The sequence below is a fragment of the Neolamprologus brichardi genome, chromosome 5, assembly GCF_056152115.1.
Source record: "Neolamprologus brichardi isolate AB-2024 chromosome 5, ASM5615211v1, whole genome shotgun sequence".
NCBI lineage: Eukaryota > Metazoa > Chordata > Actinopteri > Cichliformes > Cichlidae > Neolamprologus > Neolamprologus brichardi.
Window position 1 is genome coordinate 24,005,070 of NC_142108.1, and position 288,358 is coordinate 24,293,427.

The 288,358-nt window shown below is 40.6% G+C and overlaps 9 protein-coding genes and 1 long non-coding RNA gene across 15 annotated transcripts in view; 5 read left to right on the forward strand and 5 right to left on the reverse strand.

Annotated features, from left to right (window-relative positions):
• Nucleotides 1-4,917: 4,917 nt before the first annotated feature.
• On the reverse strand, nt 4,918-175,675 carry stab1 (stabilin 1). The gene is made up of 70 exons (XM_087840890.1): nt 175,085-175,675; nt 171,192-171,319; nt 170,676-170,791; nt 167,060-167,145; nt 165,506-165,575; nt 163,889-163,984; nt 162,912-163,025; nt 161,585-161,772; nt 161,356-161,492; nt 159,637-159,764; nt 159,254-159,330; nt 158,653-158,775; nt 151,993-152,124; nt 151,754-151,825; nt 148,063-148,176; nt 147,755-147,808; nt 145,764-145,844; nt 145,487-145,645; nt 144,341-144,403; nt 139,197-139,289; nt 138,756-138,842; nt 138,565-138,676; nt 136,941-137,127; nt 135,621-135,714; nt 134,675-134,833; nt 134,313-134,408; nt 131,253-131,348; nt 130,087-130,134; nt 129,318-129,451; nt 126,821-126,932; nt 126,306-126,383; nt 126,045-126,146; nt 125,818-125,919; nt 124,586-124,720; nt 123,303-123,431; nt 123,164-123,217; nt 122,782-122,895; nt 122,373-122,568; nt 119,212-119,307; nt 119,067-119,112; nt 114,578-114,657; nt 114,349-114,474; nt 111,478-111,551; nt 106,246-106,317; nt 103,593-103,712; nt 103,450-103,497; nt 102,525-102,605; nt 102,223-102,369; nt 99,602-99,736; nt 99,457-99,516; nt 92,047-92,223; nt 91,072-91,161; nt 87,271-87,417; nt 85,352-85,408; nt 85,110-85,269; nt 83,174-83,323; nt 79,533-79,637; nt 63,676-63,792; nt 61,700-61,832; nt 61,508-61,568; nt 44,892-45,036; nt 43,444-43,577; nt 41,753-41,918; nt 41,326-41,432; nt 35,728-35,847; nt 35,001-35,135; nt 33,478-33,582; nt 18,378-18,527; nt 17,878-17,982; nt 4,918-5,109 (listed from the first exon to the last, which is right to left on the reverse strand). The coding sequence occupies exons 1-70, from the start codon at nt 175,133-175,135 to the stop codon at nt 5,050-5,052; spliced, it is 7,626 nt and encodes a 2,541-aa protein (XP_087697016.1). The 5' UTR covers nt 175,136-175,675; the 3' UTR covers nt 4,918-5,049.
• LOC102798877 (E3 ubiquitin-protein ligase TRIM35-like) lies at nt 153,379-157,884 on the forward strand. Its single transcript, XM_006782974.3, has 2 exons — nt 153,379-153,488; nt 153,642-157,884. Exon 2 carries the CDS (start codon nt 153,647-153,649, stop codon nt 155,075-155,077), a length of 1,431 nt encoding a protein of 476 aa, XP_006783037.2. The 5' UTR covers nt 153,379-153,488; nt 153,642-153,646; the 3' UTR covers nt 155,078-157,884.
• Nucleotides 168,933-172,251, forward strand: LOC148102790 (uncharacterized). Its single transcript, XR_015719043.1, has 5 exons — nt 168,933-169,041; nt 169,515-169,603; nt 169,787-169,886; nt 170,670-170,813; nt 172,003-172,251. It is a non-coding gene; the product is annotated as an uncharacterized LOC148102790 (long non-coding RNA).
• Nucleotides 175,676-184,673: 8,998 nt separating the features above from the next.
• On the reverse strand, nt 184,674-210,896 carry nisch (nischarin). Of its 3 annotated transcripts, none has more exons than XM_006782972.3 (28): nt 210,720-210,896; nt 209,613-209,696; nt 208,932-209,114; nt 205,629-205,677; nt 204,868-205,031; nt 204,672-204,767; nt 203,416-203,511; nt 203,166-203,318; nt 202,183-202,251; nt 201,774-201,959; nt 200,896-201,024; nt 200,582-200,695; nt 198,176-198,377; nt 195,089-195,207; nt 194,637-194,731; nt 193,466-193,741; nt 192,867-193,162; nt 192,263-192,462; nt 191,664-192,076; nt 191,191-191,360; nt 191,025-191,088; nt 190,706-190,844; nt 190,330-190,480; nt 190,011-190,130; nt 188,996-189,157; nt 188,447-188,619; nt 187,819-188,009; nt 184,674-187,065 (listed from the first exon to the last, which is right to left on the reverse strand). In XM_006782972.3, exons 1-28 carry the CDS (start codon nt 210,798-210,800, stop codon nt 186,738-186,740), a joined length of 4,503 nt encoding a protein of 1,500 aa, XP_006783035.1. In that variant the 5' UTR covers nt 210,801-210,896; the 3' UTR covers nt 184,674-186,737. The 3 variants fall into 3 exon arrangements, with proteins under 3 accessions (XP_006783035.1, XP_006783033.1, XP_006783036.1); XM_006782970.3 differs by having other exon boundaries at nt 191,176-191,360; XM_006782973.3 differs by lacking the exon at nt 184,674-187,065 and adding an exon at nt 187,506-187,599 and having other exon boundaries at nt 191,176-191,360.
• A 2,794-nt stretch (nt 210,897-213,690) lies between these two features.
• Nucleotides 213,691-215,470, forward strand: wu:fb55g09 (uncharacterized). Its single transcript, XM_006782969.3, has one exon. The coding sequence runs from the start codon at nt 214,146-214,148 to the stop codon at nt 214,821-214,823; it is 678 nt and encodes a 225-aa protein (XP_006783032.1). The 5' UTR covers nt 213,691-214,145; the 3' UTR covers nt 214,824-215,470.
• A 19,197-nt stretch (nt 215,471-234,667) lies between these two features.
• On the reverse strand, nt 234,668-241,644 carry hgh1 (HGH1 cochaperone). Its single transcript, XM_006782968.3, has 10 exons — nt 241,494-241,644; nt 240,161-240,283; nt 239,924-240,062; nt 239,681-239,818; nt 239,422-239,573; nt 238,411-238,511; nt 238,128-238,226; nt 236,784-236,875; nt 236,565-236,687; nt 234,668-235,620 (listed from the first exon to the last, which is right to left on the reverse strand). Exons 2-10 carry the CDS (start codon nt 240,268-240,270, stop codon nt 235,399-235,401), a joined length of 1,176 nt encoding a protein of 391 aa, XP_006783031.1. The 5' UTR covers nt 240,271-240,283; nt 241,494-241,644; the 3' UTR covers nt 234,668-235,398.
• A 2,389-nt stretch (nt 241,645-244,033) lies between these two features.
• Nucleotides 244,034-249,252, reverse strand: zgc:153675 (transmembrane protein 263). Its single transcript, XM_006782967.3, has 3 exons — nt 248,955-249,252; nt 246,186-246,276; nt 244,034-245,337 (listed from the first exon to the last, which is right to left on the reverse strand). Exons 1-3 carry the CDS (start codon nt 248,961-248,963, stop codon nt 245,051-245,053), a joined length of 387 nt encoding a protein of 128 aa, XP_006783030.2. The 5' UTR covers nt 248,964-249,252; the 3' UTR covers nt 244,034-245,050.
• A 2,602-nt stretch (nt 249,253-251,854) lies between these two features.
• On the forward strand, nt 251,855-263,294 carry rbbp5 (retinoblastoma binding protein 5). 2 transcript variants are annotated; one of them, XM_006782965.3, is made up of 14 exons: nt 251,855-252,007; nt 254,453-254,478; nt 254,658-254,830; nt 255,093-255,233; nt 255,402-255,564; nt 256,024-256,133; nt 256,329-256,448; nt 256,719-256,872; nt 257,003-257,074; nt 257,267-257,384; nt 258,982-259,051; nt 259,578-259,813; nt 259,906-260,160; nt 262,924-263,294. In XM_006782965.3, the coding sequence occupies exons 1-14, from the start codon at nt 251,989-251,991 to the stop codon at nt 262,974-262,976; spliced, it is 1,710 nt and encodes a 569-aa protein (XP_006783028.1). In that variant the 5' UTR covers nt 251,855-251,988; the 3' UTR covers nt 262,977-263,294. The 2 variants fall into 2 exon arrangements, with proteins under 2 accessions (XP_006783028.1, XP_006783029.1); XM_006782966.3 differs by having other exon boundaries at nt 259,906-259,983.
• A 3,476-nt stretch (nt 263,295-266,770) lies between these two features.
• Nucleotides 266,771-288,233, forward strand: ippk (inositol 1,3,4,5,6-pentakisphosphate 2-kinase). The gene is made up of 14 exons (XM_006782962.2): nt 266,771-267,025; nt 271,659-271,718; nt 273,848-273,943; nt 275,165-275,231; nt 275,338-275,456; nt 275,933-276,022; nt 278,804-278,862; nt 280,624-280,696; nt 281,324-281,476; nt 281,798-281,918; nt 282,893-283,028; nt 283,116-283,218; nt 283,743-283,834; nt 284,364-288,233. The coding sequence occupies exons 1-14, from the start codon at nt 266,945-266,947 to the stop codon at nt 284,578-284,580; spliced, it is 1,467 nt and encodes a 488-aa protein (XP_006783025.1). The 5' UTR covers nt 266,771-266,944; the 3' UTR covers nt 284,581-288,233.
• cenpp (centromere protein P) overlaps nt 288,134-288,358 on the reverse strand; it is a 100,198-nt gene continuing 99,973 nt past the window's right edge. For all 3 annotated transcript variants that reach the window (XM_035904616.2, XM_035904619.2, XM_035904617.2), the window contains exon 9: nt 288,134-288,358. This exon is cut by the window's right edge and continues 82 nt beyond it. In XM_035904616.2, the coding sequence (XP_035760509.2) occupies nt 288,310-288,358 (49 nt within the window). In that variant the 3' untranslated portion in view covers nt 288,134-288,309.

The following is a 288,358-nucleotide window of genomic DNA, read 5'->3' on the forward strand; positions in this document are numbered from 1 at the left end:
AGGTTTCCCCAACCTTCTAAACAGTACATTTGCATTGTGAAGTTCGTTTCTTGATCATTAATATGCAAATTGCCATGACGATTGATCAGCAACCACTGATCAACAACTACTGATCAAAGACCATTGATCAATGGTCATGAGTACCATTCACAGAGAGTTGGAGAATGGCTGCAGAATGGCAGCATTGTAAGATAGTGAAAGATGTACCCTTAGGCCCCCTATTCGATTCAGGGATTGTTGTTCCCTTTTCACGTAAATGGCCTCCTTGACTCCCCACTCAAACCAGCGTTCCTCCCTGTCCAAGATGTGTACATCCTCATCATTGAAAGAGTGCCCACTGGCCTGTAGGTGTAAATTGACTGTGGAGTCCTGGCTGGACGAATTAACTCTTCTGTGTTGTGCCAACCGCTTAGCCAGAGGTTGTTTGGTTTCCTAACGTATAAATCACGGCAATCCTCCTGGCACTCAACAGCATACATTATATTACTATTTTTATTTATATTGCCTGGAGACTGGATCCTTGGGGTGGACCACTTTATTATCTATTATTTATAAATTGGTCCACCGTAACAGAGTAATATACCATACGCTGTTAAGTGCCAGGAGAATTGCTGTGATTTTTACATTGGGGGAAACTGAACAACCTCTGGATAAACAGATAAAACTGTACAATGAAAATATAGGGCTGTTCTATTCTACTCTAAATCGAGGACGGGACCTAAGGGTATATCTTTCACCATCTTACAATGCTGTGATTGCAGCCAATCCTCTCCGTGAATGGTACTCATGGCCATTGATACATGGTTTTTGATCAATGGCTACTGACAAATGGTTGATCAATAGTCATGACAATTAGAATATTAATGATCAAAAAACTGACCCCCTCAGCCCATTGTTCATCAGTGGTGCTAGTATCAGTCATTGTGCAAAGATACTGTTTATAAGGTTGGGGAGCTCAGACTGAAGAAGTCACTTGGATGATAACGAAATATTTCTCCCACTGAAACGCTACGTTCAAATGAACAGAATCAACTTTTCGTGATATCCTTACCTGGATGGTTGAGCATGCGCCAAGACAAACAAAAATATAAAAGTTGTCTTTAGATCTAAAAAACACCTACCTCCCTTTAGTCTTCATGACCACTATTAGCTGTTTTCTAACTATCAGAGATGTATATGATCTGTTTTATAATGTCTAACATTAAGTTCATTAAGTTGAGCACCAATCGTCACTACATGACTGAAACATAAACTATCTTTGAATAAAACACATATACATGTGCACACAGCTCATGCTGCGTATTAAACAAAACAAAACAAAAAACAGGTCACATGTCAGAATTACTTTATTTTTATTCTGTAGATTCCCAAAACTTGCTGGTGTTTATAATAGAATTGAATAAATATTAAAAACATATTTTGATAATTTCTGGAGGATCTCCATGTATAGCATCAACATGTTGGTCCAGGTATCTCTGCTCCTAGTGATAAAGCTTGCAATTTCCACCTGAACTAAAACACTTTAATTATAATTTTAAAACAAGTATAGCGCATTTCTACATCAGGGAACAAAGATGAGTGAAATATTAATTTCCAAATATACAGAAAGCTATTCTATGAGAGCTAAATAAAACTGTCCATATATTGAGCTTAACTTAGTTAAACTTAGTTGCTCATGAAAAAATAAAACACTGAAATAAATTTATCCTTAACCATTGGAAATCACTAAAGTGAAATATATCTCGTGGTTAACTTCCACTGAGCTGCAAAAGCCAGCAGTGTTTTGTAAATTATGTTGTTCTCGTCAGGTATCATGAGTTTCGACTACCTGGTCAGCTAAGAGCTGGAGAGGTGAGTTGTAAGACCAGCAGGAACATGGATCTCTGAAAATTAGGCACCTAGAAACATTTTACAAATGAAGATAGGGTATTATGCTAAAGGATAGCAGTTTCATTTCTCCTTCTAGTCTTCTGTGCTAAAGGCTAGCTGTTTCCATTTCCCTAATTTTATGCTTTGGCTAGCAGTTTACATCTATTTCCAGTCTTTATGCAAAAGGCTAACAGTTTCTGTTTTTAGTTTTCACTGCTAAAGGATAATAATTTGAGTATCCCAGTCAATATGCTAAAGATTAGCAGTTTTCCCCATGTTTTGAAACCCTTGGTGACGCTGTATTGTGAGGTTCATGCAGTCGGTGTCATTGCTGCTGTCAGATGAGCATGTGGTTATTTCCTCCATTCTGTGTGTGACATCACTGCAGCTGTTTTATTGCAGATTCAGCACTAGTGCCTCACTGCAGACATGCACCACCATCAATGATTCATGACCAAAACGGCAGCAGATGGGAAGATTGATGAACTTTAATGTCCTCTTTCAGGTTGTTATTTTAAATGATGGTGGACATTTTGGGTGTTTGTGGAAATGCAGCTGCTCCCTGAGTGAGTACAGTATGTTTGACACTAAAGGATGATGTCCTTATTTTTGAGGTAAATCTAAATTGGCACCGTGGACTTTATCGAACTGAAAGAGGACAGCATTGTTTTTGGCAATTTTGAGCAGCAGATTAAACTAAATTTTACAGTTTACCTTTAGGCAAAATTAAACTGCTGTCTGTGTGTTTTCATGGTGATGAAGGAGCAGGTCAAACAGTGCAAAAGTGTGGCTCACTGTAGAAGTGAGCAGTAGAAGATGAGACTTCAGGCTTTGAATCAACCACTTTGTACAGCCGGCTCTCTGCACTGACAGAAACCATTTTGAATAAAATCTTTCTGGTAACGAATTTTTCCACTTTCTTCTCATTATTAGAGCCTAGGAATACACAGGAGGAGCCAACTACATATTTTTTTGTCATTATTAAAAGGGAAATGGACCCAAAATGCAGACTTAAAGCAAACTTGATGAAAAGAAAACTGACCTTTATTTAAACAGCAGCAAACCCACATGTAGATGAAAACTGAGGTTCAAAACTCCAACCTATGGCAGAGAGCCACAAGACAACCAGTACCCAACAGGAAAACCAGGCAAAGAACTAAGAAACTCCAAGAACTTAAAGACACACATGAGGTAATCAGGGAGGGAGAGACTGAGTCACAAAACGTAGGCCACATCCTTCGAAGGACCCGGCCCACGTAAACCGTGAAGGCCGGGTCCTCCGAAGACCGAGAAGGCCGGAAGTGCGAGGCTGTGAAATGGGACAGTCTAGCCATCAGATTTGCGTCACCGCTGTCTCGGTGGAGTTTAACAAACTCAGCCATCTGCTCCTTGCTATCTAAAATATAACAGGACACTGGCATAAATTCTCACATTTCTGTTTAATCAGTTTTCTGTTTGATGTTTATTCAGCTGTGTGAAAATCCCGGAGGAACCCACCCGATGGATTAATAAAGTTTTATTTAATCTAATCTAATCTAATAACTTTGATCTCAGCCAAATCGATTTACTCCGGAACAAATAAAACACTAAAAAAAGCCAAACAATAAAATTTTTAAGTTATCCGAGTGACTTATATATCGTGTTTAACCTGAAAACGATCAAGCCGGGAGTCCGCTGCTCTCGCCGGCTCAAGTGACCATTGAACCCCCGGCTAGATATCGAGCGGGTGGGTAACAGAGGTCTCCGAAAACGTTGGAGCGCTTTTGAAAATATGTGGTGTTTTGATTAACCAAGCAGATATTTGAAGTTTACACAGCTACTTTCTCACCTGAAAATATGTTAAAAGTTTATTTTGTGACCCAGAAAGATTAATAAGGGTAATATTAAAACTTAGTAGCGGGCACCATTGTTGGAAATTGGAATTGGCTGGGCCGCGCTATTAATTCTGGGATATGGTGGGCCACGAAGGACACACCAGAGAGAACAGCTGAGGAAAATAAGACACAAGTGAACAGAATCAAACTAACAAGACAGAGGGGAAGAAAAACTAAACACAAGGCACAAGAGACACAGGCTATCAAATTATGGTATTATTGTTTTTTTTCTTATCTCAATAATGCATAATGTTAGCAATTAGCAACAGTGAAATCACTCAGTCTAAGACTTCATAATGGGACTTCACTAATCATTCGACAATGCCACATTGGCTATATCTGTATTTTATGCCCTTTGTGGTCTGGGTAGGGTTGTGTGCTTTTCCGACAATATATTTAACTGACTAGTGTTTCTGATGTGCAGAGGTAAAAGAACCAAAGTTGGTCTGGCACATTCCTGATGAGATTGACTGCCTGTTCACAGGAAATATTATTTGTAAGAATTCAGTTCCTTTACAGCGCGAGGGACTCCACAATTTGAAGAGTTATTTTTGGTATTTTGAGCCAGAAGTGACCGTATTTAGACAAGAAGGTAGAGTATTAAGCTAGCTAACACTCGCCAGCCATATTCATAAACTGTGTGGGTTAGGTTCAGTTAGATGTAAGGAATAGACTAATGCAATATCAGAAATTGACTCACGGAATCTCAAACTTTGATCAACTGTATCACACAGAAGGCCACAATATTCATCAGATTATCTATTTAAAATGCTTCTTAAGGCACCAGCAGCACAAACACAATGATAGGTCATATCTACCAACCTCTGGAAATCTCCTGGCTGTCACTATCCAAATGCAGCCAAACGCAGCATCCTGAATTAATGGCTATCCTACAAAAATATTAACTGTTCTTCATAGTTTCACCACCTGTTAGCCAGAACAGTCATGCCCCTTACATTAAGCCTTACCAAATGAAAATGGATAAGATTCACCTGAGATTTTTTACTAAGTGAGAAACTATCCAAAACCAGGTGTAACTGTGTTGAACATGGGACTCTGTAGGGACTGACTCACCTTTGGAGCCAGCCTTTAGTGGCTGTTAGAGGAACGACACTTTTTTGAACAATTATTTAACACAATAAAAACACGGACTGAGGTTTTTACCCAGAGAAGATTTGGGTTTAGTAAACTTTTATTCCATAATTGATTACAGTTAAACTGTGTGGAAATTTCTAAAGCAAGATGAAGTCACTGAGTTATTGTGGTTTGTTAACAGCCAGCTCCAGTTATACTGGGTCAGCTGGTTTTAATGGCCCAGGTCGAGAATATTTGGCGGTTCTTCTGGCTCCACCTCCTGATTGGTGTCCTGCAGGAAGGAGAGAAGATGTTTAGAACAGGTAAACCACAAAGTGTAGAAAGCTGTGGTGAACAGGACAGATTTTTTTTAATTGTAATCTGCTGGAGGGTCATGGAAGAGCAGATGCTCTGGCTGTGGTTACTGCAGCTGCACAGATGTGCAAATATATCTGCTAGAAGGTTGTATGGCTGGTGGTTGCACACATTGCAAGATTAGCAGCAAGGAGACCCTGGTTCAAATCCTGCTGATTCCTTTCAATTTCATTTTTTTTCTGAATGTTTTAAGACTATATTATAAATTCTGGCTCCACCAAAGATGTGCCACTTATTAAGCCGCACCTTACTAAAACCACTAAATGAAACGCTACATTATCATGGATCTGTAATTTCATGTATTAATTTGGTGATGCAAAAACTTTGCGGTGAAATTGAAGCAGTTTCCATGTCTCCTTTATAACTTTAATGTTTAAATGTATCCAGTTTAAACTTATAGAACTCTAATGTGCAGCTGTCACCTTAGAAACAAACAACAGCTTTACAGTGAACAAAATAAAATAATTAACTTAAATTGAAATGTTTGTTATATGTGCTAAATCCAAAGATTAACATTTTTCTGCAGCATTAATCTCTTGCAATCTATTAGCAACAGTGTTGTACTTTACTGTTATATTTTTATATTCTTTCCAGATTTTTCATTGCCATTATATTGTCATCATTGATATAATCTAGCATCTCTGACTAGAGTAGGTGGATCAGGATCAATTCATGTGTCACATGATCCACAAAATACCCATTTTTATATGCGCACACATGGAGCCTGACAGTGAAAGATGATAACCACTGTCATGATAACTGGAATGTTAGGTTTTGATGAACCAGCTAGTAGAGAGAAAAATCTGGCTGTGTGGAACCTTTATCATACCAAACCCCTCTAGTCGCACATAAAGCACCAACTACAGCTTGGTTGGATTTAGGCGCCACACCAGGTTTATGGTGAAATCGTTGAGTGCACAGTGAAAATTGTCAGAACAAGACTGCTACATATAACCACCATGCTGGAAGCTGTCTGGACATGCTGTGGAAGATGATGTCAAAGGGGATACTGGGCAAATTATATTTATTTATTTATTTATTTTGCCAACTTGTGAATTTGAATTTGATAAAATAATACCGTGTATGGTTTCAGATGAGGTTTGAGAAGAAATGTTTTTGTTTCAAGTCAGGACTGAAAACTCAGAACAATCAATAACTTCACATGGTTGCATATTTACACTGAGGTGTTTCTTCATTTCCCATAAAAGACCCTTTTACTATTGAGCTTTTTAATAATTAACACATTTCACCTACAGCAATAAATCTGACAGCTGACTGCAGCAAACCACATATTTACATTAAAAGTAATATTCTAAAATTATCTTTGTTCATTTATGTTTTTTTAAGCCTGTCTTGTGTGGCAGCTTTTACAGTTATAATCAGGATGTGACTGTTGTGCCAAAAATATTTGCTTTTCCAAGATGAGCTCTATAGACTCTCTATAGGATCCTCTTGTTTGTGGCTTTCTTTTTCTACTTTTTACTTATTTACTTATTTCTATTATTATTCACGAGTGCATGTGTAATATGGGAATGCCAGAGGTGACAGGGAGGAAGAAAAGGAGTAACGAAGGGGGGAGAACACAGGGGAAAACATAAGAATAAGAGGACAGAGCACACGTGGAAACCACACAACACATACAAAAAAACTCCAAATCACACCTGAAGAAAAAAAACCAAAACCAAAAACATGGATACACAAACCAGCGATCTATATGTGTGTGTGTGTGTGCATTGACAATGACGGTGAGAAATTACAATAATGTCCCCAGGAGCCAGAAGCAGACAGAGAAACACCCAGGAGACCCCTAGAGTACTGAAGACCCCAGGTCACACGTCTCGATGACAACTGTGTGCCCCTCCCAGCAGAAGGAGGAAGGAGGCCAGAGATGGAGCCCTCAAGGCCAAAGAACTGCCATGAACTGAGAACAGGGCTCCAGATGCAAGAAACTGCCCAACAACCACCAGAACCACCACCGCCACCATGAACCAACAGTCGACCCCCACCCTGGGTAGGGTGCAGGAAATGGGTGTAGGAAGACCTGCCCCGACTTGCCCACGTTGGGAGTGATATGCTGGGCGTGTCAGACTCTACATGTGTGAGTGATTTGTTGTTTGAGGGGTGTGTGTGTGTGTGTGTGCGCGCGCTGTCATGATACTTAAGACCGGATTGAGAAAGCCAGTTAAGCATCTGGCTCGGTAAGCCCACACCCATCGCAGGGCGGGGGAAGTAGATCTGGGGCCGTAAGCACAGCACCCCAGAGCACCACGGCAACCAAGGTCTACATCCACCGCAAAGGTCTCCCTCACCTGAACACCCCACCCCTTCCACTCCTTTACCTTTTCTAGAACTTGCCTGATTTTGGTGGATGCGAGAAAGCTAATGCCCAGAACAGTGGGATCAGACTGTGTGTCCCACACCCCTTAAGCCCCACACACTATTTACAGCAACGAGAGTGAGGCTGATGTGAATTATCTCCTGCTGTGTGCAACGTGTGAGAGAACGAGAAAATGCTGCCCAGAAGCCTCTGCCCAATTTCACCCTGCCACTCAGGAAATTATGAATCTACATGGAGTCACTTGGGACACTCTTTTCCTTTTTTTTTTTATTTTATTAACCTTTACAACAAAAATGTGAAAGAAATCTCAAACATGTCCAAGCTGTTTCATTTCATTAAACCCAAACTCCTGAAATAATCACACAAGGTCTGGAAGTGTAATGACACAAATGGGTGCCACACCTTGATTGAGTGTGTAGTTTAGTCTGTTGGAGGGCTTCATAATATAATGGCAGTTGCTATGGAAAGGCACTCAATGTGGCAGAACTTCCACATGAATGCACAAATGGAGTGAAAGTGTGTATGGAGAGGGTGTAGAGCACAGACAGGAATTGTGTAAAAACATTTAATTAACAAGTATTTTTAATTACAGCACTGTGCAAGAGTCTGGACCGACCCCCATGTTTTAAAACTTTGCTGGGAAAATAGGAAATGAGTGAAACGCTTCAAACATGTACAAACATGAATGTAAATATGGTACAAAAGGCACAAACAGATTCTGTACAACTATAACGAGTTTGAAGTCAATATTTGCTATGACCACCTTTATTATTTAACATCTTATGCAAGCTTTCTTGTAATTTGTTTAGTTAGTCTTCAGGACTAGTTCTCCAGGCTTCTTGAAGGATATTCAGAGATGTTCTTGGCTGCCTTTTCTTTCTTTCTCTGTCAAGATGATCCCACACTGCTTCAATAACATTGAGGTCTGGACTCTGGGGAGGCCAACCAATTAAGTGCTAATTTAAAATTTAAAATTGGTTCTTTGCTAAGTTGTCTGTTACGTATAGACACAATACTGATTCATCCCTTCAGTTAGGCGCTTTTGCACTGCTTGAATGATTCATAGGTCAGTGTAAATTGGTTCAAAACACAAAAAAACAAGTGGTCAAGTACAAGGACTGGACTGAAAATGAGTAAAAAAAGCAGCCAATGTCCAAAGAAGAACTCTGAAAGGCCTCTAGAAAACCTGGAGAACTATTGCTCAGCTCATATTACAATAAAGGTCTGGCTCATTTAAATCAAAATATAAAGAAATGAGAGGTGCCTAAAAAACAAAGTGGAGTCTAACATAACATTTCTTCCCCATTGGGTCCCTGGGATTGCAGATCAGACTCACTGGGCAACTAAAACAGCTCATTTATATTTCTATTTAGATTCTATTTAGAATTTAGATATTTCATATGCTCCTTGCTTCACGCATAATAATACGGTAGATTCATATTTTAACTTAATAATTTAAATTTGCAGAATAAAGAGTAGATAAAGCTTTAATATATCAAGACTCCTGCTGTGTAAAACAAGCCAGTGGTGGATGGTAGCAGGTGCTTTCTTTCACAATGAAACTATCCAGAGCCAGCGGCTGGTCAGTGAGCTTTTTTAAACTTCTCCTCGTACCCCTGTTTATTTCAAACAATTATTTAAAAGAAAAGAAAATGTTATATATTCTAACTGGATGCCCAAATGATGATGACACCAAATGTGATCCTGTTAATTAACTGACATGAGATTTCTTTCTTTAGTTGGAGATTATCTGTGGCTATGACCAATGCTAAGCTAATCTGTTGCTGTCTATATAGCCTTACACCATAACATTTAACTGAGACATGACACTGTTTCTAATCTTCTGATCTAACCCTCTGCAAACTTTTTTTTAAAATGTCAGTGTGACCTTGAAGGCTGATTGTGGTCTCAGGCATTAATGTTCTGGAGGTCACACAGCTGAAAACAAGCTGAAGCTCCTCTGATAGAGAAGGAATGTGTAAGCTGCAAAGTGAAGAGCGCTAAGTGCCCTTCACAAGAACTCCGAAAGCATAAACACGTTTAGATAGTGAACACATGGACATTCTAATAATGATGAATTGCATTTATATAGTGCTTTTCGAGACTTTTTGAGACCCTCAAAGTGCCTTACAATTCCACTATTCATTCACTCTCACACTCACACAGTGGGGGAGGCAAGCTACAGTTGTAGCCACAGCTGCCCTGGGGCAGACTGACAGAATCTCACTAAGGAACTCCGAGAAACACCATCTCATGTTACCTGCAGGCGGTGATGATGGCCATCACCAGCAGGCGGTAGGAGGTGAAGTGTCTTGCCCAAGGACACAACAACCAAGACTGTCCAAGCCGGGGCTCAAACCGGCAACCTTCTGATTATAAGACGAACGGCCAACTCTTGAGCCACGATCGCCCATTCTCTGAGTTATTGCTCAAGCAGCAAGAAATAATGTGTGCTGTTGGATTGTTATGCAGTGTTTCAGTATTTTATGAAATCATGCAGGAAGAATCTGAAGAAAAAGGAGAAAGCTACATCAGGCTCCAATTACATCGTTTAGTTCTTAAATTTTAAAGAAGGAGCCAAATTGTGTGCTGACAAATACTGTGTTTCTCAGTTCTTTATCAGGATTTTTATTAGGATGAACACACGCTTGCTTTTATCCTGAACAATTAAACAAGCATCAGTAACTATACTGATATTGTCCAGGGATATTGTCCACATGTTCTGTGTGGCATTTAATTTAATTTGTGAGCTGCCATTTAAACACAAGCTTCCCCCCCCCCCCCCCCTTTTATTTAAAATTGACATGCCTTCCAAATACAGAGAAGTGGCAAACAGTCGTCTGACCTTTTTCCTTTTCTCCTGAAAGTTCTGATATTATGAATAAAAATATTAAAGTATCAATAAATATATACTCTCTCTATATTTTTATCTTATGTATATTTACATAATGATAAATATTATATAGAAATACACACTCAAAAATATTAAGGGAACAATCCTTTATCACAGTATAACACAAACTCAGTTAAACCTGAGGGATATCGATCAGGCCAGTTAGAAACATAAACCATTATGAATCTATTTTAGGTGCTTTGGTGCAAATGAAAGTGACAGCAGGTGCACCGGAGAGGCAACAACAAGCCAAATCCCACAAAGGGAACGGTTTAGCAGGTGGTGGTCACAGACCATTGTTCTCTCCTTATCTCTCCTGACTGATTTTTCTCTCGTTTTGCCTTTTAGTGTCCTTAGCACTGCGCGTAACATGACATGATACCTGCATCCCATTCGGGTTTCACAGCTATTCCAGCTCCTGTAGGATAAAACATCCATATGCGCTATTGCAAAATGGTTGCTGTGCCATTTGCTGTGTTTTCCAGTAAAGCCTCAAAAGTGTGAAGATACCAGGAGAGAGCCTGTTACATGATGAGAGCTTGAAAGGGCCATAGAAGGGTCTCAAACCTGCAATATGACCAGTATCTGCTCCTTTGTGTTTTGTTGAGCCCTGGCAGAGCCCTACAGCCCTACTCGTGTGCATGTTTTTGACCAACACCTCCGAAACAGACTCCATGAGCATGGCATTAGGGCCTGACTTCCTTAGTGAGATCTGTGCTCACAGACTAGCATCCTGCTGCACCATTTGCATTCACCTGAGTACACCAGAACTGGCAGGTCCGCCACTGGCACCCTGTTCTCTTCACAGATGAGAGCAGCTTCACACTGAGCATGTGTGACAGGTGTGAAATAGTCTGGAGACGCCATGGCATCTGTTACAGAGTTTTATGGATCATATGAGACTCAAAAAAATCTTAGCACTGTACAAACATAACAAAACGCAATTGAATCAGTCTTGTAAACATCCCAGTGGTCCATGTCTACTGTGGAGAAGAGAGGACATACTGATTATAAATATACTGTGGGAATAAACAAGAGGGCTCATCTCGCGCAACACCATCTTAAAATAATGTACATTAAATCAGCTGAACCGACTAAAAACTTCAAGTGTTGGACACACTCAGCTTGACAAAGCTTCCTTCTAATTCAGAGCAAGCTAATGCCTCAGTCATGAGTAAAAATAGGACCTCAACCTGCTTGCATCCACAAATAAACAATGAATAAATACATTGGTAGTGCCTAATGATTGTATTGAATTTTTTTTCCCATTCTGTGACTGACTACAACTTGCGGTGACTACATGGTTGCCCAGAGCTTGAGGGTGTTGCACAGTCACGCCCACGATTGCACAGGTCGCCTGATAGGAGGCAACCTTTCTGAAACAATTGCAGTCTGACTTGGACAGACTGCAAACACCCTCAGAGAGAGATCATCAGCAGTTTGCAAATACTGACATACTGACAAGCAGCCTACAGGAACAAAGCAAGGACTCAGAACATGGAATTAATTGAATTCTATTATGCCAGCCAACCCACTAAGAGAGGTTATATTAATGAGCAGCAGACCAACATCGGCAATGATCAACAAGCACTTGGTAGCTCTGAGCTACGATATCAATAAAGGAAAGCTACTACTGAAGCTGAAGATCAGTATAGACACAATGAGTATGGATATAATGAGGTGACCCTGGTACAAGATGTCAGTGTAACTGAATTATATGATGCCCAACCACCTGCAATCACTGCAGCCACTGAGCCGAGGAAGAAGATTGTGGCTAGACTCGGTGTTGCAAGATATAAAGATAAAATTACTCTCCATCAACACTATTATTATCACTGAGACAAGCAAGTCCACACTGCTCTTCTTAGGCCTCAACCCCCTAAGCTAGCTCATCACAAAGACTGGATGCAGATTAAATTACTGGATGGACAGCAGCCTCCTAACCTCAAGCTGACAGCCACCTCGTCCCTCTCCTCGCCTCCTCTGCATCCAACTAAGCATCGAGTGTGTTCAGCCAGTAACTGAATCTGGAGAGCTGATTTTTATTTTTCACATCAACATTTTGGTTGTTAGCTGAGAGGAAATTGTAAATATTTATCCATACGAATTGAGCACCTGGCAGTAGTTAAATAGGAGTGAGAAGACTCTTTTTGGTAATAACCTTTTCTCTTGTTTATTATTTAAGAACACAGTTTAGATATTTGCCATTTGTTTACTTTCTGTTAGGGAACAACAGGGATCATTAGAGATTTTTGTTCTGCTGCTCTATCCAGCTGCGAGAAGAATAACACAAATCCTTGCTTCCAATCGTCTTCCTCACCAATGCCAGATCCCTCACAAATAAAATGGAGGGGCTATAATTAGAGATTTATTTAACCGCTTTGTCTGGGAGTGTTGTCTACTGATTGTAACTGAATCCTGGCTCCATCCAGATTTCCCCGATGTCTTGGTAGAGTTACTGGGCCAGACATTACACCGCCAGGACCGCAACAAAGATCTGGTTAGGGAAGGGCCGGCAAGCTCTGTGCTTATCTGCTTCAGGATTGGTGCCATAACAGTAGAATTACAGATGGTCACTGCTTAGAGGCCATGTCTATTCAGGGCAGGCACTTTGATCTACCTCGCAAGCTAACGGTAGCCATAGTACATTTACATTCCCCCAATGCTAATGTTAGCTCAGCACTCAACCACCTTCAACGTATCATCAGTAAACAGCAGACAGAGCCTCGGAGGGCGTCCATATTGTTGCTGGGACTTTAACAAGGTATCTCTGAAGTCTGTATTCCCTAAATTCTTCCAACATGTTAACTGTAACTGTACCAGGGGGATCAGGACACTGGACCATGTGTACAGCAACATCAAACAGGCCTACAGGGTAACACCCCTCCCCCACCTAGGACAATCTGACCATCTTTTCTCTGCTCCTAATTCCTGCCCACACCCACCTCAGGAAACAGCTCACTCCAAACACCCGGGTCATTAAAAACTGGCCAGATGATGAGCTTCTCCGAATACAGGGCTGTTTTGATCTGACAGAGTTGTAAAACATCAAACACCAGGATCTGGAGACCACTCAGTCAGTCCTTTTCTACATTAAGTGCTGTGTAGAGAATGTGACAGTAACCAAAACCATCCGTGGTTTTCCAAACCAAAAACTTTGGACGATAAGTGAAGTACAGGCTCTGATCAGAACTCATAACTCTGCCTTCAGGCTGAGGGACTGTTCTCTGTACAACACTGCCAGAGCCAACCTGAGGAGGGGCATCAAACAGGCAAATGAGGCATACAGGATGGGGAGGCTTCCTCACTGATAACATCCCCCGCCAGATGTGGAGAACTCTCACCAACTACAAAGGCCAGAACCCTCCAACCCCCGACGGCAGGTTCAAACTTTCTGTCAGGGGCTAACCTCAAAGCCCTCTTTGTTCGGTTTCAGACCACCCCTCCCCCACACACCCCAGTTTGCCTATAGAGCAAATTGGTCCACAGAGGATGCCATCACCCTTCACAGAGCGCTGAGCCATCTGGAGAACAGGAAGAACTACATCAGTATGCTCTTTGTGGACTACAGCTCAGCAATCAACACCATAATCTCAGACATCCTCACCACCAAACTGGACCACCTTCAGAACTCCCCGTCACTTGCTCCTGGATCAAAGACTTCCTACCTCCCCCCTGACTGTCACTCAGCACCGGATCCCCACAGGGCTTTGTTCTCAGCACCACCGTGGTTAGGCTCATTTTTGATGGAGATAAGACAGCAGGGCGGAAGTAGAGAACTTGTCCCACTGTTGCTCAGAAAACAACCTGAAGCTGAATGTCCTTAAAACAGAAGAACTCATAATAGACTTCAGGAGGCACAGACAGGTCCATTCCCTTCTCATTAAAAATGGACAATGGGTGGAATCTGTCTCTAACTTCAGGTTTCTGGGCACCCACACCTCTGCCAATTTCACCTGGACCCACAACACCAATGTCCTGGTAAAAAAGGATCAACGGCAGCTGCACTTCCTCCTTTTCCTAAAGAATAACTTTGACCAGAAGCTGCTGGTGGCCTTCTACAGCTCCTCAGTGGAGAGCATACTTTCCTACTGCCTTGGTGTTGAGTATGCAGGAGCCACGACTGAGAAGAGGACAGCTGTGAAGTGGGTAACTAACACCACCAAAAAAAATCATTGGCTGCCCTCTGCCACCCATGTAGGCCATCCTCCTGTCTCAGGAAAACCAGAGCCATCAAAGGTGACCCCTTGCACCCCGCTCACCACCTGTTTGATCTGCTGCCCTCTGGTTGGCACCTCTGGTCAATCCTAGGGATGGGTACCGGTATCCAGTGCCATTATGTCACCGGTTCTGACATAAACAGTAGTAACCAGACCGAAAAGCAGCGCACATTTCGGTGCTTTATTTCGGTGCTTTATTTCGGTGCTTTTTTTTCCCTGAGATGTCATGCACTTTGGATTCCAGCCAATCATTTTACCATTGCCAGCGTAGTAGGCGGGCCCAGGTACGTACGTTATTTAAGAGCAGAGCTACAGATTAAAAATGCCCAAGGCATAGCGGTCAAAGTCTGGCTGTACTTCACAGCAAAAGATGCAAACTCAGCAGTCTGAAACAAGTGCTTTAAGGTGATACTGTGCAAAGGAGGTAACTCCTTGAATCTGATGAAACACCTGGAGACGTATAGCGTTTTGTTAAAAGCCCAGAAATGCGCCGTATTTGATAGCTTGCTGCGAGACCTCACACCGTGCACATCTATTGCAGGTGGGTTGACTGTTATCTGACCCAGAGTTAGCAACATCCCCCAAAAACCCGAAGAGGAGAGTCGTGGCCCCTAGCTCTGCCAGTGTAGCAGAAATGATGACGGATGATGATGGCAGCAGCAGCCGTTTTTCACTGGGTCAGTAGCTTAATGTTGTTCGTGTGTAATTTATGTTGAGTAGGCTAACCACGTTATTACATTAATGGATGTAAGGTGAACTAGCAAACACTGTCGTAGTTACATGCGGCTGTCTTCTTGTTTGATGGCAGATACTCCCTTCACCCTGGCCAAAAAGGCTAAAATGACCAAAGAAAAAGTGAAAAACAGCTAAACATGAGAGGTTTTTGGACAAAGTTTGTGTTTTTTCCCCATTGTTTAAGCACTGCTTCCAGCCAAGAGTGATACCATATTTGCCCCATAGCTGCAGAAAAGGCTAACATTGTTATCTTTTTACAAAAAAACAGCTGAACATGAGAGGTTTTTGGACCAATTTTGTGTTCTCCATTCTTTAAGCACCGGTTCGAGCACCGTTTAAACACCGGCACAGTTTCAAAAGTATGAGTTTGGTACTGGTATCGGATAAAACCTAAACGATACCCATCCCTAGTCAATCCCACACCTCCAGACTCACAAACAGCTCCATCCCCTGGGCCATTCGGACTGTCAATAAACACTTTCCCTTCCCATGACACCATGGAGAGTTTCTACCGTGAACAGGTAGCAGTGCTTCTTTTTTCTTTGGGCGTAATGGCATAATGAAGGGTGTGCCTTCAGTGCTTCCTTAAGGAGTGCACATCATAATCTAGATATTAAAATCTTTCTTTTCACCCTTACTGTCAGTTTTAATAACTCAGAGAGGACATGAAGATTGAGATCAGAACAGTCTTGGATTGCTATGAAGTAACACACAGACTAATCATTAATTAGTAACAGCGGATGAGCAGCTGATGTTTATTTTACCCAGTGGTGCTAGAAATTAGAAGCTGTGCAGCAGTGAGGTTGAGAGATGTGGAGTAGCCCTGCAGCAGAATGCTGAGGTACAGCAGTGTGTCTGCACTGATGTTCTTCTGTGGATGCTGGCTGCCTTTTGTTCTTTTGTTGTGTCAAGATGATCCCATTATGCTTTAATAGTGTTAAGCTCTGAGCTCTGGAGAGTCCAATCCATGACTGATAGTACTCCATTGTGTGTTTTTTCAATCCAGGTATGCTTTTACTGCATTTTAAGTGTGTTTGGGATCATTGTTGTGCTTAAAAAATAAAGTTGCTGCCAGTCAGATTATTTCTAGATGGTATTGCATGTTGGATTAAAATCTGACTTCTTTGAGCGTTTGGTTTCCGGGGTGTATGTGAGCAGGTTGTTGAATTTACGTGTGAGGAATTTAATTGAGTGAGAGGCCATGAATACCTGCACCTATGAAATAATTTAATTTCATGTGAAATCATTTTCTCTCGTGCGCCACTTTTGACACAAATATAATTCCATGATGCTCCTCTTTTGTTCAGCTGGCACTGTATATTTATGTGTTACTACAGGCTACAGTAATAGAGTGCAACATTAAATCTCCCATCACCCTCCTCTTCCTCTGCCAGCTGCAGCTGTAGGGCCTAAAACTTATTTTGGTTAAAAGCTCCCACCTTCCCCTCAAGTGCACACAGACACATGGAGTCAGGCCTCTTATCTCTGAGAAGAGGCAGGCAAGAGGCTGCACATCCCAGGAAACAGGGGAGATGTCGAAGAAGACTGTCTAATATGAGGATTTGTGAGTCTGCTTAGGATGTCAGTTGTACCCGTATGTGTGGCATGATGGATGGTGGATGGGGGGGGGGGAGTAACACAAAATTTGTATCTTGGTGCCAAATAGTGAGGGCAGCATTGTTTAAATATGTCGTCCAGCCATTTGCAAACGTATGGCAGCCGCAGTCCACCACAACACAGTGCTCAGAAAAACTAAAGGAACACTTTGAAAACACATCAGATCCCAATGAAAAGAATAAAATCATGTATCTTTATCTATGGTTACCTACATATATGGACTGGGTAATGTGATAGGAACAAAAAGATGCTACACTGTTTGATGGAAATGAAAATGATCAACCTACAGAGGGCTAAATGTAAAGCCACCCCAAAATTCAGAGTGAAAAAATGATACAGCGGGCTAGTCCTGTCATGGTTCCGAGTCTGTTGCTTAGAGTTCTGCGGTGTCCGAGTTTTGAAGTTCTGTTTAAATATCTTTAGGTTGTTACGTTCACATTTCATGTATTATTCCGGAACTCCTGTTGTAACTTTCTTGTCTCAGTTACTCTCCTCTTATGTCCTGTTAATTTTAGTCTTATCTCTGTATCTGTCAGTGGTTTCTGATGTCATATTGAAAAAAAGGGGGGAAGAGCTAAAACAATCAAACTGAGGATGACCTGAGGGGCTGCACCAAGAACCAGTGTAAGACAGATATAAATTATTTTGACCTCCAAGTCATGCAGGGTCACTCTAGATTCTTTTGGTGCTTTTTTGTAGCCTTTATTTTCATAGGACAGCAGAGAACAGACAAGAAAGCTGGAAAAAAGGCCAAGAGAAAGACCTGCAGGAAATGGACCGAATGCAGATTGGAACTTGGGCCTCTTGGCATATGGGTCGCCTGCTCTAAGAAGAAAACCTGTGCACAGAATCTATGTTTAAGATAAAGTACCTAAGACTTACCTCAAATGGCTCAGCTAAGGCTCTAGAGCTGACATAGAGAGGGTTGGGGATGGAGACCAGTGTGGGTTTGGGCCTACCTCCTGTTGCACCATCCTCATCCTCATTCTGTGACAGAGAAAAGATGACTCAGTATTAATCCACGATAAAACTATTAATAATTCACTGCTTAAGTATGTCTTGAAGGGAAAAAATAACTTTATTAGCTCATCAAAACCTTGTAAGTGCTGTTTAGCATATTTAACTTAAGTTTCCATTCATGCATTGTTTTTATGACCCAGTTAAATTTATTTTGACTCCCCATTCATTTAAACTGGAGCTTCAAAATAACTGCCCAGAGGTGTTACCAAATCAAGTGGGACAACATAGCTCTAGAGGGACTTAGTTATAAGTAATTCTGGTGGGGAAATAATCTATGAATCACATGCAGCTAATGAGGCAAAAATGTAAAAAATAAAAATACTGTAACCAGGACAACAAGGAGCAGTGTGTGTGTGTCTCACTCTGAAGTAGTGGAAGCGGAAGGCATCAGTCTTGTGTTTGAAGACATAGCAGCCGAGTGCAGCCAGTGCACACACCAACATCAACGTCACCAAGATGGCCGTCACTGTTGTGCTTGAGTGGGTGTGGCCTCGGGAAGTGTCATGGTAGCTCTGCAGAGGATGTGAGGAAAAGACAAGAATCAGTAAAATAAACCATCTAATCCTCACCACACACACACTTCTGTTTAGCTCTAATCACTATGACAACACTTTGCTCCACTGTTGCCATGGTGACGTGATTCTGCTGGGTCATCACGACCAGCTTCATTTTCCCAGAGGATGATAAAAAATTTAATTGATGGATTAAAGCACAAGGATTTCAGTTATTGTGAAGGTCGCACATTGACTCATTACACAAACACTATGTTGGTTCACACTGAAGTTGTTGAATAGGTCCCCATACATTAGAGCTTTTCAGTGTTTGTGTATTGCTGGTTTCAACATAAATTAGTTATCTGAAAATATCTGTGTAGTCATTTCTGGTGTTCTCCAGTAGAGCAACACCTGTTAGCAAAGTGACATCATATTAAAACCCAAGTTTTTAGGACCATCCATCGAGCCATCGATCTATCCAACCATCTGTCTCTTCCACTTATTCTCATTGGCAATTCCACATTAGTAACCTTTTCTCCTGAGCAACTCATGCTGGAGATAAGAGATGAGCAAACACTAAAACATAACCCACTGAGAAGTTAATTATCTGAAAATTGGCAACAACATTTTCAGTAACTTGTTAACAAACCGCCTAAACTCTTGTGGCCCATTTTGCTAGCTTTCTCACCTTAGCAAATGGCAATGTACAACAAAGGAGATGTCACATCCACTGGCACAAGCATCGTTTTGGTGTTGTTTCAGCCGGCTGTGCACCTCTTTGTTTTTGTAACCTTGTTTGTTGCGAGTATATAATAATGATTTATTTGAATCCCTGCTTGAAATTCTTTGATTAAATTCTGTTTTATTTATGTAGTGTCAAATCATGACAGCAGTTAACTCAATGTGCATTATGTTGTAAGGTAATAACCCCACAATAATACAGAGAAAACCTCAACATTCAGACAACCCCCGATGAGCAAGCACTTGGCAATAATAAAAAGGAAAAAACATCCTTTTTAACCAAAGAAACCTCCAGCAGAACCAGGCTTACGGAGGGGGCGACGAGAGGAAGGAGGAAGACACAATAAAAGGCATACTGCAAAAGAGAGCCAGACATTAATAACAACTAATAATCAAATGGAGAGTGGTGTATAAACACACAAAGAGTAAATAGTGAAGAAGAAACACTGGGAAGCCAATCTAGATCTATTGCAACATAACCCGGGAGGATCACCTGATTCACTCAGTATCTGGTTAGATACTATATTTCTAAGATTTTTAGGGCTGACTAAATTAACCTCAGTTTTATCTGAATTTAGAAGCAGGAAATTAGAGGCTATCCAGGTCTTTATGTCTTGAAGACATTCCTGTGTGTCATCTGGCAGATAAAAGAAGGTATCATCTGCATACCAATGAAGTCTGTTGGACTGTATAATTAACCTTAGTGTGTGAAGAAGATTCCCAATGTACTTAAATAAACTGGAGTCTATTAAATAGAAGTAACCACTGCTGCAAAGTACATTTAATACCTGAGGTAGGTTCAAATCTTTTTAGTAAAATGCAGAACAAGAACAGACATGAGTCCACTGTCAGAGGCCATAAGAAGATCATTTGTAACCTTCAGTAAAGCTGTTTCTGTGCTGTGATGAGCTCTGAAGCCTGACTGAAACTCTTCAAATAAGCCATTCCTCTGCAGATAATCTGTTAGCTGTTTTGCAACTACTTTTTAAAGAATTTTTGAGATATAGGAAGGTTTCAGATTGTCTTGTAACTAGACAACACTGTTGGGCCAAGTAATGGCTCTTTAAGTAATGATTTAATTACTGCCACCTTAAAGGCCTGTGGTATCTAACATTTTAATAGAAATAGATTGATCATATTTAAGATCGAAGAATTACTTAATGGTAGGACTTCTTTGAGGAGTCTTCTAAGAATGAGGTCTAATAGACAGATTGATGATTTGAAAGAAGTAATTATTTGAACTTAACTCAGAAAGATCAATTGAAGAGAGAGTCTAAATAAATATCAGAAACACTGAAAATAATAATGTGTTACATCTAAGTAACACAGAAGTAATAATAGAAGATGGCTAAGCATTTGTTGCCTGTTTTCTCTGAGCTACTTGAAGAGATAATGGTGATAAGAAAAGTCAAACCATACAGCAAGAAGCATCCCATTATGGGAAACGTCCTGTCAAACAGTGGGGATATCTCTTAGCTTCCTCTGAATGCCACAAATGGAGCTGTTGGCAGAGAGGCACCTTTATCCAAAACCCCCTCTATCTTTGTTGACCCGACCCTCCGCTCCAATGCAGACCTAGTATCTCTGATAAATGTTCCAAGGCAGTGGTTTTTCTCATTGAGGTTCCTCAACACATCTTCTATACTAAAGGATTACTAACTTGAGCTAGAACATGATGTGACAGCTAAAACAGATACCATATTGTGGGAAGTAATCTGTATTATAACTGACTACATCCTCCATCACCGCAAAGTGGTGATACAGGCTACTGGGACAGCCTCATGTTCTGGTTGGGTCCCATGGTTCTCCTGGAGGAGGGACTAATTTTGGTCACCTATCTGAAGACTAAGGAAAAAGTGGCACCCAAAGTCTGAACACTGGAGGCATGGTTACAGAAAGAAAAAGGGTTTTAATATGTAATTTCAACAAAATTAAGAAAGCACAGATGGAAGAACAAAAACAGATATTGAGAGACAGGACTATAAATACACATTTATAAACAGTGCAGAAAAATCAGGGAAGCAGTGAGGTAAGAAGACAAAGACAGGAAGTAAAACAAAAGATATACAATATGAAGCGTATACTAAAACAAGGAAGGAAGGAAGGAAAAACATAGCTAAATAAAGACAAGAAAACTTTTGGGATGGGGAAAAGATGAATAGGGGCGAAGAGGGAAAGAGAGTAAATAAATGAAGAGGAACAAACAAACAAGCAAAAAAACAACAACACACAGTCCAGCTGTTCATCCTTTATTAAGGACGGATTAAGATGACTCAGCAGGTATTAAAATAACTGTAGAGAGAGTAGCAAATCTGTCCCGATCTAACCATCATGTTGTGGTATCTGTTTGATGTATTTCCACTAAATGCCAGAGAGTGTATTAAGACTGTGAGCATGTGAAGATTTATCAGAGTTCACGCTGTTACTCTGGACAGCCCATCGTTCACCATGCACTGATTTCTGCTATGGCAGCATTGCACATCACAACAAACATCAGAAACTGCTACAGGTCAAACTGGGATAACCAAACACTTTGATTCTAATAGACTTACCATATAAAGACTTAAACACCTATTAGTCAAACAACATTAAGGATTCACGCAACCCCTAATTTATCTCTCTGTAGAGGACAGTGAGGGCTCTGCTTTAAAAATACCTTATGCTGTTAGCACATAATAGTCTGAAAGAACCCTATTATTTAAAATATCATCAGATCTAGTCCCTTTTTCTTCAATCAATTTTTGCATAATCTGCAGCATTAAAGAAATATTATGTCATGCAGAGGCTGAACTGGGAGAAAATAACCCAGCTCAACTGGGTTACACAACATTAAGCCTTGTTTATGGCTACAGCATTGGTTGCCACACATAACAAGTGTGCCATAATCATTTATACTGATAATTTAAGCACACTGGACTCATTGCAGCCTTCTAATGCAGGATAAGTGTCCAAAAGTAAAAACAAAACAGCGTCAATACTGTTGCAGCATCTCCATCACTGTCATCTAATAATCTCTAAGCTTCCGGAGCGATAGATCATTGAAGTGATGGTAAAGAACACCTGCAAACTGGCCGTGCTTTGTGCGCCAAGTTACAAAAACCAGCTTGGCAGGTGTCAGCAGTTGTAAAGTATTTTTGGGCGCACCCCAAAGGGAGAAGCTGATAAAAGAACAGTAGGATCCTGTGTTCAGAGTTTGATTCCAAACTTCATAAAACATTAGCTTCTGCTGCACTGATCTCAACCTGGTGTTAGCAAAACTGGGTTTTATTTCATTTCATTTATTCTTGAGGGGTGGGAGTGTTTTTTAGGGTGAAAACTAACGTTCATAGTATAATTAACAGGAAACCAGTGATGTGTCAAGGGATTTAGGTAACTAAACTACACCAGGGAAATGTAGAATTGAAGAATCTTCATTTTTTGAATTTTGCACTTTTTAGATGGCCCCTGCACACTGTTTGTCCACCCCAGAAAACAGCTTGTTTTAATAAAAAATGTGGCTGGAGCTTCATTTTGACATTTCATTTTACCTGCTTAAAGCTTGAATCTGTGATTATTCTTCCAACTTTACAAAGTCTGTTACCAGTAAAAATAAAAGACTGCCAGATGAGTTAATCCTAGCCCGCTTCACTTCTTGCTTGCAAACGTTATTGCTAGTTGCACTACTTTATAATCTGCTTCAGCAGCTAAAGATACCAGCTCATTCATAATGTACAAAGTAGAGTTCTATCTTAATTAATGCTTTCCACCGGGTCGTTCCATCTCAAATAATTTAATTTTCAGAACATTTTCTACTTGTCCAACTCCAGTTTAAAAATTTTATGGTCCAAAATTTTAACAATTCTGTGATATTTCAGCTTCATATATTAAATACTTTTCAAGACATATTTTTTTTTAAAAATATATTGACTAACTTGCAGATTGTTTTTTCTGAGTTTTTTCACAATTTTAAAGTGTCTTTGAGTATTGGATACATAAATTATGAAAAAAAAAACCCAATTCAAGCAGTTCTGCAAAGACCCACATTTGAGAACAAACTAATATAGAACTTCACATTGGAAAAGGAAACTAGTGACAATTTCAAGTTATATAGTTGAATTTCACAATAATGCAAAATGAAACCTGTAGTATACTTTTTAACATGAAGTTCTCAGTTACAAAAATGTCATATTCATTTAACTTTAGCATGGATTGAGGAAATATGAAGTACCAGAAAAGACATCAGCAGATTGTCCAATCTGAACAGAACAAATTCTGGAGTCTCCAAATGGCACTGGAAGTAAATAATTTTGTTTAATACGTGCATATTTGTAAGTTTTGAGCGCTCACTATTCTTGCATTTGTGAATAGTGCTGAATAGCAGAAGTGATACCATATCCACTGACACAGCCTGTGCATTGATGTTGTTTTGGCATGACCAGCCATGTTAAAGTGTATATAACAAAAAAGTTGAGATGCAATTTTTGTGACTTTGTGCTGGTGGTGCTGCCACTGCAGCCGGAGTGAAAACAAGCTTTTACGAGTGCGTTGGATTTTTACCACCGTTTTAATAATATATCAATACAGAAGCTTAAAGGCTAGCAGCTTATACATGAGGAGATGTTGCAACAGTCTGAAAAGAGGAAAGTTTCTGGAAAAAAAGAAAAACATTGATTTTTGTGCCCCTGGTTTTTACTTCTCCTCCAGTGCTGACCAGAAGGCTTCGTCTAAGGCTAACACCTGCATGAATACTGCAGTAAGTAGTCCCATCCTCACTGCTGGTATTAATGGTATGAAGCTGTGGGGACGTCACTGTCTGCACATGAAACGAACACTGAAGCACTCAAAAACACCCCACAGACTGGCTAACTAACTCTTGATCATTTTCCTCTCATTTTTCATCTATTTGTTCTGTTAACAGTTCAGCTTCATTTAATGTCACTATTTACATTTATTTTTAAGTAGTATAAAGCTTATTTACTTAATACTGGTATTGGACTGATACTCATTATTGGCAGATATCTTATCCCAGTGTTTCTGTATCTTATTTTTTATGTGTATGGGGTGGGAGTGGTATTCATTATTCAAAGGCTAGAATATAAACCTTCTGAATGGAGAATCTATCATCTACACAATGTTGTGCAGTAGGTTGTTTGCAGCTTGCAGGCACTTTCAAGCCCATTTTCAGCAGGTTTATTTACAGAGTTAAGCACCTCTTAGAGTCCATCCCTTACTCAGTTTGCAGGTGAATTTTCACTGGTTCAAACAAAAACAGCAGGTTTTGTGTATAATGTGAATCTCCTTGTGATCAGGATTTGTAGCTCTGGCAGAAAAAAGTCTCTAGAATAAAAGCCATTTTATGATATTTGACACTGATCTGCTGCACTTGAGTGTGGTTAGTTGTTTTTGCCTGACTCAAAGCTGTGATTCAGACTTCAGTATATGCCTGATGGTTTCTAGTGTTTCTGAGAATTCAGCGACCTTCTGTAGATGTACGATAACCTGACCATGCTCAGAGGAGGATACCATAAAAAAAACAGCCTGTTTTCGGTTAATCCCTGAGGCTCCACAGTGTCTCTACTCTTACACTTGGGAATATGCTTAAAATAAAAAAGTGTTCTATTCAGCAGATATTTAGGAATCTGCAGCTGCAGCCGTGTTTATGCCAGCAGGCAGTGATGGTTTTAAACCTTTAAAAACACATTTGAATAATTTACTGCCTCAAATTAATTAAATTGTGCCTTTTTTTAATTTTCTTTTTTTATTATTATTATTATTTAATAAGGAACATAAGATAAAACAACCTATGAGAACACAAAAAAACCGAAATAAACAAGTAATCGAAAATAAACAAACGGGTGTACCATCTAGTCATATATATGTCAGTGTCATTCTGTCAGGGGTTGCTGAATGGATGAGAAGGAGGACCCAAACGCTGGACTCACAGGTAGGTAGGTGAAGGTTGGTGTTTATTGCGATGGAGTGAACAAACAGAACAGAGGTAGGAAATGGCTGGCTGGACGACTGACTGACTGAATGGCTGGCTGACTGAACGCAGGCGGAAACGACAACATAACATCAATGACATGACAAGGGCTGAAGGGAAGAGAGGGCTTAAATACATGACTAGTAATGACAACTGTTCTGTCCCAAGTAAAAGATTAAAAAATGGTTCATAATAATTTAGTGATAAAATGTCATATTTCATCTGTGGTAATTTATGTTAAAAAAGAGAGTCATTTAGTTAAAAAATATGTTCTATACAGTCAGCATTAGTTTTTCTGTATCTTATTGTGAAGGAGTAATCTGTGTTCGCAATGCATTGTGAGAAGCAGACGCTGCAGTCAGTTGGGAAAAAGCATTGTACAGAAAACCTGGCTACCTGTGTTTAAACTTCTTCTTCTGTGACCTGAATCTTTATATACACCATCGAAAGCAATGGCTGTAAGTTTATTACATGTTCTGGTTTGTTTTATATGTTTATAACAGCTGATTTAGAGATCGTTTTTGTGAATGTGTTTGTGCCAGGAATTAGCCTTATCCCAGAAGCGGATTTTGCTTAGAGCATGGTCTATTAACATAGCAATGATGCTAGCGATCTAATTTGCATATCAGAGGATTGTTAAAACTACTGTTTATCATTACTTAGCAGCTAAGACTAACTTTGATACATGTTTTCTGTCACTAACTATTTCTTTTGTGCATTTATTTCAAAATGTCAAAGAGCTAAAGGATATTTTATTTTCTGGTTTATTTTTTAGTTTCACTCAACACTTTCATTGAGCTATTCAAGCCACAGTTGTAAAAGATTGTAAGCTGTCGAGAAGACTGTAATAAAGGAGCAAGACGCTCAGTTTCCTGGCTCATGAAAATTGAGTTTGGCTTGCTGTTGACCTGCGTTAACATACACAGTGTATCCAACACGTAGCGATAACAGTACAACAACGATTGGAGACAGGTGGGTGAACAGCTGAACATAATGAACTAATGATAAATGGGAAGAGGACTGAACATAATGCACACAGACTAAGGCTAACACAATAAAACAGGAAGTGGAACAGGCAGTAGATAAACTGTGAACGTGAACTGAAAATACTGGGTCAACGACCCAGAAACCCTGACAATATACATACATACACACATATATACACATATATATACATGCATATACATATACATATACATACACACAAATTGTGCCTTTTTTAAAAAAAATTGTTTTAAAATGTATGACTTGACTCAGCCCTTCTTTTGCACAGCTAGCTCTCATCATGTAGAATTAAAAAAATAGAACCTTTCTCTACCTGAATTCCCGAAAATAGCAGGCATAAAACGGAAGCTCACCTGTATTTCTTAGTGTGGAATATCTGAATCACATTTAAAATTTGTGCATAATCCCAGATAATGAGTTGACAAAAGGTGCAGCTGCTCATTAGTTGGGCGAAACAGGTTGGACCACCCTATAAAACAACTTGTTAGCTAAGTGATGACGTACTGAACCTGCTTCTTGTTACTTAAGACGGTATCTTTTTTCAGCTGCCATTCTTAGGCTGTACAGGTTTATATTAGCACTATTCACAGGTACTATGTCTTCTATTTTACCCTTGGAGATAATAATAATAATAATAATAATGGATTGGATTTATATAGCGCTTTTCAAGGCACCCAAAGTGCTTTACAATGCCACTATTCATTCACTCTCGCATTCACACACTGGTGGAGGCAAGCTACAGTTGTAGCCACAGCTGCCCTGGGGCAGACTGACAGAAGCAAGGCTGCCATATCGCGCCATCGGCCCCTCTGGCCAACACCAGTAGGCGGTAGGGTAACGTGTCTTGCCCAAGGACAGATCATCACTGAAAAAAGGTGGTAGCCTATGACACCAGCAATCAGTCACCTACACTGCACCTAAATTCAAAATACATTTTTTTCTTTTTGTGCACTCATGTTACAATCAGCTGATTTGATTGCATGCAGGACAAAAATGGTAGAGTGTCTTTTCGGGAGTGAAGATATGGACAGTACTTGTATTCATTTTTTCCACAAAAAGACATGGCGTGATGGTGAAATGCAAACTGCGTCCAGGACAAAAATAAGACAGCTTTGCCTTTTTGCAAACATCTGCACAGACAGCATGCTAATGCAAAATTAACCGAAAGCAGAGTGATATTAAAGCCGAGAGTATGTGGATCCGAGCACAGCACCCAGAGCCTTCAACAGATAGCAAACTGATGAACAGTCAGGTTGCAGTCTCTGCTTTCTAACTGTTCATGTTTCTACAGTAGAATCACTGTGGTGATCGCTTTGAAGTCTCTTTGGGCTCATTTTCAACTTTGCTTTGTGTTGTTGATTTTGTGTTAATTATGAGAGAATACATTTCAGATCATTTTATGGAGTAAGGAGAATTTAGACAAAGAAATAATGTAACAAATTACTCTCTCCAGGGAGTAATTAACAAACTGTATTATTTTAAGAAAAGTAATGAGTAATGTGTAATACATTACTTTTTGTTGAGTAATGATAATGACCCTAACACTGGATGTTCACAACTCACATGAGTCGATGTCTCCTAACAGATTCACACAGTGACTCATGTCACCATTAACAGTTCACATAATTATAGTGAGGCAAAACAACTAAGGGCTTAAAACTTGAGACATCTGAAGAAACATCTCATATGAGAGGTTAACCAAAAAGAAGTCCAGCTGCCTTCATTTCAAGTGTTTAAGGTGGCAAAAGTTTCAAATAATGAGATCTGTGTGAACCAAAAGCTCAGGCTTCAATGGATCTATACTGATCTTTTGTTTACTCTGGGATATGCATTATGTCAAAGGAAGGGGATAACAGAACCCCCACCCACCTGCTGTCCAAACCAGCCATTCAGAAGAAAGTTGACTTAAAGTAAAAACAGGTCCTTTCACCAGCACTAGGGCGCCATATCAACACCCAGAATATGATACATGAGGACTAAGACAATAATCGCAATATTTAAAAAAAAAAAAAAGAAGAAGAAATATCCATATTGTGGTTTTAATACACATTATAATAATACCATAAAATAAGGGGAGATGTTGCAGAGAGCTGGTATGACAGAGGAGCATGTTAGGGATAAGGTCAAAGGAAGGCATGTGATCTGCTGTGTTGACCCTTAAAGGGAGCAGAGAGGAAGAAGAGAAGAGACAAGCTGAAACACCTTGTTTTAGACAGACGGTTAACTGAAGGGCTCCACTAAGACTCACCATAAGATGAAATTTTTTTTTAACTCTAAATCATCCCAAGATAATCTATTAAAGCCCAAGAGCAGAAATATGGATTTTTGAAAAGAACATATTCACTCCCCTTTCTCAGCTGTGTGTCTTGTTTTTCCTGTAGTTCCTTCCTTGTATTTCTACGTTCTTGCTTTCTGCTATATTTCCTGTGTCTGCCTTTGTTTTCGTGTGCATTCTGTCTCCCTATTGTCTCCTTGTTTTGCCTCCAGCAATTCAGAACAATGTTACCGTAAAGGGAGAAGAGCTAAACCAACTTGCTTCAGACAGAGGACAAACTGATTGGCTGCACCAAGGCTCAGTGTAAGATAAACGACTATTATTTTGAACTGAAATCACAGTTACTCTTGTAAAGCCCAAGAATCAAACTATGGAACTGGAAATTTGCCTAATAGGTTGACTTTAACCTGTTCCATTTTTTTCACTGTCAAAGTTGAGCACATGCGAAAGATCTGAGATGAGAGAGTGTGAAACCACCTCGGCCCACAGTCAGTATGTGGAGAAGTGGATTTAAACTGTGGATTTTGGGTGATTAAATAGCTGTTATTTTGCCAGAGGTTCCATCAAATGATTCTATTGTGACCTAGTCGTCATAATTTGAGTCCCACATCATGAATATTGATCAGAGCTCTGATGTTATCTGACAGAAAATGCAGCAGATTGAATCTTCATTTCCTGGAACCTGTTCCAAGAAACTAAACACAGCCATCTGCTCTCTGCGACTACCCCCCCAGAAACAACACATGGCAGCCTATCAGGAGGCGCTGCACAACAGAGGGGGAGGTTGTGGTGGTGCCTCCTGGTGGCTATGGTTAGAACTGCAGCTCTTCCCGATACAGCAAGCGCCTCATCGCACTTTTAACAAGCAATAGAGTGAAAAACTGTTTCTTCTGTGCAGCAAAATGTTTCTTTACACTCTGAGAGCAGGAGGATTTAGCACTTCTGCTGTTAAACTGGGCCTATTGAGCTTCCTTGTCATATATATATACTGTTATCATGACCAATGCTCACATTAAACAGTAGGATATCCTTGATTCAATTCAATTCAGTTTTATTTATATAGCGCCAAATCACAACAAACGTCGCCTCAAGGCGCTTTATATTGTACAGTAGATTAATAGATACAGAGAAAAACCCAACAATCATATGATCCCCTATGAGCAAGCACTTTGGCGACAGTGGGAAGGAAAAACTCCCTTTTAACAGGAAGAAACCTCCAGCAGAACCAGGCTCAGGGAGGGGTGGGGCCATCTGCTGCGACTGAGAGGTCTATTAACACATAGTGAGTGAGAAAGGTGACTGGAAAAGAAAAACTCAATGCATCATGGGAATCCCCGGCAGCCTACGTCTATTGCAGCATAACTAAGGGAGGATTCATGGTCACCTGGTCCAGCCCTAACTATATGCTTTAGCAAAGGAAAGTTTTAAGCCTAATCTTAAAAGTAGAGATAGTGTCTGTCTCCCGAATCCAAACTGGAAGCTGGTTCCACAGAAGAGGGGCCTGAAAACTGAAGGCTGCCTCCCATTCTACTTTTAAATACTCTAGGAACAACAAGTAGGCCTGCAGAGCGAGAGCGAAGTGCTCTAATAGGGTGATATGGGGCCTGATTATTTAAGACCTTGTATGTGAGAAGCAGGATTTTGAATTCAATTCTGGATTTAACAGGAAGCCAATGAAGGGAAGCCAAAACAGGAGAAATCTGCTCTCTCTTTCTAGTCCCTGTCAGTACTCTTGCTGCAGCATTTTGGATTAGCTGAAGGCTTTTCTGTGAGTTTTTAGGACATCCTGATAATAATGAATTGCAGTAGTCCAGCCTGGAAGTAATAAATGCATGAACTAGTTTTTCAGCGTCACTCTGAGACAGGATATTTCTAATTTTAGAGATGTTGCGCAAATGGAAGAAAGCGGTCTTACATATTTGTTTAATATGTGCGTTGAAGGACATATCCTGGTCAAAAATCACACCAAGGTTCCTCACAGCGTTACTGGAGGCCAAGGTAATGCCATCCAGAGTAAGAATCTGGTTAGATACCATATTTCTAAGATTTTCAGGGCCGAGTACAATAACCTCAGTTTTATCTGAATTAAGAAGCAGAAAGTTAGCGGCCATCCAGGTCTTTATGTCTTTAAGACATTCCTGCAGTTTAACTAACTAGTGTGTGTTATCTGGCTTCATGGACAGATAGAGCTGGGTGTCATCTGCATAGCAGTGAAAATGTATGCTATGTCTTCTAATGATACTGCCTAAGGGAAGCATGTATAATGTAAATAGAATTGGTCCTAGCACTGAACCCTTAATATGGCCACCTCAGGCTGTAAGAGTAAAAGAGAAGGTTTACAACATGGTAGAGAAAAAGACAGGAGGCCGAGCTGGAGGTGGAGGAGCTGAAGATGGTAAGATTTTCATTGCGAGGACTAGGATGAATAAGATTAGATATGAGTGTCGAGACAATTTTGACATGTGCAGGACAGTGACAGTGGATAAACTAAATAAAGGATGTTGAAGATGGAGGAAGATGAAGACCTTAGACGAGGTTCATGAATGTATTGAAGCTGGACATGCAGAGAGTTGGTTTCAAGGATGTCCTCATGTCGAACACAAGGCCATAATAGTGGTGTTGTTAGAGTTAAGTGACAGTGTTGTAGAGTAGTATATTAGTATAGTACTAAATACTATAGTATAGTACAGTAGTCTTGTTTACCTTTCATAAAAACACACCATTTATTATAACTTCTTAAAAAAAATGAAAAAAAGGCAACAATAAAACAGTTTGATGAAAATGAGATTTTTTTGCATCAACAAGGTGATTCCCAAAGAGCTCAAAAGTGAAAACTTATCTCAGCGGTGTGCACTGGTGTGCACTACTGGTAACAGTCTCTGTGTATCTGAAAGTCATGCCCTTAAAAAACATTCAGACGTGACACAGGATCTGAGAGATGCATCTGCCCCTTCATTTGACCCATTACTGTTCGGTGAAGCGTCATCAGAAATGGTTTCAGTGGCAAGAAGAAACAGGGAAGAAAGTCTGAGATATGCAAAATTACACAAGAACTAAACTGGGCGACAGCCAGTAGAACTCATGTTGCAAGTTATGCAAAGGTGTCCTGGAGACAGTCAAGCACTGAGTCCATGTACACTGACAGGCACAATGATTTGGCTGGTAGAGTGTACAGAAACATCTGTACCACACAAGTCCTCAACTTCCGCACCACCACTAAATATGGTTGACAATAACAGGGATAAGGTCCTGTAGGAATTCAAGTTCCAGGCAGACAAGCAGCTGACCAGACATAGTGATGGTTAATGAGCTTAAGGGAAGGAGCCCCATTTTGGGGGCTGTAATCCCCAAAATGGAAGAGTGACTCCAGCCCAGCATCAGAGGTCTCTTTCCATGAAGAGCGCAGTCCCAGGAAAAGCCAAGATACCTGAACCCTCAAACTCTCAGACCTCTGGGAAAAGACCCGAACTTCATTCCACACATACCACACACACACGAGAGGGACGAAGTGTAATTTAACCTCGTCCAAAATCTTTCACACTCAAATGATATTTTCAGTTCTAAGACCTAAACAATCTTAGCATGTTTAAGTTAAGATTTTAACGATGCTACCACCAACTCACACTTATTCCATCAACTGCACAGCACCCCAACTTAAAACAGTCGTGCTTAATTTTCTGAAAGGAAAACTGTCTCAGGTATTTAACGCCTAGCACAGAGGACAGCAACCCTTGGCATGCTGCTCATGGTGATCTAGAAAGTCACTGAGGCTACGTCTACACCAGCCCCGATAAATTTGAAATAGGTGTATATGTCTGAAAACACTCTGCGTCCACACTATCGTTTTCACATTGTTGTTCATCCACATTGAAAAAGCCGCAAACGCTTATGTTCCAGTACTACACATGCATGAAAAGCAAGACGATTCAACCTGCCTCATTTCTGTCTGCCGTTCATTTACTTTCCAGCTCTTTGAAACGTTGCGGCAAAATGTCGAGGAAACCACCGAGTTTTTTAAATGGACTAACAATGAGGTGGAGTTATTGCTGCGAGTAACACAAAAGTACAAGGTTGCAAAAGCGAGTGAGAATTAAAGAATTTGAAGAAAAGCTATGTGGAGCATGTACAGACTGATATTAATCTTTAATAGGGCTGTCAAAATTCAGAGCAAACAAAACAACTGCTGTATAATGCCCTCCGCTATCTTAGTTTAATTGGTCACTTGACTGCATCACATGACTAAAATGTGTCATTGTTTTCAAAAGGTCTCAGTTTTTGCTGTCCACACTGAGACCATCTCAGTGTGGACGGAAGGCCAAAATGGAGAGAAAAAGATGCATTTTCAAACGAAAACATATTAGTGTGGACATGGCCTAACTTGAAAGTCATTCACACACTCTGTAATTAAGTCATAAAAGATCCCATCAGCCAACGTGTGAATCCTTTCAAGTCTTTTCAAAAGCCGAAGGAAAAATCCAAAGTGGCATAGACTTTTGTCCTGACAACCAGAGGAATTTTTTAATTGCCTCTTTAAAAAAGCTTTGTGATTAAAGTTTTTAATTTGGCACCTGATTTTCATCTAGTAGTTAATTCAGTTTTAAAAGGAAATATGTTTATATGTATATTTTTGTTTAGTTTAATTAAACAAAAGCTGATGACTTATTAATCCTCGTTTACTCCTTACTTTCCATCATACACAGTTCTCGCTGTATACAGTTCCCTGTGTGGGTTTAGTTTGAGAAGACAAGTTAAATCAACTAGCAACCTTAAATATGACAAACTGAGCAACGTTAGCTTTCCATTTTCACCATACAAAGTTAACGAAGCAAATTTTTTGGCATTGTGTGAAAAGCTGAAGTCATGCTGATTCATGACGTTGTAAACCACGTGAACATGTGACACATGCCCGTTCACAAGTGTGCAGGCGTGCTGAGCAGCTGATGCTGCAGGCGTCAGCTGTTCTGCATTAAATCATCTTTACTCACCGGTGGGGGAGGTGCTGTCAGCGGGGCCTCGATGATGTGGATGATCCCATTTATGGCAGGAATGTCCCACTCCAGCAGCAACCTCTCATTCACTAGTTTAGAGCTCTGAGGGATCGAAAATCAACCACAATAAACATGGCAGTACATTTTAAGTTCATTTGCTTAGCTATAAGAATGTCAATGCTTTTGAGATGATGCATACAAAAAAAACTTCCATCTGTGGTGGTGGAGGTGGTGTGTATGTGTGTGTGTGCGTGTGTCTCACATGAAGACCTTGTTGTAGCATGTGGCATGGTGGAATAATTGAGACAGTGTGTGTGTGTGTGTGTGTGTGGGGGGGGGGGGGGGTATTTATATATCATATGGAATACTTTATTAATCCCTGAGGAAATTATGTAAAGCAAACTGCTTAAGCAAACTAACACACCATCTACAAGGCCTGCATTGTAGAATGTCTCCAGTCTTCAATGAGCAGGGCAGTGACAGCTAAAGTGATGGTGGAGAAGACAGCCTTTATATAAGTGTCTGATATGCTAATAATCTCTACTCCAGACTGTGATGAACCACCAGTATACTAGCAGGCTACCTTCTAGTTAAGCTTCCACCGAGAGGGAAATTAACAAGCTGGTTAGGTACTGGACGAGATGAACTCACTATGCAATGAGTTCAAGTAATTCACCACATTTTGCAATTAAGAAGTAATTTGTAATGTTAGTTTGTGAAAAAGGTAAGTTGTTTAAGTACCTTTGTGTCACCAAAAATAAAACACACCATGTTCCCTCAGTGTGTTGACTTTATCTCATTGCATAGTGAACTTTGTAGCATCTCCTCCATCACATAAGCAGCAGCAGCAAGCTTGTTCATTCCAGTGAGAGTAAGAATGAACAAGCACAGTGAGAGGTTTAGCCAAAAGCAGCTGTGGTTACGGAGCTATAAAATCAGCATTATTCTCTACCACAGCACGTCTGGCACACCACCAGAGTTTGTGGAGCTGTGCTTACTTGGCCGCACTTCAAAATGCAAAGCAAAGCTTTGAAAGACATTTATTATCACTCCCAACACAAAATAACACGAACACTTCCGCTTCCACAGCCAGCCTCCATCTCGCTGGCTGACCTGAGTGAACATGAACCTCTGGATACGATCCACAAGTGCAGTTTGGTTTTTAGCTGTCAGAAGGAGACAAAAACACTCCAACTGTGTTTGTGACTTTCTTGTTTGTGATTTTTTTTCTTGTGCCAAAACAAAAGGAACAGGGATATGTACAATATAGCAAATGTGCAAAATAAATACAAAGGTGTTTCATTTTTGTAACTTACAGGTACTCTCATCAGCTCTTTCTCTCAGTAACTGTATCTGATTACTTTTCAACAATAGTGATGCTATTTTTTCATATTTTGTATTGGATTTTCACCATGTTGATATTAAACCAGTGTTAATTTAGTTTATCAATCATTTTTGTCAGCAAAATTATATTTTGTCAACTAAAACTGGAGGAACTCTGTGTGTGTGTGTCCTCTGACCTCATTGTTGCCCTGAGTAACAGTCAGGTTGAACCCGAGCCTCGATGTGATGACCGTCTGATGATTCAGCTCCTTAAATGGCCATCTGCTCTGATTGGCTGAGATGTGATACTCCAGGTCTCTTCCAGACAAAGACTATACACAAACAAAACAGAAACTGAGTTCACTGACAGCTGTGTCACAACCAGAGATGGGCAGTAACGCGTTACTTGTAACGCGTTACTGTAATCCGATTACTTTTTTCAAGTAACGAGTAAAGTAAGGGATTACTATTGCAAAAACGGTAATTAGATTACCGTTACTTTCCCGTAGGAACGCTGCGTTACTGCGTTACTAAAACCGTGATTTTCTTGCGAGAATGTCTCATGACAGTGACGTAAGCGAGTGTGATGTTCGTGACAACAGCTGTGTGCAGATCAGAGATGGGCAGTAACGCGTTACTTGTAACTTTTTTCAAGTAACTTGACCAACACTGGTCACAACTCACTGCCATTTAATACATTTAATAAGAAACAATTAAAAGTTGATTCTCTCAACCATTTGTACTAATATGAATATGGCAACAAATGCTTTTAATTTCCTTATGGTTTTAACTTTAAACATGGTGAATAAAACAAATGCTTTCAAATACTACTCTCAAAGTTTCACAAAGTTGCTTATATTTGACAGCCCTAATTAATCTAAGAAATGATAAGCATTTACTGAAGCGTTATGTTATTTATTTCACCTGATTTGGAGCAAAGCCGGTGTTATGAGGGACAAACAGCGTGACTTCAGCCTTCCTGTGAGAAAGAAACTTGACAAGTTGACTGCCCTCCGAGGACGTGCCACTGTACTCCAACAACATCTGCAAAGAGAAAGGACAGTGACTTTTTTCAATTTATAATGGATAATAATAATAATGGATTGCATTTATATAGTGCTTTTCAAGGCACCCAAAGCGTTTTACAATGCCACTATTCATTCACTCTCACATTCACACACTGGTGAAGGCAAGGTACAGTTGTAGCCACAGCTGCCCTGGGGCAGACTGACAGAAGCGAGGCTGCCATATCACACCATCAGCCCCTCTGGCCATCACCAGTAGGCGGTAGGGTAAAGTGTCTTGCCCAAGGACACAACGACCAGGACAGAGAGAGCTGTCCTGGTTGTTGTCCTTCTTTTGGCGGATCATCTGCCTCCATCTCACCCTATCTCTAGCATCCTCACCACCAACCACATCCTCCTCCACATCTTGTCCACGAGAATGGACAAGACTGTTTCTAATCTTGTCCATTCTCGTCACTCTGAATGAAAATCTTAGCACCTTAGCATCTTCAGCTCTGCCTCCAGACAGGGGGTCCTGGACCTCTTGTCGTTTTTGTCAGTGCTGTGATGTATGTTTGTCTCCAGACCATACATCACAGCAGATCTCACTACCATCTTGCAGGCCTTCCCATTCTGTCACAAGTCACTCCTGACACTCGTCTCCACAATGCCTCTTATACACTGTTTTAGATGGTCAACCTTGTGTTTAAACTGATCTACCTTCAACTCCTTGCAGCTTCACTGCTACCCCTGTCTCCCACTAATTCACACACATGTATTCTGTCTTCCTTCTACTGACTGATTCATCTCCCTCCACCTCTCCAGGGTCTCTACCTGCTCCCTACTCTGACTACAGATCACAGTGTCGTCTGCAAACATTATAGTCCCAGGAGACTCCTGCCTGACTTCATCTGTCATATTGTCCATTACGGCTCTCAGAGCTGATCCCCCATGTAATCCCACCACCACCTTGACCCCATTTCACCCTACTGCTCACCTCACCACCGTCTCTCTTTCCTCATATATATTTGTTTTTAAACATATAAAACAAAAAATTGGTAAAATGTAACCAGTCATATTCTATGAACTCTTAAAAAGTATAACTGCATAAATTATACGTCATAAAAGTGACATGCTCAGAGTTAACTAGTTTACAAATAGTGTAGTGAACTCTGAGTAATAGTAGGTTTTCCTGGGGTGAATCATTCAGAAATCTCTGGTGCTAACTCCATTTACCTAATGTTTTATAGTTTCAACTGAAAAGTTTTTTTTTTTTAAAAATGAATCAAAAGGCTTAGCTGTGGTTCTGTACAGCAGAATAGGAGGCAGAGTTTTCAGCTATTAGGCTCGCCTGCTTTAAGATTAGGTTTAAAACGTTCCTTTCTGATGAAGCTTATAGTTAGGACTGGATCACGTGACCCTTAATTGGCTGCTCCCTCCTGAACTTGGTTCTGCTGGAGGCCTCTTCCTGTTAAACGTTCGTTCCCACTATTGCCAAGCACTGCTTTCAAAGGGTTTGTGTGATTATTGTATTTTTTCTTTATCCTCCTAAGACCCGAACTCTTTGACGGCATGCATTTTTAATTTCTCTTTGATATTTGGGCTGATTGGGACCCGATGAATGTAAAAACAAAGAATTACCAGATTTTTTTTTAACCTAATTTTGTTTCTAAGAAAAATGAGAGCCACATATAAGGAAATTTGTTTAAAAGTTTGATAGAACAGTAGCAGTATAATGTCCTTGTAAGTGGATATCAGGTGCTTGTAGAGTAAAATTGAGTATTTTGGTCTGAATAACCCAAAATGTGATGTCCACATATGACATATGTGGACGCCAGGTCCTATGACTGGATCTTTACCTTACAGTATAAAGCTGTTGTTGGGAACTGCTGCTATATAAATAAAGTTGAATTGAACTGAATCTTGGTATTATTGAGACCTGAAAACTAATCTAATACAACATTGCTATGGAAATGGGCATGAAAGTTACATTCATTAGCCCCTGGAGGCTCTTGATCCTTTGTGTTATAAATGTTCTGCCAGAAGACGCCAAATTCCCACTTGTGTTTTAAACAGAAAAAGACGAATTCCTTGTTGATGAAAAGGTTAAAGGGCGCATGGGGCGGAAGAGATGACAAGACTTGAAACTGACAGGAAGCCAGAAGAGTAGAAAAGGCCGTGGTCAGGTTTTGTGTTGTGAGCAGAAAACAGCTTTAAGCAAAATAGAATAAATATATATATAAAAAACTTTATAAATATGTCCTAAGCTTTAACTTTTGACAGTTTCTCTGTAATTACAAGACCGGAGGAGATCTGTAGCTTTGTGGAGCGCCACATTCCTGAACTGAATCCTCCTACATCTTTTTTTGAGGTGGATCAGTTGACACTGAGCCTCTGTGTTGATCAGCTGGAAGCAGCTGCCTTCTCTTCTCATTAACTGGACTTCTTCCAGAGCTCATTATCTTCAGCAGGTGACACATCTGTTTTCTTAAAATCTCACAGTCCTTTAGAAAACTACTAAATGTTTTTTATTTCACTCGTTAGGAAAATATTCACAACGGTAGGTGTAAGTGAAAGAATTTATGATGAACAATGAACAAGAGTTTAATGTCTGTTTATTTTTATTTTGAAAGGTAGCCTGGAGCTTATCCAGGTGAGTTTCAGCATGAAGTAATTTCCTCTCTGTCCATAGACAAAGAGACATCTCAGAACATTAAAATGATACAGATTTCCTTAAATTATGATCACAAATAGTTAAATGAGAATATAATCATTAGAATTAAATGCTTCTAATACCTGAGTCCTAACCTCTTACTGTGATGTGTGTGTGTGCACTTCTGTGCTGTGATTTTTTTGTGCCAATGAAGAGTGTAAACATTGCAAAGCCCAGATCTTGTCTGAAGGAGAAACAGCCTTTAGTCAGAATAACTAAGCAAATATTCAGAGAATGTCTGACTTTAACATGTATGATTTAATAAAAGAAGTAATGAAATGATGAAATGGATAGTCGTGACATTGAGCTGATGATAAATCCTGTTGAAGTAAAATAGCATAATCTGAATGAGACATAAAGGAAAATATATTCATGTTTTATGGAGTTCATGATAGATCATGTTAAAGTACAACATAGAAAATAAGAAAATGTGGTTTTAGTGTTGCTTTGAATCATGTATGCGCAAGGTCAGAGAGAGAGAGAGAGAGAAAGAGAGAAAAGCAAAATGGGGTGAGTTAAATAATATAAATGTCATAGTTGTATGATACGGTCATCAAAGTGAGGGAGGAGAGAGAGGAGTTGTTCTTCTCTTTGTCTCCTGTGAGATTAGCAGAACAGAAGATCAGATCTAAGATTTCACAGTTGGGAATTTCGGCAGAGACAGCAGAGGGATCAACTGTGGACTCACAAATTGGGTTTATATTTTTAGGCTTTTCCTCTGCTCATTTTTGATGTTTCAGATTATACATTCAAGATGATTTGATGAATATCAGATGAATATCCTGCATTAAAAATGTTTACCTTGTGGAGATTAACTTTTTAACATTTGGTGAAACAGTAAAGGTGAAAACCTGTGTTTTATTACACATTATTAACATCCCTCAAAGGGTCTTACAAGTGACTCTAGCCTAAAAAAATAACAGATCCCTTGGGACCAAGTTTAGTTACCAAGTACACAGATTTAGGGAAGAGCTGCTGATAACGGGTTTGACTGGCAAGCATGCCTTCAGAGGCAGCAGGATCGACATCCAGAAGGTTGAGGAGCAGTTAGAGCTGGGAGAGACTTCTCCCTTTTTCCATCTAAGCTCTTGCATATATTGTATAAACTGTACTGGGGGTAGCTGGTTGAAATTCAAAAGACGGGAAAGCAAAAACGAAAGATTAAAAAATAAATAAATAAGGACCAAATGTTATCTGACAATTAAATGTATTTCATTTAATCCTGTAAAACCTAAAACACAAAAAAAATGGCCAGAATTTTTTTTCTTTTAACTGGAGTGTTTATTGAACCTTCTGACAATTGAAACAATTTATCAATTTTAAAGTTCATCTTAAACAAAAACATATAGTAACGTTACTGTTAAAGCAATAACACTTCTGAGGTGCCAAAAACACTTAGTGTTACAGGGTTAAAGTTAGAGTTTCTAAACTTAGTGTTTAAAAGATGAAAATGTTCAAGTTGGGTACCTCTCCCTCATCAGAGAAACACAGCTGAAGTTTTTTCCTTCTGTGACACAAAACACACAATTTTCAACCAACTTTAATTTTTCATAACTGAGCTGAACATATTTCCTCTCACATGACTTTTTTTAATGTGTTTAAACTGAGCCTTGACTTATTAGATGTTCCCTTGGATGTCTATAGATCTATTAAAGCTCTATAGAAATCATTAAATGATGAATTCAGATTAGTTTTTATTGACCCTGAAATCCTTTAAAAATAGAAATGAAAAAGATTTAATCATGCCGGCAACGCAGCTTGAGACAGTTGACTGGTGACTCACTTTGGTCTCTTTGAAATGTGCTGAAAGTTTTTTTCTGTCTTCATTACTGAATGACAGTGGGCACTGAGTTGTCACAGAAACTCTGCTTTCCAGCGATAGCTGCCAGGTCTGAAGCAGCAGCCCGTGTGTTTTTCAGAGCTGCAGACTGATCGAGTAGCATGCTGTTAGTGGAGTCATTTTAGCAGGGCCACTCCTGGGGCTCTGATTAGAGGCACTTTGGCTCGTTCTGTACCTCCTGATTACTCCTGCTGCCGTGCCTCCACTGATTTTAGTTTAGGCACCATCTTCCTGTATCGTTTTCCATCTTTGTGAAGACTCACAATCAATGTTTGCAGTTACTTTGGCTGCTCTTTTCCACGTGGAGCCCCAATACAGACAGCAGCAGCTTACAACTACAAAACTGAGCCAGTTTCAATGATAGATTTTGAGACCCTGATTGTTAAAAAGGTGCTAACGCACAATTAACAGTGGCTACATTAACATTTTAGGTGCTTATATTTGTCATAAAGACGATCTATGGAGCTCCTTTTTGGGCGATAAACATCAGCTAAGGTGACATTAGTCAACAGAAAATAGTGTTTTTATTCATGATTCTGGTTTGTGAGTCTAGCTAGCTGGTTAATAGTTTACTAGAAACTTTTAACAGACGCTATGAGCTGGGCATCATAGTTAAGTACTGAATAAATACTTTCAATATTACTTCAATAATGCAGTATTACTCTCAGTATGAATTTTTGTTAGCAAATTATAACCCATGTCTTTCCTTCATTTTTCTTTAACATGTAGAGACCTCCATAAGAAGCAGGCTCGGGGAGGGACAGACATCTAATGGGTAGCAGCTGTGGGATGGATGGAGCAAAGAGGAGACAAGAGGAATAGAGAGAGACTCCAACAGCCTGAACCGACAGCTAAAGCTATAACTAAGAGAAGCATCTGGGTCAGTGATCCAACTTTATCAGACGTTTTGAAGCCTAATCTTCAAACCAGAGAGAGCGTTCGTCTCCTCAACCCAAAACACTCACCTTGTAAAAGATGGAGATGTTGCTGTACGTTGCGAGGACGCTGGTCAGGACGCCATTACAGAAATCTCCATTTCCAACGTAATCAGGAGGGCACGCACATGAGACATCTGCACACACAAAAATATTTTTTTATAAACTGTGAGCTGAACGTTCAATCAGCTCAGTATGTTCACCTTGAGTTAAGCATGTACATGAGCCAATGCTGTGACTCAAGGTTAACACACTCCAGCCCAGGACTCAGAATGACTGTTTTACGCGGCTGTGCTTTATGCTTTTTACCTCATTATCCGCTGTTTTATGAATCATTGAAGATAGCATGGCTCACAGAGCCACAGCATTAAAGTCCAATGCAAAGTAAACAACACATTAAAGTGGGAGTACAGATCAGGGAGGACCTGCTTCTGTCCACACACACACACAGATTCACCTCTGAGCCTGTAGCAGTAGGCGTCATACTTGCTGCTCTGGTCCATGGGTTCTTTGTACAATACGAGACCCACGTGGTTGTCTCCACACGCGACCGAGGGGTAGCGGGTCGGGTATCCCGCCTTCCCCCCGTCCAGCCAGCCAGCCACACACAGATGCATCCCGAGCTGTCAGGGCCAGGGAAAAAAGTCTTGAGATAAAGCTTGATTTACATTTCTGCCTTGAACTAAAACTAAACTAAAATCTCCTGAAGTGACTGGTAATATCTTAAATATCACAAGAAAACTGAAAACTCACATCCTGCTTGTGATTAATCTAACGTTCTTCCTGCTGTCTGTGAATCAGTTAAAGGGCACCTTGGCTTGTGGGGTAAAAATCCAGAAAGTTCCCTCCTCTTTTCCTAAGCACTTTACCTTGATGGAAACTGTCATGAGGTCGAGTGAAAGTGTGAAGGAGGACTTGGACTTGTTGCTGGCATGAGTGTGCTGCGTTAAAACTACAACATCCTGAAGATGAACTACAAAAGGCACATCTTAACACCCCATGTGTCCATACCATGTTATTTCACACAAATGGTAAACAAAGAATGTATCTTTTCAAAGCTGAAATTAGAAAGAAAAAGGCAAAGGCAGCTTATAAAATGAAATGATACGATGTCACTGTCAGGAAATGTGGGAGTAAAGATCCAAATGCAGAAGTCCAAGACTCCAGCTTAGCAATATTCAGAACAGCAGTTAATAATACCACAAAACCCACAGACAGTCACTCTGGCTTTAGCTGACATGTCAAATTGTCAGCTTGTATTTTCTCTTCCTGCTAGAGAGATGGTCAATGTAACTCCAGCGTTTGTTAATGTTTTCTGTGACTGATGCCAAGTTATTAATAATCCTAAAGGCTGGAAACACAGCAATGCTTACAATCAACACACAACTAATGCAAGGTTGAAGTATACTGAACCTTTAATTCAGTTTTATCTTTATTTATTCTTAACATTTAAATAAATCACACAACGCAGCAACTTCATAAGTTGCATAAGGTCCCACAAAGGTACAAAGTTTCTTTTTCCTAGTGTGTCACTTTGAACTGTGCAGCATCATTATCTTCTTCCCATTTGAACCATCTTTCCTCAATATCTGAAGAATTCAACAACTACCATTATGGCAGATACTTCCTGGTCACTTCACTCAGTTAGGGGCCTTTTAAAATAAAACAGATTATCTGACCACAGCCATGGACAACATCTGCCATCTGATAACGTCTCACAGTTACCATGCACTGCTCACAGTTCAGGTTCTAATACAGCTGAAGTGAAGAAGCTTTTCTATTGGCCGTGCAGGTGATTTTTAGTGTGTCATTCAGTGTTAAAAAACTGTAGTACCTGCAGAGCTCCTGAAAAATGTGGCATGCTACTCAATGAGTTTGAGAGCGCCGTGACATTTTTGTTTTCAAGTACTCTTTCACTAACAAAGGTTTGAGTTGGCTGCTTTGCTGCTTTTCTTGAAAACTGCTGAATGCTTCCCCGTCAGCCTAACTGACCGTGAAGTGGGTGTGTCTTTATAATGAAGACAGAATCTGTAGAAAAACCCTGCTGCATTTCATTTTCCTTTTTTCTCATAGGTATACCACATATTTGACTCTGGTGTATCGACCTGTTGATATCTCTATGTAAACCCTTTCAGTAGGTAGGTTTACCTGCTGTGCGTCTCCCATCTGTTTAACGGTAGCCAACGTGGCGCCCTCAGCCTTGCACTCGGCGTCGGCCTGACTGAAGTTCATCTGGTACCTCCCCTTTGGAGAGCGCAGGTGGAAGACTCCGGCTCGGTTTTCTGAAGCATGACAATCACGTTAACTTCCCTCAGATTTCTGCACCATTCTGTACAACAAATATCAACTCTACGAGTGAAAAACACGATTTGATCCGATGCTGAACAAATCCAAGAGACATTCACCCTCAGATTCAGTAGAAACATCTGCTTTTCTTTTAATATGATGTAATTACTTGGTGTTTAAGTTCTGATGAGTAAAGCACGAATCAATTAAATGTTACATAACCTCGGGAACTTTTTTTTTTTTTTTGTTCCTGTGACAAGAAGTTCAAATGACAGAAATGGCTCATCAACACCTTTGCTGCCACTGTGCAAACAGAGTAAAGTCTCACCTCACAACCTTAAACAAATGGTGTCCAGTGTGTGTATTATCTTTTTGGACTGCTTAGTCTTTTTCACAAAGTGAACGATACAACAGCTCTAACAACTTCAGCTCCTTGTACCAACAATGATTTCTGCTGTTTCATGACCTGCAGTGCTTTTTTGCTGGCTTTCGTGCAGTTACAGGTGCTTGTGATTGATTTTTTTTTGTTCGTGGGAACTGTGACATGAACATAGCTTTGTAACAACTTACAGAGAATGACTACAATGCCGCCATGTTCTGAGTGTCTGATTAGGAGCTGTGTGACGAGCCGAACCAACATTAAAATGTATCGCACTCCAGCAGGTCAGCAAGTCAGCAACATCCCCCTCATCTCCCCCTCATTTTGTTTTTTAAATTTGCAATCTATGGATGTGGACAGTGGAAAAAAAAATAGATTTTTCAAGGTTTGAGGATTTTTGTTTAGAAAATAGGTCATGATTTCTGGAAAGAGACATGAGGGCAGATTTCTCTACAGCTGATTTCACTACAATCCTTTTCTCTGGTTGGGTGCCAGGTGCTTATATCCCACAAACTTAATTAAAAGGGTAACTCTGAACGGATCATTTATGGTGAATTCTCAATTATCTGTAACCCTGATTAATGAAGGTCAGGTTAGAAGTAATAACAGCCTTTGAGCCTTTAATGAGCTCCATGTTTAACAAGCCTTAACGAGCTCCAGATCCTAATGAGCTCAACTCAGAGCTGACATTTGTTTACCAGCCCCAGAAAAACAAATAAATAAACAAATGGAAGTCCTCTATAATAAACAATGCTAGCCATAATGTCACCATGGAAACATAGATGCTACAAAGGTCATCTGCTTTAGAATCAGTCTGATTACCATGGAAACTGCAATAGAGTAGGACTGGGAGCCAACATGGCTCCCACTCAGCAGATGTGACACGTGGCTACACTGCAGTTCATGGCTTCACTGCATTCACATGTCTTACCGTGGTAATGCAGGTCCTTGCAGATCGCCACAGGGTCACAGCCTCCATTGTCTTCCAAGCAGCGGTCAACAGGGGGCACCATCTTCTCCAAACACTGGACTCCATTACCTACATACCCCGGCAAGCACTCGCACTCCCGTTCATTCTAGAAGAACCAGATTAGAGTGATCAGCTCACAGGAGGATGTCATGTTATGTTCATATTCAGGGATATTTTTAGAGGGAGACACGTCACTCGAAAAACCATTAATAACAGTAACGGCAAAGATGCTGCTTTTCCCGCCCCAGCTCCAAAAAGCCAGTCAGCAGCTTGGGAACAACTGGGAAACCAAACATGATTTTGTGCAACAGTTTCGAACTATGTGTTGGTGAGCTTATAGTTCTACTCATGATTGCAATAAAGATGAACACTGTGTATTATTGGCACAAGTGTGTTTCAGCTGGGTAGCTGTGCTGCCCTTCCAGCGAAGCACTCGTTTGTTGTTTTGCTTTGTTGTTTTAATTTGTTGTGTTTGGTGGCTATCCTGGGTGGGGGTACGCTTCAGAGTTTGGTAGGAGACTATATCTCTGGTCTGCTGCCTGCTCTCGAGTTCGCGTTTAAAGTTGCCTTGAGCCTGGTACACCACTGAAGACTAGGATAGGTAAAGTTAGGGTTTTGTTGTTTTTAGTGTTTTAGGCTGGGAGTTGCACATAGTAAATCAGTGGCACCAAACTTGGTAGGAGGTTTGAGACCATTCATGATTATGGTCTGTAGCTGAGGCAGGTAGGCTGTTTTTAAGTTGGCATTGTGTGTACGCCATGTGTGTGTGCATATGTCAGTGTTGATGGATGCAAATGAGATCCTCATGAGGTGAGTGTTTTGTGCTGTGACCTTTAGTGTTGTGGGGAATATGGTATTTTGTTGGATCACTTGTGAGTGTTGTTGGCCAGGTGATGGCAATAACACTGTGGGGTGCTGAACCACCCTTGATGTGATCATTTGTGTGGCCATAGCTCTCCATTTTGTGGTTGGTCACTAGCATGCTGCTTTACTGAACTTTGTGGATTAAGTAACTTGTTGTGGTATAGGGCCACTCATATGTGACCGTTTGTGTGGTGGAGACCACAGATCACGTGTGTGTGATTATTTGTGGCTGGTTTCATTTTGTGTTGTAACAGGCTGAATAATCATTTTGGGTTTGTGACTGTTGTACTCCTTTGTGTTGGTCACATGTTACTTTTTTTGTGTGTGTTCAGTGTGGCAACTTCAGATCCTCATGTAGGGGCATCCATGCTTAAAGATGCCAACTTATTTTTGAGGGATCAAGGCTTCAGAGGGACTTTTAATTTGTTTAGGGGTCCTAGAGGAACCCTTTTAAGGGAGGAGGTGTTACGTCCCTCTGCAGCCTCTAATCTGCTCAGTGTGTTCAGCTGGTGCTAATTGGCCACACCTAGTCAGGTGTGGATAAAAGCATACCTGAGGCAAGCTTCCCAGGGAGCTCACTTGTCTTTGCCTTGGTGGCACCAGCCATTTTAGCCGACCTGATATTCCATTTTAAGACAAAACCTCTGTTCACCTACACTCTGGTATTCGTCTCCTTTTTTATGTTGCGCCTTTGAGCCGGGTCGTAACAATCCATAATGTGAAATAGCATGGGATTGGATTGTGCAGTTACTTTGGATTTAACCTTGAGCAAAGATATAAAGTTGTGTAATTTTGTGTCTGTGCAGTAAAATAATAACATTTGAGGCTTTGAGGTGAGATGCACTTCTGTAACTGCTTTTGGGGAAATTTATTTAAATCATATTTGTACTTTATTCAGAGACACATAATCAAACACTTATCAAATCCATAACCATTAATTTTTATAACACTTTTATCTGACAGAGTCCCAGGTACCACCCAGAAGCAGCTGAATATGCACTTAAAATAACTTTGATTTCAGTGTTCCATGTTTGAAAATCCGATAGCATCTCTTGACTGAAAAATGAATTCATGCATCCATGTTTTTATGCAAGCTGGACAACATTGGGGCATGCTCCTAATGAGACAATGGATGGTGTGCTGGGGTATCTCCTCCTCTGGACCAGGGCATCACTGAGCTCCTGAAGAGTGTGAGGTGTGGGATGGATTTAACAAATTTGCCCAGGTGTTGTACTGGATTAGTTGTGCTATTTAGGTTAGGTGAGCTTGGGGGGCAATTAATGGTATCAATTTCTTCATCCTTCATGAACTGCCTGTATACTCCTGCCACATGAGGCCAGGCATTGTTGTGTACCTAAGGAGCCCAGGAACCACTCCACCATTGTAGGGTCTGACAATGAGTCCAAGGATTGCATCTCAATATCTAATGGCAGTCAGGGTGCTGTTGCCTGGCTTGCATAGGTCTATGCCTCTCTATTACTGACCCACCACCAAACCAGTCATGGTAGCAAACAAGATGGACGAGCTATCAGTGATAGCTTGGAGTCAAAGGGAACCTCAGGTGTTAAACTTAATTGAATCATGGATGCACCAGAATATTCCCGATGAGAACACATCTGTGGAAGGGTTCAGGCCGACAGACAGAGGTAAGCAGAAAGGAGGGGGGTTGCCATTTTTTTAACAACCGGTGGTGTACTTGCTTACCTACAATCAAAGAGTGGATTTATTGCCCAGACACTGAACTTTATGCTGTTGGACTCAGGTCATATTATTTGCCCAGGGAATCTACCCATGTGAGCTTGTTGGGAGTCCATGTTCCTCCCTCTGCTAACCCCACAGCTCCATGTGACATTCTCCACTCTGCCATAGTCCAGTTACTGACTCAGCACCTGAGTGCCTTCATTGCTATCTCGGGTGACTTCAACATGTCACCTTAGACGCTACATTGTCAACTTTCACACAGTATGTGGTCTGTTCCACCTGAGGGGAGAGAATTTTAGACCTACTGTTTATAATCAAGCACACATAAGCCCGTTTCATTAGTAGCTTCTCAGATCGACTCTGTATGGTTGACCACGGTTTTCATGATTTTCCATTAGGTCATAGTACCTGGTAAATGTTGGAATTGATATTTTTTATATTGTCATTTGTGCTTAGGAACATATAATCATTTGTATGCTGATAAAAAGCACATCCTTATTAGGTCTGATAAGATTCTGTGGGCACTTGTGTACCATGAGATGAGAGGAAGCAGCCTCGGCGTTATAATTTCCATTATAGCTTTAGGAACTAGATTGTTGTGTTTCTTAAAAGTGCAAAACTTCACACCTTTAAATGTTCGTCTGAGACAGGACCTATTGCAAGTTTCTATTCTTATCATTTAGCGAGACACTTACTTCTGCTTTTCTGCATGCCTCATACACACAGTTTTAGTTCATTGAAAGGTCATATTTCTATGTATAGTATAGCTGTAAACACACACACACACACACACACATGCACCTAAACACACCCACAGAATACAGACACTGATGTTGTTCAGATATGCCTGCTTAAGAATGTCACATGTATTTGTAATTGCATATTCATGAATGATTGCTTGCTGACAATAAAAATGGTAAATGGTAAAATGGTAAATGGCCTGTATTTGTATAGCGCTTTTACTAGTCCCCCCTAGGGACCCCAAAGCGCTTTACACACCCAGTCATCCACCCATTCACACACACACTGGTGAAGGCAAGCTACAGTTGTAGCTAAAGCTGCCCTGGGGCGCACTGACAGAAGCGAGGCTGCCATATCGCACCATCGGCCCTTCTGGCCAACACCAGTAGGCGGTAGGTGAAGTGTCTTGCCCAAGGACACAACGACCGAGACTGTCCGAGCCGGGGCTCGAAGCGGCAACCTTCCGATTACAAGGCGAACTCCCAACTCTTGAGCCATGATCACCACGAAAAGGGCTGTTGCGAAGGAATCAGTTGAAGTTGGCTAAAGGACAGGTGAAGGGAGCATTACTTGGCCTTGACTGACTTCCCTTGCAAGCCAAAAAGGCAAAAGAGCTCTGTCTTGACTTGATTTGTTGTGCAGTTTGGGCTTGTGTTCCAGTGAGGTTTGTGCCTAGATAAACCCAACAGTAAGATGTACTTTTTTAGTACCCACTTTCTTGAGGTTCCAAGCAATCCGATGTGGCATACGTCAGACTGCATATCACCAATTGGCTGGTCAGTAGTGTCATGCGATGAGCCATGAGAGCGTCTTGTTCACAAAAATTAAAACCGCCATTTTTTAAACATGTCAATGACGGAAATGGCTACAAAAATAATGCCATGGTGCTCAAGTCTGATGAAAAGCCAGAGTCCGCGCAGCAGGTATATTCTTGTCTAGACACCCACCTTTTTTGTAACGTTCATGTTAATTACTTCACGGGACAATTGGACACATTGCTATGACAGCAACCATGCAGGCTAGGTAGTACTGGATTTGAATGGAAAACCAGTTGATCCGAGTTGAGTTGTAGCGAGTTGATCCGAGTAGGTATTCATGGGAAATGGGCTATACAGTTCCTCCTCCCTCCCCGGATTGGGTAGGTCAGATCATAACCTGATTCATGTTTTGAGATTCACAGACTGGGAGACACTCTGTGAGCCTCATGGTCAGGACATCAATGGGCTTACTGAGTGTATCACTGACTACATAACCTTCTGCACCGACTCCATTGTCCCAGCTTAGACTGTCCATTGTAAAACTGAACATTCCATCCATTCTCATGGGTAACGTAAGATCTTTACCCAACAAGATGGAAGCGCTAATGGCACTAACCAGGCTGCAGTGGGAGTACCAGGAGAGCAGCCTCCTGCTGTTCACTGAGACATGGCTCACAGACCACACACTGGACCCCGTCGTAACTCTGGATGGCTTTCAACTGGTTAGAGTTAGGTTAGAGGAGAGGAGCGCAGTGGAGAATGGTAAGAGGGGAGGTGGGGGATTAGCAATGAAGATCAATGAGAGATGATGTAACCCGGGACACATCACTGTGAAGGAACAGCGCTGTACCAAAGAATCAGAATCAGAATCAGAATACTTTATTGATCTCTCGGGGAAATTATTTCCTGTTAGCGGTTAGCGTTCGGCCATATCACCTGGCCTGGGATTTTTCACATGCTATTGTGCTGACTTTTTACATTCTGCACTCGGCCAATGCTATGGCAACCTGTGAGTACATTCACTCCAAGGTCTCTCAGCTACAGATGGCAATCTGCAATCCCTCATTATTATCTCTGTGGACTTCAATCATGCCTCACTATCTGCCACTCTCCCTAACTTCTTGCAGTATGTTGCTTGCCATAGAAGGGACAGAAAAACCCTTAAACCTGTTTGCCAACACAAAGCAGGCTTACAGCACATCACCCTTCCCCCCGCTTAGCCACACACACCACAACCTGGTCATTCTTCAACCCACTTACACTCCCATGGTGTTTTTCAACAGATTTGGTTCTTGACCTTATCACCTCTCCCACCCCCCAGGTTCCATCAACCCCCCTCCAAATGCTGTCCTGCCCCTCTCCTGGTGGAATGTCATTGTTACCTGAGCTCTCCTCACACCACCACCCTGCTTCACCCCCATCCGCACATCTACCCACAACAGAGCCAGCCTGGACCCCCTGCAGTTTGCTTACTGGTCTGGAATCGGGTTGGATAATGCTGTCAGTAGCAGTGATTCCTCTCTCAGCTAGAGCAGGCAGGGAGCATCGTGAGGATGATGTTTTTTTACTTCTCCAGTGCTTTCAACACCATCCAGCCTGCACTACTGAGAGGGAAGCTGGAGGAAGCTGGAGTGGGCAAACAGCTGACTGCATGGACCATCGACTACCTAACCAACAGACCACAGCCATCATTGGATGCGTATCAGATGAAAACAATCAGGAATATAGAGGGGTCATCAGTGACTTTGTCAGCTGGTGAGACCAACGCTCTCCAAATCAACGCTATCAAGACGCATCAGATGGTCATAGACTTCAGGAGGAAGTCACCTCCTACAACACTGGTGAACATCTAGGAAGAAGACATTGAGACAGTGAACTCATACAAGTACTTGGGTGTTCACCTCAACAATAAACTGGACTGGACTACAAATACAGACATCCTGTATAAGAAGAGCCAGTGTTGACTTCACCTGCTGAGGAGACTGAGGTCCTTCGGAGTCTGCAGGACTCCGACACTCAGTGACATTCTATGACACTGGGGTAGCGTCCACATTTTTCTATGCAATGGCCGACTGGCGGAGCGGATGCACAGACAGGGACAGGAGCAGGATTGACAAACTGGTGTGGAGGTCTGGGTCTTTGCTGGGATGTCCTTTGGAGTTTATGGAGGTGGTGGGTGGGAGGAGGATGCTAGCAAAGCTTACATTCATCATGAACAATGCATACCACCCTCTGCACGAGTCTGTGAGTATGCTGAGCAGCTCCTTTAGACAGAGACTGAAATACCCTCGCTGCAGGAAGGAGCGCTTTCACAGATCATTCATCCTCACAGCAGTTAATAATAATAATAATAATGGATTGCATTTATATAGCGCTTTTCGGGGCCCTCAAAGCCTGACAGAAGCGAGGCTGCCATATCGCGCCACCGGCCCCTCTGGCCATCACCAGTAGGCGGTAGGTGAAGTGTCTTGCCCAAGGACACAACGACCGAGACTGTCCAAGCCGGGGCTCGAACCGGCAACCTTCCGGTTACAAGATGAACTGCCAACTCTTTGAGCCATGATCGCCCATAGCCACTCTATAACTCCTCAATCAAGATGTCATGAGTCACTTGGACATTGTGGTCATCCATTGGTCATCCACAGTTACCTCCTCATGCACAGTGCATCTTATATATGTACGGACATGTGCATGTATATGTATATCTCTCTATATGTATATTTCCTGTGGATGGATGTATGTGTATTTGTACGTGTGTGTGCATGTACATGTCTATACTTATAGATAAATAATAGATATCTGTTACTTACATAGTAATAGTAGTAGTAGAATAGTAGTAGTATTATAGAATAGTATAGAATTTATTATTTGCATATTTCCACAACCCTATATCCATAACGCGTACCGTGTATGCATGTACATAGAACCTCAGCTACTGTTGTATATATTGTATTGTATTTTTTTTTTAAATTATTATTAATATTATTTATTTATTATTCATTTATTTTGTATTTCTTGACTTTATATTTTTGGTATACTCTTTGTTTTCTACTGTCTACTATCTGTACCTGAGCTGTGGTAAAGCACAAATTTCCTCGCCGTGGGATCAGTAGTCTTATCTTATCTCTTATCTTATCTAACGCAAATAACAAGCCATGGGTGACTAAGGACATCAAAGCCCTCCTCAATGACAAAAAGAGGGCCTTCAGGGCAATAGAGAGTAGGTGAGAATAGTTCAGGCATTATTGAAGGGGAGAGGCTAAGGACAATTATAGGAGAAAGCTAGAGTGGAAACTCCAATAGGATAGCATGAGGAGATATGTAGAGTGGCATAAAGACTCCGGCACTCAGGCAAGTCTGCATGACCAGGTGGGGTCCAGTCTCTGTGTCCTTAAGACCTGTACCCCCCAGTTTTGTGGAGTCTTTCATAAACTGTTTATGATGAGTCTGAGTCTGCAGAGGATCCCAGTGCTATGGAAGACGTCATTCCTCGTTCCTGTACCAAAGATGCCATGTCCCGGTGGCCCCCAGGATTATAGACCTGTAGTGCTGACTTCCCACATCATAAAGACACTGGAAAGACTCATTCTTCACCACCATCCTCCTTCAACTTATAGTCAGGCCACACCAGGATCCCCTTCAGTTCGGTTACAAGCGTCTCCTCTGAGTTGAGGACTGTTGAGGATTGTTAGTTACGTGATAGGAAGACCACAATATGTGCATTTTCAAAATTGTGTGTCTGATAAGGTGATCAGCAACACAGTGGGAACATGAGGGGCTGTCATTTCCTCTTCACCCTCTACACCACAGACTTCAGCCATTTCACAGAGACCTTCCATTTTCAGAAGTTTTCTGATGACTCTGCAGTGGTTGGATGCATCAGTGAGGGTGATGAGACAGAGTACTGCGCTGTGGTGGACTCCTTTGTCACATGGTGTGAGCAGAATCCTCTGCAGTTCAGTGTGATAAAGACCAAAGTATTGATTGTTGACTTTAGGGGGACCAGAAAACCTTTGACCCCTGTTTCAAGCTAGGGGATCAATGTGGACATTGGGGAGCACTATAAATACTTTGGAGAACACATTGACAATAAACTGGACTGAATTAAAAATACCACTGCACTTTACAGGAAGGGCCAGAGTCATCTCTATTTTCAGAGGCCTTTTAACATCTGGCGGTGAGAGAGCAAAAGAGAGAGAGAGAGAGTTTTGAGATATGAGAGATTTGTGATGTTTAGCGTGTTTGGAGTGTGTAGTTAGTGTGTTGTTTTGTTTAGTTAGTGTGTAGTGTAGTCAATAGTTTTGTTGTTGAACTATAACTAATTACTTTTTCAAAGCAACTTGCTTTGAACTGAACTGATGTTCAGTGAGAGACCGAGATTACCCAAATGCACCACTGCACAATGCAGGAAATCATTCCTGTGCCTGTGGTGGTACAACTCCTCTATCTAATGCACAGTACACACATCCTTAATATCTGCACATCCTCTACAGAGAAATAACAAAATTACAAAGTTCAACAGTTTACAGTACAATTGTCATGGCCAGGCGGATCAGCTGCACGCTGATCAGCACGCTCTGTTTCTCTCTCTCTTCCTCTCTCTCTCCTCTTCTCTCTCGCCGGGGCGGAACTCACTGTGGGTTCACGCACTCGGGAGATGAGACACCTGGGTCTCATTAGGACGATCAGCATTTAAGCCAGGAGGTGACTGCTGTTTGTCGCTGGATCGTTGTCTATCACGCGTTAGTGAAGCCAAGCTACTGCAAGTCGAGTTAAGTGTGTTTCCTTTGTGCGTTGTATTTAACCCCGTCTCCCTGTCTACAGAGCTCCCTGGATTTCCCCCCCGTGTGATTCCCGAGTGGCAAGTGTTGGAGTGAGAGCCAGTGATCGTGTGTGTGGATGATCTGAAGAATGCGATCTTCAGCCATCATGGACTCAGCGGACTCAACCCCCACCCAGCAACCCGTCCTCACTCCGGAGGCAATTCTGGAATGCCACAAACACATGCTGCAGCACATTAACCAATAGCTGGCTTCACTCACCCAAGCCCTCGCTCAACGCATACCGTTGGTGAGCCCACCCTCACCACCTCCGTCTGTTTCTCCTCAGTTACCGGCTCCTGACCCTTCAGCGGCCGCTCCATCTGCTTCCTCTGCGCCGGCTCCCGCTGAGCCTCCGGAGCGATCGTTACCAGCGCCAGAGCCTTTCTCAGGTGAGTTCCATAAATGTGCTGGATTTTTGACCCAGATCACGTTACAATTACGACAGTTACGAAGAACGTATGAGACTGACGGGGCCAAAATTGCCTTTATTGTTCAACTGTTACGTGGGCAGGCATTGAACTGGGCGCAAGCCGTTTTAAGAACAGCCCCTGAGATTTCTTACGAGGATTTCCTCACCGAGTTTAAAAGTGTTTTTGAAAAAGGCACCGGAGCGGAGGCAGAGGCCCACAGATTGTTGAATTTGAAGCAGGGGAGGCGGAGTTTTCGGTCGAGTTCTGGACCTTGGCTGAAGAAACGGGGTGGGGGCAGTTGGCATTGATAAGTACCCTTTTGAATAATATTTGTGATGAATTAAAAAAAGAACTGGTGATGAGGGATGTTCCTAAAACCCTTTCTGATGTGATTACACTAATCAGAAAGGGTGAAGATAGATGAGCACATACGGGTGCGTCGGGGAACCGGAAACTACATTTCCCAGAAGCCTCCGGGTTGCATGGAGATGACGTCAGGAGGAGGCGCGATCAGCGGCAATCAAGTATTGGACAGCATGGAGGAGAGTGAACAGCCCATGCAACTGGGCCACTCCAGACTGTCGCCCGAGGAGTGGCACCGTCGGTGGAGGGCCGGTGAGTGGTTTTATTGTGGCCGCAAGGGCCATATTGCCACGGATTGCCCGGCGCGGCCAAAAGACAGCGCCCGCCAGTAGTGAGGAGTGTACGGGTGGGCGAGGTCTCCTGTCCTCAGTCTCCTCCTCGTCTCATGGTTGCAGCCAAGTTAACGATTCGGCTTGAGACTCATTCTCTTGACGCTCTGATTGATTCTGGGGCAGAACAGAATTTTATTGATGCCTCGCTGGTGCTTAAATTAGGTTTTAGCCCGGAGCCTCTGTCACATTCACTCCAAGTCACAGCCCTTAGTGGTCAGCGTCTCCCGGACATTACTCTTGTCACTGAACCTGCTTCCCTGCCTCTTTCCGGCAATCATTCTGAAGTCATACAGTTTTATGTCTTTAAAGCCCCACTCACACCGCTAGTCTTAGGCTACCCCTGGCTACGTCAACATAACCCTATGATCGATTGGAGGAAAGAAAGTATTTCGGGGTGGGGGGAAAAGTGTCACATGTCCTGTTTAAAAGCCGCCACCCCCGCCATGAACCCACCAACCAATTCAGCAATCTCCGAACCGCCAGATCTGTCCTCTGTGCCGTCTGTTTATCACGACCTGGCACAGGTGTTTTGTAAGGATAAGGCACGCTCCCTTCCCCCTCACCAGCCGTACGACTGTGGGATTGACCTCCTCCCAAGCGCACCACTCCCCGCGTTCGAGCTTCTCCAGGGGGCCACTATCTTCTCAAAGCTGGACCTGTGCAACGCCTACCATCTGGTGAGAATAAGGGAGGGGGATGAGTGGAAAACGGCTTTCAATACTCACCTGGGCCATTTCGAATATCCTGTAATGCCTTTTGGTCTCACCAATGCACCAGCTAGGTTTCAGGCTCTCGTGAACGACGTTCTCCGGGATTTCATTGACCACTTCGTTTTCGTCTACTTGGATGACATCCTCACCTTCTCCCGCTCCGTCACCAAACACCAACGCCATGTCAGGCAAGTCTTTCAGCATCTCCTTGAGAATCGTCTCTTTGTTAAAGCGGAGAAGTGTGAGTTTCATGTCTCAACTTTTTCCTTCCTGGGCCACATCATCAACCAAGGTAACCTCAAAACTGATCCCGCAAAGGTTCAAGCCGTTGTTGACTGGCCGACCCCCTCTAACCGTAAAAAGCTTCAAAGCTTTCTGGGGTTCACGATCTTCTATCGTCGCTTTATTCGCGACTACAGTAAACTTGCCCTGCCTCTGACCCGTCTCACTTCTCCCAAGGTTCCCTTCTGTTGGGATGAACCGGCTCAACAAGCATTCACTCATCTGAAGGACCGCTTTGCCTCGGCGCCCATTCTCGTCCTCAACCTGCAGTTTGTTGTAGAGGTGTACGCTTCGGACGCTGGAGTGGGGGCGGTGCTTTCCCAGCAGCAAGGTGGTAAGCTTCACCCCTGTGCCTACTTTTCACGCCGTCTCACCTCCGCAGAGAGCAACTATGATGTGGGAGACCGAGAGCTACTAGCCATCAAGCTAGCTCTGGAGGAGCTGCCCAGCCGTTTGTGGTCTGGACCAATCACAAGAACCTGGAGTACATTCGATCGGCAAAGCGCCTCAAGGCCAGGCAAGCCAGGTGGGCCCTGTTTTTTACTAGATTCCAGTTCACAATCACTTACAGACCCGGTTCCCGTAATGTCAAGCCAGACGCCCTCTCACGCCAATTCGCCGACTCCGAAGATGCAGCTCGGGACTCTCCCATTCTACCGCCCACCTGTGTAATTGGGGCTCTGACCTGGGAGATCGAGTCGGCTATTAGAGAGGCTCAACAGACAGAACCAGACCCCGGAACGGGACCTCCAGGGTTGCTCTTCATACCCTCCTCAGTAAGGTCACAAGTGTTACATTGGGCTCATACTGTCAGATTCACCTGCCACCCGGGGGTCCACCGCACTATTACCTTCCTTCAATTTTTCACCTGGTGGCCTTCCCTCGCTAAAGATGTCCGCGAGTATATTTCCGAATGCTCGACCTGCGCTCAAAAGAAGAGGGTCCATCAACCACCCTCTGGCCTCCTCAAACCTCTGCCGACTCCGAGCCGCCCTTGGTCACACATCGCTATTGACTTCATCACTGGTCTGCATGTCTCGTCAGGTAACTCTGTCATTCTCACCATTGTGGACTGTTTCTCCAAAGCTGCTCATTTTGTCACCCTCCCTAAGCTTCCCACTGCTCTAGAGACCGCCCGGCTACTAACTAACCACATTTTTTGCCTCCATGGAATCCCCTTGGACATTGTGTCTGACAGAGGACCGCAGTTTACGTGTCTGGAAGGAGTTCTGCAGTGCCCTCGGAGCTCAGGTCAGTCTCTCCACTGGTTTCCACCCACAGACCAATGGTCAAACTGAGCGTGCCAACCAGGAGCCCGAAGCAGCTCTCCGGTGCCTGGTGTCCACTAACCAGTCAACTTGGAGCGAGCAACTGCCATGGATTGAGTATGCTCATAACAGCCTTACCCCCTCCGCCACCGGTGTGTCCCCTTTCGAGGCATCCCTGGGCTATCAACCGCCACTCTTCCCAGCCGTCAAAGGTGAGCACTTTGTTCCCTCTGTCCAACAGCATCTTCGGAGGTGTCGGCGTGCCTGGAGAGCGACTTGGGCCGCCCTTCTCCGCACAGTGGAACGCAACAAGCACCCAGCGTATCGCTACCGGACCCCTGCTCCCACCTACACACCTGGACAAAAGGTTTGGCTGTCTACCAGGTTTATCCCACTCAGGTCTGAATCCAAGAAACTGTCTCCCACTCTCATCGGTCCCTTTGAAGTCGACTCTATGATTAACCCTGTCTCTGTCCGTCTTAAACTGCCCCGGAATATGAAAATCCATAACACCTTTCATGTGTCACAAGTGAAGCCTTGCCTCTCTAGTCCTCTGCAGTGTTGGGTAAGTTACTTTAAAAAAGTAATGAATTACTAATTACTTAGTCAATACTGTATTTAAAATACTTATCTAATTACTGTGTCAGAAAGTTAACTTAATTACTAAATATGTAATTTAACTAAATACTTCTTAAGATCCCTATAAACCTTGAGTAGGCAAACAATAGAAATTAAACTCTTTAAATAATAAATACATTTTTTTTAAAGACGGAGACTCTACAGTACGCAGCGGTAGCATCTCTTCCACAATGTAGCCTGCAATCATTTTTTTAAGCTCACCTTCAGACGCTTTCTGTGCTGCTGAAGTAAAATCAAGTTTTGCCTGCTTAGCAGGAGTTGCCCCGGTGTTATCCATGGATGATGAACAAGGATCACTCAGAAGTGTTCGTCTATGCTCTCGTGTCAGGCGCTTCAGTAGATTACTCGTGCTATTAACAGCGGCCGATAGTTTTCTCCCCAGGACATAGCTTACATATTACTGTAATATTCTTGTCTGCTTGTTTCAGAAAAGTGAAGAGACGGGAATATGTCCATTTCAAAAAACAGCCACTCGCTTCAGCCGAGTCCGACATCTTCGCTTTAGAATACGACTATACAGCCAACTGGCGTGAAATGACGTGCACCTGCACTGCAACAATGTTAAAGCAGCAGAGTTTACTTCTACGTTTAGAAGATAAATTATTGAAATTAAATAATGATATTCAGCAAGTTTAATTATTTTACAATGTAACACAAGTACATTGTAAGTAACTGTAATTAAAATACCTAAAAATGAACAGTAATTAGTTACTCTACTTTTTCAGTGGAAAAGTAATTTAATTACAATAATGCGTTACTGTCATAGCCAGGCGGATCAGCTGCACGCTGATCAGCACGCTCTGTTTCTCTCTCTCTTCCTCTCTCTCTCCTCTTCTCTCTCGCCGGGGCGGAACTCACTGTGGGTTCACGCCCTCAGGAGATGAGACACCTGGGTCTCATTAAGATGATCAGCATTTAAGCCAGGAGGTGACTGCTGTTCATCGCTGGATCGTTGTCTACCACGCGTTAGTGAAGCCAAGCTACTGCAAGTTGAGTTAAGTGTGTTTCCTTTGTGCGTTGTATTTAACCCCGTCTCCCTGTCTACAAAGCTCCCTGGATTTTCCCCCCGTGTGATTCCCGAGTGGCAAGCGTTGGAGTGAGAGCCAGTGATCGTGTGTGTGGATGATCTGAAGAACGCGTACTTTTCCCCTGGACTTCCATTGAGCCCCTTTTCCCTCACACAGCAGTACATAGCACTCCCCCACCCCCCACCCCCCGCACCTTCTTGTATAAACACCTGGTGAATTGTAAATAAATCTTTCTTGTGTGCATCTGAGCCTGGAGTCCTGCGCTTGAGTCCTCCTCCAAACCATAACAACAATTTTGGCCACATTATGAATTTTGTCTTATATACTGCAATGTTTATAATTGAGCTATTTGTTATATTTTGAAACGTTGTAATATATTGTATTATTTAATTTAGCTAAGTTAGTTACTGTTCTTACTGTCTTGAAGCAAGTGTAACCGCATAATTTCCTCAGGGATTAATAAAGTATTCACCACATTGGTGGTGGTCAGAGGGCCCGGTGGCACCAGTGTCTGGCAGCCTCGCTTCTGTCAGTGCGCCCCAGGGCAGCTGTGGCTACAATGTAGCTTGCCGTCACCAGTGTGTGTATGTGTGTGTGTGAATGGGTGGATGACTGAACATGTAAAGTGCTTTGGGGTCCTTAGGGACCAAGTAAAGCGCTATACAAATACAGGCCATTTTACAGTATTCTAATTCTGAAGCTGAACGATGCTACAGGCAGCATTACAATCTTCTCAGCATCACAGCTTCTCCAGACCCTTTCACATCTGTCACATGTGCTCAGGGTGAACGTGCACTCATCCGTGAAAAGCACAGGGCACCACTGGTGGAGCTGCCAATTCTGGTATTCTATGACAAATGCCAATATGGCTCATGGTACTAGTAGTGACACGAACCCTAGCTACATGCAAAACGTATATGTCCGAAAAGACATGGACAGAAAAATACGCCTGTGGCCCACACCTATAAAACCTGAGGATTGTCTCACTGTTGCCCCTCTAGTGAATCTAGTGATCTATCTAGTGATTTCATTAACACCAAAGCAGCTGAAAGTGATTAACAACCCCCTCTGGTACTTAACTGAGAAGAACAATAGAAGAAGTTTATGAAGTTTAAATGATATGATACTATACTATGATTAAGAAATTTTAGTAATTTTTTTTTAGCAGTGTATTTAGCCATGTTTTTTAAAAGAAATGTTATCAAAATCGGTTAAATTCTGCATCAGCACCCGGCAGTGCTTGAATTGGAATAACCCCACAAATAAGATCTTTAATTTCAGTTTAGGTTGCACCAATAGAGCACTTAATTGTGGTGTAATATACATATATATATTGCCTGTCCTGTCTGGAAGTGTAGCAGTCAGGGTTGTTGTCTGAAGGCCAAACTAAATGCCCAACAGATTTATTTTCCAAAGTCTACCATTACGGCTTTTGCTATACTGGTCCACTTGATACTCATATTTAATTAGATTTTTATTAGGTTTTTAACAATTATAAGTTATTACAATCAGAATGCAAAAGACCAGGGCACGGAAATAAAGAAAGAAAGAGAAGTTGGGGAGAAAGTAGGCAAAAGGAGAGGGAGAGAAAAACAGAGAAGAGAGAGAAAAAACACTGAAAATCTGCTTTACCACCTGCTGAAAAAAAAAACAAGCAAAAAACAACACAGCATGGAAACCACGGCAACAACCAACATATGCATAAATAGCGGTAAATAATAAATATTAAATGCTACTGAGCAGCACACAGTATTAATGATACATGACACATAATGTGTGTCTGTGAATACCTGTTTGTACACCTGTGTGAGCTGAGCCCCGGGCCAAATAGACCTGAGGGCTCCCCACCCCCAGCAACGGCCCAACAAAGCCAAGGGGGCCCGGCCCAGCCAAGCTGCTGTCGGGAATGATCCACTACGCATTTGAGCACCCAGTCCCAGAGAACCACCAATGCACCAGCGGGTGGGGGCACCAGCCGGACCCGCAGCAGTAGTGAAGCCCACCAGCCCAGACCCCGACCAGAGGGCCAGTTCCTCCTCCCAGCCCACTACCCCAGACGGCGAACAGAGAACGGGTTTTAAGATTTGTGCTTTGATTTAAGCAAGTTCTCCTTTGCGCTCCAGTAAAATAGCTCGAAATCCTATTCTTGGTTATGCCCCCTGCCAAATGTGCAGCCATAGTAATTCCTCCCATTTAATGAAGTGCTTGTCATTTATTTCAGTTGGGAGTCTTTGAAATAGCTATAATAACCAGGTAAAGATGATCAACTTGAGATATGAAACTTAATAAAACTTAATTAAATTCTATCTCCTAATGTAATTCCCAGTTTTCTGTTTTTTTAAGTCAATTAATTTAATTAATTTAATTCAACTCCACTCAACAAATGAACGCACACAAATGATGCATTTTTTATAGTTTGGCTTTTTCTCATATAGATGACATCTGACAATTTCAATATTTACTATTTCTGCTCTATATCCCACTCTCAGTCTGAACTAGCATATGATGCATTTCCTGTATATTTAGTATAATCAGATTTAATTTAATTAAACTCTAAACAACTTGAAAAGAAAAAAATGACATTTTATTCACTTCTTTGCTGACGTTTGCTGCACTGCTGCAGATTTTACTGGATAAAGATGAAAAACATTTACTCACTGGACCAGTGAACTTGCAGGAGGCAAAGTCACTGCAGCCACCATTTGGCTCTTCAGTACATCTGGAGAGCAGACAGAAAAACAGCCTGATGTCACGTCCCCAAAAGTAAACATCTCACGTTGATTTAATGAAGGCAACAAGAAAGCCAGAAAAAAAAACTTATTTAAGACAAAGATGAAAGGCCACACTGACCTGTTAATGGGACTGCAGGAGTAGCCATCTCCCTGGTAATCACTTCGGCAGGTGCAGTTGACGACGAGTCCCGTCTGGTTGCAGTCCGCATTCACATGGCAGCCGCCGTTGTACTCGGAGCAAAGGTCTGGAGCTGCAGAGTGTTTTTAAGAAAACTGTCATCTGATTCATTATAAATGCTGGCTCAGTTTAGGGTAAGCATCAGCTCGCCACATGTGCAACATCTGGAGCCTGAAACAAATGTGAACTGTTTTGATGCTTTTCTACAGCAACCACATTATCAATGAGAACAGGAGTGCCACTGAGGAGAGAAAACAAATCTGATACTGAAAAACTAGAAGGATGAAAATATTTTAAGAAAAACAAACTGTCACAGAGCTCTTTCTTAAAATGCTTCAAAAACAGTTTGATTAATTCTGCCAGTCTGCTAATGTGCACAACAAGAACATTTACAGAAAGAATGACAGGTTACTGTAGTCAAAGAAAATAATAAGGGATGAAAACTATAAATGAAAAGGGACTATGGCAACAGTAGGGCCAAAAAAAATATATTTATGCTTTTAAAAAATTACTGAAACAATTGATTTTTTACAATCTTTGTTATTTTGATTAGAAGGGAGGCCAAAACCTGTTTGGGGTGGGGCGGGGCACACCACCATTTTCTTTTTTGTATGCTGGAAAACTCTGGATTGTAAGGTTAATCAAGTGTTGACCAGTATTGTAATGAATCACATGGACGCTTATCACTTGCACATGCTCAAATGTTGGACAAGCTAATTAAACTGATTTAATTAGACCCCCTGGTTCACTGCCAGGGAGGCTAATCTTCCTCTAATCTAAGGGCTGAACTGGGCTCCTGTACTGCAATGCCAGGGTTAATAAGTTACAAATCAGCCATCAAAGATTAACAGGTGAATATACTTTGTCTCTTCTCCACCAACACATTCCTGGTTCTGTTATCTTTTAATCAGAGATAAATTACTATCACCGGAGCCTTCAAAGTTAATTCATTGAAGCCATTTAAATGCACCAAGTATTTACTGTACCAGCTCAGAAGAGACGATCCAAGCACAGGACGCAGCAGGGTAACAGTTAAAAATCAAGATTATTGATCCAGACTGAGGTCAGCTAATTAAAGAAACAAAACACGAGAGGAACAAGGGGATACACAAAGAAGACACCTAGGACTAGAAGGAAACAAAACAATATATCAAGAATACTAACAGAAAGTTAGAACAGCTGACTGGGAAGAATTCAACACAATCTAATAGGAAATAAAGGGAAACTGGGGCATACATTTACAGAGGTGAGTAGCTGGTGTGCAAGAAAACTTGTGGGAACTAGAATCAAGGGTGGAAGTTAATAAAATAAAAAAAGAACTGTGGAATGGCTGCTGTTTATGTTGTATGACGCTGATGATGTCATGCTGTTTCGGGTTGTATTAGAAAAAGTAAAACATTGTCACAGCGTAGCAGAAACAACAGTGGATGTGACACAACCACCAATCTCGACCGATCCCTGATAGGTTGATGAGTGGTTGTTAGGTGATCATATCCCTAATTTCCTTCGGGATTAATAAAGTATTCTGATTCTGATTCTGATATGCTGCACTTTTTGGTGTAGTATCTGATCATCCTTGTGATTTGAACACTGCAGTTACTCATAAATTACAACCAAGTGGTATTAAAACCTGAAAAATTCAATGAAATTCAGGTTTATTTACCTCAAGTACCTTGAGGCAACTGGCATCAACAGTTGCCTAAAGGGACTTTATGAGGTAAAGACCCTACAGTGTTCAGGAGAAAACCCTGACAATCGAACAATTATTAATTATTGGAACCACAGCTGGACCCGGATGATCAAAACTTACCAGAGCTTCCTCTTACTTCTGTGACTACAAAGCACTCTAATCTCTTCTCTTATTGCGTGACCACCATTAGGATGATGTGTGCTTTTAAACAATGGACAACACTCACGTGGCTCTGGAGTGCAGAAGGTGCCATTCCCCTGGAATCCCGATTTACACAGACAACCAACACCTTGCACACAGTCAGCCTGAGCGTGGCACTGCCGGCACTCCTCTGGGATTGAGCCTAGAAAGGCAGACGGGGGATTTATCTCAGTAGAAGATAACAAGTCAAATCAAGTCAAGTCAAAGTTTATTTATATAGCACATTTAAAAGACTAGTGTACATCAAAGTGCTTCACAATAAAACCACAGTGCGGGCAGAACAAAGAACAAATAGTACAATTATACTTAAAATTGCATTTACATGGTGTAAGGCAGGCCGAATGAAAGTCAAACTAATTTGTTTCAAAAGCTAAGTTAAACAAGTGTGTTTTTAAACGGGATTTGAATGATTGAATTGATTCCGAAGTACGGATTTCGACTGGGAGATTATTCCAGAGTCTAGGGGCAGCGATGGCAAATGCACGCTCACCTCTGGTTTTTAAACGAGACCTTGGTTGTATTAGGAGCAGTTGGCTGGAGGATCTTAGTGCTCTCTTTGGGTTGTACGGATAGAGACGATCAGTTAAGTAGCTAGGGGCCAAGTTATTTAGAATTTTAAAAGTGAGCAGAAGGATTTTGAAATCAATGCGATATTTGACGGGAAGCCAGTGTAGGTTAGCGAGGACGGGGTGATGTGCTCATGCTTTCTAGTGCCGATTAAGAGGCGTGCTGCCGCATTTTGGACTATTGCAGGCACTGAAGGAGGGAAACTTGGAGGCCCAGGTAAAGAGAGTTACAATAATCCAATAAGGAGTGATGAAGGCATGGATACGTTTTTCAAGTTCTTTATGTGGTAAATAGGGCTTAGCTAACAAGAGTAAACACAGCTTCAAGATAAAACTCACAGGTTTATTTAAGGAATGTTTTTGTGAGACCAACCTAGAAACTTTCAGAAAACAAAAGCATTCAACATGGATCCAGAATCCTCATTTTGTTTGCATAGACCATTTGCACTTGGACTTCCACTGTCTCAAAGTGGTCTCTTAAATTTGAATTTCGTTAAGAGCAAGAGGACAAGGTCTCAGGGATCCAAATCCAAAGTAGATCTTAATCTGAGTGAAGACTGTGTTGCCATCATTTCCTGGCATGATGGCACAACATCACACTTCAGGTAGTTTGCAGCGAATGTTCTTCAGATGCCTCAGGTGTTACAGGAAAAAAAAGAAAACAAATGACACTCATATTCCTGCACTGGAAGCGAACTGCACCCAAATTTGAGGGGTTTTCTGTGTTCTCCAAAAGTTGATTCTGTTCATCTGGACGTAGCGTTTTCTGGGAGAAACGTTTCGTTACTCATCCAAGTGACTTCTTCAGTCTCAGCTGACTGCAGGTTTCCCCAATCTTATAAACAGTACATTTGCATAATGACTGAAACCCACTGAAGGAACAATGGGCTGTGAGGCCAGTTCCTTAATCATAATTATGCAAATTCTCATGACCATTGATCAACAACCACTGACCAAAGACCACTGATCAATGGCCATGAGTACCATTCACAGAGAGTTGGGGAATGGCTGCAATCACAGCATTGTAAGATGGCGAAAGATGTACCCTTAGGCCCCCTCCTCGATTCAGAGATGGTCTTTCCCTTTTCACGTAAATGGCCTCCTTGACTCCACGCTCAAACCAGCGTTCTTCCCTGTCCAGGATGTGTACATCCTCATCCTTGAAAGAGTGTCCACTGGCCTGTAGGTGTAAATAGACTGCCGAGTCCTGGCCTGACGAGGTAGCTCTTCTGTGTTGTGCCATCCGCTTCGCCAGAGGTTGTTTGGTTTCCCCGATGTATAAATCCTGGCAATCCTCCTGGCACTTAACAGCGTACACTATGTTACTCTGTTTGTGGTGGGGAGACCCGATTCTTGGGGTGGACCAATTTTTGGCGCAGCGTGTTTTGGGGTTTAAAAGCCACAGAGACGCGGTGTTTCGAAAAAAATGCATTTCAACTGTTCCGGTACTCCTGACACATATGGGATCACTACAGGTTTTTGCTTGGGCAGCAGTTGTCCTTCTCTCCTAGATCGGCTGGAGCTTTCTTTAGGTGCCTTTCCAGCTTTGATAAAACTCCAGCTGGGATAACCACATTTACTCAGGGCCTTCTTGATGTGCTGTTCTTCTGCCTCCCTGGCAGCTGTGTCAGTGGGGATGGTGTTCGCTCTGTGTTGTAGCGTCCTGATGACACCCAGTTTGTGCTCCAGTGGATGATGAGAGTCAAATCTTAGATACTGATCCGTATGTGTAGGTTTACGGTACACGTCAGCTTTTAGATATCCCCCATTACTGATGGAAATCTCACAGTCTAAGAAGGCTAACCTGCCACTTTTCATATCCTCCCTGGTGAATTTGATGTGTCGGTCCACCGAGTTAATGTGATCCGTGAAATGTAGTACGTCCTGAGATTTGATTCTCACACGGACTACAGGAACCACCTAAGATTCAGCCTCAGATGCAGACAAAACAGGATTACTCCTAAAAGTCTGCAAAAGAGCTCTTCAGTTAAAGGCTTCCGGGCAACAAAAATCCTCCAGAAGGCACAGCATCAGTTGCTTAATGAACGGGTGAGGCAAACAAACTTTACCATCGACATGCTAAAATCTCAAGAGGAGGGGATCCGACAGAGACTGACAACGCTTTTAGATGAGAATACTCTTAAAAAGGTGTTTGACTTTACTGAGAAGGCTCGTCTAGCTCAGCACAAGAAGTCTAAGACCAGGCAACAAAGGAAGTTTGACTTACTTGTTGTACGTCAGAAACCACCGCAAAATACGGAGAGTGTCCTCAGTGGCCAAAAGAGACAAGGATGCAACACAGAGGATGTGGACAAGTGGGTGAAGAATCTGTCTGACAGACAGCTCACCCAAACAGAGAAAAACATCCTTGCTAAAGGGTTGAATTTTGCTGTCACACCGAGACAAATCCCGCTAGTGGAGCTGATCACAGCCACAGAAACAGCAATTCGTAACAACAATATTGCAGAAGTGGAAGCAGAGCAACTACGGACGAAAGTTTCGGCCTGTCTCAGCAATGCAAAGCCCCCAGCATCCAACATCACCATGGAGGAGAGGAAGGCACTCACATCACTTAGTGATGACAACAACATTATCATCCTTCCGGCAGACAAAGGGTAGGTGCACAGTATTGCTAAACCAGAAAGACTATCATGAGAAGATTTTGTCACTACTCAGTGATGAAAATACTTATGAGCCCCTGAAACGAGACCAGGGAAGTGGCTACAGGAAGAGGGTGATAGACTGTCTGAAGCAGTTAGAACAAGACAAGGCTATTGACCGGACCTCATATCACAGGCTATACCCAGGGGAATCTACACCAAGTCTGTATGGTTTGCCGAAAATACATAAACAGGGTGCACCTTTAAGACCGATTGTCTGTATGATCAACTCGGTCACCTATAACATCTCCAAGTTTCTGGCTTCGATCCTCAACCCGCTGGTGGGCAGCTCTGAACACCACATCCAGAACACCCTGGATTTTATTGAGAAGGTGAGAGATGTCATTATGGAGGCAGATGAAACCTTGGTCTCGTACGACGTTACATCTCTCTTCACTTGCATCCCAGTTACGGAAGCATTGGAGGTAGTTCGTAAGAGATTACAGGATGACACCAACCTCAGCAACAGGACCACTCTCAGCTTTGACCAAGTGTGTTTGCTTTTGGAACTGTGTCTTCATTCCACCTACTTCACATACAAGGGTCAGTTCTACAGGCAGAAACATGGGTGTGCCATGGGCTCCCCAGTTTCACCCATCGTGGCCAATTTGTACATGGAAGAAGTGGAAAAGAGGGCTCTGCTATCCTACCCTGGAACACCACCAAGTCATTGGTTCAGGTATGTGGATGCCAGTTCCTTAATTATGATTAAGGAACTGGCCTCACAGCCCATTGTTCCTTCAGTGGGCTGGTTTCAGTCATTATGCAAATGTACTGTTCATAAGATTGGGGAAACCTGCAGTCAGCTGAGACTGAAGAAGTCACTTGGATGAGTGACGAAACGTTTCTCCCAGAAAACGCTACGTCCAGATGAACAGAATCAACTTTTGGAGATTTATTTTCCTGGACGATTGAGAATGCATCAAGAGGTTTTCTGTGTTTTTTAATGGGCAGTCTTAAGTAAAAAAAAAAAAAACATGGTTGGAATTATGTTGATGTCAAACACTGAAATAGATTATTTAACATGATTATCCATGCACTCAAACATCATGCATTTATTAAACTGTCTTTGCATCTAAATAAACGATAAATACATTGAAAACAAAAAACAGGAGGAGGTTGGCAATGTTTTTGACCACAAAGGTAGTCTCACAGGAAGAACCACTGGTCCCTGCTGACCTGCAGCCTCTCCATTGTGAGGTGGAGGTTTGGACAAGGACAAAAAGAGGTGCAGTTGGCTACGGGCTAGCATATCTCCAGAGACGAGTACAGAAGCTACTGAAAGAGAGCCGAAGCTAAAAATCAAATTACATCTCAAGCACACACTGCCAAAAGTGGAACAGGTAGTAGATGCTGGGGGATCTGGAGACAAAGGAAGCTGCAGCTGTTCATGATCCTTTCACATCATGACTTTAAGCTCCTCTTTATAAATCTTACTGATGAAAGTCTGGCTCAAGACGACCTAAACAGCGAATAAGTTTTGGCTATAAATGAAAGGGCTGTGCTCGTTTTATAACACAAGACAGAACAGACCAGAAGAGCTTTGTAGCAAAGATAAAAGCAACAAGTCATTGCTGTATCTCATTATCTTCTTAACTGTTAAAAGCCAAAAACCTAACTGAAACTAAAATGAGTCACTCAGATGTGGTTTTCATCGTATCTCATCGCTGTTTGGCTGGAACAGAGAAAAACTGGTTAAAATGTTGAGGATAGCCCTAAGTTTTTTTTAGTTTAACAAGCTCTTTAAAGTGGAGAACAGTTATAGCAGATGGGTGGAGCTTCTGAGATAACCATTAGGGACAATTTCCCCCCTAAATGACAACATACACCGATGAGGCATAACCTAATGACCTTTTTCTTTTGCTGCCAAAACAGCCCTGACCCATCAAGACTTGAACCCCTGTGCTGTGGTTATCAGAGAGATCTGGGAAATTGGAGGCAAAATCAACACCTCAAACTCGTTGCTCTGCTCCTCAGGCAGGCAGCGCACATTATCCTGCTGAACCATTTACTGTTTCCGTGAAAGGGTCTACATGGTCTGCAGCAGTGCTTAGGTAGGTGGGACGTAACAAAGTAGCATCCACATGAAGGTCAAGACCTAAGGATTCCCAGCAGAACATTGCCCAAAGCATTACACTTCCTCCAGAGGCTTAACTTTGTCCCATAGTCCATAGTGTGTGATTCATCAGGCCAAGGCACCTTCTTTCATTGCTCTGTGGTCCAGGTCTGATGCTCTCATGTGCATTGTTGATGCTTTTGGTGGTGGACAGGGGTCACCAAGGGCATCCTGACTGGTCTGCAGCCCAATGTGCAACAAACTGTGATGAACTGTTTATCCTGATATCTTTCTGTCAGAACCAGAACAAACTTTTTCTGCAGGATAGGTTACAGTAGCATCTGTTGGATCAGAAAACACAAGTCAGCCTTCGCTCCCCATGTGCATCAGTGAGTCTTGGCTGCCCATGACCCTATAACTGTTTCGCCACTGCAGACCAGGAACACCCAACAAGAGCTGCTCTGATGCAGTCGGCTACCCGGCACAGTTTTTCAAACTCACCCAAGTTTTTACACTTTTCCATTTTTCCTGCTTCTAACAGATGAACTGTGAGGACAAAATGTGCACTTTATCCTGAATATAGTCCACCCACTAACAGGTGCCATGATGAAGAGATAATAAGTGTTATTCATTGTATCTGTCCACCAGACAATGGTGGTCCCCATCTTTAAGAAGGGGGACCGGAGGGTGTGTTCCAACTACAGGGGGATCACACTCCTCAGCCTCCCTGGGAAAGTCTATGCCAGGGTGCTGGAAAGGAGAGTTCGTCCGCTAGTCGAACCTCGGATACAGGAGGAACAATGCGGTTTTCGTCCTGGTCGCGGAACACTGGACCAGCTCTTTATCCTCTCAAGGATACTTGAGGGTGCATGGGAGTTTGCCCAACCAGTCTACATGTGTTTTGTGGACTTGGAGAAGGCATTCGACCGTGTCCCTCGGGGTGTCCTGTGGGAGGTGTTGCGGGAGTATGGGGTGTCTGTCCCATTGCTACGGGCCATTCAATCCCTATACAACCGTTGCAAGAGCTTGGTTCGCATTGCCGGCAATAAGTCGGACTCGTTCCCGGTGGGTGATGGGCTCCGCCAGGGCTGCCCTTTATCACCGGTTCTGTTCATAATTTTTATGGACAGGATTTCTAGGCGCAGCCAAGTGGCGGAGGGCTTTCGCTTTGGTGGCCTCAGAATCTCATCTCTGATTTTTGCGGATGATGTGGTTCTGTTGGCTACATCAGGTGAGGGCCTCCAGCTCGCACTGGAACGGTTCGCAGCCGAGTGTGAAGCAGCGGGAATGAGGATCAGCACCTCCAAATCTGAGGCCATGGTTCTCAGCCGGAAAAGGGTGGAGTGCCCACTCCGGGTCGGGGATGAGTTCCTGCCCCAAGTGGAGGAGTTCAAGTATCTCGGGGTCTTGTTTGCAAGTGATGGGAGAAGGGAGCTGGAGATCGACAGACGGATTGGGGCTGCAGCTGCAGTAATGCGGATGCTGCACCGGTCCGTCGTGGTGAAGAGGGAGCTGAGTGTAAAAGCGAAGCTTTCTTTCTAGGTGACGAGGTGAGCGAAGGTAAGTAAGGAGGAGCGAAGGTAAGCGGAAGTGACGGTCAAGGTAAGCGATTCATGTTGTAACTGACGTCAGACGCCGGAGATTTTGGCGGAAAATTAAAGCAAATGGTAGTTTAGATTTGAACAAATTTCTTTAAGCTTCAGTATTACCAAATACACTTATCAATTGTCTCATAACTAACAATATTTGTCTAAATAATCTCCAACACCCTGGAGAACAACAGGGAGAGTTTAGAGGCTCTCCAAGATTATATTGATCAGTGCTTTCAGGATCTCGTGATGAAGAAGGCCCAGAGTGCAGCTTCCCCGGCCAAATCTGAGACGCCGTCGTCGAAAAGACAACGCCCAGCAGATTCCCCCGGCACAACATCGCCAGCTGGCAAAGATATTGCCGACATACTGGAGTCAATCGACAAGCGATTGTCCAGTTTCGACGCAAGGCTGTCCCTGGTGGAGATTCTTCACCGGGAATTTAAATGCTTGCGAGAATCCCTGGAGTTCAGCCAGCAGCAAGTGGAAATGCTCGCTGCTGAAAATGCCACGCTAAGGGAGTCGGTGAAATCTCTCACAGAAAATGTTACTCAGCTCAATAGAGAAAATAAAAAAATAAAAGAAACGGTTATTGATCTACAAGCTCGTAGCATACGTGATAATCTAGTATTTTCTGGTATTCCAGAAGCCGCTGGAGAGGACGCGGAGACCACGGTAAAAAGCTTCATCCAAACCCACCTGAAGCTGCCGGAGGACACGGTGAAGAACATCGTTTTCGATAGGGTGCATCGCCTCGGCCCCATTCGAGCTACGGCCGGGAGACCACGTCCTATCGTGGCCAAATTCGGCCACTTCAAACAAAAGCAACATGTGAAAAGCCGCGGCAGGGAATTAAAAGGAACGGACTTCAGCGTGAACGATCAGTTCCCCAAAGAGATCCTGGAACGACGCAGGGTCCTTTTCCCAATTCGACGCGGCTTCATCCAGAAAGGCTCCCGCGCTGTCATCGCTGTGGACCGGCTGTACGTGGACGGACAGCTCCACCGCGACCCCAACATCACTCCGTGGCTGTATTAACTTCAGACCAGATAAGAATCCGCTACACCCTTTCCCTATCCACTCACACTAACTTGCATTAACATCTGTTTAACTTACCGGTATCAAATCGCATCTTAAGTGTGATTTCATAGCAGTATTAACACCGTCACTCTCCGTCAGTGATTTAATTGGAATGTTTACGTTTTCTTTTTACTCTTCTCGTTTTTTTTTTTTTTTGTTTTTTTTTCTTTTTCTTCTCTCTTTTCCCCCTCTTGTTTTTATGCTGCTCACCCTCGTCCTTGGTTTCTTTCTTTATTTCTTTCACTGCTTCGATCACCTGCTTCCACACTCATCCACAAACAACATCATTTATTTCGACACTTACTCACTGCACAATCACGCACAGTCATGCGCTCAACGGCAGCACATTTACATCAGTCAGACAGCGCACACAGACCTACAGGATACACACACTTAAGCCAAGCATACTCATATTAGTAAATATGCAAACACATAGTCAGACTCAGGGAGCATCTCGCCACACATTTTTTCTCTCTCTCCCTCTCCTTATTTATGAACAAGTGATGTATTCTCTCCACCTGTCTAAGCGACACACACAGAGTACACCCCTAGTTATGTACAGACATCTATGGGTGCACTAAGATTCGTTACATGGAATGTAAATGGAGCTGGCTCCAGAGAAAAGAGGTTGAAAATATTTAACCAACTCAAAAAACTACAGGCAGATGTTGTCCTTTTACAAGAGACCCACAGACCTCTTAGAGGTTTGAATGAACTTAAAACACCTGAGTTTCCTAATGTGTTCTCAGCTTGTTATAATTCTAGACAAAGGGGAGTAGCAATTTTAATCCATAAAAAAATTAATTTCACAGTACTCGATACAGTTATAGATCCAGAGGGCAGATTCTTAATCATTAAACTATCTATACTTGATAAAAAGCTATGTATTGTAAGTGTATATGGTCCAAATGTTGATGATCCCTCATTCTTTCACGGTTTTTTCAGTGCACTCTCTGAACACTTAGATGGCACACTTGTGCTTGGAGGCGACCTCAACCTTGGACTGAATGAAGAAATGGATAGGCTCAATACAGCAGGAACTCAGCGTAATTGGCAGTCCACAAATATAATCAAACAGTATATGAGCGACTTTGGTCTTTGCGATGCATGGCGCTCCCTTCACCCCACCAGTAAGGAATATACTTTTTTTTCACATGTTCATCACTCCTACTCTCGTCTAGATTATTTTTTGGTCAGCAGCTCACTGCTGAGTGACATTTCAGACACTGAGATTCACCCTATAGCTGTCAGCGATCATGCTCCTGTATCTTTAACACTAATGCACAAGAATAATACTATGCCAAGTAAAAACTGGAGATTTAATACATCACTGCTTAAAGATGAAGACTTTATTAAATATTTTAAAAAAGAGTGGACTTCATATTTAGACTTTAATGACACTCCCGGAACATCAGCTTCTGTTTTATGGGAAGCAGGGAAAGCTGTGATGAGAGGTAAAATAATTTCTTTCTCATCACATAAAAAGAAAAAAGAAAACAAAAATATTCAGGAATTGGAAAAAAACATCAACTAGAAGAAGCCTACGCGTCCCACCAAGATCAGGAAACATTGAACAAAATACGCAAAACAAAACTAGAATTAAATGAGATAATTGATAGAAAAACAAAATTCTTAGTACAAAGACTACGCTTACAAAATTATGAACATAGTAATAAATCCGGTCAATTTCTAGCAAACCAGCTAAAAATAAATAAAGAAAAAACAACTATATGTGCTGTTCAAGATTCATCTGGGAACACAATATATGAACCGAAACAAATAAACAACATTTTCAGGGATTTCTATAAAACGTTGTATTCACCACAAATAAACCCATCTAAAAAGGAAATTGATCAATTTTTAGACAACATAACTCTCCCAAAATTATTAGAAGCTCAAGCAATGGCACTGGATTCGCCACTGACATCAGGTGAACTCCAGGAAGCCCTGATAAGTATGTCCAATAATAAGGCTCCAGGTCCAGACGGCTTTCCTGCAGAATTCTACAAAGAATTCTGGACCATTCTAGCACCAGTTTTTTACAGAACGTTGTTAGAAATCAAAGAAAAGGGCAGACTTCCATCAAATATGAATTCTGCAAACATCAATCTCCTGCTAAAACCAGGCAAAGACCCTGTATATCCCTCAAGCTATCGTCCAATATCCCTTATTAATGTAGACCTCAAAATAATCTGCAAAGCTCTCTCGAAGAGACTAGAGAAAATAACCCCCCTCTTAATTCATCCTGACCAAACTGGTTTCATAAAAGGTAGGCACTCATCAACAAATACACGTAGATTACTTAATTTGATAGACTACTCATACAGTAAAAACCTTGAAACTACAATATTTTCCTTAGATGCAGAAAAAGCGTTTGACAGAGTTAACTGGAAATTTCTATTTGCAACTTTACACAAATTTGGTTTTGGATCTTCTTTCATCAACTGGTTAAAAATATTATATAATTCCCCAACAGCTTGTGTCAGAACAAATGACCAGACATCCTCCAGCTTATGTCTCCTGAGGGGCACCAGGCAGGGATGCCCACTCTCCCCTTCACTGTTTGCAATTTTTATCGAACCACTAGCAGCAGCAATTAGACAGAATTCAGCAATTAAGGGCATAAAATGCAAGAACGTGGAACATAAAATCAGCCTTTATGCTGATGATGTGTTACTCTTTCTCCAAAATTCACAAACCAATATCTCTGGGGTGATTGAATTGATAAACTCTTTTGCAAGAATATCAGATTACTCAATTAACTGGTCAAAATCTACAGTCCTTCCTATTAATTGCTGCTTCCATAATTCCTCTTCTACTCCACTGCAATCGGGAAATATAAAATATTTAGGTATTAATATTTCTCCCAAGCTTGCAGATCTAACTAAATTAAACCATACCCCACTTTTAAAGAAAGTAGAAGGTGATCTGGCTAGAAGGAAATGTCTACCCATATCACTCATGGGAAGGGTTGCTGCTATAAAAATGATGGTATTACCAAAAATAAATTATTTATTCTCAATGATCCCAACTAAACCGCCGCAAGATTGGTTCAGATCTCTAGATTCATATATGTCCAAATTCCTTTGGAAAAATAAGCCCCCACGTATAAGCTTAAAAACACTACAAAAGACCAAGGATAAAGGAGGATTAGAACTACCTAACTTTCAGCACTACTTCTTAGCCAACAGGCTTCAGTTTATCTCAGGATGGCTAAAACATACCCTTTTAGATGAACCTTGGCTAGATGTAGAACAAGCACTTTGCAATAATCTAGAGATTTCAGATCTACCATTTATCAGCTCAAACATCCAACGACATGAATGCTTCAAAAGCATCAACATCAGCTCTTCTCTGACAGCATGGTGGGAGTTTCTGAAGTTGACAGAGTCTTCATTAATCCCATGCAAACGTACACCTATCTGGAACAACCCTGACATATTACAAAACAATAATATGATAAACTTTTCAGATTGGAATGGTAAAGGAATCAAATATGTAGAACATATACTAGAAGGAACAGAATTTATTTCATTTGACAGACTAGTTACACAATATGGGATCAACAAGAAAAGATTTTTAGAATATCAACAAATTAAATCCATAATAAAAAAGAAATTTAAACCGGGTCAAGTTGAACTACAAACACCACCAAGTGTGGTTCAATTTTTTACTCTTAAAACCCCCAAATTACTATCCAAAATATACAGAATGCTTTCTAAAATAGATGAATCAATATCACTTCCTATTGCAAAATGGGAAGCGGATTTATCAGTTAACTTAGACCAAAACTTCTGGTCTCAGATTTGCTTAAAAACCTTTCATCTAATGAAAAATCCCAGTCTTCAATTAATTCAATACAAAATACTACATAGAGTGCACTATACAGGTCATCGGATGTTCAAGATGGGCTTTGCATCTACCAACAACTGCTCACACTGCCAAACCAATTCACCGGACAATTATATCCATGCTCTTTGGTTCTGTCCACCAGTTCAGAAGTTTTGGCGCGAGATATGTGAAGACTTATCAAAGTGTCTGAAATGTAACATTCCAACTTCCCCCTTAGTGTGTTTGTTGGGCAGCTTAGATAATGTCACTTCAGAAAAGAATATAGCCCATATGGTTTTCACTGCCCTATGCATAGCCAAGAAAACGGTCCTCATGAACTGGAAAAATAAAAACAATCTTAATTCTAACCAATATAGAAATTATCTATTAGATTACATTAGTCTTGATACAGCCTCTGCCACCACATCAGATCAATCGCTCTGGGCTCCTCTGATCAGCTCCATCACCTAGTGGGGGTGGGGGGTCATATTTTGGTCTCGCCTTCACTGTTGTGATTGGTGTGGGGGTAGGGTCAGGCTTAGGGCGTCGGGGGGTTCCTCGGGAGCATCTTCCTTGGGGGGCTCAACCCGGGGTAGCGGTCATGGCCAATTAGGGGCTCTGTTGGCTCTTGGGTGACGGTTTCCTCGTAGCTACGTGCAGCGGGGCTAGGGGAGGGTCTGTGCTGACGGACGGGGGTTACTGACCTGGTAGCCTGGCTGCCCCTGGGTGGGTCCGGGACGGGCGTGAGGTTCTGGGGGCGCTCCGGCTCTGGCCTGGGGCCCTGGCCGGGCCTCGGGGGCCTGGGTCCTGGTTGGTGTGTTGCCGGGGTTGTGGGCCGGTGGGTATATGGGGGCCCGCCACTGGCGCGGGGTGCCGCCGGTGCGCCGAGCCACCTGGGGGGCTCTTCAACTGGTGGGGGGGGGGGGTTGTCACATCTTGCAGGAGCTTTCCTCTCTCAGGAACTCTCTCTGCAAGAGGGGGAGATACAGGAGAGGTGGAGGAAGATCTCAGCCTGGGCGTCTATTGTCTTATGTAGTCTGGAAGATGAGTGGATGATGGGGTGGGTGCAGTTTTCTCTGTGGTGGGGTTGGGTGGACTGCCCCGGGCTCTGTGGGGCCGGGCGGCGCCGCTGCACTGGGCCCCGGTTCGGATGGGCCTGGGCCCCCCTTCCCTGGCGGGTCGCGGAGTATGGGGGTGCCTACTGGGGTCAGCGGGGGAGCTGGCCCCAGGGAGGGGTCAATTGCCCCTCCCTTCCTTCCCTCCCCATCTCCAGCTGCCTCCCTCTTCCCGCTCCACCACAACCACCCACACATGCAGGGCCTTGGAGTGGGGGTGTGTCACCAGGGTGCAGAGGGGGTAACCCCCCCCTCTGTCCCCTTCTGGCTGCCTCTGCCTCAATTTTATCCCGCAACTTAGACATTCACATTACTCACACTCTCATTACACATACATATAGGATCTTGGGGGTGGGCACGCTACACGGAATCTCAATTACCATCAGGGTGTACACCTCACCCCTGGCGTCGTTGCCCACCTCTCAATTTTAAATACACGTAGACATTGAGGGCTAGCAGGAGGGACTATGCGCTTACCTGCTGCTCTCTGGCAGGTAGCTCCATGCCCTCCTGGGTTTTAAATGCACCTTAGAACACACATACATCAACACTACAATGAGCGGGTGGAGGGAGGTTAGGAGTCTTCTCTCACCCTCGTTCTCTGCGGTCTGCTGGAGCAGGGGGGCTAGGAGGAGGAGTTGGCCGTCCGACTGGGGTCCGGAATGTGGGGCCTCCCTGCTGCTGCGGAGTCGGGGCGGTCTGCTTCTCCCCACCGCAGGGAAAAAGGGTAACACAACCTGGGTCTGGGTGCAGTTCCCCCCTCCAGGGGCAAGGGTACCTAGACCCGGTTTGTAGAGTACGCTTGGGGAGTGTGATTGTGTGTACAGCGTCTCTTTATGTCTGTCTCCACGTTGGTTAAGTGTGGAGTAAGTGCATATGAGAGCATGAGGGTGGGAATGGATGTTTGTATCTGTGTGTGCCTGTATGTCTGTGTCCATATGTCAGGTTGGGTATCAGACGCCACCTCTCTGAGGACAGCTCAGGCCCTCCAAGGTTTGGAGGCCTATCTCCCCCCACCACTTCCCCTGCCGGGGGCGGACTCCCTCAGACATCGGTGCGTTGGTGGTTCTTTGTGTCCGGGGGTGGGCGTCCGGGTGCACACCGGCTCACTCCTTGGCGGCTGCTTATCGGGGCCTGGAGCCTGGGGCTCGCTTGGGCCACTTCGGAGGTGGGGTGCCCCCGGCCTCTCGGCCTGGGGCTCGGTCATTCAGGCACAGCTGGCTGCCGGCGGAGCTCACGGGCACGTCGCTGCAACCCCCCCTGGCTTCTGCTCCGTGGCTGCTGGGTGACCCCTCATCTGGGACTCTCCTCAGCTCTTTCTGGGACAGTGGCACGGCTGCCCCTCTGTTGGTCTTCCTTGGTCTCTTGTGTTCTGGGGGCCTCTGGATGTCTGGAGTTTTGATCTCCTCCATACCTGCTTCATGCCCTGGAGGACGGGGCAGTGGCCCCCCACACCCTCTAGCAGATCATTACATGAGGGAACCTTTTAAGAAAACAAGCGCGTCCATGCTCACAGGTGTACACACGGGTGATCACACACACAAATTACACCCTTTTTGGCTCCTACCTCAATGCACACTGTGCTGTCGATCTTACGTGCTGCACAATAATGTTTAATATTTAGTATTTACTGTCATATTCCCATATATCATTGTGATGTTGTTTATTGTATTACTCTCGTTTTCTTCTGCTTGTTTTCTTTTTTCTTTCTCAACAGGTGATCCAGGTGATCGATACATGTATTTATTTATTTATTTATTTATTTTTTTTTGCTTATTCTGTTTTTTGCCCTTTTCCCCCGTCCCTCTTCTCAACTGTTTTTCTTTCCCTCTTTCTTTCTCCCTTTTCTTTCCCCCAGTCAAGTCTGTCCCGTATTCAGCAAGTGAAAATAAAATAAAGAATAAAAGGTGAATCAAATGGACCATTACGGCAAAGCTGGGATGGTCAATTTGGTAAAGAAAATCCGTTGGGCATCTTTCTTCGCCTTTAGACAATAATTCTGATGGCAAAAGAGCCAAACGGGACAGGCAAAAAAAAAAAAAAAAAAAGCGAAGCTCTCAATTTACCGGTTGATCTACGTCCCTACCCTCACCTGTGGCCACGAGCTGTGGGTAGTGACCGAAAGAACGAGATCGCGGATACAAGCGGCAGAAATGAGCTTCCTCCGAAGGGTGGCTGGCCTCTCCCTTAGAGATAGGGTGAGAAGTTCGGCCAGAGTAGAGAGTAGAGCCGCTGCTGCTCCATATCGAAAGGAGCCAGCTGAGGTGGTTCGGGCATCTGACAAGGATGCTCCCTGGGCGCCTCCTGGGTGAGGTGTTCCAGGCATGTCCCACCGGGAGGAGGCCACGCGGCAGACCCAGGACACACTGGAGAGATTATATCTCTCGGCTGGCCTGGGAACGCCTTGGTGTTCCCCCGGATAAGCTGGAGGAGGTGGCTGGGGAGAGGGAGGTCTGGGCCTTTTTGCTTAGGCTGCTGCCCCCGCGACCCGGCCTCGGATAAAGCGGAGGAAGATGGATGGATGGATGGCATTATATCTGTCAGTGGTCATAATGTTATGCCTGACCTGTGTACAAAGCCATGAAGATAGTCTGCTCATACAGTAGGTATTACAGGCACTCACCTCATTATTTGCAACTCCGACCTTATTTAAAGTAAATATTTACCACTGTAACAGTATACATGATAAAATAAAAGAAAGCACCTCAGATTCATTGTTTTATAATAACTTGGTTAAGGTTTAAAATGACCACGGGCTTGGTTTAGGGATAATTTAACCATGCCTTAATGGTTACCAAGGTATCCATCTGTTTAAAAAAATTGTGAGCTTTATTTAAGAAATAATAAACAAAAATCATACATTTGTAGGATGTTTTAGAATTTTTACAACCTCAGTACCAACCAGTGGCTCTTTTCATGAGCTTTGTTGACCATTAAAACCCAATCAGAGTCTCATATCTTTGTACATTCAAGAAGAAATCTCACCTATTTTGTTCTGGCAGCGATCGCCCTCCCAGCCCGGCTTGCAGATACACTGTCCAGATCCTCCAATGCCATCATTGCACCTTCCCTGGTTCCTGCAGGAACAGGCTGAGAGAGACAAACAAGACACTTGACACATTTTCTAGTCCAACACTGATGTGAGAACAGGCAGGTTATTTCAGGCGTCCAGACTTCCTGCAGTTGTAGTTTGGCTCTGTCTGTGATCTGTAATTATGTGACTTCGATGGTTTTGATGACCTGTGGCTTTGTCCGTTTAATCATCAGTACAGCTGTAAGAGTCATAGTTCAAAGTTATCTACTGCTCCCCCAATGCAGTTTAAATGGACCTTACATGTTCATTTTCAGCTCTATGTTTTTATTGTTAAACTGATACCAGGCCTTGTTGCAGCCCCTCAGTTCATCCACTGTCTAAAACAAGTTGATTTAGCTCCTCTTACTTTAAGCCAGCTTTCTTCTGATTGGCTCTAACTCACAAACAGAAGGTTTAAAAATGGTGGAGTTTCTGTGCTCACCAGTTGTCCCCTTCCTTTGACATGAGGCAGAGCCAAAAGTAGGAAAAACTGTGAAATGAGCATTTAGAGCAGCCTGAAGCCTGAGCTTTGGGCTCACATCTGGATTATGTTTTATATGAGCAACATTATTTTTAAAATATAAAAAATGAAAAGCAGATAAGGTCCACTTCATAAATCACACAGCATAAATCTAATTTTTGTCATATTTCTTATTTTAATATTATGCTTTTGATTTTATTTATGCTCCAAGGATCTATGTTGGTGAGCTGTCTGTGAACCTGAGTCACATTTGCAGCCTGAGTCTGACAGAGGAGAACAAATCAGCGTTATAGATAACATCCTCTCTACCAGAGAAGCTGACACCATCAGAGCTTAACAATTATCAACCAGCTGTTCTCACGTCGCATGTGAAGAAGGTACTGGAAACACCAGTTTTGGCTCACCTGAGACCACAGGTGGAAACATCTATTGATCCTCTGCAGTTTGTACACCAATCAAATCTGGGAGTGGATGATTCAATCATCTTCATGCTGCAGAGAACCTACTCCCAAACTGGAGAGTAACAGCTGCACAGTGAGGATACTTTCTATGATTTATCAAGTCAATTTGAAATGATTCAGCTGCTGCTTCTGAGAGAGAAGCTCCTGAAAATATCAGTGAACACGTCCACCATCTCATGGATTACTGACTACCTGACAGTCAGTCTTCAATATGTTAGAATGGCATAGCTCCGTCAGATTTGGTGGTTACAATGTAGCTTGCCATCACCAGTGTGTGAATGGGTGGATGACTGAATGTAGTGTAAAGCACTTTGGGGTCCATAGGGACTAAGTAAAGCGCTATACAAATAAAGGCCATTTAGCATCAAGGATGGCTACATGGCCCATGTCTATCCTGGGACAGGATGTCGATGTGGTGGAGGAGTATAAGTAGCCGAGCATCCACATGAAAAACAGACTAAACTGGAAGGCTGTATACAAGAAGGGGTGAGCAAGCTCTTCAACATGTGCAGAAACATAATGGATATTTTCTATCAGTCAGCTGTGAGAAACATCAGAGCTGGTAAGAGATGGTCACTGCACCAGCTGTTATCCATAATGGATAATCCTGGCCACCCTCTGCACTGCTTACTAGGAGGCAGCGGAGCATCTTCCCCAAAAGACTGATTCAGCTCTGCTGCCACAAGAACAGAGACAGGAAAGCTTCATGTTGTCACCATCTTTAATACAATATATCATCTTTTAGGCTGAGAGACATCTGTCAGATATAATTATTAGTATTATTATTATTGTTAATAATACTAATATTTTAATTGCTGTAACACACATGAATTAATAATCATGGGTTAATTAAATATTACATAAATGCTGTTTTTTTCATCAAAAGTTTCATTGTTTTTTATAAGAGCTGTTATGCAACAGCTTCACTTTAACTAAAGCTGCAGAGTGCTCTTTGTAGACCTCAATCTGCTCTGGATGAACTGAGCAACCGTGGCGACGTGTTTTGTTCCTGCTGTGACGAACAGTTTCAAATCGACTCCAGCTCTAACTGACACCTCTGCTGTCTCCTCCAAAGCGAGGACACACCTGTGTTCCTCTGTGGAGAAGCACTGAGTGGAGTTGGATTTAATAAAGACTGTTAAACTCAAACAGGCAAAGATGAGCAGCCGTATCCACATTTAAAGAAAAACAAAAAAATCTGCTCTGGTGGTTTGGCTCTAAGCGAAGACAGCTGGCAGGTTTGTCCTGAGCTGGAAACACACCCAGCTGTGTGATGGTGAGTGTGGAGCGTTGCCATGGTGACAGACTGCTGGAGAGCTGATGGGGGTGAGACTGTCTGCTGATGCCAGATTTGCTACTTTCTTGCACCACAGCGTATTAAAGGGTTACAACGTAGCCATGGTGAATACATCAAAGGGCTGAAACACACCCTCCTCTTATTTTTAGACTTTTAACACTGCTTTTTTAATACCAAAATTGTGCACCAAATTTATGATTGAGATTTTGCATTTCTGTGCACTGCCCCCTGCAGGTGGTAGAGAGCTGCTGCCTGAAGTGCTGCTTTTCATTGCACTCACATGTCTCCTCCCTTCCTCAGCTCTTCCCAGTCAAGTGGGAGAGTTGTGAGGAAAAGGTGTGAGGATGGAGGAGGAAGCTGTGAAGTGAGAATTCCCTCCATGCCAGAGTCAGTCTTCACTTATGGATGTTGCTTGTGATTGTTTTTGATTATCTTCTGGTCTTATTTCTAGAAAGCGTTCTAAGAACTGAGCATTTATATGAAAATCAGCCTATCGCGCTAACTTTGGCTCATTACCAGATATTCTTGTTCATCAGTGAGCACTACACAGCATTGGAAGCAGGAAATTAAAGGAAAACCTCCCTCATCAAAAGTCTGTGAAGGTTCTCAGTCATCCAGGTCATCGTAGTCTGAGGGGCTTGGAAAGAAAAGCGTCTGGACTTTTCTAGGTTTCTTGAAGATGTTTCACCTCTCATTCGAGAAGCTTCTTGAGTTCTAAGAGCAACTGGTGGAGAATCCCAGATTTTATACCCTATGGGAGTGTCCCCCCAAAAGGGTCATGGACCCCCTATTGATCCTCTACCTAATCACACGAGCCAAGGTGTGAAAACGGGTGTGGGTCACAGTCAGCCAAGGTTTCGGATGAACCCACTGTGAAACCTAGACCCACCTTATCATGTGATTTCCTGAGGTCAGATGGCCCAGGATGTGAGTGGGCATTAAGGCGTCTGGGAAGGGATTTCAAAATTGGATAATAGATGGCAGACAGTTGGTGTCGTAAGCCACCGCCTCTGTTCAAAGATGGTGACATCGATGGCTTCTTTCATTTCTCTTTCAAACCATCTGCCTTCTCTGTCCAAAATGTGAACATTGGCATCCTCAAAAGAGTGACCTTTGTCCTTTAGATGCAGATGAACCGCTGAGTCTTGTCCCATTGAGGGGTTCTTCTATGTTGTGCCATGCATTTATGAAGTGGCTGTTTGGTCTCTCCAACAGCCACCTCTGAAGAGCTGTTGGAGAGCAGACCTTATCTACAAAAGGTGCACTCTCTTTGTTTTTCCACTGAGCGATGATAAAAACTAAAAAGCATTTTACCTGTGCAGTTAGGGCCATAGAACCCAGCGGCACACAGTTCGCAGGATTCCCCTCTGAATCCGGTGTGGCATCTACATGTTCCAGTACCGAGATTACCGTCGTTGCAGTCGCCATGTTTGCCACAAGGGGCCTCCAAACCACCTGAACAAACTGCAACAGACAGAAGAAAAGGGTCAAAACATAGCATGGAAACAAAGAAAAAAAGAAACTCTCTTCCAGTCTTTATTAACTTTGCTCAGTGGGACCTGACAGAGACGGAAGTCTGTGGGAGAATTCTGCAAAGGTAAACATAATGGTACACCCAGCCCTACCCAGCTTTCATGTCCCTGTGACCTCTGAAAAAGGTTTTACTCCAGGGGCTTCAAAATAACTGCCTATAGGCATTACCAAGACGGCTTGCAGTGCTGTGAAAAAGTATTTACCCCCTCCTTGATTTCCTAGCTTTTTACATATTTGTCACATGTAGATAACACAAGTTAAATATAATTTAACTTGTGTTAAATTATATCTAACTTAAATATAATTTAACTTGCAATCCTAAGCAATCCACATGTCTACGTGACTTTTCACATAAACTCTTGTGTGATAAACATATTTAGCAACTAACAGCTTCCACAGCTTCCACAGTTCTTCAGCTACTCAGGTGTCTTAGTTCTTCAGCTAAGACACCTGAGTTAGAAAACACAAACACTGCAGTCGTCTTTACTCGCGAGGGCACTGAGCGCTCGTCCTCGCAGGAGGCACTCACGGACTCGCGCTCTGTCACTGTCTGCGTTCTTTATTTATACAAGCTTGTCACATGTGTGTACAAAGATAACAAAGTTATTCTAAGAACTCAGAGCTGAGGTTCCCCTTTTCTAAGTCTGTATGTTCTTAATATAGAGGAAGCTGTTAGTTGCTAAATAAGTTTATCACACAAGAGTTTATGTGAAAAGCCACGTAGACATGTGGATTGCTCAGTGATCCATAAAAAGAGCACATTTCATGTAGCTGATCACACTATGTACAATTTTCTTCTGACATTCCCTCCTGTTTATCACGAAATGAAATGTACATGTTATCAGTAAGTAACTACTTGTCTTTCACATTTTCAGTTACTACATCATTAGTTGCACTTCATCTTCATCTAACAAATAGGAAAAGAAGTCTTCATGATCCTCATCAGTTTGTGGTACATCTGCATATGCTGTGAGTGATGTCGCTATCATCTGTGAAATTACAGCTTTTAAACAAGGGATAACACAAATAAAGAAAAAGCAAAAATAAAACCAGGGAAACTCCAACGCTGATCAACAGTCTCTTTAGAATCTGTTAAAGTTGAGCGCTTCTTCCTGGATGAGGATGTTGATGTTGATGTGCACTTTACACAAGTCATTCTGAAAGTGTGATCAGAGATCAGAATTGGTGCACATGTTACAGTGTGTTTCCCACATGTTGTGTTAAACACGTATCTGTATCAGGCATTGTTCATCCAAGGATGGATGTGGTCTTGTGTCATGTCCGGTAGATGTGAGTTGTCATGTGTCCATCTCTTATCTCGGCTCGTGTATTGGTATCTTATTATTATCTTTGTCTAATATTAAAATCTGATTCCTGATCTGAAACATGTCAGTGTGAAATCAGGAAATCAGGAAGGGGACAAAATACTTTTTCACAGCAGTTTAGAAAGACCGTAAGTCCACATTTTTCTCACTTGGATATTAAACTAAGTAAGCATCAGTAATATCTAGCCAACCAGAAGTGTGACTAATATTTTTGAGAAAACATGCTTTCAATAAAAACTACATAAATTCAACAACTTGAATATCCAAACTAAACCTTGTGACTTTCAGAATTTGTAACTCAGTCTTTAAACAAGCTGCAAAAACCAAGAACATCTCTGTACAAACAAAAGCACAATTCCTCACATAAGTGCCTCCATCCCTTCCCCTCTTACCTTGACAGTCTCGCCCGAAGTGGTTTTTGCAGCACTTCTGTACCCAGCCTGGAAAGCTACAAACTTTCCTACAGCCATATCTGCTGAAACGATCCAGGTCATCATACAAGTATGAGTAGCGATACCTGGAGCGCGAGTTCAAACAGCCCTCCCTCTTTCCCTGGAAGAATACAGAAATGATATTTATCTCTACAGTCTTTATCTATAAGCAGCTAATGCTCACATGCTTTAGCAGACCTTACCGTGTCATAGTGTTTGAAGGGACAGGACGGAGTGAAGATGCAGCTTCCACAGCGCCCCTGAAATATTTAAGATAAGTGAGATAATGATTATTTGTCACGAGATAACAGGGTTAAAGCCCTACTTAATCCACCAGGGCACATGCTAATGTGAGAGCCTTTGTAGTTTTCTGGTCTTGTTAGGGTACGTGGGTCGTTGACCCAGTGGTTTCAGTTTTGTACCTTTTATTTGTGCTGTCATCTTGGTTTATTTTTGTGAAAGTTTTGGTTTCTGTTTTGCATTTCTATTTTTCCCCAGTTTTTCTTGGTGTGTGATTATTTAGTTCTGAAGTTTTGCTTTCCTTACTCCCTCTATTTTGTGTCCAGTCAGTGTCTGTGTCTGCCCTGGTCCCACGTCTCTGTTCCCTCTGTTGCAGTGCCTGCTTGTGAGTCTGTGTCTGTAAGTTCAATCTGTGTTTCCTGTTTTACTTTAAAAATCTGTGTCTCATGTTAATGCGTCTGGTTTTGCTTCCTTTGTCTCGTCAGCCCTGATTTGTCCAGCTGTGTTTCCCTCCTGTCTCTCATTCCCTGATTGCTCCCTCTGTGTATATAAGCCCTGTGTTTTCGTCTGTCTGTGTCACGATCTACCCTCATTCATGCTTTGTGTTCTGTCTGCCTGCCTGCCTGCGTTTATTCTTTGTATTTTTGAAGTTTGTTACTTTGAGTTCAGCATTACAGCTGGGTTTTTTTTTGAGTTCACGTTTGTCTCCGGAGTCTGTACTTTGGGTCCTCCTTACCACCACTCCTGCCTGCACACAGCCTTCGCATGACAGGTGTTTATTCACCTGGCGCTCATCCTGGGAATTACACATTATTCAATCCCAACAATTTAGTAAAACAAAGCTTAGCTTAGTTGTTAGCTTGGTTGCTAATGGCCAGAGGCAATTGTATGATCTATTCCTACTCTACACAAGAAGAAGCTAATAAACAATTTAGCTTCCTAAATTTTAAAATAAATCCTATGATCAAAGATCTGTTTTAATTTTAATTTCAACTTTTATCTAATCTGCTATATGTCTCGGTTCCTTTTCTGTGCATACACTACTGGTCAAAAATTTTAGAACAATTTTTTATTAAAGATTATGCAGTTTAATTTCACATTGCACACTGAAATGAAAGCATAGTAAAATAAGCAATTTGAGTTTAAAAAGAAATCATGGACCCTGACTCCAGCACAAACAGCCCCAGACAACCACACTTCCTTGTCGATGTTTGACAGTTGATGCCACACGATGTGGAACCATCCTTTCGCTTACCTGACAGCATAAAAAGATCCTGTGTGATGAACTGAAGATTTCAAAATATGATTCATCAGTCCATAAAACTTTTTTTTCAGTCTTCAGTGGTCCGATGGCAGTGTTTCATGGCCCAGGCATGCCTCTTTGTCTTATTCTGATGTCTTAGCAATGGCTTTCTTGCTGCAACTCATCCTGTCAAACCCGCGGTTCAAAGTCTTTTCTCCACAGCTGAAACTGAGACTTGCTTACCTGCTTACTTACTCTGAATCAGAACTTGGAGCTATACTATATAAATAATACTTAATTTATTGTATTCATTCTAAATTTAGGTTACGTTTCACCATTTACCTAAGCATTTCCATTTGTTATGTTTAGCTTAATTTTTTACCTGCAGTAACAAACGAATACTTTACCTAGCCTTGTCTAATCAGTCTAAATCAAAACTAATGAACCCAATACCCAGATTTCTTTTTTTATTTTGAGAACCTTTTGATTATAATTTTGAAAATCAGATGAAAATAAACAACATAATTTCTTTAGTAAATTACATCACTGCATTTACTAGTGCTGTTGGAGCACACAGTAAAATGACTCCCCCTGTGGCGGTACTGGTGTTGAAGCGGTAGCATTGTTAGTGTTACTCACGTAAGTGGTTCTGTTCTCGATGGTGTCACAGAATGCCCCGAGGCCAGCAGGTTCCAGCAGCTGGTCGATGCCATAGGCCACGCCATTCTGGAAGTTCAGGTAGCGGTCCACTACCTTGGCCTCATTTTCATTTATTACTATTGAACCCTAAAAACAGACACACATGTTTTAAAAAATACAACTACTAAGCAATAACAGAGTAGACTAAAATGGAAACCATTCAGTAGAGACAACAGAGTGATGTTATGATCATTTTGTTGGTGGTGTAAAAACAAACAGCAGGAGTTTTGTGAATATTCACAATACACTATATAACCAAAAGTATTCGCTCAGGTTTAATATGATCTCAGCCCACCCTGTGCAGCTATAACAGCTTCAACTCTTCTGGGAACGCTTTCCACGAGGTTTAAGAATATGTGTTTATAGGAATTTTTGACCATTCTTCCAGACGTGGATTAATGAGGTCAGACACTGATGTTGGACAAGAAATCCTAGCTCGCAGTTTCCAGTTTAATTAATCCCAAAGGTGTTCTGTCAAGCTAAGGTCAGGACTCTGTGGAGGCCAGTCAAGTTCTTCCACACCAAACTTGCCATCCATGTCTTTATGGCCCTTGCATGTTGACTGGTGTGCAGTCATCTTGGAACAGGAAGGAGCGTTCCCCAAATTGTTACCACAAAGTTGGGAGCATGAAATTGTTCAAAATGTTTTGGTATGCTGAAGCATTACGAGTTCCCTTCACTGGAACAAAGGGGCTGAGCCCAACTTCTGAAAAACAACCCCACATCATAAACCACCTCCACCAAACTTTACACTTGGCACAGTGCAGTGGCAAACCCAGACTCCTTTATTGGAGTGCCAGACGGAGAGGTGCGATTCAGTTACTCCCTTTATTGTCAACCAGAACTTGGGGCTATACGCAATTCGTCACTTCACTGCTGTAGAGTCCAGTGGTGGTGTGCTTTACACTACTACATCCACACTTTGCATTGCACTCATTGATGTAAGACTTGAATGCAGCTGCTTGGCTATAGAAACCCATTCTGTAATGTTCTGATCTAAACTGAAGGTCACATTCAGAGGTCTGTAGCAACTGACTCTACATAAAGTTGGGGACTTCTGTGCACTATGTGCCTCAGCATCAGGTACAAAGCTGGAATTCACTGAGCTCCTGAATTCACAAATCTTTGTAGAAGAAGCCTGCATGCCTAGGTGCTTGATTTTATACACCTGTGGTCCTCTTGCTAGCCATCTCTCGCTCACTGTAAGAAACCTCGGAGTGTTCCTGGATAGCTCTTTTAAATCAGAGAAACAGGTCTCCACTGTGGTAAAAAACAGCTTTTACCAGTTGCGTCAGATATCTAAAGCAAAGCCGTTCCTTCCTTTAAAACTTATCCACGCATTCATCACATCCAGACTGGACTACTACGACTCCCTCTACTTGGGCCTCCAACACTCTTCTCTTTACCGGCTTAAGTTAGTTCAAAATGCAGCTGCGCGTCTCTTAACAGGTACTAGAATCTATGATCACATCACTCCAATTTTAGCCAACTTACATTGGCTCCCTGTTAAATTTCCTATAGATTTTAAAATTCTTTAGTTTACTTTTAAATTCTAAATAAATAAATAAATAATAAATAATTTCTAATATGTGCTATAGAAATAAATTTTGATTTGATGACAGTGAGCAGAACACCTGAATTCAATTATTTGAACGGGTGAGTGAATACTTTTGCAGACATCTCATGTTTACAGACCTGTAAAATCACTGCATGATCAATCAGTTGATGAAAGTAATTCACTCAGGGGTCTGTTTATAACATGTGCCAACCACACAGTAACTAGGCCCTTGTAGTACCTACTTATAACTAGGGATGGGTACCGGTATCCGGTGCCATGATGGCACCGGTTCTGACATAAACGGTAGTAACCAGACCGAAAAGCAGTGCACATTTCGGTGCTTTATTTCGGTGCTTTTTTTTCCTGAGATGTGATACATGTTGAATTCTAGCCAATCATTTTACCTTTCCGAGGATAGTAGGCGGGTCCAGGTACGTACGTTCTTTTAGAGCAGAGCTACAGATTAAAAATGCCCAAGGCGAAGCGGTCAAAAGTCTGGCTGTACTTCACAGCAAAAGATGCAAACTCAGCAGCCTGCAACAAATGCTTTAAGGTGATACTATGATACTGTCAAAGGAAGTAACACCTCAAATCCGATGAAACACCTGGCGATGCATAGCGTGTTTTTTTAAAAGCCAAAAAATTTGCCGTATTTGATAGCTTGCTGCGAGACCTCACCTCACACCGAGCGCATCTACTGCGGGTGGGTTGCCTGTTATCGGACCTGGAGTTAGCAACATCCCCCAAAAACCCGAAGAGGAGAGTCCTGGCCCCTAGCCCTGCCAGTGTAGCAGAAATGATGACGGATGATGATGGCAGCAGCAGCCATTCTTCTCTGCGTGAGTAGCTTAATGTTGTTCGTGTATAATTTACGTTGAGTAGGCTAACCACGTCATTGCATTAATGCATGTAAGGTGAACTAGCAAACACCATTGTTGTTACATGCAGCTCTCTTCTTGTTTGATGGCAGATACTCCCTTCACCCTGGCCAAAAAGGCTAACATGACCAAAGAAAAAGTGGAAAACAGTTAAACATGAGAGGTTTTTGGACAAAGTTTGTTTTTTCCATTGATTAAGCACTGCTTCCAGCTGAGAGTGATACCATATATGCCCTATAGCTGCAGAAAAGGCTAACATTGTTATCTTTTTACAAAAAAAACAGCTGAACATGAGAGGTTTTTGGACCAATTTTGTGTTCTCCATTCTTTAAGCACCGGTTTGAGCACCGTTTAAGCACCGGCACCGTTTCAAAAGTACAGTTTTGGCACCGGTATCAGATAAAACCTAAACGATACCCATCCCTACTTATGACAGACATTAAAATTATCTGTGGGATAAGCTTTGACTTTCCTGTCTGTGTAAAATGGTAACTGGTTCTTATATAGCACTTTTCTATTTTATCTGAGCACTCAAAGTGTTTTATACAACATATCTTATTCACCCTTTCACACATGCATTCATTCAATCCTTTTCTAGCTAACATTCACGCACATTCATACTCTGATGAATGCATTTTGCCCAAGGATACCTTGGCATGCAAACTGGATCAGAAAGGGAGCAAACGACCAACTTTCCAAATGGTAGATGACCTGCACTACCTCCTCAGCTACAGCCACCCCCACATTAGTTCTTGCAACCAATTGCATTCTTCATTGATGCACGAATTGAGTAAACCACCAATAAGAGTCATATCAGAGTTTTTGAGGTTTCCACATTCAGAGACAAAGTTTTGAAAAGAGTAAGGTTTTCTAGGCAGGAGTTCCTCCATGAGAACTCTGACGCTCATTAGTCAGTCCTTGTAAGAAGCCGCTGGGGGTGGACTTGCTTTGGGGTAGAGGCAGAGCATGTACGGTCATCCGGCCAGTGGCGATGCACAGACTAAGCCCAAGGCCACAGAGCACACACACTGTCATGGGTAAGACCCAAGCAGGGGCACATGGAGCACCTCAGGTGGATAACCTCAGCAGACCCGCTTGCACGCCATGAGGTCGTAAAGACGGAGTGTTGTGGAGAAGGCGCTCCCCCCTGGAGCTAACAATGTGTAGATGCTGAGCCACACCACCCAGGCACATTTTTAATCAGTTTTAGTTTTAGTTAGTCAGTCAGTTTAGTCAGCAACAATTAACTACCAGGTGTGGAAGAAGTAATGGCCACTCATTTGGTTTATATGTGTGTTTCCTCACCACCAGGCTCCGGTCACAGCTGAACTTGATGGTGGATCCATGCATCGTGCGGAAGGATGAAAATTTAGTCGGCAGTCCAACATTTGTCACCTACACACACACATACACACAGGCATAATGCTTCAAAGGAAAAGGTTTAGAAACACTATTGTCAATGTTTCTGATTAAACATGTGCTTAAAACATTTTTTGATACAAACCCTAAAAGCAGATCAAGAGAAGGTTATTACTTTATTAATGCAATTCATTCATTTTCTTGGCTTAGCCAATTCAGGGCTCATGTTCACGTCCACATCTACAGAGATTTTCTTTATGTCTTTAAGACATTTCTGCAGTTTAACTAAATGGTGTGTGTTATCTGGCTTCATGGATAGATAAAGTTGTGTGTCATCTGCACAGCAGTGAAAATGTATGCTATGCCTTCTAATGATGCTGCCTAAGGGAAGCATGTATAATGTAAACCGAATTGGTCTTAGCACTGAACCCTGTGGAACTCCAAAATTAACCTCAGCCTTTAAAGAAGACTCTCCATTTACATGAACAAACTGGAGTCTATTAGACAGATAAAATTCAAACTACTGCAGCGCAGTAACTGTAATACCTACAGCGTGCTCTAATCTTTCTAATAGAATATTATGGTCAACAGCATCGAACGCTAGCAGGACAAGCACAGAGATGAGCTGCCTCTCCCTGAGCCTGGTTCTGGAGGAGGTTTCTTCCAGTTAAATGGGAGTTTTCCTTCCCACTATTGCCAAAGTGCTTAAAAAGGGGGTTGTATGGTTTTTGGGGTTTTCTCTGTTGTATTATTGTAGGGGTCTACCTTACAATATAAAAGCGCCTTGAGGCGGCTGTTGTGATTTGGCATTGTAAAAATAATATTGAATTGGATTATAACCCTACACATCTCTTTTTGCCATTCGTAATCGGCTCTATCCAAAAGAACACTTCGTTATTCATCCAGTCATTCTCCTCCTACCTTTGAGTTGCGAATGATGTGAGCCTTTAAGGTGGCAGCCAGCCGGTCCCGGTGTAAAGGGTGGATGAGCCAGAGCTGTCTTTCAGGCGGCAAGGACTCCATGGCCTTGTTTGTGGGCCAAAACACGGTGAATGGTTGGTGGACGGCCATATTGAGTGTAGGGAGGAGGCCTGCAATCTGTAAAAAGTGATAAAAGCATTTAACAGTGAGTCTTGCACATTGATTTTTACTTATGCTGACCACAAACTTTTTTTTGACATTTTAGAAACACTTGAAATTAATTTTACTAGATACAAATGTTATGATAAATGTTAGAACAAATGGAACTTTACTTAACCTTTTCCTTTATGAAAGCCATATCTGCTGTGTAATCTGTTGTACAGTGATACTGGGCTGCACAGCGGAGGTCTATTATGAGTAATTCTGTCTCTAATCAACAAAATTTTCTGTTTGACAGTCTTCGATTTCAATAAAAATGTTATGGTAGAAAATATGAATATTTACAAAAATAGCTGTGAAATATGAAATACTTTTTAAAAAATGATTCATCGACCCGCCTTCAGGCCTTTTTCCACACACTAAAATTGGAAAAAGTGTTTGAACAAGAATATCTCAACGACTATTAAAGATAAAAGCCTGAAATTTTCAATGGTCTATCTTTGTTCTTGATAAAATTTTAGCTGTAATTTTTAGCTGATGATGGAGGAACGAGACAACATTCCTCCATCATCAATTTATTCTTGATGATGATGATGATAAAAACAGCAGCCTTTAGTTAAGTTTTGAAATATTCATGGCAATACATTGCCTCAAATTTCAATGGGCCAAAAAAGACACTTTTAGGTCTTTTTTGGCCCATTGAATTATAGCACCACTGGCTAACAATGATGAGGATGTTTGTATCCTTGACAGGAAGGAAAGCTGGTTTGAGCAGGGAGTCAAGGAGGCCATTTAAATGGGAAAGATCATCTCTGAATTGAGGACAGGGCCGAAGGGTACATCTTTCACCATCTTACAACGCTGTGATTGCAACCATTCTCCAACTCTCTGTAAAATGGTTCTCATGGTTATTGAGCAGTGGCCACTAATCAATATTCATGACAATTTGCATATTAACGACCATGAAACTGACCTCACAGCCCATTGTTCATCAGTGGTGCTAGTGTCAGTCATTTAGAGATGTGCTGTTTATAAGGTCGAGGAAACCTGCAGTAAGCGGACACTGTAAAACTCACTTGGTTGAGTGACAAAACGTTTCTCCCACCTAAAACGCTACGTCCAGATAAACAGAATCAACCTTTTTGCGATAGAGTCTAAAGGTACCTCTACCCATGTATTTTCCTGTTATGGCAAAAGAGTCTCATCTCAAGGACAAAGATGTTCAAGAGGAGCTGCCAAGCAGGAAGACAAGAAGACCACAGAGAAGGTTCATGGAGTGAAGGAGGACATACAGAGGGTTGGTGTGACGGAGGAAGATCACTGTGGTGATCGCAAAGCCAAAGGAAGAAGAACGTCAAGAAAGTAACCATGACCACAAAAACATGAAAATATGTGATTGCATCAGCAGGTCATAGCATTGAGCACATTGCTGACAATATTAACAGTGACAGGATGATTTCTAGGTTCTAATCTTGGAGTCGATCAATAGGAAGAACACTCCCTCCACTTTCACAAACATTAAGATCGTAGAACACTTATGGCAAAGTGATGTTTCAATCTATCATGTAATTTCAAGTCAAGTGGCTTTATTGTTATTCCAGCCATGTGCAGTGGTACAGTACACAGTGAAATGAGACAACGTTCCTCCAAGACCATGGTGCTATGGTCTTGGAGGCAGTGCAACACTAGACAGAACAGAACAGAACGATACAGACACAAGACAGTGCAGACACAAGAATGCCACAGAAAAGTGCAACAATGACAGTGGGTTGTGCAAAAGACTGAGCATTGTGCAAAAAGTACATATGAGATAAGGTAATCTCTGTGTGCAAGTTTCACAAAATTCTGACAAATAATCTCGTCGGAGAAGGTCGTCTACAGTTCAGTTCAGTTCAGTTCAGTTCAGGTTTATTTATCTAGCATCAGTCATAACAACAGCTGCCTCGGGGCTCTTTACACTGTGAGGTAAAGATTACAGTGTTACTGTGGTGGATAAATGGACACATGGATGCCTTTTCATGCCATAAGCTCAGTCCTTTGGCTAGATGAGCTAAAAACTACAGAATCAGATTGCTAATCCAGGTGTTAAGCATCTGAATACAATTCAGTATGATGTAAGAAAAATATTTAAGACTCTTAAATAGTCCACTATCAACAAAAAAAAATCTGCACAGGATCTGCTTTTGAGTGTGAAGTCACTCTGTTTAGTTTTTGTCTCCTTATAGCCTGGGGTTAAACTGGGCAGGAGCCTACTGCAGAGCGTTACCAGCTCACACTGTGACACTTAAACACAGGATAAACATAAAATGCCTTCCCTTTTTTTTTTTTTTACTTTGCTGCAGCAAGAACAAAAGCAGTGGTATCTATGCAATCTCTGAACTGAACTTCTGCATGTGGCTATTTCCCTATTTCAGTCTTGTTAACATAAATACTTTCTATATACTAACTATATGCAAGCTTTTGTGACATATACAATTCCTACTGTGAAAAACACAGCAGTCAAGGTCAGAAGGAAGCCATTTTGTACTTTCATGATAAATATAATTTTTCCCATAGTGTGGTCCCCTGGTGGTCCCTGAAGGTACTGTAGGTGGTTGTTTAAAATGTTTACTGAAAAATATATTTAGAAGAATGTAAATTTTAATAGCTGCACATTTTTTAAACTTTAATGTTAATATGATATAACTTAACTAGACTTTTGCTTTGGGATTCATGAAATATTTATTATAAAAAGAAAAATAAACTGGCATACTGCCAGTGCTACCCCTAGATTTCAAACTCCTACGTCGCCTTGTTTTTGAGTTATCGTATTCATAAACTTGCCAGGCAGCGTGGTACCCTGACCCATCAGTCTTTTAAACCTGAAGGGTAAAAATTACTTTGTTATTAACCTTTTGTTATTTACTTTTTAAATTGAACTCATCTCATATCTCACCATTAGCTGACAGAACTTAATGCAGTGTATTCAGGTCTACATACACGGTGTAAAGTATAATACTCTCTTTAACGACAGTTATTTTATTTTTTAGGGGCATCCTATCCTGTTAACGATTTCAGTCTCTGGTGTGAAACATCAGTCACTTTTCCAAAGTGAATGTGAGAGTATTTTTTTCCCTGCTGGATCCCTTTTCCAGGTTCCACAGCACAGATAACTCAAAACATTGTTAAGTGGTTTGAGTTCCCGCTGTTAATTTTAACGTTGTGTAAAAACATCAGCCTATACGCGGTTTCAGAAGACTGCCTCTCGTCTGGCTGACACATTTATTGTAAAGCCCTGTTCCTGAAAGTCTCACATATATCCGAGCTTCCATCTTCAAGAGTAAAGAGAAGCCAAAACCAACATTATGTCTTCTAAATTCAACATTCATGTGTCATAAACAGCTGTATGAGGCACAAAACTGGCAGTAGATAAAGCAGAAGTCACAAATGGCAGCCTCCGGGGTTCAAGGGCCACATTATGAAACCAGGAGCATATTTTCATTTCAAAAGCCTAAAAAAGAACTGATTTTTCCATTTGCTAATTTCAAAGTTTCCTATTTTCTTGCTATGACGCAAAGTATCGAGAATCCATCACGGCTAGAGTGAAACAGTGACCCACATGTAGTAATGTTAACCCCAGTTATTGGCCATGACCAAAAATGCATTTCAAACACATTCATCAATTAGAAAATTTTAAGATAAATCTGCTGCCGTTTTTTTTTTTTTGTATAAAAAGATAAAAAGATATATGGATTTAAAAAAGCTGCCAGCACCACAGAGATAACTTGCAGCGACTGACATGGATGTGCCACTTTTGGTGATAACCGTCAGTGCACTACAGTAACAACCGTGAGTTATTGTGATCGGGAGCACCTTGTTATTATTACGTTATGCAGGTTTGTCGATTTTATGGGACTCTGGGGGGATGTGGAGGTGTGGAAACTCCCCGTGTCTGCAGGAAAGGCCGCTAACATTGAAACACGTACCTGGAGAGGGTGAAGCAGTGTGTGTGTCCATGAAGGAGTTTTACTATATCTTGATTAATTTACTGTAAATCTAAGGTCTGTACAGACTTCTCCCAGTCTGTTTTATAAATATATATTTGGGGTTGTTAATGGTTTTAGTACCATGGTAAAAATAATGATTTATAGGCCCAGCTGAAGAGCTTTTTTCTGTGACATGCTGGTACATAATTATATGTGGGATACTTGTAATTATTGTATTCGTGTTGCTAAAACACACAAAAAAAACCCCAGAAAAACTCCCCCCACATGTTAGATAAGAGCTATAAATTGAGTGAAATAGGTATTTGAGCCCCTACTACCACAGGCTGTGTGCCTGCAAAGATTACAATCAATCAGTCAATTAAAGAATTAGAAATAGTCCTGATCTCAATGAGTCATATTTATGACCCAGACCAAGACAGAGTTTTAATATATCTGAAAGCCTGATTCTTAGCCTTGTACAACCTAACTGGAAAACTCAAATACAGTTTTATTTGTATTTATCTATTGTTTTTATCTGATTTAACGGTCAGTTCAGATAAAATAATTATTGTGGGTGAATAAAACATCCATGAAGATGCTCAAAATGACAGCATCAACATAGCATTCAATCTATTATTAGACTCAATCGGCTTCTTTAAAAATGTAAATGAGCCCACGCACCACTTTAATCACACTCCGGATCTTGTTCTGACATATGCCATAGAAACTGAACATTTATTCCCTGAAAAGCCTCTTTTGTCTGATCATTTATTAATAATATTTTAGATGCTGGGGTTTTCTCTGTATTTTCGTAGGGTCTTTATCTTACAATATGAAGCACCTTGAAGAAACTGTTGATTTAGCGCTTTATAAATAAAATTTCATTGTAGAAAGCACAACTGTCCACAGAATCAATTTCTTCCAAGCCAACCTGTCCACCTCTGGAGAAGACCAAGGAGCAGTCAAAGGACATCAGGTACAAGGAGCTTTTTAATTAGTTGGTACCACAGTCACCAAAAACATGACTGCTAACACACCACGCCATTATTTATTGAAATCTTTCAGCACCTGCAGAGTTCCTATGCTCAAGAAGGCACACGTACAGACCCGTATGAAGTTTTTTCCTGAACATCTAAATGACTCAGAGAAGGCTTGAAAGAAAGTGATGTCAGATTAAACCAAAATTTAGCTTTTTGGAATCAACTCCACCCATCAACTCTGGAGAAAGAGAAATGCTGAGTATCAACCAAAGAACACCAAGCTTAAGCTTAAGATTGGCCATGGACCAGTCTTCCAGCATGACAATGACCTAAAATATACTGCCAAAGTAACAAAAGAGTGGCAAATCTGTGAAGGGGGCTGAAGCTTCAAGTTGCCAACCAGCAACCAAAAGGATGGATAGACTTTCTGTGAAGAAGAGTGGGCAGAAATCCCTCCTGAGATGTGTGCGAACCTGGTGACCAACTACACAGCCCATCTGTGGCATCCAGAGTTCTGACTGGGTTATATAGGATCAAATATTTATTTTACTGTCATAAAAAATGAGAGGCTGTTCATTTCTTTGTAAGTTAGCAAACATACAAATTCAGCAGGAGATCATATAATTATTTCCCCCACTGTACATCATGTGGAATCAAATGGATCTGGTCGGACTTGCTGAAACTGGCCTTACATGGCTCAAAAAAGAAGGGAACACTCGATCATCACAGTTTAACACAAAGTCAGTTAAACTTCAGGGATATCAAAGTGTGCAGGCAGCAGGCATAAACCACTGTGAATCCATGGAGCTGCTTTGGTGCAAATGAAGCAGACAACAGGTGCACAGCAACAACAACACAACCTCCAAAAAGAGAATTCAAGGTTCAAGGTTCAAGGTTCTTTATTTGTCACATGCATAGTTATAGTATATATAGGTGGCAGGTGGTGGCCACAGACCATTGCTCTCTCCTTATCCCGCCTGACTGATTTTTTTTCTCCAGTTTTGCTTCTGTGCACCTGTTGTCATTTTCATTTCGCCAAAGTAAGAAGCAGGTAAAATGGATTCACAATGGTTTAGCCTTAAACCATTTAGCCTTAAACCATTGTGAATGGGGGTTGTTTAGCAGTGCACATGTCCCCTGTATGGAAACTAAATGCACCAAGCTTACCTCCACATGTGAGCTATTTGTTACAATTTAATTTTGGATTTTTGTTGTTAAATGATAATTAACCCTCAAGCAACCAAGCTATTTAAGCCTAAAACAACAGTTTATGACTCCATTACAGTTTACATTACAGGAATAGATACAGGTTCGCCTTTCTACTCCAGCTGAGCCTAAACAAATTTTAAGCACTTTGAAAGCATCGGGGTAACTTGGGGTTCAGTATTGTGATCAAGGACACTTCAGACAAGAAAAGCCAAGGATCAAACCACCAACCTTTCAATTAGTAGACTCTACCTCCTGAACCAAAGCCAACACAATAATCAAGGATAGCCACACAACGTTTCACGAAATTGTGGTACAAGGTATTTTTACAATCAAAAATATAAGCTTTAACCACTTGAAGATTAAAGTACAACTTTTGATATGTCACTGCAGGTGAATATACCAAACCAGGGCCGGCAGAGAAATAATCCCAGGATAATGCCACCATGCTTCACACTTCTCAGTGTGTATGCATGACAATTAACCTTCTGCTTTTAAACTACATCTGCCTGGCAAAGCTACTGTAGTGCTACTGAATTACTGAAAACCTTGAATACAGGACTTTAAACAGAGTATTTTAAAACTGTGGTAAGTCTATGTTTACTGTCAGTTAAGGATATCACATCACCCATCTTTCCAAATAAGAGCTGTGTGTGGAGCCTTGCGTTTATCATCCTAGAGTGTTTAGTGCTGCAGTGTTTTCTCGTTAGTGCTTTGGAGAGAGCTGTTGATTAATTAATGAGGTCAATCCAAGAAAAATTGCCCAGGGTCACAATAGCCTCAAATAACCAACTTTACCTTACTGATGCTTTCATACTATTAATATTTTCTTAGTTACAGCCCACTGAAGTACACAGAGGTGGCTCAATTTGCCTAATTTTTTTTAACATTGATCCCTGATGACTTCTGAAGTGAAGAAGCTACACTAAATGTTCTGAACTAATAAAATGCTCAGATTTGGCTCAAATTACGACCTAATGGCCAGCAGGATTTTTCTGAAGAGGATGTGTAGACAAGCAGATGGGAGTTAATGAAAGAGGGTTGCAGAAATTGAAGTAGTCCTTCTCAAATCAGTAGATGCAGGGTTTTGTTTCCCTTACCTCTATGAGTTGGTAGAAGCTGCTGTAGCCATAAACTGAAGCTGCTGTGGTTAAGTTCATCTAACACAAAGAGAGAAAGAGAGATATCACTATCTGCTTCCAGTTAAGATTAATCATTAAATAACTGTAACCAAACCCAACGCACCATTTTGGGATTAATCGGCGGTTTCTCCTCCAGAGCGTAAGGTGTCAGCATCAAGTCGATGTGGTGAATGATTCCATTAAATGTGGTGTAATCGCTCTTCACGATCCTCGACCTGTTGTTGATGAAGATCGAATCCTGCAGGGGGAGAGAGACTGTTTATTTCCTGATGACTTCCCGAAGGTACTTCCTAGTTAAATTCAAGAAAAATCATTAAAAATGAATGAAAGACTCATTAAAGTAAAATTAAATGGGCTGATTTCTTGGGAGCTTTAGATTCACCTCAATATTTTATAACTTTAACATTTAAAATTAAGGGGTTTTTAAGGATGCTAACCGTGAATGGTGTAACCCAGGATCAGCGGGCCTATTCCAGAAACCAGGGCCCCAGTCAAAAAATTCCATCCCTTGTTTTTCCCTAATCACGTTTCTTGGACTTTTATGGAAAACATTAATAAGATGAAGGAGGTAATAAAGGAAGCACTGAAGCAACTCTCCTTAGTATTTTTTTAATCTGACCAGACACTATTATTAGGGGCACTACACTAATAATTCCAGGCCTTTTCACTCAGTGAGGAATCTTTCTAAGAAAAACTAACTATTTAAACAATCCCAGGTTTACAAACAGAGCCTAACACTGATCTCTGTGGTAGGAAAATCTGAGTTTTTGTTCCCATAGCAGTTTTAATCAACTTACCCTGAGTGAAGCTCGTGCATGGGTCATGAAAAAAGCCATCATAAGTGGCGCTCAACCAGTAAATAAGGAGCAGAGACTTCAATTTCATCCAGTGGACCAGGAAATATGAATGTGTGCCAGTGTGGGCTATTTCATTTATGTTTACAAAAATATGAGTGGATGAAAGAGAGTAATTTCACTTGAGTACATTTTATTTAGCAATAGACACAATATTCAGCCAATTTTCTTTAATAGATGATAAAGCTGGAATTCTAACAAATGTTAAATCTTTTAATAAATGTATTAATTCACCTGGCAAAACCGAGTAAAAATGCAGGTAAAGAAAAAAAATATATCAAAGCATTCCCGGTAATCAGGGTCTGACATATCGAGATATATCATGGATCAACATTTAGAAAGCTTTCTCTCTAATATTTATTTTTTTATTACTTTTTAAAGGTTTGTAAATATTACAGCAAAAAACTGGTGTCAGACTTTCTGCTGCCTGGATTCACAGATGAGATTTAGTTCATTTTCAGTGACAGCTGCATTTCATTCATCCTCACTCAGACATATTCATATCATCTCTGGCATGATTTAAAAACGATGACAAGAATGTTCTGACTGTGCAGACGCTGGTTGGTGTCTCACAGGGCGAACAAGGAGAGCGCTGATCAGAAATGCAGCCAAGAGGCCCATGGTGACTCTGGACAAGCTGCAGAGATCTACAGCTCAGGTGGGGGAATCTGTCCATAGGACAACTATTAGTTGTGCACTGCACAAAGTTGGCCTTTATGGAAGAGTGGCAAGAAGAAAGCCATTGTTAACAGAAAACCATAAGAAGTCCCGTTTGCAGTTTGCCACAAGCCATGTGGAGGACACAGCAAACATGTGGAAGAAGGTGCTCTGGTCAGATGAGACCAAAATGGAACTTTTTGGCCAAAATGCAAAACATTATGTGTGGCAGAAAACTAACACTGCACATGACTCTGAACACACCATCCCCACTGTCATGCTCTTGGGGTGCTTCTCTTCAGCAGGGACAGGGAAGCCGGTCAGAGTTGATGGGAAGATGGATGGAGCCAAATACAGGGCAATCTTGGAAGAAAACCTCTTGGAGTCTGCAAAAGACTTGAGACTGGGGCGGAGGTTCAACTTCCAGCAGGACAACGACCCTAAACATAAAGCCAGGGCAACAATGGAATGGTTTAAAACAAAACATATCCATGTGTTAGAACGGCCCAGTCAAAGTCCAGATCTAAATCCAATCGAGAATCTGTGGCAAGATCTGAAAACTGCTGTTCACAAACGCTGTCCATCTAATCTGACTGAGCTGGAGCTGTTTTGCAAAGAAGAATGGGCAAGAATTTCAGTCTCTAGATGTGCAAAGCTGGTAGAGACATACCCTAAAAGACTGGCAGCTGTAATTGCAGCAAAAGGTGGTTCTACAAAGTATTGACTCAGGGGGCTGAATAATTACGCACACCCCACTTTGCAGTTATTTATTTGTAAAAAATGTTTGGAATCATGTATGATTTTCGTTCCACTTCTCACGTGTACATCACTTTGTATTGGTCCTTCACGTGGAATTCCAATAAAATTGATTCATGTTTGTGGCTGTAAGGTGACAAAATGTGGAAAAGTTCAAGGGGGCCGAAAACTTTTGCAAGCTACTGTAAGTGGCAGAAAACGGATGGATGGATGGATTTTGCTCAATAATTTTACATTTTCAAATGATGCTGTGACTGGTCCTTTATAAAGCTGAGTACAGCTGCTGTGCTCCAAGGATTAATAAGGCATAAAGTGGTTGGAGTGAGAAAAAGTCAAGTGTGACTTGAAAAAAATTAAATAGTTCTCAATGTTTGTTTTACACATTTAAATCCATATCTGTGAAGCTACATTTACTTCTGTTCTACTGAGGAGTTAATAATCTGTGTATGTGCGTTACCCCTATCAGGCTGAAGTGCAATGTGTGTCCTGATACTGAGACAGCACGCTCAGTGGTTTTGAAGTCATTCGAAGTCAGAATCTCACAGGAAACGATGTGGGAACGAACCAGATCCTCAATATGACCGTTCTGCTTCCAAACATTAACCTAGACACACACACACAAGTCAGTACTGTAAAGCAAAAACAATCAAAGCCACATGCTAAAGTGATACAGCTAGGGTAGGGTGGCACACATTTAAGGTGAGACTGGAGATGTTAATGTCACACGAAACAATAAAAAGCAGCAGCTGCTGCACTCACAATGGAGATGTTGTTATTTTCCTCTACCGGGACGAAGACAGTGTATGGTCCATCACCATAAAGACCTGAAACGCCTGACATCTAGGAAGCACAAAAACATTGACAATGGATGAGAATCAGATGGCTCAAAAGTATTCATCCCAAAACAAGTCCAGGAGGGTTTTTTTTTTTTTACTTTAATTTTTTTCCAGCTATTTTCCCACACAGTGACTTACAAAAGCAGCTCAGTGCAACAAATTTATAAAATATGTGTATAAAATCAAGGATGAATAATAAGTTAAGGTCTCACAGTGATACTGAGTTTTGGTTCCTGGTTTTATTTTCATTCCTATTTTTGACCCAATGTCCATTTTCTCATTTCCTAAATTCTTCCTCCTCGATTCCTCTCCTCGCATCTTAGCCCTCCCACCACACATGCAAGTGGAGGAAGCGAGGAAGAGTCACAAGGAGAGAGGAGTCAAGGCATCAGGTGTTTATCGAAATGAGACATCATTGCCTTGGATGCCAATTTGATGTGACATCTGAACTGTATCACAGACTGAAGGTAAAAACACCTGTGCAGTCTGGATTATAGCTCCTCCTGCAGCCGCCTCTCCTCTCTGGCCTCCAGATGCATTTTAGAAACTGAGACATCCTTCACCTTGGCGCTCTGTGATTAATTTCTAGATCACAGGCATAACAGTTTTTGTTTCTGACCACAGAGGTAATCAGCTTAGACACTCATTACTTCATTAATAGAGGAGGCAGTCTGTAAAATCAATAAAATATATGCAAATGCTTTCTTTGAGGTAAAATAAAAGGCATCTAATTATATCTGGACTTTTACTATCTTAATTGCCTGAATTTAATCGTGTGCACTCTTTGAAAGTCAAACTTCACTTTATAAATGGTGAAGTTTTATTTTCAGTGTCTGGCAGAGGCTCACCATCATCATTTGACGAAAGAAGGCATTCTCTTTCTGACTGGAGACTTCCTGTAAAGCAGAAAACAGTGCAATGTTAGGGGGAGAGGAGTGGGGAGGAGCGGGCGCTCAAAGGAAAGCAGGAAGTTGAAGGTCATGTGACTTACAGAGTTGGTGCTTCCCCGGCAATTGATGCCATCACCTATATAGCCTCTGTGGCAGGTGCAGTTCCTCTGACCCATGCCCATGTACTCACATCGAGCGTTCCTGCTACATTCACCGTTGTTCTGCACACAAACACAGCATGAGTCTTTTAACAGGAATGCCACAAAACAAGGGTTTTAATTTCTAGTTTTGTTAGGATTAAACATGGCATCAAGTTACAGCATCAGGAGGTCAGGACTTTGACTGGATCACTGCAGCACTTTGAGTCTTTGTTTTGTCAGTCATTCTGTTGTAGATTTGCTGCTGTGCTTGGGACCATTGTCTTTCTGCATGACCCAGTTTCGGCCAAGCTTCAGCTGATGTACAGATGGCCTTACATTTGACTCTAGGATACTTTGGTGTATGGAGCAGCTCACAGTCGACTGGTCTGACTAATGGTTGGTTGTTCACATGCAGCTTTACAAACATAAGCTGTGCTGCCATGTTCTTTTTAGAGAGAAGAGGCTTTCCCCTTAGAAACACTTCCGTAAAACGGATCGTGCTGTAGGTGATGAACATTTGTTGACAGGATTCAAAATCATTTGATGGAAATGAAAATTATCAAGCTAGTTCTGTTTGCCGAAATTTCATTTACTCTCACCACATGAGACCGGGGACTGTTGTCCACCAGGGTCTGGGGTAGGGATGGGTATCGAAAACCGGTTCTTGTTGAGAACCGGTTCCCACTGTTTCAATTCCTTGGAATTGTTTGCCATTTTTGCAAACGATTCCCTTATCGATTCCAGTCGCCCCGAATGACGTCACCACGTTGCGGAGCGTCATTTACCTGGCAGGAAACACGGCGCGTAAGCGGCTCAAACGCTCAAAACTTTGGTTATACTTTACGAGAACGGATGACAACAGGGCAACTTGCAATACTTGCAAAGTAGATATTTCATTTAAGGAAGGAAACACTACAAATATGCAAAAGCATTTGCTCACAAAACATGCGATAACCTTAAATGAATGTCGTGTTTTTAATTCCGCTCCGGACTCGTGAATCTCAACCCAGCAGCAGCGGTAACGTTTGCACGTCCTCTCCCGTTAATGCGGCAGGTAAATAATCAACTAACAGTGCATATTATGTTAGCGCGATCTGCCTTATTACAAAACCTGCCATTACTGTGCGTTTAGGTGACCATGATGAGAGAGACAGACAGAGTCTGGCTCAGATGCTGGCAGTTCTCGCTGCAGTCTACCGGTAGCGTCTCCTTTCAGGCCAGGATAGACGAATGTCACCGAGCAGTGACTAAGTTTGTGGTCAAAGGCTTGCACCCATTTGCCACAGCAGATGATTTTCAGTAAGTGAATGTGTTTAATTGTAGGCAGGGACATTACTGGATATTCTTGTGTAATTGCTACTGAATAATTTATGTTATACTTTGTTATTGCTACAGAAGAATATTTATTTTATTATTTTACATTTACAATTTTTTTTCCTGGGGACCCTGTGACACCCCATTGAAGAGCTGTAGGCTGTGGATCTCTTAAGATCTCACTGTTGGGTTTGTAAGGCCATGTTACTCCTAAATTTCTATCTTGTTCAAAGAGAAGATATAAAACAAAGTTCTAAGCTAATCAAACTTAATGTTCTCCTTTTTTTAAAAAAAACAATCGATAACAGAATCGATAAAGAATCGAATCGTTAAACAGAATCGAAAATGGAATCGGAATCGTGAAAATCTTATCAATACCCATCCCTAGTCTGGGGGTTGTCTCATTGTTGCCCCTCTAGTCGACTTGTTGTTAATTAAATTAACCCCAAAGCAGCTCATGTGCCACTTAACTAACCAGATCAATATCCCAGAAGTTTAATGAACTTGATGCCACACTCCCATTAAAAAGTGTTGATTTAGGGTTTTTTTAGCATTGTCTTTCAGGACATACTGAAACTCTGTCCTCAAACTAATCTCTACAGATAATTAAATCAGTGCAGAGGAGCAAAATTAAAAATCAACCTTTTTTAATTACTCACTCTTCTCTGCAAAATATAAACACATAAATTTAAACAGGTATTTGGAGATAATTAAATAGCTTGCATAGGAATGTGTCTGTCAACATATTATCCCTGCTAAGACACATGGACAGGACTGCTGCCACAGAATTATTTAGACGGCATCTGAAATATTTGGATAATATTTGGAAATTTCCTAGAAAAATCTGTTAAATTATGTCAATTAAGGTTCCTGATGACGACCACTCAAGTCTCACTCTAATAACCTGGAATCTGAGAGGAAGAGCTTAATGTCTCCTTTCAGGAGATTTCAATAATTTATGAAGATACCCAGCTGTGTGATCCGAGTGCAGAGCTATGTATATTCTACCCTCATAATTAGAGATTGCAAATGTAATATAAATCCCTACTGCTGTATAATGACTACAGGTATTTAACTGACTGAAGAAACCAGGTCATGCAGCTCCCCTGCAGCACCCAGGTGTGCTGAGTACTTTCGTATTCAGCAGCCAAATTAACGACTTATTGCCTTAAAACATGAAAAAATTATCTACCGCTCACATAAAATAAGTATCTGTTCCCACATCACCTTCAGGCATTTAAAACATTTAAAACAAGTGTCAGTATTTTGCTACAGAGCAGAATAAAGCACACACACATACATTTCTGCAGGGGTTCACAGGAAAACAGTATCTGCCCGATCCTTGGAAGCCCAGCTTACAGTTGCAGGAGGTCTGAAGATGAAACCAAAGCAGAAAGAGGAAACAGTAAGTCACTAAAACTGTCATGGTACTCGGTCTGTGACCCAAGGTTTTGTGTTTGTTGGTGAATTTATATTCTTTGATTATGGTTATTCATGGTTTTGGTTCTCTTCATTGTGTAGTGCTTGTGTTACATTCTTAGTTTCTAGAATTTAGGTTCCTGTCACTTTGTCTTCCCCGTGTTCCACATCGAGTCACTTGTCTCCATGTTGCCTCTGTCTCCCCTGTCAGCTGTGTCCCCTTGTAAAGTCTGTTTTGTCTGAAGTCATCAGTGTTGGGACTAGCACGTTATTAAGTAACGCGTTACAGTAACTACATTATTATTGTGGTAACGAGCACGGTAACTAGTTATTATGCCAAAATCAGGAACGCGTTAGTCGTTACTGGGATTTAGATAGGCTCGTTATTCGTTACTTCGTGTGGTGGCTATCACGGAGCTTCCACAGATTCAGTAACATTAGCAAGTGGTGGAGACCAGCAGGTGGATGAGAGAAATGGGAGGCAGGAGGGGAGGCAGGAGGAGAGACCCAAGGCAGCCGCCGGTCCAAGTGTCAGGTGAACTGAACTTCAGGTAAGAAGTTATGACCTGCAGTCTATCTGGGTCAGATATAAACCAAGTTTAGGTGGAGTTTCTTTTCGTTGTGCTGACTTTTTCGTACTGCGTACTAGCTAGCATGACAGAGTTTGTATATGGCTGAGTGGGTGCTATGATGATGTTGAACTTTATTTTTTTCATAAGGTTAATTATGATGATGCCAACCATCTCCTAAAAAATGGAATCGTCTCGTATTTAGAGAAATACGAGAAGATAGTGTGCTATGTGTGCTATGTAAAAGCACACATAGTTGTGTGCTTTTACATAGCACACAACTATGTAAAAGTTTGTCCCGTTCTTCAGCTAGAATGGAAAAGAAACAAAGCTGGAGTTTTTCTGTGTCTTTGCTGCACAGCTGCCTGTTCTTCTCTCATTCTCTCCCCCTCCCTCTCCTGTTTCTACTTCAATCATGAAACTGATCATTGATCAGCTGATTGGCTTTTCTCTCTTGTTTGTTTATCGCCCACTTTGCAGCAGAAAGAAGAAACCAGCGGATGTCGCGCTAAACAACAGCAGCACGTTTAAGCTTGATCAGCTGTTGTTAGAATTTATTTAATATTAATTTCTAGTATCAGCTGATGTTTGCTGGAGCCACAGCTGCAAAAGCTGCTGGTCATGATATCGGTTTGGTTATCTAGTGAGAGGGAAACATGAAGATGAAACCAGGGGATTTAACCCATACACCCAGTGGGCAGTGGGCAGCCACCAATGCAGCGCCCGGGGAGCAGTGTGTAGGGATGGTACCTTGCTCAGGGGTACCTCAGGGTAGCCATTCAGTGGAGTCGAACCCCCGACCTTCCGATCATGGGGCCACCACTCTACCTACTGAGCTATCCCTGAAGGGACGTTATGAACTGTTTCTGAGAGACAAATAAGACCAGGATCCTTTTCTAAGGTTTTCTAAGATTTTGCCAGAGGGGCCCGGTAGGGCATTAACAGGGATTGGTGGGCAAAAAGATATACTTTTCATTCTTATTCTCATTTAAAATGTCTCGCTTTTAAAAAATAATTATCTGAATCTTACAACAAACGATTGATAGATTGATGCATATATACCATCAAAACAGTGTACATCACTGTCACAATAGCGTTTGTTTTCATTCAAAGGCTTCATGAGTTTTCCTATAATGGCGAGCCGGTCTCTAGTCAAAATGCCCGGGCCAATTTTTTGTCCCAGTCCAGCCCTGTATGCAGCTCATCTGCAGTCTGGAATGTGGTGGCAGATTTCTTTTCTCATATATTAATTACATATTTAATTATATCACATTAGTTATAGTAATATCACTTTCTCACTTTACCATACTACTTTACATGCATGTGGAAAGTTAACACAGTGAGGCCATTGTAATGGGAGACATTAAACAGATAGTGAGGCTCCTTCTGCTTATCAGGGATGTAAATCCTTAGGTGAAGGCTAAGCAGAAAACAAGGTCATAATTCTCTCTGTGCGGGAGGATGTATAGCCCCCCTGTGAGAGGGGCCAACATGTAAGAGTTTGAGGAATGTTCTTTGTCTGTGTCTCTGTATATAAGATGCAAGGGAGGTGGCCACAATTCAGAGATGGTCCTGGTGTTTCACTGGGATGCTCTCTCCACATTGCAATGCGTTTATTAAACCCACTTCAATCAAGCTTACTGGGTGTGTTGCAGGTTATTTGTAACATTTCCATATCAGGTATTACCTACATCTTCCTATTTGGTAGGCAGAATTTCCGAGTTCCGAGTACAATCGAAAGCCACACAACTGCAGTTTTCGTGTTGGATGTAAAAAGCGCACATGACGCTGTGACATAGGCTAGAATCATGGCGGCGGTCAACGTCGGTCCAGGTGTGGGATTCCTCTCGTGGAAATATGCACATTATTTTTTCCTTTCTATTGGTAGGTGGCACAGTGCACTTGTGGCAAGTAAGCAAGCTAGAAGACTGGCAAAGTTATGGAAGCAACACATTAACAAGAGAATTCTGAGTAAAACCAAAGTTACTTTCGCTAGTAACTAGTTACTTTGAAAGTAACGAGTAACTTGAAGTAACTGAGTTACTTTTGATAGAAGTAACTAATAATGTAACTAAGATACTAATTTAAAGTAACTTACCCAACACTGGAAGTCATTGCCTTCACCTGTCCTGTGCTTCCTGTTTTATTTTGATAAGTGCAGCATATCTAGTTTTGCTTCCCTTTGTATCATTATGTCTAATTAGTCCCAGCTGTGTTTCCCATTTCCTCGTTACTCCCTTGTGTATTTAAGCCCTGTGTTTTCCTTTGCCCTTTGTTGTATTATACCACCGTCGTATTGTAAGTCTCTCTATGTTTCTAGTTTCCCAGTGTTTGGTTCCTAGTTTTCATGTTCAGGATTTTAAGATAAGATAAGATAAGATAAGATAAAACTTTATTCATCCCTCGGGTGGGTTCCTCTGGGAAATTTGTTTTCCAAAAAAGCACAGCACCGACAGAAGTTACAGAGTTAAGAATATTATAAATATATATATATATATATATATATATATATATATATATATACACACACACACACACACATATATAAATACAAAGACATATATAGATAAAATATACAAAGGGGATAAATAGAATAAATAGGAATAAAAATAAAAATACAAGTGAATTGCACATTCGAGTATGGAGTCTATTGCACCGCTGATTATTAACAAAAAGTATTGCACAAAAGGTGATTGCACAGTGAAGTGGAGAGGCACTACAGCTTAGTTGTTCCCCCCTCCTTTGTCCTCCTGTTTCCCCTCCCTCTCCCCTCCAGAGAGGAGTTAAACAGTTTGATGGCGTGAGGGACAAAGGAGTTTTTAAGTCTGTTGGTTCTTGTCTTTGGGAGAAGCAACCTGTCACTGAACAGACTCTTCTGGTTGTTTATGGACAGGTTGCTTCACGCACCCCTTTTAGGTTGTTTTTTGTGAGTTTATGTCTACAGAAGATTCTCCCAGCAATAAAACTGCTGCTTTTTGTTCACTTTTTTCTGCAGGTCACAGCACACAACTATGTAAAAGTTTTTACTACGAAAAAAATGAGAAAATGATATTCTGTATGTCGCAAGTAACATATTAAGGATATCCTATCTCCTCGACATCACATGGACCTAAGAGGATATGCAGTTCCTGTAATGGCCACTTGAGGCTGCCACCAAAAGCGACTCATTTTAAAATGCTAAACTAAATGCTCTTATGGGTGTGGCTACTTTAATTGACAAGAACTGTGGCCAATTGCTGTCAGGAAATCATCACACTAGCATTAAGCCTTGCTCTAAGTTAAATTCTGGTACTTTATTAGTCTGTTATTGGCCCTTATTAGAAATATTTGTGTCTGTGTGTTGTACCTGAATCGAATCAATCCTTACATCCAAATAAAGTCACTTCTGGCTCAAAAGAACCAACACAGCCAGAGTCCAAAACCAACACACTGGCTGCATTTATCTTTAAAACAAAACCTGTGGTTTAGCGGAATTTGCCACTTGGTCAGGTTTAATATGCACGTCCACCTGTATATACATGACAGAACATAAGTGACAGTACCCCTTAATTAGAGTCTTTTAATTCAATACCTATATTGTGTGTTTGTAGTTAACTGTCTTTCTTTCCGCTTGATTATTTATCCTCATTTGTTTCACCTGCTCGTTGCACTCTGACTCATCTCCACTGCTGATTGGCTGCTGGAGGATCACCTGCACTTGTTTAAAGCCAGAGAAAGCAGAGCATGGTGATGGGCTCTCTAATTCACTCCACTTGTTTTTCTGCTTGTTTCAGTCTTCTCTATCAACTATTAGCCGAGCTGGGAGTTACCTGCAGTCTTGTTTTCTGTTTGGGTTCATTGACCTTGCCAATATTGGTTTAAGGCAGAAGCCAGAAACCAATGGCCATCTGGGCAGCTGGTTCCCAGGGTCCTTCCTCTATTGTTTGCTTATAACAGGCTGACATGTGTTCATTCTTTGTAATCCATCTTGTATTATTAAAAGCTTAAAATTAAAATCTTGAACAGAGGCAGTGTGCGACATGAATTTTAATCATTCTTATTGTTCTATCATTTTGGTTGTTAGCTTTTCAGTTATTTTTTGTTTGTAAAAGAAAAAGTGATTGTTGGATCTTGTATGACCTCTTTCATGTTGTTTCTTATCAATTAATTTTAACTTCACTATGAATCTAGATTATTCTACTTTTTAGTAACTTCATATGCCAAATGAATTAACTAAATGAATTAAATGAATTAATAATATTAACAATAAAAGCACAAAAATATAACTGATAGAATTCAGGACACTAAAAATGACATTTAAAAACAAAGGACAAATAATACACAATTTTTTGTGGCAATGTAACATTTTACTAATTTATGGAAAAAATATTAGTTTTGTGCCATGTATTTATTATTTTGTCACTGTCAGTCTGTTAAGAAAAAGCTATATAAGTATAAAAAATGGCAAAGAAATAATTAAGAGAGGTTTATTAAGGGCCTCAGGTACAAAGTTAGCTCAGTGTTACTGGGGTCTGACGTTTTAATGCAGAACAGTGATGTCTTACAATGTTGGGTCCTGCTCTGATGCACTCCGCATTCTTGTGGCAGCCTCCATTGTTGATCAGACAGCCGTCAATCTCTGCAAAGAAACCAAAGGATGGACACAAGCATTTATTACATCCACTTGCTTTTTTCTGAGATATGCAAAAAACATGCTGAATGTGGACCGATGAATTGAAAACTTAGTTTTTTTTGTTTTCACTTCATCAGTCCCCCCCCCCCCCCCCCCCCCCCCCCAAAAGGTACAAAAAATAGCAGGGAAGTGATAAAATACAGGTGAACTGTTTTCCACTGGATCAAAAAATGATATAAAACCTTCCACTCAAAAAATACATAAACTGAATAATAAGTAAGGGGTGTCTGAAATAGGAGATATAGGTCTAATTCAAAGTCAGAAAGAAGAGTCTGTAGGCAAAAATGTACAGAATCCCAGGCATTTCAATGACTCCTCAACAAATAGAAAATACACAAAGTGAAATAAAACAGGAACCTTTAGAACAAACTCAATATGTTGTTTTCACACCTACAGTTTGTTTACTCTGGTCCAAATTAGTTGTAAATTTGTAAATCTGTAGCTTTTTCCTGTGGTTTGGTTGCTTTTCATGAAGAGAAAACTCCAAGCAAACCAAAATACATCACTACAAACCAGCTGAGACAACCCGATGTATCACGGCAAAGTGTAAAATACACACACCCACAGTGTGTGTATTCAGTTGCAGTACCAGCAGAGCCAGATATTATATTTAACCCCCTAAGACCAGAACTTCATGGTTTGCATTTTTAATTTCTCTTTGCTATTTGGGTTGATTGGGCAAAATTTATGTGGTCTAGACAACCCAAATTGTGATGTCCACATATGACCCTGTGTCAGCAGGAAGTCACCCCCCCCCCCCCCCCCCGCCCACACACACACACACACACACACGCTCACACATGCATACACACACACATGCAGTGTTTTAACCTTTTGTGACCATAGGGGGGTTTTTCAATGGGTGTTTGTGTAAACTGTGTGTCACAGAATAAAAAGGCTGCAAGCGGGGGTTGGGGTCGTTTGGGGTTGTTTGAGACCGAGGACAGAGTGCTGCTGTTCCCCTTGCTATAGCATGTGAAAATCGATCGATCACTGTTCTGTCTTGCTTTCTGAAGTAGCGGGCCTGCTGAGGTGCAGAACCAACACGGTGTACTAAACATGAGTAATCAATGTACTATGTCCGTATGTATGGAAGGTGTCGCTCTGACACCCTGAACCATTTTTGTGCACGCTTTGAAACAGAAGACTGGCAGCAGAGAAACGATCTACCTTTCCGAGCTAGAGGAGCAGTAATAGCCTCTTCAGGTGAGCTCTACACTGAGGAAAACCAACACCAGCAACGCTGCAAGACTGGACATTCAGATCAGATTGTGAAGTGTGAAATTTGCTGACCAATCTGTAGTTTCTCCAGGGGGGTTTCAGACAGTTTCAACCTGTCACATCAGGTTGCTGTCTGCCCCAAATCTTTCATTATTGCCTCTGTGTCTAAAAAGTCAGCTGCCACCTGCGATGTGATTACTGCACTGTTGCACTGACCTCAGTAATTATACAGCACTTCAAGGACATCATCCCTGCTGGTATTGAGAGCCATCAGGTCACCTATACAGGGAACCAATGCACAGAGGATACAGTCTCAATAGCTCATCACACAGCCTGGCGTCACCTGCAACTGAAGTCAACGATGCAATTCGTTGACTTCAATTCTGACTTTAATACGGTAATCCTGGATAAACTACCACTGAAGCTTCACAACATGGTGTTGTCCACTTCGATGTGCTCCTGAATCAAGGACTTTCTCACCGGTAGGCCTCAGGTGGTGAGAATAAGGGACTGTACATCATCCATTGTGTGCTCAGCCCAGCTCTGACTGTAGTGTCATTCACTGTTCAAATACCTTTGTGAAGTTTGCAGACGACACCACCATAGAGGGTCTCATGTTAGATAATGAGACTGTCTACAGAGAGGAGCCCCTGTACCTGCCATTACTGTGTTTAGTTCTGCAGCAACGATCGAAACCAGGTGTGAAAATGAACCCGAGTTCAATTTAAACGGACTAAACAGCAAAGGTTTGAAAGCACGGCAGAAGAGTGAGAGCTGACACAGTGGTGAATCCAAGATGACAAGACAAAGACAGGCTGTAAAAATATCATTAATGCTACATCCTAGGAAAAGGAAATAACAGCACTTAACAGGAAGTGAAAATGAGAGTCATGGAAACATAACAGGAAAATGTGAATGAAAGAAGCCACAAAAATAACTTGTCAGGAACCCAGGACTGTGATACAGCTGTTTACTGATGCAGTTTTTAGCCGTGCTGTATTTTTTGACCTGTGTCTTGTCTTTGATCTTTTTCCTGGAGTCAGTGTTTGAGAACATGGATTGACATGTGATGAATTTACTGAGATTTTCTTTGTTCTGGTGGTTGATTTTGTCATCGTTGTTTGAAATAAATAAATAGTGTAATCGTATAGGAAAACTGTAACAACTTAGACCTTGCCTATGCTTGTATTGCATCATGTGTGCAAAGGCAATTACATGAAATAGTTAAATCTATTATCCATTATATAGTTGTATTTTTAACTCTAAATGTGTGTACTACCCACAGATTTTCCTTTTTAAAAACATATACAGATAAAACCTTCACTACTAGCCAGTACTGACTACACATTGGCCAAAAAACAGAGGAAAGAAGTTTAGGACCTTTATTGATTCTTCTTCTGTCTGAAATCATTACTTGAAGGCGACTTCAGCATTTCCAATAATGTCTAAGAACTTTGATCTACAAAACCTCTTGGTCTTGGTGGATTTATAGAGCTCCAGGTTAGGGTTTAGGACCACATACCGAGGCAGATGACCCCATCTCCAGTGTACCCCTGTTTACAGGTACAGGTCCTCATTCCCGCTGCCACTTTAGTACAAACGGCAAACTCTGAGCATCCGCCGTTAGACCGGCTGCACAAATCCAGCTCTGAGAGACAGAAAGAGAAAGATGAGGAGAGCGTAATCACACTAAAAGACAGGTATAATGATGCTGTGTGTGTGTGCGTGTGTGTGTGTGTGTGTGTGGTTGCCTTTGCAGTAGGTTCCATTTCCTTCATATCCAGCCGTGCACACGCAGACGGCAGCTGTTCCCTGTGGCCCTGTTATGCAGCTGCAGCAGAAAAACAAATGGCTCAATATGTGTTTCACATTTTTACTGAAGCTGAGAGCTGTGACTAATCATTTCTATCATTACAAATCATATTTGGGAACAGCGCCCTGCATTACTGTTTATATTCTGTAGTTTTCTTCGCATCATTGATCCTATTACCAGCACAGAATTGAATTTCTAGCCTAACACATATCTCACTGCCGTGGTGCTCCACTGTTGTCAAAAAAGGATTAAAAACACTCAGTGAGCTACTGTTACAACGGACCACATGTCCTTTCATTACTATGAACACACGATGAAAACACTATAGACTCAATCTCACAGACTAGCCCCATCAAACAAACTTACAAAAACCCATCCATCATATAATAAAAGCACATCTCTACAGATTTTTTTAAACACGTTTTTAACATTTAGGGCAATCCAATAATGAAGTGTCTGTGTATTTTAATGCTAAATATCTGCAAGGTGGTCATTATCTTATGCCTGATCTGTGTATGTTTATGTAGCCCTTCAAGCAGAGCCTTTCTGATTTTATCTTGTCTAGTTCTGAAGCATGACATCTTATTATTTTAAAATCAGATATCACCAATGACGGATGTATTTGACTGATAAACCAAGGGCCCGATACACCCAAAGAGATTTATGGTCTGTTTTACTTTACCCAGAGCCTTCATTCAGAGGGTCGCCCCCTCCTGGCCATTAGAAAGAATGCATGTTTAAGGGACTTCTACAAGGTGCCTTAAACCAGTGGTCCCAAACCCACGGGCCACTGGTCTGTGAGTCGTTTGGTACCAGGATGCGAGAGTTGAAGCTCAGGTGTATAACTTATGGTTTTCAGGGATTTTTATCAGTTTTTATCGTTATTTTTTTTAAATCGTTTTTATCATAAACTCTGTTTCCCTGAGTCTTTCTTTACGGATAAATCTTTTTTTTTTTTGGTACCGGTACTGGTTTTATTTTGTTGTATTTATCTCCAACACCTTAAAGGCCAGTCCGTGAAAATTTTGTTGGACATAAACCGGTCCATGGCGCAAAAAAGGTTTGGGACCGCTGCCTGTATCAAATTACAGATCTAGACCATCCTTTGCCCTCCTGTATCCCCTGCTGCATTTGGCAAACAGGAAGCTCCGGTAAATCTCTGCCTTCATCCAGCCACTTCAGTCAGCAGTGAAATCATCAATAAATGTAATTTCATCTTCACTGGCAGCAATGAGAAAACCTCCAGCATTTTTGGAAAAAAGAGGTGCTGCTTTGGGTCATGAGCATTTCTTTTCACTGCTTCCATAGCAGAGCTTTTGTGGACTGCAGCTTGGCCTGCCTGTTTTTGTGTCAAGGTCACAGAGTGCCTCAGGTGTATTCCTCATGTGTCTGGCAGCCCAGCCCTCCTCTCACTTCCCCAGAGCCCTGATGGCTGATCAGCCTGCACACCTGCTATCCATCAGCTCATCAACTCTGCAGCATATCAAGCCTGGTTCTTCATCACTCATCACCAGGTTGTTATTTCAGCCGGTGCTTGATGAAAGTGCTTCACCATCATGAACCCTGGGCATTTGACTCTTGTGTTGATTTTGATAGTCGAACTAATCTGCTACCCATCTCATGTGCCTGCCAGCCAAACCAGACATGATCTCACCCCCTGCCTTTATCTCCACTCAGCACTAGTTCCCCACCCACCAGCTTCCCTCAACCCTCCCCTGCTGTAATCCTCCTCCACCTCCACTCCCTGACTGCAAACAATAAACTCTTTCTTATTCCTTCTACCTTCGATTCTCACTGTTGATCCTAAAGTCAGGAATGCACACAGGTATGTGTCGGCAATCTCACCCAGATTAAAAAACAAAAATCACACTGGCAGCAGAAAGTACCATCTGTACAGACGTGGCGCATATTTTTAGTGACGGAGAACAGAGAGCTGCTTCCAAAATACGCTGTGATACATCTGTCAGGATGTGGGCGCAGAAGGGACCCTAATGCAGGACAAAGTTAAACAAAGATTAAAAACGCATTTACTGGCTGATGCACAGTCCAGAAATAAACAAAGTCTGCAAAAAGGGAACCAAAACCACAAAGCAGAAATCTAAACACTGAGATCTTGGAAAACAGGAGCAACATAAGCAGCACAACAGGAGCATTAGCAAACAATCTGGCAAAGTCAAAGTTAAACACTGGACTATGCAGAATATATACCTTAGGGACTAAATGTGGATCAGAAACAGGAGGGGAAGGAAATGAAAGTAAAAGCAATTGAAAAAACTTGTAAACAGTGGACTAACTAACTTAATAACAGACAGCGAAGCACCAAAGACTCAAATCATAACTAAGCTAAGAACTAGAATAGGAACTGATGCTTAAAATAACTACGGAGTAATAACAAAATCAAAACAGGTACGCAAACTTCAACCAATACTGATCAAAGCTCTAAAACTCAAAAGCTGCAAATAAAAACCCACACAAATATAACAGCATCTGATCGACTCAGTAGTATGTTCTTGAGTAGTATGTTCATGTACTACTTCACTCAGTAGTATGTTCATGAGGGAACATTTCCTGGTTGAAACATGAGGATTTTCCTGGAAAACTCTCTTTCATGGTTGACAAATAACGGGAAGTGAGGGGGTTGTTTTATTGCCACAGAACATATAAAAAACTGATGTAGCTACCGTGGTGTCACCCACAGGTTTGTGAAGTCCTGTTTTGAAGCTTTGACATGAGATCTTGGCATTTGGAAACCAGATATTGCAACAAGGGGTTGATCTGACTTTGAAACGACACACTCACTAACTAATTTTGATTTTTTTAGTTTTGATTCTAATTATGCAAACTGCAGAATTCTTACCCTTTCACTCCACTCATTTATTACCTCAACTCAGGGTCCGTTATGTTTTTCTTTTTACATTCTTCTTTGTTAGATGGCATCATTTGATATTTTTCTGACATCTCTTATCATTTCTATGCTGATGACATTCAGCTGTGTATGTCTTTACTGCCCCCAACAGTTGACTTTGAATACACTGTCCACCTTATGTGACTGCTTACCACAGATAAGTGAGAAGACTTATGCATGACTATCGTTCCTCCAGAATCACTCAGACTCTTGTTTGTTTTTGCTCATCTGCTGAGTCTGTGTTTGTAGTCTTGGTGTAATATTTTATCATTTGACTCACATGAAAAATGTATTTCACATTTCTATTTCTTTCTTTTAAGGAACAACTCCAAACTTCGATCTAACTCAGCTGAACTGGAGAAAATTTTTCATGCATTTGTGTCATCATGCCGAGATTACTGTATTGCCCTCTTTATCGTCTTAGACAAATCATCTCTTTCACACCTTCAAGAGAAACAAAATGCTGCTGCCAGACTCATAACTCCTAAAAGTGGTAAGTGAGCTCATATTTCTCCGGTTTTGTACTCTTCACATGAGCTCATTTGGTTTTAGAACATCATTAAAAATACTAAATAGGTTCGGCTGACTCTGTGAAAGCTTAGAATGACCAGATTTTACAAAATCAATGAAATTTTTTATTCAACATCACTTGAAACCACTACTTAGCTCATAAACTTGCCTGGAAAGAGTTTTCAGAAGAGGGATCAGAGGGCAGTTTTCCCATAGATTTCTACAGTACTGCAAGTCTTTTGGCAGCCACAGATATCACCCCCTGGTGCCCATGAAAAATAATGCTGTTTTCCAGCAATTGCAATTTGGATTCATGTTTTACACCTGGAAGATACGTCTGTCTTTTATTCTGCCCATAGCTATTGCTTTGCAGTCATAAAATGGATGTTGTCCGCCTTCCAGCCTCAGAGACCTCTCCAGCAAGACCTCTTAAGGGATGTAGAGTAAAGAGTAAAAAGCGAGTAGCTCTGAAAAACTGCCAAGGTTCAATGCTGATTGGTTAAACTCAGAACAAACCTCATTTTCTTAAAACCAACAACCTAGCAAAGGCAAGATAAAGAAAAGCAGACCACCAGTGTCTTAAACACCAACATCAACCAGCAACGTTCATTTACCATCATGCCTGGCCCAAGCAGAGAAAAGGCAGCTAATAATATTATAATACAATAATAATAATAATAATAATAATAATAATAATATCACTAATTTCCCACAGCTTTCTCACATGGAGCCTGCAGAAAGGACATCCCACAGACTTTAAAGTGCAGAGCTGGCAGGTTAAAGGCTATATGCATCTGCAAATATGCCTATAATGGATATTAACCCCCTTTTGGACCATGTTATCAAAACCTGACTATTAATGAGGTGTGCAGAATTAAAATTTAAGCCTAACTGTACTGGGTAGCACTGAGTTCAAAAAGAATATTATGGTCAGTAAATATAATATTTGTTGTTTTTTGTGCTTGTGCTGTTACCATCATGAAACACAGCAACTGAGGACACATTGACTTACTTGGCGTTTTCGTCACACACACCTCCACAGGCGTCATCTTTGATCTCTGAGACACATAACACACACACACAGGTTTCAGGTGATGACAGGTCACAGAAAATATGCGTGGTTAAAATTTAATTGTTTCTTTGTATAGACGTCTTACCTAGAGAGCAGGAGGCTCCTTTCCAGCCTTTATAACACACACACCTGCCACTTCCTGTCAGACCATCCTCACACTTCCCGTTGGCACAATTACACTCTGCAACACACACAGTATAACTCACAACTCCCTCCTTGACTTTATTTAGTTAATGAAGTGTTAGTCACAGGTCTGTTAGCTTTATGAGATTATTTTTGCTTTGCTAATAACAGATTTATTAGCAAACTTGAAGCTGGTCTTCTCTGTCCTTGCTGCCTGATCAAAGCATCAAACCCCTGCAGCTACTCCTGCAGTATGGATAAGTTTTTCAAGCAAAAATACCATTTGATTTTCAGTTGTGGCAAACCTGTCACCTACTAGCTTTGCCTGGTGAATGTCTTGATGCATGCTCAATCATCCAGCGAAGGAAATCACAAAAAGTTGTTTCTGTTCATCAGGACGTCACGTTTTCAGTGGGAGAAACTTTTTTCACTTGTGTTTCAGTCACTGAAGCAGTGGAGGTAGTTCATAAGAGGTTACAGGATGCACGATCTGATATTGTCGTGTTGGTGTTGTTCCCAGATCATCATACTAAATGTTGTTCCAGGATCAACATTGCAAGTGACCAATCAGAATGTTGTGACGTCATACTTTTGCGACTTCGGGAAAAACCGCTGTAAAACAAAAAACTGTACTTAAGCTGTGAGAAACCGCCTCTGTCCGCCGATCAACGGACCCTAACCCTAACCCTTTAATAAACGGTAAGCAGAATTAATATTGTCCTTGCAACATTGGAATTTCATATATGCAGGAATGGCTTGGCGCGCAAAAGAATAACATTACAACAATGCGATTGGTCACTTGCAATGTTAAACCTGGAACAACATTTTCATGATGATCTGGGAACAACACCAACACGACGATATCAGATCATCCTTACAGGATGACCCCAACCTCAGCAACAGGACCACTCTAAGCACCAACCAAGTGTGTTTGCTTTTGGAACTGTGTCTTCATTCCACATATTTCACATACAAAGGTCAGTGCTACAGGCAGAAACATGGGTGTGCCATGGGTTCCCCAGTTTCACTCATTGTGGCTAATTTGTACATGGAAGAAGTGGAAAAGAGGGCTTTGCTATCCTACCCTGGAACACCACCAAGTCATTGGTTCAGGTATGTGGATGACACCTGGTTTGAAAATCAAATCTCAGGACGTACCACAATTCACGGATCACAGTATATCGGTGGACCAACACATCAAATTCACTCGGGAAGATATGAAAAATGAGACTGTGAGATTTCCATCAGTAAGTCTATTAGGAGACATTTAAAGTTAACGTGTACTGTAAACCTATGCATATGGATCAGTATTTAAGGTTTGGCTCTCATCATTGATTGGAGCACAAACTTGGTGTCATCGGGATGCAACACAGAGCAAACACCATCTCCACAGACAGCACGGCTGGAAACAGAAGAATATCACATCAAGAAGGCCCTGAGTAAATGTGGTTATCTCAGCTGGACATTTATCAAAGCTGGGAAGGCGCTTAAAGAAAGCTCCAACCGATTCAGGAGAGAAGGACAACTGCTGCATAAGCAAAAACCTGTAGTGATCCCTTATGTGTCTGGAGTATCGGAACAGTTGAGATGCTTTTTTTTTTTTTAAACGCTGTGTCTTTGTGGCTTTTAAACCCCAAAATATGCTGCGCCAAAAATCCCCAAGGATCAGCTCCCCCGACACAAACAGAGTAATATAGTGTACACTGTTAAGTGCCAGGAGGATTGCCATAATATATACATCAGGGAAACCAAACAGCCTCTGGCTGAACGGATTGCACAACACAGAAGAGCTACCTCGTCCGGCCAGGACTCCACAGTCTATTTACACCTGCCGGCCAGTGGACAGTCTTACAGTGACACATCTTGGACAGGGAGGAACGCTGGTTTGAGCGCGGAGTCAAAGAGGCCATTTACTTGAAGGTAAGGGAAAGACCATCTCTGAATCGAGGAGGGCGTCAAAGGGTACATCTTTCACCATCTTACAATGCTGTGATTGCAGCCATTCCCCAACTCTCTGTGAATGGTACTCATGGCCATTGATCAACTGTTGTTGATCAGTGATCAATAATCAATGGTCATGATAATTTGCATATTAATGATCAAGAAACCGGCCTCACTAGCCCATTGTTTATCAGTGGTGCTTGTTTTGAGCAACGAGTTTATGCTGTTTAAAGGCAGTTGGCAAACAGCTTATAGGTGTCGTACTGCCAATTTCTATATTTTTTAAGTTACATCATTGTAGTCCAAAGTGTTGCATAAATAATGACTTCGCAATGATTATGTCAATTAGAAATTACTGTAGTCAGATGTAACAGGACTCAAACCTTGCAAAAAGTTTCACTTTTGTCTCATCACTCCACAGAATATTTTCCCAAGAGTCCTAGGGATCATCAAAATGTTTATTTGGCAACAATCCTTTATGTTCTTTTTGGCCAGCAGTGCATTTTTCCTTGGAGCTCTCCCCTTGATGCCATTTGTCTAGATTGGCGCAAAGATGAAGGTGCTCAGGGCAGAGCTGTTTACTCCTCCACATTGAAAGGAGCCAGTCGAGGTGGTTCAGGTATTTAACTAGGATGCCTCCTTGATGGCTACTAGCGGAGGTCTTTGGTGGAGGTCCAACCTGGAGGAGACCCCCGGGGCAGACAGAGGGCATGCTGGAGATGTCTCACAGCTCATGTCAGTGTTTGCACAGGAGTGGGTGAGGGAGATCTAAGATGGATGGATCCTTTGTTGTTTTCACAGGGCTGTTAGTATTATAGATTTTTTTTAGCTGTGTAAGACTGCGTCTCAGAAGCTCAGTTTTTGTTATAATCAGAAGCTGGGGACTAGGAATGCCGTTAGCACTTGAATGATTTTATAAACAGCCCATAAATTATGATGCAGAAAGTCCAGCAAACATAGTTAAACAGCATTGATTTTGACATGTCGAGTCTTGTTTGTCTCTTCTCCACATCTACAGTCAATACACCTAAATATTTATTTAGCTGTTTTTTCACCGTCACCGGGTAACGCCCCCTTGTGACAAATATAAAATATGGCAGACAGGAAATGCTTCACTCTGTGTGTGTGTGTGTGTGTCTGTGTGTGTGTCTTTGTGTGTGCGTGTGTCTGCATGTTGCTCACTGGAGGAGCAGTTAACTCCGTATCTCCCCGGCTCACAGTCCTCACACGCAGTTCCATGGAAACCCTCGTAGCACTGGCACTCGCCATTGCCATGGTTACCATCATGACACTCCCCGTGATTGGAGCACCAGCTGCCGACGTCTCCGGGGCATTTGAAGCACTCGTGGCCATAGTAACCGGGGCAACAGGAGTGATCCTGCAGGGCAGACAAATCCATGACATCATCATTATTATTATGATTATGATGATTATTATTATTATTATTATTATTGAATTTAAAAAATGTACACAATGTTGCGTTTGTGTCAGTGATGACGGGTGTTTCTAGCTGATTATTATGCATTTATCAGGTTTCATCAGACCCTTATGAAAAGAGCCATAATGTTTATGGAAATAAGTTTGAGCAGACCATAGTGGTCCGGAGACATTTGATGACACAGCCGGGCACAGACTTCCTCCTGGATCCGACCCGCTTCCTGTACCTACAGTTGGGTTGCATGTTGGCTGGAAACTGTTTTTTGATCTGCAGCATAAAAATTACACCAACATCAGGAATCATCAACATAAACAGGCAGAGGTGAAATGCTGAAAAACACTAAACAAAAAAACCCGATGACTTTAAGAACACCGACACGCGTCATACAATTACAACCCTGCTCCCTTTCAGGCCCCTTTTGTAAAGTCTGAATGCGTTAATTTTGGGGTCATTTTTAAAGCTGTTAAAATTACTTTTGGAAAAGCTTGAGTTTCAGTTATTATGTCCACCCCAAGAACTATAACAGTTTTCTTACTGGTTTCTGAAAGAAAATGCATCGGGGTGGTCCATCACAGTCTGTACATCTTCCCTGGAGACAGAAAGGAGAACAGAGAGGCTAGAGTAACTCTGACAAACAAACACCCATCTATCCCATCCCTTCTCTCTATCCTTACCTCGACCTGCAGGTAGGTCATTTTATTGCATCTGTTGCGGTGGACTTTGAGGACCTGAGGGAGCGTTATGATGACTCCATTCTGGGTTACTGTGACGCTCCCGTCAAGAGGAATGTCATTCACAACTGTCTGGAGTTCAAGAGAAGACGAAACACACCAATTTTTTTTTACAATGAATCTTTCACACAAAACAAAAATAACAATCATCTTAGCTTAGGGAGTCAGTCGACAGTGGTTCTTTGATCTGCTTCTGCACTACAGGAAATACTGTTGTTGAGCAGGAGTTCAAAGTCAGTGCAATCCATCACTGAATTTTTACTTGTCAATTAAAAGGTCAGCAGATTCTGAAGGAAAACTCCGCCATACTGTCTATTTTATTCTAAATTTGATCGTAATTTAGAGAATGAAAATAATGCTGCACTAAATTTGACTTAAAACTAACACCTGAGACCAAAAACTAATGAGGAAAACACTTACTAACTGAACAGATCAAAAAAGCAGCAGGTACATTTTCCCACAGAACTCAATGCAATTGGACTTAGTTTTGCAACCAAGCGATGCCCTCTCTAGCGAGAATGTCCATTTTTATGGTGAATATGTTCTATTTTCCATTCTATTATATTTCCATTTTCCAATTTTCACAAATTTCAACATCAGCAGAGTCTTTCTCCCTGTGGTTACGGAGCCACTCATTCCCTGCTGCCTTTTCTTCCTTTGTTTACGTTTTAGCATTCACTAATTGTGCTCCACATGACAGGAGAAGCCAACAGTGGATGGAAATTACCAGTGAGGTTACATCAATAATGGTAGAAAAATGGGGCTTTATATGGAGCTGGATAAAAAGCTCAACACAACAACCCAGGCAGAAAATTATTTCAGTTTTTATTACGTGACATTATTGTGCAGCTCCTGGCAAATTACAAGGTTACATTACCTTAGTTGTCGTTAAACTAAAGTATAAAATCATTTTAAACTTTTACTGAGAACTTCTGGAAAAAATACGAGCTAGACTACTTTTGTCCTTACACTTGGTTTATTGTGTTACTACCACTGCAGTGTCATGCTGCTGTTTCTACAAATTAAGAAGTCTCTTAAAATACTCTTATAAATCCTGCTGCCTGGAAGCTGCAGGTATTAAGAAGATCTTACTCAGTATTTCTTCTATGTTGTCAGAAATATCATTATCGTAAATTTTCCTTGAATATAATGATATAATTGTGAGGCTGTATGACCCACCCCTAGTTGCATGGCTGTTAAGCTGGTGTCAGTGCAGTTATTGTTACCTGGTTGTTGTTGTCCAAGTGGAACTGGACCTGGTACTCAGTTCCAAGCAGAGTGCTTTTCAGTGTGCCATCAGGCAAGCGGTCAGGGAAGAGCAGCTCATTAAGAATCACATGGTACTTGAACACATCAGAGTCCTGGACAGATGGAAGACAGAGGATTTTTTATAGCCAAAGACAAGAGTTGCAGTGGATCATCTCACCAGCAGGAAGAGAAAATAGGAGTGGACATGATGGTCAACTACAAAAAGAAATTGTTAATGCGACAAACATTTCACTTTATACACAAATTAGAGTTTTGTTATAAACAGTATCTAAGTATCTAAGATAAGCTCTTAGTAGCCCATCTTTAAGATACTGTAGTTCAAACACAGCAGACCAACATAAAAACATCCTGTGCCAAATTAATACATAGCCTGGTTTATAGACATCAATTCTCTTTCAGATATTTCCTTCCTCTCCTGACAGGGAGATATCTGACACAAAAAGGTGATTCATTATTTTGGTCAGTACAAACAAACCACCTTAGTACCATTTTTTGCTGGGAATGCTCACTTCATTTTGCGTTATATGAAACAGCTCAGTTATTATTTGACGTGGATGTTTGTAATGTGTGTCAGTCTAAATTTCACCACTTTATTCGTTTAGGTTGCACAATCCACATGTTGTGATGCCAATAAATGTTTTCACATAGTTCACATACGTGAATAATATTAAAGGTACTTTTTGTAATTTCCCTCTGCAGATTTAGGGTTAATGTTCACCACCAGGAGGTGCTGTTTTACCAGTGGATGCATTGAAATATTTTTGCACGTATGCTGCCATTTAATTTGTAATATTTCTTTTTTCACCCTTCCTCAGTTTCTCAAGAAGGTTTGCCTTTTTTTGTAAATAAGAAATTAAATAATAGTTATACTGACCCACTGTATCAGTTAGTGGCTTTTGTGCAACTCTTGTTACACAAATATACAGCCCAGATGTTTCTCAGCTGATATTCTAACATCTAAGGATCGTTACATAAATGTTTTTGGACTTAAACTAAGAGTGGTTGTTCCTTCACATTTTGTTAATAGATCTAGCTCATTTCTGAATTATTTGAGTTATTTTTAAAAATGGGAAATGTATAAATACTTTAAAGGTTGTATAAAAAAACCTTTAAAGTATCCATTTTCTTGACAAGTGTTTGGAGGTTTTGCAGAATAGCAGCTGTCCACTGAATTATATTATTGACCTACCAGGATGGAGGTGTTAGTCCTGCTAAGATGCTGCCTTATAGCCTCATCTGTTGGCAGCAGAAGTGTAAATGACTCAGTAAGATTTGAAGACAGGTTGTACATCTGAGAGAAAACACACAGGAAGTTAATTAAATGTAATAATAATAATAAGAAGAAGAATAAAAAAAAGATTAAAAATAAAAAAGGATTACATCTTATCACATGATGCTGAGATCAGACAGACTTACCAGAACATACTCTCTGAAAAGCGTGAAGTTGGAAGAGGAGTTTAGGAAAGCCATAAGTGTGGGAGGCTCAGGTGGGAGGTCTGAGAGAGGCGGAGCCAGAATCTGACAACAGACAGACAGAGAGAAAGGTACTCTGTATGTGTAGATGGAGAGAGAGTAAACTAATATGCTAATAATGTTGTTTATTGACATCATTATTTGCTCTGCATGAAAAAATCTGTATTTATTTCTTTTCATTTCACTGTAAAGATTCACATGTACCTTGTCTATGACATGGAGATAGCCATTGATCGCAGGTAGGTTGGGGGTGAGGATGGATGCTTTTCCAATTTGGATGACCTGAAACACACACACACACACACACACACACACACACACACACACACACACAGCCCAAAAGGTAAGGTACAATAAAATGGATCCAAAACAATAATGATACTGACTGAAAAGTTATTCTTATAGATTTTCCTATTAAAGAATTAAAATGACACAATGATTTTGATTGAAAGATTGACTGAATTGATTGAACGATTGAAATGATTTTTCTCTCTAATTATGTTAAAGTATACCACATTTGTCTGTAAGCGCCAGTTTAATGAGGATAAAATGCAAATCATTTCCATAGAAACTAGTTATATCTAACATGAATGTAGTGACATGAATACCCTTGTACACCTGCAGTTTCTACATCAGGCGAACCTTGTGAACACAAAAAATCTGAGTAAACCCACCAGAATGTGTAGTTATGTGGTGAGACACAACTGACCCACTCTTACCCCACTGCTGTTGCTGATCTCCCACTGAGTGGGTAGGTTTAGGGTTGGCAGTCTTTTGCCCACCATGCTGCCCAGATCTTCCACAGAGTAGATCCCCTTCAACACGTGGGCCCTGCAACCAAAGGGAGCAGTAAATAAATAAAAACAAGTTTTCTAAAACACACAACACGCTCCAGGATCCTGTCAGCAAAGGACATGTGATCCATGAGATCAGCAGTTCCTAATTTAAACAGTACAGAAATGTTAAATTTTTACAGTCTTTCAGATGCACCACCAACATCTTTACTGACACAACTATCAGTGAGGGAAATGCTTATTTGAATTCCTGCTGAATTTGTAAGTTTGCTCAATTACAGAAGACCTGGTAGTTTCATTTTAATTGAGACAGAGAAAGAATCCAGAAATATAGAAGAATAAAAACACAGAGTACATGAAACTCGCATGTCACTGAATGGAATAAGTAATTCATCACCAAGCAAAATATGACTTAGTACTTGGCGGAGAAACGTTTGTTGGCAAGCCAAATGGTAACTTGTAGTTGGTCACCAGGTTTGCACAGATATCAGGAAGGATTTTGGCCCACCCCTCATTACAGAAATGTTCTAAATCCTTTAGGTTACTTGGGTGCTGCTTGGCAACTCAAAGCTTCAGCTCCCTCCTGACCAGAAAAACAGCCCCAAAGCATGATGTTACCACGTATTCTTTGAGTGACCCTCAGTATTTCTCTTCCTCCAAACACAGCGGGTTGATTTGATTTTGGTTTAATCTGACCACAGCTCTTTGTCTCAAACCTTCTCTGAATCATTTAAAGGTTCATTGACAAACTTAAGACTGACGTGCACGTGTGCCTTTTTGAGCAGGGTGACCTTGTGGGTGCTGCAAGATCTCAGTTATGGCACAGTGAGTAACCATTGCTGTTCTTGGTGTCTGTGGTTGCTACTGCCTTCAGATCATTAACAAGCCCCTCCCACCTTATTTCTCAAGATCATCTTCACCCCATTAGGCAAGATATTACATGGAGCTCCAGACTGAGGGTGATTCCTAATCACATTTCTATTTTTCTTCTATTTTCTATCATATCTGAATAATTTTTCAGTTGTTGTCTTCACACCAAGCGTCTTGCTGATGGCCTTGTAGTCCATTCCAGCCTTGTGCAGGTCTACAATATTTTCTTCCTTTGGCAGATAAGGAGTTAAAATCAGGAATCTCTGAAATTGATTGATCGTAATATTTTTGCCACATGGGCATAGAGCCAATCTGTGGGAGCCAGAATTTTGTCTGGGTTAAGGAGGATTGCATTTAGTTAGGTCTGCTATAGGTGAAATGCAGCACCACTTAATCTGGGCGACTGACCTTTGAATATCAGTTGGACAATGGTGAAGGGGGCGATGGGCTGGGGGTTCATATAATTAATAAATATTATGCTATACATTTAAATACAAAGATCAGAGATCGTAGCGATAGCAAATATCCATGAAAACTATACTGATACAATACCCAAATACTTTACATACCGATCTGTAGAACAAGAGATTTAACATTAAACTGTGCTTCTCTGTGGCAGCTCACCTGCCTCACCTGTTGTGAAATACTATTGGCTACTGACTGATTATCTGTATGTGTTGGGTATAACTAAATAATTATCAGTCACTGCTGCTGTGTCTTATGCATAAATGGATCTCTGTCTTTGGAGACACACCTATGGATCATATAATGATTCAAGTATTTAATAAACTCAAACAGCTGTAAGCAGTGTGAAAAGATAAGGTAAGGTAAAAGCACATCGCACATGCCTAAGGCGTGAAAGTCAGCCATTCAGGTAATATGTAAATGTGGGCACAAGCAGAATACAGCTCAGGCTTCTTATTCTGCAGGCTAATGTGGAGAGGAGACGCCTTTAAAGCAAAGTAAGATTTCCTCTGGCCACATGCTGCCCATATCTGCCAAATCTCAAGCGAATTATACTGTATCCCTTTAAATCATTCTATCTCTGTGATTCATTAAGAAAACGATCATACAGACCTTAAACTAGATTGCGGTGTTAGATAAATGAGTCACTGTCTATAGCTGTCTCATCAAATTTACAATGGCCTGGAGAAAACTCTGGAAATACTCATTTCCATACACAGAGATTCTCTGTAACTTATCATAATACCCCCGCAGACTCCTGTGAGCTGGTTTAAAAATCACTTTAATTTTTATATTGCACTAAAACATAACAGAGTTTAAAGACAAGCATATTACTATATAATACAGAAAAAATAAAACATAACAACCAAACAAAAGAACAAAGAAGATTAAAATTCAATATAAAATCAATATTTTAAAAAGTCTACAAACAGAAAAGTAAACTAAATTTATTAGTTAGACTTTGTGCTAATCTGGCTCCATTTTTATTTTGTCTTAGAAACACTGATTCTGTCACACAAACTTCATGCACTGGCATGCTTTGTCTGAGCTCAAGGATCAGTTTTAATGTGTGTGTGACTTTACTAACCGCAGGAAGTAAGGCAGGTGGTGTCGGCTGTTCCAGAATAAGTTGTCAGCTGTACTCATGTTCCTGAGAGCGTCTCGAGTTGGCACCAACACAGTTAAGTTCCCGTTCAGGTCCTCAAAGGCATGACTGGAACGCTGATCACATGACACCGTATACAGCTTAGTTATCATTGGAGCAGAGTAGTTTATGAAAACAATGAGCAGGTGGACCTACAGAAGCTTCACCTGTGTCAAAGGTAACACTCATTCTGGGTAGGTGTCTAATTGTTTTGGCTGCTTTGACTCCATTGGCTGGTAAATTTATTCATATTTTTAACTTTTAACAACACCTTTGCCACTACAGTGCCATGTACAACAATAGATGAGAAAACCATCACACATATGACAAAACAGCAATTTCTGTAAAGGCTTCCCTTTCCTGTCAAAAACATATTTTTACAGCAGGTGGAAATGTAGAATATTTTATAAAATCAGTGTGCGTCTAAGTTGACACTGATTCTTTTAACAGGCCAAAATGCACAGCAGTATATGTCTTTAGCTTATGTGTCAGTCTCTACACCAGTCTTCTGAGAGGCTCAAAACAGAAAGGAGGGAGCTGCAGGAGAACAGCTGTAGAAGGGGTGAAAATCCCAGATTTCTACCTATTTTCAACATCAGTCACTAAATTAGGAAACTCGCCAGCTATCAAGGCTTTAATGTAGTTTAACTTTGAACCCAGAAAACTGACGAAGTTCAATAACTATAGAGTAGTTTGTCTTCCTCTTACTTACCTGAGTCAGCCGGTAGAAGCTGTACATCTTTACATTCATCTCCAGCTCCTGCAAACACACCCACAGAAACATAACTGTGTAATGAATTACAGTTAATGAATCAAGTCTGAAGTAATACAAACAATAACAGAAATATTTTAGAAATTTTGTTTAAAAACATTTTAAAAAGTAAGAACCAGATTGATATTTATGAGACAAATAACAAACTGAAGCCAAATATACGCACTGGACTTCTCTAAGGAGTCAGAAATGTATCAAGCATAACGTTCAACCAGTAAAACATTTTTTTCTGTTCAGAAATGAAAAAAAATAACTGCAATCTGGCATCTTAATTAAAAAAAAGAACTAAAAATAACATTAAATGTGCAGCCTAGTTAATTAGGTTTCTCAGGAACAACCCATGCCCAGACATTTGACTTATATGACTTATATAAGTCATACAAGTCTATATAAACTTATATAAAACATATATCATATGAAAGAGCATGGAGAGGGCGATCCAACACAAGTTTTTTCAATTAGATGCCCTATGATGTCACAATAATGCAATAAACGTTTGCAAAACTCATGAATGCATCTTAAAATCTTTTTTTTTATAGAGGCTAAAGATCTCAGCCAATTGTGCTACAATCATATGAGTAAAAATCATAAAATACAACATTTTAGTATGTAAGGTTTCAAAGGTCAAAAGTCAGACATGTTTTATAAGCAGGTTAATGCCAGCCTGTTATAATAGAAACATCATAAAACAGTTTTATTATATCCTTGCTCGTGTTCTCTGAGTGCTCATGTTAAATTATTTTTTTCTGCAATAAATAAACTAAAAAAATAATTTACATTTTTTTCCTTTTTTTTGCAGCCTGAGGACCGGCTACATATTGGCCACATGTATGTTGATTTTTTTTTTTCTAACTTCATTTTTGTGCAAAGCATAAAAACTGAGTGTATCCTGAAAAATGTTGTATGGTTGAAATGAAATTAAAGCACCTGCAGTAAATAAAAATAAACGCCCTTCAATCCAGATTATGAAAAAGATATTAGTTCCACACTTTGACTGTCTTTCATTTTATTTTCACTTAACATAGTGAAACTGATTTGGCTCACCATGAAAGTGAATGAGTTCAACCTATATAACCACAATGGATCATAATGAGCTAAGTATTTACGTCAAGTAATGATCCGTAGCAAATGTTTCCGTCTCCAGCGTAGCCGTCAGGACAGGTACAGGTGTGACCTCCACCATCTGTCTTCTCACACTTTGCCTGACATACAAAACAACAAAACAAAACACACACACAGAGAGAGAGAGAAAGAGAGAGAGAGAATTATAGGATGCTAATCTAAATCATTAATACTGTGGCATCACAAAGTACTCACAAACTAATTTTTTGTTTTACATGCAAGAATTTCCTTCGAGATAACAGTTGATGACATCGCCTGTACCAAACATGAAGAGTTCCGACATAAATAAAGATGAGGTTTGACAAGCATTAGAATAGTTTTCAGGTTTTCCAAGAGCAGCTGCTAGAGTAAGCAGAGACCACCCTCACTAACTTGTGATGCAGACCCAGTAATTCTGTTCTACGAGCAGGGCAGAAAAGAGAAACAAGGTTTATGCCTACTATGCTCTCAAGGGATAAAGATTTAAACTTTAAAAATAGAAAAGCAATAATACTATGGTCTATGGTGTCTTCTTCTGGTCCTTAGCGGGCGACCAGCGGCGGTGGTCTGCCGCGCAACCAGTACGCTGCTGTAGGTGCCGCAGGTTCTCTTGCTTGACCAACGATTATCTTCCACGTTTTTCGATCTAAGGCGATGGTTCTTGCCTGCTCGAGGTCAAGTCGAAGGGCCTTCAAATCATCCTGGATTTGTTTCATCCATGTCTTCTTTGGTGCATTTCGATGCACCCTCCAATCGGTGGGGCGGGTCAACCAGAGTAGGCCATGGGGGTAGCGGCTCGGGTCCATTTGACAAATGTGGCCAAACCAACGGAGTCGGCGGCGCTGGATTAGGTCGCCGATTGTCAGTTGGCTGCCGCAGCTGGTGAGGATGGTGTCATTCGAATGACAGTCGCAATGGGAAACGCTGAGAACGCATCTAAGGCAACGCATTTGGAAAACTTCGAGCTTGCTCAGGTCGTGTTTGAGCATTGTCCACGTCTCCGCGCCGTAAAGTAGAATGGGCAGGATCAGGGTTCGGTAAAGGCGGATCTTTGTCGCCAATGAGATGTTGTTCTTCTTCCAGACGCACCAGCGCAGGGAAGCAAATGCTGCCGCCGCCTGCCCAATTCTGGAGCTTATCTCCACTGATGATGCCACTTTCTTCTCCTCGACGAGGGACCCCAGATATTTAAATTGTTGGACTTGTTTGATCTGCACACCATCGAGGTGGACGATCGCTGGTGAGCCGTCGGTGGTCAGGACTTCTCGGCGTTAACCTTGTGGCCGTACGGTTTGGAGTGCCGTGCGATGTCATAGAGGATGTGAGTTGCCTCGGCCGAAGTCTTCGGCAAAAATAGCACTATCATCAGCGAACATTAGATCGGTGATAAATCGATCAGTCAAGGCTTGGACTCCGTGGCGGCCCTCGAATGCTTTGCGCATTATCGCATCGATGACGATGTTGAACAACAGCGGTGACACCACATCGCCCTGCCGGACCACTGTCCTGATGGGGAATTCTTCGGACACTTCGTCATGAATACCTACCTGGCTGGTCGAGCCATTGTAGGTGGTTTGTAGTAGCTCGATGATCTTTACGGGTATGTGTTCGGCTGTCAAAGCCCTCCACAAGGCCGGCCGGTCGATGCAATCAAACGCAGACTTGAAATCAATAAAGATGATGGCTGTCCGGCGTCCGCATCTGATCCGTTCCTTAATGAGTCGACGTAGGGTGAAGATCTGGTCGCTGCAGCCTCGTCCGGGTCGGAACCTGACCTGTTCTTCCCGGCTGGTCATCTCACGGTGCTTTTGAAGGCGTGATTGAATTATTCTCATAAAGACCTTGCCGACGATGGACAGTAAGCTGATGCCCCGATAGTTTTTACATTCTCGGTTGTCGCCTTTCTTTAGGATAGGAATGACAACTGCCTTCTTCCAATTTGCTGGTATCACATTTGATGTCCAGATCAGTTTGAATAACGAGTGTAAACGTATGACGAGGACTTCTCCTCCAGCTTTGAGGGCTTCTGCCGCCACATGATCAAGGCCAGTGGCCTTGTTCTATGGTGTGACCATAAACAGCTTTTCTACACACAGAGGGATGCTTTCTTTGTTAGCAAACACAGATCAGGACCTCGAATCAACTGTAATTATTTGATTCATCCGGTGAAAGTGGCTGCTCTGACTATGGGTCTCACTAAGGTTGCTCTCATCATATCCCCAATACAAAATGCCAAACAAGGAAAAAAATTCATGTTGGGAAAAGAATTACAAGCTCTCTAAAGATTTAATAAAATTCATCCAACAGACAAAGACTTCAAATACTTTCTTGATGTCTGATCAAATCTCATTATGCTAATAAAAAAAGGTTTCACAATCTTTTAGCTATTTTACCTAATTTTTTCAAACTAATTTGTTTTAATGATCAGCATTAAGATATTTTTTTCCTCTTTGCACCCTATTTGCCCTGCAAGTAGAGTTCCTCTGAAGTGATATACAAACGCTAATTGATGGGACTGAATCTTTACCTTTAACCTTAATGGACTTACACTGTTGATACATTTTTCTGAATGCAGAGTTAGTGTAACCCATCAATGAGAGCAGCTACAATTATCATTATTGAGTGCTAACCTCCAAGGCTTAAATTGAAGCTTGAGGCTGGCTCCAAAACAAAGCCAGTCCCCTCAGACTCCTATGTTAAAATACCCAACTTTACAGCATTAAAACTATTTAATGCCTGTTACAATGGTACCAGGCTCTATAACTAATTTTCCCCATTAATAATAACTATACATCTTATATATTTGGCTTAAAAGTTAGAGGTTTTGACTAACAGGTGGACAACTGTAGCTGTAAGTGTCTGCTAGGCTTCACCTCCTGACTCACTGAACTGGAGCTACACTCTACATGGTGTTTGTGCTGCTGATCACATAACACTACAATCTCATTCAAAACCAACATTATGATCTATCGTTATTATTAGTCATTCTTACTTGGCATATGTGTTCATGTGTGTGTGTGTGTGTGTGTGTGTGTGTGTGTGCGTGTGTGTGTGTGTGTGAATACCAGCTCATGGCAGCCTCCGTTCTTTTTTAGGCAGGGGTTGATGAGGACACACACCTTTCCATTGCCCATGTATCCAGTTTTACAAACACAGTCACTCTGCAGATGGAGAAACAGTCAGATGAGAAACAGAACCACCTGACAGCTGGTTAATAACCAGTTATTTTTGCATATACAATGGTGAATTCTCATATTTGCAACTTTTACATAATGTGGTCAGCATATATACAAGTGATCTCTGGTTAGTTTTGGCCCAGGATTTATACTGAGCATCTACACAGGAGTACAAGAATCCAAATATGGAGCTGAAAATTCACAATGAACATAGTTCAAAGTTTATCCTATCACAAATTTTAAGCACCGACCTGTCCGGGTCCGATGTGGTTACAGTCCGCGTTGGTGCTGCAGCCTCCTCGACTCTCCAGCTGACAGTTGTTGATCTCCACACACACTCTGCCATCACCCGTCCAGCCCGCAGCACACACACATGAAGCATTACCTGGACCCGCATACACACATTCAGCCTGCAGAGAAAGAGGATGTGTCACAAAGACAAGAACACTGCACTGAATATAAAAGAGCTTATCTTTATGATTACTGAAGGTGAAAAGTTAAATAAAATCACACACATATTAAATAAATATAGCAGAACAACAACACATAAAGCGAGATTTACAAAACAAAAATGTGACAAAACAGTATGTGAGCCTCATAATCCCCAAAAAGCTTTCATAGTTGTTGTTAGTTAGTTGATAGCTATTTTTTAAACACAGGCTCAGTCAGTTCATTTCAGTATCAATCAAGAAATATAAGACGTGCTTTTTTCTTTTTCCTTCTTTCCTCTTCATTAGATATACAAGCAGTAAGTTGAAATGTTGCAAACATTAGTAAATCGGTTTGTGTGCTTTATTGAAATGAAACTCAGTTTGAAAGATCTATAGTCACTCATCTGTCTGCTTTCCTGGGTGTTCGGCTGCTTTTCTGTTCTTTACATCACTAAAGATTTCCCACACTGTCAATCTCAATACTGACATCATTACTCTAGTCCAATTATCTTCTTGCCCACATTCTTTGAGACAATCAGATTCCATTTTTGTGTTAAATCTCCATCGTACTCCCTTACAGAGTCTCATTCGTTCAACCCTCCTCCTCCCAATCCCCACCCCACAGACACCTCAGTCAGGGCCCCGTTTCAGCCTCAGGCTTCTTCCTTCACCACCATCAGCGTCTAGACTCCGGGGGGGTTCTGTCCTAAATCCTATCACTGCTTTGAAGACACACAAGCACACACACACAAAGAAATAATCTTACATTGGTGTCGCAGTCTCCTCGGTTACTCTTCAGACAGGGGTTGATGGCAGTACAGGAGTGACCGTCACCCTCATATCCATCCTTACATACACACCTTATGTAAGACACACACACACACACAGTTAAACAAACTCAACAGGTGATGCAATAACAGAGGTGACAAATCCCTGTTGTTTATTTCTTCACAGAACATCGCTGAAGGAATTACTAAAAATCTATTTAAATAACAGTACAGGACAACCAGAACATTTTAGCCACGCCAGCATTTAAACCTTTGGCAGTTATTTGATCATAAGATGGTGGATGAAGAGACATTTTGGCTTGATTATGGCTTTTGATTAAACGTTTCCACATGAATTTCAGGGCAGTTTCTTAAACGCCCATTAGATTTTTTTTTTTTATTATAAAACTCAAAGTAAAACTTAGCTTTCATATATATATACATAAAAAAACAACAAGAAATGCTATACGTTTCCTAATCACAAAACCCAGGGTGTGCAGTTGTTCAAACTTCATTTTTTTATTCATTCATTTTTGAGAAAATAAGCCTCCACTTAGAGATAGGATGAGGCCCTAAGTTATTCAGGGGGCGCTCAGAGTAGAACCATAACTCCTCCACATGCAGGACATGTGGAAGAGTTTATGTCTGTTGGCTGGCACAAGAACACTTGGTGTCCTGGGAGCAGGTGGAAAGAAAGGACTCAACAGGGTGGGCTGGTGGATAGATGGATGGATGGAGAGATCTGGGGTAAAAAAAAGGATAATTTTCTCATGCTGGGCCAAACACAACAAAGCTGTATCAATGAATAAACTGTCACAAATGTCTATCTGTCTGATAGCTTCATCTGCCAACAGTATGCCATCTGTCACGAGAAGATCAGTCATGCTAACGCAAGTGCCAAGCAAGCTAGAATAGCATTTCTGATGAAAACTTGGCCTACTTCACAAAAAACCCCAGATCTGATCGAGCATCCTCCTTTTCAGGCCAGTAGTGAAACTTAAAAATTGCAGGTATTGTACAAAGTCTTTAATCCTTGATTATCACAAGTACCTTAATCCGAAAACGTAGTCCAAAGAAGAACTGAGGATAAAGCTGATTACAAAGAGTTTTGTGCAGTTTGTTTCAGACATTGAGGAGTAAGCGAGTGGGGATGGCTCCAGAATGCTAATTAAATGTCCAAAAACAGACCTTAGGAGCCATGGCAAGAACAAGAAAGTTTTTGCTGTCTAAAAATTTACAACACCTAAAAAGTGACTCAACACAAAACGATCTCTCAGCATCAAGTTATAGTAATGGTTTTATGATTAGCATTTTCTTACGTAATAGCCAGTCCTGTCTGATTACAGTATGCGTGGATGTGACAATGCTGCAGCAGTCCGTCTGCGTTGCACGGCATGGCCGTCTTGTCACACAGGTCCCCGGAGAATCCCTCCAAACAAGAGCCTCTCCGACACACACCAGCGCTGCCTGGTCGGTTATCGCACGTTCCGTGAACACAGCGGCAATCTAAAGACAAGCACATACACATTATGTCATAATTTTCAGTCAGTTAGTCTGAATATTTAAACAAAATGCACCTCCGTTACCCTTTGTACAATACTTTATTTCCATATACAGAGGTTTTTCACACTAAATAGTTATTATAATAATATTAATCCAGTTAAGCCTCAGAAAACAGGACACTGGATGTTGATATAAGGGTAAAAATGAAGCATTTGTAAATATGATTTCCAAAGATTAATCATATTTTTGGCCTCATTTCTTCTAGCAGGTCCATAAATTAGTGTGATTTATGTGGTTCTGGGTAAAGGGCCTCAACCACTGTTGGATGGATCGACAATAAAATTCTAAGAAGGCCATTCATGTCAGGATTGGTGCACAAAGGGCAGCATGAAGGCCAGTTTACTGGTTGTTCTACATTCCTAACCTCACCAAAAGAATAGGACTGAGGATAGAGGTAGAGGAAATGAGCTTCCTTCATAGGGGCGACCGTGGCTTAGGGGGTTGGGAAGCGTATCTGTAACCGGAAGGTATGGGTGCCTTGAAAAGCGCTATATAAATCCAATCCATTATTATAGGGTGTCTGTGGGCTTACAGTATATACAGGCTGAGGAGCTCAGTCACTCTTGTGTAGAGCTCATACTTCGTTCTTTTGTTACTTTCTTCAAATTTAGCAACTCAACAAGCATCAGGAGGCTTAATTTATTTATTGAGACAGGATGCCATGTCTGCAACTCAATGACCCTTAGTATTCAGAAAAGAAAGATATTGCAGTACCTTTTCTGAATACCAATAAAAAGAATCAGAATACCAAAGGCCATTTTATTCTCAGGATAATACATAATTCATGTTGATTTTAGGAAATAAAAATAATGGCTGCTGCCAGTGCTACCCCTCAGCCTTCTATTAGACACACCTATGGTATAAATTTTACAATCCTTCATTGCCTCATTCTTGAGAATCACAAGATTTTCAGAAAATCTGACCTCAAGGTCCCATGAACTCGAGGTCACTGCAATTTGAACACATCTGAGATTTTTAGTAGACAGACCTACAGTATAAATTTCAAAATCCTACATTGCCTTGTTCTCGACTTACAGCATTCACAATAACTCACATTCCCAAACGTGCATGTCCATGCTATCCACCCACCCGGCAGGGTGACAATAATGCCCCATAAGCCTTTTACGGCTGAGGGGTAAAAACCCAGAATCAATATAGAAACTTACAAGAACTACAGAAAAAATAAACATTAAATAAACAATAAACTCAAAATGAAACAAGCAAAGTCGCTCTGAAAACCAATAGAACCAAAACTGAACTTAAAAGAAAAAACTAAAACTAAATTTAAAAAAACATAATTTCTGTATGTAAATACATCAAATTGGAAATGGACATTTCATTGAACATAGTGAAAAGCTGTCAGCTAAGAGGAGGCGTTACCTTCGTCACAGTTCACACCATGTTTGTTTGGATCTGAGCAGATGTGGCAGGCAATACCCGTCCAGCCTGCCTGACAGCTACATGAGCCATTACCATGGATACCATCAGAGCACTGTGTGCAATCAAAGCAAAAAATTAAAAATTAAAACACATCAGCCGAGGGACGAGGCTGCCTGAATGTTCCTCCTTACAGTTCCTTTGTCGTAGCATGGATGCTGAAATCCTCCGATGCAGGGCTTACAGTCCGGACCATAGAAACCTTTACAACACTTTGCTACCTGTCAAACACACACACACAGTACACAACAAAAGCAATAAATGTTTTCAAATGTCTTAAATATATGTTTCAATAAGGACTAATCCACCACTGGGGAATTGGAATTGACAAAAGACGACAATCAGGTGTGTCAGTAAAACACTTCCAATCCAGCTCAGCAACTGTGAACATCCTGATAAATATCACACATTATTAAAATGAAAAACTAATAAAACACAGGAAACTAAGCAGAATTAAACTGATCGGACAAAACAAAAATCACAAATTACATAAAAACAAAAGCAAATGTAAAAATGATTGCCTATAATAACTCAGCTGCATCAAGTTAAAAATAAAGCACCAGTTCCTCTCTCACCTGTTTGGTGGTGTTGCAGTATTTGGCGCAGCCTTTGCTGAGCGATGGCCTGAGAGGAGATGTGACGTACTCGCAGTCACTCAGATGACTACCCTGAATAGACAGAAGCATAGATTTTTTGCTACAGTTCACTACTTCACATAAAAAAAACCTGCACTGGCTGGCAAAATGACCAAAGTGATGCTGGGAAAGATTCCCAGAGCATTCGAAATTGTGTCCGTGTGGAAAGCATGGCATCAGAACTAAGCAAAGAGGGGTTTCTCAACATCAAATCATGGCACGACTGATGGTTTCTGTGAACTTCAAACACTTGAAACCAGGTTGATTTTTTAGGCAGAATCAGGTGAACACAAAAGCAGAAGAGCGAATCATTAAGCTCTGCAAACTGCGAGGCAGAAAAGCAACCAGACAAAGTAATTATTGTGGAGGATAAAATTATTAATCCCAATATGAAATTTTAAAGTTTTTGTCAAAGTTTTCTCCAGTGCTCTTTTACAAGCTCCTGCTGTGCTATAACTTTGTGATGCTCAAAGCTTTTAAAATCCAGTTTAAACTGAGGGTTATCATCCAGAAAGCATCATGCCAAAAATGTTTTCCAAGTGTCAAGAACTGCAATAATAAATCTTCAACAAATTCAAAGACTGCCACAAAGTAGAGAAAAAAGGTAGGAAGCAAAAAGTTTCAAAGACTGTGAATAAGAAATGGTGAGATGTGTCTGAAGACAATTCTACTACAATGGGAAAAGCAAGATGCAAGTCATCAGAGCTCTTTGTGTTGCTCGTGCACGAGGGAGAGAACTCTAACGAGCGTCGTTCCTTCCTTCCGCTCAAACCCCAGTCACTCTCAGTTAGCTCCCCCGTAGCACTGCTCTTTATTGTGGTTACATATGGCGTTATTTTTGTGCCACTATTCTGAGCGCACGCAAGAATTTGAGCGCACGTAAAAAACAAAAATTGCAGGTGCAAGTGTTGCATTTTGAGCGAAGAAAAGCTAAATTTGAGTGAACAAAATTCATTGCTGCGTGCAAAACATGTATTTTAGTGTTTGCTATTATCCATATACACACACAAGAGCAGCCCCTCTCACTCAGTTTTTGCATTTGCGCTTGCTCACAATGTGTTGCTTGCGCTCTCAACATTTCTGCCCGTGCGCGTTCAACTCTTTCTGTACACTGTTATATTTGTGCCACAAAACCAGCCAATCAAGGACTTGGATGCAAAAAAATCTGATTGACTGTTTTGGTCTCCAATCAGCTCGAAATGACGAAATGCAATATCCCAGAATCCATTTCATCCAAAACTCAAACGAGGCAGTGGCAGAGGAACGCAGAAATGGCCTGTATTTGGTTAATGGCCTGTATTTGTATAGCGCTTTACTAGTCCATAAGGACCCCAAAGCTCTTTACACATTCAGTCATCCACCCATTCACGCACACATTCACACACTGGTGATGGCACACACAGAGTGGCGGACTCTTTCTGGGTTACAAAATAATTTTTTAAGATATTTTCATGCAAGAATGGTGCCGTGTAAACTTCAAATATCTGCTTGATTTATCAAGTCATCACATATTTGCACAAGTGCTCTAAACGTTTTCGGAGATGCCTGTTACCCACCAGCTGACCGCATAGCTGGACTGGCCATTGGGCATACCAGGCATTTGCCCCGTGGGCCGATGATGATTTTTCACTTTTATGTTTGTTTGTTTGTTTTTGTAATGGTATAAACAATGAAAGGTGGTGGATTAGCCAATTGGTCATGATCAACTCTGGGCTGGACCAATTACAATACATCCGTATTGAGGGGGAAAAGGAACGCGATTAGTCCCGTACTTCAGCTAGAATGAAAAAAAGACACAAAGCTGGAGTTGTTCTGTGTTTTTGCTGCACAGCTGCCTGTTCTTCTCTCATTCTCTCCCCTCTCTCTCCTGTTTCTGCTTCAATCATGAAACTGATCAATGATCAGCTGATCATCTCTCTTGTTTGTTTATTGCCCACTTTGTGGCAGAAAGAGGAAACCAGCGGATGTTGCGCTAAACAACAGCAGCACGTTCAAGCTTGATAAGCTGTTGTTATAATTTATTTAATATTACTTTCTAGTATCAGCTGATGTTAGCTGGAGCCACAGCTGTAAAAGCTGCTGGTCATGATATCGGTTTGGTACGGAACCCCGCAGGGGACATGGGAGAAAAAAAAATTAAGACAGACTTATGCGAGATCTCGCAAAACTAACTCGGGATCTCGCAAAAGTTTTGCGAGATCTCACAAAACAAACTCGGGATCTCGCAAAACATTTGCGCGATCTCGCAAAACAAACTCGGGATCTCGCAAAACATTTGCGAGATCTCGCAAAAGTTGAATTCCAACAATGGCGGCAGCTACTTAGTTGTAATATTACTCTTTCTGGGTCACAAAATAAACTTTTAAGATATTTTGAGGCGTGAATGTAGTTCAACGTCAAATATCTGCTTGGTTTACAAGACATCACATTTTTGCAAAAGTGCTCCGACGTTTTCGGAGATCTGACACCCACCATTTCGAAGCTAACGGGTCAGCTTCGAGCTGGCGGCCTCCGAAGAGTGCAGCTAAAACTTTTGCGAGATCCCGAGGCCCCGTAGTTTGGATATGTGGTGAGAGGAAAACATTGAGGTGATACAAATCATGCATATATACCAACAAGACAGTGTACATCACTGTCACAACTGCGTTTGTTTTAGTTCAAAGGCTTTATGGTTTTCCTATAATACCTGGTGGTGTAGTCGGTGATTTTTTGTCAGTTCAGCCTTATATATTATGTTTAACCCGAGTGACCACCCGGTCAGCTGGTGGGTAACAGGCATCTCCGAAAACGTTAGAGCACTTATGCAAATATGTGATGTCTTGATAAATCGAGCAGATATTTGAAGTTTACACAGCACCATTCTCGCATGAAAATATCTTTTATTTTGTGCCCCAGAAAGAGTAAAATTTCAAACTCCGCCACTCTGTGTTCCTCCGCCACTGCCTCGTTTGAGTTTTGGATGAAATGGATTCTGGGATATTGCATTTCGTCATTTCAAATTGATTGGAGACCAAAACAGCCAATCAGATTTTTTTGCATCCAAGTCCTTGATTGGCTGGTTTTGTGGCACAAATATAACGATGTACAGAAAGAGATGAATGCGCAAGCAACACATTGTGAGCAAGTGCAAGTGCAAAAACTGAGCGAGAAGGGCTGCTATTGTGGGTGTGTATTGATAATAGCAAACACTGAAATGCATTTTTTGCACGCAGCAATGAATTTTGTTCACTCAAATGTAGCTTTTCTTTGCTTAAAATAAATTTCTCCTCAAAATGCAACACTTGCACCTGCAATTTTTTTTTACGTGTGCTCAATTTTTTTTTACGTGCGCTCAGAATAGTGGCACAAAAATAATGCCACGGTTACATGAATATGTATAGATTCATTAACATATGACGTCTTACATAGGCATGCATGTGAACAAAGAGTCCCGTCTGTGTGTATGTGTAGGTATACGTGTGTGTGTGTGTATGTAAGCGTGTGTGTGGGGTCAAAATGTGACCCTGTGAAGACTCCCCAGACCTGCTGGTGCCAGGAGTCCAGCAGTCCACCTAAACAAAGGCTCTTATACTAAAACAGATACAGAGTAGGTGTCCTCCTATACCATAAATCAGTTAGAGAAGGTACGACCTCTCTCATGACCTTAGGATGTGTGTGTATGCCAGAACACTCTGGAAGGCACACAGAGTCTTAGCAGACTGCTAAGGATCAGACATCCCATCAATATGCAATTGATTATATAACTCTAAGCATATATACATTTCTAAGCATAAATGACAATCCAACAATATAAACCCAACACTCAGAACAACTGCCAAGGCACAAATTAATGACTTAGTCAAGTCAGGAAGTGTAGTCTCAAAAAAGATGATCACTTGGACCCTGCACAGGAATGGACTGTGAAGTTGCAAACTAAGAAAAACTCCACTCCTGCAGGAAAGACACCTTCAAACCAGCCTGAAGTATGCTAAGGACAACCTAAAGAAAGAGTATACATGCTGAAAGTGCATCCTTTGATCAGATGAGATAAAATTAGAACTCTTTGGCCACAGAGATGCTGCTTATGTTTGGAGAAAGAAGGAACAGGCATACAAAACAAAGAACACCATCCCCACAGTGAAACACAGTGGTGGGAGTGTTATGCTGGGGGGACACTTCAGAGTGTCTTGAACTGGGAATCTTGTCAAGGTGGAAGAAACCATGAAGAAAGAAGGATATGTGAAAATTTTAAAAGAAAATCTCAAGCAGTCATGAGCAAAACTGGGTCTGGATCGTCGCTTACCTCCAGATGACCACAGTGAATGTTATTGACAGGCATTAAAGCCTTGACTTGAATCCACTGAAATCTGTGGGGGATAACTGAAGCTCTATGCCAGAAGACCATAAAGACCAAAAACGGATACAAAACTGACTACGAGCATTGGAGGGGGGTAATAACTTTCAGCCTGGTAGTTTTTGTGAAATATTTTTTTTCCTTGTGTGAAGTAAAATAATGTAAGCATCTAAAATAAAACTAGGATGTTTGGAAAAAGCTGTGTTAAAAATTCCTTGCTCTGTTTAATAGCACCTGAGTCATACTTAAAGAAAATCATAGGGGGGATAATAATGCTGACCTCATTTGTATGAATATAAATTTTCAACGAGCATGTTAGAGAAGGATGTGTACTTGTGGTATCTGAGAAAGAAAGTCATTTTAAACCTCTTCTCAGCAGCAGATGTGGGAGAGTCTATTAATAAATGCTGATTTTACTAAAGACTGTATATTAATATGGACATAGCCACTGTTTTTGACATCTCAAGCCAGATATGATGAACAAGAGTTGTCAATATGACACTTTTCACTGTAGATGATTAAATAACCAATGACTACAGGATGTGAGACACCACAAAAAGACTGAGAACCACCACCTTAGACTTTATACAACCTGACTTAATTCTTTTAACAAGAGGAGTCACCCCCTGCAGGAGACTAGGAAGAATGCAGGTTTAAGGCAGATAGATATCAGCTTTACTTTTCAGACCCCTAATCTTTGATGTAGAGTAATAACAATATATAAAGTAGAAGAGAACAGAATGCATTTTACCAGCTCGGTGCTGCCTTCTGGACACTGGGTAGCAGAGAGGTAACTGCAGTAAACACAGGGACCCTGAAAACACACAAAAATGAAACTTTAATATTTGAGGGAGGTGGTAATACGTGCCATCATTGGATTTTTTTTTTTGTTGTTATCTGTTGTTTTTTTTAATCCATTGATTCAAACACATAAACATGCACTAAAAGAGTTAATCCTGCTCTACTGAAAACGGCAAACCTGCTGAAAGAAAGGCTATGATTAGAGCTGGGAAGTTAATAGGAAATGAATAAAAGCCCACATTTAGAACCTGTAATCAACATAATAAAAAACTCTCCTGAGAGGTGTGCAAACCTGGTGATTAACTACAATAAACGTCTTACTGCAAAGGTTTCTCCACCAAGCACTAAGTCATGTTTTGTTTGGGGATCAAATACTTAATCCAGTAAGTGACACAAAAATCTATTTATAGGTTTTATTTTATGTATTTTGTATGTCTTTTTGGTTGATATACTGTCTCTCTCCAGACTGAGACTGTTCATTTCTTTGAACTTGATCAAACTTACAAATTCAGCAGAGGATCGAATAACTTTTTCCCTCATTGTATATGTGTGAGCCTTCCTTTATTCAAGTGTGTAATCATAATTATTCTTTAACCAAAATTAAGGTCAAATGTTAATTGTGACTTTGATTTGAGGTCATATCGCCCAGCTCTATGATATTTCCATTTCTACAGGAGATGACCTGCCATTAAAATTTTAATGTAAAGTATTATAAACAGACAAAAATGTCATTGAGAGAATCTTTTCAATTATGGCTTCATCTCCAAAAAACAGGCAAAAATGCTCTTCAAAGTCAGGACAATTGTTGTTTCTCCTTCATCGCAGTTTAAAAAACAATGACATGCAGCAGTAGTGACCCCAACTATTTCAGTTCTGACATTCATTTAAATCTGCAAACTGTCAACCAGACTCAAGGCAAAAGGTTAGGAGTTACACTGTGTGAAAGAAAGAACCAATATAGAAAAGCTGATGGATAGTGAAAGCGTTGCTGTAACACATGTGCTAACAACTTTAGAATCTCTCTTTTTAATTACCCCTCGCCCCCAGAACTAAACTGATTCCGACTCTGTGTGTGTGTGTGTGTGTCTTTTCTCACCACAGTGATCTTGCTGTCAACAACATCACAGCGGTGAGGCATGATGGGAAGGATGGAGGGCGGGTACAGCAGCCCGTCAATCATATGTATGATTCCATTGGATGCCACAATGTTGGTGCTCATCAAACGGATACTCTTCTCACCCAATACGATCCCGCCCTGCAGGACAGAGAAGTAGAGGACAGCTAGTGTTTAAGTCATCTGCTAATGTGTGTCCTACATATGGTGGAAATTAAACTGTGACATGCATTGTTAAGTACCAATGAACTATACTTACGTCCTCAGATGCAGCGATTTTGACCATCTGATTTGCCATCGTCTGAATCCGAGAGAGTGTGCTCAGATCATCAACTGTCAGCTAGAGACAGAAAAAAATCATAACCAATCTAATTTTTCAACCGTGAACAAAGAATATCTAATGACATTTATATTTTTAGTGCCCTGATCAGTAGTGTGGCTAAACTTGCAGTGCTTGAGGAATGGGTCAATAAATGTGAAGAGTTTACACTTTTAGAAGCAGAAATGTGATTAAAAAATATCTGAATAACTCATCTGATAAAATTAAAAGGTTACATGTCTGGCTTTTCTTTATTTCCTTTCTATTTCCTTTCATTCTTATTCTGTTGCAGTGGTTGACGCTCATATTGAACATCCACTCATCCATTTTCTACTGCTTATTCAGAGTTCCCTCACCCAAGCCACTTCTTCCATCTGTTACCCGAATCCAAACTGGAAGCTGGCCTGAAAGCTGCCTCCTATTCTATTTTTAAATACCCTGGGAATCACAAGCCCGCAGTCTGAGCGTGACGAGGTCTAATGGGGTGATACAATACTACGAGGTCATTAAGATAAGATGCAGCCTGATTATTCAAGAACTTGTATGTGAGGAGCAGGATTTTGAATTTGATTCTGCATTTAACAGGAAGCCAATGAAGAAAAGCCAATATAGGAGAAATATGCTCTCTCTGTGTCTAATCCCCGTCAGTACTCTTGCTGCAGCATTTTGAATCAACTGAAGGTTTTTCTGGGAATTTTTACGACATCCCAATAATAACAAATGACAGTAGTCCAGCCTAGAAGCAATAAAGGCATAAGCTAGCTTTTCAGCGTCACTCTGAGACAGGATGTTTCTAATTTTGGAGATATTGCACAAATGGAAGAAAGTAGTCCTACATATTTGTTTGCATTCAGGAAAATATCTTGGTCAAAAACAACTCCAAGATAGCTCACAGATAATGGTAATGCCATCCAGAGTAAGCATCTGGCTAGATACCGCATTTCTACAATTTGTTGGACTGTATACAATAACCTCACTTTTATCTGGATTTAAAAGCAGAAAATTTTAGGTCATCAAAGTCTTTATGTCTTTGAGAAATTTAAAGTTTAACTAATTGGTGTGTGTTATCTGGCTTCAATGATAGATCTAGAGTGTGTAGAAAGTGGTAGGTGGGTTTTGAAAGAACCCATTTGAGTCTAATAATAGATTAAATGCCATGTTGAGGCTGTCATTTTTAGTATCTACATAGATGATAAAATCACCCCCAATAATTATTTTATCTGAGCTGAGAACTGAGTCAGATAAACACTCTAAGAAATCAGACAGAAACTCTAATAAGGCCCAGGATGATAGATGATATCAAATAAGACAGGTTTTTGAGTTTTCCAGTTAGGTTGTACAAGGCTGAGAATCAGGCTTTCAAATTAATTAAAACTCTGTCTAAGTCTTTGGTTGATTAACAAGCTGGTGTGAAAAATTGCTGCCTGTTTTCTCAGCTGCTCCGACAATCTGCTGGGGGAGAGCTAACAGGGCCTATGCTTCCATATATTTAAGGAAATGAGTCTTTGTTACAAACAAACAGTATGAATGGAGGGACGTAGTCACTAATGATGTGTGCAACTAATTTAACAGACATTTAAGTGTTGCTCAATCAGTGAGATTATCCTGGATAATCCTCCTTTCTGACTCTAATAATAAATGTAATTTGCAAAATTAGCTTTATGTTTTTACTGATGTGACCTGAAAGTGTCACTGCCTGGTGGCCAATAAAAAAATTCATGTTTCTTGGCGGCACCAAGGCCCAGAACAAGATAAATAAGGACTATTTTGAACCGTGAGCAATGCAAAGCTAAGAATAAAAGTGTGGAGCTAAGTCTTTTTTCATCTGTGTTCGCCAATGGGTAAAAGGCAAAAAGAAAGGAAAAAGCAACAAGTGAAAGTGAAATAAATGACTCTGACAGAAGGATTGGGGAGTTGGGGTGAGAGCTCACCGCAGCCTGGGAGAACACATGGTGTCTGAGGAGTTCCTGAAGTTTATATTTGGCCTGGAAAAAAATATATATTAAAAACAAAATCTCTAATATAGCAGGAACCAAATGTGCTTTAGAAAATAACAAAACTGAACATATCTGGGTTACTTCAAGATGAATATTATCAGTAAGAATTAAGTTTGGGACAGAGTCACAAAGTGTTTGGTCTCCTTATTTGATTTGTTGATAATTAAAAAAAACTCAGCGTGTGTTATCTGCACTAATCATAAAGAGATGAAAAGTGTCATAAGAAGTGACTCCCTTGTTACATCATTCAGCATGTACAGGATGCTGCCATCTCGGGCTCGGTCCACAGCCTGGTTGGTGGGGACGAACACAGTGAGGGGTCCTGGCCCTCGCAGCGGTGGCGGCGCCCCACAGTTCTGCAGAAAAACACATATCTGATTAACAAATGAGGATTAAGCACAGATTTCCTTTTGTTTTTCCAAGTTGTTTTTACAGGCATTTACCATCATTTTATGGAAATACAAAAATAGATGCTTGGAGATTCAAACTAAGAGGTGGGCTGATTTGAAACAAAAACCTTATTACAGTGGTTCAATATGCTCATGTTATCGAATATGTATGTACATCATACATCCCAAAAGTTTGAAGCTGAAAATGTCTAACTAAATGATCTGCATTCTCATCAGTTTATAGTCTGTGTAGAATACATTACATAATATAAATTGTAGTGCATTGCTCAATAGCCAGTGTTAGATATGCTACACATAAAAAAATTGATGTGTTATTTTAAAATTGCGTTTCTTAAAGTGGGGAAGCTGTGTAAACATAACAAATATGAAAATAATTTAATCCACACATTTAAGGAGCACACGGACAACATGTCAAATGATGAAATTATCTTTTTTTTTTATTTATTTTTTTTTAACTTAAATGCGCCTTTAAATTAAGGAATCGCCAAAGTGCAATAAAAAAAATCAGAATCTGGGGACTTCACAGAATCCTTTTTAGCGAGGTCATGCATACTTCAGCAGGAATGCCAGACCAGATTCTGCAGGCTCTGTAATAAAAGAACTGTCACTCACTTGCACAATGACATCTGACACCTCATGAAATTAAAAATATCTTTCACAAAATGAGGAAAGCTTGAGGGAAGTTGACATTTACATCAAATGTGATGCTATGAGTTAAGCCAGAGCTGCTGGAGTAGAAGTTAAAAAAGAATGAAGCTGGTGGTATTAGGCTGCACTGTAAATTGGATTTAAATGAAATTAAACCTCTTAAAAACAGTGTCATAAGGACTTGCACTACTAATCTTTCTGGGACCTTGGTTTTTTTTAAAGAATGAGGAAAAGAAGTGTCATAACTGTGATGTGGAGGACCTAATGTAAACAAAAAGAACAACCTCAAATGAACAAAAAAAACATAAAAAGATAATCCAAAACAAAAACAAAAGGACCCTCTCCAAGTAAATGAAACACAGGACTATATAAACAGAAAACTGACTACTAATGAGAAATACAGTTTACAACAGGTGGAAGCAATCAAAGTCAAGGTCAAGGTCAGCTTTATTTATAAAGCACATCTCCAAACAGTCCATGCTGCACAAAGTGCTTAACAATGTAAAAGGCCATTAAAATAAATAAAATGCAAAAACAATGATGCAGTAAAATATAGAAAAAACAAATAAGCAGATGAAATACATCATAAAAACAACTAAAACAACAATAACAACTAAGGGTGTTAAAAGCAAAATGTTTAGATCAAAGTGCCAGACCATAAAATTGTGTCTTCAGTAACGATTTAAAATGTTCAAGTGTTTGTGCAGATCTTGATGCAGACTCATTTATCCAGGTAAGTAAATCTCCAAAAGTTGATTCTGTTCATCTGGACGTAGCATTTTGTGGGAGAAACGTTTCGTCACTCATCTAAGTGACTTCTTCAGTCTCAGCTGACTGCAGGTTTCCCCAATCTTATAAACAGTACATTTGCATAATGACCTCCCAGCCCACGGAAGGAACAATGGGCTGGGAGGTCAGTTTCTTCATCATAATTATGCAATCATTGATCAACAACCACTGATCAAAGCCCACTGATCAATGGCCATGAGTACCATTCACAGAGAGTTGTGGAATGGCTGCAATCACAGCATTTTAAGATGGCGAAAGATGTACCCTTAGGCCCCTCCTCGATTCAGAGATGGTCTTTCCCTTTTCACGTAAATGGCCTCCTTGACGCCGTGCTCAAACTAGCGTTCCTCCCTGTCCAGGATGTGTACATCCTCATCCTTGAAAGAGTGTCCACTGGCCTGTAAGTGTAAATACACTGCAGAGTGCTGGCCTGACGAGGCAACTCTTCTGTGTTGTGCCATCTGCTTCACCAGAGGTTGTTTGGTAGAGGTGGGAATCACCATACATCCCACGATACGATATTATCACAATACTTAACGCACGATACGATATTATTGTTTTATTGTTGACAAACTGAGCGATTTGTATTACAGTCTAGTCCAACTTAACTGAATGCAACCCTCTGGTACAATTATTATTCTGAACTATGCAATTTATAAAAACTATGCAGCCCATTCAGCAACTGAAGAATTTGAAAGTAAATTAAAACAAAATATAATTTTACATTAAATAAAAAAGTTTTAAACTTAATTAAAATAAAACATGTCTTAAATTAAAATAAGTAAACTGTCATGTTTATTGCTGCCAAAAAAAAGTTAAACACATTTGGACAGTGAAGGAATGTCAGGATTCTTGCTCAGAAAAAGGATCAACATGCTCTGAAGTCAGAGCACAAAAACCTTTTTGTAACAAAATATTGATTTCTGCTGTCCCTGTATCGATACATTATTGGCAAACAAAATATCACGATACTGCACAGTATCGATTTTTCCCCCACCCCTATTGCTTGGTTTCCCCAATGTATAAATCCTGGCAACCCTCCTGGCACTTAACAGCGTACACTATGTTACTCTGTTTGTGTCGGGGGACCCGATCCATGGGGTGGACCAATTTTTTGGCGCAGCGTGTTTTGGGGTTTAAAAGCCACAGAGATGCAGTGTTTATAAGATTGGGGAAACCTACAGTCAGCTGAGACTGAAGAAGTCACTTGGATGAGTGACGAAACGTTTCTCCCACTGAAAACGCTACGTCCAGATGAACAGAATCAACTTTTGGAGATGTTTGTGCATATCTAATATTAAGAGGAAGACTATTCCAAAGCCTGTGACCTGCCACAGGTCTGAAGGCTCAGTGTGATTATTAATGAAGTTACCATAAATGACAACGTATGTTTTGTTTTCGTTTAATTAAAAAATAAATTAAAGACATCCACTGTTTAGAGTCATCAAGACAGCGTAATAATAGCTGAAGTCAGTCTGACCCTGCTTTTAAAGGCAGATAGATCTGCAAGTCATCAGCAAAACAGTGAAATGAAAGATTGTAGCGTAAGAAAATAGACCCCAGTGGCAACATATACAGTGCAAACAAGGCAGGACCCAAAATAGAGCCTTGAGGTACACTATAATTAAGAGGGGCTATTTATGTTGTCATAAAAAGTCCTTCCAGATAAATAGGACCAAAACCACTGGAGGGCAGACCCTTTTAGGCCAGCATATGATTTCAGCCTTGATAGCAGGATATCATGGTATCAGCCGTGTCAAAGGCTGCTGTCCAACAACAAGAGGGCAGCAGGGCTGCCAGAGTCCAGAGTTAAACGAATGTCATTAAATGTGTATACATGCTCACTCTGTTAACATTTCCACCCGGAAATCCAAAGAAATTAGAACTTATCCCCACAACAGGCACAAAATAAAACAATTTGACATTAAATGTGGCACAATTGTGAATAAACTCCCAGCAAATCCAGTTTGTATGATACATTTAAGTTTAAAATGTTATTTGTTTTATTGTAGTAAAACAATTTCAGCATGCGGTTAAATAAAGGAAGGAGACAAACGTGAGGGTGCATAGTCACACAAATACTTACATCAACCAAAGACAGGAAGCGATTGTACTTGTCATCCTTAGTCAGAATCTCTCCAACTGTCAAATCAGCAAACTTAACACAAGAAGAAAAAGACATTAAGTTTCGTATTGTGCTGTACTGTAAAGGAAAAAAATAACTGCAGTGTTTTAATGTTTTTCACTCAGCTGTTATTTAAGCTTTTTTCTGTTTCTTTTTTTGGTGTTTTCAGGGAGTTTTCCATCATTTGTGTATTTACTTACCTGTTCATCACGAGGGGAGGAGTCGGTGGGTGTGATGGGCTGGTCTATGATGTGAATGATCCCATTGGATGCTGGCAGGTCTTGCTGGATGACAGAGTACAGTTTTCTGGGGTTGTCCAGCAAGATGAACCTCTAAAACAAGAGTAAGACAACCAAAAAAAAGACTTTCTTTAAAGAACCTGTGCATGTTATGAAACAAGAATCAAGGTTCAAGCAGGTTTACATGGACTACACTTTACACATTACAGGAAGCCTTTAAGATTGGTGCAACAATGAGACAATTACTAGTATTGTTGGGGGGGACATAACAACAGTGGTGGACAGCATGACCGTTTTTGCAGCTAAAAATACATGTGTGCTCACTGTGAAACAGAGCAGGGAGAATGTGTGCGAAAAAGAAACCTATTGTAAGAATCAGCCCAATTATCTAGTGTGTCTTTTGTGTGTAAAGCTTCATACTGCAACGGCAGTGAAAATGAGGCTGTACAGCCTGAACACAGGTGGAGTGAAAGAAACACTGTTCTAGACTTGACAGCTGCAACTCTTTACTGCTGTAATCAGAAAGAAACCCTCTGCAGGTTAAAAGCCAATGAGATCCCATTATCAGACCACTGGCTCAACAGACTTAAACACTGAGAAAATTAGCCTGTTCACCTGCGTCTATCCACTTCTGTCTGGAGTTACAAAGACGCTTAATAAAGAAAAATTGACAAGATAACTGGTAGCTTAGTTTGTCAATCTTTAAATTGACAAATTTATTGTGTATGTTGCTTCAGACTGATAGCGGCCCACTCATAAACAAGAGTCCAGTAAAGCTTTGACCTGTGGATCTAGGGGGCCTGTGATGGGGGGAAAAACAGGTGTGAGTACTGTTAAAGCACTTTGTAAATTGGAGGAAATCGATTCTCAAGGTTTAGTGTTTTTTCCCAGAGTTACAGATGTAAAAATGAGCGACTCTAACCCTGCATCATTATAAATTGAATGAATGAAGGAATGAGACCTTTACTTGACTCTTGGGATACTTTGTGCACCTTTAAGAGCATTGCAACCTTTGGCACACTTTCCAAGGACGGACAGTCCAGACGTGCAGATAAAGCAGGAGCCCTGAGCTCTTCTGTATCTGACTGCCAGAGATAAGTGCTCGTGTTATATGCTGCAGAACTGGTGATCTGTGACAGAACTGTCTCTGAATCTATTTTGTGACCCCTGACTAGTTATCATTTTATTCACCATGTTAACAATCTGTCATGATACCATACATGAAATACTGTTGAGCAAACATACAACTAGTGTGATAGACACGCATGAGATTTCTTGAGAAAGCTCCGCCCACTGGGTGAGGCCATGCAGTCAAGCAGGAAATGCAGCTTATTGTTTTTGTCTTCCTGAAAGGAGAAACACACACAGAGACAGACGGTGAGGATTCTAATCACACCGTAAAATATCACTTCCAACTAATGAAGACAGCTCCGTGAGGGAACACTGTGAACACTGGGGTAACTGGAAAATAGAAATACTTGCAATTCCTGCCAACTGCTACAGTTTGCTCTACTTTATGATCTGAAAGAGCTGCGACAGAAAGTGAAAGCAACTGTCAGAGAATCTTCCGGACTGACTGACTTCACTTTTATTTTTTGCTTCATTCACAGGCAAAATGTCGCTCAGATCAGAAGAGGATTTCTTATGTCCTGTCTGCCATGAAGTCTTCAAAGACCCTGTTGTTCTGTCATGCAGCCACAGCTTCTGCAAAGACTGCCTCCAAAAATGGTGGAGGGGGAAGAAAACATACGATTGTCCATGCTGCAAGAGAAGATCCTCAAAGAGTGATCCCCCTCGTAATTTGGCATTAAGGAACCTGTGTGAGGCCTTTTTAGCGGAGAGAGGCGAGAGAGGCAACAGAGGCGACAGAGGCGGAAGAGTTTCAGAAGGGTCCGAGTCACTCTGCAGTCTGCACTCTGAGAAACTCAAAATCTTCTGTCTGGACCACCAGCAGCCAATATGTGTGATCTGTCGAGACTCAAAAATGCATAGCAACCACAGATTCAGACCCATCGATGAGGCTGCACAGGATCTCAAAGAGGAGCTCCAGAAATCCCTGAAGCCCTTAAAGGAGAAGCTGCAGGTCTTTGAAGATGTTAAAGGAAGCTATGATCAAATCGTGAAACACATCAAAGTCCAAGCCCAAAGCACAGAGAGGGAGATTAAGGAGCAGTTTAAGAATCTTCACCAGTTTTTGCACAATGAAGAAAAGGTGAGGATTGCTCACCTGAAGGAGGATGAGGTGCAGAAGACTAAGATAATGAAAGAGAAGGTTGAGAGTCTGAGCAGAGAAACAGCAGCTCTTTCTAGCACAATCAGAGCCACAGAGAGGGAGCTCAAAGCTGAAGACATCTCATTCCTGCAAAACTACAAGGCTGCAGTTAAAAAAGCCCAGCAGCGCCCCCTGCTGCAAGATCCAGAGCTGGCTTCAGGAGTGCTCATAGATGTGGCCAAACACCTGGGCAACCTGACCTTCAACGTCTGGAACAAAATGAAAGAGAAGGTCTTCTACAGCCCTGTGATTCTTGATCCAAACACTGCCGACCCAGAACTTGTTGTATTCGATAATCTGAGCAGCGTGAAATCAGGAGAGCGGAAACCGCTTCCCAAAAACCCGGAGAGAACCAAGTTCTCCTGCTCTGTTCTCGGCTCTAAAGGCTTCAACTCAGGGACGCATGAGTGGGATGTTGATGTTGGAAACAACAAGGACTGGGAACTGGGCGTGTTGAGCGAGTACTCCCAGGTCAGCAGGCGTCTTCAGTCAGGACTGTGGAGAATTTTGTTCTCTGATGGTAAATTCTCAGCATTTTCATCACCAGACACTGAGAAGGATCTACCAGTGAAGAAGGAAGTGCGGAGGATCAGAGTCCATCTTGACTTTGACAGAGGAAAGTTGTCGTTCTCTGATCTCGACACTAATGCCCACATGCACACCTTCACACACAGCTTCTCTGACACCCTGTTTCCTTACATTTACACTGAGAATTCTCAGCCAGTGAAGATTTTACCAGTGAAGGTCACTGTGACAGTGGAAAAGAACACTTAGGGTGATGCATATCATCATAAAGTTGGGAAATATGACAAAACTGTGAGACAAAATTTGTTAACTGTTTAGGAACGTAGAGCAACATTAATATTAACAGTGCAAATATTAGACAAGTGTACAATCTGGTGAATATAAAAGACTGCTGCAATGGTGATGTTATGAAGTACTCTCATATATTTATTGGTTTTATTTGTTCCTCTATATACATAAAATCAAAAGCTACTCGATAGTCTACAATGGAACATTTAGGTCAGGATTTATGGTTGTTTTGTAGAAATATGGTCTCATTTAGCTTATCTAAGTTCATTTGCCCTGTTATAGTTCGTTGTTCATTAGATTCCCCTTTTCTCTTCACCCCTGTGTCTCATGTTTACGTCTCTCAGTGTTTCCTGTTTTATTTTGAAGAGTCAGCTGTCTCCATGTTCAATGTGTTTTGTTTTACTTCCCCTGTGGTGTCTTTATGTTCCTTTGTGTCAGCTGTTTCCCCACGTATCCACTTCCCTCATTAGCCTCCTGTGTGCCCTCATCCAGTCTTTGTCGGGTTGTCTGTGTTACTTTCATGATGCCAAGGTATTTCATGATTCAGCTCAGGTCATGCTCCCGTTCCATGTTCCTGTTTTTTCCTCGCTTTTTGCATGCTCCACCCTGAATCATGTTCATGTCTTTCGTTGCAGTTGTCATAGTTCAGTTTCTTTCCAGTTTAGGTTTTAGTTTAGTTTTCGTTCCTGTTCACTTTACCGCAGACTTGGTCAACTCCAGGCCTCGAGGGCCGGTATCCCTCAGGTTTTAGATGTCATCCTGGGTCTGCACACCTGAATCAAATGATTAGTTCATAACCAGACCTCTGGAGAACATGTTGAGGAGGTCATTTAGCCATTTAAATCAGCTGTCTTGGATCCAGGACACATCTAAAACCTGTAGGACACCAGCCCTTAAGGCCTGGGTTTGGACACCACTGCTTTCCTGTGTTTTTTGTACTCATGTTATGAGCCAGAACAAAGGGCTCGCTTTTTTATTATTTGAGTTACCTTTTTACGCTCCGTTTTTTGATCTGCATTTGGGTCCAGTATTCACTCTACACACAGTCACCTCCCGCTGCCTGTGACAGAAACGTGTGGGGTATTTTTCTGGCTACTTCGTGAACAAGAATGTCTAAGATGCTTGAGTATATGAAACACAGTCCTCAAAATAATGTTTCACAATGCTCGTGACTTCACTTTGGCCTTGGGAAAGAAACTTAAAATGTGAAGGGAAAACCTTGAGTTACAGGGTTACACTATGCTTTTATTTTTAAATTCACAATGTTTTTTTGTTTTTTTTTAAATGGCAGCACGGTGGCTAGCACTGTTGCCGCACAGCAAGAAGGTCCTGAGTTCAATACCACCATCAGGCCGGGGTCTTTCTGTGTGGAGTTTGCATGTTCTCTCCGTGTTTGCGTGGGTTCCCTCCAGGTACTCCGGCTTCCTCCCACTGTCCAAAGACATGCAACTTGTGGGGATAGGTTAATTGGATAATCCAAATTGCCACTAGGTGTGAATGTGCGATTGAAAGTGAGTGCGAATGGTTGTCTGTCTCTGTGTATTAGCCCTGCGACAGACTGGCGACCTGTCCAGGGTGTACCCCGCCTCTCGCCCTATGACAGCTGGGATAGGCTCCAGTGCCCCCCGCAACCCTGAAAAGGATAAGCGGAAGCGAATGGATGGATGGATGTTTTTAAATGTTTGTGTTTAAATCCACAACCTTGCTGTCAGGTTTCTGGGTTTGAACCTGCTGGTTGGTTGAGAACTTTCTATGTGGAGTTGTCATGTTCTCATTTCCCTGTGTGGGTTTTCTCTTTGTGCCCCGCCAGCCCAAAGACATGCTCATCAGATTAACCTTTTAAATTGGCCTGAGGTGTGTGAGAGTGTGTGTTTGTCTGCTTCATAAGTACTAAAACACAGAAGACAGAACTTCTGGTTCTGTAGTGCTCTCTGGACAGCAAATATTAATTTCTGCCTTATAAATGTTCATCTAATTTATGGAACCATTAATGTTGTCTTCACAACAGTCTCATGGCTTCAGGAAACGGGTCATGGTAACCCCTCTGCTGTTCTTGTAACCACATAATCTGTTTATATAGTTATTTAACACCATTACTCAGACGTTGAATAATTAAGAGACACAAAATGAGAGAATTATTGGAAAAAAGACCATGTCACATAATTCTTAAGATAATATCCTTATAAATCTCACATAACATAATTTCTGTCAAATAATTTCTGCTGTGATCTAATGATGTGTTGAGATCCACGTGTTACTTAACAGACTGTTTTGTTTGGTTTAACAAGACGTTTAATAATGAAAAAAATCTAATAAACTATGTGGGTTGTGATTTGAAGATATATGAATTGTATATAACTGAGTGTAATGGACACACTCAGTTGGTAAATAAAACTAATTTTCATTCAATAACCAGTCTCCATCACCAGCGAGTTATGCCAGCATGTTATGATAGAGAAGTGTAGAGGCGACGGGTGACAGAAGACAATGATAACACTGTTAGAAGTGCTGATTTTAAACACAATGGTGTGTGATGGTTTTGTAGATACTCTCACACTATCTTGAGTCTGTGTGATGAAAACTGCTGATAGAGGTAGTGAAGAGTTGCATCACTTAAATGTTTGTGTTATGCTATATTAACCACATGGATCCAAACAAAACTAATGCAAGGGAAAATGATTTTCTGTAGCATGCACTTTCCTTTGTTCCAGTTCTTTGTCATATTCCTTTTTCTAATTGTGGCAAGAATAAAAATCATGCTGAAAGAACTTTTTTGTTTCTGGTGTATCCTTGTAACCAACTTTAACTTACTAATGTAGACTGAACATTGGCAGTCTGGTGGTTCTGCTGTGTCCCAGAGAAGAGAGCCGGGGGCTCTTATGTGTGAAATCTGCATTAAACTTCAGTTAAATAAAGAATATGAAAGACATTCTTAGTAGTTTCACTTTGTAGTTAAAGTGAAAATCACACTTACTTCAAATCACTGGAATTGTGTGTCAAAGTCTGTACTCCTGCTGAGTTATATTATACGGACAGAAATTTGAGCACTGCAACATCACTCCACTTGTCACAATTTAAAGAAAAAATCTCATTAATGGATATAAAATAGTTTCAACAGAAAATCTGCAGGACTTTAATGTCTATGTGATTATGAGAGCAACAGAAAAAAACAGAAAAACTTAATTTCGGTGCATTTTGGGTAAACTTTCAAAGGTCACATTACCATGTGATGTCAAACCTTCAAAAATAATTTTCTGATACAGTGTGGGTTTGTGTAAGGTGGGAGGCAATGATTGATTTTTAGGAAAAAGTCTTGTCGTGACTGTTGAGTTTCCAGACAACAGCACGCTGGACCTGAACTAAAAGCTCCAGGAAATTTTGACCTTATGCTTGTGAATAACAGTGGCTGCTTCCGTGGCTTTGACAAATGTCTCCATCAAAAATAATTTCCAAAGGCAAGAACCAGGCTTACACCTTTCATTTTTTCTTTACTATCTAGCTTGAACAGCAGCTGGAGTCTGGAGAAGCAGTGTTACCTTGTTTTCTTTGGTCCTCAGCTTGGATCCTCCGTACAGGTTGAAGTCTCGACCAGTCAGATCCTTGTAGAGGTACTGACCCAGGATCAGGTGGTTTTTACATAATGTCTCCTGATTTAAGTCCTGCAGAGATATTTTGGTTTAGAAGACCAGGTTTTTGTATTTATCGATCAGTTAGTTTCTAATTATTAGGTATGCTAGATGTAGGCTCTGCCTCCCATTCTACTTTTGGAAACTCTAGGAACAACAAGTAAGCCCGCAGTCTCAGAGAAAAGTGCTCTACTGGGATAATATGGTACTGAGGTCCTTAATATATGAAGGGGCCTGGTAATTTGTAACTGTGTGTGAGGAAAAGGATTTATATTGCATTTATCACTGAGTCAATGAAGAGATGCTAACATGGCAGAAATTTAATCTCTTCTTAGAAGTAATAAATGCATGAACTACTTTTTTTCCTAATTTTGCACAGATCTAAGAAGGCAGCACCAGAGATTTGTTTAAGTTGCAGATTAAGCTTTTCAAATCTATGGCTTCATCCCTCAGGAGCTTCCTGTGCTGGAGGAGATCATTAAAATAAAATTCAGACAACCAGGTGACCTACAGGCAGAGGTGATTTCAGCAGGGGGATGAAAGCTGTGAAGGGTCCGTTATGATTCAGCAGACGTGGACAGCCTGCCTCTGAAACACACACACACCCCAAAGGTCAAAGGAAAGGTGCGGTAAAAGAATAGCAACACCAAAGAACGTACAAAAAACAGCATGTCTCATATAAATTACCTTGCAGGATAATCGGGACACAGACTCATGTTTTTATTATTTTTAAAAAAGCTGATATCACCACCACGGCTCACTTTAAGTCATATCCTGTCAGTTAGCTTGAAACACTCTGAGGTGCTGATCTCTTGTTTTAACAGGAAACCCCGCCATAGTTCAATAAAGTACCGCGGGCATTTCTCAGAGCGTATTTTTGCTGGTTATTTTTACCGAACATGGAAATGGCTCCAGTAAAGTTTCCTCTCCAGCTGCCGCTCCGGTCCAGCTCCATGACGCGCTCCATCAGGTTACCATAACAACGCCGACCATCACTGATCTGATCCACTTCGCACACACATCTGAGAGAAGGGGGCAGGAAGAGAGCGCCACTTTAGCCAACCGACGCAACTGACACTGTGACCTGACCTATCTGATCTTTCCAGATTTTCCCATCGTTACTTTTAGGAAGCCAGTCATTCTCAGTGAAAGTACCGCTCCAGTTTAAAATCACATCTAATCAAGTTCAGCACACGTGATCAAGATGCGTCGTGTTTGCCCATTTGACGGATTTTAACTCAAGACTCAAAGCAGTGTTTCGGACAGCTTTATGTTACTCTATAAACAGGGACCTACTAAATTTGCATTTCTTTTGTTTTTATGTTAAATATTCATATTAAACATAACCACAATTTCAAATAATGAGGTCAGTGTGTAGACAAGTAATCCTTATCAGCTAAATGTTCAGTTTCAGGTTGTTTTTTTCTGAGAGGGTTTTGGTCATTTATTTGGTCATCTCAGGCACACACCTCCGGCTCAGCGCAGAAGCCCAGCGTACTTGTTGTTTAAACTTTGTGTTTCTTAGGAGGAGCCAGCCAGAAAGAAGATGGCATGAAGGCAGAGAAGCTAAAACAAACTTACTTTTTACATTTTATTTTGAAGTTAGGAAAGCAAAGTTTAACTCTAACATAAAACAATGGCTCCCAGCCTCATCCTCACAGTGAGGATTACAGTTTATTAATTTAACACTGTTACGGGATCTTAACTTAGTAGTAGAAGAGGTACTAGTGTTATATGGTAACTGGAAAAGTTGGATTTGAGCATGTCTTGACTGGCTTCAGTTAATCTCTGGTCTAAGATAGTGGTCCCCAACCCCCGGGTCACGGACCAGGACTGGTCTGTGAGTCGTTTGGTACCGGGCCGCAAGAGTTGATGTTCGGTGTGAAATTTATGGTTTTCAGGGTTTTTATTGTTACCTCGGTTTCCCTGAGTCTTTTCCCATGTTGTAGTTATGTGTCTTATTTTGAAAGAAATATTTACCTTACCATAGCAACCAGAGAGCATTAAAGGGCAGAGAGGAGAATGTTACTCTCAATGTTGTTGGCGCAATTCAGGAGGACACTGCTAATTAAGTTACACAAATACACAGTGAATTTCCGTTTATTATTATATTTACCAAATAGCACAGTTTTTGTCTTGGTCGTATCATTTTCTTTTGTTATATTTATCCTCGACACCCTAAAGGCCGGTCCGTGAAAATATTGTCTGACATTAAACCGGTCTGTGGTGCAAAAAAAGGTTGGGGACCGCTGGTCTAAGGGATGAAATCCAAAATTCTGCCACACCACTTTAGGATCCTGACAGCAACAGACCAGCTTGTATCGATCTGGCACGATCTACAAATTTCCCAGATGTATTACATAAATATTTAGACTGTGTTATTTTTTTCTGCCTAAAATTGTGTTACAGGACTTATGCGTTGGGATAACTTTGTTATTCTACTTTCATCATGGAGTGAAAGGGATCTTTTTCTGGTTGGTGTTCTGGTTTTAGTCCCATCAAAGTCAAAAGGAGCCGATTCTTCTGGCTGTGGTCCCATTTTAGACTGGGCTCTACATTTTTGGTCCTCCTCTCAGTTGTAGATAATGGTAGAGAAAAGTTTGTGTGTCTGACCTGGGTTCGCCATTCAGTTCAGTCTGACAGCGAGCTGTGGGGTCACAGGTGTCCACCGAGCAGGCGGAGACGAGCTGACAGCCAGACTCAGGGCTGCCACCTATAGGCGACATGCCGGACATACATGCACAGCTGGACTGAAAGAGATGGAGAGAGAGAGAGGAGTTAAACAAAATGTCAGGATTTTGTTACAAACAGCTTTTTCCTGACTCTTGGCAGGTCTCCTCACCTTGTTGGCTCCTTTGAAGACACAAACTGTGGAGTTCAAGGGACAGCCCCCGTTGTTATCTAAGCAAGGGTTCTGAGGTATACAGATTTTGCCATCGCCCAGGTAGCCAGGCTTACATGCGCAGCTGACCTTTAACCCCCGAGAGGAGCACTGGGCATTAATGTCACAATCCCTCTGTGAACAAACACCTGAGCAGAAAACGAATAAATAACCTTCAGATTAAATTCATAATGTTATCTGGGTCACTCCATTTAAACAATCAGTGCACTCCCCCCACCTGACCCCCTCAGAATGAGCTGGGGCTTTTGTGCAATACCTTCAGTATATGTAATTATTCCATGAGAAATTACATTTCGTATGAGTGAAAGTGTGAGTCAACATTTTGTGCTTTTTAAGTCTTAAGTCTATTTTTTAGCATTTTTGAGTCCTATTAACATCTTAAACACGGGCGATAGCCACGTGTTGACAGTCAATTTTGTACACACTTCAAGTCGCACACGCTTCAATTTTCAGAAGTTTTAATTTCTATAAATGACTTTGAATATCAATGTCATGTGAAATATCATAGTTTCAACTGTAAGACTGCGGCAGTAACAGAAACGAGCACTGGCACCCCAGATGTTTGATCTGATTTTTGGTTAAAACAGCAGAAAGTCCATTTTGGGTTAAGTTTACAAGATCCTATCATGTGAGATGGGTGGTCGGTCAAAACAAATTAAAACACATGAAATTCTCATTTTTTGTACCTACATGCTAATATATGGCTCATCTTCAAGCCCTACTTTGAGGATTTGTGAAATCCTCAAATGCTCCTCATTGTCTACAACTAGGAACAGGGCCATGACAATTTTAACAGCTCCATTTAAAACACTGAGGTTATTGTATTTAATAATTTGCTGATTTTGAGGGGAACAGGAGAGATTTTTAGTCCATTTTTATTTTAGTTTAATTGAACAACTCATGTTATCAGCAATGTACTGTATATTTACATTGCAATGTAAGATTAAAATAGGCTGTGTGACATCACCAGTTTGCAAAGCCCAGTGTGTTTTTTTTCTCTTTTTGTATAAAAAGGTTGGACGTAGCAAAGACAATATACAAATTAAAACTCTTGTATGCAAATTAATATTTCTTTTCTTTTCTTTTAATTTGCCAGAAGGTTTATTGAAGACTCCAGTTTAAAAAAAAAGAGAATTTTCTGGCAATAATTTCATGGTTAAGGTTTTAAACAGTTAACATGTTCACTTGGCCATACACACGCTCACTTCTGGTAACAACAGCAGCATAAACTCAAAATTTTCACAAAATAAATTATTATAATTTTTACTTGCGCATTTGTTCTGTGGCGTCTTTCTGTATCCAGGCAAACATTCACATACGGCGGCGTCTCCCTCTCCTTTACAGTATGAGTACGGGCTGCAATTGTTGCACCTCCGATTCTCTGTCAACAACACAAACACGGCAGCAGCTCACTGGGTTAGTTAATGCAGTTCATTACTTTGAGCTCATAACACAGCAACAATCTCTTCGTTTTATCTCCCCCCCCCCCCCCCCCCCCCCCCCAACATCTAATTTTATCACTTCTGTCAAACCAAGGTTCTTTCTTTTTTAATTTTCACCTTTAAGATGCTTCTGCCAGATTGTATTTTATTGAACTTCTCTAATATAGTTGGGTAATAGCTAATTGTATGTGTTTCAGTCATGTCTATGGTTATAGTCACCTCACATGTGACTATTCTGAGCCAGGAAACAGCCTGTAAATTGATGATCTACAGAGATGATCTGAGAAAAAAATTTTAATTATTTATTTTTATACAAATATGTACATTTGATAAATTTCTGGGGGGGGGGGGGAGCAGTAAATATTAAATACCCTGCAATTTACACTTCTCTCTTACTCGATGCCAGTCTTGCTTTTACTGTTTTTAACAAATGCCACTTTAATGTTTAGTTTGCTTTCTTTTTTATCAAATTTGTTTAGATATAAATTCCTACACCATCTCATAAAGCCCTTACCAGGCATCAGTGGCACTTTTATTTTATCTGTGTTATGAGTTGTTTATTGTTGTCTGTGCTATTGTTGCTCTTTATTGTGCTGCTGTAACAAAAAATTACCCTTGTGGGATAAATATCTATCTATCAACAGACAGCTACAGCATGCTCTGCAGCTTGTCTAATTCTATGGAGATGATGAAACTAAAATAAATGAACTGTATCATCTAATGAAACCCAGTAATATACATTAATAATGAGTGACGTTTCTGCTAGTTTAATACAGTATATTTCATTGTGGTGTGGTCTTACCTTGGTCACAGTTCCTCCCAGTGTATGGTGGCTGACACAAACACTCTCCATCACCTTCAGGACCTTTATTACACACTCCATGTTTACAGTCACACACTGCACACAGAAAGGCAGTTTTTAAGCAGATTTCAGATGTTCTTACAGCTTCATAGTAGTCTTTGAAGGTTTGACTTTCTGCTTTATTTTCTTTTAACGTGAAGAAACACTGAGCTGAGCTGACCTGTTTATCTAATAAAATTAAAAACTCATTATGAGCACTTTCATGTTGGATGCACATTATTTCCACCAGCTGTGTCACTATGCACAAGAAACATGCTTGAGACAGCATGATTGGATGACAATGTATATATGTCTCAGCTGGGCTTCGATGTCAGTTAGCTATGCGTTTCTTTTGGTTGAGGCACAATGTTAGCTTCCAGGTGAAGAAAAATGATGATTTTATGCTCTCTAGGGCCTGTTATATGCAACATGACAATGACACTGCTTTCCTCTGAAGCAGGTGTTGTGACCAGCACTGAGTGCTGACTGAGTTTAGTGTTGTTTTTGAGCTACTAGGGAGTAGTTAGTTCTGCTGACAGCAGAAGTGTTTTTCTTTGACTTTGTTAACCATCTCCTTTTCTCTTTTCAGTATGTTTTTTTGGCGTTTTCTTTTACCAGTTATACAATTGTTACTCGTACTTGATGTAACAAGTACACATAAAGACATGAGTATTCGCAAAAAGTGTAGTGTATGCCGACAGCAGCAGATGCAATGCTAATTTTAGTTAGCCTAGCAGTCAGTGCAGCACATGCCGCTTTGCATGTGAAAGGACCTCCTACTTTCAAGTCTTGTTGAACTCAAGATGGTTGTCATTTTCTAAATGATGCTCCTCACTGCAGTAATAAAGGAGGATAAACACAGGAGATTCTTTCCACACAGACTGTGACTGAGAAGCTGCTGCCATAAGGATGCTGCATCTCTTTGTTTTGGTGTCAGAGTGACCCCTTCTCTATCACATCTACTTTCAAAACATATAAATGTTCAGCTTGAGGCTTTAGAACAGGACAAACCAATGGGTGATGAAGTATACAGAGTCCACAGTTGGTGGATGCAGATGAAAAGTTGCTGATAAGTTTTTCCAAATGTTTTTATGCATTTTGACAAACACAAGGTGAGTGCAATTTAATTCCATTATATTGAAGAAAAAACAACAATCTCATTGATTGTGGATCAAGAGTTGGCAGTTCTTCTTGTAATCGAAAGGTTGCCGGTTCGAGCCCTGGCTCCGACAGTCTCGGTCGTTGTGTCCTTGGGCAAGACAATTCACCCGTTGTCTACTGGTGGTGGTCAGTGTCCGGCATCCTCGCCTCTGTCAGTGCGCCTCATGGCAGCTGTGGCTACAATGTAGCTTGCCATCACCAGTGTGTGAATGTGTGAATGACTGAATGTAGTGTAAAGCACTTTGGGGTCCATAGTGACTAAGTAAAGCGCTATACAAATACAGGCCATTTACCATAATACCAGACAGGTCACACTGAGACGATCTAGGCAGATAAAACGTACAACAGTACAGAGGAAAATTATGTAAATATGATTTGGGGCAAACTGTGCCTCAGAAAGTAAAAAGGGGTACCGACCTTTATCACACCTTTCTCCATAAGCATTTGGATTCTTACACTCCTGACAGGCAAAGCCAGTGAAACCATCCTGAGAAGGAAGAAGGTTTTTTTTAATTTCGAAATATTACCAAGAAAAAACAAGAACAACCAATTACTTGAAATCTCTGGACTTCCCCAGCATCTCTTCCTCAATGTAACACAAAAAATGGGATATTTGTAAGAATAAACCTAAATACAGTCAAATTTCCTTTTGCTAACCAAAAAATAACCATCCAAAGCCAATGTCTCTGAATCAGAAACGTAAATGGACATAAGGATGAAACCATTGTCAGGGAGCTAAAAGGTTCCTTCATGTTACTGTTTGCATTTCCACTATGATAACCAACTGCAAAGATGGTTCAAATTAGTTATACAGACAGTTACATGTGGGAATCTATTTAAGAGAATGAGTTTACTTTAAGCTTTCAGTGCGTCTGAGCTGCAGGTATTTGTGACAAATGGTGCAAACCAAACAGCACAGCCTGCTCTATAGCTGAAAATGCTTTACAAAGGTGCGAAGATCTTTATTAGAAAGTAACTGTACAATAATCAGAAGGCAACACTTCTCTGATTAACCAGTCATGTTGTTTTCTCTCCCTCTCTTCATATGTATCTCTCTGTCTCTCTTTCTCTGATCTGAAATCTCTCTGGACTTAACCGGCCGAATACACTGCAACTTTGATCCATTTCAGACTTTCATTTTTCTTCATGTCTTTTGCATTTGTCCTTCTGTTCTTCATCTTGCTTCTGCTAGGATGTTGAGTTTTAAAATTGAAGTCTACATGCTTGTCTTCTCTGAGTTTAAACAATCTGAGGAGTAGATTCATAAAAAGAAAAAAACAAGAACTTCATAGCAAAAATGAATGCAAAAAAGTAATCATTGGCATGATGCCATGCTTCTAGCACAGCCTCTTCTCTCTCTCCCTCTTCCTCTTGTCTCCTTTTCCAGGAACCTCTCTGTGTGATGTCTTTCCTGCAGCTCAGCTGCATTCTCCCTGTGACTTTGATTTAAATTCGGATTGTCTACCTGCCTGCCTTACCATTTAAATTCACCGAATTCACAGAAGTCTCCTCTCCCCCTTTGAAAGTAGTCCTGTAATTATTTTGCTGCAAAATTGTTCCTGTAATTCGATGCGATTTTGGCTTCCAGTGATACTGACTACCTTGACTTCAGTTGTAACTGAAATTAAATTTAAATTCCAACTGGATTAATCACCCAGTCACAGTGCGTGTGAACCAGCCAACATGCAATGCTCAGATGTAACTTGTTTGTTACATTTTTCATAAAGTTATGCATGCAAAAACAACAGTAGCCTGATGTTTCACTACAGTGGAAACAAGTGTTTATCTCACTGACAATGGTTCTTCAGTCTGAAATAGTTTTTGGTACTTTGGGGATGGAAACAGATAATGAGTACTTTTTTCTTCCTTGAAACCGACCAAGAAAGAAGAAACCAGGACAGGTTTTCACATAAAAGTTAATAATGAATAGCATCTCTATAAATACATAAAAAAGAGAGAAGGGATACCAACATTACAGATGCAGGTTCCGTTGCCCAGGTCTCCATCCTGACAGACCCCATTATTGTTGCAGGTCTTCCCAGACCAGCTGGGGCAGGCTGCAGACACACAACAAGTGAGAATGTGTGATTAGAAAAAATCAGAGCTGTTTATTCAATTTGTGCATTGAACATTTATCCAGTTTGAATTCATATAAACATTTGGCAAACTGTGTAAGATAACCTGATGATGTCTATCTTAGAGGTAATCTGTGACTAAACTTTGCACTATGCGCAGTGTGGGTTTCAGGCTCGCCAGACTGCGAGAAAAGTGATGTGTTGAATCACAAATTACACAGAGATTAAAAAAAAAACATAACACAGCCATGCGTCACCAGCTAATGTCCTGCTTTCATGAGTTGAAAATGTATCTGAATATTTAAAAGTTTCCAGCAGAACTGTATTACTAAGTAGCTCTGTGAAAGATGGAAAATGTCAGAAGACACACTGTTATCCTCAGCAAAGAGGGAATTTAAGGCAGTGCAAGAAGTGGATGAGTTGTACTTACTTATGTGAACTTACGCACAAAGTGTTACTACAATCAAACTTATTATTCAATTAGGAATGCCAACAGGACATAACCACATTTAAACAAGCAAGCAGGTGACGTGATGGAAATGCTTCATCTCTGTTGATCATCTGATCACCAGTTGAAGTAGGCTTAGAAAAACATGATAGTTAATAGAGCAGAAGAGAAAGGCCTTTTTTAAATTTTTCTGGATGTTTTAATTATGTCTATAAAAAATAATAAATGTATGAATTTTCATCTTCTACCCTTCCACTGAGTAATCCTAAATCCACTTGTTTCCAGCTCCAAATTTATGTTTACTTATTAGGCTATTTATTTTTGTATTTTTTGAAGTTTTTTACCTTTCTGCACTTTGGTTATTTGCAATAAACAAGCAAACAGGTGATGTGTTTATGTAAGTTAGTTAAGTTACGTAAGTGATATGATGATATGGCTGCTGTGACAACATCATTTCCCAACTCTTGGGGTGAATAAAGCATATGTTATCTTTTTATTAATGGATTCATTCTCTGTCTAAAACATGATGTCTTAGCTCCTCCCCGTTTACACAAACCTTCTTAGGATTGGGTTTTCCTTATAAACACAGCAGGTGAGTGGGTGGGACTGATATGTTCATGAGATGACCATGCGGTATCTGATGACTGTAAGGTATCTGAAGCCTGAGCGTTTAACTCACAGTGATTACTTGTACATATGCAGATGACCTCCAGCAAATCAACTGACCCAAAGAGAAGCAACAGAGACATGTTCCTTCAGAGACACACTCCACTCTCTGGTTGAAACTTTCTGGGGGTTTGTTTGTTTGTTTGTTGTTGGATTTTGTTTTTTTGTTTTTTACTGGAGCAGGATAATGAGCACAAAACCACCTCAAAGCTTTGCCAGGACAAAGAAATCCAAGGACTGCTGACAGTCTTGGCCTTCACCCCACAGTCACCTGACCTCAAACCCAATGAACATTCAAGGGGGCACTTAAAGACTGTGAAAGCCAAACACGGCTGACATTACAAGAAGCTCTTTGGAGCACTCTCAGGTTATGGTGAGATAACATCAGTTATACGTCCATGATGTTAACAAAATTGGATGCATGTGCAGCCCTAGTCCTTCCATAAAGTGCACCTATTACATCCAGTTCTAGCATTGTATTGCTTATCTCAGGTTACAGGCTCAGGAGCACATTTGCATGACTCACAGCTATGGGCCTTAATGCACAAGCTGTTTTAGCTCCTCCTCCATTAAACTTAATTCTTTGTAAACAGATGTTTTTACTGACAGGTGGGTGGAGCTTCTGTGCTCACAAACAGAACTGTGCATAGCATACCTGGCTTGACCATATTAGTTACAGCTGCTCTTCCTGACATCACACAGAGCCAACGATCAAAGAAAATTCCGGAAATGAAGTGTTAAGAGCAGTCTGAATTAATGAGGAGGTAGATAACGACGAAAACTATAAGTTTATCCTTTAAACCAAAATATAAGCATATGAAACAGTGTCAACAGAGTTATGCTGATTTTTAGGAAGCCAAATATAACAATCGAAATAATCTGTGGCATTGTCTTCTATGATTAAGATTTTTGTCAAGTATAAATATATATGACGTTTACTTACTAGACTATGAAATGCGATACATACGTTGTCATTAATGGTGTACTGGTAACAGCTTCGCAGTAAAATATGGGCAGTAAACGGCAAACCCACATTAATTAGCTGGGCTAACGCTAGCTTTGCTCAGAAGATCTCAAAACTAGCTAAAAGTGCCTTTATGTTGATGACCGTTAAACATTGTCCTAAACAACAGACGTTATCACTTAGTTCTTCTCGTACAAACACAGTACAGCTTACATACAACTCAATTTTCCAGAAAAACACATTCACGACTTTATCTTTTTCTACCTGTAACAGATGAATTACACACTGGGACCATAGCGTTATGTGATTGGTGGAGAGGAGTAACAATCAGTCAAACGACCAATCAGAACTATGATATAAAGGTACAGCCCTGCCTTCTTATTATTTATTGTTTTATATCATTTTCTTTTTGTAGTGACTCCTAGCGCTTGTTTAAGTTTAGTTTTTATTGTTTGAAATGTTTCGTTTCCCTATAGTTTTATTAGTTTGTCTGTTTGGTGTTTAAAAAATTATTATAATATTGTTTTGTTTTGTTTTTTCGTCAGGGGAACATTTAGGAACATTTAAGAATCCTCCAAAAACAGAAATGAAAGTCGACAGAAGCAAGAATGAATTTATGTGTGTGTAAGGGAGGCAGATGGAAAGGTGAACATGCAAGGAGCAGAGGTAGAGAAGGTGGAGTCAGTGTCATAAATGTGCATTTTTTTAACCTGCTTAAATCAATAAAGTTATTTCTAGTTTGAGTTTCAAATTAGCTAAAAGCACTGTGTCCTCTGCTGAGGGAATATACTGTATTTCGGTTGACTGTTGCTACAGTCAACCAACAAAACCTATAAATATTTTTATGTTTGATCCAGTCAGCTGCTCAGTCTTTGTTGGACTCTATTAACCAGAACGCAGATTAGAAAATGAATCAGTATTTTGAAATCATTTATGTTTAAATGCGTCATTTAGAGCTGGTTATTAAAGTACCTGTTCTTCACCAGTATCAGAGTTCAGTTCACAGGATAAACTTTAATGTTTAGATGTTTCCTTTTTAGACTTGTGCAAAGTTATGCTTACTCTCTTTAATTTTATTATTATTACTTTTATTGAACCAGGAAGTCCCACAAAGATCAAATTTATTTTACAAGGAAACCTCGCCAAGGCAGCAGCCATACAAACTCAAAACATCTTTTTTCTTATTTGCAGCACATTTGTTGCTTTCTGATCTTTTAGTTTTTATATTATTTGTAGATCTTGATCACATCTGATAATGTCTCTGACTGAGGTAGGTGGTGCTCATTTGATCCATTTTGTGGAGAAGTTGTACGATCCATTAAACACTGCTGCAGACTAAAGCAGGAAGTCTGGGTTTAAATGTGATCAAAATTATGGCACAAATGATAGTTCATCATATGTACTTTATGTGTGTGTGTGTATGTGTAGTCTTACAGAGACACAGCGGTCCCCAGTGCTGTTGGCAGCACTTTGGCTGCATGACGTTCTTCACACAGATGTGCTGACATCCCTCCAGCTGCAGCTCCCTGCTGCCGATGTTCACCACATAACTGCAGCACAGCGAGACTCGAGGTAAACAAACTGCCTTAATCATACCACTGCTGCCAGCGCTACTAATTACTACTGCAAATCTCACAGTTAGCATTCATGAGACGTCCTTGAATCTAAGCTTTGTATGATTAATAAAGGTGGAATTATGTTGCTGTCATTATTTATTTAACAGGGAAGGTGCATGTTAAGGTACACTGGCATAAAAAAGATGTAAACATGTCAGATTTTGGCAGAACTGTTCATTTACAACAGTGATCCTAGAGGAGGGTCACATGAAACAATATACAATATGCAAAAGACATATAGGTGTACAACATAACACACATAAAGGCATTGCTATAGGTAAGCTGTTCCAGTCTTCACTTCATGTTAACTGTGGGTATGAAGCTTGACCTGTACCTGCAGTTGGTGATGCCAGTGCTGCTGAAGCCGCGGGGGCAGCTCGCAGTGATGGCAGCAGCACAAGAAGTGCAGTCTGTTTGTACCTCCAACCTCTGCAGGATATCACATCGACCAGGAGGAGGAGTCTGAGGAAGGAGAGGAGCTGTTTACAGTCTTATACCACTCTCTGTCCACATTTCACAACATCACTGTTAATATGGACAGACCCCTGCAGATTGTATTCTAATACATCTCTGTTTTTAATGAGCAACAATTTGTGATAAGACAACTTCTGATATTCCCACAACTGATATTTATAACTAACAATCACTACTACAGGTATCAGTATCAAGCAGCATAAAGATAATAACAGGTGTGGAACAGCTGTTGGTAAGATCAATGGTAAGAGTAGTTGTATCATTACAGTAGTTATAATACAACAGTAGTAATTACAGAACCCATTTTTACACAAAAAGCAGCAAAAAAAAAAGTGCAAACCAAACTGCATTCTTTAAATGCATTTAAGACTTGATGTGTGTTTGATTAAATTACAGAGTGCTGGTATCATTTCATCTTGTTTTTACTGAAATAACTGACAATTACGACTGCCAAGAAAAAGAATAAGGAATAATTACCAGCAAATTGCAATAACCTCAAACCCTCACATACATATATAAGAGTTTTCACATCAACAGCAGTTCTTTTAGAAAACTATGAAAAGTTGCAGAAGGTTGACAATTTTTTAAACTTATTTAGACAAAGGCTCTCAAACTCTACAGCTGGGATTATACTCTATACTGATACATCTATCTCTGCTTATCCATGTCAGGGTCGCGGGGGGGCTGGAACCTATCCCACCGTCACCAATCTGACACAGGGCTAACGCAGAGGGACCGACAACGCAATGAATGCACAAGCATCTCAGTATTTTGGATGCCTTAGTAGACTGTAGCAACCAGGAATTGAACCACCAACCTACTGATCAGAAGCTGACCTGTTCTGCGGCACGTTCATGATAAAAGCGGAGACCGTGTAGTGGTGAATGGATGTTTTAACTTATTTAACTGAAGTAAAAACCTGAAAGTACATTCTGCCTCCGATTACTGAAACTGTGTATGACTCCAACTCATAATTGCTGTTTGGTTAAGTTCCGGAGCACTTCATCATTTTCACACAACAAATTCAGTCTGCTGTTTGATGGCCTGCACTGTGAACGCTATTAAAACAGCCCTGGTGATGACACAGCAACGTCAGCAGAGTTTTCTTACTTACAGACAGTGGACTAAATGTTATGGAGTCTGCAGGATGTGGCTCTTTAACACAGAGACATTTTTTTTGGGTGTTTAACCCATAGGAGGAACCAAAAGTCAGACCAATGCATCCTTTGTTGCTTCAATACCGGCCAGATATTGCTCAATGGATCTGTTCTATAAACAAACAACTGAGAGACTGTTTGGGAATGGATCTTAAAAACGTAAAAGTGTAAGTGTAACTGAAATATTTCAACAACTGCACACAGTGCCACAGTATTATTTACAATGTCATAATGAACTGTAGTAACTGTAAAAATCCCTCTGATGTTTTATCCAGCAACATTATTGGCATGAATGCAAAACTAGTGACTCAGTTTAAATTACACTTGCCCAACATCAATGTTGGCAACATATTTATTTTAAAGGTTTAGAGGTTTTAGAGGTTTAGTAATAAATTTGATAATGTTGGCTGGGCAACATGAGATAGGGGTAGTTATATAGAATTCAGTGATCATTTACATTATCACTTTTCAGGTGGTCTGGTGGTGGTGGTGGCAAGAAGCAGTGGCAATAGAAACATGAAGTTCCACTAACATCAAATGTATTTTTCATGGTGGCAGTGATACATTTTGCACAAAACATAAATGTCCAGAACGAGAGAAAAACGTCTCCTTCAGCATGTTCCTCAGGTCTTCCTGCAGAGACACTCTGCAGTGTGTAGTAAGAAAACACAGTTTTCCTCGTATCTGCTTTTTGTTCTTTGTTTACATTTAGTTTTGTGATGGAAGACTTTCCAAGACAATCACAGGCTTTTCAGACCAGACCAGAAGTAAAAAATGGCGTTGCAAGGGATGAAGCAGCTGCCTACACTTAACAGAATGGGGGTTAAGTCCTGTATGAGGCCAGAAAAGAGCCTGGCTTCTGAAGCAGGTGCAGATGCTTGTCTGCTGTTAAGGGCTTAAAACAGAGTGATGAGAGCTGGAGGGCAGTTTTCCGTGTTCAAATTGCAGTCTTTATTTGTTTGTTTGTCTGTAGATTTCTGCCTCATGCACCTTTAAACTCGGGATATCTTGTCTGAGTTCATGAACTACTTGAAAATACAATACCTTTAATATTTGGAATATCTAATTATAATGAACTTTCCAACTTTCCAAAGCGCTATCACTTCTTACTAAGCTGGTTTAGGGTCTAAATATATCACAGGAATACCTTTTTTAACAGCTTTGTTTGTGTTGGAAAGCCGTTTCTATGTACAGACAGATATACCAAACTGTTTTTAATGTGATTAATTATTGTTTTCAATCACTTTCACGCAATAAAGAGTCAACCCAACTCGCTGCTCCAGATCTTTCAGCAAAAACATTACAAAGTAGAGATTATTAAAGGAAAATTACTACAAAATCAAAGGCTGTGATATTAAGAAAAGATGTGCTTATAAAAATCTGAGAAAAGTTGTAGGAGAGCACAACCTGACAAATGGCCTCACTTTGTAACTTCAAGGTTAAATATTTTGAGTTTCTGAAATTGTTTAGCCCTGTTAAGCTGATGCAACTCTGTTTTAAAAAATCTCTGGGTCTCAGTTGCAGCTTTACTCATTTGTATCATGCAAAGATGTCTATGATGTGGAAGTTCCAGGTTTGCAGTAGCAAATGATTGACTGTATACATAGTCCCATGCGTAGTTTGTCACACTGAGCTGTTTAATGTTTGTCGTTTATGTTTACAGCTAAGCTGTTTGGGGTTTTTTTTTAATTCAACTTCATATCAGAACAACAAAGATTTAACATCTCTGACAGTCTCAGGTTAAGTTCATCAGTGGTGATACTGAATTAGAGAAAGTATAGTTACTCATGCCTGCATAAAGTAATAGAAATACACTAATATACTGCTTTATTGTCATTAAAAAACAATTACGCATTGAATGCTAACTGATACTAAATTCCAAAACAGTTGTATTGAGTTTTATTTGTGATCAAATAGTGCAGTAAGCATGTAATCATAGTATTTAAATCATGGAAACATTTCACTGCTCATCTACTTAAAAAGAAAAAAGCATGTTAAAGTGATCCATAATGTTCATTTTTCTGTGTTCTGTAATTTTCAGATTCAAAATGATTCATTTTTTCCATCATAAATTCTGCTCAAGCTTCTTCAGACTTATTCAATCCAACCTAATTTTATTCACAGAGCACTCTTTAAAAACAAGAGTGCTGTACAAAGCGCCAAAACATGCCACAACAAATCAATAAAAAAAATAAACAAGAAGGTAAGGACACACCACTCTTATTCTAAATTCAAAGCCAAGGAATAAAAATCAGTTTTAAAATGTGGTTTTAAAACAGGTAATGAGGGGCCATCCTAACATGGGGAGGGAGATCATCCCACAGTTTGGGGGCGAATAGCTAAAAAAGTCGATCTCCACTGGTTTTCAGCTGACCTCAGTGGCCTTGAGAGAGTGTATGGAGTCAGAAGCTCAGATATGTGCAGTGGTGCTGATTCATTAAAGGTTTTAAAAATGAATTTTAAAAAAACATCTTAAAAAGGAGTAATGGAGGGAGGTGTTAACCATGCAGTTACATTTTTGACATTTACATCCATGATTCAAAGACAGTAGGTGGTACATGACCTCAGCGTGGTGGTGTAGTTGGAGGTGTGTTACCTGTTGTTTCGCTGAAGGTAGCAAGCAGAGCAGTGGCAGCAGCAGCAGCATGGCTCAAAGTCTCACATCCAGATACAAAAACAAACCTACTAATCCTCCTCAGTAAGCAAAGCAAAAATCAGTTAAAAATAATATAAAGAATATGTCCAGAGAGTTGTAACTAAACTCGTTTCCTGCTCCCGTGTCAGCGCTGAACTTCAAATAAAACCTGAACTACTAACTACAGGAAAAAATACAGATAGCAACATCCTCTGTGCAGGAAAAACAAAGCGATTAGAACACAATAGCCAAGTATTCCTCAGATAATGATTGGGAAAGCTGAAGAAACCTGCTGCTTAAAGACGTGGAAACTCTGGAAAAATGTAAGCACTTAGTGAAAAAAAATCCAAAAAAATACACAGGGTTGATCCAAGTATTTGAACAATTACCAGCAGGCTCACTTGGGACGCTGCTATGTGGGAAATGACCAACAAACAACAGCAAACGAATGAACTCTGAGCTCAGCGTCCAGCGAGGCAGAGAGGCTGCAGCGACTACTTGTGTCACGTCTTTCCTCCCTAATCTAGGAAGAGAAAGAAAGAGGAAAAAACACACAAAGTGGTAGAATAGGAACCTCCCAGTAGGAAGGTCATCACCTCCTACCACTCCCCCAGTAACAGCAGAGACACTTGTTTTATTCACAAGAGAATGAGCAATATAGTCGCACACAAACACACCCATGGAAATCAACTGTGATGACTTCAGACCACAGATTCCCAAACAGCCATGAGATAAACATCAAAACAGAACTTTACTTTAGTTAAAGATATCAAAAAGCTGGACAGTATGTAGTGAAGTTTTTCCATTTTCTGTCTGCACAGACATACCCAGACATCCCTCTCCCTGGTCACCCCCTCTCCCTAGGAAGAGCTGGAGGAAGTGAATTGCCACTGTGTGCCCTAGAGATCCTCTGGGGGTATGTTTTTACGGAGGATTTGCCTTTCCCAAGGCAAAATGGCTCTTAGTGACGAGCCAGACCATATGGAAAAAATATATATAAATCTTATAAAGTTTGTATCTGTCTTGTGTGAAACTTGTATGAAAAGCATACAAGAGTAAAAACAGATATAAGATCCCTTGAAAAATTCTATAAATGAAACTTTTATGTTTTGGATACTTACTAAAAGAATATATGAAAGTAATGAGAAAGTGGCCACTTTCATATAAGCCTTACATGATTCACTATATGAAGTAGGCCACATCTTATGCAAGTCTTTTGTAAGTTTTTACTATTTCTTTTCCATATGGGAGACCAAGTGTGATTCATAAGACCCCAATGGCAGAGATAACTTTGCACTGACAGGGGTCCCACCTAGGAGCCAGGTCTGTGGACCCTCCACCCACAGGAGGGGTTGTAGGTTGCAGTGAGGCCTCGGTGGTCTGATCTCCGGTTACTGAAACTGAAATAGTGAAATCCTAATATACTCTTATCCAAGGTTATTATTATCATTAACTAAAACTAAACTACAAACTAAAAGTAGGTGTTAAAAATAACTTGTTTATAAACATGCAAAGTACTCTATAAAGTAACTGAAATGATACTATCAGCTTAGAAAAATAACTAAGGAAATAATAAAAATAAGCAGGAAATGTATTCAGTTTCAGTCAGTGAGGTCAGATTTGTCAACACAGCAACGCTTATAAAACTTTGGCTCATTTGTTCACTTGGATATATAACAGGAAGTGTAGTAACATCTGCTCAAAACTTCTTTAATCTTGTCCCTAAAAATACCACACACACATGTTAAAAACACAAAAACTAAAACTTGCAATGAAACTAAAAAAAAAAACTCAATAGAACCTAAAAAACATTCAAACAAAAAAAACACACACACAAAAAAAATCTAATTCACGCTGTAAAATAACTAAAACTAAACTGAAATTAAGATTAAAATGGTTAACAATGAAATAAAAACAATATTAGTGGCAATATATATAAAACTATATTTAAAAAATCAGATTTCAGACAAGCAAAGCAAAAGGAAATTCACTGACTTGTGTTACTCCAGGTAACACAGGCTCATCTTGCTCGCATGTGTAGTCACCCCTAAAAGCCTGTTTTGACCCAGGACAAACCCTGATATTGGATCTCAGACCATGCAGCACTAACCAGCAGAGTAACTGCATTTTTACTTATTTTCTTTATCTTCAGCCATGCCAGCCTGTGACTCGCACTCTGGGTCAACCTGACCTGTGCTCTCTCTCCTCTGCACTCTCTGTGTGGTGAGTGTGTGTTTATTTACTGGAGTGAAGACAGGTGTGTTTAAGCTTCATCAATCAATACCTCTTCCACAGACACTTAATAATGCCTCAGTCTGAGCATGTTCACCATTGCCATCTTTCTATTTACCAATCAGATGTGACAAGCGAGGAGTGGATCTGACTCAGTAAACTCTCTGCTCATTGGTTAACCACTTGTGACAGACAAATTATTAATAAGAAAGCAGATCCTGGAGCAGATCCTCTTCTATGACTCTTAAACTGGAAAAAAAAAATTAATGAGATGTTTTATTCACTATGACCTGAATCCAAGTGACCAAGCCCAAACGTGTTTCCTGATGTCAAAGAGTGAGGGAGATAAGAAGCGTTTTCCCATAGATTTCTATACATGCGGAAGTCTTTTTGGAGCCAGAGCAACAGCTACCCTGGTGGCCAATCAAAATTTGCATCTCGGTCAGGAAGTCTGACAGAGGAACGGCAAAGAGAGTGCAGTTGTATTTCAAAATAAAAGCCCCAGAGTGGACTAATTGTTCCTGTTGTAATTTGAAGTTGTACAAAGGACAGAACAGAACTAGGGCGCAAAGTCACAGATGTATCTACTGACTACTGTACTCCTGAAGTTATCGGCTAAATATTTTGATAGTTTGAGATCTCAGATGGGATATGACAGTGCTTTATTTACTCTGACACACTGGGATCTCTCAAAAATGACTTCTCTCCATTAAAATATGTGCTCTTGCAGTGTTTTTAATGCAGTTATATTGTTTTTAATTCTCTAAAGCAGAATGTTTTGAATGACGTCTAACTAATGCTGCTAAATATTTGTAATAGATGGTGATATAATGATATGCATCCTGCGAGGTGTGTCTCAGAAGAGCAGCAGTGAGATTGTGAGAATTCGTCTCCTCTCCGAACCCAGAGCTTCAAGCGGATTTCCCCTCCTGCTCGTTCCAGTGTAGCGGTGTGATTTGGACGGATTTCCTCGTGAGCTGACACAATTCCCCGTCTGCTCCGAATGACAACCGTGAACAAATGCAAAGCTGTGTTTCTTTCCTGTTTTAATCCAGCCAGGCTCGATGAACAGACACAGCAAGGTGACTGTCACTGGAGACAGGGTCAAGGGTCAGACAGAACAATAGCAGGAAGCGAGTGGTTTACCACAGTTTACTGCCTTGCTCACTGACTTTCCAGCGGCAGACTTTATTCTGACAGATGTTCCAAACGGCTAAAAGAATCTAACAATGAGTCAGAAGCTTTTTAAGTTTCCCTCATGTTTACAAGTTGCACTATTTTGCTGTTTCATCTGGTATCCTGGTAAAAACCATAGATATATACCTGTATATAAAAGATGAACGCAGCCGCTTTGGTAGCACCCATTAGTCTACCATTAAAGTTTCAAGCTGAGCATTTTGGTCATCGTCCTACTGATGTTTTCAAAATGTATATGACTGAGAAGTTGCTCCCATCATTGGGCCATAAGTGACATGGAGTTCTCGGCTTGCAGCATGTACAGTGCAGCAATTCCCATTAGCAATCAGAAGGACAAAGAAGGAAAGCAAGGCTGAGTCGCCTTAAAGATTTACCCACAGTGTCACGGTCGGATCACTCCTGACACCTGGATTTGAAAAGCTAAGACAAAAACAAAATGCTGAGACTGTGGGTGATGTCATGGTGGCCATGAGCATTTTTCACGTACAGTCTTTGTTTGCAGCCTGTTGGTCATTCGAAAGAAAGCAGGGTGAAAACTCCATCTTAGTGTAAAAAATGTAAACTTTTAACAATTAAATGTCAGAGATTTTATTAACGGGAGACTCAAAACTCCATGATTAGCGACAGTAAATATTAAATTAAATTTAAATTTAGGCACTAATGAAGTTGAATGAGTTCAATAGTTATATGATTTCTGATTTTATGAGTTATTCTGTTTTCATTGTATGCATAAATGTATATATTATTTACTCCAAATTTGTTTATGTGTCTTAATGCATCACATTAACACTTTTATTGGGGAGTTCAAGAAATATTCAGCCTCTAATCGACTGATTCGTGTTTTTGGGCATGAATGTCCAACCTTTGTGTTTGTAACCTGAACAATGTTGTAACAATGAAGTCTTTCATCTGTTCTGTCTCATGTGTACTGACTTGGGTCCATGTTCATGTTTACTAATTAAAAAATGAATTAAGGTTGAAAATGTCCATGTTAGGAAACAGGGGGAGTCAGTGGAGTGAATCAATTTACAGTCTTTTGCGAGATTTGGTTTATTTTTAATATGTTTTTAAATTTAAATAGGTTCTTAATAACATTAAAAATGGGATGCTACGAAACAGATTGTTTAAACTAAATTAGCTGAGCACAAGCATTCCTTGAGGGGCCAACAATAGGTAAAAAAAAAAAAAAAGTTGATCTTGTGACACATTTTGATTGATAGCCCCACTAGCTGCAATAGTAATGCACTTTCACTGTTTCAAAACCTTTGGCACAATCTATGGGGGGAAGCACGGATGTCCCTGTGTCCCAGTGACCTCAACCTCTGTAAATGCCTCCGATCAGCACTGTGAGCTGGAAATGAGAGACAAGAGCAAAAAAAACACACGCACACAAAAAACAATGAAAGACATGAGGAAGATCGGGAACAATTACTGCTAACAACACCATTCACTGCGGACTCTTCAGCGATCCAAACATGAATCAGACAGAAAAGGAGAGTGGCCTGAGACGAAAAATGCCTCGAGTCAGCCGGAAAACAGCCAAGCAGATGAGAAAAGCATGACAGATAAGAGGAAACGAGAATGGATTTACTATCAGTGTCACATCCCTCTGGTGTTCCCTAATGCCTCTCTGTTCCAGCTGTTTGTCAAAGAAGCCTTTAACTGTATTCAGCAATATCCAGAACACCTCGCAGCACTCCATGTACCAGGTTAAAAGTGGTTCAAAAGTTCATGCAAGTTTAAAATGTGCAGCTGATGTGAGAAGGTTTGATTCTTTGCTTCTGAGCTCAAGATTTGAGACGTTCTACACATGTTATTATCATCTTTGTCTGATCTGAGAAAATTCACCTTCCCATCTGCATGTTTTCTTAAACAAGAACACATCGATGCAGAGAGCATCGTTTCATGATATTTTTATTACAGTATGATGACGTCAGCCTATTATGGCACCGTTGTACTCATGGTGAACTTTAACAATGATGGTCAAGTTCAAATGCTTAGCCAACCAAGGTACTCATGTCCCTCAAGGCCTAGTATATTGTTGTGAAGTTTGAAGACGATCCATATAATGGCGGGTAATATAAAGTTTTTGCTGATTTTCAGATTTGATGTGAACTTGACTTTGAATTTCACCAAAATTAAATCAGCTTGAGCTGTCCACCATCATGGAAAATTTTTTAACATGATATCTTGAAAACTGGATGCTAGCTTGCTAACAGACAGACAGACAAACCAATACTGTTGCAGGCTCCCTCCCTTTGGTGGGAGCATAAAACAGCCTTTATTCTGTTAAATTTTGGCCACAAAGTCAAATTGGGGCACTGTGCCATTATGTACAAAAGGGAGTTGACTCAGCTGGTTTTGGATGCTAAACCAAACTAAACTGTGAACTCAGTCAAATCAAACTGTAAATAGATAATGGTAATGTTAGCAGTGCATCTGCCGTATAGCAAGAAGTCTTAATTGCCACATTTCATGTTTAATGTTCATGGTTTTAGTTGCTCAGCCATTAATGTTAGCTAACTTTAAAGAAAGCTTTCACGGGACTCTCTGTACTAACAGATGACCTAATTTTTGACGCTACTTTGGTATACAATGGAGTTCAGGGTCCACACTCATAAACTCAAATCATCACGCCTCCATCACCATGCTGACAGGTGTCCAAACATCTGGGCTTTGGTCTCGTGTACAAAGGACACTGATCCAGAAGTCTTTGTGGTTTATTCAGATGCAGTTTTGTAAACCTAAGCTTGGGAGTGATGTTCTGTTTTTTAAAGAGTAGAGGCTTTCTCCTGCCAAGCCTTCCAAACAAGCCACACTTGTCCAGTCTCTTTCTAACTGTGCTGTCATTAACTTTAATGTTTAGCATGCTAACTGAGGCCTGTAGAACCTGATATGTAGCTCCTGAGCTTTTTGCAGTTTCTCTGAGTGTTGCGCAGTCTGACCTTGAGGTGAATTTTCTGGGACATCTATTCCTGGTGGCTGTCTTGAATGTCTTTCTTGTGAATAATGTTTCTCACTGAAGAGTGAATGATGTCTTCCCTCCTTGGTGTTGGGTTAAGACACACCTGAATGCTCCAGACCAGCAAACTGTTAAAACTACTTCTACTTAATTCTATTAAGTAAAACTAAGGGTTACTTAGTTTTTCACACACTGTTTCTTCATTCGGGTTATTTTGGGTAATTTCTGTTAAATAAATAATGAAACACTGTTTTTGTTATCTGATTTTATCTAACTCTAAGACTTGGAAAGGAACAAATGATTTCTTTATGTCCTGATATGTAAAACCTTAAAATTATAACTAAAAGAGGGTGCTCCAAACAGCAGAGGTAATAGCACAGTTCTCCTGTGCTTGCCCAGCTAACCCCCCAAAATCATTTATTAAGTCATGATGGCTCTTTTTAGTTTTATTTCTTCACATGAAAGCAGAATATCGGGTCTAAATTCTTTCCTATTGGTCTTTTGACCTGCTGGAAGGCACAGAATTGCAGGCATGGGTCAGATAACAAGCTTTGCTGATCAGGCACTTCCTGGTACAGTATCTCTGGCCTTGGCCTGTTAAAGTGTCCCTAGAAAGGAAATCAGGCAATCTTCATGATGAGCAGTGTCGACAGACAGGAAATAGAGGAAGTTGAATGAGTTGAAAGTCGGCAGTGTTTTTCGTGCCACTAAACCACCAAGTCATCAAAATCTCACTACGTGGTGACAGTGATTTACTGCTGACGGGTACCAGGAGATTAGAAATACTGAGGTCATGAGTCAAAGTCAACCAACAACCTGCATTTGAAAATTCTCAGAAGTCGTGCAGACGTTTTTGAGGGTTTTTTTGTTTAGCTTCCGTAAAATTCCAAACCACTCTGTTATATCCAGACATAAAGGTATAAATCCTTTTTGAAAGCCTCCGTCACACAGCCAGGAATACTATACGATATAGAAATTCTGAATTTTTAGAATTTATTTTTGGCATAAGAGAATGAACTCCAGATCAATCAAAATAAAAGTTTTTAGGCCGATTATGCAACCTCCTCTGCCCCAAAGGCTGCAGTCCCCCCCTCGCTAAATGATCTGTAATCGCCTCACAGCTCCAGAGCTGTGGAGGCTCAATCTGAGCATAAGCGGTCTGGAGCCGAGAGGAAAATCATATATAATCCCACGGGGCCCAGATATGTTTGGATTCCCTTGATGATGCAGATGAGTTCTGGTGTGCATTTCCACTGAGCTGTAGAGGAAATGCAGCAGCACCACCTCCACACTGCTTTTTTAATTTAAGCCAGAAAAAAAAGAAAGAAATAAGACAGATATACTTAGGTGAAATGTCCAGTAGGTAAACTGCTTGATTTATACATTCATTCTTTTATCTGGTGCTTAATTACAACTTTTGTCTTATTTTAGTCGTAAGACTAAGAGCAAAGGGTTCAGACATTTTTCATAGTGCATGTTATTTAACAGAATTCAGGGTCATTATGCTCAGCTACATACTGAACTTGGAGGATAAAAATAAAGCAGCAATCCTGTCGCAATAGTATCAATCGGATACCAATACCAGCAATGTTATTGATAGTTAGATTGATCTAGCCCAGCACTAGTGCAAACTCAGTTCAGCTTTGGTGTCATTAGTGTCAAGATGCCAGGTTGGTGGTAAAGGGGTTACAAGTGAGCTGGGAACATAAGTAACGTTAAAAAATATATCTTTCCATTTCTCACTAGAACCAGAAGAAAAGTCGCTCCATCAGGCGATGGCATACTGATGTCGTAAAGGGATGTGACAATCCGTTAAAGCAGCACTTTAATGGAACTGTTGTGCAAACTTATTGTAAAAAATCCTGGAAACACCCTGGTGTATTCACTTCCTGTACACTATAAATACAAGCAATGTTCTTACTGAACATAAACTGGTGCATTTAACCCAATATATTTTCTGCTTTTCAAATGTAACTTTCTGATACTAAGCTATTTGGATTTTTGGTCACATATTGAGAAGTGCATGGCCAAAAATACAAACATTGATACTAAGCACAAAGACTCACGGGACTGTAAACATTTAGCTTCTAATCTGTAATCATGTTGCGGTTATTACTTCAGTTCTGTTGTGTTTAGATTTTAATTGTTGTGGATATGTGATGAGGTTTCGGGTGTGCATGTGGTTACAATTTGGCCACCATGACCGACGCTTCAGTAGAGATCAATGAGTCGCTGCACTGATCGTTCAGGGCTGGTACCAGAGTTCTATCTGGACGCAGCGTTTTCAGTGGGAGAAACATCCAAGTGACTTCTTCAGTCTCAGCCGACTGCAGGTTTCCCCAACCAATAAATTTGCATAATCACTGAAAGTAGCACCACTGGTGGGCTGAGAGGTCAGTTTCTTGATCATTAATATGCATATTAATATGTTATGACCCTTGATTAACAACCATTGATCACTGACAATTGACCATCAATGACCATGAATACCATTCACAGAATTGGGGAATGCTTCTTTTTATATTTTAAATACTGTCAAAAAAGCAATTTATGGAGACATTATTTTATTGTTTTTTAGCTTATTTTTTTAAATAAAGTGCATTTAACTTAAAATTAAAGAGAACTCCTAATCAACTCTAACTTGTCCTTCTCAAATAGATTTTTAATTTAACTAAAGCCAGCTTATCAAATTTTGCAGTCTGAGTTTTAAGGCTTGTCAGACAACCTGCTCATCGGCTACTAAAATATCACGAATACAAAAAAGGATATTTCTACTTTGCAACAACAAATTATTTATCTTCTGTCACCACAATATAAAGGTAAAGAACAAAAGCACAGTGGAGTCCTCACGGTGACTGAGGTGTGAAGGAAAACATACAATTTTCAGTCTTTATGAGTTTTACTTCTGCTGAGCTAACAGAATGAGTAAGAAACTGACTTCTAGTGTAATCAGCACATCACTCGGAGTTCTTTTTATTTCTTTTGCTGCCGGTGAGCCGGACATTTGTCAGTCATTTTCCACAGAAGCGCAGAGTGAACAGACCTCCTTTGGTTTTGGTCAGATTGCTGCATCAGCTGAAAAGTTTGCAGACTGTGGTTAAATCCTGCTGATTTTTTTAAAGAACCAAACCGCCAAAATAGGAATTAATATTTCATGGGAAAGCTTTCAGTTTCATTTTAATTCAGTGGTATTTCCCGTTTACAATGCCCAATAATGTTAAACAACAGTGGTGACGGGTGGGAGAGCATCCTATGTGTCATTTGTATTGTAAGAAAAACAAAATTACATAAAACACAAAGCAAAATATATTAAAAATAACACTCGATGATAATACTACATTTCAGAGTTCATGATGATAATAATCAGGACCCTTGTGTCTTTTTACAAAATAAGCTTCAGGATGGGAAACATCCGTCTGTCCAAAAGCAACAATTATATTAATATCATATTATTAAAAAGCTTCATTATACAGTTCAGTAATACTGCTTCATCAGTTATAATGTGCAAGAAATAAAATGTTCAGAGAGAAGATTGTGCCGAGCAGCTGTGTGTTTGTGCTATTTCAAATGAAACCCCCCGATCTTATCATCAGTTAGGCTGAACACACAAAGGAATAGGAACACACACACACACAAGCTATTTTTGGTTTTAAAGCCAGTAAATAAAAGCAAGTAAATCAAATAACTTTGGAGTTATTTAAATGTTTTCTTTCCTGTTTTGATAAAGCTACGCTAGCCTTTTCCCTCTGCTTCCAGTATTTGTGCTAAGCTAGGCTAAACATGTCCAGCAAATGGAGGTGATCCACCTTCAGATCCGACATCTGGATAAGACGGAGTCTTAGAAGATGAACCAGAACATAATCCTGAATTAGGAGTATTGGAGCTCCCGTGGACCCTCTGCAGCGCCCAATGCTGTGCAAATCCAGTCTGTGTGTGCAACATCTACAACCCCACCCCCCCACCCCCCCAAAAAGAAAAAAATATATAAAATTAAAAAAATTAAAAAAAGAATATACAATGCATGGTTAGATGCTTTACAAGAAGGAGAAGTTGTGCCAAAAAAAAAAAATCTCAGGATTTTGGCTTCGTACAAGGTCACGGGCCTCTTCTCCTGTCTCCTGTCACTGTAATCCAGTGATGTGCAGACACTACTGAGGGGGAAGGAGCCAGATTCCCACCAATCTGTAAGAAGAATGACTGCTGGGCTCAGATTTTTCAAATTACGGTGGTCACTGTCTCAGATTAGGCGATTGCAGGGTCATAAAATCACAACATCAGGAAGGCGGCGCCATATAGAAACTTCCTGGAAAAGAATGTAAACAGACAACAGCAACCAAAGTGTTGTGCGTGACTCTGTCCCCCCGCTCTGCTTCACATAGCTCTCCATTAGCCTTGATAACCCTTTTCTATTTGGCACCCCATCACTACAGGTCGCTGAATTTCACTGATGCTTCACGGTCTCTGGTCACTACTTCTACTCTCTTTCTGTATAAACACCTGTTGAGAGCAAAGCAGATTCAGGCCGTGGGTCCTCCAATCTTACGCAGCTGGTACCGCTACAGGAGGCCAAAATAATCCAAACAACTCTGATAACATCACTATCATGTTTAGTTATAAACAGCTTAGTGGCATTCTGCGCTTCTACTGGTCAACATCAAAGAAGTGGAAGAACCAAAGTCACAGCACTGGTTTTTGCCCATTATGATGTACCCTTTTTGTGTTCTGACCAGGGTCGACACCCTCCGTCATCTGACTGGGCCGCAATTGTACTGATAGTGAGAAGTCTAAGCTCAGGATAAAGTCTCACTAAGCTTCAAACTGTGTTCAATCGGTGGCCTGTTCCTCCATCTTCAAAGAACCGAAATGCTGAGAACCCCCCCCCCCCCAAAAAAAAAGCACAGAAATGCTTTCATCGTCTAGTGCAGTGAGTCTCAATATTTTCACCCACGACTCCACCCCAGTTATTATTAGTTTCTGTCAATTATTAACCAAAAAAGGGAGGAAATTTAATTTTGTGTTCATCCTCCACAAAGAAATCTCTCCTCATCTTCAGATCAGATTTCTCTTCCCGATGTCCCTCCTGCAGTGACTCCATGGCCCAACACTGAGATTAAACCAATCAAACCCTGAGTCCATGTGTAAATGAACCCAATCACATGATGACTCCACCCACCAACCAGCAGCTGAGCAGTCACCTGTTTGTCTGTCATCGCTGTCAACCAATCAGCCCGTGAGCTCAACAGGAAGCTCTCGGCTGCACAGCACCTCCCACTGTCGAGCGAGGAGCGAAATCAGCCTCTCTCTGCTGTCGGCTCCCGGGACAAAAATGCACCACTGCACCTCGCCCTCTGCACCCCTGCTGGCCACACCTCCTCTGGGATTAGCTTCATTGCTGCTGACAGCAAAATGGTCCATGGTGAGGTGGCAGAGGAGGTCAGGGCCGGGCAGGTCGTCAAACACGAGAGTCAGAGCCTGGGGGTACGTCTGGTAGCCCAGCAGCACCCGGTCCAGGTCGCGGATCCTCCGGGCCTCACGCAGCTGGTACCGCTCCCTGCAGAGATTGCAACCGTCAGTAACATCCAGTTATACTTATTTCTATTAAGGAAAAAAACAACTCATTAACTAGTGCTTTAAACATGCATTTCCAATGTATACTGAGCCTGGGAATAGTCTATTTTCACATCGTAAACATGTGAGGTTACTGAAACTTAGAGGCTTCTATCCACGGTGTGGAGAACACAACAGGAAAGTGATGCTGGTGGTGGACTTACAACTTAAAATGGAGCGTGCAGACTGTAAAACATATTTAAAAGAATACGTGAGAATAAAGAGAACTAAAACAACAAAGGGCCAGTAAAATGTGGGGTCGGGATCAGCAGGAACTGTCGGACTGAAACCTAAACAATCAAAAAGAGCCAGTATGTTACAGTTTCCTGTTCCTCTTGACAGTTTCTGAATTGATGCTTCTCCTCTTTGGCTTCATTGAGCACAGACTTGAGCTGTGTGTTTTCCTTCAGTATTTCAGACTAAGCTGTCTGCACAGTACAATCTCAGCTGGTCTCTGTCTCCTCTTCTTCCTCTTTTTCTGTTGCAGACGAGGACAAACAACAATTTTTTTTTCTTGCGGCCAACTTGTGACTCAGACCAATTTTAGGGGCGACACAGAACACAGAATTGATTTTAATTTTCTAATACCTGTTGGACTTTCTTCCCCACTTTAAGGCCGTTGTCGTGCATAATTCTGCTCTATCATAACACCCCTGTATACAGGCTGTTTGAAAAGGTTTTATTTCTTTGTTCACACCTGGATGGAGGTTCTTTAGCGAAGTCTGGTAGTGGATAGCTGACATAGTCTTCATCCAGCAGGAACACATCGGTGCTGGTTAGGATCAGAGTCCTGGGCTGGAGAACTGGAGACCGGGCAGAGCCTAAATCAGAAGAGGAGGTGCCTGAGAGTGCAGAGCCTTGGCTGGGTGGACTACTGGGGATCTGGACCTGGTGGAAAATAACCATAATAAAAATAGAGAAAACCAAGAAGCTCAGAAATTGAAAACAGGAATTGTAAAACCAGAAAAACAAGACTGGATTTGATTCTTTATCTAGAACATCAGTTTTCAGCAACAGCCAAACAGTCAAACAGCTTTAAGAGTTTATCACAATGTTACTGGAGGCCAAATTACTGTCATCCAAAATGCTCACAGTGTCATTATTACCACAGTAGCCCGTTCACACATTTAGCAGATACAGAGGAGTGTGAACATTAACTGGAAGTCACGTTTCTATCGACATGAACATCCAATGTTGCTTCTCTTTTATAGATCCTTTTATATTCACAAGCTCATTGTGGCTGCAATTATGTGCACACTGAGTTGGCCTGAGAAGATCCTGCTTCTGCTCCTGTGTGCAACGTTTCTCTAAGAAGAAGTTCTTACCTGGAAGACCAGCAGGTACAGCAGGACGTTAAAGGAGCATGGGGAGGAGGACGCCACGCTTGCTGGAGTCTTCCTCTCTGCTACGATGAAGGTCAAATCTCCCATCTCCTCCTCACTGGGATAAATGAACTTCACCTTGCTGCTGTGGACCAGCTCATAGTTCTGCATCTTACCTGCAGGGGGAGACAAATTTACATCTGTTACGATGATCATTGCTTACTGGTGGTCTGTACAGATTTTATATTTGGTCAAAAATAATACATTACAAAAATAAACACTTAAATAGATGTTTTTCAACATTCTTGAGTTCTTCATTTTGTACAATAAAGAGTAATCTTTACTGAATATATTGAACTATGATGTTATCTATAAAGCAACCAAGAATAAGTCCCTTCACAGTGTCATGATATGTAAAAGTCTAAGAAGTCAGAGAAAATCAAGATCCATACAGAGAGGAAGTGCTGTCTGTTAACGTGATGTGGGTTTTATACTTTAATATTATATATTCACTCTTACTAGGACAACAGATGGCACCGTTGCCCGAGTTACCTGTGCTTGTGTTGGTGAACTGCGAGTAGAAGTCCTGATCGGATGGCTCTGGAGGAGGAAGCTGCTGCTGCAGACTGAGAGCTGACATCAGCTCCTGCAGGAAAACGCTCGTGCCATAGCTGTCCCTGCTCAGACAGCACACCACATGATCTGCTGAGTGACCTACAGGAGGGAGAATCGATGGAAAGCTAATAAAATCATACTGACATTATTTATTTATTTATTTAAAAGCAATTCACTCTTAAAGGGCGCCCATCACATCTTTCCTTACTTTCTGTCATACAAATATACATACATAGATGGATGTGCAAATTAAATATGGCCCAAAATGTAAAAGTTCAGGCTTCAAACTGCTGTTTTCCCCCCACTATTTGCTCATGGTAGGTCACTCTTTGAAAAAAAGAAAATACTCAAGAATTTCCAAGTGAAATCGCAGTTCATTCCTGGAAACTCATAACACATTTTTTTTCCCACAATTATTTAATTTTAATCTACCGGTAATAAATCACCAATTTATAGGTGGAAAACCCATCACTATCATTTTCAAAGTTTGGGCGCCACTGACCAGCTGGCCCCAATCACTCTGCAGCAGGTTGACTATAGGAATGTGTCCCTACACATACAAAAACAGAACAAGCACTGGGACGCTCTCCCAGATGGTGGAGCTGATGTGCAGCTGCTGGATGTGTGACTCAGGTTTGCTTGTAACAAAGTGGGTGTTAATGTATTTTTAGGCAGTTTCTTTTTTGTTTTAATAAATGGTATTATTTATTATTTTCCTTTAAAAAAAATTGCAGTTTCCTGGCTTTACGTGCACACACGCCTCCTGCCTTATCACCACAAATAAATTTCTATTTTATGAGAAAGTGCTGCGCGTTCAGTAAGAGGAGATAAATCTAATAGGACAGGCACACAACTCGCAGTATGAGTAAAAAAGCAAAGCTAATCTAGTTGAGTCCAAGAATAAAAATATAATGTTGGAATGTCATGAGAGAACAGGCGTAAAAGCACCCACCTACGACTCTGAAGTACTGATCAAACAGCCCAACGTTGACGGCCAGCAGATCAGAGAGTCTGATGGACATACAGCAGCACAGACATGTGTCTGGATCTCCAGAGTCTGATATGTCCAACACTGACAGAAACAGACAGAAAGAAAAAAGGAATCGAGATTTAACAAAAATGATCCCAGGGACACCACTCAGAGACATATTTTATAACTCAAACAATTGCAAAAAGCGCAATAATTCAGAAAAGAAATTTCAGGAATGACTCGACACAGTGATGGATAAACGTCCCGTTGACCGGGGGCCAGTCACATGAGTAAATTTTACCTGAATGATGACCCAGTGTAGTGGCCGAATCCTCCAACAGGAAGTAGATTGAATCAGTGGAGAGTAGCAGACAGCAGGTGAGTTCAGTCTCAGGAGATTTGTAGAGAATCACAGACAGCCACAGCACCTGTCTCACCTCCTCCGCCTCAGACTGATATAAGTGATATATATATATTTTAAAAATGATTCATAGAATATAGAATAAAGATTTAAGACCTGTCCTAAAGTTTATTTATCTAACACAATCACTACAAACAGTAGTTATTAGAGTTATTAGAAAATTACTGTGTTCTGATTTGAGCTCTGTTTACAAGTGAAGTGATCACTCAGAGAGTGATTTCTTGTAATGCATATGCTTCAAAAAAGGGTTTCTTACCTGTGCTATATATCTGTGGAAGTAGGTGAGCAGCTGCTGCTCTCCCAGTCCAGCCATGAGCTTCAGACCCGGTGACAGACCAGGAATGAGGTGGGGAGAGGGTTGGTTCTCCTCCATGTGAAGACGGGAAGAGTCCCAGCTGTGAAAGAAAAGGAAAAGACAAAAAGAAAAACATTTCAGTCCATAAATATCTGGACAATGACACAGCTCTTTGTGGTTTTCCTCTGTCAACCACATCAAGGTGTGGTTGAAATGCAGACTTTCCGCTTTAATACAATTTTATTACTCTAGGCTTCATGCTAATATTTAAAGGCTGTACCTGCTGGAGCCATGTGACTGCTTGGTATTGGTACAACAGCACTGGTCTCTGGATCTATAACGACCTGAGGACACAACAACAGAGCTGTAATACTTGGAAAATAAACCAGAAGAGGTCAAACAAAATAAAAAAAATAGAGTCTGGTCTTCACCTTGTGAGAACTCACCTTGCTGTGGACAGAGCCTGGAGGGCTGGGGCAGGGCCACCACCTTCAGCCCCTCCAGAGCAGACCTTCGTTGGCTCAGCAACCCCAGAAAGGAGCTCTTGTTCTGGACCACAGGAAAGCACACCAGCAGCCTGTGATCACCCAGCAGCAGCTCCACAGTGTGACTCCTCCTAGTGAACACAATACGACGATGGAAAAAAAGAGATTAACACAGATTTAAAGAAAGAAAATCAAGGAAAAAAATGTTTTGTTTATTGCTGTTTATTTTTATTTATACCAAATTTGACCAACAGCTTTTTCTTGTCCCTGAACTTCACATCATCTTTTTTTTCCTCAGGTGCTGAAATATATTCAGATTTCTTTGCTTTGTTCTAACAATTTTATATAAACTAATGAAATTATCTATTTAGAACATTAACATACATGTCAGAGTTCAAGTCTAGAGTTACACCATCCACTCACACCATCTTTACCTCTGGGGATGTTGTGGGTCCGAGCAGGATGCATTGCTGACTTTGTCCCCCACCTGAGCATCTCTCTCTCTGGGGTGAAGCACCACAGAGCCGAGGGGTACACGGACTAGCCTACAAAAGGAGGAGGAGAGACGACGAAGGCCAGCATTGGGCTTCTCTATTTCTGACAGCTCTCTGAAGTCCATCTTCAGCACCCACAGTTGTCGGTGGGTGAGGAAGAACAGAGAGGGAAAGCTGGGCTCCTCAGATAAGATGTCTGAAAGGAGGGGATTAGTGTTGAGGACAGATGACGAAGAGGAGGGCATGAAGAGGACAGGATAGCCTCCCTGCGCCCCTTGACTTTCCTCCAGCTCCCAGGAGTTGATGAGAGAGCGGGGAAGGAGTTGATGAGTGTTGGAGAGCTCTGGGTCAACCTGGAAGAAAGAAGGCATGTTCCTGTTTCTAAATATGACTTATGGTAAGTTAACAGCTCTATTTTTATCTTTAAAAATGCAATCAAAGAATCTGAAATGGATAAAATGCAATACAAATACAAATATTCAAAACCACTGACTGCATCTGAATATTAAACTGAGGCTGCTTATGTGTCGCTCTCTGACCTGAAGCAGCACCGTGAGCTCAGATCTAATCTGCTGAAGCTCCTCAACCTCAGAGAAGATGTAGAACCAACGGGCTGGTTTTGCTTGCAGTCCAAAGGCAAGACAGGAGTCTGGGAGCTCAGCTTGGGAAGAGAGTGAGAGCTGGGAGTACGGGAGTAGGAGGTCCACCTGGAGGCTGAACAGCACTTCCTCCACTTGGTCTACAGACAGGAAAACAAAACACACATCTTAATATTTTATTCAATATTACAGGACTACACATCATGCATTTGCAGTGTTCTCTCAAAGGTTTAACACATAAAGATACGCCATATAATAAAAAAAAACAAAACAATAACAATCCTTATATTTAAGAAGCCAAACCATCTAGTGTTTACAATTTGCAAATTAAACCTTGTGAGATTTTTTTTAATGTCTTTCTCATCCGATTGGGTTGGAAACCAACAGTGACATCAAAATCTAGTTAGTCTCAGTTAATTTATAACAGAAGTGTTGTAGAAGTTAACTAGATTTCTTCTAAATCGAATTTGTGCGTCAGATGGAGATAAAAATGACAAAACAGCTTCCAAGTTTGCTCCAGTCTGCATGTAGACGGTGTGCTTACCCATGTTCTGATTGGCCCTTGTGAAATCATGTGATGAGCACAGCAGGCCCAACAGTTGGTCCGCAAGCACCAGGCATGCCACCTTCTGCTTCACCTCCTCCTCCTCCACCTGAACACAGTAGCACCACAGAACCCGGCGGACCTGGACCTCTTCCTGTTTCTCCTCACTCTGCTCCTCCTGATGGCCACCAGGCTCCTTTGCAGTAGGAGCAGGGAGCGACATGAAGGAGGGGCCGACCAGCTCCTCCACAGAGTCATCCAGACTCATCTCAAAGTAGCCATCAGTGGACCCTGGACTGGAGTAATAAACACAGAATGAGCTAAAAATCATCTTCAGGTCTTTTAAGTTACGAATTTCTTCCGTGTTTATAAGTTGATTATCTAAAATGATCTGTCTGTTGTTATAAATATGCATCCAAAGGATCATTTCTCTAATAGCTTTAAAAACAGCTGGAATATAACATTGATCTGATGAATTATAGAGGATTTCACACACAGTAAAGAAATTTTAGAATCTCAGAAACCTTTTGACTCTGCAGATTCAGTGGGAATCTCTGGAATCCTCAAATTCAGTAACAGAATATATCTGGTTTAAATACCTGGGGCTGCCCACTTCAGTGCCCTCTACATGAGACTGAACCTCTCTGGATTCAGAGCTCTTTTCTTCCTCCCTCTCCTGCTCCTTCTCTTCCCCCTCCTTCTTCAACTTCTGCTGCCTCAGGGTGAAGCTGAGATGCTGCGTAAGCTGGGTGATGAAGTCCTTGTTGGAGGAGGAAAGGGAAAGCAGGTGAGAAGGAAGCAGAGGACACCAGGCAGCACTGCACGAGGAGCAACTGGCCTCAACGGGTCTGGATGAGGAAGAGGAGCAGACACAACTGGAGGGGGGAGAGAGGAGAGACAGATGTGGTTTTTTATTGCTTTTGTTTAATATAAGATAAAAATGTCAGCTCATAAATACTGTTATCACAGCTTAGTTTAGCTCATCCTGCTTATGTGTTAACTGTCAGATAAATACAAGCTCACTGAAAACACTCTTATCACCAAAAAAGAGGATGATGGTTATGCCCCTTACCCACAAGTCACGGGTCACAAACCTGTTTAATACTGTGCTGTTGCTGATATATGCATTCAGGGAGCATATTTACAATCCCCAATTCCCAACGGCTTCAGGAGTGTGTTGGCAGATCTATCTAAATGGTGAATGGATTGGTTCTACTCTCCTTGAGAACTCAAAGTACTTTAAAACCACATATCTCTAATCATATTTCAAGTAATTATCATCATAGAAAAATTTTGGTAAGTGTGCTTTTTACGTTTTCTTATTGTATGTGTAATTAGCGTGGCATTTTGTCCAGGGCTCTGATTGGAGGAGCCAGAGACACTCACCCTGGACTGAGCCAATAACATCATCTCAAGCACCATAGAAGTAAGACTGGAGGATTGCCTTATTTCCTCTCAGTTTATTTTTTTAATCAGGCCTGACTGGTGAATGAATATATAGATGCACATTTTTGTTGGTTTGTTTTTTTATGTAAAGCTTTGCTTCTATCCCAACTCATTTACACAGGAACATCCAAATATCAACAGAAAAACCAAGATTGGCAAGACTGCTGTCGTTGAATAGTGAGACTTCTACAAAGACTTATTCACTCACATTTCTGCTGTTGAATTATTGTCACTGAAACTCAATAACCTCCGCATATATTAGATGTTAAAAAGCCAATTTTAATTTTAAATGTTATGGTAACAGCACAATTATCTGATACTGACCATACAGTAGCAGAAGTAGAAGTAGTAACAGTAGTAATGCTTGTAGAAGCCCCAGAGTGAGTGTGTTCAGACAAACTGACAACAGGCTGTTGCATCTGAAAACACAAAGACACACAACAATAAAGATCAGCTGATTCTAAACAAGATCTACCTCCACCTGAACACCTCACATGCAGTTTTGTGCTTTCACCTGTCCAAAGTGATAATATAATAAGAATTTTACTGTGTTCCTTTGATGTGTTTGCTTTCTTTAAAATTAGCAACAACCCTCAAACATTTTGCACAAACATATCAGGAAGATTTTAAAGTAATACATGTAATTTAGGATCATTTATAATTAAGTAACCAATACTACCCCTCCCATCTAACCAAACACTTCCCCTTCTAACTAATATTCTATTGGTGTGATGGTAACAGACCCCTCCCATTTCCGATGCTTGTGTGTGTTTAACCTGTGCAGAGTCAGCAGACGGGAGGTGTGTGTTGGTGCTAAAGCTTGCAGGGGGAGGTGTAGGATCCACGGGAGGGGGAACACTGGGGGGAACTGGGGCTTCTTCTCTGTTCGTCACATCTGAAACAGGAAAGCAAACACAGCGATGCTGGGGGGTGAAATCATTGGCAGGTGTGATACCCTTGGTTTGAGGGTATCACATCTTGGTTAAAAGCTAAATCATTTAAATTTAAGTACATAAACTTCTATTAACAAATGGAATTACGTTCCACAAAATAATAGCCATGAATAAGGATCAGCAAACATGCTTAAATGTTTAGTTTTGAAAGATTACTATCCACATCTTGTAAAAAGGTGGTTAGTGAACAGGTGTCACAGGAACTACAGCAAAACATTAATGTCAGCAGTGGTATTCTCAAGCTATAACCTCTGGGGCTGAAAAATGAAGCCAATCCAGAAACTGTAAAAACTGCAGTTTCTCTAACAGCCACATGAGGCTGGCTCCATAACTGAGTCAATCCTTATAGACTCCCATGTTATAATGGTCAAATTCTATTGAACTCCACTTCCTTCATAACCACTATATTATTTATCTATCTATTAGGGGTGCAATGATACACAAAATTCACGGTTCGGTTTGGTTCGATACTTTGGTGTCACGGTTCGATATTTTTTCGATACAAAAAAATGTTCATGGTTTTTTAATTTGTCATTTATTAAAATTATAAATATATATTTTAACTCAAAAGTACAGTTTTTAAATTTAATGTTGCTGAAACAACAAAGTAATCAAAAAATAAACCTATCTGATCGAGAAATCACTCATCTTTGGAAAAGAGAGTTTATTACAGAGAAATGGCTCTTTCCAAAATAAAAGCTATACACGACACAACAACACGGCAAATCTCCATTAACGAGCTACCACGGATCGCCCGTGCATGGGGCTGGACGGTGTCAACAATTGCGTGGCACATCCAACATACCGTTTTACTTTTGTCCATGACGTGCTTACCTTCAGGGTCATACTTCACATGAAGACCAAAATAGTTCCAAAGGCCAGATCTGAATGAGGGTGGGGGAGGTTCAATTTGCCATGTTGCAATGAGCTTAGCTTCTGTCTTGCTAGCTTGTGCTGCGCTCAGTGGATCTGCGCTCGACAGTGCAGCCTAGGAGTAGTCGAACGCAGATCCACTGAGCTCTCAACACAGACAACATCGTCAGAAGAAAAGTTGATAAAATAAATTAAAAAATTTGTATTGTTCATGCATATGCATACCGAACCGAAAGCACTGTATCGAACGGTTCAATATGGATACAAGTATTGTTGCACCCCTAATACACACATATACATATATATACACATATACACACATATGTATGTATGTATGCATATAATGCCACCAGCTGTTTATTTGTCCCTTCAATGAAGATGATGCCTCCCTTCCTGATGTAACATGGAAACAGATGATACCAGCAGTAATTCAGAGGTCTGGAATCAGGCTTTTTTTTAATGGTTTTTGTTTTGAGATATAGCAAGATTTTATTTAAGAATTAAAAAGAGTGAAAATTAAGTGTTATGAGGGCTGTTAATCTCCAAGTCTGAGCTGGAGGAAAGGCTTTACAGTTTGGTTCAGAGAGACTTGTCTTTATTTAGAAAGCCTCTCCAAACCAGAGGACAGAAAGCTGTTAGAGCAGTTTATGAGCTTTACATTGTGAACAGTTTCATCACTGTTCCACTTAGCTGCGTTTTATGTATGTGGCTAGAGAGGCATGACTGACAGAAAAGTTCAGGATATCCTCAACAGAAATTAGCTTTACTGACTCATCCACTTATATCTGACTCTTTTCACAAACTTTTATAGCTTAAAGAGTAAAAAGTAGCGGAGACCCGGCATATTGTCAGCTGAGGTAAACAGCAGATGGACAGCCTACACTCACTACAGGTGAACTGCGGCCTGAGTTTTGAGGTGACTCAGGGGTAAAAACATAAAATACCAGAAAACATTTTTGCACACCCATGTCTTTTTATTATTCCTGATTTATTTAGTACGTGGTCCCTCGTTTAACACGGGAGTTGCATTCTAAAAATAACCCGCGATAGGTGAAATCCGCAAAGTAGCCAAGTTTAATTGTTTTCAATTATCATAGATGTTTTAAGGCTGTAAAACCCCTCACTACACACTTTAAACACTTTTCTCAGACAGGCATCAACATTTTCACACTATTCTCTCTTGTTTAAACACTCTCAAAGTTCAAACCTTTGTAGAAAGTCCAGTATTATAGAATGAAACCAAAGGCACCCGCAGGTGACGACGTGTTTGTTGGGGAGAAAACTTACAAACATACAGTACAGCACTTCAGAGTCACATTGCTAGCGAACTAAGATTTGTGTAAATTTGACAAGCTGGACGTATCCTGTACTGACAGGAGACACAGCACGAGATTGACAATGATCTACAGCCAATCAATCAGGACGGAGAACACAATGCGCTGTAAAAAAAAAAAACAAACAACAAAAAACCATGCAAAATTGCACACAAAAAAGTCTGCGAAACAGCGAGGCCGTGTTATAGCGAGGGACCACTGTACTTACATTCAATTATTTATTTATTTTTTACACAAACGGTAGCAGCAGAAGTAGCAATTATGAGGTGCATTTTACATTTTATATTTTTTAACTCTTTAGTGACTGAAGCATGTTTGTCCTATCACAGCCACCGTAGCTAGAATTATGCACTTTAATTAGGAGGGGCATTAAATCAGAATTCAGTTGACTGCAATCTGATATCTGCTAGTGATCTAGCAGTGAGATTTTACACACTGTAATAAAATGCAACAATTGCTTTTAGGCATGAATTCAACATCCTATCTGCTTTGTAGGAAACTCAAGGATGTCGTAAAAAGAAATTTCTAAAACTCAACTCAAACGTATTCATTTCACAATAACTTAACTAGTTTGTTGATCAACGCCCAATTTATAAATGATTTAGAAGTAGTATTGAACCATCTGGCTGCTGTCCTTGATTAGAAACAAAAACAAACACCCCCCCTCCCTCAGCATGGCACAGCCTGATACATACATGATTACCTTTGCTGGAGCAGGCAGCCTGCTGGGCCGAAGAGGTAGAAGAGGAAGAGGAGGAGGAGGACGTGACAGCAGCGGGAGGAGCGAGAGAAGAGGGAGAGCAGGTGGATGGGAGAGGAGAGGAAGAGGAGGCCGGGAGAGGGGAGGGGGAGGAGGAGGAGAGGAGAGGAGGTACAGCAGCAGAAAGCCTGGTCTCCTCACTGATCTGACGGGAGGACAGAAAGGGGGGAAGCCTTCAGAGATCAGCAGTCATCTACACATCACATCACAACTCTACGACCAGCAGCTCCATCAGCAGCAGAGCAACAAATGACCTTTTTTTTTTTTTTAAAGATCTAAAGACAATCTCTGATGATATATAAACAAAAAACATAAAAACCAAACTATTTGTAGCAGTCTGGTGCCACTATATAACAGTGAAGTTAATGAGCTAAATCTGTGTGCCTATAGTTTAAACAACTGACAGGTTTTGTAGCTTTAACTCGTTCTTCTATAAAGAGTTTTAAGGGTTATTCCTATTAGGCTTCCAAGGGTTCAACAGTTAACAAACTACAGTGAATATTCTGTGTGCCTCTCTTTTATTTGCTATTTTGTTCCTATAGACAGGCTTTGTAAATTTGAAGAGATATTAAAATATTTGGGCTCCCAGTCAATGACTTTTAAACATTGTCATTTAAACAGGAATCAGCTTAATATTTTTACAATTTCTTAAGTGGTGTCAAGATACATGTATGAGGACTTAGGGCATATATCAGTCATGCACACAGAGTCAGTTATGACCCTTTGCTAAGCCTGCTGCATGTTTTAGAATTAGTGTTAGTAAAATACTCCAGAATCTATTATGGCTTTGTTTAAATGAGACGAGATGCATTATTATTATTACATGTATAATGAATAATAAACGAGTTGTAATTTGGCTAAAGTTTGGTCAGTGTTTGTAGCCTGTGTGAGAAACCGTTGAAGCTTCGCAGGCCGTTATGAGTAAAGACTACTTTGGAGGCTAAATATCCAAACAGCAACCCTAAGTCATTTAGAAAGTTCTTTCCTGACCTGAATTTGTTAAACTTGTTACCTTCCTTCCTATGATACATACATCCTGATGCACTATGCAAAAGCTGCTTAAACACAGATTTAGCTCACACATCAGTTATGTTGCAGTGTGTTAGTTTTTATCTCCACACTGAACGATTTATTTATATTTGCTGCATTTTGAATAATTCTGCTGCTGATGTGCAATATGTGTTCAATCAGAAAATGTTAGCATGAAGGTGGTGTCCAACTCCAATTCCTTATTTACCAAGAAAACTACACAGCGCCTTACACTGAATAATTAACATTAGTACCTAATAAAACCTCTGCTAAACTTTCAAGGCTTCAGGAGCCGTTAGTAAATAATATGATGTCAGAAAAACTATGTTAGTTACATCTAACTGGTGGGTTTGTACACGTCATGATTATTGATTGAGCTACAATCAGGTTAAAGTTATGAAACAACTACAGCAGGTTTCAGGGTCAATTTATCTAAAAGATAGGATGACACAGTTCAACTAACAAAGGCACAGTCTGACTTCAATTTCAATTTTTTTTATTTATACAGCACCAAATCACAACAACAGTCGCCTCAAGGCGCTTTGTATTGTAAGGCAGACCCTACAATAATAACTTCAAGAATCTGTCACATATGACTGACATCAGTCCACAACATCAGTTTGGTTCCTCTCACAGTGTTCAAGTACACCAATCAGCCATACATTAAACCCACAGACAGGTAAAGATAATTACCTTGTTACAATGAAATTCTGAGTCATTCATAACAATCAGAGATACACTCAAATGTTGTTGCAGTCCAGGCACGACCCCCTAAGGTAAAGTGACCGCCCCATCAAAGGGAAGGGGAAGAGCAAGCCTGACTCACAAGTCCCAACCCCTCAATGCATCGGACCCAAAGGATCTGCTGCCAGACACTACAGGACAAACCCAGAGGTCCCATATACAGACAGAACAACAAGTGTCACAATAACCTTGTAATGATGAGGGAAATGTCAGTAATGCCCATGTGATGATATTATAAGTACTTTTTCCCATGATTTATACCGTTATGTAAAATAATAATAAACACAAAATCAATAAAAATACAGATATTACTTCTCAGAATTGTTTTGGGGGTGTGGGAGGGACCCACATGATTATAAGCAGGTAGTTTTAATGTTGTGGCTGATCAGTGTGCAACTGCTTTCAGCTTTCTAACATAGATTTGTTCATCGTTTTAGACTGAATAATTTTAGACAATAATAATATGTGCTGTGAAAATTTTATCATGTTTCACCACAAACTTACATGAATGCTGCTAGTTTAACTACACAAACTGACACTAAGCCCTTCGGTGGGCCTTAGGGTGACAGAGTCTACCTTCTTGTCGTTGCCGCTCATGCGATCTTTGGCTTCTTTGGCTTTCTGAATGGCTTTCAACACTTCCACAGTGTCCAGCTCCTTTTCCGTCGTCGCATTACAGTCCAGGCAAACCTAAAAACATAGAAAGAAATAAAGGATTAACACAAAGATAAAAACGTGGAGAACAGAAAGACAAGCACTGTGGTGAAGTGGATGATGCAAGTGTATTGTTGTAAGAGCAGTCAGAAAGGAGTGGAAAAAAAAGGTTGTGTTTGCCGAAACAGTAATAGCATAGGAGGAATAATATTGTGTGGTAGGTTCTGGTTGCACACCTCTGCTGCACGATCCCCAAACTGGGCCAGGACTTTGGTTCTGTAGTCTGGGATGATGCATATGGGGTTACTGGACAGGTTGAGTTTCTCCAGACAGGGCAGAGAGCCGATGTTCCTGATTTCCTCCAACTAGAAAAATACAAACACACACGGTGAAAACATGACGCTGCAAACCTCAGCCAAGGCTACACACCCCACCTGAATCAAAATCTTTGGTCCAGACAGAACTTGGTTTATGATGTTTTTGGGGGGTTTTTAATATTAAGAGGACGTCTTTCAGATTTTATTATTTCTATGTTACATTAATTTCTGGATCTAGTTCCAAAACTTTTAATCCTCTTAGTTGAACCCATACCCAGCTCTGGTACAATGATAGCGCAAATCTATCCATTAATATTTCTATACACTGAAGCATGATATAGTATTTTATAAGTAATGTTGCTAAGAAAAGGGTGAAACAGTGGAATCATATAAACTCTTTGGAGGCGTTTACAAACCAAGCTGTTAACAAACTCTTGTAAATATCAAGATTTTTTACTTATTTATTTTTTAAAGCTATGATCAGACTTATTGTTCGGAAGTACAGCAGGTTTATACTTCTTAAGGCAATTCTTCAAGAAAAGGATACAAACTGAGAAGGAAGAAGCCCTATATATGATGTAAGGTAGAATAAAATGTCAGGTTTAATCATTTCAATACTCATTTACATCTTTTATATACATATTTTTTGTTTTCTCTAGTTTTTTAATAAAATTTTTACACAGCAATGTAAAAAAAAAAAACCGAGGAGGAAATTTTAGATATGCCGTCAAACCATGAAAAGAGAAATGCTTTTGTATTCTCCCATATGGCCATCAGGGTGTCCTTGGTGTACTTACCTGTGCCAGTTGGTTGTGGCTTAGGTCCAGGCTGACCAGAGAATAGAGCTTCGTGAGACCGGTCAGTCGGTCCAACTGGTTGCCAGCCAGGCTCAAGGTTTTGATGTTCCCCAGACGAGTGTGAGCTGCTTCCAGATCCTGGAGGTTGTTATAGGACAGATCCACGTGGACCAGATTGTACAGGTGCTGTGAACACAAGGAGGTCATTTCTGTTTACACATTTAAAAAAACATAACACACATTTAACACCACTACAGTGACATTTAAGACTATAGAAATTGTCCAATCATCCTGAAAATAATAACGTTGTTTATTTTATCAACTATAAAAATATTTTTTGATGTTTCAGGAATTATGCAGACGGTCAAAGGAGGCATGACCTGTCTTCATTCTTCATTCTGTCACATACCTGGAGGTTTTCCACTGAGGACAGCTGGTTGTAGCTCAGATCCAGAAACTCCACCTTAGGCATCAGTTTCTACAAGAGAAATAAACTCAATGTGAGCACACTGATCCAACCAAATCACGCCTTTATTTAAATACCCAGCTGTTTTTATCCCTGTATTTTACCCCAAGACCTGATGTTTGCAGCTTGTTATTGCAAGGATACGGGGCTCTGGCTGTGAGCACAGAAGCATCACAGAGCTGCTGCTTAAACCTTCTGTTTGCAAGTGACAGCTAATAAGCAGAAAGTTGGTTTGAAAGGAACGGCATTAAAAAAAACTGGGAAAAACTTTCCCATTACAAAATAAACAAGGACTGTTTTAAATAATGAAAAAATATGATGGTGAAATAAGCATGATATGTCCCCTTTAATAATATACATGTAAAACCGAGGAATATACAATCTTCCCATTGAACTTTTTGTGATTTCCTGTCTCTTTGGGGCTAAAAGAGGCCACCCAAACACATCAGATATCAATGGAAAGCCCAAGATGTTCTCTATTTAATACGTCATGTCCATTACGGGGGACATAAATGAATAAGTCGATTGTCAGGAGGATATAACTGTAACAGCTTGTTTCTGTGACTGAAAATAACAGAGGAGAGCTGTGTAAAAAAATCATCATCATGTAGTTTGGTGTTAGGTTTTGTCCATCAGTGTGTTACAATAAACAGGAAAATCACTGATTTTTTAAATCAGTTTTTTAAAAAACTATTTTTTCTTACAGCAGAAATCTCATATTATTACGTTGTTTAATTAAACAGACAAAAACTTACAATGTATATCATCTGGTAATGTTATTATGTAACATTTTATCTGTTATGTGGTGTATTTTTCCATTATTTCACTGTGAGGAAAACAAACAAAAACTGCTTTTAAACATAATTACTGACTGAACTCTGGGTGAAGCTGCTGATGTTGCAGGTTTTGGCGGGTGTGTGTCTCACCACTGAGCTGTCGATGCTACTGATGCAGTTGTGACTCATGTCCAGCGTGGTGAGATTTCTCCACACAGGGATGACAGCGGTGACCGGACACCCAGACTCCACCCCCTCAGGCTCCCACTGCGAGAACTCACTCCCCTCTGGGACGAGGACAGACTGAGGTGTCACATAAATGAAACACACGTCAGTATCAGCATAGTGCAACACAGAACAGTAATACTCAGACATGTACTGTATTTGATCTAAAATGTACCATCATAGATTCGGTGGAGCGATGGATGCTCATCGTCACCAAGCTCGACCTCAGAGAGGACAAACCAAGAATCTGCTGAGAGCTGCACTCTGTGATCTGAAGAAAGACACAACAGTAACATTGTTAAAAGCTGAAGGACTTATCTTACCACTGATCATTTACATTTGGATAAACTTGAAAGAGTGATAAGGGATACTGCGTCAGCATCTCCTATTCTTTTTTCTGTTTGAACTCTGAAGTGAAATTCAGATTAAAATAAAATTATTCAGATCAACAGCTGAGCTTTTTTTCACACTGGACACAAAGAAACAAATAAACAAGTTATTATTTTGTTTGTTATCTTTTTATGAGTTTTTATCTTCCAAGTAAAAAAGTACAATTTAGTTCGACATCAAATGACTCTAATAACAGGTATTTATAGGCATCAGCTCCACTCATAGGCAGCCGTAGGCTCTGCCAGCCTCGTCTTCATTAACCGGAGTCCCCGTACTGGACCTCACAACAATGTTTTTGCTGCTGGTGCCTTTGGAGTCAATTTAACAAAATTCCCAAAATTCCCTATGGCTTGTTGTGAGATAGAGCCTATCCAAGAAGTGTATGCTTCAATTTTAGTGAATAAAATTCAAGTTTTATTCATCTGTTGCTTACAGTGTCTGTGAATGGCACATGTACAGTTTATGGATTAATAACAAGCATACCTTTTTTTTTTTACTCAAAGAAAACAAAACAAAAAACAAGAGTACACACTGTTGTGTGCTCTGTGGTAAACAACTTGTAAGCACGCAGCAAAAAGGACCCTCAAACGCGCTACGTCCAGTCTCAAAATTTCAGGTCAAACATACCACTGGACGAAGGTTTTGACCCTCAAAATACGGAGCACCAACTCTTTTATGAGCACATTGCATTGTGTTTATAAAAATAATAAAAACAGCTTTATTTAATCATTTTCAACCCTAACACTAGCGTGACCAGTTCAATTCAGGCCAAGCAGCTCTTCTACCCTATGGCATGCATACTGTATGTCCTTAACTCTTAACCCTCCCAGCGTTCCCAGCAAATTTACAAAAACAAAATCAGTGATTTATATTTAGCAACAAAGAAAATCCAAGAAGAGCTTTCAGCAAATGTTTAAGCTAAGCAAACTTTGTCACACTGATTAGCAATGCCAGTAAAGCTTTCCTCGTTGTATCCACTAATAAATCACATTGTTACATAAAAACAGACAAAACATATTTCATGGACAGAGAGACAGTTACCTCTATTTGCAGCAGGGATTTGAAAACAGACAGGTCAAAAGGGAGACTCGCCTCCTGAATATTACTGGTTCCTACTGGACCTCTGGTACCAGAAATCTGAGAAACAAAGACAAAAACCAGTGAGAGCCTTCACCACCTCTGCTGCTCAGAGGGAAACGACATGACAGGGATTTCTGGTGTATAAGTGGTGTATAACCTTGAGGTATCGCAGCCTGCAGGTGAAGTCGAGGATGTGTCCCAGGTCTGTTTTGGCATCTCCGTTGCAGCAGGTTGGTTTGGCCATCCGCAGCTGCTGGGAGACGGAGAAGAGCTGCAGAGGACGGAGAGAAAACACCTCGCCGGCTTGCAGCAGCTGCTCACCTACAGCACACAAACAGACAGTGTGACACTGCTCACTGTACAAACCAGGTGTGTCAAATTCATCTTTTCATTCTTTTCATTTTAAAACAAACAATAAAAAAAAAAGCTCCACATTTACTTAAACGTATAATAAACAACATGAACTATCTTTTTAAACATTTAGAAAGAAATCTTATATATTATCTTATTTTGCTTAAGTATATAGTTATTACATGTATATTACAATTTTAGAGTATTACAGAGCTACACACAGTTGTACTTTACTCCTTACTACGTATTGAAATCTAGAAATGGTTTTAACTTTCGATAAATGCTGAGTGGAATCCTGCAGTGGCATCCTCACACAGGAGTCAATATTTATGATTCAAACATTTTCAATAAAAAATATATATAATTATGAATCATAATCTATGAATCTATACAATTTTCACACACTGCAAATACACTGTCTGCCTATTTGGACCCTTGGTCTACACACTTGTTATTTTCTTTGCAGGGAAGTCTGTTATATGTTCACATATACAGCTTCAAACGGTTATTTACAAATCAGATGTTAACAAGACCTCTAAAGCAGGTCCACTGTGTCTGCTATCCTACCTTTATGGAACAACTCCTCTGCCAGCGCTGCAGTGATGCCATTGATTTCCTGGAAGAGCAAAAAAAATTATATTAACTTTAAAATAACTAACAGTTGTCGTTACTTGAACATGGAGCCATCACCTACAAATTAACTGAATTAACAACATTAGGTCGTGTTTGGACGATGACACAATAAGAAACACCTGAGATAAGATTTTATATAATTGTCGCTATTTTCATTAATCTGTTACCAGACATAGTAGTTGTTTATCCTAATTGTTAACACTGTCACTGATGCACAGTGCTGGTAAATTGTTGCACTGTAAATGTTAGCCACCAGATGGAGCATTTTTGTTGACAAATACCTTAAATCTGTTAATCTAGGCCCGATCTTTTTGTTAACACTTTCATTGTTAGCTCTTTTAAAGGTGAAAAAATGAGATTACGGATACGAGCGGTGGAAACAGGCTTTCTCCGAAGGGTGGCTCTGCTCTTTTTTAGCATAGGGTGAGGAGTCCAGTCATTTGGGAAGGGCTCAGAGTAGAGCTGCTACTCCTCAGGTTCTCTAACCTCTGTTAGATGTCGTCTGTCTGAGTAACAGCAAATAGAAAATATTTCTTAGAATATCTACGCTTCAAGCTTTTTATTATATTACATTTAGATTCTGAATTACTGAATCACTTTTAATCACCTTTCAAAAATTTTCAGTTTCTTAAAAGTTCTTCTTTATTGTAACCTTCCCCCTACCATCCTTGTATTTTACTAATATTTCTCTAATTCTGTTTCTTCTACTGTAAATTGACTTGATACCAATGTTGACGCAGATGCAGATCATAGGTCACACTCTATATTGATTCCTGATCTATTTTCTATGTGGGGAAAAAAGGTCTTTGAAGTTTCTGAGTCTGAACACAGAGTGAAAGGCTTGCATGTGACTGAGGTATGCAAAAACTCCACTGATATGAGTTTTACGTCACTGTTAAACAATGCAAAATGACAGAAAGATACGCCAGCAATGATCTACAAACAAAAAAAGCTTGGAGCCATGCAAATGCAACCGGTCTATGATTCCCATCACTATGGCTGATCATCATTTCTTTACTGATGCTTTCACAAAAGTTTTTTTTAAACTTCAAATAACATTAACACAAATCAACCTCCAACCATGTTTTAAAAACGTTTGGTTCGTAGTACTTAGACCTACGCCTGCAGACACCTGGATCTGTCAGCTGTCTTCCCTTCAAACACATTACACTTCGATGTAACCGAACATTAAACAGAAGATACAGATTCCCACTATCACTCCAAACAAAGTTATCTGTTACAGTCACATGCTGTTCACTTCAAGTCACATGAGAGGTTTTCCTGTGTGTGCTTTGCCGTGCAGGCTTCTCAAACAGTGGCCTCTTGTTGTTAATCCATTATCGTCATAATGTGATCACTGTCTCTGTCATCACAAAGCCTCAAGCCACTGTGTGTGTTATCAGACTACACTTGCTTTATACAAGACTGATCTATCAAAGCAAATTAAGTCACAGAAATTATATAATACAAAGAAACAGAATATAATAGTTATTCTTGATACATGGATTCAGTTTTATCAACTGTTCAGCCCAGCTCATTTACAGAGACCCCAGTGGTTTCTTTCAATGGGCAACTGGGCCATTCATGTAGCATTGAGATTTTATCTACATCTAAATTTGTTGCATGATGAACTCGTGTGAAACTGTGACAAACCTAACAAAACCATCAGCTCTCTGCCTCCTGATGTTAACCTGTATAATCAGTCAGCTCAGTATGATGAGAAATGAGCCACAGAGTGAGAAATCCATGATCAGTTTTTTTAGATGTTTTCACTCTTGTCTAAATTAAGGGCTTTGTTTTGCTGAACTCTGTATAAGGATAATATAAAACAGGCTAGCTATCAAATCTAACAAGGTGACAGTAAACTTTGGGATTAGTTTTCAACCAAGCCTAGACGTTGAGAAAAGACCAGTTAAAGATGGTTATTCAGTATTGTTTGCTGGGATGACGCTGGGATTAGAACATTACCGAGGGTAATGTCTTCATCCGTAAGAAGGCTGTAAAACTGACAATGACTCAGAGCTCGGGATGAAAGTTGTGGCCAAACTCATGACGTGATCAATTCTTACAAACACAGCATTCATTGTGCAAAACACTGTGACACGTACAAACATGATGTATTTTTTAGACTTTATCAGCACGTTTTGCAGCCCTTAAATGGAAGAATAATCCACTTCACCATGACTTTCCTTCATAAAAGCTACTAAATAATTTCCTTGCATTATTTAAGAGAGTCCAATAAAATACACTCAGTTCAAGTTCATCAAAAGGGCTCAGTATTTTTTTATTTGAAACATTGTCTGTAATTTATTGCAATTGAGGTTAAATTGTTAATAATGTTTTAAACTTTATATATATTTTATACATGATTTACATCCTCACATACTGTCTATATATTATGAGGGTTTTTTTAATACGATGTTGTAAATTGTTTAATCAGGCCTATAACTGATGGATGGTGTCTTGTGTTTACTGTGATGAACTGCTTTGACGTTAATCTTAAATGAAGAGACTTTTTCTCAGGGGTGGGTGCCATGTGTTTGGGCCTATGTCACTTCAGGATAGTGTTTTGACACCTGTTTCTATAATGTTATACTGAAGCTTATACCTACTGATAGCTGTAATTGTGCCGATTGTACAAAGGGAATGCTTTTACATTCAAGAGAGATAAAAAACTGTTTTCCTGTAGTATTATACTGTAATTCTTTGGCTCTATATATTTCAAATTCTCAAAATCAGGAGCATATATGAGAGATGAACTGATGTAAATATGTTATGGTTAAAAATAAAAATGAGATATTACTGCTACTGTAGATTGTAGATACTGTAGAAAACTCTAAGCTGGGAAACTTAAGTGCAAAACATTTAACACAAAATAAGGTCAATCTAATCAAGACAGCAGGACAAAACTAAACAGTTCAATAGTTCAGTGTTGCTGTGTCAACAGTTAACGTTTTGTTTCAACACGAAGTCGTATGTTGAAATAGGAAGAAAAAAAGTGTTTGACTGTGTGAGTGTTTGACTGGTTTTGTTTGAAGAACCTGACTAGTCTGCACAGAGTCTTTATCTCAAAAGTGTCTAACAGATTTAAAATGAATGGGAGCATCTAGATCTTATCAACCAGCATGACTCTCTGACCTCGTTTTCTTTGCTGTAGTGAAGACCTAACAGACCTCCACTCCAAACTGAGGTTATTCTAAATCATGAACTGCACACTTGTTTATAGGTTGTACTCACGTAGAGATGAAAATGTAGGAAGTTGGTGAGCGGTGTGGGCGTGGCTTGAGGAAACTGCTGGAGAAGAGTCTGCAGGTAGAGCTCCAGCTCCTTCTGCCGCCGCTCCACCAGACTCTTTGAGTTCTTTCCCAAGATCTTCTTAGGAGGAAGCAGTCGTCTATCAACCTTTTTCTCTGCCGTAAGCTTAAGAGGAAACAAACATCAGGTGTAAAACCAGGTTTCATAATAAAACAATCCTGCAGCCAAGAAACAAATGTTTCCTAGGTGCAGAGAACATGAAAAGTTGTAGCTATTCTCCATTTTATATCATTGTAATTTGATAAGACCTATCAGAATGCCATTCAAACAAGAGAGAAATTGACATAAAAAAATTTGAGGAAATTGTTAGAGATATTTTTATGAACACAATTTATAGACAGTAAATTGTCCTGTTAAAAGGAGAGAAAAAACTACAACAAGTGCTAAAGGTAGTTAGCATTGTTGTCTCAGAGCAAGAAGAGCCTGGAATCTAATCCACCATCAGGGGTTAGGTTAACTGGTGATTCTAAATTGCTCATAAGTGTGAATGTGTCCATCTCTCTGTGTTAGCCCTGTGACTGTTGGTAGTTTACTAGAGGATTCAGACTAAAAAACTGAACTGTTGATGGTGGCATAAGGCTGCTCACTGGCCCACTTTATTACCTTCTCATGGAGGTCGTAGAAATCACTATAGCGGTGCTTCACAGTCCACCTGTGCTGTCCATCCGTCACATCAATGATGTAGACCTCAAACATCAGAGAAGCATATATTAAAATCTGTGACCCAGAAGAGGATTCCTGCATATAAAAATGTTTGATCTCCACCAAAGAGGTTTGGAATTTCTGCCAAAGGAAAATCACCAAGACTATAATAAAATATTCTTTTACCAATTACATTTTAAGTGGGTTTAAATTCATGAAATCATTAAAACATTTTACCAAATAACAGAAAATTCACAGCACACTTATACGTGTTTGCTTGTTTCCAGGATCAGATGAACCCAAATGTTTCCTGAAGCAAGAACTTCGACATACAGCTGTTGTATTTAAAATGCAGTCAGGGTGGCTATGTGGTGATTCACTAGACAAAAATGCCAGAAATCGTCAAATGTATCACACCTAAACCAAATAAAAATGTATTGAACTAGGGGAACAGTTGATACTTAATTCAAGCATTCAGGCTCTTTGTGGATTAAAAGCGTCTCGTCAATTCAGAAAAACATGGCAAAAAATATCAAGTGAACAAATCACTCTCCCATATTAAGCTCCATTCAGATGAAAACGTGTGGTGACATTACTTGTTTTTAAAGCTGAGTGACCTATATTAATAATAAATTCAAAATCTGGTGTTTTTTCTCTGTCCTGCTGTCTTGAGAAAGGATTTAACTTACAAGAGGCAACAGGAGCAAATCGGGTTATCAGCCACACACAGCACACTGTCATACAAGAAAGGAACAGGAAAAGACTGAATCCGTAAAAGACTATCAGATTTACACATTCAAGAGGAAACACTGAAACCAACCGAAACCGTGCGTGAAAATTAAGGCAGCAGTTAGCAGTTAGCCTGTGAGCTGCTCTTTCGGCTGCTTTTACCATGCTCTGAAGAATAAAGACATAAAGCCCGAATCCATCTCCATGTTAAGTCCAGTATAACACACCCACTGTCTGGGGAACTCAGAAATATTACTCGCTGTTTTTCCGATAGACCTGGAAGCCGGGAGAGCTACAAGCTAAGCTAACTGGTATTAAGCTAGAAAGAGCGGAGCTTACAGTGTAGTTTTCCACCAACTCTGAGCCGACAACAGATACTTTTCTCTCCGAAACCTCCTCCGTAAACGGGACGGGCTCCATGCTGTGATCAACGAGAGGAGATTATCTATTACTGAGGAAAACGGTTGCTAAAGATGCATAGCGTTCCTTTTCAGTCAGCCGCCTCCTGCCGCCATGTTTGTTATGATGCTGAACGAAGCAGGTGACTGGCTGACAAAAAAAAACTTTATTTAAAAGTTGTTTAGTTACAGTCACCTTTTTTAAAAAAAAGTTTGCTTTTTTCTTTGTTATTTCCTTTTCTTGGTTCTTGAAAATAAATAAATGATGTTATATTAAAATATGGAGATGAGCATATGTCATTACTATAGCCACGCCTTGTTTGGTGAACTGATCACCCCGATTCGTCTTTCAGCTGCTCCCTTCAGGTTTCCCCACAGCGGATCATTTGACACACCCTATCCCCATCACCCTCCTCTGCCACACCAGCCGTCGGCATGGGCTCCTTCACATGAATCTCCTCTGTAGTCTTTCTGTTTTCCACATGCCTGCAGCTCCATCTTCAACATCCTTTGTCCAGTATATTCACTATCCCTCCTCTGCACATAATCTCAGCCTCGTCTCTCTAACTTTATCTCCAAACTGCTCAACCTGAGCTGTCCCTCTGTGGTACTCATTTCTAATCCTGTCCATTCTAGTCACTCTAACCTAACCTAGTTTAAACAGCTCGTTCCCACGTATTCATGGTATGGCTCAGCAGCTTTATCCCTGTGTAGTTTCTAAGGCTCTGGGGTGTGTTAAACAATCTTGTTAAATAAGTCTGCTACACTGTCTGCTACACATCTCCATTTATTTTCTTGGATGGGTTCCATTAAAGATAAGCCTAATTTCCTTAGTTGGTTTTAAGCCACTCCATTTAACGGTCACAAGGGGTCACTGTGCTGTAGCATATTTGCAGGCTTGATGTGGTCCTCCATTGTGTTTGATTTGTTGACTAAAACAGAATTAAATATACATATTTGAACTGGAGAGAATAGCCTGTGGTGAAAAAATGAATGAAAAAGGAATTCAACTTTAAAGGGCTCCTTATTTTTTTCCGTCAACACTAAAGATAAAATCCATCCTTTCTTCTTCTGATTAGATGACAAATCTAAAACGTCACTTAGCAGCCCTTTCACGGGTTTACCTTCTTCATTTTCTAGGAAGACAGGCCATCGTTTCCGGAACAGCATTTTAACACAATCTGTTATTAATTATTTGCACAAATATTCCCAAGATGTGGAATATATACAATACACAAGTGTTCATTCAGCAGTGCTGGCAATTACACTGTTACATGATCTGTTTCAGACAATTAACAGAAGAAGGACATACACACACTCAAAGACACCAAAAGTAACAATAACCAGGAAAACTAATTTAAAAACAAAAAAGATACAGTTTTGGAGTTTTGTTTTGTTTTTGAGCAAGACTTGAGATAAGGATATGTATATTTTTTATTCTTACTAGACATTTCACTAACTTTAAATAACGGCCTAAACTGCTGTACTAGAAACACACTGGTAGAGGGAGTACACGTTGTACACTCCGTTTGCACGTATATTTGCACCCTTTACTTTTGCTTGTGTTTGAACAAGTTGGACCAGATGATGGCGCTGGATATCAAATTATTACCAAGGTTCTTGCAGTTCTAACAGTATATCCTGTGGTTAAAAAGTGTTTTAAAATGTCTCTTCAATCCTATCCTGCAGTAGTTGTTGACATATTACAATAAAATAACAGATTTCAACCTCGTGTTGACGCTAAATGTTTTAAAAAGGTGAGTTGATCAAAAAAAGCAAGTAAAAGTCTGTGCAGGATTTGAAGAAAAAGAATACGAATGTCTTTTCATTGTAACTATACACATGTACAAAGAGATACAGAGCATCTCCTACTCAGTGCAGGCATTTTATTTTAATCTAGTCAAAGCCTTTAAAGTTAAGCAGGGGTTTATGGCATAACTTTATCTACTTTAGAAGTGCAGAGCAAAGCAACACTTGGAGTATATGACCACCTTAAAAGTTGTTAACCTCTTCAAAGCTGTCAATCTAAACCAGGCTGTCTAACTAGCTTGCATAGATTATCCTTAATTATTTTGAATAAGTTACCCATTTACAAGACTGATAATGAATACCTTGGAGCATGTTAAGAAAAACAAACCTCCTAGACTTTCCTCAGTTTTTCCACAATCATTTTCAGATCCCAGGAAAAGAAAGGACAGACAAGTTCTCCCCTAGATCTGGAATTAAATGATAAATGAACTTTATTGAAAATTTGTGGGAATTAATGAAACCCAGTGAGCCCAGTCGGCCACAAGTTTGACACCTCTGGTTTGAACCGAAGTGGTGAGACTGGTGTGCTGTCTTCGAGGAAGCCATTTTAGAGCACAAATGAATACGTACAAAGTTATTCGCTACCATTACAGTGGTTTATATAGAAAACTGCTGTCCTCGGACGGATCTTTCGGTAATGCTGTGATACTCTGAACTGTTGTGGGCATGGTCCATGTACAAGGCCGTAAATAACGGCTGTCAGACTGTTACGGTGACTACTCCAGTCCGCTCCGATTGTTGTTGCTGTAAGTGACCACTGTCTTTCCACGGGGAGGGGGCGGGGGAGAAGGAACAGCAGCAGCTGGGCATCAGATTTCAACTGCCAAAACTAAGGCGGACTGAACCATCACTCGGCGGGGAGGATGCTTTCTGTGTGTCACACCACATCTTTTTAACATAGCTACAGTAGCTTCATATGGGTATTTAGGTATTTAACATTAAGGTTTAGAATAAATGACCGACAACATATGTCATGTTACAATGTTTCAAATGGGAAACGGAGACGCGTGAAATGACATCTCCCCCCGCCTCCTTCTACGCGAATGAAATCTTCCAGCTCCTTATAATAACACCGAGAAGACGGCAGCTCCACAGTCAGCGATGGTAAGCGCTCAGTTTGATGTCGCTACTGACTTAACTCAGAGAAAAACCACCTTAAAATCAGCGAGACGACTCTCAAAATTATTACCCCGCTCACTTCAGTTCACTAATCAGAGCTGCAAGGAGCTGATTTCACTTTCAGAAAGGGGTGGAAAAAAGAGACATTAGCGAGACTGACGAGGGCGTGACAGAGAGCCAAGCAAGCAGGCAAGCTGCTGCTGCAAGGGGAGGCAGAGGAGGCTATGCACCAGCCGAAGCCAGAGGTCAAGAAAAAAAGTGAAAAAATAGTCAAAAGGTAGACTATCGAGTGAGAGGAGGAAGGGTCATTTGTGATCTGAGCCACACATCGAGAAACGATCCTCGCATTGTTGTTGTTGAGTGAGCAACCGAGTGAGGAGGAGGATGTGAAGGAGGTGTAGCTGAGAGGCGACATCAAGAAAGGAAAGGAAACAAGGAAATGCTCTCAGATAAGATGTGCAGGAGTATCTGCGAACACCCCAAGCTGCTGCAGGAGGGGAACGAGGCTCTGCAGAGGGACGGCCGCAAGAAGCACGGCTGGTCCAAGAGCTGCAGGGGGCGCCTACAGGGGCGGAGGATGAGCGGAGGAGGGTGGCCGAAAGGGCGCAACCACCACCACTATCATCATCATCAACATCACCACCATCATCATCCCCGACACTACCAGAAGCCGGCGCTGTCCCTTCGTCCCGTCAACGTGAAGGGGAAGAGGGTGAGGGGGATGCAGGCCCCCAAGAACACCAACCAGTTTTTGATGCATGAGAAGTACGAGATGCTGCACATGCGCTGTGACTCAGTGGGGAGCGATAGCGGCTGCAGCTCCGACAGCGACATGGAGCTGACGGACATGGACTCATACCTGGGCGTCCTGGAGAATGCCAGAGGAGCCCTCTTGGACAGTCCCAACCCATACGGCTCAACATCGCCTCCGGGACAGTTTGTGGTACTGCACGAGGACCCTCTGTGCACGCACGAGGGCAGCTTGCTTCTGCATGAAAGCAGTCTGCGTCTCCAAGAGGAGAGCATGCAATATTTCCCCTCTGAAGACGACCTTATGCAGAGCCAGAATTTCATGCAGAAGGACTTTGTTGAGTTCTATGACATCCTGACACCCTGAAGGGAAACTTTCAGGCGGACATTTTGTTTTCACCAAGACTGAACCTGCTCAGGTTTGTCCTGCTTCATGTTCACAGAAAGAAAAGTCTCCTTTCTTCTTCTTTTTTTTAACGACAGGCAGCCTTAACATCTGGAGAATTTGCTTGCGGGATGGAATGATTCAACTGGTTTCCAGCAGAAATTAACTTATTTTTTTTTTAAACTGAGTATAATTTTATTTTCAATCATTCCTGCAAAGCACTGCCTCTTTGTATTTTTGAGATACTGGCACTGATGTTTAGAGGACAAGAAGCGCACTCACAATAGGTTAAATTGTCTCACTCCGCTGGTATTTTTCCAGGTTTAAAACTTAACTTTTGCAGATTCCTGTCTTAAATCGCGTTAAGACGGTTTATTTTTTTCTGTTGTTGACTGGTTAATGTGTGGTTATGTACCGTGTGTCTGGGTGCTGTAAAGTGCTTCCTTTCTGTTATTGTTGTTATACACAAAGGGAAATGGCTGGATGGTGGGAGTGAGCCCAAACAGCCAATCGGCTTTGAGCTGACTGGATTAGGCTTGAGGTGATTGGCTGATGAACATTGTCTGTGACAAAAGCATTTGGCTGTAAAGAATAAAAGAAAAACCCAATAAATATCTGAATAATATAAAGTGGGCTGATTGTTTTTGTGAATGCTAAGAGCCTGTAGAGGCAGTGTGTCACTGTGTCATTAGGACAGATCGAATAAGACCCTGTAAAATAAATGGTCAGATTTGTTGTAAGAGTTCACATGAGACTGTGAGCGAGGAAGAGAGATTGGTGAATGAAATAAATTCATGAAATCTGCATCACAAGCATTCAAACCATTTAAACAGGACATGAGACACATTTGTCACAAATTAAAGAAAACATTATAAAATCCCTTATAAATACTCCAAAATCAAGTTCTTAGTGCAACAGTGACATACAGCTGCAGGCAGATTTATTAACACATCATAAAACAAGGTGCTAACTGCACACACGTCTCTCCAGCATTTGTTTTCAAGAGTTCAAATGCGTTTTCATTGCATTACACATGAATTTCTAACCAAAGTTTGACAGCATGTAAGAGTTGAAGATAAAATCTGCCACATTGACAGAAGTCAGTCGATAGAATCACATTTAGAGATGTTGTGTAACAAACAATTGCACTTTCTGAATGTTCACAGAGCAACAGGACATCTAAATTCTGCAGATTATTTTTACCCCCATACAAAAGGAAAAATAAGTCACTAAATGACAGCACATTTTTTCAACAATGCTCAAAAATTTGTAGATGACACAAGAAAAGAGAAAAAGAAAAGAAAACAACAGCAACATTACTATATTCATGTTTTCTTCCACTGTGAGGGTGAGTGTTGATTTGGGTGGGTGTGTTTGGGTGGGTGTTGTGTTTGTCGGAGAGAGACGCAACTAAAAGTAAGAAAGCACACAGACGGGCCCCCGGGGACATCGGAGTGGGAGGGGCATCACAGAACGTGTCGGGTCCTGGATCACAGCATTCTTTATTTATTGAATTTTACTTCACCTTTTTTGCTCTCTCCTGCCTCAGGGTTAGGGTTAGGCTGCTCCCAGGCCTGAGAGAGTTGTAGATCAGGTCCCTTTTTGACCAGACCCCACCTCAGCTGGTAGAGTCAGTTCAACTGGTTCTTTCTATTAAGAGTTAGTCTTCATAATGATCTGATATCTAAAGTAACCAAATTAAAGATCCTGATCTTAAAAGCGTGTGTGCACATTGCTGTTTAAGTCCATACCAAAATTTACTTTTCACATTTCCCCTATAAAGGCCACTTTTGAATTTTACAGACCAGGAATGAAGCGGGAAGGAGGGAGAATCGGCGTGTTCCTGTTTATAGATCCGTTAAAGTGGATTATTTGAAGTGAAGGGAGCTGGTCACACCCACACAGCACAGCCAGGAAAGTATAAGCCTCTTTCTGTGCCATAAACTAATAATGGTAACAGGTCAAACTGCGAGGAGCAGGCAGATCCTTCACTCTTATTTGTACAGAGCAATATTCTGCTCTTCAACGAGAGTGAGAAGCAACTACAGAAAAGGTGAACACAATACACTAGACAGCATATAAAAATAGAAAGGTCCAAATGCTTCAACTTCATGTTTTTCCATATTTCCATTTAAGAGTCTTATCCTTAAAAATGTGATTTTTGAAATTAACATCTGTAATGTAATACATTACGCATGCAGCTTTCTGCAACCTATACTTATCTTCTGAAATGTCAGGGAAGCCGGTCTGGTGTCTCGTCACTCGTCACCTTCCTTACGTCAATGGTTTGGAGAACTTGGGAATGCAGTGTGGCCCCTATTTAACTTATTTAGTATGTAGTTATTTTTCTTTGGGTCTTTTAAGACAAATGGTTATATTAGCTCCACATTCTGACTGAAGATGAAAAGGAGTGCATAAAAATACACAAAGGATGATGATTCAGAAATATGCAATGAATAAGCAACATAAAGCTATATTATAAATGCATTTAATAGTAAAGCTGCTACATTTCTAATCTATGAGACAGAGCCTCAAGATGAAACACAAGAGATTACAAAACATTATAAGCTGTAGACTGTAAAGTACCAAACTTTCCATTCCCAGCCAGACTAGAACAGAGCTATGAGAGGGGTCAAGGGCTTTTTATTATTGTTCTTAAAGCTTACATATGCAATAGCCTCTGCATCCTGAAAAACAAGCTCCCCAAGCCATTTTTTGTTGATATTTTTTTCAGTCTGTTATGTTTTGTATGGTATATTTTATCTTCTTGACTTTTCCAATGTAGAATCGTTCCGTTTTAATGAGGCTTTTGCGTAAAGCTTTTTGAGTTTTGCTGCAGATTTTATAATATGGATTAATGAAAGACAGACACTGGCGGGTGTCCAGTGTGTATCCAACCTCTCACCCTGTGTCAGCTGGGAAAGGCTCCAGTTTGCACGTGATTCTAAAAACTATAAACAAAACACAAAAAAAGGAACTTGTTTTAAGACGAGATTATTTAACATGAAGACATATTTACCCTGAGAAATCCACATTTTTGTTCTACAGCTCCAGAAGGACTCATCTGTCACTAAAAAGCTCCCTGAAATGTACAGAGTGGAAGTTTTCGAGTATTTAGAAGTTTTTTTAGTTTAACCATCTCGGTCTGACCTTAGACCTGCAGATCAGCTGACATGCACAGAATTGACACTGGGGGTTGTGTTAACCAAGAGCACAAACGCAGTCAAATCGACCTGCATGTGTGTTTGCACCATGCTTATCTTATCGCACACAGGTTGTTCAGTGCCTTGCTCAGGGTTACAGTGGAAGGTCACAGCCTGCTTTGAATGTAATGTCTCTATTGTACCTTCAGCTCCTGTTGCTATCAGCCAGCAGCAACTTTTACCCTAACATGACTTCTTGTTGTGCAATGCTTACTCTGATTGGTTGGCTTACACAGCCAAACAGGAAGCAAATGTGAATGGTTACACACCAACGCACACATACACAAACACACACACAGGCCACAGAAAGTTGTGCTGTGGCAGATTACAAAAAGTAGATCATTACGCTGCAAACACTTCTACTGCTAGCTGTACCGATGCTAATCTGCTGACACGTGCAAACACATGGATCTGTCGACACTTGTAAGAACGCTTGCTGACGCACTTAATTTCTCAACTCAAATTTTCATTAAACCATATCTTGCTTTGACACTAATGCCAGGGCTTTACTGCCAAACTGCGCCAGCTCTTTAGCTGAGAAAAGCGAACACCGTGTTTGAAAATGTTCTCAATTTTAAGTTTCATAGTTGAACTTAACAGACAACAACACTTGTCAGATATTGAGAAGCATGAACTGTTGTGGTGAAAGGGCAGTCGTCCAACAACAAGTACAGACAGAGTTACAGTATGAACGACGGTTGGAAAGATCACTGACACTCCTACATACATAAACACACATGCCCTGCAGGTATTCCTGAAATAGCAGAGGCTACATGCTGTGTGTCTGGATAAAGTTTAACACTGTGAATGATCCCCTTCTCTCTTTTATAGTCCTGAATCATGTCATTGTGTGTGAATGAAGAAGATTTGTACAAGAGTCGGGGATAGTGCTCAATTGTTCAAGTGACTCAGTGATGATCATATAACAAATCTGCAAATGAAGCATTTGAATAGAGCAGAACTAGATGAGGTATACAAAACCATGTAAGAGTATCCACCTTAAAACCACTGGGATTAATCTGCTGTTTCCACATTTTCGGCTTCCTAAAACACTACATGTTAAAATTCTTTTACTCAGTATTATCTAGAGCCTTTTGGTACTAAGCAATTACTGTACAATGTAGAAATAAAAGGAAATGAGAGGTTAAAGTTGTAGTTCGGGATATATTTCTACTCTATAATGTACCTTATGCTGTCATATATTTAGAAGTCCAGTTGCTTTTTTCAAGCTGTCAAGACTAACACGATCTGGATGACTGAGAATCTACACAGACAATTACAACAGTCCCTTATGAAGTAGTTATTTAACAACAGCACTCCAGACTAATGCAACACAGTGCAGCAGCTCTGCCATAAATTCTACTTTTACACCCTGTTGTATTAATGTGAGAGCTACATGGGTAGTACATGTGCACTACTGGGTAAAAGTCTTGAGCTACCCCTCATTTATTGAAACAGATTTGTTGGAACATCTACAAATGTACATGGAAAAGGAAAAACAGCCTGAACTCTAAAGCATGCTTTTTTGGAATTTCTTTAAGTATTTTTCAGGAATAGTTCATGCTGGAAAATGAAGCTGTTGCCAAAAACACGCTTTCCAGACGGTATTGCATGGTGGATCAAAATCTGAAAATACATTGCTATGTTAAGAGTTCAGTTCATCAATTTTAACCAGATTCCCAACAACCGTGGCTGAAATGCAGCTCCAAACTGCGTTTCACAGGGCTGTAGACAGTGTTGTACCTCTGTCCTCTGTACATACGTTGGTTTCTTTTGGCCTGACACTTCTTTTGTCTTCAAATTGTCCAGTTTTCTGAAATTTTTTAAAGTAAAAGTTAAGACGTGAAGTTTTTCAAGGAATCCCCCTGTTGGTGCCAAAATAATATTTTATGCTTGTCAGACTGTTATCTTTAACCTTTTTCATAGATTCAATTAAATAAATGGAACAAATAGTGTGTTTTGTGACAGGCTGCCAGTAACAAAGTACCTAAAATTGTTTTTTGTCTAATTGTTTGTTATGTGTAGACACAACACTGGTTCAACCCAGAATACCCAGAGACCTGCCACCCAAGACTATTCTAAGAAAGGCTTTTTGGAAGCAAACCCTAAAGAAACGAGTGGTGACACAAAACTTTTGCACACTACTTTAGCTCAAAGTTTTGGAAAGTAGATTAGTGTTGGTTTCTGGTTCAAGGCCAGATGCTATAAAATCCTTAATTTCAGATTACTTTATGATATTGAATCCCTGATAAAGAACAACCATAATATACAAATTTTACCTTAAGCGAAACTAACATTTAGAAATCTAATTTGTTTTGAACCATAAACAAGTTGAAGAGGAGCAGGTAATGCATCAAAGTTTATTGTATTGCAAATAGTTGGAACACGTGGCACAATCTGAGTTATTTAGAGTTAGCTCACTGCAGCTGAGGGGTCTGCCTGATTTAGAGCTCTGTGTGTTTCTTAAACATAATGGCATGATGAGGTGAGGGGGTGGAAGTAGGAAACTGAGGAGGCTGTGCCCAATCAGAAGTAAAGAAAAGTAAAGATTCAGTGGCGTGCACACTGCAAGGCTCCAGTTTTATTTACTGATTGCACCACAAACAGTGTGTGTCAAGTCCTGGAGCCAGTTCATGTCGGGTCACGTTTTTAATTGAACCATAATGATTTAGAGGTAAACCACAATATGTCAGTCCATGTGACAATGAACAATTACCCATCTAAACATATATACTAAATATATGAAGTGTATAAAGTATAAAGTACAATTCATAATAACTATAATAGTGTATCATACCATAAATGGTAAGAAGTCACAGCCAGAAAACAGCAAGCCACTGAATATCATTCCTCAACATTTTATACACATATGTAAAATATATAAAACAATTCTTGAGAATAAACACAGCTTATCCTAAAAGAACGTTGGGCTGGCTTTACTGCATTTTGGCCCTCTTGATTACATTACCATTTTTCGCCGCAACTTTTGTTATTTCATGTCTTGCTTTTGTTGATTATAGGTTTGTTAGTTCACTTTTGTTTGATTGTTGTCTGTTTCCCTGGTTGTGTCCCTGTGTCAGTTTGGTCTCTGTGGTTGTCTTGTCTTCCCATTCAGTCATGTCTCCATGTTTTCTTACCATTTTGTCTGTGTCAAGGTTGTATTTTTTTCCCTCTGTCTTAGTCTTAACGATTTACCCAAAATATCCTTTTTCTTTTAACGCCATGAGTAGAACCAGAGAAGTTAAAATAGAGTCTTCAGTGTCCTTTATTTAAGTCTTTGTATGCTATTCTACTTTCTCCTGATTCTCCACTATGTTCTGGATCCAAATATTGTACTTTGTACTCCTTACGTCATATTTTTAAAGCTTTAGTTACTTTAATAAAGCTACTCAGCAGTGTAAAAGTAATTAAAATCATCTCCAGTTGTAACATGAAATTGACATTAATGAATCAATAATTAGGATCTAATAGGATACTAATGTACTTTATGCTTGTCTGCATTATGACTACTTACTTTATGTGCATCCAGAACCTTTTGATGCCAAAACGTCTGACTTTCAGTAAGTGAAGGGTCTAAGCACTTTACTTAGTTAATAATGTCTTCTGCACTTGCTTTCTAAGCTGTATGTGGTGTAGCACCTTGTCATTGTTTCCCTGATGTCATCCCATTGAAAAAATCCTGGAGACACCTCTGACTGCATGGTAAGAAAGACTAAAAAAAAAAAAAAGCATTCATCACGTTCTCGCTTCCTTTTGTTTCTTTTCTCTCTCTCTACTATCAAATTAAAAAAAACAGAACTTATAATAATTATCAGTCTCTTGTTATAAAAGGAACCATGGTTTCAGGTATACTCACACACAGTCTAAAACCTGCAGTAATACAACATGACATGTGTTTATTCTTTGGGACTTCCTTTGTGTTGTTTAACTCTACTAACAAAGATCTCTAATGCTGTTTTGAAACTTTCTGAAAAAAACAGGGTAAAGGGTAAATCCAGATGGAAAATGTGATCTTTGTAGGTTTTTTCTCTGGAGTTTAAAATGATACTAAAGCTGAAGATGAAATCACTGTCACGTTTCACAACCTCTGCCAGAAAAACAAAATGAGCTGTCTTTTTTTCCTCTACCAAAACTTTTAACCAATCAGAAAATAACCTCAGTCGTTGCGGTTGGTTTTCATACCAAACGCCCTGGAAGAAAACTCCATTAGCTCAGTGTATGTGTTTGTGTGTAGGGGGTGGTTGAGGAGGGGGTGTATGTGTTGTGAATAGATGGATCTCAGGAGGGAGGAGAAGAAGGAGGAGTGGATGGAGCTGGATGTTAACCTTAGTTTGGAGTGGAAAAGTACAGCTGTCTGCTGTGGAGGTGGAGACTTTCCTGCTGAGTGCACACACAAGAGCCAATCGGCACACAGAAAAACACACAGCCTGACAGCAATGCCAAACTACCAGTGAGGTTGTGAGTTTGTGTTTTTAAAGAGAAGCTTTAGTTTCCAAATTTGAACTGCAACGTGAAATGGTATATACTGGGAAAAAAGTTATATATTCATGGAAACAGTCATGAAGATGTTGATTCAAGGAATGGTGCTTTCCTTGGGTGGCTGGAATAATTGGAACAAAAGGAATTCCCAAACAAGATCATTCACGTGAATGCCAAATCAAGTTTCAACAACTCAGACAGCAGAAAGGGAAATTTTGGTGCATGACCTGCTAAGTGTCCATAACCATTGTGCGCAAAAGTAAATGTCTGAATAATAGTAGTAAAGTTTTGCTTAATATGGTTGTAATTGAATTTAAAATCCTTATCCTCACATATAAGGTCTTAGATAATCGGGCCCCATCGTATATTAATGGCCTTGTAGTACCATATCACCCCATTAGAGCACTTCCCTCTCGCACTGCAGGCTTAGTTGTTATTCCTGGAGTATTTAAAAGTAGAATGGGAGGGAGAACCTTCAGTTTTCAGGCCCCTCTTCTGTGGAACCAGCTTCCAGTTTGGAGGGGGACAGACACTATCTCTACTTTTAAGATTAGGCTTAAAACTTTCCTTTTTTATAAAGCATATAGTTAGGGCTGGACCAGGTGACCCGGAATCCCCCCTTAGTTATGCTGCAATAGGCTTAGGCTGCTGGGGGCGTCTTATATAACACTTCTTCTTCACTCACCTTTTTTTAGAGGTGATATATAAATCAAACTGACTTGATATGAACTGAAATAATACAGTATACATATTGATATGAATTGTCTATGCAGAATCCCCGAGAGGTCGGAAAAGTTATTGTTAAGCATTAACCTCTGTAATTGTCAAATCACTGGCAGCCCATGTAGGGTTAGAGTTTAGACGGTTAGACTCCACCCATGTTTGGAGCACCCAAATGAAAAAACTTGTGTATGAGACTTCCTATGAAAGGTCACATCTCCTAGTTTCTGAAAACGTGTCTATTTCACAGATGGCTGCAACAAACAACAATCAATCCAACACTAATCCTAACAAGTTTCCAGTGACCTGGTGAATGTTAAGATGTTAATCCATATTAAAAAGTCAGGTAAAACTCCTATCATTGCACTTATGAATTGTGATTTTTCACTGTGTTGTTCATCAAAGTGACAAGCTGTAGTCAATAGGGTTGTAGTGACTTGAAATATTTTTAAAAAGCTGATAACGGAGATTCACATAGAAACCCCAGAAGTTTTTCTAAATACACATAAAATCTTCCAAATCCCAAATTACATTGCAGAATACAATTTAAATGTGAGCAAGGTGAGATTTGACCCCCAGGCTTTGAGTTCTACACATAAGGTATGTTGTATATATCTCATTTAGGTGCACTGAGAGGTTTTACTCCTGGCATTCATGGGTTTAACATGTGTATAAACAAGAGATTTCAAAACAGCATTGCGGTTTTACAGGGAGTTACAAGTTTACTGCAACTTCTTGAAGTCTCATTGTGAGGTTGCCACAGAGGAGGTGCTCTAGGGAAACACTGTACACTAATTTAAATAGTACCAGTGCACAGTTACTTCCCTAAAACCAACTGTTGCTACATTTGTGCATGTGTAAAGATGAAACAAATGTGTAGAGATGTCTTCAAGTGTTCATTTTACGTTGGAGAGAGTTGGGCTACCTGCTCTTCCTCGTTCCAGTCTTCATGCTACATAACCTCACCCTCCTAACTAAATGCCAAACCCTTAATAGTTTGTCTTTGCTTTTCAAAATGTCCTGGCTCCCGTAGCCTAAAACCTCAGCTTGGTCCTCACACAGATAGCTGTGCAAGTACAAACACACTCACACAGAAGAGCTCAGATGAAGGAGAGCTAGAGGGAGGAGGGGTGAGTTGTTATTCTGGAAGCATGAGCTCAAGCTTCTTCTCTTTAGCCTATGGTGAATGTGTCACAGGACTGACAATCCTCTCAAACTCACAGACAATCTTCTCAAACTCACAGGGAAAAACGCAGACACAAAGTTGTCCCAGTCATTTCAGGCTGTTGATGTTAATTTCTTTGAGTCTAACCACCTTAAGCGAGATATTCAGTTAAAACTAATGATTAATTTTGTGGGCATGTGCTTTTTATGTTCCCAGCGTGAGTAAGACAAACACACAGATTGAACTGAGAGAGTAAGATCAACGTTGGGTAGACAGGAAGAGAAGAGAGCTTCTGTGGTAGTGAGAATAATTGGTGCTGATTGGCTGGTTGCTGTGCTTCTGTGTTGTTATTTCATCCATTTTCTAAATGAACCCTGGTATGTGGATGTGGCTTGTTTCAGCAGATAAAGGACACAGCACCCCCTGCTGGTTGGACCTTTAATGATTTTCATGAGCTTCATGAAGATCTTATAACAACACACAGCTTCTGTCTGAAGAGCAGAGTTTCTAAAATTATTTTAAGATAATAATACTGTGATCAGTGAAGAGTGGTAGAGATACAAGCTGAACATCCTAGCTGGGAAATCAAAACTTCTTCTCCAAAGAAAAAAGTCCAGAATAACATCGGCAAAATTAAATATGACAAAAGATTCAAAAAACTGGTTGATGCTCATATCTGCTTTTCAAGTCACACGTCTGACTTAGAGTCCCTGGTCAGGAACTACAGGTCCACAATCTCCACAATCAAGCCCGACAAGTCCACAATGCAGTTAAGCAAACAAGTTCAGAACAAGTCTAAATGCTCCAAAATCACAGGTCAGAGTCAAATTGCAGTTATGAGGTTATTAATTCTAATTTAAGGCAAAATCCAAATTCAGGACCATACTTATGTCTCACAGAGTCCTAAATGGCCATATATCAGAGTGGAACACAGGGGTGTAGCTAGGAGTCAGTGATGTCGAGCTGTTAGTTTATTTTAAGTATTTAGTGTTTAAAAATAAGCACGTTGTGCTCATATGCACTCAAGAGGATGCACAACGAAGTAACACACATACTAAAAAAATAACCCCAAATCACACATTTTAGTAGTTAAATCCAGTTAATATTTACAAAAAGTCACCAGAGACATCCCAACTGGGTTGCTGTTTTAGGTATTCGTGATGTGTTGGCTTAATTTCTTCAATTAATAGCAAAGAAAACGTGACCCAGTCACGTTTAATTTGCTTTAGGCCTGCGGACAGCGTAATAAAGATGCTGCAGCAGCTAAGAGGACAGAAACAGTTCATAATAAAACATGCAAAATCAGAGATTTTGCAAGCGCTTATCACATTCCGCATGTAAAGAATATAATAAACATACGGTAACTCTGAGACCTGCGCGTAGTGACAATGCGCAGCTAATGTCCAGCTGTGATGAAAGGGTGTCACGTCCCAGCTGACGAGCACAACAACAACAAAAGCACCAACGAGCATTTAGCAACACGTCTGGCACGTACTACATGCGCGTGCTCACAGAGTACAACACGCACATGGAAGTGAAAAAGAAGCCTGTCATTGGCTGACTGGTGCTGGCGGAGCCGCCCACTTTCACGTCCTCACACAATCATGCCGTTTGACGGCCAACGAGAGCTCGCGCTCAGTGTGGACGGAAGGAGCTCCACGCTGCTATATGGCAAGCCATTAGCGCCAAATATCGCCCCTTTTCTAACCCGTTTAATTATTCAAAACGCCGAAAAAAACGGCGTTTGTCCCGACAGAACTCACATGGCGCCTTGAACGCACCATCTGAGTGGCAGAAAAAATTGCGTTTTTATTTGTCTATGAACGCCGCTTTTTACGTCACTCGGCAGAAAACACAGTTCAAAGATGCATAAAAACAGCGTTTTTAACGGCGTTCTGTGTCAGCTGTAACAGCGTTTAAAACTGTGTTTTATTGAAATTATGCAGGGCACTCCCCATGGTTCCCTTATCCAATTTCTTTTAACTCATTTCACCCAATCAAAGAAGAAGTGCAGACCACGCTAATTCATCACAGATTCACCTTTCTGCTAAGTGATTGCCTATTCGGTCCCAGTGCTTGTTACCCACTATGCATTTTGATATGTTTAAAGCATGATCAAACAAGCAAACGACGGAATGCTTTTTCTGAAACAAGACCTTAACTGTGTGGCGCATGGCTCCCTTGGTTACTTGAGGGATCAGCTATTAGCGCTGCGCTACCGCCGTGTAGCATTATGATGCTAACGGAGTCCTGGCTAACACCGCAAACTCCAGACATGAGTGTGGAGCTGCCCGGTTTCCAGCTGCTGCAGGCGGACAGGACGAGAAACAGCAGTGAGAGGAAAGGAGGGGGACTGGCAGTGTTTGTGATCGACAGATAGTATAACCCTGGGCACACCGCTGTGAAAGAATAACTCTGCAGCAGATACATTGGGCTGCTAGCCGTTAGCGTGTGTCGAGGCATCCTGTGACTTTCTCCATTCTGGTCAGCAGACTGCAAACGCAATCTCTGAGAGCCCTTTTTTAATATCAGGGGACTTTAATCACATCAGTGGACTCGACATGGCCCACCTTCACCCAGTATGTGACCTGCCCCACACAGATGGTCGGAGGAAAGCGGGGAGGCTCTTAAAGATTCTTTTGATTCTATTGTGGGGGAGGACGTTGACAGAGTTGTGATCTGTGTTGCGGGCTACATTAACTTCTGTGTGGATAACACCGGACCCCTGTGCGGTGTTTCCTACTATAACAGAGTATTTTATTCTTGTTGTATAGTATTGTATTATATTTACCTGAGCCTATTGTGTTTTTCCTAATGTTTACTGCTGTTAAACTTGTACTTTTTGCCATGACCTAAAAATCTCTCACGTGCGGGACTAATAAAGGCTTATCTTATTGTTTATTCTGTCCTGTTTTGGTTTATGAGTAATGTAGGGGAATGAGCTGATACTTAATTTAAAATATTGCGTACATAAATCATATATATCATACACTAAACTTGTGTAAACGTTACAGCAGCTGATAATGATAAACAACTATAAAACATTTACAGTAAAGAATTAGACGAAGAAAAAACGGTATAGTAGGTCTTGAAGTGGCTCAGTACAGTGCAGTGGACATAAAGTGATTTAGTGTGTGTTTGGTGTTGTGACAGTACACAGCTGAAAAAAAGTGTTAACGTTAGAGAGCAGATCACTTTTCCCCAGACAGACTTTGTACAAACCCCGTTCTGAAAATACTGGTCTCATGTGTGAAATGTAAAAAAAAAAGAGAGAGAGAGAGAGAAGAAAGCAGTGATTTGCAAATCTCAACGCCATTATTTATTCACAGTGTAACATAGAAAATATGTCATATGTTTAAACCTAGACTATGGCGTTAAAAATAACTCCTTTTAAATTTGATGGCAGTAATATGTTTCAAAACAGTTGGTATGGGGCGAGAAAAGGCTGGAAAAATAAGTGGTTCTAAAAAGAAACAGCTGGAGGGACATTTTAAAAGTAATTAGGTTACTTGGCAACAGGTCAGTAACATGATTCGATATTAAAAGAACATTTTAGAGAAGCAGAGATGATCTGAAAGAAATGTGGGCAGAGGTTGGTCAATCTGCAAAAAAACTCCATTAACAAATTGTGCCAAAATTTCAGAATAATGTTTCTCAGGGTTAAGTTGTGAAGACTTGAAATATTGCATCCTCTGGAGGTATCAAAATATATTTTATCAAAAGATTCAGTGACTGGAGAAATCTCTTTGCAGAAACAATGAGGCTAAAAGCCATGATGTCAGTGATCTTCAAACGCTCATAGGAAAGTTATCATCATGGAGCATTAAACAGCCATAACCAAGTTACATGGATTCTTTTTTTTATAACTTTACGTCATAAAGGTAAACTAGTTATGTTATGTGCAACGCTGTCATGTGCCACTCTCTGGTTTTATGTTTCAAATTTGTGTAAGACATCCAGAGTACTCTGATGACATTGACAAGTGTCGCGAAATCGATCAATGTAGAGCAGTGAGACAAACCACGGAGGCCCCAGAAAAGTGCAATCAAACGATGAGTTTATTAACACACAGGAGAAAACATCAGCATATGTCCTCTGACCAAAATACATGTTGTGGACACTTATAAAGCAGTGGGGTACACGCCCCCCATGGCGTCAATTACAGATTAAAATAGGGTCCAGACATTAGTCACAATTAATGGTACATCTTGTACATCTTTAATGGCTATAAACAGACATAGAACTTCTCTTTTCTATAACACCTTCCAAACAAGGTAATAAACTTCAAGCCCTCAGGGTCTCTGGGGCTAATTATTGACTCTGGTCATCTGTTGCCAAGTAGAGTAAAATATAGTAAGACACCAATTGAGTTAAGGCCTCAGGCCTGACACATTCCTAGATTATATGTGTTATATGTATTGTAAGCATGCATTGCAGTTATCCTTCTATGTTCTAGTTTCCCTCAGCATGTATCACCTGGACAGTCACGCCAGTGAAGCTTAAGACCCTTAATGAACCGAACATCAACTCAAAATAAGCACAAATATGCAATGTGTATGAAATACTTCTAACCGTACTTGTAGTAAAAGTTAACATCATGGAAGGATGGAAATGGACATCTTCAATAAACAACTTTAATGCAATATCAATACTGTGAGAAATATTATTAAATGAATAATGCTGTAAAGAATGTTATTAATGCAGTTATAATGATGCAGATTATATGGCAGCAATAAAAGCATTTCTGTATCTCCACACAAGGACATCTCCAGTTTACATGGGAAATAATTATTTCATGTTCTTGAGATTACTTATTTACATCACTTTTCAGAAAACGTACATACAGGTCTGATTCAAAACTGCATATCTATTTTTTTAATGCATGTTGAAAGGGCAAAAATATTCCTGAGATACTGTTAACATTATTAAATTTGAAGGCTATTATACAGTGGTATTACTTTAAACTGAGTAAAACGGTATTTTGATAAAAGTTAAGGTCTCCGTTTGTTTCAGAAAAAGCATACTGTCATTTATTTGCTTTTATTATTTATTTATATGCCCTCCGCGGACCATCTCTGCACTGCGTGGGTGATTAGTGGCTCCCTGCACACTAAGGGCTGCGCACAGGGACAAGGCGCACTAGATTATGATCAGATCTTCCCTGGGCAAGGAGAGGTGATGAACTCTATGCCACTTTTTCATTGGCATACATTAAGTACAATGTTTTATTGCCTACGGTGGGGCAGGTCACATACTGGGTGAAGGTGGGCAGTGTGGAGTCCAGCGAGACATGATTAAAGTCCCCTGATATGAGAAGAAGACCTTTCGGAGATTGCGTTTGGAGTTTGTGGACCACAGAGAGTCACAGGCTGCCTCCACGGATGCTAACGGCTAATAGCTCAATGTCTCTGCTGCAGAGTTGTTCTTTCACAGCGATGTGCCCAGGGGTACCACAACTGTCTTTAACAAACACTGCCAGTCCCCCTCCTTTCCTCTCACCGCTGTCTCTCGTCTTGTCCGCCCGCAGCAGCTGGAAGCCGGGCAGCCTACTCACAGAGGGAGTACTGCCACTGTGACCGGGTTAGCGTCATTAGCTCCTCAATCATATCAGGGAGCAATCTCACATTTACAGTGATTACAGGAAGGAGAGATGGTGTGTAAGGTGTCCTTCTCGGGAGACATCACCCCCGTCTCTTCCCTCACTGGGGATGTAGAGTCTGGCTGCCCGTAGCGCAGCTGCAGGGCGCAGCGCTAACAGCTGATCCCTAACGTAAACAAAGGAGCCATGCGCCGAGTGTCCAAATACAGGTGAAAAAAGAGGAGACAAAAGAAGAGAAAAGTCAACATAACTAGCACGAAGCGGTAATGCACGATGGCAGAATCTGATTGCTAAGACATAAGTTAAAGGTTAAGAGAAGTAAAGAGGATAATAAGAAAGAAGCTCAGAAATGAGCAAAGCTGCCATAACAGGTAACACAGTTAAGGTTTCAGAAAAAGCATTCTGTTGTTTGTTTGCTTGATCGTGCTTTAAACACATCAAAATGCATAGTGGGATTATAAGTGAATACTGTGACAAGCACTGGTACTGAATAGGCAATCACTTAGCAGCAAGGTGAATCGGTGATGCATTAGTGTGGTTTGCACTTCCTCTTCTTTGATTGGGTGAAATGAGTTGAAAGTAATTGGATGAGGGAACCATGGGGCATGCCCTGCATAATTTCAATAAAACGCAGTTTTAAACGCCGTTACAGCTGATACAGAACGCCGTTAAAAATGCCGTTTTTATGTGTCTTTGAATGGCGTTTTCTGCCGAGTGACGTAAAAAGCGGCGTTCAAATACAAATAAAAACGCCATTTTTTTCTGCCACTCAGATGGTGCGTTCAAGGTGCCATGTGAGTGGCAGAGTGGCCGAAAAACGACGTTCTGTCGGGACAAACGCCGTTTTTCCCAGCTTTTTAAATAATTAAATGGCATTTTTTACGCCATTTCTTAACCAAACTGGTTAGAAAAGGGGCGATATTTGGCGCTAATGGCTTGCCATACTGCTAAACCGAGGAACGCGCAATGGTGCGTGCATGATTGCAGAATTTGTAGAGTAACGTTTGGTTGCAGTGAGTGAAGATACCTGTGAATCGATGTGTTTTAATGGAGGACAGACACAACTTTTAAAAAGTTATTTAACTGTCAGATTCGGTGAGAACTGAAATGAGAAATGATGGGTGTGTCGTGGAAGGCAGGCCACACGGAGTTTATGATGAAAACACATTGCCCTGCTTGTTCGTGGAAGCTTTAAAACGGGTTTGACTTAAATTATTTTGTCTGTGAACCTCTTTTTAAATAACAGATTCTTTGTGAAGCTAAAGTCTATTATTATTATTTTAATAATAAAGACACAAAATGGACTAAATACATCCGTGGGATATGACGATAACGTGACCGGGACTTCACAGTTTGTTACCACACAATGAGATAATGTCCCACATTTTGGTTGGCTCTCTAATTTACAATGGTGAGTGCTTCTCACTGGAATTGTGAGAATTGTGAGGAATTGTCAGAAAGAGATAAACAATAATTATCAGACAGAAAAGCGGCTGAAATATTAGTTTTATTAGTTACAGTTTTTTGGAAAATAAATTATGGAAATGTGCACAAATGCATAAGACTATAAAACATACTTCATCTTCCATTTATGTATTTTTTATTGAGCACTATGCCGAAAGAGGATAAAAATTATAAGCTTTCCTTAACATGAGCGCTTTAAGTCATCATGTAAATATGCCAGATTGAGCCACACATGCTAATTTTCATCTGTCGTCACTGGCAGGTTAATGGCATAAATTAAATTAATCAACAACACCAAACATTCAGAGACATGTGAGCATGATTAAAAGACAAACACATGTAAAGTAAACACATACTCATGTAACTTAATAAAAGTCAAACATTATAATTACTAATAAAAACACATTAGAATTAAGGACCTTCAGTGACACTTTAAATCACAGCATGTTTGATTATCCAGTAATGACTGTGTTACAGATTAAGAGAAAGAACTAAAGAATGTTACGTTCCTTATTCCTGTGTATTTTATTCATCATTGTGATGTCAGTAAAAACCACCACGGATGGGATTTTCCATTAGAAAAAAGTCGGGGTCTCCCCAGCTTGTTTGTGTTTTTCCAAACCTACCCTCCCTTAATGAAGGAGGAGAGGGGCAGAAACTCTGACCCTCTGCCCCAATTCAGCAGCAACCTACCATAAACAGTACGCAGCAGTGTCATTAATCTCAGCCTGCAGAACTCCTCACAGTGGTAGGCTATATTACACTCATTCACCAACTATATCATGTTTTTAAGGATACGTTCTTAATTTCTAGTCTGTGTGACACAAAACATCCAGATGAGTGGAAGGGACTCACTGGGTTTGGTCTTTACCTCACGACTCCTCTGGGCTGGGTGTTGGTTTCAGGATACAAATAGTTCATCTGATATCAACAGGGTAGGAACTGACGTAGTCCCTGAGGACAGGAAGATAAAGTTACAGGCATGTGGACAGAGCGTGTCACACCCCAAAGAAAACTATTTGTGTTAATCAAGTCACCCGTTTGAAAACGGTGTGTAACTCCTGGCAGTTTAAATAGTTCACTGTGTCAGTCAGTGCAGGAAGATTAGAAAACAGAATAAGAAGAGGTCATTGTGAGATTTGAGAAGTTTGGGTTAAGAAGATGATCCGTATGCCTCAAAGATATTGCAGAGAGCTGGGTTTGAATCTGCCCTGAGTCTATTTACTGCCTGTCTTACACCAGTTTTTCTCCCAGGATTCCTGTCTTCTCTCCGCTGTCCTATCACAATAAGAATCACATTCTAATAAGGTGAAAAAAAATTGAATCTCAGTTTTTTTTTAGATGCCAACAAGCTGCATTTCATTGCAAAATAAATGGATATGCTGTTTAAAGCAGATGACAAGAAGCCTCACACTGGAAGGAATAACATATATCCTGAGGGACAAACGGAAAACTTTGTAAAAGATTTGGATTTTGCCGTTCAGTCAGAATGTTCTGCATTTAGTTAGTTTTATCCTTTGATCTGACGCGGTGACTTCGTTTGAAGTGTTTCTGAAGCATGTGAAATGGAAAGCTCTGAGGATCCGTTCTCTTTGTGTTTGTTGTCTCTGGAAATCTTTTCTTACTTTTTCCTGACTAAATAATCACTGCAGCATGAGACACAGTCATGTTTTGTTTTGAAGACTTAGCTGGGGAAGTGACAGATTTTTGTTTCTGTTCTCTTTTTTTTAAAAAAACATAAGGTTAAGAAAGGAAGGATGGGTGACTTCCCCCTGAGGTTACTGAATGTTTCTTCTCTCTGTGAGTTATTAAATTACTCCTTTCTGTGTGTTACAGTTGTGCTGTTTGGTCTCAAGCTTGGTCAACACATGGTCAGATCACACACAGGCACATACTGTTTAACCTCGCGAGCATCTTGTAATTATAGTTACATTTCTGCTCATTCTAACTTAAACACATTCACAGGATCTCTGTTGGCAAACTGATCACTGGTCTGTGGCCCTAAACCGAAACAAAACTCATTTCGAGACCGTCAAAGATGTTCCCATTAAAGTTTAAATGACCTGATCATATGTGAAAAAGCACACACTAAACCATGTTCTGGTTCAGCGTATGGCTTCATTTTCCTGTAGTTTTTAACAGTTGGTGAGGTGGAATCTCTTAACTCCAGCTCTATGTGTTAACACTAAGGAGCTATGATGTTGATTACAGCTAAGAACAGCCCCTTTGTTCTCGTTTTGTGCCGTTTTACACGTAGCGTGACATGAATCGTGGATGGTTTATCTCTCAGGCTCATAAAATGTTACTGAGAGCCACTCCGATCCCCTCAAAGGGTTTTAACCCAAACAGAAACAGAAGGTCAGAGTATACGCACTCACCCACAGTTTATGCTGTTTTTCTTCCTGTTTTTTATCTGATGTGTCTCAACCAAATTCCCGTTAATATTGAAATTACTGCGGCTATATCCTCTTTATGTTTTCACAAGAAGCCAATACACTATCGAGAGACCGAATATATCAAACTAATAATAATAATAATAATGGATTGGATTTATATAGCACTTTTCAAGGCACCCAAAGCGCTTTACAATTCCACTATTCATTCACTCTCGCACTCACACACTGGTGGAAGCAAGCTACGGTTGTAGCCACAGCTGCCCTGGGGCTAATAAATAAATGTGTATCTAATAAATAGATAGAGGCTACAAAATACAAGAGTTAGGACGTGATTTTACACCCATCCATCCATCTTCTGCTGGTTCTTACTTTGAGTGTGTTTTTCTTTCTTAAGTTTGACATTGCTTAAATTTCTGTATGTTTATTTTCAAGTTAAAAATAAACTTCTGCAGAAGCGAGCACACGGAGGGATTTTAGTGGTTTTGGATCCAAGTCACTGTGGAGGAATGACAGACGCTGTACGTGTTCTAACACCCTCTGCTGGTCATTTATTAACATTAAAAAAAAAAGAAAAGCCTCTGAGGGGAAATGGCTGTTTATCTTAAGCTAGTGAGTATGAATAGATCTCTTTATAAAGACTTTTTCTTATGAATAAATAAAGAGGAAAAACAGAATAAAAAGGTTATAAACATGTCTGTTGGATTTGTATTACAACAGGAAGTAAGTGAAGCAGCCGCATTTCAACAGACTGTCATTTACTTTAACGGTGTGACTTTATGTGCAAATAAAAGCAATAAAATCATTTTGTTAAAGCGTTTAAATTGCCAGTTTTGGCAGCACAGGATTGGACTGCCAGGGCCTCCACCTCTGACCACCGGTCAATGAATGATGGCCCAAGTCCCCCTGCTGGTACAGGCCACACAGGAAGGCAGGCCCATGTGGTTCTTTGGGGCTGGATGGGGCCACAGGAACTCCATCCTTATAAACAAATTCACTGTCCAGGTCCTACCTACTGAACTTTGTTTCAAAGTCTGGTCATTTCAAACAAAGCCTGTAATTTTCTCATAAATACTGATGAACGTCTTTGATGTCATAGTGTGGTTGTGAGAAATTTTACAAAGTGTTAGCAATAAAACCAACAGCCACTCTAGTGTAAAAGTTATGATGGCGTACATTTATTTGAACACGTCTCCTTTCTTGGAGCACTCTTTTCAATCTTCTCCTTACTTTTTATAAAGCAGAGAGAAAATAAATCAAGTTTAATACACATGAAACACAAAATGACTCGATGTTTAAAGAGATTCTTGTACTGTCGTCAGATCAGAATCAAGCTTTTTCCCCTCATGTTCTTTGTGGTTTAATCAGCAAAATAAGCTGATCAGCTTCACTGATGTGGTAAAAGAGTAATTTCTCTTCCACTGTCCTCAGCACCGACTCCACGTGACTGCACAGCATCTCTTTCCTGTCACACCTGAGTCAGCCACATTGAAGCAGTGCTTCTATCTGAATGAAAAAAAGCCTAAAATAGATCTCACTTTATCAGTCCACTCTCCTGTTCTCTGTCTGTCTGCTCAGAATCACTCTTCTTCTTTTTCTCGGCCTCCTCTTCCGCTTGTTTCCTCTTCTCCTCCTCTTTCTCCAGCTCTTCCTGCTCTTTGGCATCGGCCTCCTTTAGTTTCTCCTCCACATCCTGAGGGATTTCTACCTCCATCAGGTTCTCCATGCCCTCCTCCGGCTCATCTCCGATCAGCACCTGGGTGAGTTAAGATGCAGTCACATTACACCTTCACATTCGAGGCCCCCCTTTACTTACATGACGTGAATAAAGAAAAGCACATCACTGACTTCCTGCTTTGAAACAACACAGGAACAAGAATAGAATAGGTTTGGTTTTCATTCATAAGTCCAAAACTATAATTAATAAATGTTTACTATTACATTTTTACTGACTTTTAGTTCAACACAGCCAGGGTTGACATGTATCACAACGGTGACTATTAGCTGTATTTATTAAGCCAAATTTTCCATTTCAGGCTCCGAGCATGTTGAAATAAAAATGGGCAATTCACAGCTCATCCTTCCACACAAAATGATCCCTATGAGTGTCATCTACTCCAATCAAATGATGATAAAATGCAGATTAAAAGTCTATAAAGAACATAAATAATATAAGTAAAATCAGCACTCTCACAAAAGAGACAAAAGGTTACCGTCTCGTAGGCTAATAAAGATCAAAGCATATCAGTTGTGTTGACTGGACAGCTATTCTTAGTGTGTTAGTCGCAGCAGATTAGAATCACGAATGACAACATTTATACATTTTCTGCATTAATATATGCAAATTCCTGTGACACACACACACACACACATTCAGTTGTGTTAGTAAGGTACGGCTTAATAAGCTGCATATATAAAACATATTTCCCCAGCAGAGAATCAATATTATACCTTAAATATGCTGTAAATATATCACTCAGTCGCTTTAAGATGATTTTTAACTAAAACCCTGATCATAAACGGCTCCCAACAGGGTTTGTGTTCAGCACAAGTTACCGTGGTTATTTAGGTAAAAAGAGAGCCACCTTTGTGACATAGGACACCCCAACTTTAAGCCCACTTTAATCTTGCTTCACAGTGTGCCCCTCAGGTGTTAGTTTTCCAGTTTAGACAATAACCAAACATCTAGATCTTTCCTACCTGGACCAGTTTCTCACAGGCCGCTGTAACGTGGGCGTCCTTCTCCCAGCGGTGGAACTCTCTCATGATTGGATAAACATTCTTCTCTTTCAGCGTCTGCCGGCCGGCTTTAGTTGCAGTCAGCTACATAGAGAGACAAGCAGTGAGGAGCTTGACATAAAAACATAATTATCTAATCTGTGTGCGTGTGTTTGTTTCCGAATGTTTGTGGTTTTGTACCAGTAAGAGCGTTTCCAGGAGCATCTTTCGGATGTCTGGGTCTTCCTCTCGCTTCTTGTCCTCGGGGAGATACTGCAGGTCGACGGGCAGGCCTGGACCGTAAATTAGGTTCTGTTAGAGTCTCAACCAGCAGTAAATGGATTTAATAAAATAATAGTCTCTTAGTCCTTCTTTCTCAATATTATATGATGCTGTCTGTGGCTCTCAGCTCATTTATTCCCAGACTCTAATCATATTTGAGGGGTTAAACCATCATGACAATCTCACTGATGCAGGGATTATGCACAACTGAGAATGCAGAAAGTTTCAGACACCAAGGATAAGTAGTGCTATTTATTAAAGTCCACTTCAAGATACACGGTGCATTGTTATGTCTCTTCACAGGATGGCACACAGCAGATGCCCACACAAAAAAAAAAATTCACATCCCATAGACCCAAGGGGACCCTAGAATACTCACGGTATGTAAACTGTAAAACTTTTACCTTTCATGTCTCTGGGTCATCCTTCCAACAACTTCTCAGTGTCCCTCTGTCTCTCCCAAAAACCACTTATTTATCATTTTAGTCAAGTCTAAGCACTGCATGGTGAAGTCATGTTGAACAGTTCCAATTTATTTAGAGCCATCTGGATGTTAGAGTCTTTTTTTCATCAGCATGTGTGGAGCTGGTTTCAGACCAGAAACCAGCTCTGAAGCTGCTGTGTGGTATTTTGCACCAGTGTGTTAGCACTGTGTTGAGTGTTGAGCCGCAGCAGAAGCTCAAACCCAGTAATCAGGTTATACCAACAACGGCAACAAAAATATCAAACCTGTGCCACTAGCAGATAAACAACATTGGCAACTTCATGAGTGAGTGATTTTCACATTTTGGCTATTAAATTAATTAAACATCTTGTCACAGTCATATCAATCTCACGTCATGTTTTTGGTAGCGTCTCTTTTTCAGTAGTGAATGTTCCAGTTACTTCTCATTTTTTAAACTAAAAGTGGAGAGGATCACTGCCCTGCATGTCAGTATCTTCTTTTAATTGTTCTTTTTCTATATAATTTACCCAGGAAGCTTAAATTTATTATTTAAAACTTTTCTGTATCCCTGGTTTTAATAAAATCTATATAAATAAACTTAATTAAAATTGTATTATTCTTATTCATATAGCAGTGTGTGTAATTGAGTCAAAATAATCCAAATTGTGTGTTTACAGTAATGGAACATGCAAACAAGTTTGACAGAGTGGCTTTCTTATGTAGCGTTAATTTATTTTGGATAAAGCTGGAGTTCTATGCCAACGAGGAACAAGGTAGATCCGACTGAATTATGAAATATTACTGATATAAACACACACCTTCGTTTTCCTCCTCTGTCAGCTCCTCTGGACCGGCCAGCGGCAGCAGGAGGAAAGGCAGGATATCCACAGCATCGCTTAGCAACCACTCGTGATGAGCTGCAGAGTGAACAGAGGTTTGAGGTGCAACAAATCTGGTGTTGAGGAGGCGACATCACTGAGGTTAAACTCAAACACTAAACCAGAAATCTAAACCTCCACTGTAAAAACTGTGGCCGAGGCTCCAATTAACTCTTTTTATCTACGGTGACTTCAGCCTAAACTTCAATAATGTGTGTCTCACCGTGGTCAAAGCAACAGTTGCGCAGGGTGCCTATGACTCCGCCCCTCCTCACCACAGATGACTGGTACTGAGTGAAGGGCAGCAACCTCTGGACTACGCACCTGAAACACACCCAAACATCATTAGTGCATGCTGCAGGGTCAAAGAATGGCAGTGTGTAATTTTAAGAGAATTGACTGTGAACATGCACATCCAGTCATTTCCTCATGAACCACATTTTGCCAGTAATTTAACTTCCAACAAGCCTCAGCATGTGAAAGCTCCTCTCATAGATCTAAGATGTTGTCGGTATAGCAAGTGCAAATCAGAAAGCAAAGCCTGTCCCAGGTCAGCGTTATTCTCGGGTCAGAACGCCTCTTCTGTAAACATTTAGTCCCCTGTGGGGCGATGCAGGAGGTGCTTGAAACTCTCCTTGATTTCATTTTACTTTTGGACATGTAGGTGGAAAAAATGTACATACAGTTTTAATAAAACTGGGTCCTTATCTACACATACACACCTATTCTTTTAAACCAGATTATCCTGCTTTGTTCTCCAAAAACAGAGCATGTCAGTGTTATAAAGCAGGGTGTCTAACTCATTTTAGCTCATGGGCAAAAGAAGTCTCTCAAGCAGGCCAGAGAACTACAACTAACGCCCGATGACCTGGTAAAAAGTGTTCTCCTTTCTTTTAATGTAAAGATATTTAAGCACATTTTCCTGACCATCAATTTATAAAACTGATGAGAAGCATCCTCAGACGTGTTCAGAAACAAAAGTGTAATTTTAACAATATGTCCCAGTCGAATCAGTCGAATGTCAATACAAACAAGATGACGCAGCAAGAGCAATTTGTGTGTCACAGGCAGGAGGATGGAGGAAAGAGGAGACGAGGATATCAGCCGAGTCAACTGTTTTCCAAAGGGTCATATTTCAGTGACCTAAAAGGCTAATATTCACAGAAAAAGCTGTGCATGATCGAGTCTCCCCAACTCTGTCTCTGAGCTCTTGACTAGCAGTGAAGTCAGTCACCTGTCCTTGTCCATCAAGTAGTTTCTGGCCTCAGGCAGCTGCGTCAGGTTGGACAGCAGAGGACCCAGGTAGTGCAGTTTAGCGTTCTTATTGTAACCTTCGGTACAGAAGATCTGAACAAGCTGTGCCATACCGACGTCCTCCTGCAGCACCTGAAACAGTTTGTCTCTCATTATCCATGAGGAGGAGATTAACATGACGGTAAAGGTAGAAGGATTATGAATTCAGTCCTAAAATGAAGCGCTCTGACTGGACGCACCTTGAATAAAATCTTGCAGGTTTTCTCGTGTCGCGTCAGATTTGACAGGATGGTGCAGATCTGATCGGAGAACAGGTACTCGGGGTCCAGAAGGTTCTTAAACAACACGGGGACAACTTTGACATCTTTCACCAAAACCTGAGGGACACACAACAACCAGCAAACACCCGTTACATGTTTGTTTTAGAAAAGGAAATAAAGTGAACACACAAAGTTCTCAAGTGTTGCGCTCGAGTCCACTACCTGATGAAGAGTCTCATCGGCTGACAGGTTGATAAAGATGTGGTAGCAGTCCTTCACTATGGCAATGGAAGGGTCAGAGGTCAGGGCAAACAGGGCAGCAATTAGATCAGGTTTAGAGTGGAGAAAGCGGCAGCCATCCCTGACATCAAACAAAGGTGAAAAAAGAAAGTAAAAAGATGGAAATATGTACATATTTACTAAATTTATGGCAGAAGTCACTTTAAATAATCCTCCCACCTGTTTCCAGACAGTCCCAGGATGTACTCAGTGGCCTGACCTTTGACATCTGGACGTGTGCTGGGAGTCAGGAAGGAAAGCAGCTCTGCAACCTCAGAATCACTCAGCATCTTCAAACAGTGTCTGATCAACAGAAACAAAACCTTAACCACACATACAGCTCTAAACTCAGGTCAGTAACATGATTGGGTATAAAAATGAGCATGTTAAAGAGACAGAGTTTCTCAGAACTAAAGATGATCATCAGTCTGCAAAAACTGCATCTACTAACTGCAGCTCAATTTCAAAAATAATGTTCTTAAGTATGACATTGGAAGGACTGTGAATATCTCATCATCTGCAGCACATAATATCTTTTCAACTATTCAAGGAATCTGGAGAAGGCTCTGTGCACAACACTGTGATCTTCAGGCCCCGAGGCTGCACTGCATTAAAAACAGACCTGGTTCTGCCATAAAAATCGCTGCATGGGCTCAGGAACATTTCCAGTTCACTTCCAAATTATTATCTGCGAACACAGCTCATTGTTTCAGACACAAATGTAGGTTAAAGCTCCATCATGCAAAGAAGAAACCATGATCCAGAAACACTGAGCCAAAGCTTAAAAGTGACTGAAGAGAAGTGGAAAACTGGGGCCAGACAAATCAAAATTTGAAATTTATTTTTGAAAGACATGGACACTGCATTAAAAATACTAAAGAAACTGTGGAAGTGCATTAGTTCCAGCAGCTGACACATCTGGAAAGGCACCATCAATGCTAAAAGGTATATACACATTTAAGAACCACAGGCATGTTTTTCATAGAAGAGCTTGTACATCTCAGAAAGACAATGCTAAACCGCAATAATGCATCTGTTAAAACACAACAGCACGCCCTGCCTGCAGTACACACATTCCACCAAATAAAAATATTTGGCATATCATAAAACACAAAATGATGACAAAGCAGACCCAGGATTATTGAACAGCTAGAATCAGGCAACAATGGGAGGAAAATCCTCTCTAAAAAGTCCAGCAGCGACAAAATGAGATAATAGTTTTATTTAAAACGGACATTTTTCCAGTTTAAAGATCTGATATGTTCTCTGGGTTCAAAGCTGAATTAAATCTGGGTTTCTGAAACTTACTGCACACTGTTTTATTTACGTTTAGAACAGTTAAAATTATTCCGGAATTGGATTTTTTAGGAATTACTTAGTAATAAGACACATTTCGAGTAGTACAGCGCTAAACACTTTAGAAAGTCTACTGTCTTTTGTACACACAGGAGCCTTTTAGCATAGCCTCAGATGCTGTGAAACCTCAGCGTGTCTCCTCTTGCTCTTATCTTACCTTTAAGTCTCTAAAGAGGAGGCTTTCATGTCGCTTTATACTTCTTTTTGTTCCTCTTCTTGTTGTATTCCACTAACATCAGATGTCATGTGTAATAAACAGAAACAGCTCAGGAACATGTGGACACCACAGCCGATCTTTGTTCTTCTTCTAACCGTTTTCAGCAGCTTTAAATCCCCCTGCTGGGATTTACCGCCCCCTGGTGTTCACTACATGAGCTGCCACAAATTTTACTTCAATTCCTTCATGCAGGAAACTGTGGAGGGCCACGAGTGCCAACATTAAATACATGATTAAATATTTAATTAAATGTGTGATTTAAAAAAAGGAGTGAATACATAATTTTTTGAATGTTGTGCATGAAAAATGTATGGAATTTTATTTAAATATGGAATATTTAGATAATAATTTCAGTTTGTAATTAGTTAATGACACATTTAATTAATAATTTAGTATTTATTTCAGTTTAGCACTTATACCATATATTTCTACCTGCCTGCCTTAAACATTAATTATTTCTTATGTAAAAAAATAAATAAATCTCACAACATATGATATGAAATAGTAACGAAGTGGTTTATAAATTAATTTTAAAATAAAAAATTAATTTAAACAGTTTATTAATTAATTATGTCATTCATAGAAAAAAAAAAGCAGAAAAATTACAAAAACAAAATCAAACAGTCAACAGGTGCAAAAGTTCATGTTTAATTTGGATAGATAAAATAAAACAACAGAATTTTAACCATTTAAATCTTATCACAAGAAGCGCTGAGTATTTAAGTTGTGTTATTAATTATTTAGATCTTTGAAGTAAGCATGCTCTTTCAAAAAAACACTGACACACACAGGTGAAATGCTCACCTGTGTTTCTCTCCTGTGTGTAAAGAAACTCTCATGCACTGACCTTCTGTTGAGCCACTTCATCTATAATATGAGTTAAACTCGTGACTTCAACTTTAAGTCTTGCACTGGTAATAAACTGCAAATTAACCATGGATGTAAAAAAAAAAAAAAAGAAAAAAAGATGGCTCTATGACTTATAACTTATTATTTCTATTTGATGGCTGAATTAAATGTTAAAAGTTTGCAGAATTAAGTTTGTCAGCCAGCAGTGCTATAAAATTACCTTTTGATTGTAAATAGTTCAGCGGGGTTGAAATTCAGTGACTGTTCTGGCCACTGTAACAGAAATCCGGCTGACTGCTTCGTCCCTGAATAGCTCCTGCGCAGTTTGGGGGTATCCTTTGGCTTGCTGTCCGGTTGAGGTTGTCCGGCTGAGCCATCACTTTGAGCGATAATTGACCGATTTGTGATCAAGATCCTGTTTTACCAATTTGCCAGCATCGAAGCTCCTCAGACCATCACATTTCTCCTGCATGCGTGGCAGCTCAGCATCTCACATGTTTCGTCCAAACACCTGAAATTTAGTTATCTCTCCCTTTTTCTTCTCTGTCCAGTGTCTGCTCTCAAATTTCCCCTTTAATCAGCCACTTTATGACATGTATTCAATGTGTAGTTGAAGTCTTTACACTGAAAGGAACAATTAGGATGTGTATTTTATAGGTTATTACCTCCAAGGAGGTCGTGCTTTCAGTAGCGTTTGCATGCTTGAGTGTGTCATTCTCTACGTAAACCCAATAATTTGAAAACGTTCATGTTCAACAACAGTTTCAATATTCGAGACAGCTAAAGATAAAACTGGGCTGTAAATGGTCCACAGTGTAAAATTATTCTAACAACCCTGATCTAAAAGTTAAACCCATTGATTAAAGGATTACATGAGTTGTGTATAATCTATACCTCCACACTTGGAGGGGAGACCTGCTGTGTTTTTCCTCTCCTTCCTTTGGAAACACCTCCAGCTTTTCACCTGAAGTGCTCTTTTAAAGGCTGAGATGAGCCTGTGAATAACACATCTGTGCCAGAATTTAATCCAAACTTGAAAGGAAAATTCATAGAAAGCATTATTACCTCTGAAAGCATTCTTAGAATTTGGTTCCTTGGAGCTGCTCTTGGTTCTGGGAAGCTTTGTGAACGCCGGGCCTGATGTATCCGACTTCCTCCTCTGTTGCACTGTGGCCTCCCACTTCTTTGTATTCTGGTCAGGACCATTTTAGGCTGTTCTGTGAAAGTGAGTCATACACCCTGTTGTACTAATGTTTAATTTTTTCAAGATTTCCTGTTTGAATTAGCTTCAATTATTTCAGTTTCCAATGACCTTAGGAATACTGTGAGAACAATTGAAGACTTTGGCTCAGTCTCTTCTGCAAAACAGATTATCTTACCAGTAAATCTGAGAATCAAAGTCAAATATTTTTAGAAGAAGAATACTCTGATGCATTCAAAAGTAAGATGGATTTGTCCATCTTGAGACTAACATCAAGCCCACAGTGGCTCCAGACAAAGTAGAAATAGAAAAGTAATGGCGGCTCAAAATAGATGTTATGATAATGTTTTTGTGCTCTTCTTTGTAAGAACAGCAACGTTTCTGCGATGTCGAAGCAGCAGGACAGACTCCAGCCAGCATGTTAAACATGTTTGACCTTATGAACTACTTTATTGATTATACTGGAGGAGAAAAAAAAAAGAACACATAAGACATTCACATAGTTCAGACCCATCAGCAAGAGCTTCCATTTGCTCCAGATGTTGCATTGAAATGCTTATATTTCAGATAAATGTTAATGAGCTTCACCTGCACTAAACAGTGATGACCTTCTATTAAAGGTGCGGTTTCGGACCAATCAGACATGAAGAAGCACTACTTTTCTTCTTACGCAACCATCAATGAATCAAATGCTCAAAGTTTCCTTCTTTAAAAAGATCTGCTCCAGCATTTCACACTAACATGGCTGTGGGAAAAAAAAGGAAAAGAAAAAAGCTGAGAGCAGTCTTGGTATGTTGTGACTGTATCCTCAGTGGTGCTTTACAGAGAAGTGTCTCTACATGCAGATTGAGGCGGATGGGGGAAAACAACGCCTCAGGCTCTTCCAAGGAATTAAGGTCAGATGCTGCAAAAGCTCAAGACTGTCCTCTGAAGAGCGTTTCCAACGCTGAAACATTTTTCTCAACACACACATTTCATGCCACACAGGCTTCAGTACAACTTCAATACCATTGCAAAATAAAGACTAAAAATCAGCATTTGAACTTGAAAACATTTCACCAAATGTCTGTAAAGATTGGAAAGAGTGAAGAGCAGAAAGAGGACTGGAACAGCCTCAGTCTGGATTGTAAACAGATAAAAGTATTTATCATGAAGTCCACCACGTGCCGGTGTACATGCAGTCCGCCTGGAGCCACGAACAAAGCTCACTCCAGGACAGACGAGGATCATATGAAGCGATTTGGTGACTTTCTTGCTGGTAATTCAAGGATGTCATGATATCGTAGTGCTACTGAATCTATAGGTGCTGACGAGAACCGAGAAAGGCACTGTGGCTTCTGATTGGCAGAGAGAGATCAGCTGACAGCCTCTCTGTTGGCTCAAGGTGGGGCAAGTCCATCAAACATTTTCATTTTCATCGTCATCATCTTCCTCCTTCTCCTCCTCTTCACTCGGCCTTGTCTTTCCTCTTGCCTGTGAACGGCACTTTACTGGCTACCGTCGAGCCGACGGTGGAGACGCCACCGGCCACGGCAGACACGCCGCCTTTCACCAGCCCCACCCCCATTGAGGGCACTGTGGTCACAGCGGACTTTGTGATCTCCAGGCTTTTGCCTCCAACCCAGGCCACTCCACCCACAGCGGCCCCAACGACGCCCTTGGTGACGTTGAAGAGGCCACCGGTCACTCGCCACACCATGCCAGGAGGAGCTGCCGCGTGCTCTTTCCCAGAATCTGAAAATGATCACACAAACAACTTGATGATTTTGAGATTGTTTTCATTAATTAAAGTTATCAGTTTGGCGATCATGTCGTCACAATTAGCCGAACCACCAAATTCTTAAAAGACATTGGATGAAAGACTAAAAATGTGTTTACAAAAGCAGAGAAGAGGAGGAGTCCTGCTGGCAGATCTGAGAGGCGGTATTTAAAGGGAAAGTTTAGCAAAATCTTTCACCACATGGAGGCAGCACATGAGGGCACCTCTTAAAAACGTTGCTGGACAGAGCAGCTCGCTTTCTGTTGATGGCTTTACAGACAGTTTTTCAGCTATTTGGTCATAAACCAAAACATCCAACTAGTTAAATAGTTCACTTGTCCACAATAGTAATTATTGTGCAGAGAAAATATTTTGCTTGTCAATCCAGCAGATGTTTACCAAATTCACTAGTTATCTGGTTGTGTTTTTCTGACTTCAATTCATCTACAATCTTTGATATTTTATAGTAGCTGTAGCGCTGTGTGATTAACAAACAGCTGATTTGAACTCTTGGTATTATTATTAACATTATTGGTGTTTTAAAAGGAGTACACCTGGGATTTCTCGGAAAGTCCCATGTGCCTTTCTTAACAACAGTAACGCCGAGTGGAAGCGGCAGTAGGCGACTGAACTGGTGCAAAGTGTCTCAGTGTTGGGACACAAATAGCCAACTGGAGCTGGAGCCGCTCTTACACAAACAACTGTATTGTCCCTGATGAACCAACAGTTTCTGAAATAGCAGCAGGCAACATGTAAGCACAGATTGCACCATATTCCCCGATGATATTCCAGCGTTCCAGACACCGGGGAGCTCTGCGCTTACCCTCTGCAGACTGGCTGTTGGTGGATTCAGCTTCGTCGAATTCGGCCATGCTGGTCCCAGGCTGGGGCTCCACATTAACACTGTTTACATTCTGAAAAACACAAGAAAAAGCCAGGCTTGTCTTTACTCTGAGCTTCACAGTGCTCCTCAGACTGAGCCGTACAGATCACCTGCTCGGGCAGCTCCGCATGACTCGCAGTGGAGTCCTTATTTATCTAATACTTGGCCTGCTCTGATTGATATAAGCAAACTTTCCTCTGATTGGCTGTCGCTCAAAAACAGAAGTCAGACAGCTCTACTCCTGCATCTGTATGATGTAATTCAGATCCAAGGGTAGAAAAAAACAGACTGAGTGTTTAGTGCAGTCTGAAATCAAAGCTTTTAGCTCACAGGGATTACTTACATATTCTGACCTCAGTGTTTTAAACTTTGGTCATGAGCACAGCATAATACTTCTTGTGGGAGTGTGACTAATATAAGCTCATAACACTGAACTGTCACAATTGCAACATGCCCACTGATTCTTTTAGGCCACTTTTATTCAGTTTGCCTCTTTATACTTACACAACAAAAAGAGGGACACTGAATTTTAAATACATCAGGTTATTGGTTATTATTTGTGTTCCTCAGTGCGATGAATCAGGCTCTGTGGGAGCTTTACAAAGCCTGAGACATAAACCTGCAGCTATTGTTGATATTTTTTCATTACAATAACATAAAAAAAAACACTGGTTAAAAAAAGACACCTATTAAATTTACTTCAGTTTTATTTTTACATCACAAGAGTGCGATAACAGTCGCCTTGAGGCACTTTATAGGTTCAAGTTTCTCTATTTTCACTCATCATGAAGAAACATGACAGAACAAGATGAAGTACTCATGTCTCTTAGATCATAACGGTTGGAATAAATAACGTCTAATTAAAATAAAAGTAACATAAAAGTAAAAACATATATATAAATGTAATTTAAAAAAAATAAAAGTATTGAGATAAATAAAAACATATAACATAAAAACAATTAGCCATTAAAATGGACCTTTTATAAAAATTTGTGTAAGCAAATATGAAATACCCAACAATCCTCTAAGAGCAAGCAGGTTGTGACCGCTGTGGGGGGAAAAAACTCCCTTTAAACAGGAAGAAACCATGACCACCTGCCAGGACCGGCTGAGGTGAGATGAAATTCAGCTTTTCAATACACCTGTGGTGTTTTCCTGAGGGTACTGCTATCCAGTTACATTAATGAAATCATAAGGATCAAGTTTTTCTGGAGCTTGACCCAGTCTAAGAGCTACAGACACGTTTTCTGAAATCTGTCCTTCAGTTTTATGTTCGCAAACTTGATCTGTAACTCTAAATCACTGGACAATTAATTTAACATCTAAGAATTTTGAGTTTCTTTTAGGAAACAAAAATTGATTTTGTGGACGAAAACGTTTCCAAATGCAAGGAATTATTCTGTCTCTGGTACTAAGGGTTTTTCCTGCCTTGTCATTTTGTGGTGAGTGACTACACAATAAATGTGTGTTATGCAGTTGTTAAAGATTTCTATGTATTTTACTGTCCTTTTTGTACATTTCATTTTATGTATATTAAGCCTGAAAGAATTAAACCTTGACTACAGATTTTTTTAAACTATTATTCAGATGATTTTTCTGTGGGGTTAGGCTAGATTCTCTCTGAGTGGTGCTTAGATAATGCTGACGCTGATTTCTGTCTGAATAAGTGAAGTTTAGGAGAAGAAAAACAAATCCCTTATTAATTGTGTCCTAAATTTAAAACAGACAGGATGCCTTGCTCACAGAAATTCAGTAAGAGTGTGGATGGTCATGTTTAACCTTCCAGCTGATTACTCTGCAAAACACAGATTCAGTTTGTAATCAGTTTAAACAAAGAAAAAAACTTTTATTCTGTGCGTTCTTAGATGAATATCAAATGAAACAGCATCTGGCCAACTAGGCACAGAGTCATGCTCCAACATGTAATTATCTGCTATACTCGGCGCTATCTAAACCTCATGCTATGAAGAGCTGCGTCTTTTTGTGTGTGCACATATTCTTGAGTTTAAATTTGCTCCTAACACTGAACACTGTGTTCCCCTCTCTTCTGATGGTGAGACACTGATACAAGCTTGTGCTTTATGTATGAGAAACACTTAACCAGTGACACCAACACTGACCAGGAGCACTTGATCCAGCTGATAGTGGACATGTGTCACTGTGGTGTTAACTTCTTTACACAACGACTCCTTCTTCTGCACAGTGGTGAATAGTGCATCTAATCCAGCACTCTTTCATAATAAAATTATACTTCACTCCACCCCCCTGCTCTTCTGTTTTTACCCTCTTGTGCACCACACAGTTTGTTTAAAGTGAATGCTACTATTTTAATGTGCGTTTTTGATTAATGTGCCCACTGCTCGGTCTGTAAAACCAAATCTAGTGCGTTTTCTTTTCTTTTTTTAAAAAAAAAAATGGACATGTGGCAGTAGTGGAGCAGAGCTTGGGTAACATTTGCAGGAAGCCGTGACGCCTCCTTTTAAAGCTACTGAAGAAAAAACGACACGTTTCTCCTGGAAGTCAGGCTGCTGAGGAAAAAATATCTTATTACAGTATTTAAGTTCCACATCATCACTAACAGAGCCCCAACCAGCTTGCATCCGGTTAAGCTGCCCAACTCAAACGCATTTTGTTCAACCACTTACTCCCCCCCCCCCCTCTTTTTCCAAATACGTTTGTACATTAATAATGATACTGGTGACTTCTTACCTTCACCATTGTTCCCAGTGCTTCTCCACGAACACACCTGACAGAGAAACTTGAGACTGGAGCAGCGTTCTTTTCCTCTCCTGCTGTTTTTTATTTTTTAATTTAATTAGTTTTTCTCAGCTTGTGCGTGAAAGCTGCTGCTCTCACTGTTGATTGCCTCTTCTTCTCTTTCTTCTTCCTCTGGGTTTTCACGCCTTTACCGTATCAGTGTGCAGCTTTCCACTTTCTCCTGGCGCACACAGTTACAGGTAGCGCTGCACAGCTCTCTTTTCACCCTGCTGGTTCTGCCGACGTGGCGCCTTCGCCACAAAAACAGTCAAACCACACACAGCAGCCCGCTGGACCGCCCTTGGAGACCTTCAAAATAAAAGCTTGCACTAATTTTATTGGCGGAGCAGGTCAATGATGAGCAGGTGTCCCCACTTTTACACTTCTTTCTCCTTTTTCTTCTTCTTCTGGCTGCTCTCTTTGGGTACCATCTGCCTTCTTCTAACGCTACCTCTAGCACCCTCCTCTTCTCCTATCTGAGTGTCCTCCTTCACTACATGCACGAACCTCCTCTCTGGTCCTTCCTGCCTGCTCTCCATTTTCAGCATCCTTTGTCCAGTATGTCCAGTATGTCCACACCATCTCAGCCTTGTCTCACAAACTTTGCCCCCAAACTGCTCTACCTGAGCTGTCTCTCTGATGCACTCGTTTTAATCCTGTCTATCCAGGCCACTCTCATTGATTAAATTATTTGTTCAGCTTTCTGAAACTCAGCACTCTAAGACAGACAGCCTGGCTTTCATTATGGATCTCCTGCAGGTAACACGTCTCTGTATTTTGCCTCCTATCCTACACACAAGAGGAAAAGTGCACGTCCCAAGCTATACTGAGATTTGGAATACCAAAAAAAAATGCCACAAAGGAAATGCTGTAACATTAAAGTCTGAAAAACTTCCACTAACTAGGTGAAATTCGTGGAAGGGGATTGTGAGATGTTTCCCCCCAGTTTATGTCAGTTGTTCGTTAATTTACAGAAACTTGTATCCCGCAAAAGCTCCGACCTTTTCAATAATGTAAAATGTAATGTTTAAAGATCTTAATGTCAACATTTTATCCACCCCTGGCTGGTGTTGGGTTCTTTTAAAGTTTGGGCCTTTATTATGAAAACCGGAAGTCACCTTGGACTGCTGTTTCGGGCTCAGCTCCGGATCCAGCATCAACAACTCTGGTGGTTGTTTGTGTTTGGGTGTAATGCCTCTGTGCGGCTAATGTGGATTTTATGTAGATTCAAAGGAAAACTCACATGTAAACTGACAGAACAGTTCACGTGCAGGATTGTAGATGGTCACATGGTCAAGTGAAGGCATAAAAATGTGCTACGTAAGAATCAAGGGTCAGGTGCTACATAGTGATGTTGACACCAGCCTTTATTTACTGAGAACAGAATAAAAAAAAAAATCAAAAATATTTTCAAAATAAATTACACAGTCACGGGCGTATCCAGAGGTTGGGCATTGGGTGGCACCTGCTCATTATGGGTAGGGGTTGTACACACAAACAAGCCAGAGGATTGGTTAGTTTTCAGTTTAATAATATGATGCTTTAAATATACACTTTTTATATCATAATAATCAAAATGTTATTTTTAGTGTAACAAAATAAAGGCAAACATGCATTCAGAAAACTAAATAATGTTATTTAGGCCACCAAAACAAGATTTCTACAAAAAATGTAAAAGATGTGGCAACAGATATGGAAGATTTTTCTTTAATATAGCCTACAAGTTGGGGCAACAAAGGCAAAAAGTAGAAATGGAAGGAGAAATCTTTTTTTTTTTTTTAATCAACTATAACCATATTGTTTATGACCCAGTGTGAGGGATATCAAGTGTGGAACAGTCTGTCTAAAGACGTGGAAAATATTGGCAAGTTGAATTAAAACCACAGCAGGAACATGGAAGTAGGGAACTTTAGACATTTTAATAAAAGATAATGGTATATTAGATGTATTTGCACCAAGTAAGCAGTAAAACTATGCCTAAATTGAGGATATCAACCCCCGGGAAATTAAGAAGAATAAGAAACAAAAATTAAATTTTAACTGATAACTAAGAAAGGAGAAGAAAAAGTAGTTTGGGGTTCATTGGCAGGAGTAAAACAGGAGAACTGAATATCAAAGCATTAAAACTCAGCCCAGCAGTTTTTCTGCCAGTCACACCTCCATGGATGATTATTTTACCTGGCACTTATGTGACATATACACATATATACAGTCATGTGAAAAATAAAGGTTTGACAGGGAACTATGCAGTTCTGTGAAAAACCAATACAACAGCTGTAGAACAACTTTTAGCGACAACAAATTCAAGTTGTTGTGGAGGAATTTGGGGCAACTCTTCTTACCGGGCCGGCGTTGGTTGATGTAAATGCAGACATCAGTTTACTCGCGGCTCTCTTAAGGTCCCACCACACATTTTAACTGGGTTGAGGTCTGGAGTTCCACTGGGCCACTGCAACACCTTTCAGACAATCTGCCTTAGACTTCCTGGTGTGTTTGGGATCATTGTCCTGTTTCAGCCAAGCTCTAGTTGTCAGGCAGGCAGCTTGCAAACAAGCCATATTTGTTCAGTTTTTGTTTTTTGTTTTTGTTTTTTAAAATTATACTGTTATGAGGTTTTGTGTTTTTACTTTTTTTGGCACACCCATAAAAGCTAAGTAACTTTATAATGGACTTTTTATGGGGTCAGGAACCGTAACTAGAGCTTGCTTTGCTTTTTGAAGTCTCCCACCATCTATCCAGGCAAGGAGGTGGCAGTAATACACCTCGGTGCTGGCTGTCAACCACCGGAAAAATATAGGAAGTGGAAAAAACGGACGGTTGTATTTTGCTCAGGCACATCTCAGATGGCATTGTTTGGGGTCCTAGCTGGAGGCTCGGCGCCAGTCTCCCCGGCAGTCGCAGCAGAAGTAAATACGAGCAAAAGTCAGAAAAAAACTGTCAGAGGAATCGGGGTGTTTAGGGACTTTGGACCTTCAGGCGTCCAGCAATGAATCTGGAACTGCTCGGTAATGAATTAAGGATGAATATCTATTTTCTGTACACGTTACTGTTCGTACGGCGCTGTTGCTTTGTACCTATTATGGTTAGCATCGTAAGTTAGCCTAGCATGTTAACAGCAGTCGATACGAGTGCTTGTTAAAATCTCACAACTAATTAGAAACACGCTGTTAAGGTCTCCTAAAAAGCATATTACAATAGTTCTTAATATATGAGATCATAAATATGTAGACGTAAAAAGCTGGAAGCAGTAGACGGAGTAGGTGGCTAATGCTAGCTTCACATAGTGTGTTTGAATTAAATAGGTCTTCCTTTTTTATTTTAGACTACAGTTGTTTCGATAAGGGTTTTTTTTGGTGTTTTTCCTTGCAGTTTCCTCGCATATTAAGTCGACATCGGACTTTTATTTGCTGGCTTTTTTTCCGTTAAAAAACAAAACAAAACAAAAACTGATGCACAGCTTGTCTCAGTGACAACGAGTACTGTCAACATTTTGGGGGGGAAACATATTCACCAAGAAATTACATTAACTTGACTATAAGGATATTTTACAAATATAAAAACAGGTTTAAGCTGCCATTCATTCAATTTTAACTGTTTTCGATTTACGGTATGGTGTAAAAGTATCGATGCAGCCGTCAGTCCTTTATAATTTGCTTCCAATGAATAAGACCTTGTTGTGATGTTTTTAAAGTGGTCCTGAGCAACACTTCTCCAAGCTGTATGAAGTTTTTCTCTGGATACTGGTTGCTTGTCCACTCATTTTCATTTCAGTTCTAACTCACTTTACTTTCAGGCTTTTGCAAAAATACATTTATTGTTCCCATTTCTTTAGTTGAATTTACAGAAAATACAAATGTTAGCATATGTTACTAAAAATACCATACATTTATGTTTGTCTGTTTGTTTTTTGCACCAACAAGGTACATTTGCAATAATGGATTTTTATAACCCATATTTTGGCATGGTGTGCAGTGTGTCAATAAAAATATTCAGGAATCTGGACAAGTAGAGGGCCTTAAAAAATGAACCCTCATCTACGACAGATTAACAGCATCTGAAAGTTATGTCCGTAAGCAATAGGGAAAAATCCACCAAGACCTGACATAGGACCTGAGAGATGCACCTGGTACTTCAGTTGATCAGTTTTCTGTCGACTGAAGTCTTATCAGAAATGGCCTTAGTGCATCGGTGGCTGCCAAGAAACCATTCTTAAGGAGGGAGAAAAGGCTGCTGTGTGCTAAGAACTGGACTGAAAATCGGTGACAATGGGCCTTATGGAGTGATGAAATATACATTATATTCAAATCATCATAAATATATATGGTGGAGGAAAAATAAGGGAGCTACAACAGCAAATGTCTACAGCTATCTGTAAAATATGGTGGAGGCTCCATCATGGTTTAGGCCTGAATTGCAGCTAGAGGTGTTATGGAGCTTGTCAAATCATGGAATTATGAACGCAAACAAGTACCATCAGATTTTGGTTAACCGTGCAATATTATCGGCGTACCATTGGATTAGCAATGACTTCATTTTCAACATAATTCCAAGAACACCTCCAATACGGTAGAAGCACACCTGGATAGAAGAGCACACAATGGAACACCATCAGTCATGGATTGATTCCCCCCCCCCCCAAAGCTCAGCTCTCAACATTAGACAAGAAGACTGTGGAATTATTCCTGAAGACTGTTCAAAGAAATTACAAGAAAGTTTGTCTAAGAGAGTTCAGGCTTTGTTCAAGAATAAAGATAGCCATGCCAAATAAATAAATAAGAATAGTATGAAATAAGAATAGTATGAACTTGTAACTGTACTATGTTTTAGTACATAGTACACAAAGTACTATGTGCACGTCTTTCCTGTCCTAGGCAGTTGTAATGAAGTCTACATATAAAGGTTTTGGGGCTAGGTGTGGTTTGGTGAGAGAGAGAGAGAAAAGCGAAATTGATATATTAAAAAATAATAAATAATAGAATAACCACTCTCATTATTGGCTTTGTCTGCTATAAGCTTCACAGAAAGTGTGTAATGTGTTCAAGGGCTGCTTAGGATAATTAGCATGATCTCTATTCTAGTTCCTGTTTAAAAACTCTAAGCAGTGAAGGGGTTTTTCTCTGATTTGCAAAAAAAGAAAGAAAAGGAAGCAGGGTGTGCAAATCATTTGACTCCAATAATAATTTAATCCTTAAAACATTTATACGAAGAAATTTGGATCTATAGGACCTTCCTCGGGCCTTACTGGTAGCCATGTGGTGTGCAAGTCTTTCTTAGTTTTTTTTGTAACTGTATTTAATTCAATATGTATAAATCAGTTTAATATGTATTTAATATAATGTATTTAATGTTACTTTATTTGACTGACTGTGACTCTATGAGAATGAAATAATGAGTAGTAAAAGTTTCTGCCACGTCTTTGTTATTAATCTCTCTTTCTGTTCTTCTCTCAGAATCGTTTGGGCAGAACTATCCAGAGGTAAGCCACCAGTTTTTAATACACACAAGCCAATTTTGTTTTTTTGCTCTGAAAATCATTGAAACAGCTATATGAGTGTAATTGAATCTTCTAATTTTGAGTGCAGTCAGATTTAAAGCCTTATGTATAGACTTAAGATTTTTTTTGCTATTGTTTGTTAATGTCTGTTTTGATGACAGGAGGCAGATGGCACTCTGGACTGTATCAGCATGGCCCTCACCTGCACCTTCAACCGCTGGGGAACCCTGCTGGCTGTGGGCTGCAACGACGGTCGCATCGTCATCTGGGACTTCCTCACACGAGGGATAGCCAAAATTATCAGCGCACACATCCACCCAGTCTGCTCTTTATGGTGAGAACATGTTGTTTGTTCGTTTGAGTGGATACAAGTGAGGGAACCACGTTCAGTTTTAAACTCAACATTTCCTGCATTCTGATGAATTTTTATGAATTTATGACTTTCTGATGGGGGTAATATCTTTATTTATGGAAAGGCAAGCAAAAAGGTGAAAAACGGGCTTTAAGTGAGGTTAAGAGTTATAATTTCTGCTGTTTGAAGTGACCGTTTTAGTCACTGTTAAAGAATTCCTCATGGTTTGTTTACATATGTGCAGCTGGAGTCGAGACGGCCACAAGCTGGTGAGTGCCTCTACAGACAACATCGTCTCCCAGTGGGATGTCCTCACGGGAGACTGTGACCAGAGGTTCCGCTTCCCCTCACCAATCCTGAAGCTTCAGTACCACCCCAGAGACATGTGAGTGACCTGATCGTGTCATTCTGTACACATTACCAGAGTTGTGTAATTTGAGGTTTGGCTGTGGGTCAGATTTAAAGAGCAGTGATGCTGATTATGGGCTTTGTCCAGTGTAATCAGTCTTCAGGGTAATGCTTTTATGCTAAGAAGAAATGATGTATGTTTTAGGGACAAGGTGCTGGTGTGTCCCATGAAGTCAGCGCCAGTCCTGCTGACGCTGTCAGATTCCAAACACGTTGTCCTGCCTGTGGATGATGACTCAGACCTCAACGTGGTGGCAGCCTTCGACAGGCGAGGTGAATACATCTACACTGGCAATGCCAAAGGAAAGGTAAGCTTCAATGTCACTTTAGTCACTGTATGTTTCATTCACATCAGTGAATGAAACATACACGCACTGCTGAACTTCTGTTTGTTTTTGTTTTGTTTGTTGGCATTACTCAGCTCTAACATTCTGATGGGGGCATTAAACAGTCTCAAACCTCCTTCTAAAGCTTTATTTATAGTACTTCATTGATCTCTGCCAGATTGGGTGATGCCATTGTTTGCATCTCCTAACCTCATTGTCACATCATTTTCTGGAGTTCATGTATGAAAACAGCTCTATTAAATTCTGATATAACACCTTCACTGTTGTGGTGTGTATGTTGGGCGAAATCACATCCGAACTGATAAAATAATGAGTGAATACTGAGCTATTTGCACATTTTCACCATTTATATTTCATACTCAAAGCAGTTGTCGTCCCATGTTTCTGATGATTTTCCTCTCCCTCTATCTGCTGTTACAGATCCTGGTGTTGAACACAAACACTCAGGAACTGGTGGCTTCATTCAGAGTCACAACAGGCACCAGCAACACCACAGCCATCAAGTCCATCGAATTTGCACGAAAGGGCAGGTGAGTGGTAGCAGGAGGGCTTTCTGTATGTAACCTGGAGTGATGAACACAGTCTAGAGATCACAATCAAGACAATTTGTTTCCAGTTAATTTTTGTTTTTCAGTCTTATTCACTTATATTCTGCATTCTGTGGGCTTAATCCCTCTTGTTAATGCTGAACTTTTCTCTCTCTCTTTGTCCTGTTTGTTATGCAGTTGCTTCCTAATAAACACAGCAGACCGGATCATCAGGGTGTATGACGGCAGAGAGATCCTGACCTGTGGCCGGGACGGTGAGCCTGAACCTATGCAGAAACTTCAGGACTTGGTAAACAGGTACATCTATGCAGATACATTTTTGGAATAAAAGTCATGCCTGTTTATGGAGTGAATGAGCCGGAATAGGTTTGCAGAGGAAACTGCAGTGGTTGATCTGACATGCATTCTTTTGGTATGCCAAATGTTTGTGTGGAATTAAAAGGTCTTTCAAATACTGTCGGTAATTTGATAGCCTTAAAATCTGATTTTCAGGGTTGGTGTTGTATTTTGGAACATCACCTTTGTTTACATGTCTTTATACCCTCCATCTGTGTTTCTTGTGTTCAGGACTCCATGGAAGCGATGCTGTTTCTCAGGGGATGGTGAGTACATTGTGGCTGGTTCAGCAAGGCAGCATGCCCTCTACATCTGGGAGAAAAGCATCGGGAACCTGGTGAAGATCCTGCACGGAACCAGAGGAGAGCTGCTCCTGGATGTCGCTGTAAGTGCTCTCAACACTGTGCATGAAGATTAAAACACTCAGTTATGTTGGTCTATTTTCAGTTACATTGAGACATCACATATTTTAAAATGACCTTTTTAAAACAAATCTTACGTTTGACCTCTTTCAGTGGCATCCGGTCCGTCCCATCATTGCCTCCATCTCCAGTGGAGTGGTGTCCATCTGGGCTCAGAACCAAGTCGTAAGTGGCCAATGAGCATGAAAGCTGAATGAGCATGAATGAACAGCGTTAATCTCAAGTGTTTTTCCTCTTATGTTTGTTATACTTAGCTTTAAATATTCAGATCCACGGCAGATATTTAAGCTGTGGTAATTTAAGCTTTAATGACTTAACATGGTGCCATTATTGTGTGAATGTTTTGTTTGCCTGCAGGAAAACTGGAGTGCTTTTGCTCCAGACTTTAAAGAGCTGGATGAGAACGTGGAGTACGAGGAGCGAGAGTCGGAATTTGACATTGAGGACGAAGACAAGAGCGAACCCGAGCAGACAGGTAAGTAACAGGTGCAGCTTACATATGGCCTCACATACTGTGCAATTATTAATTTGTGTAGTTATGATTTCCTTTAGTTTTGTTTATCTAATTATTAATTAGGGCAGGGCAATATGACCAAAAATATTTATCACAATATATATTTGAAAATTTGCGATAACGATATAACTGACGATATAATTGATTCGAGACAAAACACTTTACAACTCCAGAACTTTATTATTGCAAAAAACCCCACAAAACATCAATTTATTTTCACTTAAACAAGCAGCTGTTTTTTTTTTATGTGCATTCAAACTATATAAAAATTTAACAGTGGAAATTCAAATTCCTTGTTGACAGTTTAACCAAAAGACATTTCCAGTGGAAATGGGCTGACATATCCTGAGCATAACCATGTATATTATCCACAAAACTTAAAAAGAGGTGTTTTGCAACATGAAACTGCAGTAAAAAAACAGTTAGATAAGTCTAACTTTACTTAACTCATTCTTCTTGCTTCCTCCACTTCTGTACCATTGATTCATTAATGCTGAATTCTCTCACAGCTGCTCTATTCCCATGTGCTACTGCATGACTTGAGTTTAAAACCTGCTTCATACGCACGTCTCTTAACAAGTGCCATTTTGGAGTCCTTATACACACACAATACGGTAATATTATGTTGAAGCACAGTACGTATCACTCCGCGAGGCTCCTGACCATGGTAGCCGCAATGCTCCGACAATCCATCAAGCGCTGCGGCTTTGTAGCTTAGCAAAGTCGTGCTGAAACATTTTTTGACAGATTTTTGAGCGCCGGACAAAAACCAAACCAGTTCCACATCACTGAAGTTGCACCATTTTTACAAACCAATTCTGGTTCATCTGTTTCATTCAACAATATGCTTTTGCCCTTCTCATTCTCCGTTGCCATCATGCTTTTTCCGGCATGTGTGTATGAAAACAAAGGCACTGCGCATGCGTGTTTTACCCATATTCTATCGCGATATTTCATTTTCATATCATTGGCTAACATTATACCGGTATTATTGTGAACGGTATGATATGGCCCAGCCCTATTCTTAATTATTACATGACTTCTGTTTTAAAGCTCTTTTTGTAACATCTTCGCTGATCACGCAGTGGCTTTTTTGAAGTATAATAAGTGTTTATTTGCATGTAATTTAATATGGAAGAGCAGAAGAGTCGTTAATATTTGTTCCTACTTCTTGCTGAATGCAGATTATAGGGTGCGTCTTTAATATGCAGTGGAAAACTGACTCTAGTCTACTCAAATATCAGGCTATTGGGGTGTATATACAGTATATTCCAGTGTGCTGTTGATTTTAATGCACAAAGAAAACTGAGGCAGTACTTGGAGCTGTGAAAAAAGTAAGCAGATGACAGATTTTTGGTGAAAAGGCTGCAAATAAACTAGATTAAAATTGTCTAAAAAACATTTTGCTTTCTGTATGGCTAGATTAATTTACAGTCTTACTCCAAAAAAATGTTTTTTTCAGATGATCTATAGCCACAACAGTGATGGCAGCTTTTCCGCATCCATACAATTAAACATTGCATCATAATGCAGAGATGAACTTGTGTCCACATTACAGGTGCAGACGCTGCAGAAGATGAAGAGGTGGATGTGACCACTGTTGATCCCATAGCTGCTTTTTGTAGCAGGTGAGAGCGCTAGCAAAGAGTAGAAAGAGATATCATATTTACAAAAAATACCTATTAATAACTGGTAAAAAGGAGGCCTTCCTTCCAACTGTCAGGAACGACTTGCTCCTCTTTATAATTGTGAAGGATCTTACCTTACAATGTAAAGTACCTTGGAACAACCATTGTTTGAAATTAGCGTTGTATTAATGAAATTGATCTGAATGTCAGTGGAAATGAAAATCTTTGTGGTTTCGTCAAATCTCCCAGGCGACCCTTATCTCATCCTTTAACTCATCCAAAACATTTAGTTTTAAGGGTTATGTTTTAACTCACCTCCATGTTTTAAATGTAACATTAAAACTGGTTTAATCATCAATCCTTTAGCTTATAAATCAGGACGACTGGAACCTCTCAAAACTCTATTTGAGCCATCTGGAATGCCTTAAAAGATCCTGCAGATCTCTAACACACCAGGAAGATGATTATTGTTATAAATGTAAGTTTAAAAAAAGTGAAAAGTCTTATCTGTGTTTGTGTTATTTAGCGATGAGGAGCTGGAGGACCATAAGGCCCTGCTGTACCTGCCCATCGCCCCCGAGGTTGAAGATCCAGAGGAAAACCCGTTCGGTCCCCCGCCAGACGCTTCAGTTCAATCTGGAGCTCCAGAGGACACATTGACTGGTGGTGATAAGAAGCAGCGCCAGCCTTCATCTGAAGGCGGTCCAGCCAAGAAAAAAGCTCGGACCACCACCATTGAACTGCAGGGGGTGCCCAGTGATGGTGAGAGAGAGGAGGTGGTTAAAGTTACAAAAAGAAAATTTCACTTCTTTTCAAGAAGTTATAACATGGCCTTTTGTCTTCTCTCTCCTCAGAGGTACACCCCTTACTGGGTGTAAAAGGGGATGGCAAGTCAAAGAAGAAGACAGCAGGCCGGCCCAAAGGCTCCAAAGGTAAAGACAAAGACTTCCCCTTCAGGCCGAAGCCCTACAAGGGTGATCGGCCCTCCTTTCCTGTGGTGCCCGATGCCCTGGGCAGCTCTGGCCTGGGAGGAGTAGGAGGAATAGGAGGAGGAGGAATAGGAGGAGGAGGAGGGCTGAAGGGCAGAGCAGAGGGGGGCCAGGCCACAGGTAAGCATGCTACCACCCATGATGATGATGATGATGCTGCTGCTGCTGCTGCCGCCTCTGAGTCTGGGAGCTGTTAGCCCTGCTAGTCTGACTGATGCCCTACCAGCCTGGCCTGTCTTCAAAGCACCCCCACCCCTACCCCTGTACTGCTTCCACCCCTCCAACCCCAACCACACAGCTCACTAACAGAGACCCACCTGTTATAAAGCCACAGTCTGGAGGTTAGAACATGTGCTCATACCTAACAGTCTTTTTAACATTAGATCCAATTCAGGCTGAAAAGATGACATCAGCATACTGTGATTACTCCATACACACCCATCTGTCATAAACACTGACAGACTTCGTCTACAGGAGAAGAATTGTCAGATTGAAAAATTCCTTTTTCTAAGAATTAGGATGATCTCTTCAGTTGTCTATTGTTGACCACAATCTAAAGACCTGTGAAGAGCAAATTTGTCCGCAGACACAATAAACTGATGGATGCTTTGGCACATCATTTTTGGGGACTACATAACAAACGTCTCCAAACCTGGCCAGCAGGTGGCGGTACTGCACAAGTTAAATTAGATCCATGTGTTGGGAACGTGGCCTTTTTTAATGGGTGTATGTGTCCTTAAAGCAGTGAAACTATGGGGCAGAGAGCCACTGTAGGTGATGCAAGGAAGATTGATGAAAATAAAATAAGTGAGAATGAAGTGAATTTAATTTTAATTCTTTCATCTTATATTATTACCTTTTATTAAAGAAAGATAAATAAGACTTTGTGGACACTATTAGGCTGACCTCTAGTTCTGATTTACAAAATTTGAGGGCAGTGGGACCTGAATTTTGTGGCTTTTCAAAATAAAAGATGATGGATGCTATTTGATGGATGGTTTAAAACTGCGTTGGCGATGCACACTGTGTCTAGTCCAGGGCTAAGTGAACAAATTCAAACGAACACAGTTTGTTTTTAACTAATTGAACAGGTCTGGTGAACGAAGAAGTCTCTGGATTATTTCTTTGTGCAGAGCCTGAACCTGTTATTTGTAACAAGTGTGGGCTTGTGTGTTTGTGGACTAAATAGTGTGGGAACAGCTACAACAACAGTATCTTAGAAATGACACACCTGGCTGGCCAGGGATGAATACCAACCTTAAATTGACATCATCACAGTGATGGGACCACTGCTGACATTTCCTCTAGCTTCTCTTTGGCCTAAAATGGGGTCTTAGAGTTCAGCGTTTTGTTGTTTTTCAATAAATGAACAAAGTGGAAATCTGCTCCCAGAATTTCGTCAGGCTGTCATTGTAATTTCACTGCATTTCAGGTCAGAGAGCAGAGCTTTAATCAGCAGTTATCACAACTGAACTTAAACTGGAACACTGCTGTCGGGAACTTATCAAACAGCACATTGAAGTGGCTGCACGACAAGTGAGCATTAAATGATAAATACATTAGTTTTCTCATGGGAAACAACGACAGTGGCACACAAACTAAATACAGGAAAATGACCGAAACGTAATGCTGTGATCAGTCTTCCACAGATATTTGAAAAAGTTGACTAATTGTTGAGTTTTTCCCCACCTTTGTTATTCCTCCCCAACTGTGGCTTTTCACAGGTATAACCTCTGCTAACTGCAGCCTCGCTCAGACTAATCTGCCATCATTTAAATTTGTTGATGTTGGGCTGTGGTTGGCAGATGGGTGTTGACGTGCCCGTTGATGGGATGGGTGTAGCTTGTTTCCCTGTGGGCTAGCTGACAAGTCTACTTCCTGCTTGGCCTTTGACCCTCCTGCTCCCACTCCCGCCTCGCTCCTTGGGCTTTTCATGTGATATAAATGTTTGTCTGCAGTGTTGCTGCTCAGATCTTGAGGGTGTGAGATGTCTGTGTGTGAGAGAGTGAAAGAGATACCGGATGACGGTATACATTTTTTTTTTTGTATGAGTAGCAGGTGATGGCTGAGGTCCTGTGATTCACGCTGGCCTCTTTCCTCACATTTAGCGGTTTGTGACTTTAATCACATTCAACAGATTTTTTTTTTGTTGATTTTTTTAAATTTAGCTTCCTTCTTTTTGCTTTCACTCTTAGAGCCACTGAAACGGAACATTTCCTGAACAGATGTTACATGTCATATGATTAAAATCCTTGCACCCCTTCCAGGAAGCGTTAAAAAGTAGCCCTGGACCTGTGACAAATTAATTTGTGTGTGAAAACATTTCTCTTTAGAAGTGTTTCAGCAGTCATTACATGTTGTACATTATGCTGAACTTATCAAAGGAAGTTCCACTCTTACAGGCCACACTGCGTATATTTTCACAGGAGGAAGAGTGAATCTACCAGCCAGTGTGCATTTACTAGTTGTTTGAGAATTTGGATTAATTTAATTGTAGCCAGAACTTTTTTGTGCTTGTTTTACGTCCATGCTTCTGGTTAATACTAAATCTAAACAAATATATGGTTTGTAGATGTGGAATATTTAAAATACTTAAAGTTTTAGATGACCGAAATATCTGAAAATAATTAACTTGATTATTAAATATTAACCAGTAAATTACAGTAAAACGAATGCTGCCACATTCTTAAACAGGTGTTGCCACAGTCTTGCATCCTTCTTATCCAATTTTTTAAAAAAGTTTTCCTCCCTTCCTGACTCAACCCTCCCCCATTCATCTGGGCTGGTGGTCAGAAACAACTCACTCAGACGCACACACATTACAAATGACGGGACAGTGATTAACCTTCGAGTGACTGACGGTGAGTGTTTTTTCTTCTGCAGGGAGTCTGGTCACACCGTCGTACAAACAGCACGACATCGGAGGGATGGACTGATCCAGCTCTGTGTGTTTGTGGAGGAACATCAGCAGGCTCAAAAGAAAGAGACACAAATCCTGAAGTGGTGTACAGACTGTGAGCGAGCAGCCTGTTTGGTGTGCAGACTGTTTTCTCCCCCAACCAGAGACCAGCGTCACAGGAAAACTCGTCAACCCGGTTCTTTGACCGGACCCGTGAAGCGGCCGAGTCGTCACAGTAGAGGTCACACGTCCTCCGTAGGATTTCATCATGTATAGAACGTCTGTGTCCTAATAGTGTGTGCGTTGTCTTGCTTGTCGTTTTTATACATATTAAAACATTCTGATTTATAAATAATGATTTGAACTTTGACTTTAATTTCAACTCTGAGCTTCTGGCTTGTTTTGAATAGCTCCTTACTGAGGATTGAAGGCTGAGGCAGATGAAGGTTTTCATGGGTGTCTGTTCAGTATCTGTTAGCCAATAACAAAAATTTTAGATGTACAAAACATGCCGACATGTTTGGTGAACAGCCGGATCTGTGTTGCAACAGTCTAAGCAAAGATGATTCAGCTAATCCAGCTAAAAGACATGATCCCTCCATTGTTTCCTGGGTCCTCCCAGTAGGACATGGTCCAAACACCTTACCTAGAAGGTAAGCACTGTAGTCTTAAGCCATTCAATGTACGTGGGTTCATCCTGTGGGCCCACCACCTGTAGGATGAGCGGGAGGCATCTGGCACTTTGTGGATTGTGCAGCGGTTGAAAGTGGAGGTCCTCCTCAGCCCCTTAAACATTTCCTTCAATAAATTTTAAAGATGAGATGATTTTACCAAGACAGTCACGTGTCCACTGGTAGATCACAGCCTTATGAAGGAGTTTCTTAACAATATTAAAAAAAAATAGTACTATTGTTCTCGTTCGAAGAAACTGTGGTTTATTTAAAATTGGCAGCAGTGAATGGAAACGGTACAAATAAAATTACATTTAAAGTCTAAAATAAACATTTCTCAGGTGGTGAGTCATCTGTGAAACACCCTGAACTGCACTACCTTTCTTGAAAGTGTTTGAGGATTAAAAACTTGCTGGCTTTACGGTAACACCTGTAACAGTTGATGCTGTGTTACATAAACTGTTGAATTGAATCACCGAAATAAAATGTTTTCAATTGAACAGACAAAAGTAAATTTATGTGGAACTTGGTAAGAAAAAAATACTTTAATTTCTTTTATCCGTGTTGCTTTCTGTCAGTCATGGGATTAGGAAATATCATAAATGAAAATTCTGTGCAGCATAATAAAAACCTGACACCTATATCTGAAAATATGTAAAAAACAAACTAAAGACTTTTTAAAAAAAAATATGTGTGCAAATTTACACTTGTGACAATCAAAACTGGTGTGATTAGAGATCTTGTGTCTTTCCTGTCTGCATCTCTTTTGCAGTCAGGTCTTTGTTTTCTTGGAAATTGAGATTTACTTGTGTTGAATGTGCAGCAGAGGACACTGTTAACATTTTGAGGGAAGCAGCGCCACCCCCGGCTTCAACTTTAGATTTACTGCTGCTCCACACTATGGATCTGGATTTTTTTTTTTTTTATATATTTTTTCCAGATGCACAATATTAATTAATATTGGTACCAAGAGTATACTTCTTTGTTTGATTTGACCATAACATGCGATGGTTATAATTCCTTCCTTCCTTCCTGGATCCAGATGCTCATTCACTGAAAAGGTAAATTTCTTCTGAGGGAAATTTCCAGATCTATATTTTCATTCTTGGGCTCTACTAAACTATCCTTGCATGATTCACAGTTTAAAATAATTCCTATTTTTCTTAGGGCCTGGGTGCAGCCCTTCATTCCATATAAGGGACAACATTTCAGAGCCAAGAGCAGAAAAAACAGTTTGAAGTTTCATAACAGAACAGAAATAACAGAAAGCATAATCAGTCTGTTTCAAGTTCAGTTTTATTTATATAGTGCCAAATGACAACAACAGTTGGCTCAAGTTGCTTTATATTGTAAAGTAATGATCCTACAATAATACAAAGAAAAAAGAGAACGCCCCAACAATCAGATGACCCTCTTTTGGCAAATGCTTTGGTGACAGTGGGAATGACAAACTTCCTTTTAACAGGAAAAAAAACCTCCAGGAGAATCATTCTCAGGGAGGAGCCATCTGCTGCGACTGGTTGGGGGTGAGGACAGGATGACTGGACAAAGACTGTAGAGTGTCATATTTGCTTTTTTTGACTGTCAGCAAATCAGAGGTCATTTTCTCATGATGGTTGCTGGTGCTGAATGTTGATATCTTTTCCAAGAAGGTATGGCACAAAGTCAGAATAAGTAACACCATAATAAACAGAAATGAAATGTTACTAACATTAGCTATGACTGCCAGTGTTTACTTTTAAAGGAAGGGTATTGTATTTTTATATATATATATATATATGTATATATATATATATATATATATATATATATATATATATATATATATATATATATATATTAATTTGTTCTTTTTCTAAACATACTTTACGAAGTTTGTAGTGCAGTAAAAATCAGATAAGAGTACCACGACAGATGTTTACTTTAATTAAAGAAACACTTTGTAGGAGTAGCCATGTGTTTGTAAGTAACTGAACAAGAATAAATTGAACTTCAGCTATGTCATTTTATATTACAGTGCTTTTCTTACTAGGCAACTTATTCTCTTTCTCTTGAGAATATGTTCTTTAAAGATATAATGCCTTTTGGTGTCAGTATTATCACTTTGACCTTCAGATCAATGTATTGAACTTGAAGAAGAGGTCAGAGGGCAATGTTATAGGGCTTGTTGTCAGTTTTCAACCAATAAATCATTAAGCTGACCTCAAAGACTTTGGTGGATGTTAAGCCAAATTTAAATGTATTATTGAGGTGACCCCACTCCAACACTCCTACAAAGTTTTAGCAGAATTAATTCAAAACTTTTTGAGCCATTGTGTTTACAATCAGAATGAACACACACACACTACCAGAAACATAACCTCCTTGTCAGAGGATAAAAAGACAAACTAAACAAGTAGCTGTCTTGGTGGGGGTAAAAATAATTTCTGATGTTTAATTTCAAATTGTAAATCAAATAAATGTATTCATTGCTAATGCACGGCTTAACACTGAAATGCATTTTAAATCTCAGATAAATGCAGGTATTACTGATGAATCACACGATTTACAGTGTTTTTCCATTTCTTATCCTCTATTTCACGTGTAATGTTGTCAGAAACAACACTGTGGCGTCTTTACAGTCCTTAAGCCCATCTGTCCAACCCTCTGACCAATCACAGTGGAACAGGCGGGACATGGGAGTACAGCCAACAGGGAGCGGCTTGTCAATGTGCGTAAAGAAAGTGAAGTTGGGCAAAATTAGCAAGAATAAAAACTGAAGAAAGCTACAAATAAAAGCAGGTAACTCAACTTTTTTTTTTTTTGCTTTAGGAAAACTTTATAAAACAAAGAGAGTATATTTGAAGACCAGAATACTTCTCTATTCCACAGGCATCGTCTTACTCTCTAATACTGTGTTAAACACTGGTCAAAAACTGCACTGCCCACTCTTTCAGACATCTCCATGCCACCACGGATATGGTTACTTGGATCAACTGTTGTCATCCTCTTCCTCCTTTACTAATCCTCTGTACTTCCTTATTCACCAACTGTCCTCCATCCGTCCTCCTTTATCTGTCATTTTGTCATTTTCTTCATTCATCAGTTCCTCGGTCATTATTGCGTTTGACTCTCATCGGGAGTTTTATTTTGAAGTCAGACCGGAAGTGGTAATGTGGGCGGTGACTAAGTTACCGGGGCCGGGCAGCAGCAAGGGTAGTCCGTCGGTTGTGTTGTAGTCCCCTTAAATTACTGCTTGCAGTCAGTAGTGGATCTACAGTTCTTGTATGTTGCCGTGTCGTTGTGTGTCACTTTCTGGCCGTTGACGGGAGCGCACTTGCTGGTCTCTGGTGTAATGGAACTGGACAAAATGGACGAAAATGACTGGAAGTACCACGGAGAAGGAAACAAGAGCCTGGTGGTCTCACACGTACAGGTGAGTCAGCTAGCTTCAGGTTCTACTAAAACCTTTTCGCCTCGTGCTTTTCGTGGGAAAAATGTCCCTCGGGTCGGGATTGTTTCTACCAGAAAGTTTGTTTGGAGAAAAATGATAAGGGAAGGCGAAATGTCACCTTGTAGGATTTTGTTTATCTTCGGTACATCGTTAGCTTGTGTCTGCTAGCTGAGCCGGCTTGCTAGCTAGCACCAGCTAGTTGTTGAGGCAGTCAGTGAAAAACTGTCAAACAGCAGCGAGGCTAATGCTTACAAACTACGTATAGAAGAATACCCGGACACAGTGTGTGGTTGACCGATTGGCGATTGTAGTTAAAATGTAAAATCCTCGGGGTGTTCGGGAGCTAATTTAGCCGTTAGCATCTCTCCCATCTTTCCTTCCAGCAGCTGGAAGGAGAGATACGCAGAGAAGAGAGATACTTTTCTGGATTGCTGCCCGACGCAGTGTCTGCTCAGGTCACTTCCACACAGATTAATCCGTCTTTATTCACCTGGACAGAGTGGAGCGTTCACTGACGTGCCTTCACCCCCCTCCCCTCCCCGGGGAAGTCTCCTTGAAGGCACTGACCTGATCGTATTGCCGTTGAGAAATCTGTGAAATCTTGTAAGCATGAATCAGATCGAGGATGTTGTAACCTCCTAGACAAAGCATTTACATTGAGGGCTTCCTAATAAAACCGCTGGCACTTGTTGTTCAGGTTTTTGTTTTGCAAATTTAGGGCTGGGTAGGATCGACTGTACATTATATTAGCTAAACGGGCAACCAACTTTGACAGGAGGCCACTGGGCTCAAGTAACTTTGCTATTCACCCTGCAAAAAATGTATTAAAATTATATACGCATAATACAGTTAATAAAAACATAAATAATAAAAGCAGACAAGAGAAACATTTTCTTCAGGTGCAGAATTGGATCAATGAACTCACAACATACTAGAGCAGACTGTGAGCACACAGAATCCTCAACACTTTTCCATTTGTTTTGCAACTTTTTAGCTTTAAACTAGCTGCAGAAGCTATTTTCAGCTTCAAAGAGACATGAGAACTTCCCAAAGTCCTACTCAGTCATGCTGGGTGGCACGATGGCTCCAGAAGCTCTAAATGACTGCAAACGTAATACAGTGTGAGCTCAGTTTAATTATTAACTTATTGGGGATATGGGTGTTTAAGTTATTCAGTACCAAAGTATATAAATTAATGTTAAATTTAGTATAGTAAATTAGCTGACACAGACAGCTGAGGGGGCACAGTGAGTTTATTGCCCCAGACCCCTGAGGCCTGTGTGTAATGCCTAAGCTGGCGCTGGGTGCTCCACCTTATGAAATCCAGTGACTTTTTCCCCACCATTACAGATTCTTTAAACTCAATGAAGAAATTAAAAGTTCTAAACTGAAGCTTTGTTTGGCACTTCGGATGTAAAACAAGCAAAACGTTCAAGTGAACATTTTGTGGCATTTAACCAGAAGTATTAATTTGAATATCTGTAGATGTTATCGTAGTTCTGATGATTTTCCTTTGGTGTAAATTAGATGTATAGTAGATCATTATTAGATGTATAGAAATAAATATGCAATATTTCTCAGACATGTCTTTTAATTTAAAGAGGGAAATGCTGGTTTTATTCTCAGTTTTTAGATATTACCTTTGATTTCTGTTTATACCCCATTTTGGCAGAGATGTTGGTTGAAACAGGTTGGGTACGGTGGTTGTTGTCTCATAGCATTACGTTTCCTAGTTTGAATCTCCAGGGCAGCTGGGGCCTTTGCATGTTTTCATTTTCATGTATGTGTTTCCTCTTCTCGGTCTAGTTCCTCCTACAGTCCAAAGATATGCTTGTGTTTGTTGCCTCTCGCCCTGTGACAGCTGGGATGGGCTTCAGCCCTCCTGTGACCCTCTGTTGGATAAGCATTAAGTAATAGGATGGATGGCTGTGGGCTCAAACAAATTTGAAAGATAAATCTAAATTAGAGATGTTCACCGCATAAATATGCTTTCCACATGATGAGTTTTGCATTCCTACAGTCAAGTGTCACCAAATGGTAATTCCACAGAGAGTTGCTTAAAGAGAAATAGCAATAGACAGAAATGAGTCATATTAGGGCTGTGTGATATGACCAAAATCTCATATCCCGATATAAGAATTCTATCGTCCTGATAACGATATAAATCACAAAAATGTAACATTTTCTGTAAATTCTGTGACTCTCGGGCAGCTCGTCTTGCGGGAAGTGTTTCCAGCTGCGCTTCATGTAGCTGGAGTCTAGTGTTTTAACCGATGCATGAAACTATACATTTTTAGTTGTGTGTGTGTGTGTGTGTGTGTGTGTGTGTATATGTATGTGTGTGTATATATGTGTGTATGTGTATATATACACACGTGTGTGCATGTGTACACATCTATGACAGGACAAAACACAGCAAAAACATAACAAAAAGCAGAAGGTATTTAATCATGATGGTGGTTGATGTTTGTCACATCATTTTTATGTTTAATACTCAAATATATTGCCATGATGAGTTGTTGTTATATTTTTCAAAGAAGATAAGAAAAAACAAAATGGTAAAACATTAGCTGGTTGTAATTTTTAAAATTGGTCTGTGGCATGGTGGCTAACACATTCACCTAATGTGGCCTGGAGGACACACAAACCTAGCCTTAGCGAGCCACAAGCTAGTCCACTCCTAGTGCCGTTCCTGAGCTCGGAAAAATGAGAAGGTTATATAACAAGTGCATCTGGTATAAAAACTGTGCTAGCTCATCGGCTGTAGCGAACCTTTGGGAAATAAAAGAGAAGCTGAAGATTTCACAATTTGCATATCCCAAACTACCATCAGTCAGTCCCAGTCATTAATTAGATTACAGTGATGATAATAACAAAAAAGACTGTTGCCTGTAGTGGCACAGATGTATATCTCAAGAGTTTTCATCATGCTCTTTTCTTGCATGATGGCCCGCCATTGAGCATGAGTGAGTAAAATGTACTTAGGCAGGAATGACACAGCATACCCGTCTGCTTATATTGGTAAGAGGCAGACACACTTTGGATTTGCCTGAACTTCTGCAAAGGGTATTAAGTGATCTGAATTATAAACCTCACGGACACAGGAGTCCTAGTTTCTGTAATGACAGTATGGGACCAGACAAAACCAGCTGGATTTGTTCTTTGCATTTTCATTTTCATGTGGACAAGTTTTAACAGGACTGAAAAACTAAGCACACCCTTACTGCTTAGAAGAAGCCATGTGCTAAAGATAAATGAATCAATTACATATGACCATATGTTTAAAAATAAATAAATAAAATGTCAAGGTGCTGCAGACCTAGTCAAAGTTTGGACCAAATCTGACTGAAGTGGAAAACGAATGAACTCAAAATAAAAGCAGAAATCTACGTAGTTTTAGTCTTTTAATTTTTTTTAGTCTGTTAAAATCACAGCTTGCCTGATGAGGCTTTGATGGACATTGACGTATGTTTTGATCTATAAGACTGTGAGGGAACTGCTGTTGTTCAGTATTATTGTCAAGCTGTGCTGATGTTTACCTCAACTAACGCACACACTGATAAAAAGTAAACTGAAAGGAGGAAACCCACTCTGGAAACTAACTAAAACTAAACTGAAAACAAGAAGTCAAAATGAAATATAAAAAATTTAAGTAAGGTGGGAAATTTCTCTCCGCTAACACAACTGAGTAAATTAAGTTATGATTGTTTCACAAACTGTTCTGGGACTGTGTTTGGAAAACAAAGAGCTCAGACTTATTAGTGTGGCTTCAACGGAGTTGGATAAAAGAAGCAGCCTTTACATGCAAAGCTACATCCTTTTATTCACAGCAGTTCTAACATTAGATGTTTTTTTACACGTGAACTACGAGGCCAGTTGCTTTTATTAATTTCTTTCCCACGTGTAGCACACAGCAGGTGCATTTGCACTACTGAAAAGGCTCTATGTGGTTTAAGCGCTGGTAACGTGTGGGTAGTGTGCAGGGAGTGAACATGTGGGTGTCGTGGGCAATTTCTAGAAAAAGTTCAGGGCGGTGTTACAACGTGTGAAAAGTCTTAATAACATTGCATCTGTGGACATTTAACTTTAAAAAAAAAAATTTGACCCTGGTTATTGAATTACTTCATTAAAAATATAATATTTAATTAATAATAAACATTAAATGTTGATTATTATTATTTTATTATTTTATATATTATTTTTATTATTATTTAGTTTGTACAACATTCACAATGCAGTAAAATGCATTGTCTGCTCTGTAACTTTTCTTTTTTGTGAGCATGTTGACGTTCAGAACTAAAGTCTGTGTTTTCTGTCAGCACGCTAAGGCGTGTGAATGGGTTTCACTGACCGAGTGTTTGAATGTTTTTGTGCACGGTAACACAAGTCTGAACTTGCACTCTGATGCAGATATTTGGATGCCTACTGCAGTCTTTAGCATTAATTATACCACTTGTGTGTTTTGTTCCCAAACACACCCTGGACTTGATGTTCTTAAGGACTCTTGTGACTTGCACTGACTGGGTTCAGTATTTCAGATGTGTGTCCAGATGTGTCCTTTTTTTGTCTTCTTTCCAAAAATGAGCTTAATTGATGCTTTTGATGTCTTTTGCAGCATCCCAGAGTTCTGCGCCTACTCAAGTATCCAGCAGAGGACTCTGAAAACCCTCCACAGGTAATGAGTCTGTTCGCTGAAGGGTTGGAGGGCCTGAGCCTACACTTTTGAGAGCCAGAGAAACATGCATGCTGTTGAGTTTATTTCCTTCCCTGTGCATTAAGAGAAAGAATGTAGGCTATACCTTTCACAGAGCTTCCATTGCATACAGTGAGGGATTTATTTAGTCTCTAACTATTGAACATAAGTGCATTTATGTTAGTGCAGCAGCTAAAATGTTGTTAAATTCTAACAATCTACTGGTTCTTGACTTTATGCATGCCCTTTAAAGCTGTACTAACTTGCTCAGTCTGGTTTGTATGTGTAAAATGTCTCATCAGCATCTCCTTGAGTCTTCGTTATGCCTTCTTTGCAACAGTGTCATCTTTCACCGACGAGTGCAAACACCAAGTGGAAAATAGTTGGAGACTAACAAGTGTCTCTGCAAACACTGTCGCATGAATCTCCAGTGTAATGTCAAACTAGCAGACAGAAATAACCCACCTCCCACTCCCACCATTGAGTTGATGATGGATTAGTGCAGCCATTTCTGGGAAATCAATATATTAAAAAAGTTGGCATGGATCACAATCTACTGCTGATAATTCTGACCTTTGTTAATTCCTGAAACTGATTTGAGGGAGGGCAATGGATAAAATTTGGGTCTGTTGTCTTCAGTTTAAGGAGTTCAGCACTGATTGGCACACTGGTGTAAGCACTTAGTATGTTATATCTGCTGTCAGAGAACTTACAACCTGAAGCAATGAAAACAGTTTACTGTTTGCACATCGGGCTTAACTTGACTCAGCTCTACTTAAACCGCATGCGGTGAACAGTTCACCTCAAGTTGTTGTTGTTGTTGTTGTTGTTGTTTTTTAAGCAGAAATAGTATTTCACATTTTCTGCTTTTCTTGGGGTTCTTGTCTGAAAAATATCAAACTAACCAGTGTCTGTTTTTTTTTTTGTTTTTTTTTTTTTTTAAATTATTATTATTATTTTTTAATGTCAGCTCACGAAGCTTGTCATGAGCTGACAGCTGATGGACAGAGAGTAAATGAGGCTGTTCGCACCTGTTGGCTGACTGAAGTCTGCCTCACAGCCTTCATTTACATGGAGATTGGTTTGTATTTGAATCTTCAATCTGACAAAGATGTAAACAACTACAAAGTGTGGCCCTGCACCCACGCCCAAAATTCAAATTTCTTTCATTCCATCAGATAGAATGTCAGGACTGACTGTTTCCAACGTCTAAGTCATGAGTCATACCACAGACGTTAAATAGGGTTCAAAAAGTAAAACAAATGGTACAAGCAGCTTAAGCTTGCATTCCTTTAACTCATATGTCAGCTTTAAGTCTTGTTAATAAACAGAATGGTGTTCATTTTTTAAGGTGCTACCATATGAGCGTGCCCTGTCACAGTTAGATCCACCCTTTGCTCACCACAACCTGGATAACACTTCCCGATTTACCACAATTCTGAAAAACTAGTTCATGCATTTATTTTTTAGTATGGTGGGTTTCTGTTAAGTGAACCATTTAGCTTTTAGGAAAAAACTGTATGAAAACATGTAGGTATACGAGTGTTAAAATCCCAGAGATTCCAGTACTGGTTGGTGGAGTTCAGGTTTCACATTACTGCTGGTTCTGGAGTTAATTTATTTTTCTTTTTTTAATCACAGACTTGGTTTATTTTAGAAAATTCCTCTTTCATATGCATGAGCTTAAAGCTGATTAACCAGCTGGTAATTTAACAAAATTTCTTTTCTTTTAAATCTTGCATCCTGTTCCTGTTGGCAGATGATTTTTCTGCACAGACTTCTCCATTTCATGCTGCACCTTCAGTCCGTGTTTATCATGGGTGTGGCTGGTTTTGTAGAGAGTTCTACCTTTAATCCTCTCTGCAAAGCTCACACTTCCCAGCTGTTTGTGTAAGTTGGAGGAAAATACATCACTGAACAGCAGCACATCTGTTTGACTAACAGATTCCTTATAATCATATCTGATTCCGTGACACTCGAGAAGCGATTAAATATCTCTTCTTTGCTGTTAAAATTTGGCTTTAACTAACAGGATATTACCTGCTGGTTTGTGTGTGTGTGTGTGTGTGTGTGTGTTTACCTGCCTGTCTTTGTGTGTGTTTGTCCCCCAGACAGCAGAGCAGGCTTACAGGCAGATCCAGAACATTGTTGACTTTAGCTCCAACGTGATGAGCAGCCTGCTTGGGGAGAAGTTTATCCACAGCGGGGTAAGATGGGGTCGAGTCTTTTACTTTCAGGAACACTGGACTGATTTAGCTTTGCATCCCTGAGGATGGCGAAGGACCTGGATCACAGAGGGTTTCAGGATCAGTGGATGTCCTCGTTAAAATATGTTGCCTTTTTCCTTTTACTTGTTGTAATAAACTTTAGAGGGGAACATCCAGTATGGCTGTGGTGCTGCTTGTCTTCATCTGCTGGCTCAATGTTAGAGCATCCCCTCTGTGATCCAGGCCCTTGTGATTCATTATATATATCCTATAAGTTATAGCACTGGTTTGCTTGCCCGCGTTTGTAAATTGGAGTGTGTTAATGAAAATGTGAATGCATTGTTATTCCTGAATGACTCTTTGAAAATCACGACCATCCCTAGACCCGTGTCACGTGCTCTACCAGAATTATTTATCTTGAGATGTTTGGAGTGTGCTGCAGGTGTCAGGTGATCTGTTGTAGTGATTACCATTTTACACTTGTGGAGACATTACTAATTAATGAGACTTGATCCATCTTTTGTTAAGAGGAGAGACCAAAGCACGGCTCGCAGCTGTGTTTGTGAAGTCACTTTAGCCATTCATGAGAGCCTTTAATACTTCCTAAATATAAAGTAATGCAACATTGTAAAGAAGTAGATGTGTCATTTATAGCAATGCCATATCTTTGCTAAAGCAACTGTGACTCCTAAAGACAAGACTATCAGAACATTCAGAAATCATGAGATAACAATTTTCCAAACAGAAACGATGCCTAAGGTTGCTTTATTTATTTTTAAGTGGACTGTTTCTCCCGTTTGATCTATTCTGAGCTGCATCATAAATCAGATATTCCGAAAAACAATGAGTCACAGTGTTGAGGTCTGGAGGGCTTATACCACATGAGCATCATTCCCCAGTCAGATGATGCTTAACTTTACATGTAAAAGCGGAATTTGTCCTTCTTACATTTATAGTAGTGTCCAAATTCATGCCGTTCCTCACATGTGATGGCTATTAAAACATGTTAAAGCAGTGTTTTCTATGATTCTTCAGTTGTGTATTATAGGAAGGATATTTATTAGGGTGTTTATGTAAATGTTCGACATTGGCTTTGTGACACCAGCCTGCTCTGCATGCTATCGCTTCCATGATGAACTTAAGATAAGCACGCTGCCTGGAGTTAGCGGTGCTTTACATAGATGTAGCAGCAGCTTAACAGATGCTTTATTTTCCATACAGGAAGTGGTTAAACTGCCTCTCGAGTTTGTGCGACAGTTATCAATCAAAGTCCAACATCAACGTCCAGGTGAGACTGAAATGTTTATCGCTTGTTTCGACTTGTGATATTTCTGTAACGGCACAATGAGCTGCAGTCAGATTAAACAAATGCTCTGTCTGTCTGTGTGCGTCAGCGTGGCGCTGTGATAAGGTGATGGACATCTACAGTGGGTGTGCGCTCTGTCTGCCCAACCTGACGTCTCCAGCCCTCCACCAGCCGACACACACTCCCCCACTCTGCATCGAGATCAAGGTAAACACACACACACTTGTGATAGTCTAAGCTAACTTTGTCCCTTTGTACATGGTCAGGGGTTTTCCTTCAAACAATAAAGGTCACACATCAAAGACTTTTTGTCCTTTACCGCAAAACAAAATCCTGGATTGTTATCGAAACTTGTATTGAGATCAGATTTGAGATATTTTGTTTATTACACGTCCAGGAATAACAGGGCAACACACAGACTTTTGTTAAGTAACTCACATTCATTGCTGTAACTAATGGCCCTCCAGATATTTCTTCCTGAAAATAATAAAGTTAATTAGATTTGGCTTGTTGTTAATTTCAGTTGAAGCTCAGTAACAAAAGTGATGTTCAGCCATAGAGATAGAAATCTCGTGGCCAGGACCTACACCATTGTCACACACACACAGTGATCGGACTAAAGTCACATGAGGGTGAGTATGAGTGTGTGTGTGTCTCACTCAGCTGATGTTTTGTGTTTTCAGCCTAAATGCGGTTTCCTGCCATCCCCCAAACATGTCAGCAAAGACATCAAGACCAAAGTGTGTCGCTACTGCATGCACCAACACTACAAGGTAAGTACAAAGACACAGCACAGCTACAGAACAGCATGATGGGAAATCAGGCCTATTTTAATGGATGTTTATGGGCTGAAATCAGAAGTATAAGAATCTAATGCCCTCTTTACTAAACATTACCGTGTTTTGTCCACCTCAGCCTGTCATTCTTTATTACAGCCCACGAGGCTCTTCACTCCATAATGAGTCAGTGTTGTAGTGGCATTAGAGTCAGGACTTTTCCTCCCATCATGCAAACACAATGAAATTGTAGCTATGCTAACCTCATAATGGGTGTGACACTGAAAAACATTTAAAATGATAAGACATTTTAAAATACTGGAGGATAATTGTTATAAAAGAATAACTAACGAGGGTGCAAGTGCATCAGCAGCCATACACTATTGCACAGAAAGTGTCAAATAACAGCACAAACTATAACATGTATGTGTGTTGCGTATAAAAATGCACATATGGTTGTAGCTGCTCGTATGTGGTGGTGTGGTGTGGTAGTGGGGACTCTGGGTTTGTAAAACAGAAAATGTTGTGTTGCTATTATTTCTCCTCTCTATCTGGTTCAGACAGCACTGACTTATTAAATTCAAGTCCTTAAAAAACTTACTGACTGCACAAAGTTGGATGTCCTATTTCCTTAAATGAAAACCAGTATTCAATTTAAAAAAACTAAAGTGGGCTGGATCTGTGTGAGTATCAGGTTAGCTCAGCCTGAGTTTAGGTGAAGTCAGGGAGCCAGGAAATAAAACAAAAAAACAAACAAAGTTATTGTTTTAAATAATTGTGATCATTGCCAAAATCGATCAGTTCTATGAGATGATTGTATGTATAAGTAATTCCTGTGAGCCGAACGCTCAGGTAGCTCATCCTAAAAAGTTAAACCTGCCTGAGCAGGTTTTTTTGTGTTCAGTTAACTTGTTCATGTCATGTTTTGTCAAACTTCCCGTTGGATAAGTGAAGCTTTGATGCCTTCAGAACAGTGTGTGTGTAGTATTTTCATGTGTGTGCGTGGCTCCACTTATAAATAAAGCGACTGTGTGCAGATCCTCAAACGACCTTTTTCATCCATCTGATTTGTGTCTGTAGCTGCAGTGGAGTAATCAGCTGAAGGCAGTAACTTGTTTAAAAAAAAAAAAAAAAAACACTGAAAATGTGAGCCTTTGTTAGATGATCACATGATCAAACAGAGGGAGTAAAGAATGAAAGCTGCTCCAAATAAAGGTCTGTTATCTTCTGCTTCAGATGCACAAAAGCCCTGATTGATCGTGGCCTGGATGGGCACACCTAAAGTCTAATGCTTGTTTTGTGCTCGAGCTGGGGAAGAGGATTGCAGATGATGCTTGCTGTCGATGGAGGAAGTGTACAGAATATCCTGTCCAAAGAGTATGTGGGTCACTGTTACTTGTGCTGCTGTCGGTCTGTTGGGCAACTGCAGAGAAGACAAAGTTATAACCTACGAAGAGCTGAAGTGAAACGGAGTGTTTTAAAAATGGACAGTGTCTACTGCAGCCACAGTCGGCCACACGTGTCTCCGCTCTGAAGAGGTCAAAACTCCAGCAGCACCTGTATTTGCAGCTCACAAGCTGAAATGCGTCACTCAGCCATTAAAGGTTTTCTGCATCCTCTGAAGTGCTGCTGGAGGTTTTCACCTGATCACAGTTTATTTTCCCCCCTGTGCATTTTTGAAGTGGGTCACGTTGTGCAAGAAACCTCTGTCCTGTTTCAGCATAAAGTGATGCCATATAGATAAAGGGAGCTCCCTGAGGTCTACAGATACTGAGAAAAGCAAGTTTTAAAACCGATTTTTAGTTTTCTTAGAATTAAAATGCGAGCTCACTTTGAAGTATAGAGTAACTCGGTCCTTTTAAGTCCTATAAAACTGTTCAGTTTTCTCTTTGGGGTCAGTTATTGATTATGAAGATTTCAGTCCTGTTTCTCACTTGTGACTAATGATTTTGTATTCTGTTCTTTGTTTGGCGGTCAATCAGTCTGTTGTTCACTTACAAAGGCCTGTTATTCCAAGCTACCCCATATCACTTTCAAAGTGTTTACTACTGAAGCACATGGATACAGGAAGTGCCATGAGGTGCTGGGGAACGGGTTTCTGGTAGTCTACATCTTTCTAAAAGGCAAACAATAGAAATTAAGTCTGTCCCTCCTCTCAGTGGTTACCAGCAGCCAGCAAGATACTGAAGAAAACAGATGATCGCTGAATGTTGCCACTCAGCACTGACATGATGTATTCATGCTCTTTTACAGTTGTACGACCCGTCACCGTCTTTGTAACGGTTAACCTGCTTCCTTTTACCTCCGGTCTACAAGACGAGAAGGAATTTTATCTATCCCAGGTCCCATCCCCTCTCCCAAAGTTGGGCCTTTGCAGATTCTGGATCATTACATTCTTGAAATGAGTCTCTGCTCTAAATTGCTAAATGGCGAGAGACCTGTTTTTAAAGCAGGGGTGTCAATCACGCCGTCTTAGAAGAGAAACGGAACCGGCAGAACAAAGAACGGTGGCAGTTCATATTGCACACTTCAGAACAAATTTACAAAGACCACCATTAAAGAGCATCCTTCAAATGACAAAACGGCAAAAACAAAACCCAGAACAAAACCGCTCACTAACTTTTAAAACACATGTTAATAAAAATCTGAAGGTTGATCTCATCAAAAGTTTAGGACTAGATTTAGTCTAGCCCCATGAAAACCCACACCTAACAGATGTTTGCTGTTTCTGTGTTGCTTCTCTCTGTTTGACATTTCTCCACTCTTCTGTGTCTGCAGGTGGCCAACGGGAAGTGGAAGAGACGCAGTTTTTACTGTCCACTTGACCTGTTCTCAGGGTGAGACTCTGCAGCGTTTAAGACACAGCTGCCTTTAGTGTCATTTACCATTCATGAAATGTTTTCTGCAAACATTGCATTAACACAAAGTGAAGGAAAAATACTTTGGTTATCTCACAGTTGAAGTGGAATAATGGATTCACTGTGCAGCCAGTCCTGTTTGTGAGGTGTTTGTTGAAGTGTGTTATCTGTGCCGCTCATGTTGTGGTCTGGAGCAGCTGGTTAGGGAAACCTGCAAGTGTGGGGAAACGTCCTTCAGCACAACCATGGCACAGACTCTGTGTGAAAGGGCGGCTGAATAACACTGTGGCACTCCTGATTGGATGCTCGCGTCCCCACTTTGTTTAATATTCCTGACGTGATGGATGGAAAACATCTGGTCACAGCTACTAAGACTTTATCAGGCCCTTTATCAGAAATTCGTGTGCTATGAAGTGAAGGGTGAACACGTGGACTGATATTTTGATGAGTTGAAATGTGGGCCCGTGACAGCTGATGATGCTGGCTTTGCACGATGGAATGGAAATTTGGATGGAAAATTCTTTGTGTTGATCTGTTTACTGTGTGATGAAGTGTCTAAACGTTAGTCACACACATGGGCCTGACATTTAGGAGTACACGTGGTTTTCCTCTCACATTTTTCTACATCTCTGACCTGATGCCAAACCTGCTGATTTTCCTTAATGTGGGGATGGGAGGGTAAAAAAGCTAAAACCATGGGAGTAACCTCCTAATTTGTTGTGCAGCAAAAAAAACAAATAAAGATAAAGAAACGTTGAACTGAATTGCTTGAACAAAAAGCGACATTAACAGTGATTGAGTCATTTTTGTGATTAAAATCATCATTACTTGTCGGGGACAAAAAATAATTAATTGTAGTGAAAAAGTTGTAAATAAGGGAGAAGCTGCTTCTTCCCTGCGAGGCTTCCAAACAGGCCGACTTGTTGAATCTTTTTCTACTTGTGCAGTCGTGAACTTCAACATTTAGCATGCTATGTGAGGCCTGTGGAGTCTGAGATTAGCTCTCGGGTGTTCTGCACACTCTGACCTTACGGTGACTTGGCTGGGATATCCACTCCTGGAAGATTGTGGATTGTAACAGGAGCCTGAATGGTCCAGACCAGGAAAGTGATGAAACCTCTGCTTTTATGGAGGTACCCACACTTGCCTCTATCAGGTCGCCTACTAAAGTTGTTGTGCCCCCTCACCTGAATTCTGCTCATACACCTAAACTATAAGTTGCACTAATTCATGCAGTTTGTTAATGAGAAACTTAAATGTTACTGATAAGTTATTGCAGAGTAAGCTCAGTTTACTTACTCGGTTCACAGATGTTTATCGTGCTAACCAGCACCACTGTGCAGGTCAGACTTTGGGAAGTACTCCTAGTGTCTCTTTGAAACTAAAGAAGCTGGTTTTAAAACAAGAGCCTACTTGAAAACAGCAAAAAAAGGTCACTGATTCACTTCACAGAAAAAATGTCTGCTGCTGGAAGACAAATGTTTTTGAACATTTATAACTGTGGCTACACTTCTCTGATTGTTCTGTGTGTGTGTGTGTGTGTGTGTGACTATGGATAACGTGAGAGAGCAAGTGTGTTTTTATTAATTAATTAAATGGAATAGTGAACCGACTTGAGCTAACCCAACCCCAACACCTCAGCGTCTTCCTAACCTGCAGACGTTTATTTTCCGTACTGCAGATCCAGCTCTTGAGAATAAAGCTTCTATTTCTGTGTTGTTGTTGTTTTGTTTGTTTTAGGAACAGACAGAGAATGCATTTTGCCATCAAACACCTGATAGAAGAACCTCAGAACAACTTCAAAGTATTCAAGGTGAGTTCAGTCACACTCATACGTGTTTAACTTGAAGTCTTTGTTTTTATGCGGCCTTGTTTTTACTACTAGGAATTTCACCTTGGAACTGTTTCAACATAAATAATATCCTGTTTTCTAAATATTTATGCTGGCTGTAATGAGTGTGGTTACTCTTTCACTGTGAGAGATCAATAGATCAAAAGGTGAAAGAAACCTGGAGCACATCACTGTGAACGAACAGGAAATGTAAGCTGAGGCAACGCCTCTCTGAGAACAATTGTGTGATGGAGGTGAAGTCATTGGAAAAGGCTCAAAATGCAGTAACAGAAAAAGAGTTTGATCTAATCCAACTTCTAAATGCACCACAAGCATCGCTGGTTAAAACTTTGGCCCTGCGTTTTCATGAACTCATCCTCAAAATGTCTGAAATAAAGAAAACCAGACACTCCGTATCAGTTCTGTGTGTGTGTGTGTGTGTGTGTGTGTGTGTGTGTGTGTGTGTGTGTGTGTGTGTGTGTGTGTGTGTGTGTGTGTGTGTGTGTGTGTGTGTGTGTGTGTGTGTGTGTGTGTGTGTGTGTGTGTGTGTGTGTGTGTGTGTGTGTGTGTGTGTGTGTGTGTGTGTGTGTGTGTGTGTTTTGTTTTCAGGGCGGTCAGTGTATTTACAGCAGTAAGGAAGGCAGCGACGAGTCGCCGGACATGAACTCTCTGCTGCATCATCTCAGACCTTACTTCCTGCACGCAAACAATCGAATAAACAGTCACGTGACCAGCAAAGCAGTCCTGAACGACTTCATTCAGGTAAAAGCACACCTTAATACATCTGCTGCAGTCTTACACTGGGACTATTCATTACATACAGTCTAACAGGATAGTATGCAGGAATTCATAAAGTTCAGCATGAACAGAACTGAAATTTTTTACCTTTTAAAGGAGGATTTAATTTAAAAGGGTGTGCTGTTGCGCGTGTGCCTTAAAAAAACGAACTTTATTTTTCAGCAGTACGGAGATTTATTGCGTATGAGCATTTTTCTTTTTAATGGACAGTGGACGCAGTTTATAAATCCCATCCTTGAGATTTTAAAATGCTGACCCCACCCCCACCCCACCTGTTGTCTGCAGGTCCTTGTGAATGCCCTGCTGAGCAGTGGAGGAGGAGATGGCGGTGTGGTGGCGGACAGACAAGCGGAGGGACGGAGTTTCTGTGAGGCGAGCATCTTCAACAAAGAGAGGATTCGCCATGGTCAGGACCTTTCTTTTCTTTTCGGGTGCAGACGGGTTCACTGATCTTAAGTAGTCCAACATTATCAGCACTAGTTTATTAGTTTTCATCCACGGAGCTGGAGCAGTCCCACCATTTCCGTGTTAATCTGATTTTTATTTTTTAATTATTATTATTATTTTTTATTTTTTAAATTCTGGTTCTGCTTTGGTTTGCGTCTCATTCCTTTCACAAACTTGTGGCCTTGCTAGCAGTGCAGCCTGTTGTGTTTTAATTTAGCTACACTCCGAGGATGCAATTTAATACTTCAGTGAGGAAAATTTTCACCAGATCGAGTTTTGTAGTTACTGCAAACAGCAGTCAGCTGCAGTTCGAGTCCTTACAGAAGACTAACTTATAGCAGCTTGGAATTGAAGCCATGTTTTTACTGCCCACTCCTCTTGATCTCGTGTGTGTGTGTCTGTGTGTGTGTGTGTGTGTGTGTGTGTCTGTGTGTCTGTGTGTGTCTGTGTGTGTGTCTGTCTGTCTGTCACATTAGAGTGTAAATTATTAATTTTTTTTTTCCAGATTAAAATTTTCAGTTCTTTTCTCGTGTTTTCCTCCATGTTTGTCTTTGCAGGCTGACATTTGCATTAACCAACATTAGCAAATATACAAAATTAGTCATTTTGATATCAGTTCAGCCCCTACATTACTCATCAAAAGACAAATAACTATTTATCAAAAATAACAAAATTAAATTACTGGCACTTTTAGTATTACACGATTGTGCTGTTGTGCACAATCGGCCTCCTTCAGAAACCTTTGGACTGAAAGCAGTGATTGTTTTCTTGGCACAAACATCTGAATATGATTATGTAAATGTGCAAAACAGGAAAAACCTGACTCATGCTTGTTTTTTTTAATGCTGGGACTTAAAATTTTATAAACCCTGATATTAGACCTGATGAGAACAGACTGTGACCTTCCTCCTCTGAACACGTCTGTGTTTCCAGGTTCTCGGGGTTTGCCCAGCGACAGTGTTTTGTTCAGGATCCTTCAGACGCAAATGTTGGACACATTGGACATCGAAGGACTTTATCCTCTTTACCGCCAGGTGGAGCAACACCTGCAGGACTTTCCCAAAGAGAGGTAACCCCTGTTATTTAAGGAAAATTTAAACTGGGAAAAATAAACTTTGGTTGCCTGGTCTCTTACATCACTTCCTGTTTATGCCAGGACTCGTCTTCAGATAGAAGGACCGTACAATGAAGCGTTCTTGGAGAAGCTGCAGAAATGTCCGGCAGAGGATGATGGCTCTGTGGAGTACGCTGTTGCAAAGGTCAGAGCCCTGGAGACAAGTGTCGGTGCACTGTTTGCATCAGTTTCACATTAAAACAACAACAGCCACCAAAATGCTTTACTGAAAATGAAACACAGAAGTAGAAAGGACCAGAGAGCAGAAATGTGATATACAACCTAATCGTGCATGCCAACACCACGTTCACTATAGTTTTTCCCACAGTTTAGTTTTAAATATTCGTTATTGTAATATTGGAGTATGAACTAGACTTTAGAGAAAAAATAACCGAAACAAATAATGAATGTAGCGGGCGTGTCCCTGGTTTTAGTCGTTAAGTTTTATAAAGCGTGTCATCACATGAATGTGGTTACTGAGACATGACAGCGATTCAGCTGTGAAGAGTTTTTCCCAGCACAAAACTGGATGCTGGGGATTGAGTTCATACTTTTGTGTGATTAGTTTCACTTCCATTGAAGACGGTAAATCTGTGTTACCTGACTTAACAAATGTCCTGCCTACATAACGATATTCTAACAGTTCTACCTGCTGTGTTTCTATTGTAGGTGCACCAGTACCGTGTGGCCATGACAGCCAAGGACTGCTCCATCATGGTCGCCCTGGTGCCCAGCAGTGAGGAGGAAGAGGACAATGAAAGGTGAGAATTCAGCTGTGCAAGTAGAAAAATCTTTTCTGTAGGTGAAACAGTGACGCTTGGATTGAGTTTCCTCATCAGCGAGTTTGAAAACATGTGAAAAGATTTAAAAAACCAACAACAACAAACAGCTGGAGGAAATGTTGTGCATTTGTTGGCACTAGGAATGCATAAAGTGTCTTTTATAAGAATCGCTGATGGCTCTGTTTATTTGAGGATGTTCATGTGCACAGATTCACATCAGGGTTTAGTTGTAGTACTTTATCTATGAATAATAACCAATGGCAGCTTTAATTAGACTGTTCATTTAGTAATGAACAAAAAAAGAAAATTGACACTTGAATGCATCGTTGAGTTTTCGGCACAGAGCGGTCTGGAGTAGGAAGCTCCTTCACAGGTTTGTCCTTTGATTTACAGATGTGAAAATAAAATACTGAGAAAGATCAACACTACTGTGTATTGGAGAGTCCAGCAGGTGGCGCCATCAGCTTGTCTTTCTGTTTCTAATCCTCCTCCTCCTTGTCTCCTCCAGTCTTTCCAGTCAGAGGCAGCTCAGGGACTTCAGACCTCCTGCTTTCTCCTATTCAGCCTCCATCCTGGATTTGGACCCGAAGCCGTTTGACAGCATCCCCCGCCAGCTGCGCCTGGACCAGAAAATCGTCACCTGTTATCTGAGGACTGGCGGTGCCTTGCCAAAGGGCCCTGTGAGAGAGAAGGAGGACTGCACCCTGCTCTTCCACCCCATGTGAGCGCCCAGTCTGAGTCCTGAAGAGGAGGATAACTGCGGCCCTGATGCCTCTGATGAAGAGGAGACGCAGCATTGGTGGGATTTTGACCACCCTCAGCGCAGAGCTGCAGCTCCTCACCGCACTTCTGTTGCTGCTCTGCACGAGGTCACCTCTGAATAACAAGATATTTGAGTGACTTCCAGGTGTTTGTGTTACTGATACGAGAGCATTTGTATCGCCCCCATCGGGAGGTGAATTTGAACATGTCATGCTTTATTAGAGCTTCTCCTGCTTTAATAAAGCGTATGGTGACAGTTAAGAATTAACCTCCAGATTGCCGCATGTGGCAGTGCTGCAGAAGACAGAGAAGAGGGGAAGTGATGGAGAAGCAGGTTGTTGGGCTGATGTCAGTTCATGAATGTGGGCGTGGCTGTCCTCTGATGTTGAGAGAGAGGTGAGGGGAGGATCTCTGCTTTGCTTTGGTGTAATGTCACTGGTCTGAGGTTTGATTCTGAGCAGGCTTTGCTTCCGTGCTGAAAGAGGTGGCTTGGTGTTTGGTCATAAGCAAAACGCTGCCTCCCTGTTTGTCCCAAACCCCTATTGGTTTAATCTGCTAAATATGTGAAAGGTCAAGCCGCAACACAAACCTTTCAAAGTGGATACAAGCAAAAAGCTGTGTTCATGTCACTCTGGAGCTGCTTTCATTTTCAAATTGTTATTTGGCTTCATAAAAATGGACTCACAAGAGTATGTGCGCTAATTTTGGTACATGTGTCCTCTTGTGAAAGTTTAACTAGATTTATCAGAGAAGTGATCTCTTGCATTTCTGCCTCCACTCCAGTAATGTTGTGTTGTTGATGCTCACAGTCTGTCTTTTATACAGGATAAGAGGAGTAAAACAAAGGTCTGGATGGTACTGTTTGATTAAAAATAATATTGTGTCTGAGAAAATGGGAAAAAAAGTTAGCAAAACTGATTCAGTCTACAGTCTGATGTGACTGTCTCAGCAACACTGAGCTTCATGATGTACTCAGGTAAAGTGACCTTTGAGGTACAGCGGGGCCTTTATCAGAGATGAAAGCACATTACTGCTGCATTTCACTCATTCTAACATTCAAACTAATTGTTGCTCTGTAGAAATACAGAAACCTCGAACTTCAACGTCCTCGTAACGTGGACTCAAGACTCTTCTGTCATCGGATGGAGACACTGATGCATGATCATCACGCGTGTGATCATACACAGAGCATGTCTTTCATTCAGTCTGAGCGCTGCAATTTAACTGAGCTGAAAGCTGAATTTATGAGTTGAGTCATTCACTATAGCAATGATGTGATCATAAAGAGAAAGTAAACAATGATTACTTTTCCTTTGCTGAAGCGAGTCTTGCTTCTCAATAATACCTCTGAACACATAGAAATGCATGTGTACAGTCACCAGTCTGTTGCTTTTCCAGCTTTACACCAAAATAAGCATTAACATGCTAAAAAACTATATTTCTATATTACCACCACCTTTAATTCTGCCATACTCAGTTTCAGGATTCTGTGAGTGGCATGTTTCCCTCTTTAAAGTCTGTAGTTTGAGTGAAATTCAGGAAAAATCAAAGACTTGAAAACCTTTAAGTCTGTCCACCCAGGAAAGCATGCACTGTGCATTTAATTAGGAAATTGATATCATGCCATTCAGTAAAGAGACACTCAGAATCAGTCATTTATCTGTGATAAATAAAATGACAAATATATCTATAACTATAGATTTACCACAGGACCAGGACAGAACCTCATTAATGTAAAGAAAATTTGCTGGCATGAAATACCTTCATGCTGTGAAGTGCAGAACACTTCCTGTCAATGTCAGCTCTTTGTTTTTGACTAGAAATGCAGCTGGTGTGCAGAAATGTTACATTCACTTTACTAATAAATAAAATATTATTCGTTTCCATTATAATGATGCAAACCAGCATCCACAAACTAGCGCCCAGTCATTGAACCCCTGCTGTTAGTGATGTTTCCAAGGCGTTGCATGTTACTCTGCAGCATAGATTTAATTCACGTCTGCAAATGAAGCTCAGTGTGGCCTCTCTGCTGCACAGAGGGGGTGTTCAGGGTTTTAATGTGAAGCAGGGGAAAGTTGCAAAGGCTGCTGGGTAACAATAATAATAATTATAATAAAAATTCCTCTTCTGACAAGCTGAGCTTCATGCTGCTGCTGCTGGTTTTTGTGCCATAAGTGGCTTCTTGTTGTCTGTGTGTGTGCATCCATGTGCCTAAATGTTCTGGTAGGACTGGAAGCTGAGGGGGGGGTGCATGTGAGTAAACTGTTACAGGCTGCGTTCAAGCGGCGGCGATCCATGGACGCAGCCATGAACTCTCAGTACCTCAAACTCCTGAAGAAGCTCGACAGGGTCATGTGACGTTTGAGTAATGATATGTTCAGGAGCGCTGCAGGTTTTCCAGCAGTGCCAACAGGCTTCAGATAAACTGGTAACACTTGACTTCACTTCCTGCTTCCGCTCTCCACCTTCAGATGCCTCCATCAGCCAGTCTGAAAATGAATCACACTAAGTGTCCTCCACACTCCATTCCTCCTCATCGCCTATCAGAAATTCTGTTAAATCCAAACACTAAGCTGGATTCAATCAAAGTCCGGCTCCCTCTGACACACACCTGGATTTTTGGGAGGAGGAGCAGTTGAAGGCTGGAGAGTGGACAGCAGTGAACTGAACCAACCACTGATCGTTTTAAATGTTGCAATGAAGACGCCTCAGGCAGGCAGGGCAGCGGAGCGCGGTGAGATCGAGGAGTGTCCGGACACCTACACATGTATACCTCTTCCATTGATGCAGAGCAGGTTCTGCATCTCCACAGGATCGAGAACTAAATGTCAGGCAGATCTTTCTAGTAGACCTGAGCCGATTAATTTGGGCTTCCATCTAATGCAGAAGAAAAGATAATCGGGAATAAACTGTTACGCTCTGCATTCATTTTCACTACAAAGTTCTCATTTTTCACTCTTTAGTTCAGCTCAAGTGTGAAGTGGTTGGAGACACTTGGCACCAGTAATGATTCCACTCACATGAAGGTTAAATTAATTGGGATCACAACTGTTGACCAAACTAATCAAGACCCGACTACATGTGCCTGTCTGATGACTTTCTTGCCCCTCTAGCAGCCACTGATGTTTGTTTTAAGATCGAGCTTCAGTGCTGCGTCTGTGAATAAGCGTTAACAGACAGCAGTTTGTCTACAAACTTTCAGCTTTTCATAACTGCCCAATTTTTATTTTTGTTGTAAGATTTAAAGAAGAAAACTAACACTATAACCACTGAACGAGGTTGCATTTATCGATGGCCTCGGTGTGAAGTAAAAACATACTTTTCAGTCTGTAAACAACCTTCTAACCGTGTCCAGACCGCTTTGTCTCACCCGTGAGCCGCAGCTCCGCTGCTGTCTGAGTGTTGGCCTGCAGAAATATCACAGCACTGTGATACCGACAGACTTGTAATAACTGTGTAAATAGCTGAGAGAAGACAAACTATCAGAAATACAAAAGGTGACACTGCTGTCCGGCATTTTGTATTTAAATTATTTATTTTTGTAGATTTTGACCCGTGAGCTCTGCTGTTACAGTCGTGCTCTTTCTATTGAAATAAAGATTTCTAAGAGACTAAACTCTTGCTGTCCTTCATTTCTGTGACATTAATCTAAATAGAAAAAAACCCCACATTATATTGGAGGTGTTTCTGTTTTAAGTTTCCTGTGAAAGGCTGACTGCTTGGATGATGGACTCCAGGGCA

Excerpts from the sequence above, each read along its gene's own strand:
- LOC102798877 (XM_006782974.3), top strand. The coding sequence starts at position 153,647 with ATGTCGCTCAGATCAGAAGAGGATTTCTTATGTCCTGTCTGCCATGAA.
- stab1 (XM_087840890.1), bottom strand. The coding sequence starts at position 175,135 with ATGCTGCTGCTGCTGCCACTGCTCTGCTTGCTACCTTCAGCGAAACAA. Across the intron at positions 61,833-63,675 it reads CTTCTGCACTCCAGAGCCAC|CTCCAGACCTTTGCTCCGAG; the intron begins GTGAGTGTTGTC and ends AACACTCTGCAG. Across the intron at positions 41,919-43,443 it reads AGATGGGAGACGCACAGCAG|CTCGGGATGCATCTGTGTGT; the intron begins GTAAACCTACCT and ends TGGCCCTGACAG.
- nisch (XM_006782970.3), bottom strand. The coding sequence starts at position 210,800 with ATGGAGCCCGTCCCGTTTACGGAGGAGGTTTCGGAGAGAAAAGTATCT. Across the intron at positions 194,732-195,088 it reads CGTCTGCTGACTCTGCACAG|ATGCAACAGCCTGTTGTCAG; the intron begins GTTAAACACACA and ends TTGTGTTTTCAG. Across the intron at positions 193,742-194,636 it reads TCTACTTCTGCTACTGTATG|TTGTGTCTGCTCCTCTTCCT; the intron begins GTCAGTATCAGA and ends TCCCCCCTCCAG.
- wu:fb55g09 (XM_006782969.3), top strand. The coding sequence starts at position 214,146 with ATGCTCTCAGATAAGATGTGCAGGAGTATCTGCGAACACCCCAAGCTG.
- hgh1 (XM_006782968.3), bottom strand. The coding sequence starts at position 240,270 with ATGCTGAGTGATTCTGAGGTTGCAGAGCTGCTTTCCTTCCTGACTCCC. Across the intron at positions 239,819-239,923 it reads CCGATGAGACTCTTCATCAG|GTTTTGGTGAAAGATGTCAA; the intron begins GTAGTGGACTCG and ends TGTGTCCCTCAG. Across the intron at positions 238,227-238,410 it reads CAACTGTTGCTTTGACCACG|CTCATCACGAGTGGTTGCTA; the intron begins GTGAGACACACA and ends TTCACTCTGCAG.
- zgc:153675 (XM_006782967.3), bottom strand. Across the intron at positions 245,338-246,185 it reads CAACAGCCAGTCTGCAGAGG|ATTCTGGGAAAGAGCACGCG; the intron begins GTAAGCGCAGAG and ends GATCATTTTCAG.
- rbbp5 (XM_006782965.3), top strand. Across the intron at positions 256,873-257,002 it reads AGCTGCTCCTGGATGTCGCT|TGGCATCCGGTCCGTCCCAT; the intron begins GTAAGTGCTCTC and ends GACCTCTTTCAG. Across the intron at positions 260,161-262,923 it reads AGAGGGGGGCCAGGCCACAG|GGAGTCTGGTCACACCGTCG; the intron begins GTAAGCATGCTA and ends TTTCTTCTGCAG.
- ippk (XM_006782962.2), top strand. The coding sequence starts at position 266,945 with ATGGAACTGGACAAAATGGACGAAAATGACTGGAAGTACCACGGAGAA. Across the intron at positions 275,232-275,337 it reads AGTCCAACATCAACGTCCAG|CGTGGCGCTGTGATAAGGTG; the intron begins GTGAGACTGAAA and ends TGTGTGCGTCAG. Across the intron at positions 283,029-283,115 it reads CAGGACTTTCCCAAAGAGAG|GACTCGTCTTCAGATAGAAG; the intron begins GTAACCCCTGTT and ends TGTTTATGCCAG.